Consider the following 224,334-nt stretch of genomic DNA (forward strand, 5'->3'; position numbering starts at 1 on the left):
CTATGTCTTTTGTATTATGTATGTATTATGTCTTTATGTATTCCGTAAGTCATGGAATACCTATGATGCTTACCACCCTGCTGTCTGTCTTCCCCTCTCAGAAAGTCCCAGATAAGACTGCAAAGATGTCTTAGAAGCTCTTGAAGAAGCCGTCGAGCAGGCACAAGTTGCAGCCCATACTGAGGAAAAGCAGAACAAGTGGTGGTTTATGGTAACAAAGTTGTAAATAGTGGTGGTTGCCTGCAATGGGGCTAGGAACAAGGAAGATTATGCTGGATAAGCTAAGGATAAGAACCACAGTGGCTGTCTCAAGCGAGGTCAGCACCAAGTATTAAGCTTCTCAGAATGGAGATGAGAAAAGCTTCATGCTGACAAGTGAGTGGGGAAAAAAAGTAGGTATGGGAAATAGCTGGGCTGAAGTTCATCTAAAAATACTCTTCCCTTAAAAAAGTAACGAAAGCTCCGTTTCCTTTGAAAATCCAACTTTTACAGGTTGTGGTTTGCACTGAACAAAGATGATTCACAAAGCAGACCCAAATCTCTAAGAAGGCAGTGGACAGTTTGAATCCCACCTTACCTAAACATCACATAAACCATGGTGTTACAACCAGCCTTATGGGTGCTTCCTCTCTCTGGACCACTCTGCCTTATATCTTTTGTATGCAGGGGAACAGCCAATAGGAGAGACAGAATTTCTGTTCCTATATCCTATTCCCTGCAGTGGTAGTTGTTGGGGTTTTTTTTAATCCACAATTTATTTTTTAGTGGATGTTCCTGTTGTTTAAGAGTGTAACTATCTGTATTTGTATATTATCTGCTAGCTATTGCCATAAAGGGCCCTAATGAAACTTAACTGAAATAATGCTATGCTTAGGACAGAGATTAAAATTCATGTCTTCTCAGCTGAGAGAAAAACTTGCTGAGGAAGCTTACAGGTCATTTAGGGAAAGATCTCCATAATTCTGGAGTATGGTACTTTAGTTCATCCTCCTTAGCAATAGAAAAATGTCTTTTTGTATCCAGCTGGTCAACAGAAGATGTTTATTGCTGCCCCCCTCCATACAGTAGGTTTGTGTTGTCGCTCCCTTGATTGCTGAAGACAAAATCCTCTAGGTTGACATAACTGATGATCTAAACCTTACTGATTTTGTGAGAGGTGGATTGTAAACCATTATACTGAATTCTCCACTGGAGAGAAGGAGCAGTGGAACAGACAGCAGCACTAAAACAGTTAGAAACAGCAATGTCTCGCATTAGCACAACTAGATTTGGGAGAAGACATCTCTGTGGTTCTACTCCAATCACTTTCATAAAAATGGGAAAATAACTGGGCAATAACTTTGAGTATAAGAGCATTTCCCATTATCTGGTAAACTGGATCATTTTATGAGAAAGACCAACATTTAAGTGAAATAATGACTTAATTATAGTTAACTTGCCTGAAGGGTTTTAATGTGAAAAGTTGAAATACTTACGAATGATGTTTTAAGGAAAAGAAAAAGAATCTACTATGACACTGAAAACCATTAGATCATGAGACAGTCTTCTAAGACATGGTGGAGGCCTCAGCTAAAAGGGCAGATCAAATCACACAAAGTATTTCTGTCCAAGATGCCAGTAGTCCTTCAGTGGTAGAGCATCAGATGAGGGGATCTGATTTTCTGAGACTTCTCAGTCTGATCTCAGTTGTCTCATTGTAGTCTTTTGAGCTGTCTGTCATAAGAGTAAGCTGCACAGCAATATCAGAAATACAGACTGTACAAAAATGGTAATAATTTGGTTAATTTGAAACTAAGGACTGAGGACTTTTTTTTCTTCCTAATTTTCTTCATATTAAAAACACCATGTTAGGGACAAGTCATAGCAGGGGTAGATTTTGGATGAAAGAATAAAAGTAGGTCTTCATCTCAGAAGACATATTTTGTGAGATGATTACACATCTGACAAGATGGATTACCTTGTTTTCACTTCAGTGACTAGAAGGCTTCTTGCTTAATTTTATTTGCAAAAAGCTGTGAGACTCAGCATGTGAAGAGAAGAACGTCATGGATGAGTATTCTGGGCTGGCTGCCCAAAACTTGTTATAATCATTATACATCCAGCACATGGTATGTGACAGTTTTCTCATCTTCATACATGAATCTTTGTGCAAAAGGAGAGCTGAAAGGGCTATGCTGGAGTATAATTATGTAACCCCAAGGTAAATAATAAAAAACCAAATAAAACTAGACAATGACAGAAAAATGAAATGACTTTTGGCTTCCTGATGCACTATGAAGACTGCTAGAGTAATCAAGCTAGCAAAATTCAAAGCTCTGAAAATAAATCCAGTGGTTAGCAATTCTTAAAATATGAAGCTGACAGAAAACATCACAGCTTTTCATTCTCACTTCAGGAAATATCTACAGCCTGAGCTTTCTGAGTGGAGTACATTATCTTGTTAGCATTGCTCAATGCATTCCGCTTGGGTATATTATTTGCAAAGAACGAGGTCTTTTTGGATTTTGCGCTCTTTGTAATAATCCTCCTAGTGTTTTTAAACGCTCTGTTTTTAAGGCTTCTGCAGTCTGTCAAATGTAGTCCTCACTGATGATAATGTTGTTGATATTTATCCTACTTCTTTCAGTGTTTCTGCTGCTGCCTGTACAGTGAAGGCTGCAATGGAAATCTGTCTCTTAACTTCTTCCCAGGCCTCACGCTGATCCGCTTTGCTTTCAATATCAAACAGGGCATCATAGATCCCTGGGAAGGATTCTCCTGCATACTTGTTGTGGCTGCTTGGAGCAAAGATAATATGTCTGTAGAGAAGTTAAGGGGAAAAAAAGAACAATATTCTGCATTAGGAAAATAAAATATATTATTTTCTGGATAAAACAAATTTGTTCATATATAACCTGTTAAATTCTTGTCATTGAAGATGTAAATAAATAAAATCATTGCAGCAATAGTACCTATAATCTACAAAGCAAGAAAATAACATCAGCTACATTATTCCATGTGAATTCTTAAACTTTATAGCTATGATGACTGAAGATAAAGTTGACCAAAGTATTTCCTTGTCCCTCATTTTAGATGAGAGATAAAAAAAAGCCAGTTTCTTTTTCTCACAGATATACACAATCTCCAATATAAACAGGCATACTTTGAAGCAGGAAAGTTGATGCTTTAACAAGAGACTGTTCTCAATCAATTTTTAATCACAAGCTATGAAAGGTAAATACTGTAGATACTGATAGATCTGCAGATCTTAAGCTCTCCTTCAACAGTTTTCAGTGGAAAGATTATTGTTCCGCATTATGCAGAAGGATTGAAAAGCTAGACTTTACTATTCTGCCTCTCAAACAAGATTTACTTCTTGAACTGGATGAGAGGACTACTGAATTCATTGCTGTTGAAGTACAGCCCACTACACTGTATTTCCTAGCATGACTGCTGTGTTAATAACCAATAAAGTTGTAGATACTTCAATTATACCCTATGTCACTTTCAAATAATAACTTCCTAAGATCATTTACCACTGAAATTACTTGAACTGAGTCAAGGGCCAAACTTTTAGGTCTGTTTATAAGCCCAATGAAATCAATGGGCATGGGTTTACAGATCTGAATAGGCTTCCAACAAGACTTGCCCTCCTTCTGTATAGTGTATCTTCCTGAAGTTTTCCCTAATGTTGTCTTCCCTTTTCAGTCTTATTTATCCTGTTTACTTTTACCATGTTGAATAGAATCATTACAATTCCACTTAGAGACCTGCAAATCTTAAAGGAATTCTCATAGGGTACTCCAGGCAGAAAGTGAAAACCAAGCCTTTCTTACCTATAGAATGGTCTGCCAGGTAATCCGAGAGGATCGATGAAAGCCCTTTCTAGAAACATGAGCTGATCATTCAGTGATCTGGCAGCAAGCGGGCTAAAAAGAAAATGGGACTCTGTTAGCTATAGTGTTGGCTCGTTCTCATCCTGTGCCCCAGTGTACACATCTCTGGATTTATGGACACCAGATCCAAAATGTTGAACTTCAAGTGTAGCCCACAAAAGACAGCCTGTATCAGCCAACTTACATAACAGAATTATGCTGATCTGTACTATGAGACAGTCTGCCTCATAACCTGACAGTCTCTTAAAGGTGTTTTTAAAGATCAAGGAATAGTGTCAAAGAAGACAGAGACTTTCAGGTGTTTTCTGTCATGTTGCATCTATTCCTTTATCTTCTTTTCACTAGGATGCTTAGGCAGACCATTCTCTTCTTCTGTAAAACAGTTTTCTAAAGACCCTATTTTCCACAAAGCCAGTCAGCTGCAAATTATTTCAATGAAATCACATTTATTTTTACGTGGAGCCACAACATCTGAGAAACAGGAACCTTGTCATGTTAGAATCATCTTTTGAGCCATCCAAGAATTGTTTTTCTGATGATAGATTTTTAATTCCCTAGAGCAGAGACTGTCTGTGTCTGTGTGCTCTGAATAGCTCCAATGCTTAACAAATAAAAGAACTGTTAAGATTATACTGAATTTATGTGGGTTTGGTAATTTATATACAAAGGAACTTATTGTAGATCTTCAAAGGCATACCAATAAAATAATAGGTAAAATTTATATCACAGTAATCTTAGGAGTAATTCAACTACTGACAATGAAACTGTTTCAAGGTTATATTGGTGTAAAAAGAAACTAAAACGGGTTGGTTGAATTAAAGCTTAAATTTAGGCCATCCATCAATGAAACCATTCTGAAAATGTCACATACATGTTGTATGTCATAAATGTCATATTTTACATATGAAATTATTGGTTGGTTATTCATCCTGAAAGTTGCTGCTCTTAAAAGGATGGCTTTTATTCTCACTTACTCTTCCATAAGGGTAAGCATATGGCTAAGCTAGATTTTTCTCAAGCAGGATATCATACACCTATGTATAAGCAAAAGGAAGTTTGGTTTGTCATTCTGGGCACAGCCTACCAAGAATAAGAATTAAGTCAAATTAGGCCTTTTGGCATAGGAGGTGCACAGAATTTCTTGAAAGCTTATCCAAAATCTTGGCACAAATGCAATAACGGTACAGCTGATTTTTTCCTTTCATTAAGTGGTAGCAGTATCCTGACAACTAGACTGCTGGCAAAAACAAAGACCATGAGTCAACATTTGTTGTTTAATGATAATCCAGTGACGAAATCTTAGGACGTGTCTCCACTTAGAGGGAGTGACACACCTGAGCTGGCTCTGCTTATGCTAACCAGCATTCTAGTCACATCCATGTATCTTCCTGCACTGCTCCTCAACTCAAACCTTTCAAGAATTACCACTAATTAGCTTGGATACTTTTCAAAGCTAACATGGGTGGACTCCCAGCCTCTGCAGTGTCTCTGGTGTCCACTAATTCAACATTTCTACACTTTTAGTGTAACCACATCCTTAAAGACAAGAGTCCATAAGGACTTACAATGAAACAAAGGACTGACAGTTATTTGTCACCAAGGTTATTCAGGGCACTAAATGCAAGTGAAGTCTACGTCCTCTGAGCTCAGAAGACTATGTGGAATATGTGACTGGAAGGAAAAAGAAGAGTTAAACTTACTTATTGCTATCTATTTGTTGCAGTCTCTCATGAAAGCTAACAGCAACTTCTGTAAAATTCTTCACAGCTGAAAAGAGGGCATCTGAAGGGAGCAAGAAGGAAGCATTTAACTTCAGATACTGAAGGAATCACGAAACAAATCATGTTTTTCAAATTATAGCTTTATCTTTCACTGTGATTGTGAGCTGTCAGTTCTTACTGGATGAAAATTGGATGACCTTATATTCTTACATTAAAAATGATGTAATTCTGTGTGAAAAACTGCCTTGGAGACAATAGAAATCAGTATTTTTGTCTGTACTAGTATTTGCTACTTGAAGACGGCACAGAAATATCAAAAACTATAACATGATTTCCAGAACCTGATTGTTCAGGTAGGTTCAGGATTTTATAAATCCCAACAACCTGTGTTTTACTTGTATGTCCTTCCACACACACTGAGTTTTGAGACAGAGAGTATAGGCATATGTATGTGTGTGTGCACATGGCTCTTGATATTGGTCATTAGCAGCCAAGTCCTAAACTGAATGTTACATAATGTTGCCAATAAAATAAAGGCTTCTCAGGAAGAAGGCATCTTGTGAATGCCTATAATACAAAATAAAATTTCACCTGCCAGCACAAGATCTCTATTATGGCATAGAAATGAACCATTACTGCTTGACCAAGCCTCAAGGCAAACTTCTCATGGTGCTTACACTTGCCATCATATATCTATAAATTGAAACAAGACAAGTTCTGGCTGGATATAAGGAGAATCTTTTTACCCTGAGGAAAATCAAACATTGTGGTTCAGTGGGGGTTCTGTGGTGTCTATCCTTGGTGGCTTTCAAGACCAGATGGGATAAAGCTCTGAGCAAACTGGTGTGAACTTGGAGCTGATCCTGCTTTGGGCAGGTTGACCTAGAGACCTCCTGAGGTTCCATCTAACCTGAAACAGGGGAAGTTCCTTCTAATTTAAACAGGGGAAGTTTAGGTTAGATATAAGGAAGTTCTTTACTATGAGGGTAGTGAGGCACTGGAATGGGTTGCCCAAGGAAGTTGTGAATGCTCCATCCCTGGTACTGTTCAAGGCCAGATTTGACAGAGCCTTGGGTGACATGGTTTAGTGTGAGGTGTCTCAGCCCATGGCAAGGGAGTTGGAACTACATGATCTTAAGGTCCTTTCCAACCTAACTATTCTATGATTCTATGAAATATCCTATGACCCTACAATCAGTGTCAGACAATTGTCCAACACCATAAACTGCAAAGCAGGGTGATTTTTCTTTAGGGACACAGACAAACATATCTTGTTGCCAACATCGGTCAACCATGCACAGATCAATGAACATGAGACTGTAAGTGACAGCTCTATTTGACAGTGGCATGGTCTCAATACAGGCATACTAGTGACAAAATAGTGAAATTTCAAATTATTGGAGGGTGAGGCTCTTGTTTTATTTACTGTCCATACAGCACAAGGTAAATACCAGGTCATGACTAAGACAGAGATTAACATAAGGTTTAGTGTGAGGTGTCCCTGCCCATGGCAGGGGGCTTGGAACTAGATGATCTTAGGGTCCTTTCCAACCCTAACTATTCTATGATTCTATGATTGCTAGCATTAACAGAGGAGGAGTGTGAAGAAAGACTATACATACCAAAGGATACATTGTATGTTGCCAGTTCCTCTTCATGATTCCTTGATAAATTGTAGATGATGTGAGCATAGTTGCTCAGAGCTGATGCATAATCTCTGCAGTTGAAAGGAAGAACAGCGGAGTCGGCCAGTTCAAACACCAGCCCTCCCCGTACCTGTGCGACTGTCAGATGATTCTTGAAAGTGGGATCATAAAACCTTTCCACAATTTCATAGGTTTCATAGACACTGTGGTAAACTGGGTAGCTGCTGTATTTTTCTACATTCTGAAACAAACAAATCCAAACAAAACCATTATGCAGCTGTGGAAGGCATTGAAAAGGCATTGTCCTGGTTTTCAAAGGAAAAGGCCACATTGCACAGAATGCTCCTTGAACATTTCTCAGTTAGTCTAATCTCACAGTATGTTCCAGAGTCAAGCCCATATTTTTCCATAAAACATGAATCGTTTTGAATTCAAAGCTTCATAAGTAATTACAAATCAGTCAAAAGTCATCAGAAGCCACTCCTAAGCCTTCATCAACCACAGGTAATTTTGAGCATATCCATTTACCCTGAGGAAAGGTCGTTCTCTCCGACTGGCACCACGCTGACCATTCCTATTCATCAAATATTTGTCTTGCAGAAGCACATAAAGTTCTCATAATGAACTGGGACTCCACTCTCACACACTAAACTGAACGACTCCAAAAAGCTGGCAGTCTAAGTGGCTCAATTACAGGTGATATTATTCAGGCAGTAACAGGGAGACAACATTACAAAGACACAGGCTTACCCAATTTTTACTGTAACGTGCTCTGCCTGAAGCGATGCCCAGACGTTGAAAGAAGACTTCAAAGTCATTGCCAGAACCCAGTTTATTTATTCTGTTAACAAGAAAGAGGAAAATGCCTTGAGTGACAATACTTAAAGTATAATTTTAGCTTGCTTCCAAGTACTGTGGCAATTATTTATCCCACAGTGGCAGTCATTATGCAGTCTTTCCTAGTACACTCTTTCTGTCAGCATATCAGTAATTGCCTGTGACCCTCTATGTTACATGCACCTCATCAATTGCATCCTCAGAGAAGCAGAGTCATCACTCTCAGGGTCAGAGAAATCAAACTCTCAAGAGGAGAATTTAATACACTGCCTTGAATCATTGAGCTGACTTCCATTTTCCCAAACTCCCAGCTCAGACAGTTCACAACAGTACCAGTGTGGCTCCATGGAATACAACCAGTCTTTTGAGATTCCATAGAGAAACTCTGGTAAATTTGAAAGACAGTGTTGTAAATTCCTGCCTGGCGTGATCCCCACCCACCCAAACTCAGCGGCCTTCCAGGAGACTGGAATTAAGTGCAAGGGAAAGCTGCTGTGTCAGCACCTTGTGTGCCTGCTGCTGGCTTCTGTGTACTACCCTTATTTGTCTAAATGTCTACAAATCACAGGAACACTTAACTTTTCTTATATAAAATAGTAATGCTACAAAGGTTCACAAACCTGTTGTACAAGTGTATCAGCTACAATCAATAAAACTCTGAAATTTATACCAGCTGAAAATCACACCATTTCTTTCAGGTGCACAGTCTTTCAAGTGGATGATTCTATAAAACCCAACTCTACAAGCTATAACTTCTGGTATATTCTTTTGCCACTGACCTGGGGAGCTCCTTATATTCTCTTGATGGATTTTTTTTATACCAGCTCTCATAAAGAGATTTTCCTTCAAACCCCTCATCAGGACTTGGTATCTAGATAAATATATGGCAAAAAAAGACAAAGGGTACAATTTTAAATGTTACCAAACAACAAATATATAAGCTGTCATCACATAAAGCCTATGGCTTAGGGCAATGAATAAGTCATGGGCTTAAGTCCTTCAATCTTTCTGTACTTCCATTTTAATATTTCAAATGCATACCATAGTTTATTTGCTGAAAATAGGACACTTTAGATGGAAGAAAACACAGTGAAACATTTAGGGTCAATATCTGCAATTTGATTATTTTTTATGAGACTTTAAGCAATTTAATTTCAATATTCAACACAGAAATTCCTCACAAAACCAAAACTTTCGTTCATTTTGTCAGGAAATTTCCCTTTTGCCTTGGCTTAATTCAAAACTGTTCCTACCTTGGTTTAGCTCACAAAAAGTATTTTCATGGATGCAGGAGTAATCTTAGAAGGGTAAAGTCTACTGGGTGTTTATGGCATCATAGCTGCTACAGAGGTATACAAATAATGATCGTCCTAAATTTCATTCCTATCACTCTGACTACTTTGCGGATTACTGAGCAGCTTAAACACTGTGGGTAATTATAAAAGTGGGCTGCTATGTACAGTCCATTAAAGCTTATTAATATCTATTATCTATAATCCATTAAAGTTTATTAACAGATATTCTACTATTAATAGAATAGAATAGAATAGGGTTGGAAAGGACCTTAAGATCATCTAGTTCCAGCCCCCCTGCCATGGGCAGGGACACCTCACACTAAACCATGCCACCCAAGGCCTCATCCAATCTGGCCTTGAACACCACCAAGGATGGAGCACTTACAACCTCCCTGGGCAACCCATTCCAGTGTCTCACCACCTACCATCTAAGAATTCCACAATAGGAATCAAAATAAAACTAATACATTTGGGGTTTTGGTCATGAAGCTAATTGTTCATAGTACAGAGTTAATAGTATTAACTCTTTTTGTCACAGATTAATTTTTGATGTGATGACACAGGACCTGCTTCCTGATCAGCATTCTCTTCAGACATCAGCTACCAAAATGCATTCATCAGGCTTTGTTGCTGCTTCCCAGCTCCAGAAAGGGTTACACAACTGTGTTTACTGGTATTTAGGTCAACATTTTAAGGATGGCTTTTGGTGTCCAAACTGAGACTCTGCTGACCTGATTTTGTGACTGTTCTGAACACCTGCACTCAGCATGGGAACTGCAGGCGATCAGCTTTTCTTCAGTTCAGGACATAAATATTTCTCTTTTATTTTTTGTATGTAATAATTTTAACAGAGTTAACGTTTATTTGTTGTCTGTCACTTGCCAGAAAATGATTATACTGAATTATTACATTTCCTTTACTTTTGTACCAGTCTAATGCCACCTTCCAGAAGATAACAAATTATCAGTGCTGGAAAAGACAAATAACTGAATATATACAGCAGATGAAGACAGATATAGTAGATTCATATAATATATACAGTAGTTGAAGGTACATTATATATGTATATAAAGCATACACAAAAAAGACTAATTAAATGTTCATTCTTTAATACAGAATGAACAGAAGAGAAAAAAAGGATAAAAAGCCTCGGTGCTATAAGACCCACTCTCAAAGCAAAGAACATCTGACATATAAGATGGTGAAGATATCCTGAGAAAAGTCCCTACCTTTTAACTTTGTTCACCACAAGTGAGCATCATGGCCAGAGTCAGTGAATGTTGAATAGCGTACAATGAAGCTGAGCACACTGAGCAAAACTGTCACATCATGCTACAAAAACCAATAGACCAAGCCTAAATCTTCCCCTGCCTAAAAAGGGAGTCAGTCTTGCCCTACCATGGGCACCCAAGTAGTTGAACTGGGCAGCCAGGTTTAGGTTTGTGTCTGTCCTCTAGCTCATGACTTTCTTTTATTCTTTTGTTCTTATAAGGAATACTTTCACAGGGGGAGTGGAAAAATCACCTAATCCTGACTAATCTAAGGGTATAAGCTTGAAATCCCTTTGCCACTCCTGGGAAAAAGCTCCTGTTACTTGGTTATTGACTTAAAAAGGGTGCTGCAGTCAGAAAAGAAAGAAACACCTACACAGAGCCCCATCAGAAAGTGAGCACAGAACATGCTGGCTAAAAATTACAAGTGGTATTACCTCTTTAGTCAGACTGTACACCAGTTTGTACATCAGTGGTGTGCAATCCACTCGCAGTGTGTAGTTTCCTGAAAAGAAACAGGAAAAACTATTTGTTTGAAGATATTTCTATTCAAAGGGATATATATATACTCAAATATATTTATTTATTTCCTGGAACTGTTCAAGGCCAGGTTGGACAGAGCTTTGAGAAATATGGCTAGTGGAAGGTGATCCTGCCCATGGCAGGGGGTTTGAAGCAAGTTCTACTCAGCTGAAACCTCGTGCCATTATTTGTTAATAAGAAAGGGACTAGAGAGCTACATTCTCTACAAGGAACAAGCTGATTCTACCTGTAGAAGAGTTCTGCTGTGATCTTTTCTTTTGTATTGGTTAGGACGAATTACAGCCCAGCTTTTGAAACAAATTTTGAGAGCTTTCCTTCGTCCCTGTTTACTACACACATTATAAGACGAGAAGCTGACTCTAAAGAGTTGCCATAGAACTGCTGAACAGGGGTACCAACACTTCTTGTCCCTTCCCATGGCTTCTCAAATAGTGTAGCTACTGTAATGGACTTTCTCCCTGAAGTGACAGGAATATCTGAAGGGTACTTTATGGTCCTGGGTCACAGTTTCCTGCCATATCTACTCCCAAACTAATGCAAAAGTATTATCACACTGAAGCTCTTCGGGATCTATCTCCAGGCTAAAATGCCTCTCAGTCATCTGTACATACCATCACTATTCCTGCAGAAGACAACTAAAAGCGAGGTACCTTCAATGGAGGAATCTGCATTGATATAAGCCACTCCCCGTGCTTGCAATACTTTGGCATTCTCCTATGAGAAGGAAAAGAAGAAAATGCTGATGAGGTTTTTTTCCTCAGCATAATTTTCCTATCCACAGAAGTAACAGCTACTTCAGAGAAAGACACAATATACTGCAAGGAGACATATATTCTTAGTTGAAAAGGAAACTTTAGACTCAAAGACAGAGAGAAAAAAGGAGAGGGAAGGAAGAAAGGAGGGAGGGGAGAAGTGCTGCTTTCTAGGACAGATTTCTCCAAGATCTGATACTGTGCATATTCCTGTTTGCACACTATTGGTTTACCTCAGCCCATTCTGTTGATCCAAACAAGCCAAATTCCTCTGCATCCCAGCTTGCAAATATCACTGTTCTCCTTGGCCTCCACCCTGCAATAAAAGACCATGAAAACTGTATTACAGAAATAAAGTCTGCTTGTTATATGGTAACTAACCTGAAAACAAAGGTAATTTGGGGGGGGCTTATATTTTATCCTGATCTGTGGGGGAAGAAGTATGTTTAAAGAATTTCAATACCCACTGGTTCACTAACCTAATCTTATAATTGTTTTCTAATTTTTTAGCAATCTTACTTCTACTTCAGTATTGTGCCAAATAATGTATTCTTTCTCTTCCCTCAGTTGAAACTGGAAGAAAATATTCTAAAATTTAAACCTCTGAACAAGAAAAACATTGTGCTTGTGCACAAATTCTTGAAAGAAAGCTCTTCTACTCTTTTTGCTCCGTTCAATTTAGTACACATTGTATACCAGTGTCTACCTTGACAGGAAAGTGTTTGGCATGTCTTCAATTTCTGTCTCCCTAATGCCATGTCTCAAAAGCTAAGGAATTCTCTGTAACTTTGGCTTCAAAACAAAGATCTTTCACTTGAAGTTCTGCATTTGGTTTAAACCCAGGCCAAATGGAACTGTCTACCTCTATATCTCTGCCCAAAGTTTTCTCTGAGGCTACTGGAACCCTTTCATCTTTTGCTCCCCCTTTATCAGTTTCCCCTGACACTCCTGATATCCAATAATCAGGGGGAATGGAAAGGAAACTAAATGTCAATAGGTTTTAAGTGTAATGGGTAAGCAAAGAAAGCTCCTCTAAGCACTACACTTGAGTTATGTCAGAGCTTCTTTCCATAGGATGTCATATAGGGAGACAGCATTTGCTCTGACAGCAGCAGAAACTCAGTACAGTTGACATTTGTTCCTATTCTAATGTAACTAGGCATGAAGTATTTTTAACCATTACCTCCTACTATGCTTGCATAGCTCGCTCTCCGCAAACCAGAAAGCCAGCCATACTCTGGGCTGCATCAAAAGGAGCATGAGAAGCAGGTTGAGGGAGGTGATTCTTTCCCTCTGCTTCACTCTCATGAGACCCCACATGCAGTCCGGCTTTCAGCTCTGAGGCCCCCAACATAAGAAGTACATGGACCCGCTTGAGCGAATCCAGAGGAGGCCATGAAGACACTCAGAGGTCTGGAACACCTCTGCTTTGAAGACAGGCTGAAGTAGGTTTGGTTGTTCAGTCTGGAGAAGAAAAGGCTGCCTTCGAGCAGCTTCTAGTGCCTAAACAGGATGACAAGAAATCTGGAGAAGGACTTCTGATATGGGAATGTAGGGACAGGACAAAGGGGAACGGCTTTAAACTGAAAGGTAGTAGATTTCGATTAGCTATTTGAAAGAAATTCTTCCCTGTGAGGGTAGTGACGTGCTGGCACAGGTTGCCCAGAGAAGCTGTGGCTGCCCCATCCCTGGCAGTGCTCAAGACCAAGGTTGTATGGGGCTTGGAGCAACCTAGTCTAGTGGAAGGGGTCCCTGCCTGTGTGTGCAGAGGGGTTGGAACTGGATAACCTTTAAGGTCCCTTCTAAGCCAAAACACTCTGTGATTCTGTGACTCTATGATTACACTGACACTTTATTTATTCTTGGGTCTGTCTCCAAACTACAGTCAAGTACTGAGAAGGCTCTTGATATTGGCCTGATGAAGCTCTGATTAGTCTACCATGGTATCAACTGTATAGGACCACTGAAATATCCAGTCTGACCAGCTTCAAACACAAAGTAATCATTTGTACCTAAATGTCTTATTTACTTCAGTACCCTCATTTTGTGTTTTGTTTTCCTTTAGGTGTAGGTGTACTTTCTCTTGAGGAGAGGTACCTCACGTATACTAAGGTTGTAACTGGAACTAGTTAACAGCTGCAGAGCAGCATGCTTACTTGAGAGATCAGTAAGATACATGGGTTTAATTTTAAGCATATGCTTGAATCCCAGAGAAACCAATGGGCACTGCTAGCAGCAGTGGCTTTGGTGTGCTTTACTGTTTCGTAACATTACCTTTCCTTTTGAGTTTTCCAAAGCTTCTCACAATCTCATGAACCACAGCTGCCCCACTCTGAGGATCAATGCCACCAAATACCCATGAGTCGCGGTGGCCTCCAAGGATGACATATCTGTCTGGAGAAATTCATTATGGAGGTTTACTTAGAAAACCTTTTTTCCTGCCATAGAGATGTTAATTTGAAGTAATTTCTAATTTTCCATGTAGGTATCAGGCAGCAAAGCTTAATAGTTTATAATATACATGATAGAAAGGCAAAAAAACATCAAAAAACATTAAATCTTTTAAATCTCCAAAGACATTTTTCTGCACTTTCAGCCAGTGCTAAAGAATTTGTCACAGTAACTTGATTCTGTAAGACTTAAACCCTCTTAAATTCCATAACACTATTTACATTATTAGAAATACTGCAGCTTTCCCCTAAAGATAGAAGCATCTGTCCATATTTTACAACAATGTGTTTCATGGTAAAACTGATCCATTAATATATTTGTACAGCACGCTGACTCACAACATTTAGGTGTGCTGAATGCAGAATTTCTTTGAATGTATCTATAGTCAATCATAAAAAGGGTTTTCCAAATCATGACAATGATGTGATTATTAATATCAGACTAGATCTCTGTGCAACTATAATATGGTTAACAGTTGTGTTTCAGGCAACACAGAAGCCCTGCAGTTACAGGTTAGGTCATGTTATCATCATCCTAGGATGTCTACATATCTGTATTTAGAGTGTAAAATCCCACTGGTTACAAGAGCCCAAGACAGACAAAAAGCCAATAGTGGTGGATATGATGTCTTCAGATGGAACGCAAAATCCCTGTTAGCAGGGAAGAATATCACTTAAGAATATTCTTTCAATTGTAAAATTACTTGCCTGAAGACAAATACTTGTCTTGGTTATGACTCTCCCTTAAAATCAGCACTCACATACCCTGAACCATATGAAAGCTGGTGCAATAAATATTTCAACACCAGTGATCATGTAGCACAATATTTCAGAGAAAACTATATTCCTCATTTCTCCCTTGTTAACTATGAAGTGCATGTAAAGGTCACTGCACGCTCACATTACACTCACAACAAATGACTTTACCTGGTTCCACTGTGCCTCTGATGATACCGATCACATTGTAAATCCTTCTTACTTCGTTGTTGCTATGAATGTGCATTTTCACCTTTCTAGTGTATCAGGAAAAAAAAAAACAAAGAGAAAATCCACCAGATTAGACCACAAAACATCTCAACATCTTTCAAAAGTGTACAATATAAATTGCAATGGGAGCATTTTACCCTCCATTAAGCCAAAGTAAATCTGAAAACATTTCAGTCTACTGTTTTTTCTGGATTTATACTTGCGCAATTGAGAACAGCATTTAGCCCTTGCAAGCTATGTACTCATGCCAAGATTTATATGGGTAACAGGCTCAGAACTCCAAAGCAAAGATATTTTGCTAGCTGCTAGTTTTTAAATGTGGAAGAGTGAAAGAGAAATGAAAACCATCTAGCGTTATAAAGTTAAATAGTTCTAATCATCTAGAGGTTGGTGTAAATCAGAACTGACTCCAGCACGGTCAATACTGATGTGGCACCCTAATCAGCAAAAAATCAGACAAACTGAGTTGCATCAGGAAACTTTGCTTATCTGCAACATGGCTGGAGGTGCAACAATTCATCCTCAAGGGTCTTTGTGCATTTTTCAGAAAGGTTTTTTCATGTGGTGTAAGAAAGACATAGGAAAAAGATCAAATGGTTCATATAAAGTCAGTACAATAGCTCAGCCAATATTGAAACACCTGGACTTTAGTCCTACACTGCAATTACTGAATCAGTTTTAGAACAATATGAAGCAATACAAAAATGACATTGTAGGTAAAGCTTTTTTTTCTGCAAAACTTGACTTCTAAGTTAATACTCTTTACATAAGGCAATATGTAGGTAAGGCAATAGGTAAGGCCAGAAGCTGGACCCACATGAATTTAAAAGGACAACAAACAAATGTAGTTCTCAAAAAAATGATCAGTCTCATCAAATAGTTTGTCAAAGACTTTTCAAATGAAACTAGTTCAAGGCTAGCTGGAAATTAAAGCAATTCTGCCATATTCATCCAATCGAGATGTTGATCTATCGAGGCTTTGCACTGAGTGCGTTTCAGCCTAGGAAATGGTCATAATCAGACAAAACAACCCCAACTACTCTACCTTTGGTCAAATTCTATTGCTCAACTTGTTTTTCCTGATCCCAAGCACACTTTCCTTAAGAAACAAAACTGACCTTGTAGAGTAATTTGCTGTGAAACCAGGACCAACGTTGTAAGATACATTCAGATTTCCTTTCCAGCTACTATGTGGTGGTGCATATCCTCCCATATTACTATTATGTAAAAAAAGATCATTATTAGTTACAGACATCTTACAATAACACCAAAGACAAATGAGGAACCATGAGCGGCACCTTGTTAGGTTCCATGCAGCCAGAGTCCACAGTGATGGTCTTTGTCTTATGCTACAAGCTTCTATAGGAGAATAATCTGCCTTTTCAGATACATTAGTACTAGTAAATTAACATACAGGAATAGCCCTGAGCATTGAGATTAGCTTGGAATAGCCTAGAGCTATCCTGGAAAATACTGTTGCTTTTGCATACAAACTGCCTCTTGAAAATGGTCCCTGGAACCTTCTACTGCCTTGAGCTTCATTTGCATTTGAATTAGCAGGGAGTAACTTGGACCATTTTAACAGTTTAACAACACAGGCAATTGTCCAGTGCCTGTCCCTGAGCACTGTTTAATCTGGTAGCATAGACAAAGTTGAAGTGTTTCAAAGATGTCTAAAACTGGAAAAATATGATCAGTCCAAGTCACCTTTTCTTGTTCCATTGTCAAAGTTGAGATGTTTTTTGTCATTTAACACAACTGGAAATGCAGCAATTCAGTGGCTTGCAATCGCCTGTACTTATTCAGCTGTTCTAAAGGATTTATATTTTTGACATGAACTTGTGAGAAACATTTAAAAATATTTTAAAGTATGCTGGATGTTCTGTTTCTTATTAGGCAAAATATATTTATTATAAATGAAGCATGTCCTTTACTGTAAATGAATATTTTGGTCAAGCTTTATTCCACAGAACACTTCAGTATGCAACAACAATAATGATAACAACTAATAACAACAACAATAACAGTAATAGGAAAAAGAGAGAGGGCAATAAAACCCAAGAGAGACAAGTGATGCGCAATACAATTGCTCCCCACCCACTGACACCCAAGCACTGATCAGTTCTTTCCTGGTAACTCTCCCCAGTTTATATACTGGGCATGACGCGCTGTCGTATGGAATACCCCTTTGGCTAGTCTGGGTCAGGTGTCCCATGTCTTTTTCCTCCCAGTTTCTTGTGCCCCTTCTCACTGGCAGAGCACAAGACTGAAAAGTCCTTGATCAGAGTAAGCACTACTTAGCAACAACTAAAACATTGGTGTGTTGTCAGCATTGTTCTCAAGACTAAAGTTGAAAATACAGCACTGCACCAGCTACTAAGAATGAGAAAAATAACTGTTATAGCCGAACCCAGGACAGATACACTTGCCAACTCAATCACATCTTAGTTTTTTCACAGAGCTTATTTAATTTGTTAAGATAATTATGAATTTTAATGCTGTCCTCTGGCAAACTGGTAGCCTGTCTTCTTGCAAGTTTAGTACATGCACTTAAACACAGATGTCTATTAAATCCCTTATAATACTCTAGAGTTTCCTCAGTTTCCTTGTATTAGTTTACTAGCATCATTTAATTTTTATGCAACGTAATACACCTGATGAGAGAAAGCACATGCCTTTATTTAACAGAGGACAGTACAGATACTGTCCCATCAAACATGTAAGTATTTCTCTGGACAAATGACTGACTTCATTTGTGGTCTTCTTCACAAGACAGGTATCACACCACTCTCAAAAATTTTTGCCTTTATTCAAACTCAGAGGCACTTTATATCTTCAGTATACTTGACTGGTCATGACATAACAAATGATCCCTTTCAGATCACTCTCCACGCACCTGATATGCAGTAGTAGACAACATGTTTACCTCCTACAGAGAACCAAATGACAAACATATACTATTTCAACAGCTACAGTAGAAGCACAGCATTAAAGTCTTTCCCCTTTCTTTTCAAGTACTCTCACAACTTTCAAAAAGCTGCTTAAAATTCCTCATGTCTCTTATTCCCATACACTTACCGCAGTAGCGTCTCAGCATCATCATAGCCAATGGGATGAACTGGAATTTTTGGGAGACCTACACCACTGGCTTTATCTAATCGGTAGGTGTATTCTGAAAGCAAAAGACAGATATTTTCATATTTACAACTCTCAGAAGGACTCTGTACAGTTCACAGCACAGTCCTAACACTGGAGTCAAGGATAATCATTTCACTTTCCTTAAATTCAGGATGACATTTCTTCAGTGATTTCATTCTTTATGCTTTAGCAATATGTTCTCAGAGAGACACTAATAAAGGTTCTTCCATTCTGTCTGCAGCCATGCATTTAGAACTGGTCACAGCAGCAACCATATGACATGAGTCCTGGCATGAAAGATCTCAGCGTTGCCAGCAGGGGTGGCTGTTGCCAACAGTTGCAGGCTCTGCAAGCTGACCCCTTGCTGACTTACTGATGAAAAGCAGAAGGAAAGAACTATGGCTTCAGCTATTGAATACTTGTGTCATGATCTCTGGGCTAATTTTGGTATGTCTGTGAAGTTAAGCAGCCCAGCACTGCACTGTGTGGCTCCCTTAACATTTCCTTCACTTTCTCTCCTGCACCATTTACAGAAGTGGCTTACTGATGTGAAGCCCAAATCTCCCTCTTTTGAGCAGCAAAAGGATCAAGAAAATATGTGTTTTGTTGCAAGGGAAACACTTGCAATCCCCACTACCTTCCTCCTTCCTTTCCTGAAACCAGACTCGCAGAACATGACTTCTCTACATCACTCACCTTTTGCAGGATAACCTGGTGTCAGAGGATCCCCTGCCCCATTCAGGTTTAGTATATTTCCACGTTGGGCTCCTCCACCTGGAAGGTTCCAGCCATTTGGATAGGGATCTGTTCCTGGGGCGCAGTAGTCAGCAGGGTCAGAGTACAGAATAACTCCCTTGGCACCTGCCAATTCAGCATTCTTCACCTGCAAAGTACATCTCCGGTCCCTATGCAGTCCTTTATAGCTTGACACCAGAGTTCAGGGAGGGCAAAAGAAATTGTTATAAATTACAATCATTCCTCAGGGCCTTTTACAGTGCTTAGGCTAAGTAAATGGCCCGTAACTGTCTCATATCATAAAATTTCCTAAATATATATATATATATGCAGAGATCAGGTTCCATATGAAAGTAAGAGGTTTTCTAGTTAGGAGATATCTGGAATGGCAAGCAACACATTTTTCAGTGTATTACTACATAACCTGAGTTTGTATTGGATCATCCAGATCAATACAGACAACTGGCTATTGAGATGCACACATCATGGATGGCAAAAAAACCTGTATCACATCGATGCAACCTTATCTTTAAGTTAGTCATACTTGTTATTTACATTATTTACCTTAATGATCTCCTGAATGTACCTCAGTGTACAGAGTACACAGGAAGATTATTACTATTGAAACTGTCTTTGGCTGTGAACAAGACTAACTCCAAAGAGTGTGCATCTTATGCTTATTATGGCAGAAGGACTGACCTGCACACTGTTTTCATCTTAAAAAAGTGTTCTCATGCAACTTTTTTATTGTATAATACCAGTTGGTAGAGAACAAGAGAACATATATGACATTCTGACATCCCAATCTGTTTTGTTACTAGATGTGATGGTGACGTATAGTGACTGACAACTAATCCTCAACAGTTTTAAATTTGGGTACTTTAATCCACAAATATCACAACTTTTTTAGGAAATACAATACTTGCCTTTATCTGCTATCCTATTCTTGCACACTATTAGGAAGTCAGAAAATGACAGGACAGTTCTACAGATTTTATAGTCTTTCAAATTCTTCAGTATATAAACAATCATTAGAAATACTATCACAACAATAAACATGTCATCTCTTTGTGCCAAAGAGGGCACGTGATTTCCAAAATGCAGGACAACTGCCTCTCTAGATATTAGTAACTCTGAGGTGTTTGTATTTCATTTTAAGAAAAGATTAATAGACAGCAATGCCTTCTTCAATTTTTAAGTCTTTTCCATTCAGATGGTATCTTTAACATCAGTAAATAGTTTAGTGAAAATATTATCTGACACAGAATATCAGTTACATGTCACTTTTCACTAGTGGAAATGGTATGTATGAAAACCAGTAAGTTACCCACTTAATAGTTCACAGATTAGTCAACAGCATATAAGGATGCCAGAGAGGGACTCTTCATCAGGGACTATAGTAATATGACAAGCAGTAATGGGTTTAAACTTAATCAGAAGTTCAGGTTGGATATAAGGAAGAAGTTCTTTACTGTGAGAGTGGTGAGGCACTGGAACAGATTGCCCAAAGAATGCTCCATCCCTGGTGGTGTTCAAGGCCAGGATGGCCAGGGCCTTCAGCAACATGGTCTTGTGTGAGGCATCCCTGCATGGCAGGGGGGATGGAACTAGATGATCTTAAGGTCCTTTCCAACCCTAATCATTCTATGATTCTATGACACGATATAACATTCCAGCAGGAGATTGTGTTTGATACGCTTTGTAACTAACAAATAGAAATTACAGTCCTGCCCAAATTAGGGTTAAACTAATTTTTGTACAAGAGTCAAACACACTTAAAATAGACTGTTTTCTTATATCCCTACTATGGAAATAACTTGAGAATATGCCTGAAGTATGCACATCATTATGTCCTTTCCTGTCAGACCATGGATATCTACAGAAATCCATTGTTTAAAAATATTTATATGATAGGGACATTGAATAAACAAATACAGAATTTAGAATAATGTCCTTATAGTTATAATCTCTGCCTGGTGTACATAAACCACTACAAAGAAACACAGTACCGGCATAGAATCATAGAATCATAGAATAGTTAGGGTTGGAAAGGACCTTGAGATCATCTAGTTCCAACCCCCCTGCCATGGGCAGGGACACCCCACACTAAACCATATCACCCAAGGCCTCATCCAACCTGGCCTTGAACACCGCCAAGGATGGAGCATTCACAACCTCCCTGGGCAACCCATCTTAAAACACAGATGAACCAATAGGGAAGAATAGGCTAGTTCAGAATTAGAGTACTACCCAAGAACATTAGTAATATTTTGAAAGAATTTATAGTATGAACATGAATATAACAATAAGTTTTCCAACTTATTTACTTTTCTCCTATAAATGTATTATATACATAGCAAATATAGATTTTATATCTGCTACTAAAGAATCACCTTTGAACACAGCTCTATGAAAACTCACACAAAAATCTCCAGAACAGTTTAGGTAAATATTTCAGTCTCCTGAAAACGACTGAAGGACTGCACATGTAACAGCTCTGTACAGATGCATTACCTTATTTCCTCTGAAGATCTTCCCATATCTGGCAATGACAATCTTTCCTGTACAGTTAATTCCCATTTCACGCTCTAGCTTAAAGAAGTCCTCGGTGCGGCCATAATTCACATACACTAACTCACCCTGATAAAAAGAGGTAGAATTTGAAACAAGAATGTCAGTGAGCTGCCACAAGAAGCGTGGGATCTACTACAAGAACAAGCTGGGAACAATGAGCTCTGGGACTGGTTCCAGTATGAATACTTTTTTGATTGTGAGACAATGGTGGGCAAGTGACTTCTAATGCATTTAGACTTCTATCACCCAAAGCTGCCAGACTTTGTCCACAATGGAGAATGTCAAGTGTGACTTCTGAATCAGAAACTTAAGAGTAAGTGCTCAGAATACGGCATTTATTTTTCTTAGTCTGCTTAAGCTGTAGTCAGTCTCAGACAGCTGGAGGTATTATTGGACCCTAGCACCACAGTAAATATCAACTGTATTTTATGAGTAGACCGAATGATGCCAGTATCCTATGAAATTCTCAGGACTTTATTCTTACTCAATACAGCAGAAGATAAAGGTGGTTGACTGTCAAAATAAATACATCTTGCATATGAATAAAATATTCTTCATGATTGTATTTGAACCATGTTATTCAATATTTGGTGCGGGATTCATCTTCCTTCATGTCAGCTATTTGAATTTGTATGCATTGTCTAAGAAGGTCCTGTAGTGCACTCCATAGCCAGTGAAGAGCTGGGAAGTTCTCTGAGAACTCACCCTTTCCAGGGGAATTCATCTAAAACCTGTTTTAAACACCTATTTTAGGCCCTCTGAATATAACTCGCATTGATTATATGTAAAAGACTATTTTACAGTACATGCCTATAAAAAGCCTCAAAGACTGATTTAGGGAAGATGCCTAAACTAGACATCTAAACTAAAATTAGGACACAGGAAACTCTTCCTTAGTTCCTTTCTCCATATTACCATACACCTCCAGAGAGATCCTAAATTTAATTTCAAAAAGATATAAGGTTTAATCTCCCATATTGATAAAAATTGCTTACTAGACATTCAGCTGGTCTCATATAACAGCATGCACTATGTCCTGATAAGACATCCTGATAAGACTGTACAATCATTTTGACTGTACTGGTGTCATCACTAATCTGCTCAGTTGCAATTTCTTTTTAAATTAAGCAAAAAGAAGTCAGGATAAATTCATTAAATAAAGGGGGCTGTATTTAAATAAGGCAAACAGTTTCACACCTAGTAAGAAGTTCCTTTCCATTCAGAGAATAATTCATAAACCAGGATTATTCTTGGGGAGGCTTTTCTGAATTTTTGGAGTAGTTTGCCTCTGAGTAAAATCAGGTGTATCTACCAAAGTCAAGAGTTCTTCCAGTCTATTTATATTAAGCAAAAGGGGAATTTTATTCTTCACTTAACATAATTTCTTTAGAATATCTTGTACAGAATACCTACATTTGTAGGCTGCTGTATTTTTAGGACAAATACAAAAAGTGTCCATTTCAGTAGTTTGGCTTAAATAATTGCAGAACGGTAATTATAACTATTAATAGCAACCAGCAGGGTTTCCACATTCAGGGCCCTTGTTCTACACCGAAGTGCAAAGCAAGTTAACATGAAAGTAACATTTTATGGTGAATACCTGTTCACACTTCACAGGGCTTTTAAATGATGTCTTTGATTAAGTAGATGTCATCGCATTAAGAAAAGAACTGTTGTGATCTTTAACAGAAGCTCTCATAACTAAATCTGATATAAAGTACATAATCTGTATTCATAGCCTTTTTCCCAGTGTTGCAGAATAATTCATAATAATCTCTAGATTTCTGAAACCACATTAAAAGGTATTTATTTGAAGATTCTGGCAATACTTGATGTATTGCGTAATAAATCAGGCTTCCTTCATTAAATTATTTTAGCATCTCTGAAAATTCAGCGCTGATTACCAGGACTAAGAACTACATCAATGTGATAAATTTCTCATTAGAACATTGCGACAGTTTTCTGCCATAATACAAGCTTTGAGAAAGTAGTGTGGATTCATCAAATGTCTTATCTGGGCTCTTTTAGCATAGTTAGAGATCTCAAGCACACCTCTGACTTGTGACCATCATTAAACTAGATGGGAGTACTTCTGCAGTCAATTAAAAAGGAAGTGAAGAGCAGAATTTTACCATTATTTATGATGCTAATGTTCCAAACTACTACTTGCAACTTTGCTACTTTGCTTGCTTTCTGCTAAATATTTCGGTTAAAAGAATTTTTTTCTCAAAACTTAACTTTTTTCATCCATCTTCTATTAGGATTTAGTTAAAATACACCACACAGAAGAAACTGACTATCTGTATAACGGGTGAGGATATATTTGATCTTCCATATAGAAAACGTAGAAATGAGTGGGAACTACATCTAAATCTCTGCAGGGTCTCACTCTAGCAGGCAAGTAGGTGCTATCTCACTCTGACATTATTTAACCTTCGAAACACTTTCACTTGTTTTTAAAAAGCAGCTTCAGGAAAATGTAACAGTTCAGCAGCGCTGAACTGCATTTCCTCAACTCCCCCATTATAGCACTCACCCAGAAAATGTGTGAGCTGCCTTCCTTGGCCTTTCTTAGTATGAAGAACTTTGATCATTTCTCCCACTTTCCAGGAAGGCAGACTACTTGTGAGACTTCAGTCTTTCCCTACTTTGCAGCCTTTTCCCTTCGTTGAACTTGGGGCTTTATACAGAAATAGTTCAAAAAAATAATGAGCAGAAAGAGAACCTATGACTGATGATTGCACTTGGCAAGTTCCAAATATCTCTCTCCACAGTTTAGTTTTAGTATTTATCAGAAAGTTTTTTTAACACAAAACGTGCAAACAGGCCTGGGAGAACTCAGAAGAGCCCTGAACACACTATTTCCACTGCTGAGCTGCTTACATGCTGTTTGCAGTACAGGTGCAGACAGCTGCCCATTGTTTGTGAGTAACAACTCTCTGATAACACTACAGTCTCACCGCTAACAGCACTAGCTAGGTACCTGAAGCTTTTGTCCAAGTATAATGTAGACGAACATAAGCATCATATTTTGAAAAGACAATCTGTCTTTTAGGTGTTGGGGTTGGTTTGGCTTCTTTTTTCAGAAACAAAGTTCTTATATTTAATTAAAATAATTTTCTGGAGAAGGAAGCAGCAGCTTCTTAAAACTTGTTTTATTATTTCCCATATCCCATCACTTATGTGGCTCTCCCCAAATCAAATAAAGCAGGGAGGTTATTCTGTCTTTCTCTGGGAATATTATGTTACAATACAAAGTCAGAACTTACTTATTACATTCCAAAATTCTCACTGCAATTCTTAAAACACTCAAAGCTCACATATCATAGAAGGATGCTGGGGATGGACTCTTCATCAGGGACTGTAGTGACAGGACAAGGGGTAACGGGTTCAAACTTAAACAGGGGAAGTTTAGATTGGATATAAGGAAGAAATTCTTTCCTGAGAGGGTGGTGAGGCACTGGAATGGGTTGCCCAGGGAGGTTGTGAATGCTCCATCCCTGGCGGTGTTCAAGGCCAGGTTGGATGAGGCCTTGGGTGGCATGGTTTAGTGTGGGGTATCCCTGCCCATGGCAGGGGGGTTGGAACTAGATGATCTTAAGGTGCTTTCCAACCCTAACTATTCTATGATTCTATGATTCTATGATCATAGGGTACAGACTATCTGCCTGGTTCTCCAGCTGCCTTTTTGCTTCCGAGGCAAATGAATACAGGATACCTATGAATATAGAATCTCTTTACTGGACTTGCACAGCTTATTAACAAACCAGTAAATACAGGACTCTAATACTGGACTCTGTGAGTAAAAGCACTGTTAGCAGATTTTGAAGCCAGTTCCAACTTTAAATCAGAGATTGGACCAGATGACAACAACAGTATCTTTCCTGTCTTTTCTAATCTTGCAAAACATTAGTGGAAACCACTAACTGACGATAGGACAGAAAACTCCTGTTACACAGGCCAGCTTTATAAAAGAAAGCTCGTCAGGTGGTACCATCTGTACAAGATAGAAAGGATTAGTGTTAAACTCAGATCACAGCAACACTTTTACCACCAGCTAGAAATACCAGCAAAAGCCATTTTCAGGCATACTGTTCACTGTGCAGTTTACACCTGTCAGCATGAGCTTTGGGCAGGCAGCATTTTGAAAATTAGACTGTTTATTTGACTATGTAACAGTTGCATTTGTTCACTAAGATGGGAAACAATGGTGCATAGTCACAGAAATACCTGGATAAGCTTATAGTAGCTGACAACATTAAAGATTTATTGCCAGATTTTTTAAGGAAAAGGTAAAAATAAAATCCAGTTCTGACTCAAACTAGAGAAAAAAAATTAAACATGTATGTATGACTGCTCAATTTGAACATTGCTCAATTGCAAAACTCCCAAGAACATCAGAGCTAGGGCATCTTTCCTACTGGTGATACGTCAGGCCCAGGCATTTCACATCATTCTGTATCGCTGTATGCTACTGTGTGTTATGCTGTGCTACACTACACTATGGTATTCCATCTTTTCTATTATTTCTATTTCTGTCTCTATTTCTATTTCTGCTTCTGTTCTTACTTCTGTTTCTCTGTCCGTGTCTATTTCTGTTTCTATTACTATTCTACTATGTTACCTCAGGCATTCCTTGGGCTGAAAACGCACTGTAGGGTGGCACCACATCTCTAACAGCCTCATATCCTGGAGGTGGAGGCTCAGATAATGATGTGTTGAAAATCTAGTGGGAAAGAAGAAAACAAAGTAAACCAAGCAACATGAAAAAGAGCTATCTGTTCAGGCACATTTTGTATGCATTTGCAGTTTAAAGGACTCTAGAACTCATTAGAACTTTAAATGAGTAGTGGCCAAAACTTTACTGGGCCTGTTTTTCAGTATGCAGGTTTAATGTGTGATCCTGCAAATCCCATCTCACTCTTCACACAGAATCCTGCTGAAATAAACACAGGGTCCCTTATTTGGTCTTAGCACAGCAGACAAGAGCAGATTAGATCATAACGGTAAAACACACTTGTATTCTGCTCATCCCTGGAGCTTTTACACACACTAGAGCTGCTGTATAATGAGCTGATGTTACTTGGGATAGTACATCTCAAGGCCTAAACTCTAATCTTCAAGAAACTGAAATCAGCACAATCGCCAATACTGTGTAATGAATCAATGAAAATAATGATGGTGACCATGGCTGCTTCCTCTTACTAAATAACAGAATAATCTTAAAACAACTGAGTTACATAAAGCAATTCTCTTATATAATTCTCCTTTAATCCCTATATGTCAGTACGCTATATGAATCAGGGCAATTATTACTATTTCTAGCACATACATTATGAAACAAAGATTAAAATATAAAAGCAAACCGGAGCCCCTGACTTCTGTGCACTTCAAATCAGGCCCACCACCATCAGCAGAGCATTGGATAGCTTTCCCTCCCAGTCTTCCCAGATCTATGAAGGTGATTTTGTCCTCTACTTGCAAATACTGCTGTTTTCTGTACCTCGTTTCCATGCTCATCAATTATTGAGATGTAGTTGGGCTTAGTGTCATCAGGATAAGAGAGCAAGACATCATAATGAATGAGCTGAACAGAATCCAAACCAAACTCCTTCCACTCAGCTTGGATTTGCTGTGCCAGCTGAAGGTTCTCCTTTGTTCCTGCTAGGTGAGGAACCTGTGTAAAATTGCTAGAGAAAAAGAAGCAATGAGTCAGGATCAGGCATTGCAGCTTATAATCAGAACTCCTCTTATCCTAGCTGGAAATAAACCCTCTAGAGATGACCAGATGTGCCTCTGCTAAATCAGGACTGCATAAATGCTTCTGCCTGTCCCATACATAAGTTGAGGTAAAAAGTTTCAGTTTGTCCTGAGCTACCGCAGGTGTTTGTATTTTCTACTCTGCTCTCATGAGACCTCACTTGCAGTATTGTGTGCAGTTCTGGTGTCCTCAACATAAAAAGGACATGGAACTGTTGGAACAAGTCCAGAGGAGGGCCACGAGGATGATCAGGGGACTGGAGCACCTCCCGTATGAAGACAGGCTGAGGAAGTTGGGGCTGTTCAGCCTGCAGAAGAGAAGGCTGCGTGGAGACCTCATAGCAGCCTTCCAGTATCTGAAGGGGGCCTACAAGGATGCTGAGGAGGGACTCTTCATCAGGGACTGTAGTGACAGGACAAGGGGTAACGGGTTCAAACTTAAACAGGGGAAGTTTAGATTGGATATAAGGAAGAAATTCTTTCCTGAGAGGGTGGTGAGGCACTGGAATGGGTTGCCCAGGGAGGTTGTGAATGCTCCATCTTTGGTGGTGTTCAAGGCCAGGTTGGATGAGGCCTTGGGTGGCATGGTTTAGTGTGGGGTGTCCCTGCCCATGGCAGGGGGGTTGGAACTAGATGATCTTAAGGTCCTTTCCAACCCTAACTATTCTATGATTCTATGATTCAAGGACTGGGAAGCCATATGACGAAAGGCTGAAAGAGCTGGGCTTGTTCAGCCTAGAAAAAAGAAGGCTCAGGGGAAACCTTATCACCATGTTCCAGTATTTAATGGGTGGCTACAAAACAGATGGAGACTCTCTTTTTATGAGGGGTGATGGGCACAAGTTACTCCTGGGGAAATTCTGGCTGCACACAAAAGAAAAATTTTTCCCAATGAGAACATTCAGCCATTGGAATAATCTCCCCAGAGAAGTGCTGGATTCCCCAACCCTGGACACTCCTAAGGTTTGGTTGGACAGGGTGCTGGGCCATCTAGTCTAGGTCATGCTTTGCCAAGAAAGGATGGACCAGATGATCCCTGAGGTTCCTTCCAACTTGTATTCTATTATTCTATGATATTTAATTAAGTGGATATTCTCCTTGGATCCCACTATTTCAATTAATTTTGGCACAAATACTGATTTATTTAAAAGTTCACTCTGAGTGTGTCTTGTTGGCAAATAAGAGAAAGTTCATAGTGGCTTAGAAAGAAAGAACAGAAAAACTCAACAGCTTGTGACTTAAAAGTCATGCAGCATGAATAATAAACAGTGAAAGACACCATAAACAGTGAGCAACCCATTGTCTGAGAAAAAGATTGCCCAGACCATTGAGAAAGCACAGTACTGATGTAAGCTGCAGGAATTCCAGCTGAATAAGGCTGTTATCATGATGTCCTCATCCTGTCATATGACCCTGCCATCAACATGCCACAGAAGCACGTGTCTCACCAGCTGGTGTTAATAAAGGAAATTGGATCTTTGAGAAGGAAGGGGTATAAGACTGGGAAAACAAATTAATTATTGAGTTTGAGTGAGAACAAAGGCATCAAACAAAGCAATGGGAAAGTACTATACACTTAGGATAGGATATAGCATAGGCTAGGCTTGGAGTAGTGTGGGATGGGATGGAACAGAAGAGGAGTAGAGTAGAGCAGGGTAGCATAGAATAATTTCAGTTGGAAGGGACCTACCATGATAATCTAATTCAACTGTCTGAGCAATTCAGGGCTGACCAAAAGTTAAAGTATGCTCTTAGGGGCATTGTCCTATTGCCTCTTAAACACTGACAGGCCTGGGGTATCAATCACCTCTTTAGGAAGCCTGTTCCAGGGTTTGACCACCCTCTCATCAAAGCAATGCTTCCTAATGTCTAGTCTGAACCTCCCCTAGTGAAGATTTGAACCATTCTCATGCGCCCCCTCACTGGATACAAAGAAGAGATCAGCATCTTCCTTCTAAAGAAGCTGTAGAGAGCAATGAGGTCACCCCTCAGTTTCCTTTCCAAACCAGACAAACCCAAAGTCCTTAGCAGCCAAGTGCTGTGAGATAAAACCATGCTCTTCTGATAATCCAAAATCTAGTACCAACACCACTAAAAGCCCCTGTTACAGTGACAATACCATTATCTGGAGAACATACTGATGTAAGAGCAGTTATGTGTTATTGTTAGAGGCAATGGCCGATTTCTGTAAGAGTTAGGAATGTTCAAGTCTCATGTTTTCATTAAAATTTGACTTATGAAACAACATACTCCTGCATTATATTCCCATTTAAATGAATATTGTTTCTCTTCATTTCCTCTTCTAACCTGTTGACTGCCTGTACTGGTATTTCTGAGCAGTGACTAAATATCTGCTATGTTTTATCACAGACCTGGCTGCATGACAGTAAATAAGGTGCAATGCTTCCTGCTGGCATAGAGACAGGGAGTTTAGAAGGCAGAAACCAGGCCTTTGACAGAGATGTTTAACTTTCTAGAAGCCAAAACACAGGTTAAAAGACTGTAAAAAAAAAATCCCAAGCCTTCAGTTTTCAATGTTCATATAGTTCAGGACATGACTTACGCAGTAAAGAGAACGTACTTTCCACCTCATTTATCTGCAATAGTTTGTGGCAAGTGCACTTAAAATGAAATCAGTGGGATCGCTACAATCTTATAAACCAAAATGGGTTTAGTAATTTTTGTAGCAAGATACAACTACAAGCTAAGTAATCAGGCTGTGATTCAAGGCAAACCCAAAGCTGATGATTACTCTCAAAGCAACCAATACTGTAGCACCTTCTTTACACAGAAAGTAAATTTCTATCAATAATCTATGACTCCTGGTGTATTACTGACTAGAATAAATACATGTTTTTAACAAATATTATACTCTCCTTAAAGAAAAAATCCCAACTGTTTAAAAGATACCTAAAATAAGCAAACAGTACATCAGCTTCCTCATAGTTAAAGCTTCTAAGTTACAGAAATTGAGTAATTATCTACACTGTCATCTTCAATTGCTTGACTTTTCAGGAACAAGTGTTAACAACTTTGCTTCTAGGATTCAATAAAGGAAACAGAATGTACTTACAATTACTTAATTTAAGGGTAGATGAAATTAAAAACATACTGCGAAAACCATGGTCTTAAAAAAGACTCTAAAGTTTTAAGACTATTGGATTTATTATGACCAGTCTATTGTACCATTAGATGTCTACTTGATATCTACTTTGTCTGTTCTAGCTACTCACTGTGCAGAGGGAGAGAGCTTGGAAACATCTTTCTTCATGAAAGTGAGTACAAAGCGAGTAAAAGGTTGGAATGGAGACAGATAACACATAAATTTGGTCACAGAATGACAAAGTGTGAAGGGAGAGTATCAATAAGGTATTAAGGCCTAAGCTGGAGGAAGAACTGAAGGCTCAAACACTATGATTTTCTTCTCTTTTACAGTGATGTAGTCCACTATTTTCTGTTTAATCTCTCCCGGTTTAAATTCACTCATACAGACTAATTTGAAGTGAATGATTTTCACACAAAACCAAATGTAAGATAAACATTTTTGTAGGCTGAACCTCCGCATAAGTGTACAATCATTCACCAAATGCTGAGCAAGAGCTTGGCCAATTTTTAATTACTGTAAGTACTAAGATTACTGACAACTCCTCAAGTGTTTCCAACACAAACACTGTGTGTGAGAGGAGGTAAGATGGACTGTTTGTCAATCACAGCTCACTGGGACACATAACATAAAACCTACAGCTGAGAACCTGCACAGCATCCTCTGCCTGGTGGCAGCATCGGACTGGTTCCTGGTTGAATTACTTTGTTTTCTTTTTCACACTGATTAGTTTACACGTTACTTACTAAAGAAACTGCTTGATGTTTTCAGCTTTCATTTCAGCCATAAATGCCACCTTCATGTGCTCATGAGGACTCACAGGGGTCTTCTTTTCTGTAGGTTTTGCAAACCAGCCTGTACAACACACCAAAATACAACAGTAAAACCACCAGAGCAATATTCTCCTGACACACACCATTTCTCTTTGGTACCACCAAAAGGTTTTCACTGTGCATTTTACAACTGGTTTTATCTTAGCTCAGGCAAGCAGCCGCAACCTAATGCCTGCTGCACAGCCGATGGCAGTTATAGTCTCCCAAACAGGAAGAGAACTTATTTACCTAGGTAGATATTGAGGGAAATAAAATATTAGATTATATTTATTCAGCAGTTATTTTACAGTAGATGCTAAGGAGACATTTATCTTCCTTTAGCACCAGCACATAATGGTGTCAGTCACGCAGTAATAAGGTTTTACAAAAATGCACAGAAACACAGACACCCTTTGTAAGGAAGAGAAGTCTTGTAACTCCTTCTCACTCTCTGATCTGTCTGGCTTTTATTCTGGAATCCTTCCCTTACTGTGCAGGCATTACCAGAATAAGTGACATGAGGAACACCTGGCTAGAAAGTGTTTCTGACATCTGTTTTTATCTTTAAGTTAAGAGACTGGACAGGTTCAGTGCAAAGGCAGCAGCAGTTCTGAATGTGAATGAGAACTGGCAGGGAGCAGAGAGCATAACCACCTGGTACCCGTGATGCACTGGTCCCTGGCACAGCAAAAGGCTCTTTCCACAAGAGAACGGAATTCAGTCACTGCTTCCCGATGGCACCAACGCCAAGTACATACCAAAGGGCATTTCAAAATACAAGTGGCTCTTTTGTTTTCCTTCCTCCCCCGGACTGAACCTGATCCATCCGTGAACCAAGGGAAGGCAGGGAGGGGAAATCTCTTGTAGCAGCAGCCCACAGATCTGCCTGTTGGGCAGACGAGGAGGTGGGACATTAAATTAAGGTTATTTCACCCACTTCTCCAGCCCCATATAGGGCATTTCTGGTTTGGGCTGGTGCGGTTTCAAGCAGGAGGGTCGAAGGCCCTGTCTTCTGTCTCCTCTTCACAAACATGTGGAACAGTTTGACAAACATGTCAAACAGGCACAGACCCCTTCTGCAGAGGAGCTGGAAGCCCCAGAAGGGGTCGGTGATTGCTGGTGTGAAGGCCGGGAAGTGTCGGCGGCCGAGCATGGCCTCACCTCGGGCACCCCAGGCACAAAGCCCCGGCGCTGCAACCCGCCCGCTCCTTCCCCCGACGCGGCCCTTCCTCGGCCCGGCTCCGCGCTACCTCCTTCCGTGGCCGGGAGAGACCCCGGTCTGGAAGAGGGTTCGTCTGCACTGTACCGATAAGGAACCCGAGGAGGAAGAGCCCCGCCGCTGCGCCCAGCACGACAACCCGGCAGCGGCCGCCGGCTGCCCTGGATCCGGCCGGCTCCGTGTCGGTGCCCAGCGACGTCCACATCCCTGCTGGCCCGCTCCGGACGCGCCGCTCCCGGTAGTACCCGCCCCGCCGGCCGAAGTCCCGCCACAGCGCGGCTCGGCCCTCCCCGGAGGCGGCCGCTGTTGGTCGTGGGCCTTCAGCGCTCCCGCCTCAGTTCAGCAGCCTCACACGCACCGGCTTGTTCCTTACCCCTCGCTCCCTGCTTTTCTTGGGTACCCTGACACCCCATGTTGCTGTTAAGTTGCTATAAAGTGCGTTGAGGAGGTGAAGCGATGATTTCAATACTGGTTTGCCGCGGTTGTGCCATGCCGTTTTCCACCGCGCACATGTCGTGGTGGGCAGCACCAGCCAGGCAAATGTGAGGTAGGAAACAAAGGTAAAAGCCATTATTTTAAGCGATTTATTTAAAGTAATATTGTAGACTAATACCCAGCACTCTTAAAGGCTATAAAAACTTATACGAGAAATACATGCCCCAGTGGAGGTGGGTTGACTGCCACACATCTCTGCTCCCATGCATTTTATGGAGGTACAACCTCAAAGAGTGCAGGCCATGCCAGCTCGCAGTTTGAGGACAATCCTGTGCCTTTGTACACACTTGTCTTTGATGGAGTCCTTTTTTCACCTTTTAAAATGTCCGCTGTATGGTTTTGGGAAGAACAGCTCCATTCAGTTCAGCCATCTCATTTAGATGGAGGCTGTACCTTTAGGGCCGTGAGCAAAAGAACTTTGAACATAGAGGTCAACTCCTGAGCTCTGTACAGGTTCTCATCCCCAGAACCCTTGCTCAGGTACTGGCTAGGGAGATGTTTAAGAGATGTTGAAGGCATAAGGTCTGTAGTTGTGTTGTGCTCATGTCCACATTTAGCATGGACAGCCTGTTCTCAACAGCAGGTGCAGGCACTCTGCAGGACTGCTCCTATTGCACCACACTACTTGCTGATCCAGACAAAACCTAAGTCTGATATAATTCCAGATACTAGACTTTGACTGCAGAGCCCATTGCACTAGGAAATCTTAGTACAAGACCACTAGATGGAAAGCAGAAGTGCTGGGTGCAAAGAGCACTGCACCAATAACACAGCAGTAGTGTGCTTCAGAATTGGATGAGACAAAAAATCTTCAAATGACCAGACATATATTATAAGAAAGGCCAGTATTTGTGATATTAGTCCTGTCTCCTGCTTTATACTATCCTATTTAATGATACTCTGAGTGGGGTAGTCTGCCACATTGTCGAGTGAAACCCAGGTGCTTGACAAGTTGCCATCAGCATGCTGCGTGCTGCTAATACCATTCTGAAATGCCCAGCTTTTTGCTGTAATATGTAGGGAACCTAACTTTGGAAATGAGCACAGTAGCAGGTTGTACCCTTATCCAGCAGTCTACTTTCCTTCCCTGTTCTGTCCCTAAAGGGGCATAACGTACCTGTGTTCGCTTCTTTACCACTATTCCTCAATGGAAGTTGAAATCAATGTGGTATTTAGGTTAAGTGGGCTGAAGAATGGGCATGTCTTCTGGTATTCCTAAAAAGATTAATATGGCCAGGGCACCTTTGGGCATAGGAACTTGAAAGAGCTCCTGGATCAGCTAATTTCTGTTTGAAGCACTTGGAAATTAAGTTAATGCAGGACCATGGGACTTGGTGCTGAGCAAAAGCATATCTCTCAATTAATATTCCAGAGGGATTTGATCAATCCCAGAGGTTTATGGCCTACGTATTCAAGTAAAATAAAATAGAAAGGAACAGATGGGAATATTGTCAAAAGTTTGGTGCTGTTCAGTACTCTAAAACTAATTGACCTGCCCACACCACTTAGAAGCTCTGAATTACTTCCTTGAGACATTTTATATATAGTCTTCTAGTGTGCCTGCAGCTTGGACAGGACATTATGACTCTTAAAAACACAATAGCAGTAGCCAAAGGGCATAGGAAAGCTTTATTCAAGAACAAATTGCAGTTATGCTAAATGCATAAAATGTTATGCTAGTTCCTATACAGAACCATATAGGTCACTTTGCAGGCAAAGCTAGTTCACTAAGCCAAAAATGTTCATTAAATCAAAAGTAGGAAAAGTGAATGTTTCTCCTCTCTCTGTGCTTTAGTGGAAAATCTACTAATCAAAGTCTTGTAAGTTATTTTTCTTGTCTCTGAGCTGTAAGGAATATATGATTATTTTATTTCCCAATTCATCCACCTGAAGAAACAAACCCACTGTTTTTTTAAGATGCAAATCTCAGGCAATGTCTTGGTTGGGATTATCTGTTTTCATATCATTTATCATGATACAGTTTTCCTTAGGTCCAGATGAAACCAATTTTGTGTGACTATTTTAGGTAGGGTCTATACTTGAAAGGCATTGAAGAACCTACTCGTATTCATTACTGTAATATACGGTCTTGTAAATATCCTTCCATTTACAGAAAGGAGACTGGTTATTCAAATAGTACAGCATTTTGGGGTAGTACATTCATAGAGTCATAGAATAGTTTGGGTTGGGAGAGACGTTAAAGCTCATCCAGTTCCACAGGCAGGGACACCTTCCACTAGAGGAGGTTGCTCCAAGCCCCATCCAACCTGGCCTTGAACACTGGCAGGGATGGGAAGTGGATGCTTCTCTTCCCAGAGAAGCAGCCACAGCTTCTCTTTGCAACCTGTGCCACCGCATCACCACCCTCACAGTAAAGAACTTATTTATATCTTATCTAAATCTATCATCTTTCAGGTTGAAGTTATTCCGCCTTGTCCTATCCCTACTTGCTCTAATAAAAAGTCACTCTTCAGAGGTTTTACATTATGAAAGAAGGAAGAGGAAGGTACTGTGAGTTAGTGTAAAGATCTCTGAGCATCTGTGCTATACATGGAAAGACCTGAGGTAATTCTGAGTTACAACAATTGTAATGCTCAGCCCCAGTGCTGCAAGATGCAGAAGGATATAGAGAAGTGGAGGTGCCTATGCTGATTTAGTAGCTTGTCATACTGAATGCGGGAGCTTTTGCTGTTACTCCTGCTCTTGGCTTCACAAGTCACTTCTCCCAAATGTGGTGCTCACTGGACTGCTCATGAACTGATTCGTTAGGCCTCATCAGTATGGCACAGAAGAGTATTTGCTTCACTCAACTATTCTTTGCTGCTGGATTTGAATTGGTCCACAGAGGAGTCAGACAAGCTGCAGACATGGCAAAAGGTGACCCAGGGAATATTTGCATCTTTTGTGGCAGCAGAATGTTAAATCAGCTCAAGATGCCCTGTATTAGTGTCACCATGAGAACATTAAAGTCATGTATTACTGCAAAAATAACTTCAGCATGGCTGAACTGCCTTGAATCTTCCTATGGATGGAGCACAAATTTTTACAGAAGGACAATATCTTCTGTGGCTCTTTCCAGCTTTTGCCTACCCAAGGCATTGATCTTTCACATACAGGAAGCACAGATTCTTCTGGTGATGGTTCTAGCAAAGACTGGGATGACAGTGTGGAAATCAAGGAGAATGAAGAAGAATTAATGATGTACACATGGAAATCTGTGATGTTAGGGCACAGCTTATGTCAAAATATGTGCCTTTCTGCCTCAATAAACTGCAATTTAGTCATGTTGCAGCTGTCATAAGATGAGCATCCTGTTGCATTTTTGCATTTTGTTGCATTTTTGTTTTCCTCATAGCTGCACTGAAGTGCTCTTAAGCCTACTGGTGTCCCAGATTTTGCATGCTACAGGAGCAAAGGATGAGAAGGACTTTTTCTGTGCTTACCTACACAGACTTAAATTGTATTGTCTGTTAAATACCCCTCTTTACTGATGGTGAGTCACAGTTAGCCAATATGTATTTTTTGTATTTTACAGAATAGCGCTGTTGCTGTGGTTATTGCTGTTGTATGCTTTTTGGCAATTTCGTCTGCTCCTAGCTGTTTATTCTTTAAGATCTTTTATTGCAGCTGGAAGAGATTTAGTATTTGTAGTCAAAAGCAGGGCACCATTTCCATTCTGCTAGTGAACATGACATACTGGCTTTAAATTTTAAAAACAAGTTAAAAATAGGCACCAGTGTTACGGACATTTGTGTTTGTTGTGTGATTTTGTCGTAATGCAAAGTATGAAGCTTATTTTTTTAATAGTTTCCTGTTGTGAATTTCATTTTCTCAGAAATGAGAAGCTAATAATTCTCAGTGGGATTTTTTTTTTCTTTGTGGTCAGATGTAAGAAATAAATGTTTGCTCCAGAAGTTTGCAATGTCTGTTTCAATTTTTGTCCTACTCAGGGTAATTCTGTGGTTGGAGATTTCATGCTCTTTTATTTCTTTTTATTTCTTTTATTATACAGAGAAATTAGAATACTTGGCCTTAGACAGCACTGTTTCTCCTGGGTAGTTTGAAGCACTTTATTCAAAGTACTTACTTTAATCCTCGCTGAGTCTGGAGTACAGAGACTTTCCAACTTATCTGAGATCACTGCAGTAGACAGGAAGGTCTCTGATTTCTCAGCCCTGTGTCCTGACCACAAGACTACAATAACTTCCCTGAATCCAAAGCCTTGAGTATTCCTTAAGTCTACACTTGACTTTCAGATGATGAGCTAACTAGTTCTTGGTCTTTGCAACTGCTGTTACTGCAAAGGTAAATTGTTTTGACAAAGATCAAGTTATGCACTTGGTATATGTAGAAAAAAATGCTACCAGGCAGAGTTCCACTTGCTGTGTCATCATTTCTGCTGTGAGTAAAAAGCAGTGAGGGTTTTTTCCTATTTGCCTGCGTATTTCAAGCATTGTCTTTTCTTGAAAAATATCCTTGTGGTTCAAATGAATTGTCCCCCAAACAGCCACTTAAATACTTCATTGACTTTCAGTATTGCATACAAATCTGTAGTGTTGGCCTGAATCACAGCAGTCTTACTCTCTAGTCTCTTTACAAAGAAACTGCACTGGTGTGAAATTGGAATGATACACAAGTAAATCAGACTCCTGAACTTTGTGTGATCACCATGTGAAGGACAAATTGAAGTACACTCAACCTCCTGATAAAAAAGCAATTGAGAGAGCAATAAAAGGCTATGCAGCTGTAGAAAAAAATATGATCAAAGGACAGAGTTCAGATTGAAGACAGAAGCTGAAGAAAGGCAAGGCAAGAAATAAACAACTCTTTAAAATAACTCTTGTGAAAGTCCTGCAGTGTAAGGAAAAATGCTTTCTGGTGTCCTGACCTCTAAAGAGGTCATCGGTTCTCTGAAACTCTATGTGAAAAGGAAGTGCTAACATCTGTTTCCTCATTTTCAGGCAGTGAATTTGACATTGTTTGAAGAAAGAAATCCCCTTCAAGAATTCAGTCACATTGGCTGTCGTACGTAGCAGTATAAGGAAAGCTGTCCTCTGCTGAGCCTTTTTATGTTCAAAATGCATCTTTCTAGTGAAGCTTGAAAAAGCACTAAACTAAATTGATTGAAATGAGAGTTTAGCAGATTGCAAGGTGAATGAAATTGGAGCTGTGAGGTCACAAGATTAATTACTTCAGTTGTAAATGTCTTTCCTTCTCGTGTTAAGATACACCTTAATGATTCCAACACCTCTGTGATTCAGTTAAAATTACGTCTACCTCTCAACCTTCAATGAAATTAGTCACTCTGAGGAGTCCTGCCATCTCTGCTTTTGTGTTACTCTTACGTGAACAGCAGGCTTGAGAGGGCAGGTCCCATTCATGTCTTGGTCTATCTTCGTTGCTAAGTATCACGTAAAAAGATCCCCTCACACATGCTTCAATCACTATGTGAGAAGCGTAAACCCAACATGTTTCCTGCACTTCCATAGTGGAAGACTGAAGGGAAAGGATGTATAGCAGTAGGAACGTATGGGAATCAGCTGAGTATGTCTTGCCTGAATCTTACTGGTGACACAGACTTTAGCTCTGTTAAAGTATTTAGTGTTACATCATTTAACTTGCAGGTTCTTGCCCTTGAGCAGCTGCTGATGGTCAGTGAAATTGATGCAGGCTTTAGGTTTTGTTGCTAAAAGACTACTAAAACAGGTTTATGAGAATGTACTGAATGTACAAGTTTATGAGAATGTATGTCTTGGATGCTAAGTAGAAGCTGCGAAAGTTGGCTGTATTCTGCATCCAAACCTGTAAATGTGATCATCTGAATAAAATTACATTCATTTTCTGTAGAACATATGTGACATTTCAAATATTCTATTATTAATTTGTGTTACAGGAGGACTGACAGCCTCAGATGGAATGTGTAATCATTTCTTCCTCATCTGAAGAGCTTAAATAAAGGCAGTCTGACTTACTACAGCATTTCATTGAGTCCTTGAAGAAATTGTGTTCTACATTCTTAACCCACAGGGTGAATCCTTTAGACAGCCATGCAGAGAGGGGCTTAAAAAAGAAGTGTCAATAGCGACTTGTTCTTCTGTTGGAACAAGATGAAGGTACTTGAAAAGACAGCATAAGCATAGGAAGCTAGGGAGAATTATTGGAAAGCTTGTATACTGGTATTTTATTGTATATTATTGTATATTATGCAGGGGTTTGATAGGAAACTAAGAGTGAACAATCTATGCTACATAAATTTGATAGAATTGCATCCTGACTAGCATCACACCTTGGTCACCTAGCGTTCCTCACTATCTGATTTGTCAGACTTTCTTCTGTTGCTCTTAGCCTCCTCAAAATCAGCCTCCTGGACATCAAAACCAATCAACTCCATCTGTTATTGTCTAACTATTGTCTAGATTCTACAGGATCTAGTGATGTTCTGGTACAGGAGTAGTGAGGGTGGCAATATCTGTGGGGTTGTGGCAATGTCTTGTAGGGTCAGTGTTCTACTAGGCAGAGGATGAGGACAGCAGGATATTCTCCTGCTCTTCTGAACACAGCTGCTTCTAAGGTGTTTTTTGGGCTAGTCTGCAGAGGTTAAGTTACATGAGAGGGAAGGAGAACACAATAATTGATTTCTGGAAGAAAAGATGAAAGAGGAGAACTAAATTTCTGATAACTTGCATAAGTAATGAATCTTGGAATATCTTCTACATGTTATCAACCCTGGAATAAAAGAAAGTAGCAATAATACATGAACATTCTTTTAAAATGTTGTTAAGAAAGCATGATCGAGAGGCGGGAGCGTTCTTGTTCTCCTGTACTATTTACATTTTGCCACCAGATGGCAACCACAGACTGCCCACCAACACGAGCACTTTCTTCCCTAGTTATGTAACTCCTGTGACCAGACACCGTGATCTGACAGAGCCACTTTACTTTCAAGGAAGTCAGCAGGAAAGAAATACAACCATAAAATGAACATCACGGGTTTAGTTCTTCCGATTTTGACTTTATACTTGTTTTGTATAAATGCAGATACAACATTTACAATTTGGGAAAGTGAGGAATCAGGCCCACTGAATTTGTGTGTATGCAAAAATATGCGTATGCAATACATTTAAATCTCTGAATTAATTCTTTGAGAGTTGTATTCTTCTCACAGTTCTTTTTCTGGTCTGGTTAAGTAAGGTCAGGTCAGGTTCTCAGCTTGTGAAAAGAGAATGACACACATTCAATCAAGTTATATTGGCCTAAGCTAAGGAAAACAGCGGTCCGGGTTTTACAGCATCTGGTGTCATGCAGCCTACCAACTACACGTATGTACATTCAGTGCAAGACTCTGTTCAACTTTCTTCACCCCAGCTCATTCTTTCCTTCCATCTTATGCCTTCTTTCATGCCTCATCACACCTACTGAGTTGCAGATATGGCAGTACTGCAGTTTACTTGGGGTATACCTCCCATGGGAAGTGTGCTAGGTTGCTGTCTGTTTCAGCCCAGCCTTTCACTCTTGTATGCTAATGTTAAAAAAAATACCTCCATTCTTCCAGTCTGATGTCATCAGTAGCATGAAAGTTGAAGTTTGGCATATGTACCATGAAAATTGAAGTTTGGCATATATAGCTTGAAAGCAGATGTTTAAATTCTTCAGTCAGAGAGATGGTTGTCAGCATTTTGCAGAGATGGAGTTCTGCTGGGCTGGACCCTTTGTAAATTCGTCGTGGGATGGGACCTTCTTAGAAGAGGACTTGCAGTCTAAATAGTGAGGGGGAGTTATCACCAGAATAAGCAACTACGTGTCCAAGATCAAAGAGTTTATCAAGACAGAATCAAGAGAGATCCCAGGTATTCTGGTTACTACCACTACAGCGTTCACTTAACAAACGGTATCACTTCACCCTATTGTTTTCCTGAGCTTTTGGAACTACTTTCAGTTTTGGTGTAGTGGCTACTTAATTTAGAAATGGCTGTCCAAGGAGGACCCAAGAATAGCAACACAAGAAGTTGAATTATCCAGTGAGCTGCCGGATGCATGCTTTGTATTTGGTTCTTATTTTGCCTGTGTGCTGTGAGTTTCTCTGAGCTGGCAGGGTTTGGGAACCGTACAAAACCTCAGCATCTTTATACTCTTGCTGCTCCAATAGATAATTTGAGTAGGCAGCCTGGGAGGAGCTACACATAACAGATGTCCACTGAACAAAATGAGGCCTGGTGACTAAATGACATTTGTTTATTTCCAGAGGAAATCTCATGATACTAGTGTAGTTCCTGTGGATTTCCTGGATGAGAAGGGCAGCAAATCGCTCTCTAAATCTAATTGGACTTTGCCCAGCCTTGACAGTGCTGATCTGAAAGGACTATGGGATTCTTATTTGGTTCTTTAAACATCTTTTATCCTTAAAGAAGAAGAAAACAGGGAAAAAAGAAAAAAAAAAGAAGCCTTCAAAAAAAGTTTAAATCCAAAATACAAAGTTGCCTGGCTGAATGAATGACAACAAATGGTGCTAGAGCTTCCCCAAAACTGCTTGGTAATGTAGAATGGCACAGGGTAGGAGGAATATGTTTTTCCTCTATGGAAAAAAATAATAGAAACTTTTTGCATTGGTGGGGATTCAGGATGTGATAATGACTGGAGAATCTTGCACTTGTGTAGGCTGAGGAAGTGACAAGCCAAGTAGCATAATTTTCTTTTCTTCAGTCACCATGTGATATGGATGAACAAAGGGAGGGTTTTCTCCTTGCTGCAGAACTAATTTCCTATAGGTAAATCTCATCATTATTCAGGATGACACCCTGGCCATCAGGAAGCTCCTGCCTCAGCAGGCTCTAGTGCCACTTTGGAGTTACTCCAGGCTGATGGAAATGGAGTCAAATGGAAAATTGTATTAAAGTACAGGGATTGCAGTGTCTCATAGGAGGACAGTGTGCTCTTTAACAGGATCCTGTTGGACTGTAAATCTGTAGCTGAAGTGCAGTGCCACAGGCTCTCCTGCTCTGTTTGCCTGATGGAAAGGTGCAGCATGATGGTGGCGTGCAGCTCAAGTCAGCTGGTTGCAGCCACTTTAAACCAGTTAGCATGAAGGAACCTATGATGATGTACCTTGTTGTGCCTAGGAGGGAGCATGAAGTGAGAGCCACTTGTGTGGGTTCCTTGCACTTATGCCCTCTCTTTTACTGGCTGAAGGGAGTACAAGAGGTATGTAGCAGGGTGCAGTCGTGGTTCTGTGAACAGCTTTTTCTGTTTTCTTATCACAGAATCATAGAAAAGTTAGGGTTGAAAAGGACCTTTAAGATCATCCAGTTCCAACCCCACTGCCATGGGCAGAGACAACTCCCACTAAACCATGTTTTCCAAGGCTCTGTCCAACCTGGCCTTGAACACTGCCAAGAATGGAGCATTCACAACTTCCCTGGGCAACCCATTCCAGTGCCTCACCACTCTTACAGTAAAGAATTTCTTCCTTATATCCAATCTAAACTTCCCCTGTTTAAGTTTGAACCCAAAGTTGGTTTTGATCTGAGGATCTGAGGACTGGTCTTCAAAAGAGACATGGCATGTAGCCACTTGTCTTAGTTCTACCTTAAACAGCAGCCTACACGTTTGGAATGCTGCACAGATGAGAAATCACAGGCCCAATTCTTTCCTTCCCACATATCTCATTTGCTGGTAGCTTTTCTGAAAGGCTTTACCATTGACTGCTTCCTGACCTACTTTATTTTGCATGTGTAGACCGGGAAGGATTTCAGCAGTTACTGTTCATTCTCTTCTGGAAAGAAAAGCTGGCAATACTATTTTTGTTTTCATTTTAGAAAAAGAGAATGTTACTCACATCCTAAGGCAAGGTCATCATTTGCCTTCGGTTGAGGTAATGTGAAAGAATGTGCCTAATAGAGCTTTTGATTTGAATACTGCCAGTGCATCACTAAAATAAAAGATGCTGCATCCTTATAATTCCAGGATGTTTTGAGTCCAGTGTGGATACCCTGAGCTTTTCTCTTTCCACTCTTGAAGATCAGGTGGTCAGTCTTGAATAGCTAAGTTAGAGTTCATTTTTATTAGAGCTTTTGAGACTTCCTAATGTCTTTAATAGAGATAAAAAAGAAAGAAAAATAAAAGGCAATTTCAAACTGACCCTCACTCCTGCGAAACAATATCATGATTCATAATAAAAAACTTGTTTTCATTCAACTTTGTATTGCACTAGAGCAATAAAAAACCTGACCTTCTGGACTATATATTGTATAATTTACAGTTCTCTAGTAGCTGCTATATTATAGACTTCTTCACTTTCAGTAGACAGATACACAAGAAAGAATGAACATGTTATATTGCTATTACTTAAGGAAGAGGGGGACAGACTATAGAGCACTGCAGGAACTGTAAATTACTTGCCAGAGTCCTCTTTGCTACAAACTCAGAGCTATCTTATTCTTTAAAAATGCATTTGCAATTGTACTGTCTATGGAATATTTACATTATGAAAGATCCACAAGGTTGCCAAGTGCTTTGGTTGAGGGTGGGAGATATTTTTTTATGTTAGATAATGTACTTCTGCAAACTTCTTTTGTCTGCTGTTTTGCTGGGCTGTTGGGATACTTCATCATTTTGTGAATGGAGTCATTGCTGAAGGGGATGATGTGGCACTTCGTCGGCCAGTCCTTTTAGCAGGAGAAATGTTGGTGTAGCTGTTTGACGGTTGGTCCTTGCCTTGAACCTATTGCGTCAAGGAGCTGGTCGTGCAAGTACCATACTCTTGGACCTTTTTGATGTGTTCTGTGCTACATGGAAACAGAAGCGCTCAGTGGTTATTTTTACCAGCTGTTATACATGAGGAAATTCCATCTGGCATATTTGGGTTTTTTAGAATAGGAGCATCTTGAACTTTTATTCTTATTACAGAAGATATCTGTTTATATTCCAGTGACCAATGTTGGTACTACTCTTGAAATCACATGAAAATGCCTCTGCCTTTACATCCCCATCAGTATCGTTTCCAATTTCCTTTTCCCGCTTCTCATATGCCACAATGGAATGCATGTTTAGGGGAGAGAGTGTTATCTAACAACTGCAATAGAAACCTGTGTTAAGACTGTAAAAAATGGCTAGTTATTGCAAGAATTCAATTTGAGAGAAAGCAAAAGACCTTATCTTTTTGTTGCTGTTGTTCATTTGACTTTGCAGACAGGCATGAGAAGCTACTTTTGGAAATTCAGTCTCTGAGTTGTGTGAGTCTGCATCTGAGATGCTGGTTTTACTCTGGTTTTGACTTTCTGTGTCAACTGGAAAATGATCTCCTGTGTTATTTGGGGAGATAATTTTATTTATATTTTATTTATATTTATATTTTAGTTTTATTTATATTTTATTCTATAGAATAAAGCACATTTTAATGCAATTTTTAATTTCATTCACATAAGCATATAAAGCAGTCTCAAATGAAAAATGCTACAGTGAAATGGGTCTTGGTTTTTGACTCATTTGTACTCTTACAACTGAGTAGAGGACAGTGGAACAAAGGGAGGAAGTGATCAAGACAAAAGACTGCTTCTGCAACCATAGTGATAGCTTAGCAATTGTACCTACAATATTCTCATTGAATATCTGAATTATACATTGGAACAAAGGGAGGAGTCAGACAATGAGATGAGTATAACTGGAAGGGTCTGTTCAACAGCCTAGATGAACAAGAGATTGGCTAATCAGATTCGCTGCCTGGAATTTCACCCAAAAATGATTTGAAGGGTATTTTTGTTAAAGGTCTGCAGTGTTTTCTGTGTGTCATACCATAAAGAAAGCATTGCAGTGGTCCAGGCCAATGGGCTGGAGGATGTGAAAGGCTGGAGATGAGCACTGTAATCACATTAGGTCAAGGAATGTTGTTCTGTTGCCTGTACCTGTTTTTTCACTAATGTGTGTGTTTGTTTTATAACATACCCTAGGGTACTATGACCCATAGACTCTTCTGTGTATGAAATATAAGAGAGTTCAGCAGAAGGTGAAGGAGCATCAAACCAGAATATTGCCTACTACAGGGTGGTAATGGCATCCTTTCCTTCTACTACACAGTCCACCTTCTACTACACAGTCCACTCTATCCCATCTCCACCACTGCCTCACTCAGGCAACAAAGCTTCCCCTTTCTTTTCTCTTTCTATCCGTCATTCAGCAACATACGTCAATGTGACTTGGTTGTCTCTGCAGATTGTTGACAGGTACTCAAACATCATTCTATTTTATAAATGAGATCCTATTCTATTTTAGGTCAGAAAATCTACCTAGGCTGCGGCAATTGCCTTCCTGTTGCTTTGTGCTCCTGTAAAAGTCATTGTCATAAAATTTTACATAAGGAGGATGAGAACTTACTCCCTTCCTGGCCAAAAATTGGGCCCTATTTATAAGAGCTTTCAATATTTTTATTATTTTTCAAATGATTCAGGCAAAACCTCCCAATATTTGGCTTTTAATTCTGTGTGTATTCATGTGCTATACTTGTCCCCATAGAGCCTGAACTCATTTTGGTTGAAAGTAAGACTAATGCCTGATGTCTGTGAGGCTCCTGGTTTTGTCTCCTTAGAGGAATTTAGAGTTGTGTATCCTATCCATTGAACCATTAGGGCAGCAGTAGTATTCCTGAATTTCATCTTTCTTCACACATTACATTGGTAATGTCTAATAGCATTGTAGCACTGTTGCATTAAAACCTTTTTTACTTTCTTTTTACTAGCATTCTTGTCTGTATCTGGTCCTTTACATTTAATAGGCAACTATGAAATGATAAACCTGTCCTCAAAACTGCTGCTTGATATATCTTCCATAGAAAATTTCTGTTGGACGGGTATCCTGATGCTATGTTTTCAAAAGGCTTTTCATTATGATTTTCAGCATAGTAATATTTGGATAAAACCCCTTTGAACTGCAATTATTTTCAAGTAAGGGTGTGAAGGTGGTCGATGCTTAGTTTCTAAATCGTAGCATTTATTTGAGAAGAGTCGGTTATATGGTTAGATGTCTGTCTTGTATTGCGTAGTGTTCATAGTCTTCAGTCCTGCTTTCATTAAAGTGACAAATCTCAAACTGTATTGGAAGTAAAGCTACACCTCTTTGTCCAGGACTTAATTTAGGATAGCTGCCAAATCCCGCAGATAGTATGAAGAAAACTTTAGATGGCATGGTGTGATGCTACAGTGTAAATTCAGGTCTTAAATATTGCTATATACATCGCCTGCATACTTTTTCTTAGGTGTCTTTTAAATAATAACGATGAAATACTTTGTCTCATTTAGAATGAAACTCCCATACACAATGTTTTTAGCCTGCAAACTGCAGTTCTGTGTTAGGATGGGAGCCAAAAAATTAAATTACTAAGGAACAAATGACCAATTCATTTGTAACAGCAATACTGCTTCAGATGTGGAATTGGATAATTGGAGTGAAATCAGTTTGTTCTTGACAAACTAAGAAGCTGGAATTTTTTGTGGGATTAGACCTCTACATTAATTAATTTACATGTTTTTCTGTAAATCATAGCCTGGGTGTGGTTGTCCTTCCCATTATCAGTGTTCACTAGGTTGTTGGTTCTAAGTTAGTTAACAGTTTGATCGGATTTGATAGCTTTTTTGAAGAGCAGGACTAATGACTTTTACTCACCAGGATTAATGTGTGTGTCTCATGAATAGTTTAAGTTTGAAGACCCTGTCACAAAGTCTCCATTTATGATTAAAGCTGTCACCAACTGAAAGCCAGGTCAGTCTCAAAAAGGTTTTCAAATATAATGTATCATGCTGCCAACATCCTTTTCTTGCCGAACATTTGTAGTTGTCATCACAGTAGCTGTTGGAAATGAATAGCAGTAGTGATATCTGTCCTTTGTGAACTTTGCAGAGATGTGGTACTGCCCTCCTTTTAGAAAGGGTAGCAGGAGTGAAGTTCTTACTGGACTGAATTTGGGTTTTAATTAGTGTTTTTTCTTCTCTGCGCAGTGGGGCACACTGACTGGTAAGAATTTAGGCACAGTAAAGTGTAAGTATTGCCATATATAATGAAAAGACCTTTTTCCTTCCGAAAGAGGGGTGTAAACTATCAGTCAGCTTCTCTAAGAGGGTCAGAGTCTCAATTTACCTGTTTGTGTTTCTGTTTTCTTCTGTTATTCTGGGTTTTTTGCCTTGTGTGTCACACTAAACAGCTGCCATTCTATGCCTCTTTTAAAGTAGTTTCTGTTCACTATTCAGCACGATTTCTACAAAACTTAATGAGAAATTAAGATTTGACTCACTGAGTCTTTGAGCATTTCAACCAGCACCTTCATTCTGTAGCATTTTTCTCTCAGAAAAAAAGGCTAAATGCATTATTTTTTGCTTTCCAATTTTTTTAAGCCTGCTTTGGTATCAGATGGTTGAGTTACATTCCTGTAACCCTAATCAAGTGCCGTCGTCTGTCCTCATGCATCTCTAGCCTTCAGCTATGTACATGGACTCAACAGTGCCAGGAGACAATACACAACGAGTTTGTTCATGAGAGACCAAGTGTCTGGGGTCTGTTTTCACTCACACTTTGGAATGGGCACAGTCCTTTCTGCAGCAATGTCTGTCGCTGAAAGGCATGTCCAGGACTTTACTGGCAGCTTATTTGAAATAAGCTGTATAATTTGAAGCAGGAATACTGAGGCCTGGCTGTCCCTTCCTGGGCTTAAAATGTGTGTAAGGGAAAGACTTAAAAACGAGGAGACCCCTCTGGTGCACATTTGATTAATGGCATCAGACAGAGTGGGTACAAAAACAGTGCCACTGTGAAAGCAATGAGCTTATAGAAGTGCAGAGAGCAGAACTGATGATAAACTTAGACAAACCTGAGAAAAAGATGCCTTTTGGACTTGAGTATCAGTGTGATACGCTGTGTGCTCTTTCTGTTATTGCAATGCCAAGGATGCTGTCATGGTCTGTTCTTATGGGAAAGATAATCCACCACTGACATGGTTTTAAACTAAAAGAGGGAAGATTCAGGCTGGACACAAGGAAGAAATTTTTTACAGTGAAGGTGGTAAGATACTGGCACAGGTTGCCCAGAGAGGTGGTGGATGTTCCATCCCTGGAGACATTCAAGGCCAGGTTGGAAGTGGTTCTGGGCAACCTGATCTAGGTGAAGATGTCCTTGCTCATTGCAGGGGGATTGGACTTCATGAGCTTTGAAGGTACCTTCCAACCCAAACTATTCTGTGATTTTATGAAACTATGACGTTGCCCTTTTTCCCTCTCAATGTGGCAAAAGGAGCAGGAGTTGTATCCTTAGTGCATATGTATCTGGCTGAATCTCCTTCTGAAATGAGAAACTGATGGAGGAGCCAACACTGTCAGTGAGTGTTTTGGGGCTTTTAGAGCCTGGTGAAGAAATCTTGCGTGCACATAGAGTTACCAGATGTGCTGCACATTCACCCTCCACTCAGCAGGTCATGCACAACTGCTGTTAGGGCTGTTTTGTGCTGGGCCCCTTTCACATGATGGACCTAGGACTGACATGATCTATGACTGAAAACAGGACCGACAAAGTTACTAACTCTTATATGCCAAAGCATCCAGTCTGGCTGAAAAAGCTTGATAGTCACCAGGGCTCAGAAGTCCTCACCCCAGGTATTTGCTGCAAAAGGGCAAACCTGTAAAAACAGATGGAGTAACTGGTCTTCTCTTTATATTGCTCTTTGAGTTGGTCAGAAGCAACCTTTAACGCTCTCTCAAGCTTTCTTTGGAGGAGGATCCCGGTTCTCCCTTCAATGTACATAAAATGAGCAAGCCACAGTCATCAGGCTGTCTTTTCCGCCTCTAAAGATTGAATGTTTTAACATGATTTTAGACACCTTGTCAATGTAGAAGTTGCAGTGCTTGTCGTTTAGCTGAGTACTTCCACAAACTGTGCGTCTGCATGTGTATTTCCTTATCTGGTTCTCAAAATAATACTTAGGTATGACAGCATATCCTTCTGCATTTTTGCAGGAAGCCAATTAACCCCTCTGCACCCCTTTAAAAGCAGCCAAAAATAATTTGCTAATGCTAACTGAAGTGCAACTGCTTTACTCCTGTATCTTAAAATAGCATTTTTAAACTTCTGTAGTTAATAGCTTCCTTAGAAAGAAACTTTCCTCTAATCAAAATAGCATTACTGAAGCTTTGCAAAGGCATGTGCCCTTTATTTCCTCTCTGGAGCCCTAAAAATGCAAGATTTCCACCTCCCACCCCCCACCCCCCCGGATATGCCATCCTACAGCTAATGAAGCCTCTGGGTATTCCAGGATGGGAAAGCTGAGCAGGTTTGTATTCTAAAAGCTGTTCTCTATAGCTTACCCTTTAAGAACACTGATTTCATTGAAGACTTTTCAGCCAGGTTTTTAATTTGATATAGGTTCCTATGTAATTTGAAGGCCTTTTCGCAATTTCAATTTATTTTTTAGAAGTAATATATATATGTGATGATATTGGTGTATTGTATGTATGTTCTACTTCTGTAGAGAAAATTCCCAAGTTAGTTCTTCAGCACAACACACCTGCATCTAAACAAAGGGATCTTAAGGATTTAAGTTACATCCCAATATTTTTTCTTCAAATATTTGCCAGGAAATTCTTAAGCAATAAAAATTAAAAATTACTTATTATTTTCTCTTTTATAATTTTTTCCCTCAAATCTAAAATCACAGTTTTTTAATTGAATCCCTTCAAGGGGAGCCATGCTAGGAGAGGAAGAAACAGAAATCATCCAAAAAAGATTAAAATAACTTTGCTGAAAACACCTCATAACTTGGCTTCGTTACCAGCTCTCAGCCCACAGCATTCCAAATCTGTGCTAGTGTTTCACTCATTTTGGTGTTTTATGAAAAGGGGAACTCGAGGTCTTCTTCAATTTGTCTTTTGTAAGTCCAAGTGAACTGGTAATTTATGCAGTTGCCTATCTGAAGTATGTTGCTACTCAAAGATTTCAGACATCATAAGCCCCCATCTAAAAATTAATGAATATCTGTCCTATCTCCATTGCATATAACATTTTTCATGTCAAGGTAATATGGCAAGTACATTAAAAACAGGCCAGTTGTGCTAAATAGACACTATTCCATGTTACTATCTCCTTAGATGCTTCAGCTATCTGTCCACTAACTAACAAGCAAAACTGTGTGGTACCATTTTAATACTTTAAGGGTATGCTGCAGAGATGCTTGAAAATCTGAGAACTGTTCTTAGCATGTGAGGAATCTCCATATTGAAGCTAGAGAAGGTATTTGTCTGCTGTGTCACCTAATCTATCTGAGATATTCCTAGCTTCGTGTTTGCTGCAGAATATAGCCATCTAAAGTGGTTAATCTTTACAAGAGGCAGAGATTAATCAGACAAATCAAAATAAAGATCACAAGTGCAAAATGAGGATGTGAGTTCTATGTTAATTAATATGATTTTTAAAAGGCACATGAGCAATAATTTTAATAAGCACAGCATGTTTTTTCTTATCTTTAATACTTGTCGTGTTTGTCTGTATTTCTTTCTGTTACAATCCTTGTCATCTTACATGTGGCGAACACTGCTGGCTTCTTTATCCTTTGTATATTGTTTGAAGCAGAAAGCAATATATGAAAGAAAGCAGGACCAGGAAGAGGGAAAAAATGGATTTTAAAGTGCTTTTCTTTCAAAAGATTAGACAAAGCACAGTTATAATTTTGCAAGAGTTCCTCTGTTGAAGTCATAATTATCATAATTTTCCAATTTTCTTTGTTTTACAAAATCTTTTTTCCTACTTGAAAATGAAAATGTTCCTGAAACAAAGTCACAGGATTTAGATAATCACTTGGGGAAAAAAAACCAAACCCAACGAATAGAAACTTTTTCAAGCAGAGGAGGGAAAGGAATCATAGAATGAACCAGGTTGAAAAAGACCTTTAAGATCATAAGGTCCAGCCATTACTCCAGGACTGCCAAGGCCACTACTAAACCATGTCACTGAGGGCCTTATCTACATGATTTTTGAGCACTTCCAGGGGTGGTGATTCCACCACTTTCCTGGACAGCCTGTTCCAATGCCTGATCAATCCTATTTTAAAATGTTTTAATTGTCCTTTGGTTTACTGTAGGCAGCAATTTCCTAAAGTCAAGACTTGAATGATTTTCTGAGCCCAGTTCAGAACACACTGAGGTCTATTAAGAGCTGTGTCAGCAAGTGATAGTGGTGGATATAGGTGAAACTGGATATAAATTCTGAAGCTTAATTGAACACCTTTGAAGCATTTCAAGTGATATTCACTACAATATAAATCGCAACACTGAATCCTGAATTAACTCAGAGGCTCTACAATTCTTCAGTATAGATTTTCCTTCTTCCACATAAATCTACCCTTTGCAGGTAAGTTTTAGGTTGTGTATTATGAAAAAAACATCAAGCAACTCTGGCTCAATGATTTCCTAAGCCAGAATTCATTGCAGCCAGTGAGTGTACTCTGAAGAAGAAGCACTACTATGTGTTTGTCCTATTATTGCACTTATCTGTTTATAGCTGTTGGAGATAAAATTCTGGGCTACAAGGACCCTTGAACTGACCTGCTATAGTTGTTCTTAGGCAGTCTAGTTAATTCAGTCATTAATGAAAAATAGGAAAAGACTACCCACAGTGAGGGCATAATCTCCTTCTCTGGAGGCTTTTAAAGGCAGATGACATAAATTTATGTGGCTTTTGAGGGGACAGGGAATGACTAAGCAGGGAGATGGGCTCTGTCCTTCAATTGTATTTCATTACTACAATGTCAAATGTCAAGGAAACATGCCAGGAAAAGCAAATAGTGCATTACTAGAAAAGAGCATAATCTGAAGTATTTTTCCCAGTCACCTGTGCCGGTGACATACATGAACCACTAGGGATGATGTGATAATGGCAATACCAATGTGGATTGCATTTGTGTCACAGATGTCTGCTGTTCATGGTGCTTCTCCACATTAGAGAACAGGGAAGATGTGTTTCCAGGTGAGCCAATAACGCTCTGTCAGGTAGGCAAGCTTCATCACTCACTGAAGAAGCAATAATATATTGATCATTCAGGAAACATCTCCTGTAGAGATGCTTTCCCTGGAAAATCAATCTTTGACTAACTGGTGCATTTTGTAGAAGCAGAATCTACAATAAGTCTTAAATGACTTGCATTTCATGTTCTGTACTTTCAGCTGGATATCTTGTGTTTTTTTATAGAAGATACTTAAACAGTTGTTCCAAGTTCACTGTTCAGTGTTAAAAAATTGTACTAACACACTTTTCTTAGATCTTCAATGGCTTCAGATTGAGTTTCTCAGATTTTCCCAGAGTTGGGAGGAAAATGGAGCTTAAGTAAACTTCCACTGTACTTCCACCATACCATAAGGAGCAGAGAATTGCAGATGAATTCCAGTGATGAAACGAGAAGCTAAGCATTAGGGCAATTTTTAAATTGTATACAGGATGAAATATTTTAATAAGCTATGTAAGGTATTGCAGAATACATTCCTTCTATAAAGAAGCATTTTTCTACCCTTCAGAGAAAATACAGGTCAAGAGTTGGGATAGAGTTAATTTGGGCTATGTTTTGGATTTGTGCTGAAAACAGTTTTAGCTATTGCTGAGCAGTGCTTACTCAGAGTCAAGACCTTTTCTGCTCCTCACACCACCTCACCGGCAAGTAGGCTGGGAGTGCACAAGGATTTGGGAGGAGACACAGCTGGCACATCTGACCCCAGGGATATTCCATACCGTATGGCATCATGCCCAACATGTAAAGCTGGGAAAGAAGAAGGAAGGAGGGGACGTTTGGAGTGGTGGTGTTTGTCTTCCCAAGTAACCATTAGCATGATGGAGCCCTGCTGTCTTGAAGATGGCTGAACACCCATCTGCAGATGGGAAGTGGTGAATTAATTCCTTGCTTTGCTTTGCTTGGGCATGTGGCTTTTGCTTTACCTGTCAAACTGTCTTTATCTCAGCCCATGAGTTTTCTGACTTTTACTCCTCTGATTCTCTCTCCCATCCCACTGCAGGGGAATGAACAAGTGACTGCATTGTGCACAGGTGGTGGCTGGAGTTGAACCACAACTTTGGCTGATTGTACTTTACCATCATTATTCAAGGGTCTAGAGCAAATTGCTTTGTTAATGAAATAAGTCACCAAGTGGACTAGAAAAATAGAATACTATTGTGGCCTTGCTCTTTTCCCAGAACTGATTCATATGAATCTTGGCAGCTTGGGATTTTCATATCAGAAAAGTCCATAAGCAGTTATTTAGTTTTCTATCAGTATTCTCTCTCATAAGGCTTTCAGTAGAGATATATTTGAATCTTGTGCAGAAAAAAAATCTGGCAAGCAAGATAAGTATGAGAAATAAAATGGGCATAATCAAAATTCTGTGGCCTGACAGTAATAAAGAGTGCTAAAATCCACTTATCACACAACGCCTCCTAGATTTGTTATCTGTGTAGCAAAATAGCCATTAGCTGCATCTCCATAGCTATCTTTTTTTTTTACCCAATCAATGGAAATGTCTAGAGAGAAAAAATGGCATATACTGGGGATGCTGCAATTGCATTTCAGAGACATAGAAAAATCCATGACTTAAACATCAAACAATGAATCTTCAACTGAAATGCTTCTTTGTGTTGAAAATGCTGTGTTCTGAAAATGCTGAAGTTGGAAGTACACCAAAAGTCATAGACAGATGTCTAAGTGTCTTCTCAAGTAGATAGGCCTGCCTGAAAAACCTCCCTGAACGTGAGTTAAGAGGAAGAGTTTATCATAGAAAATAGAGTTAGAAAGGAGCGCAAATGAAGAAACAACAGTATAGATAGATTTGATGGGTGGACCAATTGGTGGATAAAGAACTGGCTGGATGGCGGCACGCAAAGAGTTGTGGTCAATGGCTCGATGTCCGACTGGAGACCGGTAACGAGTGGTGTCCCTCAGAGATCGGTGTTGGGACCGGTCTTGTGCAACATCTTGAATATCGGTGACATGGACAGTGGGATTGAGTGCGCCCTCAGCAACTTTGCCGATGACACCAAGCTGTGTGGTTCGGTTGATACGCTGGAGGGAAGGGAAGCCATCCAGAGAGACCTCGACATGCTTGTGAGGTGGGCTGATGCCAACCTTATAAAGTTTAACCATGCCAAGTGCAAGGTCCTACACCTGGGTCGGAGCAATCCCAGGCACGGCTACAGGTTGGGCAAAGAAGAGATTCAGAGCAGTCCAGAGAAGGACTTGGGGGTGCTGATCAATGAGAAAATGAACATGAGCCGGCGTCAGTGTGTGCTCACAGCCCAGAAAGCCAACCGTATCCGGGGCTGCATCAAGAGGATCGTGACCAGCAGGTCAAAGGAGATGATCCTGTGCTCTACTCTGCATACTTGGAGTATTGTGTGCAGTTCTGGTGTCCTCACCATAAAAAGGACATGGAACTGTTGGAACAAGTCCAGAGAAGGGCCACGAGGATGATCAGGGGACTGGAGCACCTCCTGTATGAAGATAGGCTGAGAAAGATGGGGCTGTTCAGACTGGAGAAGAGAAGGCTGCGTGGAGACCTCACAGCAGCCTTCCAGTATCTGAAGGGGACCTACAAGGATGCTGGGGATGGACTATTCATCAGGGACTGTAGTGACAGGACAAGGGGTAACGGGTTCAAACTTAAAGAGGGGAAGTTTAGATTGGATATAAGGAAGAAATTCTTTATTGTGAGGGTAGTGATGCACTGGAATGGGTTGCCCAGGGAGGTTGTGAATGCTCCATCCTTGGCAGTGTTCAAGGCCAGGTTGGATGAGGCCTTGGGTGGCATGGTTTAGTTTGAGGTGTCCCTGCCCATGGCAGGGGGGTTGGAACTGGATGATCTTAAGGTCCTTTCCAACTCTAACTATTCTATGATTCTATGATTCTATAGATAAAGGTATACATGAACTAGGTGTCCATGAAATGGATTTCATTTCTGAAAGGTTCCAATACAACAAATCCTTAACATTTCCTGTGATGGGGGTTCCACCAGCTTTGATGGACAACTTATTCCTGGTTTTCATTGTCCGTATTACCAGGAAGCTTTTCTTTTCCAATGTTGAACAAAATCTTTATTGCTGTAATTTAAAACACTAATATTGGTTTTACTCATAGTAGGCATAGACAGGAGTATGTTCCTTTTATCTTTTTATGGCTACCTCTCACATATTTGAAAAGGTGGCACACATCTCCCTAGCTTTCCCTCTCTAAATAAAACAGCTCTTTTTTTTTGTCTTCTGGTTAATGCTGGTTGTCTTTTTCTAGCCCTGTTCCTTGAACTTTGTCCATTTTAACCACATCCTTTCTGGATTGCCATGTGGAAAATTAAGTGACTGTACATACCAGGCATGTAAAGAGGTGTCCTGGAAAATATACTGTCTTTAGTCTGTCTTCTGTCTTTAGTCTGACAGAATGGAATGCTCCCAGATTTATGCATATGGAAAATTGAAATGCAGGCATAGGTGCTTAATCAGTCAAACCAACTGTCATTGAACTTCATCAAAATCTGATGCCTCAGATAAGGTTGTCAGGCATTCCCAGATGATATATCAATTGCATTATGAATTCAATATATCTGGAGTCAGGTTCTGCTGCACCACACCCTTTTGAAGCTGAGAATTCTGTGCTTTAGAAGGTATGAAGAAAAGTATGAAGTAACTGTCATTTCTTTTGAGAAGGCTGTTAGCATCAATCAGCTCATCGCTGTGCTTTGGTGCACTTGATGGAAGCAGCTGTTCTAATAGGAAGATATCCCAGGTGGAGTGATTAGTGATATACCAATCTTGTCATTGGTTCTGTTACATTCCTTGGTTCCCTCACATTCCTTGGTTCCCTCACATTTAATATTTTGCAGGAAACAGAACACCTATTTTGAGTTTATCTGCATATGGTTCTGCTGGAAAACTTTATGAGGTTTCCATCCTCAGAGAATCTGTTTGCAAGTAGTCCTGGGCAACCAGCTCTAGGTGACCCTACTTGAGCAGGTATATTGGACCGAATAAGCTCCACAGGTCCCTTTCCAACTGCAACCATTCTATGATTCCTTGAATCTGTGATACTCAGAAAGTAGGGAATTTGCTATGGTTCCAAAAATGAGAGTGACAGAAGGTGAAAGCTGGTCATAAGTACAGCTCCATGTCAAGGGAAAAGAAGATTCTATCCTGGTTCATACCATTATTGAACTATTCGAACATAAGGGAAATTGTCAATAATGCAAAAATTAAGGGAAGAAGTTAAAGTGTTTTAACACCATCAACATTAAGTGCTGGTAGTGTTAAATACATACGTATTATAAATATATATATATATATAAAAAGAAGGATTGTTATAAATGTAGAACTGGTTAACAGAGAGTATCACACATGTGCAAGAAAAATCTCTTTCCTGGACTGAAAAACTATGTGGTTAAATGGATAGATTTGGCCAGAATTCATTAGCTCTGCAGTGGAATAATAGTATTTAGTTTTTGAAATGCTAAAAGGAAGTAACAAACCCCAAGAGGAACTCTTGGGAAAAGCATTCTACAGTAAATGTGGGCAGAGGGATGTTGAGAGCAGAACTGCTCTAAATCAAGTTCATGATCCAGGAATATGTAGTCATTGAAAAATGGTACATGCCTACTCTGAAATCCAAGTTTGGGTCATGGAAAAATTGATCTGTTTTAGCATAGATAATAACTTGAGAGTCAGTCCTATGGTAAGTATTGACAAAAGAGGTCTGATGAAGCTACCTAGATCTGGCACAGGTTGTTGTAATGGGCTGTAGGCAGTTGGATTTCAGGAACTATTCTCCTTCAGGGGAAAGGCATTATTAGAACCTCTACATTCTGTGTGTTTTCTGCAGTAAAAGAAAAAAGGGATCAAGATGTCGAAGTGATGAAACAGTGAGAAGTCACAGATCTCTGGTTGAATGTTTGAGCAATAACAGATAGGAAAAAATCTGTTTATAGAATATAGATTTTGGAAAAAATCTATGCATCTGTTGAACACTGGTAGAGAGGAAAATAGCAAGGGGAAAGGATGAGGGAAAAGTTTTAAAGGTCTGCTGGGAATTTGTTCCTGTACAAAGCCATATGATTAAATCAGGGACAACAAAGCCATCATAATTTCTACTTGGGATTTATAATTTTGACACAAGGATCTCTGTCAACACTTCTGGTCCAACATAAAATTGATACTGGATATGACAACTCATTAAACAACCTCATGATTTTGTTGGTAGGAATGGGGAATTCTAGTTCACTTAAGAAAACACCATGAAGATTTCAGTGAGGAACATAGTCCATAGTTCTGGTTAAGAAAAAAGACAGGAGCACCAGACTCTGCACAGAATGAAGTAATTTTAAATGCTTCTTGACTGTAAAATAGATGATACCCTGGAGGACGTAGCAGGTCATCCTGATGTCTGACACACAATGTTAAAATTGAGCATCCAGAAGCATAAGATGTCAAAGATGTTGGACAACAACTGTTTTTACAGCAGATAACTTGGAGATTAGTTTAGGGCTGTACATTGGTCTGACCTGAGGCTTTGTGGCAGGGCTCTGTGGTGGGCTGATGGGCTCTTCCAGATCTACTAACATTGATAGCTCTAAGGGGCTAAGTCTGACTCTAGCTGATGTGCTGTGTTTGCACAATTTTATTGCAAACCCTTCAGAAGTCAGTAGAATGCCCTTTGAGTCAGCACAGCACAGACCACTAAAGCCAGTACTTCACAGCTACAAGTGGAAGGGTTAACCCACATGTCATGTTTCCCCAAGATGTTTATCCTAGAACAGTATAAAGCTTTTGTGAAAAAGCCGGTATATTTGTAGATTGTCAGTGTGTGGAGTTGAAAGCTGGAGTTGAAAGTAGAATCCGAAAAAAGAAAATTGGGTCCAGGGTCAGGAGAAAGAAGAGAGCTGCTCTTGCTAACAAAGAGATTTAAGGCTGCATGTACCACAGCTTTCCATAAGCTAACAGTATCAGTATCTCACAGCTCTTCTATTAAAAAAGGCTTGGACATTCTGGAGCTTGTTTTTCTTTTTGGCAGTTTTGTTGTTATTCCTACACTGCTGCATAGACTGAGCAAATCACTGCAGCAGCTGACCTGATGTTAGAGAGCATTTTCAGGTTTGAGGTCTATGCCTACTCTTTCATTTCTGGGCTTATTCAAAGGCCTTTTCATATCAGGCAGTGCAGGTGCTATTAAGTTGGGGGGAAGTCTTGATGGAAATAGAAATTATTAAACAAAGAAATTAGTTGCAGCTTAAAAGTCCAAATTCCTATGACAAAGAACATTGGACCAGACCACTGAATTCCTAGAAATTATTATCGATTAGAAATGAACTCTTCAGTCATCAGTTGTGTGCAAAGAGCCTTGTGGGCGCAGCCCGTTGTATCAAATCCTTAGGATTTTGCAGAGTGATTTGCCAAATCATAGAATCACAGAATAGTTAGGGTTGGAAAGGACCTTAAGATCATCTAGTTCCAAACCCCCTGCCATGGGCAGGGACACCTCACACTAAACCATGCCACCCAAGGCCTCATCCAACCTGGCCTTGAACACCGCCAACGATGGAGCATTCACAACCTCCCTGGGCAACCCATTCCAGTGCCTCAGCACCCTCACAGTAAAGAATTTCTTCCTTATATCCAATCTAAACTTCCTCTGCTTATGTTTTAACCTGTTACCCCTTGTCCTGTCACTACAGTCCCTGATGAATAGTCCATCCCCAGCATCCTTGTAGGCCCCTTCAGATACTGGAAGGCTGCTGTGAGGTCTCCACGCAGCCTTCTCTTCTCCAGGCTGAACAGCCCCAACTTTCTCAGCCTATCTTCATACAGGAGGTGCTCCACTCCCCTGATCATCCTCGTGGCCCTCCTCTGGACTTGTTCCAACCGTTCCATGTCCTTTTTATGGTGAGGACACCAGAACTGCACACAATACTCCAAGTGAGGTCTCACGAGAGCAGAGTAGAGGGGCAGGATCACCTCCTTTGACCTGCTGATCATGCTCCTCTTGATGCAGCCCAGGATACACATAGTTGTAGAATCTGTAATGCTGCTCTTCCAGTCGAAAGTGTGTATAGGCACAAGCGTGGTAACTCTGATGCCTCCTTTAAGTCTTAAGTAGAATAGAAAGAAATTAATTTCTCAAGGATACAAGCATACCCAGCATGAGAATTGTCACTTGCTTTTTACCCATATTTTGCAGAGGTGCAAGTGGTGCTGGGCTTTTTGTGGAGACACTGATTGCAAAGCTGCCAGAACAGACTGCAGCAATGAAAGTTTTGCAGAGATAAAATTATATGCATACCCAAGTTTGCTGTAATGTAGATGCTTCTATACTGCTCTTTGTGGAGATTTCATTTGCTAAAAGCAGCTAATAGAGTGAGTTTGCACATTTTCATATCAGGTTAGGGTTTCTGATATTAAAATATGTCAAATTGATTTATGTTTTTACCTGGCTCTTTCTGCCTCCAACAATCCTTTTGTTGTTTGTTTGGGTTTTTTTAATGTTGTTTAGAGCCCTGTCTTATTTGTCTTCCTTCTTTATATTCCACTTACATGTTGTGATTTCCCTGGAATCTAGGGAAAAACGATCAGCATTCACAGTCACCCCTAGACCAGTCTGTTAGAAAGCATGTTGATGAAGAAGAGCTGATGAATTCCCAGTACCAGATGTTCTCTACAACTGCTAACAGCTAAATGAGGACCATGGAAAAGTATATTGCTCAGTCATCTTCATGATATATTTGCTGCTGTTTAGATTCCCAACTTTTAGACAATCCAGAAATTTCATCGGCTGTTTTCTAACTGAAGTTTTTCCCCTGTATGATTGTATAAAAAACCCAAACAAAACCCAAAGAAACCTCCAAAACCAGAAATGAGATGGACAGTTTTGCTTTCATTAATTTTATTATTTCTGGAAATACAGCCACAAGTTGTTAATCTCTTGATTGTGAAATTTCATAGTTCAGGAATTCAGGAAGTTATGTTTTTGGAAGATCAGATAGTTAGCAGAATGTCAAGCTGGGACAAAATTTATCTGCAATGCAGTACTTTGCTAGAGTGTTGTGATACTGCCTTGTCCTACACAGTATTGCGAAATGGAAAACTGTTAAATCCATGCTTGACTGGCATGTACACAAGTGATTCCCACCGCTGGCAATCTGAGGCACCTTACATTCCAGACTCTGTGGTGCAGAATGGAGGATGGAGTGAAGATCCCCAGGTCAGTCCTGGCTTCGACATGGTGTCTTCTCACACAAGGATTTTGTTAAGCAGTTCATTTCTTCTTAGCTCCTTAGGGTGTTATCTCCCTTGTATCATTAAAGAAGGGAGCTACCTTGCTACCACTGATGGGGCTGGTATCTTGGACCTGGGCAGTGCAATGCTGCCTTGGTCCTGTAAGTCAATGGAGAGAGCAGAAGGAGGCACAATTCTGGAGACTCCAGAATTGTAGCTGGAAGCTCTCTGGCTCTAATGGGATGTGCATTCCTAAAGGTGTGGAAAGAAAGGCTGCTGTGAGGACTAATATTACACATTATGGCCTCAACAAAAAGCTGTTTCTGCTGAGAATGGCCACAACTAAAACATCCTTATTGCAGCAATCTAAAAATAAAATAAAATATGACCCTGCATTGTCCTTTCTTTGAGGACAGCAAGAAGTCTAAAATGAATTCTGCTTATGCATACAGGAGGCCAGATTAAATTTTTCAACATACATATGTGTCTCATCCAGAGCCAGATTTGTCTCTTTCATGCATCCTTTCTTGTTTATCGTGATGTAAAGACTTTTCACGGAGGTCTGGAGACCCAGATTCAGAGATTTGAAGAGAACACAATGAAATTCAGTTCTTACTTGTTCGTAGAATCATAGAATAGTTAGGGTTGGAAAGGACCTTGAGATCATCTAGTTCCAACCCCTCTGCCATGGGCAGGGACACCTCACACTAAACCATGCCACTCAACGCCTCATCCAGCCTGGCCTTGAACACCACCAAGGATGGAGCATTCACAACCTCCCTGGGCAACCCATTCCAGTGCCTCACCACCCTCTCAGGAAAGAATTTCTTCCTTAGATCCAATCTAAACTTCCCCTGTTTAAGTTTGAACCCGTTACCCCTTGTCCTGTCACTACAGTCCCTGATGAATAGTCCATCCCCAGCATCCTTGTAGGCCCCCTTCAGATACTGGAAGGCTGCTGTGAGGTCTCCACGCAGCCTTCTCTTCTCCAGGCTGAACAGCCCCAACTTTCTCAGCCTATCTTTATATCGTCATCTGAGGACTCATTCTAATTTGATTTGCCAACTAATTTTGCAGATAATTAGAACATGAGTTACTTGAATGAAGGGATACTGTGCTTCTTGCTGCTGAAATAGATTTTAGTAGTCAATTTATTATGGGGCTTACTGTGATACCCTTCTTGTTTCTTTTAATAAGGCCTGTTCAAATACACAGAACTACTTGGGGTACCACAGCCTGTCAACTAAGCACCACCAATATAATCCAATGAAATCTTGGGTTAGAAGTCTAAGTTTATAATTGATTACATTGGGACGATTACACTGATAAAGTTTCCATCAACTGCGCTGGGAACTTCATCTATGAGAGTGAATCTGAACCAGTTTCCATTTGGGGGCTGTGAATATTGCTTGGAAATATGAGCCATATTACCCTCTCTGGCTGATATAAATCTAGTGTAAATATGAGCTGCACTTGGCCAGCAGCTGATCAGTGTTGACACAGGCACCTCCTTGTTGGTCATCTGGGTTAACAGCAAAAGAAATGTTCTGCCTAGGCCTATTCCTCACTGTGTAGCTGTTCAAGTGCTTTTTATTGATGCTGTCTTTCCATTAGCCCAGTCTGCCATGTAGTGGTTACAGCAACTCTGGTTGATGGTTGTTCTTCAGTTCAAACACCAAATACAAGAGGCTTCTATGTAATTAATCCTTTCAGCTGTGCAGTGACTGTAGAACACTGCTCGACATTGATTAATCATACATAGAACCATATATAAGAGCCAGCCCTTCTGCCTCAGTTAAAGCATTCTTAGGGCAGGGTTAAAGATATTCTTTTCAAACAATCTATTTAAAATGCACTTTCCTGTCTTGCTCTAAAAGCCCTTACAAACGTCTTCACGGCAACATGATGCACTTACTGCGAATGAATTCACAAAGACCACAATGAAAGTACAAAGTTTTCTTCTCTGCTTCCTACAACTGATATCAATTAGATCACCAGGTCTTTTTAAAAGATGAGAGAGAGAGGAATTTAGATGTTTGTGGTGTTGAATGCCTGTTGCTAATAGCTTTAGAAAGAGCTGAAGTATCTAGATACATATTTTATTTGCCAATGTTGACCTAGAGGAAAAAACAGGCTTTAATTCATAGAAATAATAGACAAAACCATAATGATTGTGATAGAAAAATCCCTGAGCTGTCAGTTGGTGTTTTTTAGACAAAGAACTTGGTTAAAGTCAAGAACTGTTTCTGTAGTATTTTTTTGTCCATTGGATATAATGTGTATCCCCATTTAGATACTTCTCTTCATCACCTCCAGTTGTCTTGGTGTGGTTAGGGTCATAGATGGGATTTTCCTTGTTAGTGACAGCATGACTGACTCCTGTATTCTGTTTCCAGGCTGTTTCATGTTCTGTGAGGAAGCATTCTGTCAATCAGACCATTCCTCAGCCAGGACCAGAGCTGTCACTCAGTCCAGACCAGCCACCAAGCTCTTAAACAGGGATGTGGTGTGGGGGATCTCTGCTGTCCTCCCTAGAAACCAGCTTCACAGAAAGCATAGAGATGTGTTAGTGTTGAACACTGTTCAGTCCTCATCTAAAGGTGAGACTTTGGCGAAATTGGGCAGTGTTTCTATTTTTGCTGCATTCCACCCCATGCGCCTCACTTTGTAGTAGAGAATGGTTGGATAGCTTAACTGTGGGAAGATGGATACGAGTGCTATCGATTTTTGGAATTGAACTGTTGAGGATTTTTTACTATTAGTGGTAGCACTTTCTGTCTTGTGTGAGATCAGCTGTGGATAAACTTTGTTTTGTAGCTGGTTTGAGCACTGGTTCCTGTGTACTTCAATTACCTTGAAGAAATTTGCTCTGCTGAGTCATATATCCTCATGAGGTTGTGGCCAGCAGTGGTCAGCAGGTCAACAGGGGTGATTCTGCCCCCTCTGCTCTCGAGAGACCCTGAGTACAGCTCTGGAGTCATCAGTACAGGAAAGATATGAACCTGTTACAGTGAGTCCAGAGGAGGCCATGAAGATGCTCAGTGGGTTGGAGCAGCTCTGTCCTGGAGACAGGCTGAGAGTTGGGCTTGTTCAGCCTGGAGAAGAGAAGGCTCAGGGAGACCTTAGAGCAGCTGCCAGTGCCTAAAGGACCCTAAAAGAAAGCTGGAGAGGAACTTTATAGAAGGACCTGTAGTGATAGGACAAGAAGAAATGGATTAAGAAAAAACGAAAGAGAGTAGATTCAGATTAGAACTAAGGAAGAAATGTTGCAACATAAGGGTAGTGAAACTCAGGAACCGATTGCCCAGAGAGGTGTTAAGTATCCACCCCTGGAAACATTCAGGGTCAGGCTGGACCCGCTGTGAGCAACCTCCTTTAGTTGATAGGCCTGCTTATTGCAGGGTGGTTGGGCAAAATGATCTTTAAAGGTCTCTTTTGACTCAAACTATTCTGTGATTCTGTTGGTTGGTTCTCTTTCCTCTAAGTTCACTTTTATGTTCTCAGTTCCTCCCCAGAAGTGCATTTGTTCAATTTGTGCTGCATTTCTCTTTACCTTTTCTTTTTGATATTACGAAGGTCTTTGCTAAGGGTAGATCACTCATCTGTGATTTAGGTGATAGCATTCTACTGCTTGTTTTTATTTGAACAAGGTAGTTCTCATCCTCTAGAAGCTGCTGGTGACTGTAGGTAGATAATTTTCCTCATGTTTTTCAGTTTCCTTATAGCACTTCCCTACTTTTTTCTAATGCCAGACTTTATGTTCATTGGATTCTATTATTATTATTGATTTTTCTTCTTTGTTTTCTAGTGTATTTAATGATTCTAGGAGCTCATGCTTGTTCACTAGCTGTTCTGACCTTTTTCTTTAAAAACTCAGTGCTCTTGTGTCCTTCCTTTAATTTCTTTATTGGCTCATCAGTCAAGAATAATCTAGACATATTTCCTCATAGCTGGACTATCTGTTTTGTAAGGAAAGGGATTTCATTTAGTTACTCCTTGTTCCTAAGTAAGAATTTGCAGGTCGAAGGAGGTGATCCTGCCCCTCTACTCTGCTCTTGTGGGACCTCACTTGGAGTATTGTGTGCAGTTCTGGTGTCCTCAACATAAAAAGGACATGGAACTGTTGGAACAAGTCCAGAAGAGGCCACGAGGATGATCAGGGGACTGGAGCACCTCCCGTATGGAGACAGGCTGAGGAAGTTGGGGCTGTTCAGCCTGGAGAAGAGAAGGCTGCGTGGAGATCTCATAGCAGCCTTCCAGTATCTGAAGGGGGCCTATAAGGATGCTGGGGATGGACTCTTCATTAGGGACTGTAGTGACAGGACAAGGGGTAATGGGTTAAAACTCAAACAGGGGAAGTTTAGATTGGATCTAAGGAAGAAATTCTTTTCTGAGAGGGTGGTGAGGCACTGGAATGGGTTGCCCAGGGAGGTTGTGAATGCTCCATCCTTGGCAGTGTTTAAGACCAGGTTGGATGAGGCCTTGGGTGCAATGGTTTAGTGTGGGGTGTCCCTGCCCATGGCAGGGGGTTGGAACTAGATGATCTCAAGGTCCTTTCCATCCCTAACTATTCTATGATTCTATGATTCATGATTTCTTTGTTTTATTTTGGGGCAACCAAATTACTGTCTCCTGTATTGTCCTGAAACCCTTTTTCCGATATAGGTTTGTTATTTCAAGGAAAATTGTACAGCAGAAGACAGTACTTTAGGGTTCTCTGATGTTCTGCTGAGGTTTGGGTTTCTTATACATAAAATATTGCTGCAGTCATGAATTCACGTTTACTTTGCTGTTCTGATTTTCTTCTTGATTTGATGGTGTGCTTGGTGATTTAGAGTGAGAGGGTGAATATGAAAGCTTGAAATAAGCATCTCACAAGTTTTAAAATCTTAATGCAAACACATTGTTTCTTCAGCCTTAACTGTCTTCTTCAAGGAGTGATGCTAACAGCTGATTAGTGATGCTACAGTGTCTCTCTGCTGAAGAAAACTCATATTAATGGTGCAGATGTGCTAGCTTGTGTATCAGCAGCGGCTGAAGTGAATCAGTAGTTCCCTACCTCTCTGCATTGCCTAGATGTTTCTGAGGTGAAAGCACACAGATAAAGCACCAGATAACTGATGGCCCAGCAGAAGCTAGGGACACATCCCCGCACATCTGTTCTGAACACTTTTATGCTTTGAAATCTGGGCAGCAGTTTGGAGCCTTCTCTGCTTTGGACCTTGCATGTGTTTGAGTTACTGAAGTGGACCTTGAAAGGATTTCAAGGTGTGTAGATGTGATTTGGGAGTTCTCTTAACTGATGAATTTGATAGTTTGCTCTTGAAAGCATCTGTTTACAATGAAACTGCAGTTTTGTGGCTTTTGCTTTTGAAGCTTAGCTCTGAAGCTTCATCCTGAAGTATTCTCAGAAAAATAGTTGTTAAAAAAACCTGCATGAGGATGGAATTAAATCCTTCCAGATGTCTATGTCTGTTATTGTTAGTATTTAACTTAAGCTTTGACATCTGCTTAAATGGCCTTCTCAGAATAGTCATTTTCCCTTGTCATAACTAGAAATTAGACTCTTGTTGTTGCTAAAGAATAGGGTAAGGTTTGTTGAGAGAAAAGGTAATGGAAGAGTAGAAAGGCAGGGAACCATAAATATTTATTGCCTGAAACCAGTATCTTTTCCCTGCAATAATAGTTTCAATAAAGCTGTCTTTTCTCATTTCCAGAATACAGTTTAAATAACAATATTATAAATAAAGCTGTTCCTCTGGATATGAGGCCAGTTGTCTGAGATGTGGGGAAATACTGGTCCATACCAGTGCACTGCCTGATTTAGGGTATGTATTTCCCATCTCCCAGGTGAGTACATTCATTTCACAGAAAAGCTTCATAACCGAACACATTGCTCTTGCTTGTGTAGCACTTCTTAATTTCAGCTGCCAAAGAACTCAATGCCAGACAAGTTTCACAATTCTTGTTTTGGGAGAGACAATTGAAATTTGCAAGCAGACAGCATGCCTTGCTACACTTGTGCGGGACATAAGACTAGAGCCAATGTCTTCAGATATCAGTTTGTCTCCCTAAATACCCTTCATTTTCTCTGTTACATTTTTACACAGTAATATTGACAGGCTTTTCAGCTGGAAATCATCTCATTTATCCAGTGATATTATTCATAAACAAGCATGTTAGTAGGGCATACCTTGCTCTGGATGATTTTTATTACCTCTTATGATAAGAAGGAAGCTTGATTTGAAGATGAAGTGTATGTACAGAAGGCAAGATCCCTGCGATCTAGTTCTCACTGATGTACATCTTCGGCTCTGAGTGGTTATTCCTGTGCCTTGGTTTCAGCAGTTCTTATGAATAAACTGTAAACAAGCTCTGGCTCAATCAGTGCTGTGGGGCTGAGAACAAAACAACTGTATAACGTGAAAAAGTGTCCTGGTGAAGAAATTGCTATCACAGAGCAAACAATGCCAGAATTCTGTTCCTAGACTTGTGAGGCGTTGGGAAACTCAGATGTAATTACTACCCTGCCTCAGAGGGATAGCTACATGAGGATAAATATATTAAGGCTTAAATAATCTTGATGGTAGAAATGGTTAGCCATGGAAAGCCTATATGAAATTTGCTACTAACCTTTTGTCAGCTCTGAATTTAACTGATAGCATTTTGCTCAGTGTAAAAGTCCCAATTCTAGTGCATTTTTCCTTTCAAAAGAAAAAAGAGCCTGTACCTGATCTGTATAGATTAAATCTCAAAAAACATGTTCAAAGTAGCTTACATATTTAAATATGAAAATCTGCCCTTTTTAGTTACCTTCCCCCCCCTTCCCCCCCCCCCCCCCCCCCGCCAGTTGCATTCTTTGGAGCTGACTCATAGATGTATTTTTAATGCTCAAGTTTGGCAATCTTCTACTAGCAGAATTGCCATCAAAAAGTAAAATCAAAATAATATTATAATGTTTAAACCAGGAAAATAACGTTTTATACAACAAAACAGGTTTAAAACTGATCTATTTCTAAACAGCATAGAGAGTTGGATGTCACTCATTTCTGAGATTTCTTGGCAGAGTTTGAAACCACTTTTTGACATGGTCATCAGTTAACTACTGTGGAATTAGTCCCTGGTGCAAAGCTAGACTATTTCAATATGTGGTAAAAAGAGAAACAATTCATTTTCTTAACCTGATTTATCTCAGCAGTTCCCCAGTCTGAGATGCATCCTAGGGATGGCTCTTTGATTTTAATAATTACTTATTAATATGTTTGATTTAACAAGAAAAACTGAGCCCTACTGAATTTCTGGATGCAATAGACTATATACGAGTTTTGGCTCTGAAGTTCAGTTTATAACACACTCTCCTGAAAGTCACAATTACTCTTTTGGGGGCTGATTTTACTGTTTGGGATATGTAGATTCCTATTCTCCTCAGCTGGGAGTCATTCTTGGAGAAACGATGCAAGAAACAATCTGGGTGTGACAAAGGACAGATATGGCAGAGTTTCCAAGTTCCTTCTCTATCAGCCACATGTGCTGCTAAGACATGCTTCTGCTGCTGAGGTTTTGTATGAAGTACCTCAGCACCCTCAGAGCTGCCACCTTTGTTCAGAGGAGTAACAGAACCCATGGTGACTGCTCTTAGGAAAGAGAGTAAGTGGAGGCAAAGTTAGGTTAAAGGGAAACTGATGGAGATGGTGAACTTCCTTTTTCATCTAAAATAGCCAAACTGTAGTCTCTGAGAGATTACTCATTTGCAATGAATGCTGATTAAAAGAAATGGAGCCTATAAATTTCCTTCAAGTTTCTGTTTTGTGAACACACCTATGGATTACACTCCATAAAATATTGCAACGTGAGTGATGATACCTCTGTACATGTGATGTACAGTAATGAAAAGAATATGATTCCAAATTGCAGCTCCTCAGTGTTGCTGTAGTCCAAAGCAATTAATAAAAAAATGGGCTTGCATTCTCAACTCCCATGTATCTTTGAATGAAATGTCAAAGGGCTGGAATCTATTAAATGCAACTTGCCACTTGGATCATGTGCTTGAGGACCAAAAAACAGCTTGAGTTGTGCACGGAATATCACTCCAAAGGGTACCTCGCAACCCCAGGACAATGAGGGAAAATATGGTTCAGAATAGAGAGGTGGGCTCTTTACCAAAATTGCCCACTTTCCAAAGCTTACTTGGTTACTGGAAAAAGGCTGCCTGGGAACAGGGAATCTGGTCTTATCTCCACATGTGTGTTGTTCTTGCTTTCCAAAGCTGAAAGTCTTTTTCTTTGAAGGCAGAGCTTTGATTATTCCCCTCAGTCTGAGAGAAGGAGGTTATTACCTGAGCTGACATAAGCCTGTGTCCATGGATTCACAGCACTGGGATCATTCTTAGCTTTCTGAAACTCATTAAATGCAAAGATAATGTGTGCATGTACTGCAAAATCAAAGTGCATCGGAAATAGATGTCAATAGATTGCTCTAATAATGTTCAGCTGCTGTCTCAAAATTAGACAGTTGGTACATTAAAGATCTTCTATAAGTATTTTAGAAGAAAGTAAACATCCTTCCTACATTGTGTTTGTCTGCTTAGAATAATTAAAATGAAATTACAGGTCTGAACAATGGTTCATACTGATATGGTTGGGAATCTATTTCTCAGCTGAAAACAATAATGAAGTCTATGCACTATCTAAATCCTAATTAAACCCAGTGGCAGCAGACAGAAACAACCCTGTTCATTTAGACTTTATCAGTCTACAGGTGCTTGACTGATTTATACTGTAGTGGGTGAGGACAGAATTTGGCCATTTACTTAAAATAAAGGGAAGAAATCTTCAGAGTGCATACGTAATCATATTTTAGAGCGATGGACTGGAGGAAGAACAAACTGTGTACTGAAAGTAGCTGAGATTGTGGAGCTTAGACACCTGGAAAGCATTCACTGAATTTCTCTCCTTTGCAGCAACGCAGTCCAGCAATAAGATTAAAAACACAGAACCGTGTCTTTTGGTATTTTCCTTCTTTGTTATTTCAGCCCCATGTTATGCACACACAAAGAGTTCCAAGGGGAATTATTATTGTTATAATTAATATTATCTACAAAGTTATATATATATATACACACAAAGTTATATTTTTTAGAAAGGTAAGCACAATAGGAATAACTGGATGACTGCTCAATTTAAAGATAATACAATAATACACAAAACTATATGAACTTGGCAATGCAGAATGTAAGCAATGTCCCCTGATCTTACAGCTGGGTCTTGTGATATGTCTACTTCATATAACATCTGTTTTCTATTATATTGAGTTTATTTTAGCTACCTAACTCTTTCTGCTGTTTCCAGTTGCAAAAGTGTTACTTTTACAAATAAAACAGTTTCAATAGGCATGTCTCTACTGAGCAATGAATGTTGATATCCAGGGAACTGGAAACAAGCCTTACCAACACAAAGTTCAAGTGAATAACAGTGCTCTGTCTGTCTGCAGAGTGCTGAAGATAATTGCTTCCTTTCTCTGGACAAGGACAGCTTTCTTTAGTCCTAGACCTCTTGCTCTGCTCTCTTCTGAACCTGCTGTGTTTTCCTCCCATTTACCACTTCAACAGTGCCCTTGATTTATAGCAGTGTAACCCAGGCATCCTTCTGTGAAGAACAGGGAAGTGTGTAATATTTCAGTCATTATTATATATCATAACTAGTGGAAGTTGTAAGGAAGTGAAATTGGGACCAAATCACATTAATGGATAAATATACAAATTTTTGCACATTCAGTCCAAGTATTACACACTGATGGCATCTTTTCAGGATACAGTCTCCTCTGATGCAAGCTGGGCATTGCCCTTTTTCCCATGACATGGCAACCTAGTTTCTTATTTGCAAGTGTGCGAGGAGTTATATTTCAAGGAAAAGGCATTGCGGATGAAAGAGATACCTTTTATGCTGGAAGTGATCCTTGTCTATTCTGAGTGCTGAGCGTCTTCCATATTTTAAGGTAGTAAAAGCAGTGTCAGAGTGGAAACAAGAGTACCAGGCTGAAAGAAGGTGAGGAGGTAAGATATCTAAGTATGTATGACTTATTATGTATTTTATCTTGCTACAGAATTCACATCTGTGGTGTAACATATTGGAGTACAATTCATGGACAGCCTTGTTTTCTTTAAGTCTCATAACGTATGGGTGAGGGCAGTGTTGCTGTTACTTCGCTATGCAAGAATCATAGCCATAAATCACTGTCAAAACAAAACTGGATAAGCAGCCATGCTTTGGGAGGTTAGCTGTTTAACACTGGGGCCCTTTATAAACTTGTCTTCTCTGAGTTAGTTAAAACAGCTACTACAGAGCTATTCTATTTGGCCTAAACTTAATTTTCCATGACACTGAATGCATGACTACCATGATATACACTGACATTGCAGCGACTGAACCAGAATATCCTAAGCAAAAAAGCCCAAACCATTAAATAATTAGAGCTAGAACTAAGGAATTCCAAGTTGGTGCTAGAACTAATATATGTTGGGTGATTCAGACTCCACAGGAAGTGAACTGCAGTGTGCAAAGAGGCAAAACTAGAATTCTTGAAGATTTGGGGGAGAGCATGGATGTTAGCAGGGTGAGTACTTCCGTGAATTCATGTTTACTACTTAGTTCCTATTCTATTTCAGTTCTCAGATATTTAATTCAGATCCAGCTTATTTAAACTGGAACTGAATCAACAACTATCCTTTTATTTCTATATTTGATTAGTGGTACCACAGTTAAAAATTTCCCCAGGTCATGCCCAGCAAAGTTTATGAAGACCTCACAGATCAAATGTTCTGTTGTGAATCTATCAAAATCCATGGTGTTCTGAGTTGCAACAAGGAGTGACTTTGATCAATGAAAGAAAATCAAAAGGCAAGCAGAACATTAATCATTAGTTCTATATTTTTTTTTCTTGGGTTCAAGATTCAGTGCCAGTCCCATGTCTTCAGGGAGGCAAAAATTACTTACATGATTTTATGTTGGGTTTATTCTTTCTGATATTCTTGGGAAGATGTTTATTAAAAGATGTCAATTGAATAAGAACATTAAAATAGTAAGTGACTGCCTGGCCACTGAATATCACCACCCTCTCTTAATATAAGTATTTTTACTCCACTTACAAACTTGCATTGTATTTTACATCCCAGGTAAAAAATGTTTATATACTTGACAAATAAACCTTTTAAACTTTAGTTTAGCTAAATTAACTGTATCTCACAAAGTCAGCAGGATGGTCTACTTGTCCTAAATTGTATGTCTTTGTATTAATTGCGGGAAAAGACTGGAAAAATCTAAAGAGCTTGTGTTATCAGTCACACAGATGGGCTCAGAATATTATGCAGACAAATTACTTGCTGCCTGCTCAGGTCAACAGATTGCCCATTAAGGATAGATAATCTGATAATGATTTAAGATGCATTTGTGGGCAAAGGGGAGCAGACTTTTTGGCCAAAGTTGTTCCCACTGAGTTGGAATAATACCAGTGGATGATAATTTATCACCCAGAGCCTATGGAACTGAATTGCAGCTAGATAGTTGGATATACTAGCTCAACCTACCTTGCCAGACATGGACAACAATAAAAGCCACTGCTGAATTATACTCTGAGGATGCTTTGTGTTGGCTCTTTTCCATAGTAAGAATTGTGAAGGGTATGCAGTAAGTATGCTGTAAAGTAATTTTTGTACTTCTTACCGTGTTCCACTTTGACCTTAACTTCTTTTTCTGCAAACTAAATACTAGCACTGCTGTGGATGATGCTTGCATTCCAATCCAGGTGGCTAATTTTTAGTTATTTGATGTTAGAGCCAAGCAACATATTGCCTTTCAAACAGAGAAGGCACCAAACAAAGGAGCATACCACTATCTAGCTGTAAAATCCAACTCCAATTCTTAGTCCCACTCCTGACTTTAATGCGTGTTTTTAATATATAGCACTTGAGGTTGTTAGTAGGTTGCAATGGGCTAAGTAATGAAGTCAATAAAGAACTCTGGCTCACTTACTTTATATTAGTAAATATCCTTATTTCTGTTTTCTCTTATTTCATTAAGTGTTATCCCAACTGACAAACACTGAGATGGTATTTTATGTTGTGTATCTCTAACGCTTATAAGGTTATATGCTTATATGCTTATAATGCTTTGCACTAACGTCCTGATTTATGCATTGCTATTTAATATGAACAGTTATTTAAGCCCTTTTCTGTACTAAAGTTGAACTATTTACTTAATTCATCATCCCAAAATGCTTTGCACTGACAGCTTTGCTACCATCATGGTATTAGTTGTTGCTGGCAGCATGTATTTAAAAAGACTGCTTAAAATGAATCCTGAAGGTGTTCCCCAAGCATGTGCTCTGTGCTGAGGACAAAAGATGGCTTTGAAACTGCATTTCCTTTCTGTAAGCTCTCTTCAAAAGGAAACAGGAAACTGCTAGAAATATTTTGATTTACACACTGTGACAGAAACAGGAGTTGTAAACTGCAATAGGAATACTGCAGCAATAAACAATTATGAACCAAATTGGTAATGGATCTGTGGATGCTTTCATCCATTTACTAATGACACTAAAATAACTGAATCTGGTCAGTTTGGCCTTCTGAGACTTTTATTTGTTAAACAAAATAACTAATAGCAGTTCCAAAATTTGAAAGGGATTCATACATTATTTTATTATTTGTACTGCACTAATGTTCACAAACCTCTGGTTAGATCAGGATCCCTATGGGCTTGACACTATACATCCTTCTTCCCCATTAAGCTGACAACCTAAATAAGAACAAAACCAGAAAGATATTGCCTTTTCATACTGTCCCATTGGTATAATCTGAAATATTTAAAACTATTGCATATGCAAAACATTTAAAAACCCCTATAAATCAAACCGGTATTAACATCATTAACATTAGCGCAAGGTGTCCCTGCCCAGGCAGGGGGTTGGAACTGGATGATCTTAAGGTCCTTTCCAACCCTAACTATTCTATGATTCTATGATTCTATGATCATAGTCCGGCTAGCAGAATTAGAACAATGAAATAAAAAATGAAAGTAAAAAAAGACTTGCTGGCATTTGGAGGGCTATGGGTCTCTTAAGTAAAGATTCACTTGTCTACACCTACTCTGGATGTCTGGAACCTCAAACCATCCAAAGTAATTTAGATAAGAGATCTGAACTAACACAACTTGTTTTGTTTCTAAGGCTGTATTCAGATTCTCAGCAGGAGAAATTAGCTTGTGTCAAGCTCTGACTTACTATGACTACACTGCTTCTTGCAGGCAAGCTAACTTGTTTTCTGTACACTCACTGGCAGAATGCAGTGTAGATGTGCTGCTGAGACCGCAGGAATCCTTGCCTCAGAATTTGCGCTAAGGTTCTTGAAAGTCTGGATGCGCAATTAAAAATGATTGGTTCTATTGTGGTTTCTACCTACCTGCTGAAGGCTGGTGATGGACTTGATAACCAGTGTTAGGTGTCTGCAACTGAGAAGTAAATTACCTTAGTTTTATGAGTAACAAGCAAGAAGTTGTTATGCTACAGGAATAAAATCACTTTTGTATATACAGCCTTACCCAAGCTGTTCTTTTTACACATTGCATTGTTTTCAATATACAAACTATGTTTAAGCAGAGCACAGTGTAAGTCCTTATTTTTCAAAGTAGCACCCGTCCTTCTTATTTTTTTTAAGGTATTGATGCTTTTTTTTTGTTAATATTAAAAATAAAGGTAACAATTGCAGAGCTTTTCCTAAAGCATTAGACATATCAGAAAATCTGTAAGCGAGCCAGGTATGATATTCAGCCAGGAGACGCTCTTGGTAGCTTTGGGACTGGGAATTTATGACACTAAACAGTTTCACATGAATTGTTTCTCTAAGGAAATTCTACTTCCAGAATAAGGCATACAGAGGCTGACATTTAGGCTGACCTTCCCAGAAAACAAATTTTGTTTTTATTATTTTAACAAGAGCTACAGATGTTTATCTGAGCATCTGCTAAATTTACCCTGATTTTGAAGTTTATTACAACAAATGAATGGTCAGTTCATTAATATGAATTATTAATAGGTTTATAAAAATAAAAAAGAAGTTCTGACCCATCCTGGGTGGCCAGAGGCTATAAACCCATGACCTATGCTTCATCGTCTTGTGAATCCAAGAAAACATTACTGTAATGTTAATGGCATTTTAAAGTGTTAGTGTCTGTAGTTAGGGGTGATTTGGTTTCTTACTTCATATTGGTGTAAAATTTGCAAATTGTGGCACCTTTCAAAAGCTTCAAAAAAGCTAATTTGTGGCCGAGAGAATAACACAGATACTTGTAAACATGAGTCATTCAGGGTCATAGCAACCAAGACTATGATTAAATGAATGTTAAGCATTTTTTATCCCAAATGTGCCTGCTTAAAAAGAAAGAAACCATTCTGATCGCAATCACAGTGTTCCAGTCACCTTATAAATAAAATCTCGATGTAAAATTGCATTAAAACACTGTAAATCTTCCCACATTTTAAAAGCCATGCGTTAGAAAGATACATTTGGTGAATTGCTTTATACACAGAAAACATATTAATGAAATTTAGGTGTCTTAGATATTTGTGTGTGTGGATTCCCTTGGCTGTCCATGGACCTACTGAAAATTGCATAGTGATACAGTCTCAAAGATAATGAGTGAGCATCATAGAATCATAGAATGGTTTGGGTTGGAATGAACCTTACAGCTCATCCAGTTCCAACCCCTGCCACAGGCAGGGACACCTTCCGCTAGACCAGATTGCTCCAAGCCCCGTTCAACCTGGTCTTGAACACTGCCAGGGATGGGGCAGCCACAGCTTCTTTGGGCAAACCCATGCCAACCCCTCAACACCCTCCTAGTAAACAATTTCTTCTTCATATCTAATCTAAATCTCCCCTCTGTCAGTTTAAAGCCATTCTCCATTGTCCTGCCCTTGTAAAAAGACCCTCTCCAAGTTTCTTGTCAGCCCGAGAGCTTTAGATACTGGAAGCTGCTTTGAGATGTCTCCAGCACCTTCTCTTTTCCAGGCTGAACATGCCCAGCTCTCTCAGCCTGTCTTCATAGGAAAGGTGCTCCAGCCCTCACAGCATCTTTGTGGCTCTCCTGCAGACTCACTCTAATATGCCAATGTCCTTCTTATGTTGGGTGCCCCAGAGCTGAATGCAGTACGGCACAGCTTGGGACAGTAATGAAATTACTGCCTCCAGTTGTCCTTCTGTCCCTGCTCCATACGGGATGGGGCTGTTCATGGATTATCTCTACCATTCTAAGCACATTAAATTGTCTTCTTAATGCATAGACTAATGAGTTATTGGGCCACCTCATGGGAAGGGGCAATGAAGTTGGAAGCACTGGCCTGGTCAGTGCTGCTGTTACTGCTTTCACTTAATTAGCTGAAGTACAAAACTCGGTTTACCAGAGCAGCATGGGGCTCATCACTGTACAAGCAAACAGCTTCAGTCTTTGTCCTGCTCCATGGTTGAGACTGTAATCTTGCTGATCTCATAACCATTGTCAGGTCTAAGCAAGCCTGACACTGATTAACATTTAGAAACATACCGCATATCTTTTAAAAACTGTACCCATTCTGTGTTACAAAGTGCATACTAATAGGCCCATTTTTATGTTTGGGTTTTTTTACTTTGATTTACCACTGGAATTTTAGAGATTGTATAATTTGAAAAAGAAAAAAGGAAAAAAAAAGAAAAAATAAGTACACATATGCCTAAAAATTCTATAGTTTACACAGAAATGAGCTGGAGTTCAAGGTCCCAATCATTATGGCTGCTTGAATTATTCATTAAAGATAACAGCCCCCACTTCTACTCTGTCCTGAATGAATTCTGTCTCAGAAAATTCTCAGATTTCAAAAACCTGTGCAACTAGGACACAGAAAAAAGCATGAAAACAACAGGAAAAAGCACACGGACAGACTGACAATTGGCAAGTTGATATATGATATAGGAGATATAGGTTTGATACAAGGAAGAAATTCTTCCCTGTGAGGGTTGTGAGGCACTGGCACAGGGTGCCCAGAGAAGCTGTGACTGCCCCATCCCTGGCAGTGTTCAAGGCCAGGTTGGATGGGGCTTTGAGCAACCTGCTGTAGTGGAAGGTGTCCCTGCCCATGGCAGGATTTGGAACTGGATGATCTTAAGTCCTTCCCAACCCAAACCATTCTGTGATTCTATGATTCTGTGATTCTATATTCCTGCTGTGAATCCACTGCAGAAACAGATCAACAGCCTATTCCCTTTTTCTATGAAAAAGGTCTGTATTTCTATGAAAATACCTGTGTGAACAGTAGCCTTAAAGCATTTTTCCTGAGTAAAGACTACACTGATTAGCTCTGCTGCTGGTTTTCCCCACTTCAGAGCAAGGACTTTAAAGCAGTTGACAAGTGGTGGAGCACCATCTGGGCTGGGGTGGATGCACAGCATGGAAAGAAAACACCTGGTGCACCAGAAACAGAGCGCGTGCATCCTTACTTTCACTGTAGGACAACTGGTCAGCGTCCAATGAACCTGAGCCATTGCACAGATAATTTGATAACATACCATATTTGTTGCTGAGGATGAGGTTACACTATTATTAATGAGGGTAAGGCAATGTCTACTCTCTCTCTCCCTGCTGAAAGACAAAAGTACTTAATTTTGGGATGTGTTTGTTAGCTCCTCCATTCCAAGGGATTAACGATGGATTTAGTACGCTGCTAAATGTCCTGATTTATCTGTTGGAGTTAATTAAACTTAATTTCAACCACAGGTTTGAAGATGACAGGCCAGATCTATGAAGGACACATGCCTTCTGTCTGCTTAGTTAGTGTAAATGCATGTTAACTGGCTTTTTGGTAATACCTCCTAGATCTGCTGTTTTAAGGTGAGGCATAGAATCGTCTTTGCAGTGTTGCCTGACAGGCCCTTTCAACTTATCAACTCGATAGGCCTATTCCAAAGTGAGATTTTCATTACTTAGTGTCTGAACCTTAAAAATAAGGATTAAGGGTGGTAAAAATAGAAGATTACTCAATTATTATATAACAAGTATGACAAGTTCCAACTTCAGAGGATTCCAAAAAAGGGTGGGAACAAGAAGAAAGAATAAACAAGAAAAATAAAGGATTTCAAGGAAATATAGTTTGGTTCTCATCAGGCTTCTAAAAGCAAGGGAGAGCATGAGAAAAACCATTTCTAATTTTTAAATACCACAGGATAACAAATCATAACTCTTAATTTGGAGCTAAAGAAAGGGATTCATGTGATAGTATGCGTGAGCACTGTAGGTTTATTAATCTGATTCATCAGTAGTTGTAGGAGCTAGTTTGAATTCCATGTAACAAGATCAGAGGAGTTTGGATAAGGTAGGATTTTTTCTCCTTTACTGGGAAATCTTTATTTTACAAATATGATAAAAGAGTATGAACATGCCTTGAGCCAAAACAACTGCTGAAGCAGTTTTTCCTTCTAGTCCCTTCTACCAGGTGACTTCACTACACTAACAATATCCAGGTTTTGTGAAATAACTTTAATTAAATAAATAATTAAAAAACCACCAAAAAAAAAAAAAAACCACAAAAAAAACCAAAAACAAACAAAAAACCCCACCTTTTGAAATGATCAGGAGATGGAAAAGAATTTTTTTATTTTTGTAATGAACTAGAAATTTTTATCTTTCTTTTACCTTGCCCTGAAACCTTTGCTGGAAAAAGGTTGATCAGCATTGAATAAGTGGGAGAATGATCAGGGGAGAAAACTCCCCACCTGGAATTCTGAAAGAAAAAGCAAATTGTTTTCTTCCACTTTACATTTCTTTTTCCTTAACAATTGTCACTGGAAAAACGTGGACAGATGAAAATTGAGCAAAATGTGGACTTTTTTCCCTCTGAAATATGCCACTGAGTTTCTTCGTTCTCCTTCACCCTTCATCTGCTCTAATCAGCATGCAAGCTTTCTTGATGCCATAGTATGAAGGAATGGTCTAAATATTTATTAGAGACTCAAAATTTTGGTCTCATACTTTCCTGTACAACTCCTGCAATCTCCTAGATGTCTCTCTACACAGAGCTCTGACAGAAATAAGCAAAGGAAAGCACAAGAAATGGCTTCCAGGACCACGGCGGGGCAAGCAGACATATGTGGAATTGGTTTTAAAACTCTTCCTGACTTTTAAGGCTTCATAACTTCTGAAGGTTCCCCCTTGTTTCTGGGAGACTCACATTTACTGACCCTGTGCTCCTTATCTGAAAACTCATTTGTAGGGATGTCTGCTTGGACAGAGGGGAAGTTTGGTGAACAAGGCCGAGATGGGACAAGGCTGAGATGGGACAAAGGGAATGCACTGCTGTCAGGCTGGAGGTGCATTCCCTGTTCCACCCCATGCCACCTCTCTGGAAATGTGCTCCTGCTGTTCCCTATGTGCTGTCTCAAGATCTCATCTAATGTGACAGAGCCAGGTCTGTACTCTAACTCCGATACTTCATGTGGGTAGATGTCTTTTTCCCTGCCTTTAGTGAGCACTACATGCTCATGGAGCACTCGGGAAAGCATGAGCAAGGCAGCACCTGAGCATAGAAGGAGATGTGAGTCCAAACTCCTTTCAGCAGTCCCCTAGGTTTGACTAGATTAGCTGTAGCATAGCTCTTACTTTATAAATTAGCATATTCAAACAACCACTCTGTTTTCTTTAAAAGTGAAACAGTTTGGAAGGTGATCAATAGGAGCAGAGACGCATCAGTGAGCCCAAATGTGAACATAATAATGACAAAACTGTACTTTTTCTACGTTTCTCCTATGTTAATTAAGACTTCAACACTCTTGCCAGTTAACTGAGGTATGAGAATATGAAAAATCTTGCCCAAGGTCACATAGAAAAGAACTAGTGGCTCCCAGGAGACTTTGCCTTGCAACAGCGAACTTCCCTGCTAGAGTTAGAGAAACAACAGTGCTGCTTAATTGAATTGGCATTCCGTGCCCCATTCCGTTTCCTGGAAACTGCACAAGTCTAGTATCAGTAAAGGCACAATATTGCTGTTTTCTGATCCAGGATTTGATTTGAACCAGATGCCCTTTATGGTCCCTAATGAAGGCTCATTCCCATTGGGAATAACTCCTTGGCATATCAAAAGTTGTTCGGGAGGAAATGCTACTGGGCTTGGCAGGTCCCAAAGAAAGCTAAATAAAAATAGAGAGGTGACAGTTCAAAGTGGAGCCAAGATGTCTTGGGAACCTTTTCTACTCTGCAGATGAAGCCTCCATCATCTGAAATTTGGCATCCTTGGGTGCTGCTAGTGACGTTAATTTATATTTGAGTGATATTTTATGCTTTAAGCTTCAGAAATGGTGAGTACTTTGTAGATTATCCATGAGAAATTGTGTTAACAGACACTGCCCAAGAGGCAGGTTTATTGTTTTGTTTTCTTTTTTAATGTGACTGTTGGCTGTCACTGTTTATCTTTCACTGGTGACCTTTCAGTCCCACTACTGCTTCCAATCTGCAGTTAGTTAACTGTGAATATATTTAATTAAAGCTGTGCCTCACAGCAGGGGAAGTATTAGGAGTCTATGTATCATTAGGGTTTTTTTTTTGGTTTTATTACTATTATAGTGTTTTAGGACTGTCACTATGAAAATATCATGAATCCCCATCTGCTTTCTCTTGTCAGAAGCTGTAGCCAGCTACAAAATGTAGGCTTTGTGCAGTCTGTGAGCTGGGAGAAAACTGTTCCCTCATCAACCTTATCTTAATGTGTAAAGCACTGCGACTGCAGTCCTGCTTTAGGTTTGTGTCACCAGATTTTGTACTTCTTCATGCAAAATACTTCAGTGGTGAAAGTTATAGTAACACCTCTCAGTGACTTGTGCCAGCGCAGTCAACAGGAAACATGAGGGATTATGAAACAAAGAGAGATTTGGAGGCACTAACCAAAACCCATCAATGTTACTGTATAAGCTAATAAGGGGAAAAAAGATATTCTTTGGAGATCCAATTATCTGACACGACTTCACTTGCAGGTCCCCTCTCTTCCAAACATACTCCAGCACTTGTCAATAGGCTTCCCTAGCCGGGAATTGAACATCCACCTGCTCATTAGTCATTTTTCCACCAGTAAATCCCAGATTCATTCAAAACACAATTATGCATCCCCTGTCATTACAGCCTCTGTCTATCTTCTGCTGCATTATCAACAAACCAGATAAGATTGTCACAATATTTTCACCTTGTATTACCTTTGGTGAGATTCTCCTGACAGTAAGAACTTAAGCCAGCCCCTACAGTTACTAGAAATTGAGAAATGGCATCAAATGCAATTGCAGATCTAAAAAGACAAAGTGGCAGAAGACTGAGGTGACTGTTAGAAATTGTCATTAATTTTCATGTTTTAAAACTTTCATTTTATCTAGATGCAGTGCTGTGCAAGAGGAAATCACAATATAGTAAGACAAATAGAGTTCTTTACAGGTTGCATCTGGTCATAATGGAAACTCACATTGGTCAAGCTGGTGCAAAAATGAAGTAAGGCTTTGATAAATCTCAGCTTTGTTTTATTTGGAAGCCGGGGGGGGTTATAGTCTAATGAAAATGTTAAACTCTTGTCCAAGGCTACAGGCTTGCTATCATCATTTTACAAATGATTGTCATATTTTCATAGTGAGAGTCCTCAAAAACTCTAAGACTAGAAAAAACTTCTGTCTGCTGGCTGCCTGCAGAAATGGGTGGCTACAAAAGGGTCAAAGTCAAGGAATTATTTGTGTAGATACACTATTTCCAGGCTCTTTCCTAAGTTTATATGGTTTATCCTTTCCCTTTCTAGGACTACTTTTTGTCAAATCCATGCCATGATTGTGAGTAAAGTAGGCACCACTTCTCAGGATCACATGATGCTTAAGTTCACCAGCAGGTCTTAATTATCCTGACTGACCTCACCTTGTGACATCTGCTCCATGCACTCTCTATCCATTTCTCCAGGAGCTCTGTTTAAGCTTAGACTGGGTCTTTATGACTTGGCTGAGCTATACAATATGTATTCATTCTTAGCCCTGTCTGTTGTCTGGATTTTGGACGTTATCTTGTTGACTTGTCTCTAGTCCTGTCTCCAGCCTATTTCTTGCTGCTTCTTGGCAGGGAGAACATTTGTTTTAGTTTCTGCAGAAATTCCAAGTACAAGCTTAGGTATTACCTTACAAACAGACAGAACTCAAGTTCCATTCAATCAATATCTTGATTAAACTGGTTTTGAAAATTAAAATTGCAGGAACTGAAGTGGAAGCTAATCTCAAGATGCTTAGCATCTAAGGGAGAGAGTGTTTATATGGGGAGAATGAGATATATTTCATTCCAGAATTCTGATGTTCTGACTGCATTAAACATGAATGTATTAGTGAGGATTATTGCCAAATGGTTGGAGAACAAGGGTAGAGGTGAGTCTTTTAGAGAGGATAAACCAGAAGTTGAATACGTTAGACTGAGTTGGTTATATGAAAGACTTTACAATGTCATTTGAAGAAGAAAATCCTTTACCAATGGGATGGTGTCTGGGAAATGGAGAAAAAGCAACATGAATTTCTCAAGAGAAAACAATATTCAATAACCCAGCCATTTGCCCTGATAATATTTCTGGGTTTTGATAAGTAAAGAAGATGCAATAAATTTCCCTTATCTTGGCTGCAGTAAAGAACTTTAAAACAACAAACATAATGCTGTGATATATTGGACAACATATTTCTACCAGAAAGAAGGAAGCATTAATACCATTGACCAAGGCTCTGGAAACCTGCCTGTGTTTGTGGTCTCTTCCCAGCAAGGAGTCATAACCCAGCCTTCATACACATCCGAGATGCAAGACTTGAGACTACCCCAGAGAATATGCATTTTCTATGTTTGGCTTAGAAAAGCAGAGCTTAAGTGGACAGGTCATGGTGTGGGGAAGGAACAACTGAGATAAGGAGAAATTAAACTAAAAGAGGCTTTTGGAACAAATTCAGGATGGAATTCAAAGAATATAAGCACATTTAAGATGGATAACATAAGTATCTAGGTATCTGAAGAATGAAGACGTGTGCTAATCATTGAGTAGTTACAGGAGGAGCAGAACTGAAATTAGAATTGCATTTAAGACAGAGTTTAATCAGTTTATGAAATAAAACTCCCTGAGTAGTTCCTCAAAGGTCTGAGAACACTGAGTGAAGAGATTTCTTCCAGTCATATTGGGTTTTTAGTGGACTGAGAATGGATTGATTTTGACAGAGAACAAGGCTATACAGCAACTTTGACAAGTGTCATTTCTTCTTCATACTTGTATATGGTCTATTATGTTCTACTGTGTTCTTTGGTTTCTCACAGAACATTGCAGACTATTCAATGTTCCACTGAATAATGAGAAACATTTATGTTATGTTGATCCTGTGTTGTTGGCTAATGAATGACTTATGAAGACAGATCTTTCTCCATTATTAAGTTGTGGGAAGACTCTCCACTGTGATATACAGAAAGTTAACACAATGCAAAATTATGTTCTCCACTCCAAATACATGATCATACCTATTTTCACAGATACCTATCTTAAAAATCCTTTCCTGTCTGCCAGCCTCCCAGAAGGTTATGACTTCTGGTGCCTTCTTGCAGCATTTGAAGAATAGTCCAGAGGAGGGCTACGAGGATGATCAGGGGACTGGAGCACCTCCTGTATGAAGACAGGCTGAGAAAGTTGGGGCTGTTCAGCCTGGAGAGAGAAGGCTGCGTGGAGACCTCATAGCAGCCTTCCAGTATCTGAAGGGGGCTATAAGGATGCTGGGGAGTGACTGTTCATCAGGGACTGTAATGACAGGACAAGGGGTAACGGGTTCAAACTTAAACAGGGGAAGTTTAGATTGGATCTAAGGAAGAAATTCTTTATTGAGAGGGTGGTGAGGCACTGGAATGGGCTGCCCAGAGAAGTTGTGAATGCTCCATCCCTGTCCATTTTCAAGGCCAGGTGGGACAGAGCCTTGGGTGACACGGTTTAGTTTGAGGTGTCCCTGCCCATGGCAAGGGGGTTGGAACTTGATCTTAAGGTCCTTTCCAACCCTAACTATTCTATGATTCTATAATAAAAGCAGCAGTATGCAGTCAAGACAGATTTACTAAGAGCAAAATGCTAACTAGCCAAGTGTCTCCTTCTAATACAAAGACAAAGAAAAAAATTAAACTTATCATTTTCTGCTAAAGAGAACAACATCTCTTCAAGTACTAATGTGAGCTAGGATGTAGAAGTGATGGGACAGTTAAAATTTCTCAAACAATGAATGACCTGCTAAGTAGCTGCAGTTTTTCTCCTCAATTTTTTGACATTTCTATAACATCAAAGACAAAAATATTTTTTCTTATTTCCATGAAATGAACCAATTAAAGTCCATAAAACTGAAATAATTTTTTTTACATTCGGACCGAGAATTAACATCAGTGTGTATACAGGGGTTTGAATGTTAAAGGAATTTTTACTTATCAACTGAACTTTCTGCTTCTGAATGACTGTAAAGAAACTTTAGAAGACAGTTGAGGTCTTCCGCTTGCATCTTTTTGTCTGTACTTGAACTCAGCCAACAAGCCAGTGGTACAGAAGATACCGCAGGAATATTGCTGGTCACCACAGTATCTTTTTGTTGATAAGGCCTTAAAAGCAAACATAAAACCCTAGAGAGCTGCCAAGAATGGACCTATTAAATGTCCAATATTAACAAGCCGAGGTTTTGTTTGCTGAAGGGAAGGTAGAATCTTGTTTGTAGTCACATAAACTTGAAAATGTAACAAAAGCAAATTGAAGCACAGTAAAGTAGCACATGAATTTACATGAAAATGTGCATCACAGGCTAAGACAGCTTTTGCAAATGCAGATGATTTTACAGTTCTCCCAAAGCTGAGAAAATGTAGTTTGAACTCCCAGGGCAACTTAATAATATAGAGAAGAGATATATTTAGGTCAGTGAAAAAGTCTCCTTTGTTATATGTGAGGGAGTATCAGGGATGTAGAGCAAGACCATTAATGGCCATAGGATCTGCCTAGCAGAGGAGGAGCAGTGGAGTTAGGAGCTGAAGCAATGGGAGGAAAGCAAATAACATCCTGCTCTGTGTCAAAATGAGTGGTTTAAGGTTGCTCAAAGAATAACCATCAAAGGTATTAGTAAGAGTAGTTTTAAAGCCACAACTTAACAGGTTCACTCTATTACTTATTACATGGATGATGCATGCAAAGGAAAATCAACGTAAAATCTAACTAAAAAATGCTTGGTACAGAGACTGAAGGCACAAAGATCAAGGAAGACCCTCCTGTTGAGTCACAACATTCAAAACAGACCCCCTTGCTTTCTAAACTCCTGGCAGACCCTAGGTGTGACTGAGTCCAATCTTAGTCTCAGACTTGGACAACAGTTTATGTCTTATGCAAGAAATATAGGGAATAAGGAAATCTTCCCCTTGAGTCGCAAGGTTCCAAATAGACCCTCTTGCTTTCTAAACTCCTGACGTAGCCCAGGTGTGGTTGTATCTAGTCTTGGCCTCAGACTTTGTCAACGGTGTATATCTAGAGGGTTACAAGTGTACCAATTTACCACAGAGGGAACTTTTCCATGGTTTTCATTTAGCTGCAGGTGGATCTTATGAAGTGAGTCAATAGAATTTACAACACTTGCTATAGCAATCTATATACATACACACACACATACAGATAGATATAGGAAGGTACCAGGTAAAAATTCCCCTCATCAGTGAAATAGACATGTCTAATGTCTCAGCATTTCTCAGTGGATGAGGGTTGTGTCTTAAGGAGTGGGGGACTTCAGCCCAGGTCCTGTCTTTTGTTAACGGTTCTCTGATTATCACAAACTTGCGAGTTTGTGAACTCCAAGAGGCGGCTCACTCAGAAGGAGATGCTGGTTGCAGCCCACTGTGGTCCAGGAGAGCTCAAAGGGTCTAACTTAGGACCATTATTTCCAGGGTTGCAAGATGATTGGCTTTAGTCATTAGTAAATTTCCATCCTGGCTGCAACCCTAGTCAGTAATTACTAGAAATTTTACAAAACTCCATTGACAATGGTACTGTTTCACTCAGGCTATGATCAACGGAAGGAGTTTTCTAAGGCTGTCAGGGGATGTCTGACCATCCTCACTCTCACTTCCCATCTTATCCAGTGAACAGGAGTCCCTTGGTACAATCAGTGCCTCCCTCCATCACCCAACTCATTATGCAAAGACCAAGGCTCGATCAGAATTCCTTAGATCACAGAACAGCCCTGAGGATGTGCATGGAGGATGGACCACCACATGCCTCAAGCACTGAAATGCCTCAGCAGGGCTCTGCCACCTCTAAACTGAGGTATGATACCTCCTCCTGTGAGAGAAATGAGGTGGAAAAGATGCCATGCCTGCTCTTACACCATTGCAAGATTAGGATGAGAGAGTAGCATCTCTGTGAAGCAACTGATCTGCTTTTAATAGAGAAATTCCTGTAAGGGTGTATCAAGGTGTCTGGCACCCTGCTGCTCAGGAGTGTATAGGAAGCAACAATCTCCCTCCATTATACAATTAACTAATTATGCTTCTCAGTAGAATTATATATAAAATTCACTCATTCATATTCATAATTCTTGTGTCTCTATAAGGTAGCTATGATGTTCTCTGTTACAGTTTGAATTATAGCGGCCTAAAATCCACTAATTTTTCTGCTTCTGAACACTTCTTATCCCTTCATGTCTTTGGCATAGCTGCTACTTCTGAAACAAAGGCAAAAAGGGAATGCAACATTTTCCTTCCTTCTGTGACTTCTCAGAACTCTTTTACTGCCCCATTGGGAGAAACAGTTTAACAAGGCTACGCATTATGCATAAAATATTCTCTCTTTCCTCTGGAGAAAGCCATCGTGCTTTCCGCTTTATGGTCTAGAAGGTGATTCACTGTCATTACTGAGCTCGTGTAACCTAGAAACTTTATGTGTAATATAAACCTCTTCCATTACATGCAGCATCTCATGGCTGAAGACCAGTTTTCACTATTAGAGACGAGGATGTGCTGAATGAGGTACTTAAAACTCTCAGGGGGAAAAAAAGATCAAAATTTGTTAGCTATTTATGCAAACAAAGTGAGAATTTGTCACACAAACTTTGGATGAGGATATGCACCCCTTTTACCTTCACCTCAGCTACTATCTTGCTGTGAGCATAAACCCTAATTGCAACACACACAAACCCTTATTGGTTGCACAAGTGTCTGTGTACGCTGCAAACGTCACTTAGAGATTTGAAACCAAACTGAATTTCATTTGCACTGCGGTAATCTAAAGAAAAGTGACTGAGTTTAATGAAATTGTTTTGAATTAAAGAAATGCAACAGAGTTTAGCTCCAAGCTTACAAATCTTTTCCCTAAATTTCTAATGTGGTTTTTTTCACGTGTAAAGGGCTGCCAAGAAGAAACCATTTATAGGCCATACAATGTTGTCTTGATTATAAAAAACCATCACAACCCAAAGCCCCCAAATAAACCCCTCCAGGAACAGAAATAACTTTTCATTTGTTCCTTTCACAGAAAATACAAATTTCAAATGTAAAATACTTTAGGGAAACAAGTTTCACTATTGTGTTCTATCAAAACATTGTAGAGAGGTTACCTTTGTGTGTATGTGCACCTATGCCTCACTGCAACAAGGAGAAAGACATATAACTGCATTGCAGGCTGGAACCCTTGTGTTTCTCATTTCCTTTAAAAAAGGAGAAACCTAGGTCCTAGCTCAGTGAGGAAAGAGATTTGTGCTGGATTCAGCACATGTGAGCAGATGGCATAGTTTAGGACATGTATAACTACAACTAAGTCCATTTTAGCTAGTGTATTTTATGGCCTTCTCCAAGTTTGCTAGAAAGGTAGTCCTGGTTGCTCTGATAAGGTTTATTTTGGGAAGCAGATGAGAGATACCACTTGTTTGCTGAAACTTAAGAAAGAACGAAGAGGAAAATAGATTGAGATGTAAGTTAAGGCTTGGACCAGCGTGCCATGACTGATACTGCCATGAGAGATAATCAATCAAGCTGTATGTTGTGTGGAGCTTCATGGGTTTGGGATAATTACCTAAACATGCTGGAGGAGAAGTAAGAAGAATATGAACAGCATAAGATGAACTTGCAGAGACACCCTCACCATAAAATTAATTTTAGATTAGAACCTTTTAATTTTTAGTTTCATTTTCTAAGTGAAAGCAGATTTTTCCTTTGTTTTTCTTAGAAGAGAAAATAAAAACAGTGTTCTTGTTAAATGGTGTCTTAAGAAGAGTATAGGCATTCAGGAGAGAATTTATTTGCTCTAATTTGTTCATGATTTTCCCTATTGCAAAAAATATCTCAGTTTCTCTTACTGTTTACAGTGCATACTGTGATATATTAGGGGCCTATAAGGCTGCTGGGGAGAGACTCTTCATTAGGGACTGTAGTGATAGTACAAGCGGTAATGGGTTAAAACTTAAATAGGGGAAGTTTAGATAGGATATAAGGAAGAAATTCTCTACTGTAAGAGTGGTGAAGCGCTGGAATGGGTTGCCCAGGGAAGTTGTGAGTGCTTCATACCTGGCGGTGTTCAAGGCCAGGTTGGACAGAGCCTTGAGTAGCATGGTTTAGTGTGAGGTGTCCCTGCCCATGGCAGGGGGGTTGGAACTAGATGATCTGAAGGTCTTTTCCAACCCAAACTATTCTATGATTCTATGATATTCCTTTATGATATTAATCATAATTCCTCCTTAATATTTCTGTGGGAGAACTAGCCTTTCAGTTGCCCTTAATTTTTGTGCATTTTAAGGTTTAAAAATACTGACTGTTTATTAATGTGGAGGAAGAGGAATTGTGTTACCCTCTTAATGGTGAACCTGAGTTCTCCAAAGAATTGCTGGAACAGGTTCATGGCCAGCTCACTTCTTACAACCAGCCGACTTAGGCAAAAATAGGATGAAGTCATCTCTTCCTAGTGTCTGAACATTTTATGCTGTGCTACTGTTTTGAGTACATCTTCTTTTCCCTAAGGTTCATGTGCATCTCTCTCCAGACAGGCAAATACTTTAAAAATAAAAAATAAAATTTAAAGAAAAAGAATCAACATGTTGGTCAAGCAAATTAAAAACAGATGATCTTGCCAGGAAAAAAAGATATTAAAACTTGGTTATTCAGTCTCTGTTTATCTCAGTTGGAATGACTGATGGGTGTTTTTCTTCTGTTCTTTGGCTGTTTCCTCTTTTCCAACTTGAGTTTAAAAACTTCATAGCAATATTTAAATGTCAAGTAATAGGAATATCCAAACATCCTAAATCTTGAAGTACAAATACTCAAGACATTTAGCTTAGTCTTCAAAATTTCTCAGTGGGCAAGTTTATTAACTTGCTAAGACTGTCTCCAAGGAAGCAATGATACCAGATAAGTTTAATGTATTAATAAATTTTAACTGCTTGAGGGCTAGTTAAGAAACTACACTCATGTGCATAAGCATGGCACATATTGAATGATAAAAATATTATTCTTTTATTCCTTAAACAAAACATCAAACATCTGATTTTTTCTCATGATAGTCTTGGCTCAGTGCTTCCGAGCTGGTTACTATGACTCAAAAGAAAACATAAAATGAACACTCATCCAGTTTGCAAATGACATGCAAGTTGGAGGACAGGTCAATTACACCAAAAAGTTTCTACAGCTTGATATGGAATGTTCCTGTGAATAATCTCCTTTTTAATAAAATCATAGGGAATGCCATGGCAAAAGGACATATGGTGAGGAACTGCCTCCTGAAAATATGATTCTGGGATAGGAGCTGGGGCATGACCCATAGCAAACCAAGTGCAAATTTCAAGTGTGCTGGTATAGCTGAAGGTAAACACAGTAGTTGGATCTAGCATCACAGGAACTTCAGCAAGAACAATGAAGTGTTGTTATAGTCAAGTGCAGAAGAGAGAAGACCATTACTGGAATATTTTTTCTAGATCTGTTTACTCTCTTCAAACAGGAAGATCAAGCAATTCCTAAGCATTCTGAAGAGAAATGAGAGATTTGAAGTCTGGTTTCAAGTGTGATAACTGAACTTAATTACTTAAAAATAGAAATATTACAAAGCTGATGAAGGTAACTGTCGTGGTTTAAGCCCAGGCCATAAATCAGAACCACGCAGTCTACTTCCCCCCCATCTTTCTTCCCTCCACTCCTGGAGGGACGGGGAGGAGAATCGAAAGAATGCAACTCCCATGGGTTGAGATAAGAACAGTTTAATAACTAAGGTATAACACAAATCACTACTGCTACCACCAACAATAATAATGATAAAGGAAATAAAAAGGGAAGAGAATACAACTGCTCACTGACCGGTACCTCGCCCCCACCCTGCAGCGATCCAGCCCTTCCGGGCACTCTCCGTTCTACATCCTGGGCATGATGTGCTGTGGTATGGAATACCTCTTTGGCTAGTTTGGGTCAGGTGTCCTGTCCCTGCTTCCTCCCGGCTTCTCCTCCTCCCTGACAGAGCATGAGACTCACAAAGTCCTTGGTCAGGGTAAACATTCTGACCAGCAACTGAAAACATCGGCTTTATCAGTATTATCCCCAGGCTGAAATTCAAAAACACAGCGCTGCACCATCTACTACTAAGAAGGAGAAAAACTGACTGCTGCTGCTGAACCCAGGACAGTACCTTTTGACTACACTAACATAAGAAACCTGACAGTACATGCTTTTAGTCTAGGAGAACAACGTAGCCTGAGATCCAGTCTCTAGAAATTGATGACCTATCAATTCAGATTGAGAATGAAGTGAAATGTTTGAACAGGGATGTTAATAGATTGCTAAGAATTATTAGAAATAGCTGTGGAAGATTTTTTATTTACCACTTGAGTAAATGAGAGTAGGTATCTTTAAGAAATATGGCTTTGGCATCAAGTATTTCTTCTATATACTCACTGTAGGAATAAAGTTCTTTAACCTGTTGTCCTGGCTTCAGCTGTAACAGTTATTTTTCTCCTTCTTAGTAGCTAGTGCAGTGCTGATACTCTGAAGTAAGGCAGGGTGAACTTAATTGTATACTGCTTTCTAAAATGCCAACTGCATTTTGAGAAGTACTTGCTGTTGAAGTGTCAAAAAGTGTTTGAAGTAATCTCATCCATCAGGTTTGACAGAATTTCTCAATCAGATCTCTGTAAATCATGTTTGGACAACCAATGGAATCTTCTTTGGGGACTGTGATTTAAGCCCTCTCTCCTTCCAATCAAAAGCAAAGAATTCCACTACTTCAGAGCATCTCCTAAAAGAATGGAGCTAGCTATGGAAGTAGAGTGGGAAAAGACCACTGAAACTCATCTCTTTGAATAATGTGAAGATACAAATAATGATAGAAGAGGTGGTTCCTCAGAAGCATGTTGTTGAAAGAAGAAAAATTATTCATAATGATTTTTAGGAATCCCTGTTAGCCTTGAGGATGCTGATATGTAGTCAATATAATTATCTGCCAAGATTTAGTGAGGATAAAGTACTTTACAACATGCCACCCAAGGCCTCATCCAACTTGGCGGTGTTCAAGGTCAGGTTGGATGAGGCCTTGGGTGACATGGTTTAGTGTGAGGTGTCCCTGCCCATGGCAGGGGAGTTGGAACTATATGATCTTAAGGTCCTTTCCAACCCTAACGATTCTATCCTATCCTATCCTATCCTATCCTATCCTATCCTATCCTATCCTATCCTATCCTATCCTATCCGACTTGCAGGTTTCCATCTCCAGGAGCCTCTGGAGGCTGTTCTGACTCCATTTTCCACCTGTGCATGAGGGTTATAAGATGGCATTGAATGCAAATGAGAATTCAGAGCAGTTCCAAGGAACTCTCAGTTCTTCCTCCACAACAATGGAGATTTATTATACAATGACTTCTATTAAATTTATTCTTTGTGAGGACAAATCCGCTCTTTTTCTCTGGACTTAGCTGCATTTTGAAATGCAGTGAGGCTTGCCTTGCTTTCTACCTCAGGATGACCTTCCTGCTATGAAGTCAATTGCATTACAGCCCGATCTGATTTTCTTCTGTCCCAATGTGATTTGCCCTGTGCAACTTTGTATGGCTTCATAATAACTGATCATAACATAAATATTTATCTGTCGACTTTAATAATTTTACAATCTTTGACATGTCTCTGGCTTTGCAAGAAGAACCCTCATTCCAAGTTAGGGATACAGAAGTCGAAGTCCAAGGTAGTCTTTAGGGTGGCTTCGCTGAATGTTCTTCTCCTGCCTGCAACTTTTGGTCAATATTAGGGGCCAGGCCTGATGACTCACTATTTGAACTTCTGCAGCAGCAGCATCCTTGTTTTTTATGTTTTTCTGTGGATTGTTTGTTATGTTTGAATGTTTTACAGAATAATCTCAACAAAACTGTTTAATAAGGACAAGGACTGGGAGTTCTTCCTTTCCTTATTCTCATTTCTCATTTTTTAAAACGTTGTTTACCATTTTCCTTTGTTTTTTAGCAGTTTCACATTCCTTCATATGACCTTTCTTCTATTTTTCTTCTCATGTGGGTAAAACCACAGCTCTGTTGAGAAAATTAAATCATATTCATTTTCCTCTCTTTCCCAGTCTGTGTTTAGTTATCTTTCTTCTGTGCAACTATGTGATTGGACGCTGTTGTACTTCAGCTTCATCCAAGCTGTCAATAACATTTCACTCCTCACTATCTTCTCACAAATTATTTCTTCAGCCTCTTTTAGGAGATCTCCAAAATACCATCCTTCTTCAATAATGTCTCTTTTCACAGTTTGGTTCTACTCTCAAACACTTTTTGACACTGCTCCTTATTTCTAAGGATTTATTTCCTTTAGAGTTCCTTTAGTGCCTCCAGTTAGGCCACACTATACCATCACTATTGAGTAGGATTCCTGATGGGATTTATTAGCAGGTAGCTAAGTGACTCAGTATCATCCAAAATGTTTGCAACTTAGGTCACTGCATCTTTTAATGACTCCAAATCATAGAATCATAGAATCAGATGGGTTGGAAAAGACCTTGAAGATCATCAAGTCCAACCATTCGTAGCACTGCCAAGGCCACCACTAACCCAAATCAATTTGTTCCATCAACTGCAGCTCTTTGATGTTACTTAATGCATATCTTTTCTAGATTAGTCAACATAAAAAAATAAGCCAAATTGGGTTTTCATTTCCAATTGTTCATTTTATAAATTTGAGCTATAGTGTTACATTATTCTTCCCCATTTTCTAATAAATATTTGCTTTGCATATGCTGTTCAAATTTACAAGTTATGTTAGTTTGTTCTTGGCTTTATTCATGAAGCTATTAATTGGTCCTAGCCTGACTAAACTTGAGAATTACCTTAGTTGTTCATACAAATCTGTTGCACTTCTAAAATTCTCAGTTTCTTCTATGCGAACCTTTGTTCCTTATCTATATTTGAATTACAGAGTCCAGAAGCAATGTCAGAGCTCTGCTGAACCAGTGCTACGCAGACAGTGTCCATCCCTTTCCAAACAGTTATACTACAAGTGGGAGAGTAACAGAGAAGGCAACCAAAGTGATTCAAGTTTCAGAAATAACTAATGGCAGAATTTGGTGAGAAGGGTACAAACAGGTCTTCAAAATCCTGATAGCTTTGGTAAGCATTAGCACAGAACAGTTATACTTCTAAAACAATAAACAGGAGATGTCAGATGAAACTGATAAGTAAGTGGTGTTAAGCAGGAGAAGAAAATATTTGTTCATCTATAGTTCAGCTGTAGAATTTCTTATCAGTGGAGGTAGTGGACACTGAAAGTCTATGTGGTTCTTGAAGTGATGGACAATCAATGGAAGCAAAAGCACCTCAAGGATTAAAAAAAATGACTGACTCTAAGGAACTCCCTGGAACATGAATAGTGAGATGCTGGAAGACTATTCTGCAGAGGCATCCCTAAAGATCTTGATGTTTTCTTGTTTTTGTTTAGGCATACGGCCCCGGCTGCCCTCAGAGTCAGGGCAGTGTATGAGGCCATTTGCCTGACCTGGAGTGGATATTGCATGCTAAAGCATTTTTCAGTCTTTTATAATCTGAATTCGGATGTCTGGAATTCAGTAAATAATAATACAAATTACATGTTGTCTTGGTGCATTTTGGCTCACTTAACATTGCACAGAGTGGAGCCTAAAGGACAATCAACTTTGAAAAGTGGAATGGCTTTGCAGTGCTAGAGAGACATGTTTGTTATGTTTAGTCTATGGAAATACATGTCCTTGTGGGCTGGAAAACACATACTTCCTAATGCAATTCCTTTGTGAACTGAATCTGCCTATATGTTGCAAAGCCTAGAGAACTGTTTTGAAGCAAATGGGAGGTATGAAAGTCCAACTTTCTCTCTTGTCCAAACTGTTGTTTAACTAAACTAGCACTTGACATGTGCCTGGCAAGATGGCCAAAACTGCAAATTCTTGTTCTATCTATGTGGGGAAAAAAATTACCTTCTGTCATCCTGCTTTGTTTATTTAGCACTGACAAGGCCCAAAGATGAGAAGGGCTATTGGTCTTGTAAAGCTTGTAATGTAACAAGTGGAAAGCCAAGAGAATTGGAGATCAAAAGAGGGAAAAAATGAAGGATGTAGGAACTGAAGAACCTCACCCACTCAGAACCAGTAAGCGTTCTAGGGACAAATCACTCTACTTCAGTTTCTTATCTTTAAAATGAGGACATCTCACCATCACTTGTGAAAGAGAGAGACGCTTATTTTCTGCCGTAATGCACACAGTAAAAAAGCTCCCAAGGAAACAGAATATTGTGTGCAATGCAGTGTGAAGTGTGAGACCACACACTGGATGAAGAGGATTAATAAAAAAGAAATAAAGAAATAAAAAGAGAATTCTGAACAGCAAGATGGTTCATTTGCTGAGCACTGTCAATCAAAGGATCTAATTTTAAAAAAGACTCCAAACAACAAGATTTATTGAGAGTAGAGAGACAGTCTTCTGAAGACAGAAGAAACAGCCTGATAACACATCTTGTCCTACAGTGGGTCTGAGTGTTGGGTTTTTGGTTTTTCTTCTTGAGAGGTGGAGATTTTCTCTCTTTTCCCCTTAACTCTCTTAACTAGTCAGTTTGCTGCCATATTTTTCTGAGTATCTATTGTTACCCAGAGAAGCTGTGGATACCCCACAGTGTTCAAGGCCAGGTTGGACGGGACTTTCAGTAACCTGGTCTAGTGGAAGGTGTCCCTGCCCATGGCACTGGGTTAGAACTAGGTAATCTTTAAGTTCCCTTCCAACCCAAACCTTTCCATGATTCTATGATCCTGTCCTCTACAACCTTGTGAGGTTTCTGAAGTCTTTCTGGACCTTGTCACACAAATATGTGTTCCCTGGAGCTGCCCCCAGATCACTCACCTTGTTGGTACTGTGTCAGTTTGCTCAGTGTTTGTGGTTATGGTTCTGGATGCTGAAGGTATGTGTATGGTCCTAAGTACCACAGTTCTGACTCTTCTTCTCAGTAAGATGGTGTCTCCATTTTATCTGAGCTCAGTCACTACTTCATGCTTTTTCACATGCATCATTTTAACACCAGCAATTCTCAAACATCTTAAAGGATTTCCTTCTACCAATGTCTAGGTGTCTCCTGTTTCCAGCAGGTATCAAGCTGCCCATTACATGCTGTCACCCAAGTCATGTTCTCATCTGAAAATTTTAATGGCAGTTGAGCTACATCTGAGAGGTCTCCAAGCTCATATTAAACTGGGCATTTTGTTAAATGCTATTGGATTTTTTTTCTTTCAAATACAGAATCATAGAATCATAGAATAGTTAGGGTTGGAAAAGACCTTCAGATCTTTTAGTTCCAACCCCCTGCCATGGGCAGGGACACCTCACACTAAACCATTGCACCCAAGGCTCTGTCCAACCTGGCCTTGAACACCGCCAGGGATGGAGCATTCACAACTTCCCTGGGCAACCCATTCCAGTGCCTCACCACCCTAACAGTAAAGAACTTCCTCCTTACATCCAATCTAAACTTCCCCCTTTTAAGTCTGAACCCTTTACGCCTTTTCCTGTCACTACAGTCCCTAATGAAGAGTCGCTCCCCAGCATCCTTATAGGCCCCCTTCAGATACTGGAAGGCTGCTACGAGGTCTCCACGCAGCCTTCTCTTCTCCAGGCTGAACAGCCCCGATTTTCTCAGCCTGTCTTCATACAGGAGGTGCTCCAGTCCCCTGATCATCCTCGTGGCCTCCTCTGGACTTGTTCCAACAGTTCCATGTCCTTTTTTATGTTGAGGACACCAGAACTGCACAATGCTCCAAGTGAATAAGAAGATATCTGTTTTCATTCAGTATCCTGATAGTGGCAACTCACAGGCAAGATGCTGGAAGATGAATGATCAAAGTACTCCTCAACCTCAGGGAATTAGACTCACCCTACATACTATCTGGGAGTGTGCCCTAATCACCAGGCTGTCAGGCAGGCTGGGCTGGAGGCAATATCTTCCCTCTATCTTATTCTGCTTTTCTACACAGACACTGTAGGATTCTGAAGGGTAGAAGACAGTCTTAGCAGAGGAGTCTTTGATGTCTAAGACATCTGACTCTAAAAACAGATTTAGCAGGTTTAAAGAAAGTGGTGTGTTAATGTCAAAATAGTTGTTTTATTTTTGAACTGCCTTTGACTGCTACATTAGTGAGACAAAGAACCAGGGTATTAATCTCACAGAAAAAAACTCACCACTTGTTTGTCTATGTTTCTATGGGTCTGATAATATTAGACCTGTTAGGATTAGTAAAACCAGTGGTACTTCACTGCATTACACGAATACTGAAAGATTAGGGATCTGTCATTGATCTCCTTTTGCAGTCAGGATGTGAAGTTTGTGCAGCTTGTCCCTACCACCAGTGCTGAAGTTTTTGACACTGATTTGTGAAGTGTCCTTCATCATATGGGAAATTCCTCTTTATATATGACTGTGGTGAATTGCTCTATTCACTGGAGCATAAAATACTTAGGCTATGAAGCACCTCGGTGGTTATTACCTTGCATTTGCTATCGCAATGTCAATCACCAGCCTTCAACACTACTTGTTGACTTTCCTAGGCCACTTGCTAAATTCAGCGGCAAACATAAACTGGGCTTTTCCCCATTTTGCCTTTCTTGCTAAAAGGAGCTTGGTGTAAAACTCTTGAAAGCCACTTCATTGACCTCCTTTAAATCATTCAGTATCATGCTTACTAAAAACTTGGCCATGCTGGTGGGCTTGTACCACCTACTATTGTTATGAATATTCTTCATATTAATTGCCTTGACTTCAGTCCATCTTCTCCTGTCTTTCCTATCTCTGGAAAAGACGGAAGTCACAGTCAAGGATGATGTTGGCCAGTGGTGGTGTAGATGTGGCACTTAAGGACATGGTTTGCTGGTGGACTAGCAGCGCTCAGTTAATGGTTGGACTCAATGATCTTAAGGGCCTTTTCCAACCCCAATGATTCTATGATTCTACGAGTGGTAACTTACATGTATAAAACCCACTTTTGTCATTCTCCTCATGTATTCACTCATTGAGAATATTTCTTTTAAGTGTGATTTTTAAACATAAACACATGAATCTTGGTGTAACCTAGCGATGACTTTTCAGATATAATATTGCCAGGCTTTTTCCATATTATGTTAACTTTATTGTCTCTGGAAAGAAACCAACAAAACCTAAAGCAAACTTTCCAGCCCCCAGGCTAAGTTACCCCAAGGAACTGACATTTCTGGGAAGTCTGTTATACTGTACAGTTACTTCATTTTAGTTTGTAGAAATAACAGGAAAACAACTTTTAATGTAACAAACAGGTTAAATAACAAAAACTCTAAAAGTTACAAAATAGTTTTGGTTTCCTTTCTTTTTTTTTTTAATATGGCAAGATAAAGGCACTCATCATACATCAGTTTATGACACCCTTATGTTTCTTTCCTCTATATGGTCTGATAATCAAAGCAAGAGAAATGTCCACCTAAATTAGAACTGCACTGACCACACTTCAGTACACTCCTTTCACAGACACGCCTGATACCCATTTGAAATATCACTGTCCAGGCTAGCTTAAAGTAATGTGGGTGACAGAAGGGCAACAGTGGTGATTAGAAATGCTATAGAACACTAATATGTTGTAAAATATTCTTGTTTTCAGGAAGTACATGTGCTACATGAGTTGTGTGAATAAATGTGGTGCCGTGCTGCAAATCTCCAAGTGTTGTTGGGTTTTGTTTGATTGGTTTTATTTTTATTTTTATTTCTATTTCTATTATTTTTATTTTTATTTCTGCAACTCTACAGACATAAGACATTCTTGCTGCCTTTCTTCCTACAAGAAGGAAGGTTGATTGAGCAAGCCTCAGATTACATGGCTATTTACTTTCTTTGAACATTAGGATTTCTAAATATCAGTCCTTCATTTCTATAGCAAAGATAAAGAATAAATCTCAGTGGGAAACCTAAAATCAAATGTTATCTTGGCATTCAGTAGATAATTGTGACTTCTGTAATTTAGACATTATATGGAACAACAACAGGTAAAAACTCAAAGCATTCCCCAGCAAGAATGACAGTTTCTCTGTGGTAGGTACAGATTCTTTGTTTGATGAGAACAACTGTATTCCAAAGCACTGGGGGTTCTTTATTTAAAAAGATAAACTGTATATATTTTTATAGTTTTATATTTTTTAATAGTTTTATATTGTCACTAGCTACAGTAATAATACAAAAGGAAATGGATGTAAAAAGTATTCTATTAGTTATTTAAAATTAGAAAATAAAGATGCTTACGAATATTGTGGGACATAAACTAAATGGATAAAACCATAAAATGCTATCAGGTTCTTTTAAGATGCACTTTCCAATTTCTCATTACAATGGTTTCTTTGGTTGCGGCTATGACAAAAAGATGTTACTTTCAGTAAATATATATTTGTTTTTATATATGCATAAGCACATTTAATGCGGATTTTTGATAAAAGGGATTGAAGTTTAGGACTGCGGCTGTACAAATAGCACTCATTTGATGCACAGGTTTGTCTGGAAAATGGGATGTACTGTTGTAGCACTCCTGTATTAAAACTGCTCAGTGAGTGATGCCTGTTTTTAAGCCTTGGGGGATGTGGTAACCATGCAGGTGCTCAGCACTGTCACCTAGGAATGAACATTGCCCTTGCAGTATATCTTACCTATTAGTTCATAGCAGATGATGGTTGCAGCATACTAATGGAATTACTGCTCTCAGCTAAAAGGGTAAATATTTCTATTAAGGCAACAGATGATACTCCAGCAGGGATGATAGAAGGGATGCATGGTTTGCTTGTAGTGCTATCTCCTTCCAGCTGCAGGATAAGGAAGCTATGCAGATACTAGAGAGGCCTGCAAGTAGACACAGATGTAGCAATGAATTATCTGCTTCCAAAAAAAAGACATCTAAAATCCTTACAAAGATCAGCTGTTATAAATTGATCAAGTTGCTTTATGTCTTGAAATTTTAGATGAGTGGTTAAAGTCCTCAGCTTCTTTCTTAATAGAGCATGTCTTGGTGGAAAATAATGTACCCAGGATCCTAAACATCCAGTCTAGATGACAGGTACCTCTACTTGCAGGGAAAGCTGATGAGAATGTAGCTGTGATTTGCTTTGCCAATGTGTAGCAAAACCAGGAAAGGAGAAAAACATTAAGAATGAAAGTGAGCAGCAACCAGCTAATAAAAACATTTTCTGCTGAATTAGCTTTTTCCTATTAAACCCATTAATTCTTGTCAAATAAAATCTTACAGATTTATGTGCTTAAAAATGCCAGTACCTTTGTGTTCCAGCACTCTCCTTGAAGGCTCTGGGGAACGTTACCTGATGAAAGACTCTGGCACTGAACTGAAAAATTTATTTCCTTTGGGAAGCAATTTAATTACAGAAAAAATGTTTTTCATTTTCACAGAGAATTGACTCTTATCTTGTTTGTTTCCTTCTGACTCTGATGTCAGTCGGGTTACCTTTACTGGCAGGAAAATGTAAATGCATTTCATTCCTGGCAAGCGTTTTTTGAACTTCCCCTGGTGCCTCTTAATCAAATAGTAAAATTTGCTTTGTATTAAATTATTGAAAAATGATGTTTACTGACCTTTGGTCTTCAAACATCTCCATAAATCTTTCCCCCTAAATTCTTTAAAATGAATTCATATTAGCTGTTTAGTTGATACCGCAATTCACATTTTTGGCTTCCAAAGTAGATGATCGCTTAAATTCCACTGAGGAGACAGGGCAATAAAAGGAACATCCAAAAAATCTGCTCAAGAATACGTGGTATATCATCCATCATTGAAATGATATAATGTGCTTCAAATTGTGCATGTGAGAGAAAAGACTTCTGCTTTTAAGTAACATTTGAAGAGTGAGACTGCTGTTAGACAACAAATTACCAAGTAAGGAGGCATTACTGCTGTAACTGCAAAAGCCCAGCATAATTAGAAATAAGTGTTATTCATCTATTTGAGTTTATAAAGTGTTCATAATACTTTAAACAAAAAAGGATGAATAATGATAGAAGAAGAATTCCTACTTGGGGGAAGACGAGCAGTTTTTTCAAGTTCTGTATTTTCCCTGAGATGAAAACTGGAATTGCTGAAAAACTAATTCTGAATGTACATGAACTGAAGAAACCATGTGACTGTTATCTACATTATTCCTTTATGGTTTTAATCAGTGGAAATAGACTTTCAGAAAGAGAACATGTTTGGAGAAAATATGCATGAAGAAAACAAGCACTTCCTGATGAAACAAGTACTTGCAAGAAGTGTTTGCTTGTAAAGAATGTACACTTATATTTTGCTAGCAGGGGATCTAGTAACAAAAAAGATTATCTTTGTATGGACTCCAGGCTTTTTCATCAGCTACAAATCTTGATACTTTCATTCATGGTGTCCCAGCTTTTCTATTTCTTCCATTTGTTTCTTTTGCTTTTGGTTTGCAATACTTCAATGTGCAACCATAAACTCTGCTCTTAGTCAATATCTAGCAAACTCTGCCCTGTAATAAATTCAGCTTTGTCACACTTGCCTTTTCGAGCAGTAATGTGCCTTTTTTCTCAGGATATTTCTTTTCATCGGCTTTTTTCATTGATGGACCTCAGTGTCTTCTTATACTTCTCTTGAGTGAGAGAAATGAAGGAAATGAGTTTGGTTACAGCTCTTGGTTTCAGTAAGGTGTAACATAATCCACCGCGGCCCAGTTTTCATTGGGAAGACATTTTGTATCAACACATTTTGGATCTGCAATACACAAAGGTGATTGCAGCAAATTTTTCACAAGCACCACATAAATAAAGAGAAAGAAAACAGTGCTGTCATAAACATGGCCAGGGGTTACTAAATGGTTGTGGAAATAGCTCACTTACTGTGTAGCTGAGAGGTGTGACTGCCCTGAAGGAGCATTTACTTCTCAGTTGTTGCATTGGTCCCACACAAAGTCAACGCTAACCTTTCATGGTGCTGTTGGTTGGTTCAGTTTAAGTAGCCTTACCAAAAACTAATTTGCAAGGGTTTGTGTAACGCTTGTGGCTCTGGAGGAATAATGAACATTAACTCTGATGTTAAGTCCTTACTATATAATGAAGAGATCTTCAGCTTTTCCCAGGAGACTGTCTAGTAAGAAAGCCCAAAAGTTTCAGATAACCGCGAGTTGCCCTAACTTTCTACTGAGATACTTTGCAAAAGAATGGCATGGTCTGAAAAGAAAGTCATAGAAGAGTTACAAGCATGCAAGCAAACCCTAAACCCCTAGATATTCAATAACACTTAAATGTGTTATGAAACTTTAAATGCATTTAAAATGAAGGTTCTCAAGCCAGCAGCATTTTGTGTCATAGTTTGTTATAATGACTGTTCTAGTAAATCTGGCTCTGCCTACTCAGAGTATTAAGGGAAAAACAAGGAGAAATACCAGCCATATTTTGTTCCTAGTCTGACTGATATAATTCCATGCAGTTCAGTTATGTTATGTTGTTTCTCATTTACTCCTGTGCAAGACTTTGATTCAACAAAGCACTTACATATGTGCTGAAATCCCTCACCGAGCAAAGAAATCCCTTTACTTAACTGTAAGCAATGTTAGACAGGGTCTCAATGCTTAGGTTTCTTCAAGTTAAATGTGTGCCTAAGACCTTTGCTGGAGGAGAACCTTATTGAATAAGATAGGGGATTCAAGTCTATCCCTATAATCTTCCCCATAATGTTCACAATCTTTCTTCTCTAAACTATCTTGCCTGATACTGTTTACCTTGTCTTAGCACTAAATGCAACATGATCCGCAGAAAGTTCCACATGTTGTTGGGCTTTTTCAAACTGATTGCCTCTGTAGTTTGTATGAAGCAAGGAATATGAGTTAAATTTGCAGTGCAGTTAATTGCCAAGTAAGGATATAAAGTAGTCTACAAAAATAGTTGAATTCTGGAGTAAGACCCTATAATTGTGGCAATAATAAGCGTGTTCTCAAGAAAGTTCATGAGGATTTTAATTAAAAGAAAGAGAGAGGAACGTTGTGTTCAATATTAAATTGAAAATCAAACATCAGAAATATCTTGGCAATTCTGACCCAAAAAGCTGCTAATAACAGTGGAAAGAGTGGTGAAGTCAGGGCTATGTGTGACTGTTCAGAGCCTTGGGTGGCAACCCCAGGTCATTGTAATAATTGCTGGAAGGTGTGTTTGGAATGGAAGACATTTTCTGAAATAGGATCATTTAGTCTTCCACTTACTCTGGAAGATATTATATAGTCCTTTTCATAAAACAATAGAGCTCTAACTTTTAACAAGGTCTTTTTCCCCCCGCTACTCTTACTGGGAAGCTGTTTCAGTACTTCGCTGCACCTCATTTAGTTTCCAGGCTAATTTTAACCATGAACAGGGCATGGATATTTACTCACGTACTGGTGTTTCCCTGTATTTAAAGAGTGGTAGAGTACTTCCCCCCGTTAGTATTTACGCTATTACTGCCAATTGCAGTTGCTTTGTCTGATTGAATCCCATACCAACATTACCAAGCTAAGCAGATCTTGCTCTTTCACTGTATTTGCACTACTCCCCAGCAAGTGTAGCTGTATGGCAGAGTTGGCTTTTCTGCCTCAAGTTTATACTACTGTCCTGGCATGTTGCAGTCACTGCTTATGTGGTTGTGTGTTGGTTTTGGGGGTTTTGGTTGGGTTTACTTTGTGCTGTTACAACCTTTCGTCTGCATGTGGGCATTTGGAGATTCTCATATCTCTGGCAATAGCATTTATTGCAGTTCAGATTCCCTATCTCCACAGGCAGCAAGATGCATCTTAAAGGCAGCCTAAAGGCATCTTTCAGAAGGCAAACTTTTAAAGCCAGAGTACTTAGGGGAGAATATATCTGAATAGCTCCCTTTTGAATTCCCATGGGAATTTCTTTGTTAAATTTGGAGACAGTGAAATTCCATAGAAGTAGTATAAATGAGTGATTTGAGCAAGTTTTGCAAAGACAAATGTAACCCCAGATTAAGTAATAGCAATAAAAATTGGCCAAGGCACTTTTATGAGAGGATTTTGAGGTGTGACAATGTGAATAAACAAAGAAATTAACTCTTCCTCAGGGGGGGATTTCTAATATCTGGGATATCTGACCAAAATCTGGTCACTTTTCATCTTGCTGTATCAAAGTGCTTTCCTGATTTTACTTTTCTTTCATCATGGATAAAAGCCAGTGTTAGTTCTCAGAGCTTGTTTGCTAGCCTCATGCCCTGCTTTGCCCTTGCCTTTTCAATTTGTTTTCCTGCCCTTCTAACCTTGTAGTAAGAGTGCAAACACCACTTTGGCAGAGTGATTGCGGAAGAACGTGCCAATCTCTCATATCTGCGGTTTTGATGCTTTTAACTTTACACTCTTCAGAGGAAAGAAGGTTTTTTTCCAAGAATTGGGGAATTATGAGTGTTTACTCAACGCTGATATTTATGATGCTCACATAAGCATGTTGTTGGATGTTGTAGTGTAGACTTTAAGAGTTTCTGTAAACTATGCTCTGCAAACTGTAAGAGCTGTAGTTTGTACTGCAATTGTTTAGGATTTTCCAGTTTACCAGAACAGTTGTATTCTTATTGAGCCTCCTGGGAAACTTCAATGCTGCAGATTATTGGGCGCTGACCCTTGTGTCCTGGCACTGAATCAGGATGCCCTGGCACAATGTTAGTGTGCACTACATCACTTTGGGATGCAACCTACTGGAGATGTAAAGAGTGTTTTATTTCTTGTCTTAAATTATTGTTGCATACTCTTAACCAGCTCTCCCCTTCTATCTGAGAAGTGACCGTGCTGATAACAGTCATCTCTTACGCAGTTTTTAATTATTTCATGTATTGTTCCATGATTCAGTTACTAATGACTCCACTAAAGCTCTAGTCTCTCTTTGAAGGGTATCACTTTTCTATTAAGTGCATATAACAAGGGAATGTTATTCAGTGGTTCTATGTTAGTGTGATTGCTCCACCAGCTCTGTTTGATAGCTTTTATTCATGATCTGGAAGCATTAATAATCTCCAGGGCAGTTCTGTAACTTAATTAGCAAACACAGTAACTTTGCCAAAGTATTCACCAGCAGTGCTCCAGCTACAGTCTGAGTTGCAGAAGGCAAAGGCAGGGACTGGGAGAATGACAACTGCCCATGGTAGGAAAAGATTGAGCTCAAGACCGTCTAAGGAACGTGAAGGTGCACAAGTCAATGCAGCCAGAGGGGATGCATTCACAGATCCTGAGGGAACTGGCTGAGAGAAATGGGCTTGTTCAGCCTGGAGAAGAGAAGGCTCCAGTGAGTCCTTAGAGCAGCTTCCAGTGCCTAAAGTGGCTACAAGAAATCTGGAGAGGGACTTTTACAAGGGCCTGTAGTGATAGGACAAGGAAGGATAGCTTTAAACTGAAAGAGGGGAGATTGAGATGAGCTTTTAGGCAGAAGTTCTTCTCTGTGAGGGTGCTGAGCCACTGGCACAGGGTGCCCAGAGAAGCTGTGGCTGCCCCATCCCTGGCAGTGTTCAAGGCCAGGCTGGACAGGGCTTGGACTGACCTGATCCAGTGGAAGGTGTCCCTGCCTGTGGCAGGGTGTTGGAACTCGATGGTCCCTTCCAACCTGAACCATTCTATAATTATATGATATAAGCAGAGGTGTATCCTGCAATGTATTAAGATACTGTACTCCTACCTATAACATTGTTTCTGGACTGTTCTATAAAAAGATGGTATTTCCTCTTCAAAAAGGAAGGTGAAATGTGTGCTAAAGCTCATCCAACTCTGGAAACCTTGTCTTGGAGAAAAGAATTAAAAACTGAATGCACAGTCTATCCAGTTAATCATGAACAAGCGAAAAATGTGACCTGATATAAAGTTATATGAAACTGAAGAGAAAGAGGATGTCCATGTAACGGCAAAATGCATGATAATGCCAGTGCTCTTGAAATGGTTTAGTCCTGCTTGGTCCCAAAATATGGCGCATCTACAAAAAAGAGGAAACACAGAATAATGAATTAAGGGACGATTTAGCTTGGTAGATTGCATTTATTTCCCTCTTCAAAGGTATTTAAAAAGGTCCAGAAACTTTCTGGTTTTTGAAAAACTGCTCAAGCTCAAAAACAGTTTACTGAGCAAATACAGAAATAATGGCTTAATAATATCTGTAATGCCAGTTTGAGGGAATATAATAGTTCATTTAACCTCTAAAATCAATGCAATATATCTTTTAACCCCTGTACTATCCTCAGACCTAGTCTCCACTCATAGCAAAATCAAGGAAAGACCCATAATTTCGGTGGAAAATGGATTGGACCTAACACATTTCATAAGGTGCATGATCCATAGGTATGTGGTTCAATTCTGTAATAAGTGCTCAAGAAAATCTTACAAACAGTTGGTAAAATAAATATAACTGACATTTCTCTCAAATTGTCATGGAATGCACTCCAGCTGTATTTATTATACACATTTTCCCCATGTGCTATGTGCTTGCATTCTTTCATGATGAGCGATGTTGCCGTGTATTGGAGTTTTCTTTCTCGTTTGAATCAGGAATGTGTAGGAGGTTATTTGAGGACTAAATACTGTAGGACCTTCTGTTTTGTCCTTTGTAGTTTTGAGGTTGTGGCATGGAGTTGACCTGTGGCTGAATGGCTTGGTTTAGGAGAGTTTCAACAGATGCAAAACAGAGCCTGCTAATGCTATCAGTGCACTCATACCTTGCTGCCTGTTTTGTTATAGGATCTATGAGGATCCTGTTTTGTCTACAAGGATTAAAGATCAGATCTCCATCTGTGGTTGTCTGACTTCTCATATGAAGTCTCTGGGCACAAACTGTACTTTTCTGGTAAGGTAAGGTGTGGACGTGATCCATGCCTAACACTTGACATTATGGCAGCAGTAAATAGTGCATTACTGTGAATCACTGCAGCTTCACTGAAATTAATGAACTTGGCTGTCACCCAAACCTGGAGAAGCATTCCACCTTAGGGAGGCCTCCAGGTCCATTAGGGAGCATAAAAGCAAGCAAGCTGATCCTGTGGTATGCAGCAAATGTAAAGATTCAGTTTCAAAAAAGGAAAGAAATGACACAACATGTAATGCCATAAAAGCCATATGCCATCACACAGGATATTACTCACAAGGCGCAGATCTTAAGGGTGACGTGCATTTGCATTGCTATTCTATCCTTATGTTGTGGCTACGCACTAAACTTAGAGGAAAAATGATAAAGGCAAACAGCATGCAGCTTAAGTTTAATAAGGAAGTTTTAAAGGAATACAAGAAGTTAATCTGTGGGGAAACCTTTCTGTTTCTGGTTTCTCCTGTGATTGCTGTTTTCTCCTGAATATCATGGATTTTGAACTTTGTTCCACAGTTTTTCTTCCAATGGAAACAAAAAATGAACCAGCATCCCAAATCTCCTTTTCCTCGATGACCCTCTCCCTTCCTTAGATGTGTGTTGTTACCACATGGCCAGCTTAGTTTTCTGATTTTCTTTGATTTCTCTCTCTTGCATTCCTGGCTGCACAGCGGCTCACTTGGAGATTGTTTCCTTCTTTGACTCTGGTAAAAGGCAGTGGTTAGGAAACTTCCCTGGGATATGAATGCAATGGCTTCAGCTCTCTGAGAAAGGTCCAGCTCTCCCACTATTGGGCAAGTACCCTAATCACTTGGCTATTATGCAGAAACAGCACTTTTCCCATTGTCTTTAATGAAATCAGTGCCAACATTCCCTTCTCTGCCCATGATCTCAGTGTTAAGGGTAAATACTCCAAGAAGGCATCCCCAGGATCAACCTCCTTAGGCATACAAGCAGAACTTACGGGACTGTCTGCCTAAATCTAGCTTGCAATAGAGCAGAAGATGAAGTGGCCAGATCGCTCCCCAACTGGACGGACACAGTATTGTTCTGGATGACTCTCAGGTACATCAGCAATGTTTCAACACCAGAAACCATTTAAGCCGTGTCTGCAACATTAACCACAACACTCAACAAAGTGTTGTAGGATTAGATTTGACTGTAGGTAAGTTGACAGGAAGTAGACTTGGAAGTTGAGTGTGCAGTCAGGGTGAGTTTGCTGATGCAGCAGAAGCAATCTTATCAGAGAAAGTATACGCTCAGTCTCTAAGAGGGACTGTCTGCCTTGAGGATGCTCTGTCCAGCTGATGGGATGAAGCACCAAGATCGACATAACTGGAGGATGGATGCTCATGAAGCAGAGAAGAGAAGAGCTTGTGCTCAAATGATGTTTGACGGTCATAATTTAATTATCCAGGTTATAACTAGCATCTATGGCCATATCTGAGTGCTGTTACCAGGAAGTTTAAAACTTCATGTACATCTGGGATGGTTTCACACAGAGAAAGAAGACAGGAAACTTCCAGAGGCTCCCTGGGAAGGCACGATTTAGCCATATGTAAACTCAGCCTTTTCCATGGAGGAAGAACAAAGTTGCACTGTGGCACTGGTCTCTGCCAGCCTCTTCTTGATACTGATTCAAGTATCCCAAGCATCCCAAGTATCAAGGAAACCCCTTGGCTGTTTCCAGGGAAGAAGCAAAAGGCAATGTTTTCTACAAAAACAAACTCCTTGCTCTCTACCTAGATCTGATGTAGGATCCCATGTTGATGTAGCATGAGTCATGTACTCCACATGCATTACAGCACTCTAAGTGGGCAGTGAAGTGCATTCGTTGGCTCGTGAGTCATCAGCTTCATGACAGTGGGCCAAATCCTGCCTAAGCTGATTTTTCAGACATTTCTAATGGGCAAATATGGCATGGGCAAATTATTTTGGGTTTGTTTGTGCTTGCTGTGGCTGCAGCTTTGGCTGAGGCCCCACGTTATTAGGCCTAACATATCCAATGAGTTTTACTTTCTATCATCCCAGCTTTGACATGCTTATCTAGAGAGGTTTCATCATCTGGTTCTCTGTAAGCAGTTTCCATTTCTCTTTACATTGCAACAGAAACGAGGAAGTGAATGGAAATACCAAACAACGTAAGTAAACTATACTATTTCCTTTGCTGTTAGAGCTGCTTTGGCATCAAACTATGGTTCTGGTGAGTGTTAGATTCAAAATATGTCTTTTCCCTTCCACTAGTTTTACTTTTAGTGTCATTCAATGATATAAAATAGTTGTAATTCTTTGTTCTGCTGTTCCAAAACTTCACCTGGAACCTCATACAGCCATAGAAATCCTGCCACTTTCTGAAAAAGACCCCAAATATCCCCAACCAAGTTTCACAGGAGCTATGCTCTACCTGTGCTCTTTATGCTTAGGACCACACATGGGTCAGACGCTCCCTCCTTTCTTTATATGGGACTGGAGAAAGATGGCACTTAGCTTCCTTCCTTGGCATGAGGCTTATGAGGAATACAAAACATGGCAAGTTTCCTAAGAGGAAGACAGCCAGCTCAAGCTGGACTGGATGAGGCTTCTCAGCACTGCTCCTTGGTCTTGGCATCTCCCAGAAGAACAGCCCTGCTCTGTGCCAGCTGTCATTGCTGCTGCTATCTCAAGGAGCAATGTGTGCACCACAGTGCCTGGCTCAGAGTGGGAGCTCCCCTGGTGACTCATGAGGGTGTTGTATGTAAAAGCTGTAGCTACAAAGGTTTTTAAAAGCTTTTACTTAACGTGAAAATCAGCAGCCAGTGCAACTTCCCCTCTGAAACAACCCAATCCAAACCAGACATGAAGACCACCACAAAAAGCAGACTGGTTGCAAAGCGTAGTGGTCAGACCACGGGAAGCTGTGGATGCAGAGGTGCCTGCAGCCCCCTGTGGATGTGCGCACAGCACCCTTTGGATGAGGAGATGCCCACAGCCCCCTATGGATGTGGAGACACCCACAGCCCCCTGTGGATGCGGAGATGCCCACAGCACCTTATGGATGCGCTCACAGCACCTTATGGATGCAGAGGTGCCCACAGCACCTTATGGATGTGCCCACAGCACCTTGTGGATGCAGAGGTGCCCACAGTACCCTGTGGATGCAGAGATGCCCAACAGCACCTTGTGGATACGGAGGTGCCAGCAGCACCCTTTCTTGAGGCTGGGGTGCTGAACACTCAGCTGCTTTGTGCCGGGCACAGGACTGCCTCTCCCCGTGCCCCTTGGAGAGAGCAGGATCAGACTGACAGTTGCACAGTCTGGCCCATCCAGCTTTCGAGGACCCCGTTGGAAGGTGTCCCTGCTCAGCGCAGGGAAGTTGCACTAGAGGATAACCTTTGAAACTCCCTTCCAACCCAAACTGTTCCGTGACTCTATGTGCAGCCCAGACAGTAGTTTCTTGGGCAGCCTCTTTGTTTTCCCCCGCACTGCCGCAGAGCTGCAATCACGGCTGCTCTCCCACTCCCTCCGGCTTCTTGTGTCTCGTTTCCCCCATTTGGGTAAAGGGAACCCCCTCGGACGGGATTCTCTGTGGGGAAAACACGCGTTTCATGGTGGGGGAATGCGAGGAGCCCGCCCCATCGCTCCGCAGCCGAGTCCGTGGCGGCCCGGAGCCCCCTCGGGGGTGTCCCCTGCCGAGCCCCCCCCTCCTCCGCCGCGGGTCCGGGGGAGCCCCGCACACAGACAAAGGGGCAGCGGTCGCAGCGGGGCCGGGATGGGGGGACTGGAGCGCGGCGGGGCCGGAGCACAACGCCCCGGCGGCCGGAAGCCCGGGCGGGGGGTGAGGGGTGGGGACAGGGGAGGACCGGCTCTGCTCGGCCCGGCTGAAAAGGAGGGCGAGCCCGCACATCGCCCCCCCACACCGCCGGGTGCTGCCCCGCACCATGGCTCTGTCCTGCAGGAGCTGGCTGGCCAACGAGGGGAGCAAGCACCTCTTCCTGGTAGGGGGCTGCACCCCGGGGGGGGGGGGGGGGGGTCCGTCGGTGGCGCTGCACCGGGGGGATCGGGGAGGTCCCGGTCGTGCTCAGTGTTCAGGTCACCGGTGCGCGGTGCTAGGCACGGCGGGACACGAGTGTGTCGCAGCCGGGATAGCGCGGGTGTCCGCGGGCATCGCGGTCGGGACGTTCGCTCTTTGTTAGAGAAGGTCTGGGGAAGAAGATGCATCTTGTCGGAGGTCAGATTCTTCCTGCCTTTGTCTTTGTCTCTTTGCTGCTAGTTTGTATTCCCTGGATCTTTGACTGCAGTGTAACTACAGATCTGCAGTAGCGTTCGGTATGCGGGGGGGTGGGGGGTGGGAGGTGTGCCAACTCTCGGTAGTCACAGAGGTAAAGTTTGTGAAGTCGAATGAAAGTGAAGATTTCTCACCTAGGGACTATTCCGTTTAATATTTTAATGTATTTTATGCCCAAAGCTTGATGTTTTCTTTTTCCCATTCCATGTGCATATGTTTATGAAACTGCAGGGATGTGACTTATGAATGAAATCAACACTGGGAAGTTTGCACGTGTAACTTGTGCTTACAATCACTTGTTTCTCTTTCATTTCAGTTTTTCTGGCTCTCCCTCAATGTATGGTTCTTCTGGAAAACCTTCCTGCTCTATTATCAAGGGCTGCAGTATTACTATTTGCATCAGATGTTAGGGGTGAGTGACCCGGACATTACTTTTTGCCCTGGAAATTGAGATGCCGGGAGTTGGGAAAAGGGCAGAATGCATTTGTTAATCAAAGGTGACACAAACTGCCTGTTTAGCTCTGCAGAGTGGGAAAAGATCAAGTAGGAGATCGCTGGGATACTGTTGACAGTTGTTTAGGAGTAAAAAGTGATGTGTTGAGAAGAAAAAGCACCAGTTAAGCACGGGGCAGCTCTCCTTCCCCCTCCTCACTTGCCTCCCAATGTTCCCAGCTGCAGACAGGCTCACAGAAACACAAACGTGCTCAACAGAGGGCTGGAACTCAAATTTTGTCATCAAAAGCATTAGCCAAGCTTGTTGCTGAAAGAATTCTTTTGATAAGTTCTAGTTCTTTTCAGGCTTTGTTATCCTCATAGATCCTCTGTTCTGCGTAAATCACTGTAATCTATATACTTTCAGTTTTGGTATTTAATATGGCATCAGCATGGAGTCTGAATGGTCATTAGACCGTTTTGATTTAGCAAGGGTAACGTCCATCACCACCAGAATTACCCATAAGGATCATTTGGAGAAGTGAGATACTGGCCTGTCTTGTGAAGTTATCCACAGCTATGCCATTGCAGTTGTTTGAAATGGGTTCTATCCAAAGGGACAGAGTAAGAGTTAACAGCTTTCTGAAAATGCTCTAGGGCTGCTCACAGTTTGAGAATCCAGGAAAAAGTTGATCAAGAAGATGATGCTTTGTAGCACCATGTCATGCTCAGGGGTGGATTTCAATTGGAAGCTGACATGGGGTTAAAGCAGAGGTGATGCACATCTTAACCTGCTGTAGAGCCTCCCGGTTTCACCTTTGGTAGATCCAGGATGTATTTTTTCCTATGATTGGTATCATTGCCATAGCTAGTGAGTTCTGTAAGCTTCTGTGAACTTGCTAGAAAGTAAGTTGACCTGATCTACTTTTAATTTTTCTTATGGCTGACTCAGCTGGGTTCAAGAAATGAATCTGGCAAAAGCAGTGCGAAAAGAAGGGAATGAAAATACTTAAATCCTCCCTGATGATCACTTTCTTGAAAAACAAAGCATGAGAACGTGTTCAGTATTCCTGTACTATCTGATGGCTTTGTAGACCAGGGCATCCATTTGAAAACTGTGTTTGTTCCTGGCAGAGCAAGGGGGTTGCTTATAAAGCAGATGTGCTTGGGTCAACATGTTGGACCAGATTGTAAGCTGGTGTGGTGGATTGACCCTTGCTGGATGCCCAGTGCCCTCCAAAGCTGCTCTGTCACCCTCAACTGGACAGAGGAGAAAAGATAGATCGAAAGGCTTGTGGGTTGAGATAAGGACAGCCAGCGATCACTCACCAAGTACCATTACAAACAAAACAGTCTCAACTTGGGGAAATTAGTTTAATTTATTACCAATCAGATCAGAGTAGGGTAATGATAAGATCGAATCCTGAAAAAACACCTTTCCCCCTCCTCTTCCCAGGCTTAGCGTTACTCCTTGATTCTGTACCTGCTCCCTGGCAGCAGCACAGGGAATGGGGTTGTGGTCAGTTCATCGCACGTTGTCTCTGCCACTCCTTCATCCTCAGGGGAGAATTCCTCATACTCTTCCCCTGATCCAGCCTGGGCTTCTCTCTCCATGGGGCCACAGGTCTTGCCAAAAGCCTGCTCCATCACATGCTTCCCGTGGGATCACAGTCTCCTTTGGGCATCCTCCTACTCCAGCCTGGGGTTCTCCATAGGCTGCAGGTGGATATCTGCTCCACCATGGACCTCCATGGGCCGCAGGGGCACAGCCTGCCTCACCGTGGGCTGCACCATGGGTTGCAGGGGAATCTGCTCCTCTCCTCCTTCTGCACTGACCCTGGTGTCTGCAGAGCTGTTGCTCTCACATGTTCTCACTCCTCTCTCACAGATGCTGTTGTGCAGCAGATTTTTCCCCTTCTTAAATAAGCTATCTCAGAGGTGCTGCCAGCATCACTGAAGGGCTCAGCCCTGCCCAGCGATGGATCTGTCTTGGATCTGGCTGCATTTGCTCTACAAGACATGGAGGAAGCTTCCTGCACCTTGTCACACAGGCCACTCCTGTAACCCCCCCACTACCAAAACCTTACCATTCCAACTCAATCCAGCTGGTATCAGTCAGCAAAGTTCTTAATTCAGAAGACTCGTCTGCCTTGTACCAGCTCATTATTTGTGACTTTTTTTGGTTTTATTTATTCTTCAAAATGAAAGGTGCATGCAAAGTAGCATAACGTGTGCTCAGAACCTGTGAGATGATTCAAACAACAGATTCCTTTTCTTGGTCAGGAGATGAGGACCAGGAGACCATGTGTGTGAGTTTGTCTTAACTGTGTCTGCAGCTGTGGGAAAGAATACCAGAGCAGTCTAGGGACTTTATAAAATGAGGAGGAAAGTGAAGAGCCAAGTCTGAAAGATACTTTGGGTCAAAGTTTGTCTAAATATCATCCTTAGACCCCAGAATTAATTTTCTCCCTTCTCTTCAATATATTTGTGTACGTGTTTAAATCATGATTATCTTGCAAAGGTTGGGAAAGCTGAACCCAATTTTAGTCTCCTCAGAAAACCATGCATGTACCCATGCTACTGCTGCTGTTCCATTTCACAGGGACTTTTGTGCCTCTTCTTTTTTCTGTATTGGTTTGAGATGGGCCAATGGCCCATGGCCCGTCTGCATAACCATTCTCCTCTCTGTTCTACATGAGGGTGAGTGGCTTGCAGTCTCTCTGCATGCTGTTTCTTGATGTTTGAATATTTTGAGATTTAGATGAAAGTTCTTAATTTATAATTCAAAATTTTTGGGGGGATTTTTTGGTTGTTCTTTTTTTAAATGTAGCAGAATGAACTTTTTTGCAGATACTTTCATGATTCCTTTTTCCAGTCAGTTAACAAAAAACGGCAAAAAGGAATGGTGGTTTCTTTGAATTAAAAAAGTCCTCTTGTTTTTCAGCGAGGTCTGCTAAGGAGTTCTTTTCTCTTTTCTTACACTCTGAGAGCCTAAAACCTCCTTAAGAACTGCACTTGCAGCACTGAAAGATTTACCACAGGTAATTTTATTGTTTACCAAGTAACAGGATGGAGAACAAGAAGAGTTGGTGTAGGAAATCAGATCGTGCTGTGAAATGAGATCTTGGACTGCATATCCTGAATATCAGTTCTGCCACATTTTCATGCCGTGTGTTTTCTTTCTGATGTGAAGAAGAAGGAATGAGGGTAGTCTTTCATTCAGTGGTTCACTTTCCTTCAGCCTTCCACAGAAGGAGGCTCAGTTTAATTCTTTTCCAGTTGCATCCTCTGCGATGTTGAACGAGATACTTAGCACAGGATTTTATCATTCAGGTACATAACTCTCAGTCTTTCAATTACAATCTTTCTGATCCCTAATTTTATACCTGTAAAAAGGTACCATGAGCATGGTGGTGTCCTGGAAGGGCAAAGAGGATAAATAAGTCGAAGGCACTGCTGTGCCAGGACAAGCTTCATCAGCCTATTCTATGCCACAAAATTTAGTGGGCAAATTTATGTTGGGTTAAATGTCTTTGTTTAGTTTGAGTCCCACAGCCACATTCCCACTGTGGAATCTCCATCCCTGGAGGTTTTAAAAACCTAATGAGGCAAAACCCTGAGCAAACTTAGCCTGAGTTTTGTATTGAACCTGCTTAGAACAGGAGGTTGGAATAGAGACATGCCAAGGTCCCTTCCAACCAGAATCGTTCTGTGATTATATGATTCTTACAGTGCAAGTTCAACCAGAACCTAGTGGATATAAAGCCCTTCCCAGTACTTTTGCTTTGATGATCCCTCCCTTTGGATGCTTAATTGCTTTTAACACTGCAGACCATAGTCTTGCTGCATGAATGCACTCATTGCCACTGGTTCAGGAACACGATTCAGGTGAAGAATCTCAATTTTTCTTAATTTAATAAGTGTTAACTCGTGGGCTTACATTGCTTAAAGAAGGGAAGCCCGGGAACCACCCAAAAGGCATGGATTTGTTATAAAAGAGTGTGGCAAAAAGGGAAGGAGTATTCTGATCTTCATGTTCGTGATAGATATTATAAGATGAAGTAGTCATGAATTACAGGCGGGAAGGTTCATAAACTACCTGACATCACTCCAAAATCTTCATTGTTGGAGGTTTTGTATCTGCTAAGTCAGAGAAATTGTCCAGGTGATTCATTTCTTTTCAGACTTCAAGATTTCTCTCTTCAGATGACTTTGGCTATATTTTTTTCCAACTTTGCTTGCTTCTGACCCACAAATTCAGGCCTGAATTCAGTACTGGACTTATAGAACTTACATCTTGCTTTTAGCAGCATTTAATGAAATACCTGGCTTTTGTTGCTTGGGTTCCCCGTGAACAGAAAGTACATTGGGCTCATCTTGTCATGGCATAAAAGGTTTCTCCCTATTCACGCTCTGGTCCCTGCTGATATAACTCTAATGTAGTCAAATGGATTTTAATGCAAGCGATAAGCTTCTGGGTTTCAGACCAAAGTGAAGAAAATGCATTCTCAGAAGGATCTCATTGGTAAAAGATTAAATAACTGAAAATGGGACTGAAAAGGAAAAGTGCTGCCTCGCTTTTTTTATCTACACAGTTGCCACCTTCTGACTGTGCGGTACAATTATGTCATCTTTATTCACTGCTTGGAATAGGTTCCAGATGTTCCATTAACTTGCATGTCTCTCCTTGCTAGTTTATTGTAATGGTAGAGATTTTACTAACTGAGGCCAAATTCTGCTTTCATTGATCCTTATACAACCACCCTGCAGCCTGCTTCCCCCCGTCTGAGCATTGGAGGGAGTTGTGTGTCTTGACCCTTTATTTTCCTTAATGCAGCATGGTTTTGCTATTTAATGGTCTTGAGCCAGGCTGTTTCAGATTTGCTCTTTACAGTGTTACATGTGTCAAAAATGTCTAATAATAGATTTATGTTGCTATGGAAGCTATATATATACATAAATATACATGCAGGTTTCCCTGATGAAGACTCAGGGTGTTAATCCACAAGACCTTCTCCTGATAGTCCCCTTGAATTTGCAAGTAAATCATTTCTTGCATTGTCTTTGCCTTATCCTAGACCTTTTGTTTGCCAAAACATTTTTTTCCCCAACCCCTTGTTCTTCCTGGACAGTCCAGAGTTCATCATCTTTGCTGTCCTGTAAAGGACATCTGTTCTGCTAACTTTTATGGGAGAACTTCCACCTTGGCAGAACTTCTGATGCAACTCTTAATAGTGGAGGTTCAATTAGTAGAGGTACATCCTGAATGATTAACTGCAATTTTTACTACTGTATCATGTAGACCAGTGCCGTGTTGTCATCATTGCTCCTTGTTCTAAGATGATCATGGCATAATACTCTGTGTGGAACAGAACTGAATTATGGCCAAAGTGTTTCATTGCTTGATTATTCATTATAGTATGCATTATTGCAGGGTTCCCATGATACTCCAGCAATGACAGGTCTTAAAAATAGATGCATTACACTCCAGAAAACCGGTTTTACAGACCATATTACCTACTGTGTGTGATAAGGGACATTTAACAGAAAAGAAGCCCTTAGTTGTGGACACAGCATTACTCCTATGTGACTGTGACTCAGATATGACAATAACCAACTTAACTGCTCTGGCCATGAGTTGCAGTGTGTTGTGAATCTCTTGGGGGACTTAGGTACACTTAATCCCTTGAATCATGGCAAAATCTGTGGAGTTCAGCTCATGCTGCTTCTTTCAGGGTCAAGCATCCAAGTTGTTACTACGAATTAATATATAAAAGTCTATAATGGTTTGCACTGTTGCTACAGAAGAAGGATGGTATGGGACACTCAAATCTGAAAGATAATTTGAGATCACTTCCAGTCTGTGTGTGTATCATCCTGCCTGGCACTCCTGTAACTCAGCAACACAGACAGAATCATAGAACCATAGAATAGTCAGGATTGGAAAGGACCTTAAGATCATCCAGTTCCAACGCCCTGCCATGGGCAGAGACGCCACGCACTAAACCATGTGTTTTTAAGAATTGTATTTCCTGAGGTCAGGATTCTGACAGATCAAACAAACTGATTAATAGGTGAATAAAAATGAGCATTTGGTCTGAAATCTTGTAAGAGCTATTATCCCTGCCACAGATTTCCTCTGTGAATTCAATTAATCCTTTAGTTTTTCTATGCCTCTTTCCCCTCCATGAAATAGGCTAACAGTGTGTGTGATACTGGGTAGGCAGAGTACAGAAGGAAGTTACCAAATGATTGGATATGGTATTAGCAAAGGTGGATGAAAAAGAGCGTCCAGCAGAGGTTTTTGGGGTGTTTTTTCTTCTGGTTTTTAATCCTACAAAAGTTTCATATAGTACTAACATTAAATAATACTTCTTTTTCCTTAAAACAAAAATCTTAGAAAGAAAAGAGGATTATATTTCTTTCATTTCTTAGCTACTTAATCATAGAATCATAGAAGGAGAATAAGGATATATATTCCCTTCTAGAACCAGTGAGTTGCCTTGGAGGAAAAATCAGCTTTTATTCTTCTGTAGTATAAAAATCCAACAATGCACTATGTTAATTTGTTACCATGTCACCCAGGCAATGTGAAGGAAGTCAAGAATGAAACTGCTTGGAAACCATTTGGAAAGAATTAGTTTCGTGGGGATGTTTTTAGCCTTTGGATATATGTTAAGAGCAAACTTAGTACTCTTTTATTCTTCTGTGTCTTGCACGAGTTGTGATTCTAAGCATTGCTAAATGTATTACTTTTACCATTGTTTTCAAATTGGTCATGGGCTTGTTGTAGCAAGCATTGCTCAACTTTAATTCTTCAGAATAAAACCTTAAATGAACCCTTGGTGAAAGTATTTGCATCATGCTTTCCTAGAAGTGCACTGCATATTCAAAGAAGTAGTTTCCTGCTCTCTTTATTTTCTTTTGTAGAGATGCTGATAGCATTGAATTAAATTGATGTAAGGGCATTCTTCCACAGTAATTGAATTGTCATGAATATTTGTTATTTGTTAAACAGCAAATGGAAAAAAACAGCCACGGAGGTTAGTAGGGTAGCTCTTTCTGCTCATCATCACTGGTTCATGGTTTTATCATGTGTTAAATTGTTTGGCATTTTACTTATTTCTTACACTAAATGATTTCATGTATTTAATGCCATACAGTGTGGAATTACCTCTATTCTAGACTATTCCAAACTAGACTCTTCTGTTGAATTTCTGTAAGAAGAATAGTTGTGCATCATAAAGTAGGATAACAAATATCATGCCTGGTTTATGTTTAAACTCCAAGACAACGTAAGCTCTTGAGAAACTGATAATGTGTCGTATAGGTCATACAATAGAAATTATTACAATTTTCAAATTGCTTTACTTATCAATTGTAATTGCAACTTTTTCCACCTTTTGGGTGTTATTCAAGACCTATAAAGATTGTTCAGTTTACTTCTGGGTTTTGCATAATGTTAGTTCTACGCAATTCTTGGGTTTTTCAAATCTTGCTCCTTTAACCACTGTAATACTGTAGCACATCAGCAAAGCTCTAATAAAAATGCTTATATGTGTTTAATGACCATGTTTTTGAAGTTACTACTTTTATGAGGTATAAAGCTCATTTTTAGCTTCCCTTTAGAGGAATAATAATTAATGAAAATAGAGACAGTCTTGTATATGCAAACGGCACATCATAGAGACATTTTACTTGCCATTAAGTCCAGTCATTTCAAGGGTACTGCGTTTTATCTGATAGTCCAAAAATATTTACAATGTTCTAAAGTCCCTTTAAGCTACTGCGGGCAAGGATAGAGAAATATTTATTGTGGTTGTTCACATTTTCGTTTAAAATCATAAGTGGGAAGTGACATCAACCTTCAGTCAAGTCTCAGCTTAGTTTCTAAGGCTGTGGCCATTGCAGCTGGTGCTCACTTGTAGTCATTGCACTTGAGCTCTGGACCAGATCTGGCTGATAACCAGTTGGGAGAGTCCAAAGGGGAAAAGAAAGGATGACCTAAAGTCTGAGGAGCATGACTAGTGAGGAAAAAAATAGCAAGAATAATCTCTTGTTGTGCATGTGAACAGAGTGTGAAGTAACATGAAATAGAAGCAAAGCAGGGAGATTTTATGTCAGGAAAAGAAGGACTAACAGTGCATTGGAAGAAATGGTGGAGAAGATCTGGGGAGTAGGAAAGAACTAAGTGCTGCACTTCATTCCAGTCTTATTTTCTATAATTCATTAGGGTAGAGATGCCTCTGCTGTAAGTGTCCCTCTCAGTATCACTTCTGTGAGATCTGCTCTCTGAACATTTGCCAGGGACCCCATATTTACACAGCAGAGAACAAGGTAGAGCAGAATTCGTAGGGTACTTGCTCCTTTTTCTCATGGGCAGCTTTTGAGAGAGGGTGCCCTCATGACTGCTTTCTTCTATGGAAGGTGGTAATGTCCCTTCTCCCACAGATAAGGAGAGTGCTCCCTAGCACTCATGCGGAACTAAATAATGTAAAGTAGCCATTAACGAAACAGAATTTGGTTGGAGAGGTTAATGCTTCAGGTACATTGAGCATCTTCACTTTCAGTTTGCCTGCTGGTTTTGTGCCCAGATGTACCACAGAGAATGTGGGGTACAAATGGGGTGTTACTAACTGTGAGAGCAGGCAGCTTTGATGTTTTATGACAGTGAGAAGCTCCTGCCATGCCATTGTGCTTAGGATCTTCCTAGACACACTGAAGCCCAGTTATATGGTTTAGTTTGTATGTTCATATATTTTTGTGACATGTAGATCAGTCTGTAAAAATCAACTAATAACAATCATAAATGACATGTAGATCAGTCTGTAAAAATCAACTAATAACAATCATAAATATTGAAATTACCAGACTTTTCTAATAATTTTTGTAAAAAAATAACATTCCCAAACAAAACCTTTGTTTCTCTCATATTTTTATTCTTGATGATTAGCATATGAATATAATAAATGTTTCACTGCTGATTTTTTTTTTGACCGAGTAATAGAAAATGTTCTTTTTCGACATAAAGTTTTGTTTTGAAAAAGTAATATAACTTTTGTATTTTTTAATGAGATAACTTTACCTGTTCAAACCATTTGCATATCTCTGCAGTATTTGAATTAGCTTATAATAGATTTCTGTTGATTTCTTCAGGAGTTGAAAAACTTGGGTATTAGAGAACACTGTAAGATCTGTTGACAGTCTAAAAGCATCTTTTATATAAGCTAGTAAAATGGTAATTCAATCTAATAACTAGGAGAACAAAGGCATTTTGCTAACTTCTTTAAAAATCACAAATGAATGAGAGAATATAATAAGATTAAAAAATACGGGGTTATGACATTAATGTGTGCTTTGTTCATTCATTTGACAAGTGGTTTTGTTCTAATTATGTAAGTTCCAAATATACCAGTGAAAGCATTAGTGAAATTAGATTTCATTACAGTTCCCAGCTATTGAGTAGTTAAACTGAAGAAAACCTACTTTCTTTAGGTCCAAATATGGCACTGCACAGTGTGAATGGATGAGTTCTGTGACGATTCTCTAACACTCCTTGAAGCAATATTATCATTTCAGCTTCATTGAATCAATAAGATTTTTTTACATCTTTTTCTGGCTTCTTTACCAGAAAATCATTACATGTTACTTAAGTGGCTGTGTAGTGTCTTCATGGTGTTTATCCCTCATTCTGATTTAATTAAGTCTGTTGAAGCGTTCAGGTAATTTCTCAGTGGACGCTTACTGTTGCCTGAGATATGTTTTCTTCCATGTGGCTTTGGGCACTGATGAGGCTATTGGTTTTTTTCAGTGGAAAGTTGTCATTTGCTGGCATAACTGCTGACAAAATTAATTTGATGTAAAACATGTTTTTTTCCAGAACATGTAAAACATCATTAAACTCCACTATTCTGATGAGTCAAAAGAGCATGGGAACTGTTCAGTTTCACAGCAAAGAACAGGAGGGTGAATACTGACACCTGAACCATTAGGGAGTCTTTTCTCCCTGTAATCTAACTCTTGCTATATTTGTTCAGCTAGGATTGTGTGTTAGCAGAGCTTCAGCATCTGTCCTCAATCTCAACTGCTGCCTGGTCCTTCTACCAGTGTGCCGTGTTCTCTTGGCCTTCCTGCGAGGATCTCAGAAGGTAAGCAGTGTCCTCAGAATGCAGCAGCAGTGAAGATGAGGGCCCTGGTCTCTGTTTAGTCTAAAAATAATAGAAAAAATAGTCTGTTATATCCCTATTTATTATTATGCAGCATGGGCCTGCATGGTGCAGGTATCAGACATTCATCCTCGATTCATGACTCCTTTGAAGACTGCCTTGACTGGCATTGTCCGATTTGATTGGACTTGTAAGGAAGGTTTTTTTCAGTGCATTTTCGAAGGACAGGGAGTTGTAACCTGTGGAAGGCTGTGGAGTTATAACCAGGCAAAGTCTCCTTCTTTCCTGACTAATATAAAAGCCATCTGTGTCCTCTCTACTGCTTCCTAGTAGAGTTCAACAGAGTAAAAGAACTTTGTCTCTGCATGGCCAGAAGCGTCCTACTGGAGGTGACAGAACCTTGAATAAAAATACTCAATCTGATCCTTATCTAGGTGTTCCTGCTCTGGCAGGGGGATTGGACTAGATGATCTTTTGAGGTCCCTTCCAATCTCTAACATACTGTGTGATATTGTGTGTGTGTGATCTATCCATTAGCATGGGAGAAGAAGTTCTGTCGGAGCTAAGAGGGTTTGTTTCCTATGCCGGTATTCAGTGAAGAATAATTAGTTTATTTGCAATTCACCAGTTGCTTTTACAGAAATTTAAGTAATGCTTTGAGGAACATTTGGGTTTTCTGAATGGTTGCAAATTGAACCTATGACTTCTGTTCACCGTATGACAGTACCTATAAGATTTGATACCTATAGATGCATTTATGTGTGCCATACACCTTTCCTTCTGTTCCTGTTCACTAGAGAGTCTGCTGCCTGCAACAATTAGTGCTGCAATTCCTAAATTTTAAGGCCAGAAGGGACATTACTTTATGTGCTCTTGACATCTAATGCAGACCCAACTGTGATTTCTTCATTAAGGTCTCAAAATTGGCTCGGTGACATAATCCTGTTTTTCGTACATTTAGATACTGGGCATGCAAGAGTGTTAAACTTAGTAGAAGCTGAAGCTGCTATTATATCACCTCAGTTGCTGTTAGCATTTTTTCTGTTTGCTATGTTTTAGAAGAGAGATTGCTTGAATTCTTCTCTTATTAGGTTGCCAGCAGGAAAACAAGAAGGCTGCTCGATAAAAGTAAAACTTTCCATGTGACGTGTGGTGTTACAATATGCATCTTTTCAGGTGAGATCTTACTGTGCTGAGTAGCAGCTTGTTTGTGAACACACACTGAAGCAGAACTTCATGTTTTTTCTTGTACAGTACATTTGGGGGTAGTCTTGCTCTGTGCTTCCCTACCTTAAATTGTGAATGCTTTGTCAGATGTGTGTGGGTTGTGGTTTATTTTTCCTTCAAACACTTGGGGTTATATTCTAATGCCAAGCCTTTCCTTAAAATTCCAGTTTCTTAAAGGACAGGTATATAAGAGCAGGTCAAAATCTGCCATTACAAGTGACCCTTTATTGTGCCTAAAGAATTTCAGTGAAGAAATAGGGTGCTACCAGCTTATCTGCAGAAGAGGGAGCAGTGGAGACAAAGAGCCAATTTGGTGAAAGAACAATCTTGTGTGGACACCTTTCAGTGTTGTCTCCCAGCTGAAGCATTGCAGTATGAAAATAATTGCTGTAGTGGTAAAATGCGTATAGATACATGCAGCTTTTTGCTATCAATATCTATAACCTGTTTTACCTTTGAAAAGAATTCCTTAGTCCCTGATGCATCTCATGCAGATGATGTGGTTATAGCTTGGCATCTGGGTAGCCATTTTTCTTGACTTCAGAGGAGCATCTACCCCTTGTTTATGGGCCTCAGATTTACTGTTTCTTTTAGTCTTACATGTTGCTGCTCATCTGGTGAACGCTCTTAACTTCTCTGAGAACTACAATGAAGACTTTCTGGCAATAAATGTAGCAAACTATCGTGGTGAGGTGAGCCATCTGCCCTTTCATATTTTGCATTTAAGCATATAAATTACCTATATGGCTATTTGTGTATTCAATTCTATTCTATGATCCATCCTTTGATCTTTATAGTGCCGCTGAGCTGTGCACTGAACACTAACCATCATGTGAATTTCTGTGGATTTTACTTCTTTCTCTGGACGAAGCATGTATTGAGCACTTTTTATTAAATCCAGTGGGATTTAGTCCTGTTGATTATGAATGCTGTCACCAAGTCCTTTCACCTTGCACCTTGTGTTCCTTCTTCTCTTCTGCCTTGCTCTGTTCCTTGGGTGGGCCTGCTGCTGTTTGGAAAAATACACTCTTCATTTCCACTATTTACAATGTAGGGCTATGTGACAGATACTGGGGATTTGAGGATAGTGGGATTTGAGACTGATTTGGATCTTTAAGCTGCAGTAGGAGCTGGAGTATATATGCTGAGTGGAATTAGTTGTCTGTGAACTGGGCTATAAGCTGACTTCTTATGAAATACATGGTTTGCCTGATTTCTCTGGCTGTGATGCAGATCTCTTGCAGGCACACCAGACTCCTAGTCCCTCCTCCAGGTTGTTGGTTATGCATTTGGCACTGGAGGGAGACTTGCAGATTTCAGGAGTAAGACCGGAGTCCAAGACTCCTCTTTTTTGGGCTACAGTCAAATTTTCTCTGTTTATATTGATTCTAGTCTCAAGTCTGCATTTCTTTTCTACCACCTTCATTAGGAAATGTTTAGAATGACCCTATCCCAGCTGCAGCTTTTCCTGGAAAAAGAGAGCTTGACTCAGCCTAGGCTCAAAAGGACCAACAACCAAGGTCTTCCACTCCCTGGGTGAATGATCTAATCACCGAGCTATTCCATGGCAGACAGACATGCCAACACCAACTATTGTGCTGAGGTTCTGGACTGACCTCGAGTGTCTGCATGTGTTAGGAGTGGCCTAAAAGACTTAGGCCACAACTTAATGTTCCTCATCAGGAACATTAGCAAGAGCTTGCCACAAGCAAGTCAGTGCCGGGGTGTTCATGACAGCCTGTATTGAGCAGCCTTGGGAATTTTGCAATAGAAAATGAAGATAATAACAAGTCTTTAGTAACTCTAGAATTGAAACCTCCCAGATTTTAAGTGCACTAGTAGCTCTTGAACCTCTGTCCTTAAATTCCACTTAAACCTTGTTTTTAACTATGATGGGCAGTCTGGATGCTGCTGTTGTCTTTACATGGCTGTGCACATCTGGGTGACAAGGTCAAGGAGAGGGATGCTTTGTTTTTCCAGACCTGTATGAAAACTCTCACCTCCCCTCACTGCATTTTACTGTAAGTTTTAAAAGAAAATAGATTTTTCTCTGCAGTGAAGACAAAACCTCATGACATGTGGGACTCAGGGGGAGTGAGGCAGTTTCCTGTGAGGTTGAAATATCCCCTTTCCACACGTGGTGAAGGACACAGGAACATCTGGCTTTGTATTTGTCATCTCCTTTGTGTTTAGTCCTGCTTCACTAGAGACCACTGCAAATCTCTTGGTAATGTTACTGGCAATAAAATGCTTGCCACTTGTCTTTCCTTTAAATTCAAAATATCTCTCTGTTCTGCTCCCTTCCGTCCTCCCAAAGGTATGAGTAACTGAGTAAAGTTGAGCTTTCAAAAAATGACTAACTGTAAAGCTATCTGGATCCCAGTTTTTCATAATGGAATTGTCTTCACGGAAAGCATACAAAGGCTGAAGGTTTAGTATATGTTGAATTGCAGTCAGTGTAAACTGTTAGCAGATACCAAAGCTATTCCTGCTTGTGGTTTTAGGGATTGCTTACACCTTCAAGTGTGTGAGCTTTAGGAGCTACTTATTATTATGACATTATTCAGAGAGATACAACATCGTGCATGCTGACTCTTTCTTTTTCCTGTCTGTTTTTCAGGACCCGAGGAAACTGCTTTTCGCTACTGGTAAGTCTGTTGCAAAACTGAATGAGAAAGTTTGCTGCTTCTCATTGTCACTCTCCAGACAAAACATTGTGGCTCTGTGTTCCCATGCTCCATTCCTTGTATCTCAGCTAGGTTGAGATGTATTATTTGTGTTAGTATAACCTGGGTTTGCTTATACAATAGTCAGGAGGGAGGAGTTGCATAAGCCTTGTAGTAGGATGAGCTGCATCTTCAAAGCTGTTGTTGTACAGATGAGTCAGTGGAAAATCATTAGTTTCAAACAGAGATTCTGCATAATATTAAAACCAAATTCCTAAATGATCCAATTTCTAGAAAAAAAGAAACATAGCAAAAAAAGTGGTCTTGCTTCAGCTGGTTTATTTAAGGGCTGGTTTGACTTCAGAGCAGTTTAAACTGTTACATGGGAATCAGGCTTCAGCACTCATAATGAATAAATAAGCAAAGTCATTTTTGATGCAGGAATTTAGAAGGGAGGAATGTGTGGGTATACAGGGGTAGGCACAAGCCTGAGCTTTAGTGCTTCACAAGCAGGTGAAGGTCCTTCCTGATGTTATCTTTCTTTTACCCTTATTTACATCAAAAAACACAAAAATCCCAACTTGGTAGCATGTAGGGCAAGGTCCCGAAGAGTCTCTGTCTGGACAGCAATAAATGGGGTCCTAGACCTGTCAATCCCAATATGCTTACTAGAATTAGCAGCCTGTGGGAAAGTGCTTTCCAAAAACCCTGAAATGAGTTGAGAGTAGAGGAAGTGAGAAAGCGAAATGATAGAAATTGAAGTATACTGTACCTGTTAACTGGAAATAGGTTGGGTAATTGGTGGTGTTAGTGAATCAGTGGTGGAGGCTTGAAAGAGGGTAAGTGACAAATGAGGGAGGTAAAGATGGGGAGGGAGAATCAGAGCAAGAACTAAAGGTTACGTTTAATATCTTGGATGAAGGAGAAGGGCATGGGGTGGAGAAACAGTGTAGAGGCTGCATAAAATAGTGTGCCGGTGTCTGGGGCCATCTTGAGATCTCTCTAGCTGCAAGGTGGAACTACTTTTACCCTCTGATAGCCAGGAAAATTTTGAGCACACTATTGCAAAAAGCAGCGATTCTAAGTCATCTTGAATTTAAAATTGCTCAGATCATGCCCTATGGTAACAACTGATAACTAACATTATTGATTTGTGCCGAAGGAGTGCCCAGGCAGGGACCAAGGCTTTGCTGCCCTGGAAGCTGTACAAATATGCAAAAACTTGGTCTCTTCGCAAGCAGTTCAGAACTAGATTCATTGGCTGATTTTTTCTTTTTACACAGTGAAGAGAAGGAATAAAGAGATGGAAGAATTTATAGTGTGATGGCTTTTCAGATCTGGCCAGGAAAGAACCTCCTTGTATTCATGATTATATACACACACACATATATATACTTTATATGTATATGTATGTTATAGATATGATTTTATATTATATATATAATTATATTTTCATATTATATAACCATAACTATTCTATTATTCTATATATATAAAATCATACATATAATATACGTATAATGTATATGTTCTTCCTAGCTGTGGGAGGAACAAGTATTCAAGATTACAGTTACTGGAGTAAAAGAGAGACATGGAGGAGAGGAAACACTAAACATGCACTGATGAATTGGAGGAAGTTTGTGAGTGAGTCCTTGTTTGCAGTTTGATGGAGAATTGGAAGAACTGAATGTAATAGGTGACCTTGTACACCTTGGCTTGAGTGACAGTGTAGAAAGCTGGATCAAGGGCTGTGCTGCAATAGGATTGGAAGTATGTGTGTCAGAGGAGAGACTGATTGCATACCACACATCAGATCAGCTTAAGAAAAAAAGAAATGAAGAAGGAGGCAATTGGAAAAAATGCACTTATTTTATTGCAAGCACTTTTAATTGTAACCTTTCCATGAAGGAGTGAAATTGTTTCTTATGCAGCCCATGACAAAACTTCCGTTGATTGTAGGACCAGAATTTTTCCTACAGTTTGTAAAACTGAGGAGTGGTTTGGGATGTATCAGAATTGGGGTATCAGACTTTTCAACAAGTGGATATTGAGAAGTTTGTAAAAACCTAAGATTTGAAATTGCTAAAGAGTCTAAAATCACAATCGAATATTTAAAAAGATTAGCTCATTCTTATCATTGGAGTAGGATCCTGTAAAAGATCCTGGGCCATTAAATTTTGTGAATGAAACCATGAAAGCTGGTTTAGATGTTTATATTCTTACACCACACCAGCACTTATTTAGCTTTAGCAATTGGCCTGACTGACTTTCCTTAAACCCAGACACGTGGCTTTTAGGGTGACCAGAGACTATGCTGAAAAACTATGATTCTTTGCGTAGTAAAAGGTTTTGATGCAATGTGTCATGGATTTTAGCTTCTTAATTCAGATTCTTAGTTCCTGGAATGGCAATTTTGAAGATAAGGTGCTCAGAAAAGGTGGTAATTTTGGCAACTTTAGACTGATGGCTTAATGTATTTTATGGGCAGGATTCTACTTTAGGAAGAGGTGAATCATGCTGCAGAAATACTTGTTTCTCTCCTTTCACTTAAAAAAGAGCTGAGGCTAGACTAGTTCTAATAGCAGTCTGCCACTGAGCAGGTGAGTCCAATCCTTAGTATTTTTAACCTTTCCATCTCAAATGCTGGCTGTGGATTACTCTCACAGATCTTGCTGTGTGGGCAGCAATTTCAAGCATGATACAATGTCATAGAGGGTAACTTCAGGCCCTTTCGCATTCCAGGATGAAATGGGTTGGCAAACAATTGTAGTGAGGGCTTGCATAGAAATTGTTGTGCTTGAAATTCTCTTTCTGACCAGGCTTTTAATTGTCATGATAAACAGAGTTTAGGGTTTGGAGTAAAAAAGAGATGTAGAAACTTGTACAGTCACTCTTACAAATAAATAGACAAGATTTGTTCTTGATTACGGGCAAATGTTATGAGCAAAAGAGTACAGGAGCAAAGCCTAACAGGAAGTTAGTGGTGCATGGTGAAATGCAAGGAAAAGGGCAGTTTTCTTTGGGATGGTGGGAAATTTCACGGCATCTCTTCTTCACTGACTAGTTTGGTGCATGAATTGTCTTCAGGAGATAAATGCAAGAGTTTGATTGAATCATGATTTGTATGTTTTAATATTTCCACTTCTTAAAATGTCATAAGAACAAGTATATCTCTGCACAGTTCAAATGCAAGTTATCTTATGTCCATTTTAGTTCCAGGTCTGACTGGAGTCATTATGGTCTTAGTGTTATTCCTAATGTGTACAGCTTCTACGTATGCCATCAGGTAAGACATAATCTGATTATTGTGCTGAAAAATTCCATTGAATAATCATATTTTCATACTGATCAGAGGGAGTGAAAAGTAAACGCAATATGAGGCAAGAAGCATTTAAATGAGTGTTAAAAGTACCAGTTTTCTTGCCCTATTTCTTTACTAGCTTGTGGGTAAATTATCACAATGAATTTTGTATTCAGAAAATCACAAAACCTGATTAAATTGCCTTCAGAGAAAAATACCATTTGAGGAATGTGCAGTTAAAAATCTAGACCTTTAAAAATTCAAATAGTTCTTTTTTCCTATTTGTACAGTCTTGGGTGCCATGGTTTGGTGTGAGGTGTCGCTGCCCATGGCAGGGGGGTTTGAACTAGATGATCTTAAGGTCCTTTCCAACCCTAACTATTCTATGATTCTATGATTCTACAATTCTACAGGGAAGGCAATAAACTCACCATATGGGAAGTTCTGTCCAGTGCCTAAATTAAGTACACTGGAACTAAGTTAAGTTGGTAACTTTATTATTTTCACCAAATTAAAAAAACAGAAACAACAAAAAAAAGCTGCAGTGAAGAAAACCGAAAATAGAATTGTGCTACTTAAGTAGAATGTCCCTTTTTTAAAGCTCGGCTTCTGGTTGTCAGATATGTTCTTTTTAATGCTGATTATAATTCAAAACAGCAATGCAGTATTGACTCAGAATATCAAATGTTTGACTCTCCAATGGGTTCCCATTCTGCACCAGCATTATTGAACACCTATTCTAGTACATTTGAGTGACCGGTACCTTGTAGGACCTAACCCAACACTATAGTTTTTTAAGGCTTGGATTCTGCAATTGAAGCATATAAAATGTCCCTTGATTTTTATAGCGGTCTCTGGTGAATGCAGAGTGATTATGTAAATACCTTATCTCAATTCAGCAAACACTGAAGGATATTTTTATTCCATATCTTCAAGCATTAATGGTGCTTGACTGATGTGAGCTAGATGTGTGGTTTTGAACTTTGCTGAACTAAATCTGTCTTTCCAGAGCAGCAATGTTATCAGGTGCTGATTCAGGAAAGTAGTTCAGCAAATACTTGTGCTCCTTTTGTAGACAAAGATGCTTCCAGAGTTGAGACTTTTGTAAGGCTACAGAAGAGCAGGATAAGACTGCTGTGCTGGATGTCAGGCATGGCTGCACATTACATAGTCCACACAGATGGCTCTGCTTGCAAAAGAAAGCCGGTTTTGGGAAGATGGAAAAATAAAGCAGTTACTTCACTCTGCAGCAGTGAGCCAGAACAAAGCCCTGTTTTCTCCAAGGCCATGTTAAATTAGGAGAAAAGAACAGCATTTATTAATGATTGGGAAACTTGGGAAGATGCATCTAATTGCAAACATATTCTTGAAAATAATAATTCAGGGGTTCACACAACAAAGGTTTCCATCTTTTTAAGTGACATGCGTGTTACTTCCTTCTTCAATTACTATAAGGGCAAGTGCTTTCCCATCTTTGTGCCGTCTAGCCAGCAGAATCAAAGCCCTGAAGAGATTGCCTGCATCTCCTGTTACTCGGGCAGTAATTCTTATTTAGACATTTTATCCTGGCTTCTCTCTCAGGCCTATGGCTCAAGCTTGTCTTTATAGTGTTCTTTCCTAAGGAATCAAGCTTCTGTGTGCATCTTTCTGTCCCTTTCCAATCTCTTTCCCTGTGGATTCTCATGTGTCTTAATGATGGCTAAGCTCACGCTGTAGTCTTAGGAGAATGTTCACTGCGTATCAGAAAGTGGGGTTTTTAAAAATAGACTATTTGAAGACTATTATACGCTCTTGGATTTCAGCCCTAATCCGCTCTTGCACACTGATCTACTTAATCATTGCTTCCTTCTTATGTTCTTCCTGAAATTCTTCTATGCATCGTTATCCTGCTATTTTTGTGCCTTTACTTGTTCAGCAAAGTGTGTGAATAAGTATTTAGGAGGATTGAACTAGCTGCTAGTGTTTTCAAAGAGGAAAGTAAGTATTGTTTGGATCTGTCTTACTGATCACTCTCACAGCTCCTTACTGATGCTGAGTGGCTGTATGGAAATGCTACCAGGGTGGGTAGTTAGAAATGGTTTGAGCAGCTTCAAGGAGGAAAGAGGGTTAGTGTGGTGCTGAATGGGAGAAGGACGGCCAGGTGAAGGGCAGGTTTCAGAGCTCAGTTGCTGGGTTCCTTAGAACTGCCCTTGCTTGGATTTTAGTTTGGTGGCCCTCAGATTGTTAACATTATTTTTCTCTCTTGGGAAAGTGAGACAGAAGCAAATGCAATGTATGTTTCAGATGTGTTGAAGCAAAGGTAGTTAGTTGTTTGTGTAAAAGGCCAAAGGAGGGGAAAAAGTTCAGACAAAAGTTAAGTTATGTTGGAGGAGTAGCTTCTTAAACTATGTTCTCAGAGTTAAGGTTACTTGTTATTTAAGAGTTGTTTTGGCTTATGAATGGGGTAGGTTTTTTTGGTTTTGGAAGGGACTTTCCTACCATGCTGTGTAGTGTGAGGGTTATACTTGTGTGCTATGAAGTAGAGTATTTTCTTAGCCATTTGGCTGTTGTCATTTTCTGGTGACTATTTTACTCAAGAAAAAACAAACAAGCTTAACAGCAAACAATTCCAGATGGATATTTTCTTTGGTCGTGGTTCTTTTTGCATTACTTAACAAATTACTGATGAAAGGAAGTCATCTTCCCCCTTCACCTCTCCTGATCTTCACAGGGGTAATGTTCTTCATGTTTCTCCAGCAGTTCTAAGCCCCACTGTATGTCATCTCCTGCCCAAGATTTCTCCTACCAGTCCTCTTGTTGCCTCCTTGCTCTAGTTCCCTATCCTCCTGTATCTCCTTCCACTCCATACCCTCTCAAGTTTCTTTTGCCTTTCCCATCCGCCCTTCTGCTGTTGTCTACGCTACCTGTTTGTATGTACTAGAAGTGAAACATTAAACATCACAGTCCTGTATTGGGGCAGGGAGAACGCAAGGAGGCACTCATTGTAAAGAGGTTGAGTTTTGAGCCTGGAGGCTGAAGAACTATTCTAGCTATAAGGATCTGATAAGGGCTAAGTGGAACCTATGAAAGCAGTGAAGTCTCCTAGTATAGGAAGAGTTCTTCAGCTGGCTCTGTACTTCCGTGCTCTTTATCCCTCTTTCTCAGCTTTTTGCTTCTGTGCCAGTCACTTGTTCTTCTCAGCACTTAATTGCTTGCAAGTACAGTGTGCCTGTAGGAATACATACTGGGCTTTGAGTGTTCTACCTGACGGTGTGGTATATAATGATGTCCTGTGTGAACAGATCCGCTTTTAATCAGCGGTGATTCCATCTGAATGAAACAGCATTGAACCATGGTTTATTCTTTTCAGGGTTTCAAACTATGACATCTTCTGGTATACACACAACCTTTTCTTTGTCTTCTATATGCTGCTGATGCTGCATGTTTCTGGGTAAGTAAATGGAAAACACCATCCCTTTTCCTGAAGCACAACCAGAAAGAATGGTTGCCTTGATTACTGCCTTTCCTGAGCTTGCTTGTGCACAGTGGGCCGACTTCTTGACAAGATGCTACCCCCTTCACTTTTTCAGCAGGTGTTTGTTTAAACTTCACACTATGGCTTTGACAACTGTGTGTTACTACAGCCAGCTAGCACAAACTTCTTCACTTACAAGTTTATTCCTTGTCCATTTTACCATTTTCTGGTGGGAAATCAAGACAACTTTATTGTTTCTTTTCAGCTCTTTCTTACCTCTCTGCTGAGACACTGAGGCAAAGTTGTTCACCCCTTTCTCTTTCCTCTCTGCCTTCCATTTTGACTTCTGAGGAGGGGGAAGGAGCAGCCTCTCCCTAATTTCCTAATTATTTCCTTCTCATTTCTATGATATAATATTTACTAGGTTTTCTTCTTGTTTTAACAAGCATCAGAGCAGTGTACATGTGCCATGAAGCTTATGGTCAGGTCTATATCAGGCACAACCAAAACCTAGCTCTATCACAAAGTAAAGCAGCTTCCACAAGCTATGCTGTGTGGAAATCTGGTCGCTTGACATCTCTGAAATTTCCTTTGTGGAAGTAGGTACAGAGATTGATATAGGGAAAGGAAGGTGCATTTGAACAAGGTTTATTTCTCCATGTAATTAAACATCTACTGAAACACAAGGGGCTGGAACAACTGTGTGACACTGAGTACCTCTGCTTAAAGTAAACAGTGAAAGGTAATTAGGCCTGGCAGGATCACAGTAGGAGTATGTTGTTGAACAAAACACACAGCTTGAGATCTGATGAATTGAAAGAATGAGTTCAAAACAACTGGAACTCCTGGACACACAATTCCAGTTCTCTGTGAGTTTATTTATTTACTTATTTTGCCGTGGCAAAGCTCTTGTTCATATCTGGAGAGCATGGATCTAACCTGTTCTTGCCATCCTGGAGCAGGATGAACTTGCTGAATTATACTTGACATGTATTTGTCTAACTTCTTGAAAACATCTGATGGCTGAGATCCTCTAACCTCCCTAGGCAGTCTGTCCCAGTATTTTTCATGGACAGTTTTATTTGTCTGCTTATATATTATCCTTTGTCCATTATATTCCTGACCACTTCATGTTGCCACTTCATGAAGGAAGAAGTCTTAATTGGAGAAATTTGGAAACCAAGGCTGCAGTAATTCACCAAGCATTAAACAAGTATCTTGTACACAGCCTCCCTAGTATTGAATTGGAAAGTTGTTCAGTGCAAATCAAAAAGAACTGTCGTTTAAAAGTGGGAGCAGAATGAGTCATGAAGAGTGGGAGTCAGTTCAAGTTTAAGATGCTGTAATATAGTTCTCTACATGTTTTCTCAGTGTCTTTCTCCCATTATAGTATAATGAGTTCTAATAAATACAGTCAATGGAACCTGAAGTCAACTAACCTTCTGCTACAAAGTTCTACACTCAAGTGAGCTGGTTTCTGGGCTCCATTGGTGATAGTGATAAGAAGATTCTTCTTATTCTTCTGAGAATAAAGGAAGCTTAGATACCCACACTTAGATGCCCAAATGACTCCTGCATGGCGTATCTTAGAGATTTGCAGACAAATGGCCAGTTACAGAGCAAGGCAATTCCTGTGGCAAATTGGGTGAAGATTTACCTGTCTTGGGATTCTCTCCTTTTGAGTATTTCCACAGTATTCCTGGATTCTTGTTTTGTTTCTAATTATTATGGGTATGTTCTTATTGTATCTTCTTCTTCAGAGTAGCCAAGCACTGTTCAGCAGTATATAAAGTGATATAAGTCATCTGTCATATGTTATTTGTTCGTTCTTTCATCCCTGCCTTTAGGGAAAGGAGAATCTATCAGGGAATTGTCCTTAAAATCTTCCATTACTCTTGTACTTCAACATGACTTCCAAACATTTCAGTGGCTTAAGGCTTGGTGCATATCTACATTGATTTATCTGTATTTTAAGGCAGTAATAGCAACAACAAATAGTTTGTGTAAAATAGAAAATTGATGTTTCTAGTACCAAATATAAGGAGCTGTCAAACATACAAACCATTTGGAGCCAGATCCTCAGCTGATCCCAATCTGGTATTACTGTGGAGTTAAGTAGGTTGTGCTAGTGCATAGGAGCTGAGTATAGGGCCTTTGTGCTGCCACTAAAGTTATCCAAGGATTTAACTTCCAAAGGGTGAAAAGTTTTAAGATTCCATCTACACATTTACCTATAGCAGACCTTCTCAAGCAACTCGCCTTGAGCTGAGCTGCGAAGCAGAAGGGGATGAGAAGCTATTCCCTATAAAACCACACAGAACCATTGACCTCTAGTTTATCATCATAAATATCTCAAGAAATAATGATGTATGTTTTCTAGATTTAGCCAGAAGTGAATTTTGTCTCTGTTCTGAGGATGGGAAATTGGGCAGAAGTTGATATATGCCCATGTAAATCCTGCATGCTGTGGTGTTCAGCCTGTAGGACACTTTCACATTACTTATCCTTTTTGTCTCTCACAGTTTTGTTTGGTAAAGATGTCTGTCTTCTACTTACTGACATCCATCCTGAGCTTTTATATATTGAAGTATTGCACCAAAAAAGTATATGAGGATATATCTTAAGCTCCTTAAGAGTTGTGCAGGACTCATCTGTTCTGGGAGCTGCTCTTGGGTGTGTAAGACAGCTTGCTGTCCCTTGACGGCTTCAGAAATGGGAGTCATTGCAGCTGCTGTTAACAGGCAGCTTTGTTATCCCAGTTTGCCGCTCAGCATGTTTGTAATAGCTTAAACAAACTAGAGATCACTGGAGGGGGAATGCGCATGTTTGCAGTTCAGCTATTCATGTCTCAAGGAAATCTTTGAATCCTCTTTGGGGATGTTCAGGGAACAGAGATGCTGTGGGAGCAGCTGTCAGGCATGCATACAGGGTTGATTGGAAGAATATTGCATGTGCTGTGACTTGCAGCTAAATCCATGAGGCACCGTAATATTTATGGAGCAGGGAACTAGCATAATGCAAGGGGTATCTTTCACTTTGCAAATATGCAGTGACCGACAATGATGCCAGATGCAAGTGATATGCATGATGGGGCAATAAATACAGACAGAAGCATGGTTGTAGGCACAGGGACACTTCCCAGGTGATTGTCCCAGGATTGGACATGGAGTTTAGAGTCAGCAGGTTTAGCTTCCAAGCTGTATATTATTCATTGGACCGTGCGGGAAGCTTTGTTACTACCTGTCAGAACTGCACTCCAATAGGGAAGATTGCCAGCAGCCTGTCGGAGCGCTTTAAGTTGGGAATATTGCAGATGTCCTACTTGTCTCTATTCCTGTAAATTAAACTCTGTCACTGCTGCTGTGTGTGTATATGCTGGGGAGAAGAGGGGGAACCGTGTGTCCTTAAGTTTGATTGTACCCTTGAAATGAGCCTTCACTGCATGGCCGTGCGCTCAGAGAGCACATCTCACCAAGCATTGTGTCAGTGTGCTTTATTTCCCACCCAAAACCATCCTATACAGTTGTCATTTAGCCCTTTGTTATTTTAAACGTTCCTTCTTGTAGTTTTACTGTCATCACATCCAGATTCGGAGGCAAGTAGTAGTCATAGGGAATTTTATTGCTAGTATTATTGGTTCTTCACTACATCCAGTGATTCATTCATGTGTTGAGATAACCCAGAGTATCTCAGGTTTCCACTTCTTTCTTCATAGCTTCTACCTGCAGCTGAAAAGTTCTCACTTCATCTTACTATAAATTTAACTTTACTTAAAAAACAAGTATGGAGCCTCCTGAATAATTCGCAAGGAAGATTCCTTGGCTATCATGCAGGACTTTCTTTCTCCTTTCTGTTTGATAATAGATATTCAAAGGAGCAAATTATACCATTGTGTGCAAACCTGATAAGAAACAAGTAATGGGGACATTCCTGCAGTTACGATTTGGCAATTTAGGCAACTTCTGCTCCAGATTGCCTTAAAAGCAGGGCTTGCTGACTGAAGGGGAGGATGGGTGAAAACAGCCTGGGTGTGATGGAATGGGAAATGTGATTATTTAATTTTTTTCAAGGCTCCCGCAATCTCTTCCCCCTTTCAAGCAATATTAAGCTTGAGGCTGTTCGGTGGGAGAGTGCCAAGTGAGCTGGAAAAGTTAAACCTTGCCTTTAGTGACAGAGGGCTCTGTTGTTGCAAAGCTTCGATCTCATTGAAAGTCCTGAGAGCAAATGGAATAAATATTCTTACAGAACATGAGCCTTGTGACTGCTTTCTAAACCCCTCTCTGAATTAATACAGTGTACTTGGTTTTGACTGTTAATTCAATGTCTTTGCTATTCTTGTTTTCCTGTAGGGGAGTGCTCAAGTACCAGACCAACTTAGAGGAACATCCTCCCGGTTGCTTTAATCCTAACAAAACCCTCCGACAGAACATGACGGTGCCAAGGGCTTTTGAAGAGCTGTTCCCTGACTATACTACTGAGCCTTTCCCAGAGGACTTAGTACCAGAACCCTTTGTACAAAATAGTTTTATGAGAATTTGTTCCGAGGAACCCAAGTTCCAGTCACACTTCCCAGAGGTCTGTATGATCCGACATTTCAGGTATTACAAGCCGTGCCAAGTCTTTCAGTCAGCCATAACCACTAATTATTGCTTTTCCAGACCAGATGTTTTAATAATGGAAAATATTATTAAAAACCATTCAAGGCATTCAAAGATTCGGTGGGGAAAAAAACAATCTGCATTAAACCTTGAACTGCATTACAATGCGGTGCTTAGAAGAGGGTGGAAAAATGTCAAGAGATTGGCTGTAATGTTCTTTTTTGTACAACACAATAAAAGATGTATTGGTCTTGCTATAAATGTGACTTTAAATTACAGCGGAGCACTTCAGAGGAAACATTTATATAACATATTCATGAGGTCCCTTTGTAAGCATTGTGTCGCAGTAGTTAATTGAAATAATCAAACTCCATTTGTTCTCTTTTTTATACCATGTGGATGCAAGCCCTAATACTCATTTCTGGGTTGCAGTTGGTTGTGGTTTGGCTTTGTATAGCCTGTTGTTTGCAGACAGGCTTGTTTTGTATGTGGCATGGGTAAATGAGTGTGATGACAGTGGGGATAGAAAAGCCTTTTCTTTTTCTGTTTCCCGTTTTCCTTTTGATTCTTTATGCTTTGGGGCAGCAGCTTTTTATTCATCCAATTTTTCTCTTTTCTTTTGAGAAAAGATGAGCTGGGCTCTATTGGCAAGTAGCCTTAGGAAGTTTGAGAATATAGAGTCTGAGACCCACCATTCAGGTTGGTCCCATCATAGACCTCACAGGAGTTTTGCTTTATTACTATCATTGTTTTCTGTAGAACACATATGTCCCATACTAGATGCAGTGGGAACCCATTTTATTATGGAGCATGTAGTCATAATAAGAAACAGTCAATTTTACATTGAAGTCCTCCAACAAAGTTCTTTGGGTTTATGTTTTGTTTTTTATGAACCCTCCTGAATTACAAGCATCAATGCGTATGTGGCCCCATATGACCCACATCAGGACATCAGGCAGTCTTCTTAGGGACTTAAGATGTCTACTTTAGAGCCATTTATGGGAAAAGAGCCATGAAACAAATGGACACTCAGTGTTCTTCTGGCAGCTTGTAACATGATTAAGGACTTATTTTGATTTGGAGGTGGTTTATGCACTGAGTAATACCACATCCTCGGAGCTACTGAAGTTTTAAAAGGCCAGAGGTGCTTGAAGGAATCAGATGCTCTGCTAGTTGCAGGAGATGCTGATGTGTAACTTCAGAAGTTGGGAAGATGGATGGGGTTGAGAGCACTTCAGTGCCATGGCTTGAATGACTGAGCAGATGTGAAATTAGTGGTTAGCTCTGCCATAAGCTCTTAGTAATTGACTGGTAGGATGGGATTGAGCTGAGCAGCTGCAAATGTCTCCATTTGAGGTAGTCACCCAGGGCTCCCCTTATAATCAGAGCAGAGAAATGAGCATTTCCAGGGCACTATTTGTCTAGCATACACATCTTCCACACGGGCAAATGAATTCTGGTTCAGAAGTGCCCATTTCTCTCCCTTGTCTATGATTTTACACTAGTCTAATATAAGCCTAAATTCTATAGCACAAGAATGCTTATTTCTTAGGCTTTATTTTTTTGTTCCTGAGATGATTGAAGAAGGTAATAGTCAAATAAGTTTTCTTCATAAAGGTTAACCAGTTTTATAGTACTTTGGTCTGTTAGATTTTGAAGCAATGTATGTACTGTGTCATTCACTGCTGAATTCAGTTGCAATCCAACTACATAAAACCAGAGTAACATGATTGCAAATGAGGTCATTAGCATTTTGTTTCTGATGAGTTTTATGATTGAAATTGTTTGTGCTTGTGGATGATGCTGCTGGTTAGACTGATTAAGCCTCCACAACATGCTTGGATTTCTGCATGTGGATTGCTGTGGAGGTTACTTGTGACCAAAACACTGTTCCCAATAGATTTGGAATGAGGTCCTGCAAGCACTCGTGTAGTTTTGGAATTAGAAAACATGGGATTAAAAGTCCTTGAGGTAACATAGCTTTATTCTCCCATAGACCTGGTTTTGGATTTCTGGACCTCTGTGCTTGTACTGTGTAGAGAGGCTTTACCGCTACATCCGCAGCAATAAACCGGTCACAATAACTTGCGTGATAAGCCATCCCTCCAATGTCCTTGAAGTAAGGATGATAAAAGATGACTTTAAAGCAAGACCTGGGCAGGTGAGTTAACGTGCCCCTAAAAAATCACTGCTATTCACATAGCATTGTCTATAGGGACGACTTCTGTATGTACTAACCCATCACTGAATGTTTTGAATGTACATTTCCCATCGTTTTATTTTCTCTGGCTGATTTTGTTTCAGTATGTTATTCTACACTGTCCAAGAGTGTCTGCACTGGAAAGCCATCCATTCACCCTTACAATGGTAAGAAATATGATTTGTTTTTCCTATACTTTCCCTTTCATTTATATTTGGTAAGCAAATGGTCTTTATTTCCTTCAAGGTGAAAATTTCCTCCAGAAAAGCTTATGTTTCATTTATGAGGGTACCAATGAATATGAAATGGCGTGTTTATTATGTATGACAGTGCTCAATACATATTTAATTTTTCTCCACTGTTGAGAAAACAATAATGGGAACTTTTTTCAAAGTCTTCCATAAGTGAAAAACAATAATAGATAAATACATAAAATCAGTGTGAGTTTGATCATTGGTTCATAAAAGAAGTTTCAGGCATTTCTGGACCTTGACACAGAATGAGCACAAATTTTAATGACTTTTCTGTCATTTCTATTCAATGAAAAGATATTCGTGCAACTCCCTTTTCCAAAGTTAGAAAAACATTAAGTTTAAAAAAGAAGTTTCTGAAATAGTCTTATTTTTTTATATTAAGGGATACATCAATGAATTAGAGTGATCATACCAGTGAAATCATACAACATGGAAATTATTTACTCAGCTCAGTTGATGCTTGAATGGGAATTGGACCTCTTGGAGACAGACAGCAATAAAATGAAACTGTGTATGAATAGAGCTGAAGTTCTGCAGGAGTGAGCAGTGCAGAGGCCTGGGAGATGCTGCCAAAAAATCACTGTACTGCCCTGGTTATGTTATTACAAAAAGCAGAGTCCAAGGCTGCATATTAGTGGCAGCCTTTTCCTTTCAAGGGGAATAAAGGCTTTAGAATTGCCTGAAACAGATATTCTTCTTCAAGAAGACAATGGAGATAAATGTTCACATCTGATTGATTGTTTTCTTTGACTGATAACTGATACTTCATCCCCGCTGAATTGTACCGACTGCTATAGAGCAGCTCAGGTACTGTTACCTGAAATTCAAAAGGCACAGCCAGGTCCTGTCCACTTCCTGTTCTTTGGTTTTGTGGGGTGTTTTTGATTTCGGGCTTTCGTTTTAATGTATTTATCTATATGCCAAGACAGGAGGCAGGTACTGTCACAGAACTCACACTAAATTCCACCCAAAATAAATTTCCTGCTGTAAATCTGGAATTGAATCTCACTTAAGGGAATCTGCCTCTTGATAAAGACACTTGCATAGCCTGATTTTTACATAGTTTTTCTAGCTATTCACTTTACTGGTATAAAGCAGAGGCGTGTGTACTTTATGTGTTAATTTTTAAGGCTTTCCTCTTCGTAGGGCGTGAAGATAGCTAGATATGAAACGTAGAAAGACGGTTTGCAGTGAGTATGATGGAATGGTAGCAGAATGACATAGTTTCGTCTTTGTGCAGAATGATGCAGTCAGTATTTATTTATGTTTTTTATTAGTTTAGTCATCAGAAGATATATATGAAGAAGTTAACATAAGTCTCAGATTACTCTTTAAGCTCATTTGGCCCTAGCATAACTATATTTAATAAACTTTGACCTGTTTTATGCCAGTGGACAGATCTTATTTAAACATTAATCTCAAAGCATCATGTTCTCCATTTCTGACTGTCCAACTCGGCGGAAATTAAAATAACGGTAATAATTTGATCGTTAGGACTAATTGTACAGATTGGAAACTATGAGACTCTGTTACAAGGTTTTACTCTTTCTGTATTAGGACCCTGCTAAAATAGTGGATTGTGTGATTCTGATTTCCAGAAATAATGTTGTCAAAGAGTATTAGGCCTGGTATAGTTGTCTTTTCTCTGGCAAAACTTCCAATTTATTATCATGAGAGATTTTTATCAGAAAAGAGACTGCTGATATGGACCTACTGGGTTTGATCATAGGATGAAGTTGAATAAGACGTTTTCTTGAAGCCAGATTGTTTGTAAGAGTTGAGGATTTCATCCAGTATTTAAAAAGGCATACTATAATAATGCATGTTGTGAAAAATAACTTTTGGATGGAATATTCTAGATCTAGGAGGGATGGAAAATAGAGCTCTTGTTGTGAGTTTGAGTGTTCTTGGTGAATATAAATAACTCATATTCAGAAAATGTACATTATATTTCCGATATGTAAGTCTAGTTGATAAATTAGTTTGTGTAATTTTTGCAGTCACATATTAAATATGTAGCATTAGAACTAGAAATTTCCACTCATGTACAATGCATTGTATTTTAAGTACGTAATACTAGACCAGGCAATTTCTGTTCATCCTCATTGCCGTACACTTTAAAGTACGGCGATATCCTTCAGTATAACAACATACCCTTCAAGATTGCACACATATTTTGTCTATTACAAGATATGAAGTTACCACTGAGTTACTGAGCTTCATTTTTATTGCCACAGACATATTTCAGTAGAACATCAACTATGCTGGAGAAATGCTGTTATTGGGTAAACGGCTTTTTTACAGCATAATGAGGATTTGAAATGTCTAGGTTTATGACAGTCCTTTTGCTCACCCTAAGCAGGGGATAGTCATTTCCACGTGTCTTTCTAGGTCATAGAATATGCCTTGGGCTGTTGTCCTGCCTAGAAAGGGTTTTTTTTTTATTGTTATTTAATATGATGCCAGACGTGGGACTGCACTTATAAAAGTGTGTAGGCAATAGCTTAACTCAGTAGTTTTTTCTGCTCCCTTCTGACCTACTTGTAGTTACCAAGCAAGCTGGAAGTCTACTGCTGCTTCTTTTCTTGGATGATGATAATCCCCGGGTTATTTTCCTAGGCTGATGTAGGATCGTGGGGCTCAAAGCCACAGCAAGAGCAGCATGTGGAGGATATGGGGCTTTGGATACTGAAAGTACAGCGCTGCAATGACTGCAGCAGTGCTAGGGGGAAGACTGCACCCTGCTTCCTGGTGCTGTTGTCCCGCTTAGAATCATAGAATGGTTTAGGTTGGAAGGGATCTCTGAAGGTCATATAGTCCAATCCCCTGGCGCTAAGCAGGGACATCTTCAACTTGATCAGGTTGCTCAGAGCCCCATCCAGTTTGACCTTAAATGTTTCCAGGGATGGACACCTACCATCTCTCTGGGCAGCCTGTGCCAGTTACCACCCTCATCGTGAAAAATTTCTTCCTTACATCTAGTCTGAATCTACCCTCTTCTAGCTTAAAACTATTGCCTCTTGTCCTATTGCAACAGGCCCAACTAAAAAGTCTGACCCCAGGCTCTATGTGATATCCTTTTTAAGCTGATGAAACATCTCACTACCTGGAGTAAGCTTAAAAGACAAGAAGTGACCAATTCAGGTATATCTTTATATTCTAAGCAAGGGCTATAAGCAGAAGTGGAAAGGAAGGGGTGAACCAGGGTGAAAGAGTCATGCAGATATCTTACTAGTCCATTCCCTTTTCAAGGTTGTGTAATATTTAGTTTAGCTCAGTTTCTTACATAACACCAGGGTGGAGGAAAACACTGGGAGGCTGTGTAAAGGGCCTGAACCCACTCCCATTGCACTCTGGCAAAGCTCCCATGTGCTTCACTTAGAGCTAGAGGGAACTCTGAATCGTAACCAAGTGAGCATAAAGAGGTAGGCATTGTTCAGGAATGTGTGTAGTGTCCTTTATCTTCTTTCCTTTCTGTCTATTGAAAGCATTCTTTCCCTGCTGATGAAAGGAATGAGCAGAAGTCATTGGTGCAAAATGCACACAGGGAATTTGGAGAAGCAAGATCCATGTTGCTCTGAACTCAGAGCTGCCAGTCTGGTTTCTTTGCTAACCTGTGATCTGGCTCTGCTGTCAAAGGCTTCATGTTACAGAATCATGAAATGGTTGAGACAGAGAGGGACCTCCGGAGATCATCATGTTCAACCCCCTGTTCCAACAGGGCCACATAAACCTAGTTACCCAGGACCATGTCCAGATGGCTTTTGGATATCTCCAAACATGAAGACCAAACACTCAGGGCAACCTGTGCTCAGTCACCCATACCATAAGAAAGTGTCTCCTGATGTTCAGAGGAAACCTCTTGGGTTTCAGCTTATGCCCATTGCTTCTGGTCCTGCCACTGGGCACCACTGAGCAGTTTGGCTCCATCCTCTTTGCACCCTCCTTTCAGGTATTTATATGCATTGATAAGGTCCCCTTCAGTCTTCTCCAGGCTGAGCAGTCCCAGGTCTTGGTCTTTCCTCATAGGGAAGATGTTCCAGACACTTAATCATCCTCATGGGCTTTGGTTGGACTCTCACCAGGATGTCCATCTCTCTCTTGCAATGAGACAGTCTCCAAGTGTCGCCTCACAGGTGTTGAATAAAGGGGAAGGGTCACCTCGCTTTACCTTTGGCAGTGTCACTTGTACACACTGAAGTTCAGGCACTCGGAGATCCCAGTATCCTCTCGCGATCAATATAGAAGCTGGCATTTTTTAACTCAGATTTTGAAGCGTGTTTCCACTGTTTTTTAGTCCCAAGTGACTTGGCATTCATTAGTGTGGCTCCTTGACTTTGTTATCCATTGGAACGGCTGGGAGTGGTAAGGGAGGTGTGACCCAACATCTGGGATTCCTGGAAATGACCCACTGGCCAGTGCTAGGTAGTTCGTGATGGGCACTCACTTCATATTGTCTTCATTGCTCCATTGTCTTTGGTTTTATTTACCAAAGCGCTTTCTTCTTAAGATGTTTTACCGTGTTTCTTTCACTGGTTTCTGTACGCAACTGTTACTATGCTGTGTAATACTGCTAGTAACATTTAGTAACATTCTCAGTCCTATGCACCTTTGTTTCTGATTTCCTTGATAGGACACTATTGCATGTTACAGTTGAATGTGAACAGAATACAGTTAGCTCCGAGATATTTGGATCTGTAGTAGGGAGAAGTATTTTCTGTAATTAAATATTTTAGTTGAGCGTTTGTAAAGGGACAAGTTATTTTTGTGTATTTCCCCTTGATGAACTCTATTACGGAGATTTGTCTTTCAGACCCAAGGGCGCGGTATGGGCTGGAGATCAGACCATCCAAAGAAACAGCCGAAATCTCTTAGCGCTCTGCTTCCTGAGACTGACATTTCTTTACGCTTATGTGGAAGAAAGTGTGGAACTCATCTGCTGTGGAATACAGTTTAAATGTCATTGTCTATAGCAACCTTTAAAGCCCTTGGAAAAGAAAACAAGTGTTAGCAGTAGTATAGATTTCTAGTAATAAGGATGGTCCTTCGTCACAGTTCAAATACCCAAACTCTGCTTCTACTCTTTAGTATGCAAAGCACCATCTATTACCAAAACATTTTGGGGAGTATTTGTTTCCTATGACTTCATTCCAGTTACTCTTTCTTTTAACCTATGTAGCAAGAAACGGCCAAGGCTTGCTTTTTATGGTAGCATTGGTTTTCTTTCCAACTCCATCTTATATTTTCCACTTGGTATTGAGTTCCCTCTCCTTCTAGACACTTAAATACACTACTGATTACTTGCAGTAGCATGAAACCATGGTACTGACTGTTTATAGCTGCATGCTTTCTTTTTTTTTGCTAATGAATGACTTCAGAGGTAGTTCCCACTTAGAATATATTTTAGTGTCTTACAAAAGAAGGTGCTTTTTCTGCCGTGTTTTTGGACTGTCTTGCATTGGCATGCAGTGATTGGAAGTAAGCCTCATGGAAATAGCCTTGTGTTTTGCAGACGTTAAGTGCCTCAGAAGACGTGCTGGGTCCTTTCATGTGGTCTCTGCTGAATCTACTAGAGTCGATGAAAGCCACAAACTCACACAAGCTGCAGTTTAAACAGTTTGGCTACCAAAAAACTGGTGTCTACTCCTAGCACTTCATAAAGCTTGATAACCTTGTTGTTTTAGTAGTGTTGATTTGCTTGTGGAAAAAGAAGGTAGGAAACAATTACATAATTTCATATGAGACTTAGACCATGACCTTGAAGTAAGGACAAAACTAAGAGGCTAATTCTTAATTTGGGGATGGCTTGGATCTCAGGTTTAGTGAAACTTGTGTTCTGCAACAAATATCCACAAATGCAGAATTAAATGATGTATTACACCAAATTTGTGACAGTTTTGGTTGTCACTAGGTGCTGTCTTGCCCTTGTCTCCCCTTGGAGCTGAAATCTGTGTTGCACAAAGATAGGAGATACTGTTCTGCCATTGTGGTGTGAATTCAGAACTCACCTAAACTGCTGTCTGAATAGCTTAAAGTTTAAAATCCTTCCTTCTGGTGCATGCATGGAACAATGCAAACTGTCCTTTCAGTGGGTACCAATTCTAAAACAGAATTACCACCTCTTAAGGAGGAAAGAAAACAATCCTGATGGTTCATGCAGTAGTGAACTGAGTCTTTCTTACTGCTGCCTTTTAGAGTGGTGGCTATGGAGTAAAGCCTAGCAAGTGCCATGGTGATTGAATGAGTTAGTTTGCAGAATCCTCTTTGCTGAAGTGCTGATGGAAAGGCTTCATTAAGTTTTATGGCAATAGCATAGAGCTGCTATTTGGAATAGTTTGGGGTTTTTTTAGCTAAAATACTGGGTCTCAAAGGATTGTCCTCTTTCATTTCCGATGATTGTTTATGTATAATAAATTATGGTTTCAGGTCTCTGGACTTTATAGGAGCCTTCCAGTGCAATAAATCTTAGCCCACTAAGCTGAGGCTCTTCAGGCAGAGAAAAAGCATTGCCTAGTTTGTATAGGTCAACCTTCACTGACTGACTTGATATACAGATTTCATTCCTTTCTCCATCATTAGCCCTAACCCAGCCCCACTGGTAGGATGCCTCCTCCCATCCTGTGGTTCCCCTTTAAGCATCCATAATCCTTTTTGGAAACAATTATAAAGCCACCTGTTATTAAGATAAAAGGTTTAATTTGAAGATGTTATTCTACACTGTAGGAAGTTGACTGTTTATGTAGAAAGAGTCCTAACTCTTCTGCTCCTGTGAACAGTGAAACCTTAAATATTTGGTATAAATGTCCTTATACTCTATTCATATCTATAAAGCAGACCAGGACCTCATCTGTCATTCCAAGAGGTATATATCCTGAGCTTGATATTTGTTGTCTTTTCAGATTATTACTGGTTCAGCACTGAAGTTGTCATTTGGTGACTATTTTTATTTAAATTAGCAAATAAATGTATCCCAAGGTACTCTTGGTACTCAAACAGAGGTAAATTGCATAAACTCCTGTTGAGCTTTTTCTGTGTGAGACATATCTGCATATCCACTGATGAGTAGCTTCACAAGATAGAGTTAATAGGGGCAGATGGCATGGAAGCAGCACATGCAAAGCAAAAAATAAAACCAAACCAAAGACCACAGCCTTCAGACTCCAGGACTTGAGGAAATATCTGCTTTATATTAATATGAATGGCTGCTTCTTCAGATCCTCCAAAGAGTTTTGGCTCTTCATTCAATGTCTAGATCCTATTTCTGGTTGTAGATAAGCAGAGATAACTACGTGTGATGGGTAGTTTGAAACATTTTTTTGAAACCAGAAATTTTCTCCTTGTTACAATGTGCTCTGACCTCCCCCATTTCAGTGCTGCATAACAAATCTGCTTTTAAATCGCATTGAAGTGGAACCTGGAAGAGTCTGGTCGTATAAGCTCCAAGAAGTTCTGCCCTGTTGGTTCTCTGTCCTTTTGCACGGATGGTTAAGTTAAAGCAGATCACATCAGGAGGATTTGTGTGTGACATCTTTCTTCCTTTTCTTTCCTTCCACGTGCAGTTCTGCATAAGTAAGAAAAAGAAAAAGCCTTAAGGGGCTTGAATTCTCTGCTCATATACACGGATGCTCAAATCTGTGCTAAGTCATTTACGATATGTAGCAAGTTAGGGGGGCATTATGTATGCATTTCTTAGTAAGTCAAAGTTCTTTTAAGGAAGGGAAAGGACAGGTTTGTATGTGCAGATAGTCAGATCCACAAGCAAAACCCAAATATATTACTGAGAAAGAATACTTTGCCTGATTCATATCCAAATTAAAATCCTGTAAAGTAATAATTACTGAACCCTAGGCAGAGAAACTTTTAAGTCCATTAATCATCTCAGAGTAGGTAGAAGAATGACCTGAAAGAGGTTTCTGGATGTAGATGACTAATTACAATACTGTACCTAAATAGTCTCAGAGCTATTACTTATTCATAGATTTTCTGCCATTTAAGGTTTTTTATTTGTTTTGGTTTGATTTTTTTATAGATTGAGTTTTCCTTGTTACCCTCACACCTCTATTTGAGTCCATCTGGTATCTGGATTTAGGGCTAATGAGATTACAAGATGATGGCCCTGATCTCTACGTTTACATTTTTGAGCTTGGTGCCTTGTCAGAAAGATCTCAGCAAATAATACATGAGTATAAACAACTGTCACAAGTAACGCCATTTGCTTTTGTAAGAGAAAATTAGTGTTTTGCAGAGCCAAGGTTGTCTTTATCCTTGGGTAATCCAGAATTAACTTAAAATCAGTGACGGTATTAACAGCCTAGCAGTTAAGCTTCAGCTCAAAGCTTCTTTTATGCAAGAAATTTTGTACTATGCAAGGAGCAAAACTGGAGATGATGGAGAAACACGTGTCCTGTACTATAAACTTGAGAAATAAACAATCCACAACTGGAAAAGCCTAGGGCCAAATTCTGAAATTCTTCATAAAAAAGAATTGAAAAGTTGTTGGAAGTTTGCCTGAGTAAGAAGTATATAAGGACATCGGGAGCTAAGTTCATACTGACAGATAAATACAATAAACCCAAAATCTAACACGATGACATTCTAATAAGATTTGTTAAATACCTTGTGCAAATGGTTATGAAACTTGTCTTTATGAGATGAGTTACAGAGCGTTTAGAGAAACGCAGATAGGGAGTATCTTGCTGGCAAACTGAAGACATCGCTAGAGCTTGTCTGCTCTTCATAGAAATAGACAATCTAGCAGGTGTTTGACAAAGAATTTAAGTAAAGTAAAGCAAGAATAGTACAGAGTAATATTTCAGATACCTTTTGTCCTTCCTTAGGCTTTCTTGTTTGGTTTTGGGCTTAATAGCTTTGAAGTCTGCATAAAAACCCGAAGTAAACCTTTACTTTCATTTAAACTTACAAATCTGACTGTCTTGGATGGAGGGAACATAGAAGTAGTTACACTCAAATTCACTAAATCCTGAGTCCTGCTTCAGCAGATACTTTAAACAGAAGGTGTCTGATCCCTCTCATGAGCACTATTTTCGTCTGATATTATAAAAGTAAATTTGCAGTATATAACAAGCATCTACTGACTCTGGCAGTGTGCTTTCTCCCATCAGAGGCAGTTAGCTGCTAGGTCGGGTTAGGGAAAGGTCTCGGAAGTGCAGGAGAATGTCAGAATGAAAAAGCCAAGTACAACTTTCAAACATGTGGCCAAAGTATTAGAGGAAATGAAGCACTCTGCCTCTTGCTGTCCTAAAATTAAGACCAGCTGACTGGGTAGGATCACTTTAGCCTGGCAAAATGCTGTGTGTGCTGGTAGGGTAGTTTGGAGGAACACGGTGTTATTAAAGGTGTTGGTGATCCAACCAGAAAACCTGCTGATCCTTTGATGGTTCTTTCCATGCATGCCTCACACCACAGGGAGCCAGTTTGCAGAAGTCTGGAGGTGGCCCATAGTTTCTACTCAGGGATGATGGAGAAGGAGCCTTTTGCGCCATTTAGTTTCCTTGTTCATGTGTTTCTCAGCTCACCACACTGTGGCTTGGCAATGTGTCTGCATATCCTTGAAGGACTTGGAGAGGCAGCCTTGTGCAGAAACATTGCTCTGCTACCTTCTGCTCCTTCAAGGACAAAGCCTTGTATCCTGAGCATCCTGTAAGGTTATGGCTTGTCTTTCCACTAGCTAGCAACTTGAAATGCAGAAACTATATGGGCTGAATATTGTTAGGATTGAAGCATTTTCACGGTGTTAAAGGGAGTTGGACTTGATGACCCTTGTGGGTTCCTTCCACCATGAGTCTGTGAAGTATAATGTGTGTGCTGGGGTGAAAGGGTAGTCAGCAAGGTTTTTTACCTTGGTTAAGCTGCAGGGCAAAGAAATAGTGGCTAGTCTGTAGAAGAGTATCTGTAGCAGCAATAGAGTAGCAGTTGGGCTATTAAAAATTTACTAGAAAATTAATAAAGTAATTGCATATTATTTATTCTACGGTATATATTTTTTAATGCAACACTATGTTTTTACATCTACAACTGCTGGTCTCTTTGCAATCCTAAGGCATCTATTACAGTAAAGATTCATGTTTTCTTGTGGTGCGAGAGTGGAACCAAGGAACAAATGCTCATGGATTGAGACATCATTAAAAAAAAAAGAGATTGTTTTGAACACTGAGGGTGATTTAACAACTGAGGCTGCAGGGAGTGAAGTAGTAAAGGCTGAACTACAGGCTCACAGGAACTGGTGGGTGTGGGTTTGTGGTTTATGTTACAGAAGAAATTAGACCCCAGATGACCAGAATGATCCTTCTTGGCACTGCAGCTGACCAGTGATGCATCTTGAGCATCCCACAGTGTTTTGGTGTGGTTTTTCCACTAGCTAGACTGCAGGTGTTCGAGTTTCTGCAGCAAGGAGTACAAGGGAATTGAAAGAAAACGGAAAAGGTGTTTGGGATGTGCATCTGCAGCTGGGCTGTTTGGAAGGAGTCAGATGTGCAATGGGAGGGTTAAGGCTGAAGCAACAGGTATTCAAGGCATGGTGGTCTCAGCTTGATTATCCAGACACCCTTGATACTTAAGAGATGTTCCATGGTTAGAATTTCCCCACATTCAGAGATGTTATGATGTCTGCTGATGTCTGCCAGTTAAATTAAGAGAGCTGTAAGGCCAAGTCTCTAACAGGGAAAGCTTTTAGACAAAATCCAATCTGTAGAATAACACAAAACAGAAAAATAGAGTCCTTTTAGAGAGTCTCCTAGCGTTTGGGGCTTGGATGGGTTTAAAAGAGTAACTCTTCAGATTAACCTTTTTTTTTTTTTTCTCTGAAATCTTCTGCTTATGGGATTCATTAGTTTAAAACAAGGGTAACCCAGTGTGACAGAGTTCACCTATGAGTCAGACTGGAGTCTAGCTACTATTTTTTGGCTACCTTTATATAGGATGCCTGTGTTTGTCATCACTCCTCTTCATTTCCTAATGGCAGGATGAATCATTTTAGGAATGTTTATATCAGTTCTGTGTGAAAACAGACAAGCTACGGCTCACTGAGCTCCCGAGGTTCACATTTTCATAGCTGAAAAAGCTGAGAAAATTTTCTTTTTCTTGTTTCTTTTTTCCCCTTTATGGGAAGGAAAATACATTGTGCTTAGTTCTCCTCTCCCCCCTTAATTCTGCCTCTTTCCCAAACATGCTAAATCTTTAATGTGTTTTTCTTGATCTGTGTAAGGGTTCATCCAAGTCTGGAGCAAGGATGGGCTGATGAAATGAGGTTTGTGATGCAGCTGGTTCACACTGGCAGGCAGGCAGAGGCATGGAAACAGAGCAGGAACTCTGTGATGTTTAGTGTCCCTGCCAGGGTATCTGCAATTCCATATTAGGGTCATATCATGACTTTTTCCCCCAAAGTAAAAGATGCCTTTGAAGGAGTTTCCCTTTAGTTAAGCACTCTGCAGTAGCTTTTTAGTTCCCAGAGTCAAGGATGAGGTTTCACTTTGTTTTTCCAACTATGGCACAGATCTTTATAACTTTGAGCGCAATTCGGCACCCAACTGCAGCACCAGACATGTTGCTTATTGTGATGCATCAGCTTGAGAGCAGTATGTCTACAGGAACTTGAAAGGAGCTGTATTTGCAGAGCCATGTGGTGGTACATAACTTGGGCATCCCTTTCATCTCCTTTTTCTAGGCAATAGATATTCTGCAGTGTTACCCATCATGCACCATCAGTGTTATCCATCAATGCATCAGCACTTCTGTGACAGTGCTGTAATCAAAACCTAACAGCTCTCTAAAGAGTCTTCGTAATTCTTACAGAAGAGATGTACAGAAGACTGGAAACTTTCAGGAATTAACTTTCTATTTTCTTGCTAGTTTGCTGTTCACTCACCCCAACTCCCTGCATCTTCTGGTCTGGAAACAGTAATATACAATACTTCAATAGTATGTAATGCAATTAAAATTATTTCAGTAAGGTTTGCCCTATTTCCTTTTCTGGGAAGAATTCTTGGCTGGGAGTAGATACCAGAGATGTTAAACATTCAGGGTATTCTAAACTGGAAACATAGACACCAATAACATAGTTTTCATTTACTGTATGTTGTGCTCTCATGTGCACAGATTTCTCCATTGCTCAATGCCTCCAGTTGATCTTTATACCAATATAAACTGGGTGTAAAGTATTACAGCTATGATCCAACAGTATCAGTTCATTCACTTTGTCTAAAAGCAAAGCACAGAGGACAACTGAGAACATGTTCACATTGTACAACTGACAAATAAAATACATTTCAAGTATGTATTAATCTAGTAGTGCATTAAACAGTAATTAGCTTATTCAGATTGTTTAAAAAATCTATACTTTATGTCAACATAGAGGTCAATAGTAAAGCTGCAGCTCCTGCTGAGAGTAATTTTGTGGTTTATAAGCATAAAGTTCTCCAGGGATTGTTGCAAGTTTCCTGTGGGATTATTTGCATTTGTATTTCAAGCTAGTTTGAAATAAAAGGGGAAAAAAATACATGGAAAGGTGTTTCTTGGTCAAGATATAGAGTAATCCATATATCTGAAGGGGGCCTATAAGGATGCTGGGGAGGGACTCTTCATTAGGGACTGTAGTGATAGGTCAAGGGGTAATGGGTTCAAACTTAAACAGGGGAAGTTTAGATTGGATATAAGGAAGAAATTCTTTACTGTAAGGGTGGTGAGGCACTGGAATGGGTTGCCCAGGGAAGTTGTGAATGCTCCATCCCTGGTGGTGTTCAAGGCCAGGTTGGACAAAGCCTTGGGTGACATGGTTTAGTCGGAGGGGGGATGGAACTGGTTTTTCTTAAGGTCTTTTCCAACCCTAACTATTCTATGATTCTGTGATTCTAATCTGTATTCTATCAGTTTATCTACATATAAAATAGTATTCTCATTGCTTTGAATGTGAAAATACATACAGAAATAAAATAAGAATAGGCATTGTGAACTTGCTGCCATGTGATTAACAGCTCTGAGGAAATCTACCAACTTTCCAATGCTAAGAACATAGTTTGGGTTCTCCAGAGGTGTAAATCTGCACAGGTTTATTAAATTTAATAGAATTCCTTTGGTTTTCAGCTGGTTTTGGAAGGTGGCCAAATACAGGCGGATAACCTGATTAGCGTAGACATTCCCACCTGAATAAGCTTTCACTTTTTAAAGGTATAGATAGCTTGAGGTCAGAATGAGATTAATGTAGCTTCATGTAATTGCACATCTGCCTCAGTCAGTTTTTGTATCACAGCAGTTTAATCAGATGAGTGTGACAGATGGGGTTCATTTAACTCTTTGAAATGCAGAATGAGCTACTGAAAAACTTACCTGTTGTGACCTTTTTGTTTAACAATGTCTACTATCTCCTCTCATTGCAGACTATCCAAGTTAGTGATTTACCTGTTTGGAAAACATTTATTTAGGGAAAAGGAAATTGTTTGGGTTTTAGGTTGTTTTTTTCTTCAATATTGGCTAATCTTTACAATTTCCTCTTGGGCGTTGTCCTGGGCAATGAGGGAAAAATAAGGGGCTTCTTGCAGCTCCCACCACAGTAGAGTTAATAGTCACTGGATTGTCTCTTAGGGCTCCCAGATTAAAAGGAGCAGAGGAAAATCCGAGCACTATTTGCCAAAACACATTTTTAAAGCTATTTTAACAAGGCTCATGTGCTTATTCTCTTGATTTCCAGTTTAAGAGGGTGCTTCAGCTTGTGCTCATCTTCATAGAACATAAGTAGATGTCAGTTTAATGTGTGTATGAGCTGACTGTAATACGGATCTTGAAGCAGTGTTTAGCTGTGAAGTGTTTTAAAGATGAGTTATGGCAAATTGAAAGTAAATAAGGTGATCAGAGACTTAGATACATAAAATGGCCAAGAGCATCATTATTCACAAGATTTTTAACACTATTTCTCATAAAATCCCCATAGAGAAATTGATGAGGTGTGGAGTTGATGAATGCTGGAAAGTACATGGAAAACTGCTGGGCTTAAAGCGTTGTGACCTGTAGCACAGAGTCCAACTGGCGGCCAGGCAGTAGTGGTGTACCTCAGGGATTGACTCTGGTTTGCAAATGATGCATGGAAGAGTGGATGTTGCACTGTGTGGTTGTGCTGAGATTTGAGGGACTCTGGGATGCTGGAAAGCTGGGCTGACAGTAGCTTCATAAAGGTTGTGAAAGGGAATTGCCAAAACCTGCGCCTAATAAGGAATAACCCCAGGTACTAGTGATGAAAAGTGACTGGCTGAAGGCTGTTCAGAAGGGAATGACCAGGGTGTCCTGATGGACACCAAGCTGACCATGAGCCAGCAATGTGCCGTTGCAGCAGAGAAGGCCAACAGGCTCCTGGGATGTAATAGACAGAGCATTGCCAAGCAGGTCAAGGGAGGTGACCCTCTCTGCTCAGAACTGGTGAGGTATATCTAGAGCTCTGTGTCCTGTTCTGGGCTCCCTGGTACAAGAGAGATGTGGATGTACTGAAGCAGAAAGGGCTATGAAGATGAATAAGGTACTGGAGCATCTCGTACAAAGAGAGGCTGAGATTGCTGGAACTGATGCAGGATTGAAGGAAATGGAACCAGATTCTTCTCAGGGGCACCCAGTGACAGAACAACACAAACTAAAGTACAGGAAGTTCCATCTGAACATAAGAAAAAACCCACTTTTTTCTGTGAGTGTGCCCAGAGAGTCTGTGGACTCTCCATCCTTGGAGACATTCAAAGCACAGCAGACCCTGCTTGAGCAGGAGGATTGAAGTAGCCAGTCTCCAGAGGTGCTTTCAAGTCTCAGCTGTCCTATGATTCTGTGATTTCATGAAGAAGGTTAAATATATAAGAGGATATTTTCATTGCACTTCATTCCACGTGCCCAGTGGTCTGTCAGTAACATGGGGAAATTTCATTATTAAATTTCTGTAAAACTGTCTTTGAATATTTTCTTCAGCTTCTGGAATATTTTCTCTAATAGTCTGGAAAAAAAAAAGCCACAATTTTGAGACTTGTAATTGTGTACAGAGATGAAAGAGGTAAAATAAGTGTTCTGTGTAGTAAAAACATGCATACGATTTTCAAAGTTCAAATTGCAGGTCCATAGGAAAGTCTTAGAAGAGGCCTCTGGAGGTCATGTGGTTCAACCTTTGGTGTAAGGGCTCTAGATTAGGTTATGCAGGGACCTATGAAGATGAATGAGCAATCTGGTTACGTATTCCATACTGAGGAATATTTTTCTTATGTCCAGATGGAATTTCCCCTGAAGCAACTTATGCTCCTGGTCTTTTCTCCTATCGCAATGGATGATGGTGAGAGCACCTTCATCTTCTCTATAGCTATTTTTTAGATATCAGAAGACAGTGATCTTCCTTGAGCCTTCTGTTCTGTGAGTTACACAAGCACATTCCCTTATTGACTTCTCTTTGTATGTCAGGTTCTCCAATCCTCTCATCATCTTGGTGGCCCTTTGCTGGACCATCTACAGTCTTTCTCCCTCTCTTGGACACTGGAAATTCACTCTGTGTAGCATAGATGATGAGCGTATTTCTTCTGCTAAGATTTAGCTGCACAGTAAGATTTTTCCAGAACTCTCATACCCAATTATAAGTATCAAAATAGGCTTCCTAAGTCTGAAAAGAAAGAAATAAATCTATTTTTATTGGACTTTTTTCCAGAATCGTGCGGAAAGGAGATAGTCACAAGGGTAGTGTAAAAGATAACAGATTTGAACCTATTCTGGCTGGAGACCAGGGGTATTCTGCCTTTAACTTTAATGGAAGGAGGGAATCACAGACAGTTTTATAGAAGATATGCTGAACTGGGACTGTGCATAATTGGACTAAGAAAATCACTCAACCTCCTGTAAAACAGAGAGCCCTGGGACAGCCCAGCTTGAAAAATGAACTCAGCTAAAGGCTGTTAGAGAAAGCCCCAGGAGAACAGATCTTTTTGCAGCCAGTATGCAAGTTTCTAGCTGAGAGGCTGGTTACATACTTCTTTCTGGAGAATTGGTCTTGATATCTTTATTGGATGACATTGCAATGAGCCACAGTAAATAATGGCCTCATTGTGTGAGGTTTGCCTGCATCCCTCCTCTGATGCCATTTTATTTGAAGGATAAGACTTGCTGAAATAATTCTGACATAAGTTTTTGTACCAGATTTTTATAGGAACACTTGACAAGGAGTTAATTTTGAGTCTATCTAGTAATCAGTACTCTTAACAAGAATGCTCTTCCCTTTAAGGAAAATGGAGCACCTTGTTGGGACATTGCATTACCCATTCTACATTGGCCAAGATGTAGAGAATACTAACCTTTTATCTGTGTCTGCTGCTAAGTAAAGAAATGATAGGAACTAAGCCTCAGCCCTGAGGCTAGTGGTTTTGTATTCCACAACAGATTATGTTGGGAATGCTAATGGCAATGGTCCAGAACAGAGCCAAGAATTGATAGATGATTGCTTATTTGGTGCTTGGATTCACTACCTGGGCCCCTTTTATTTCTAATATAGATGAGTTCCTTGAATTTAAGCCCTCTTCTGAGAATTCGTATTTGTAGCAGTAGAACAAAAAAGGCAGGAGTGTCATCTGTTGGGTGTTGGATTCATGATGGACCTTGGATCAGTCAATACAGTTTCTAAGAAAGATGTCAAAACTCAATAGTAGTATCTTCTGTCAACAAGAAAACCATGGTGTTGGTTTGTAAAAGGAAAGTGAAAAATCTTTTCTTGAGAAATAGTTGCTTGTCCTGTTTATATGTGAAATCACTTGATGTACCTGCAGAAGCTGTCCAGACAGTGCATTTGAAATCTTTCTGTAGCTAGCAGTGAACAAAACTGATGGGACTCCTTAGACCTTTGACATGGCTTGACTGCAGGTTTTTAGATACTGTGGTATGGATAAGACTGCAAATAATATCATTCCTGTGTTGATAGTCACAAGTAGGTAGCCCTGAGGCAAGGGCATAGGTGCAGAATGAGAGAATGATGACTGCAAAGTATGGTGTGTCATGCAGTCTGGTGTTTTCCCTTTGCAAACTTCTTCTGAAGTGCAGCAAAATCTGTTTCCATTTAGGTGTCAGCTTTGTGAGTGATCAGCTTGAAACCATGTGCCCTGACATTCAGGAACCAGAAATCTCTTAAATATCTTGATTTAGGAGTGAAAAGGCCTAATTTTGAATGATAAGTGCCAATAGTAGAGGGACTATTACTGTACTGTTGTATCCTCAGTATCATTGCTGAGTAATGCTCAGTGAAGTGACTGCTCCAAATCATAAGCCCATCCCAAACTCCTCTGAGACCAGAAGAAAGGGTTGAGACTTGAGTGGACACTATCCATGCTTGGCCTAGTGAACTACACTGATGCTACGCTTGTTTTCTGAAGTGTATATATATATATATAGACATATACCAGTATAGCTGTTGGTATGACTGCTCAAGAATGACATATTTACACCAGGTTCTATCTTAACAACTGTACTTTGAATGTGTTTTGCTATTTTGTTGTTACTCAGAAGTGGTCCTTAATATATTTAATATTTTTAGTGCCCTACAGATACCAAAGCAACGTTTGGGGTCCACCTTAAAGTAGTAGGAGACTGGACAGGTATGTAGAAAACCAATTCCTTTTCAGAGACAAATACCTTTACTTGAACTGTTATCCCTTTCTGGCTTCAGCACGATTGTACTTTAGTTGTGGTGTATTCTCACTAGAGATCATTCATGCTTGTTCTCCCAGAGTTGTTTTATTACATTCTTGGTGCAACCCCTGCTTTATTCAAATGTACGTTCCTTCAGATAACATGTATTTCCAACTACTAACAGATCTTATGATTGCAATGCCATTATTTTCAGTGTTCCTCCGTTTCTGCCTCTTTCCCTTATTTCCTTGTAGCCTGCTGCCCCTGTGCAGTGCAGTGCCTCTGTGCATAGTAGTGTCTGCAGAAATGCTGAAATGTGCAGCTCCCAGATAAGGGGATTTTGATGCCAGCAGTTGGGATAGCTGCCAGGTTAATTAACGCCTGTGGTACACTGAGATTGCAGGTTGCTTTCATGGTCTTCCATGCTCTTCCCTTGCTCTTTGAATGCCCTCCAGGCAAGGGGTGTAAGCCAGGATTCCCTGCAGAGAAGAGTGGTGATTTGCTACTCCCTGTGACAGTTGTGTACTCCAGTGATAGTTGTCATTATTTCTTGGCAGCTGACTTTCTTCTCGCTTAGCATAGCATTCCCTTGTAAGGAAGACAAATATACAACACCGTCTTGTTCCTTTCTTATGAAGAATTGTTTTCCATGTTAATTTGTATCAGCTTGTGTGTTTGTGGAACTGAGTCGAATGAGTTTGTTGCCCTAAAAGGGATTAGAACAATTCAGGGAAAATAAGTCTGTGAATATCTGTTGGAACTTCTTGGTCTGGCTGCGTATTTGGCTATGGAAGTCACTGAAACTTTAATAGGCAGAGGTTGGGAGGACAGTGCCATATGCACATATGCTCCATAATCACCCTGACTTTCTGTTCATGTTTTAAGTATAGGATGTTGGCCAGACAAAGGCAGATTACGAGGCTAATCATACTGCCCCAGTATGATTGCTCTTTTGTTGTAAGCATCATTCCTACTTGGGGAGGACAGTAGGCTATTGGGAAAAGTGGGGTGGAGGAGTACTGCCTAAATGAGTTTTCCAAAAGAGGTTGCATCTTTGAAGTTTTCTGATTGCCTCTGTGGTGTGAATTGCTCTCTATTAGCATTTAAATGTTATGCTCCCAACTCAGTATTTATATTCCCCATTGAGAGCCAGGTTTGCCTAGATGGGACTGTATGAGATTGAAGACATCATCACATTACAGAGGCCATTTGTTGTATGAGTTTTGTAAAACAAGGATATCTCTCCCTGGCTCAAACATGCAGTCAGGAGGCAGGCAGTTTACCCAACCCTTTACGCCACATCTGCGCCATGGAGCCCTGTTCTCACTCAGCCCCTTCAGCCCTAAGACAATTCGTGGTCTCTAATCCGCTGACTGCTTGAGGAAGGGTTATTATATTTGCCACTGTCCTTATTATCTTTCTTAAGCACGCTCTAATGGCTGCTTCTGCACACAGGGTATTGGGCTGGAGGAGTTTTTATGTGAAATACTGCTATTCGAGCTCCTCTCAAGACCTGTTCTCTCAGCCTTTATCCTATTTATTCAAATTCTCTTGTGTGTCACATTTTTCCATTCCTGACAGTTTATGCCTGACACCAAAGAGAGTTAACAGTTTATGTCAGAGAACTCAATTACAAGCCTAAATTAAAAGGATGCAGGAGTAACACAGATATGCTGTGCAGTGCAGAGAAGAGCCGGTTAGTTTGAGTGATTTCTCCCTTTCAGCTTCTGCTGCCTGCACCTGGGAGATGTGGTGAAGGAGCAATTTCCTGCCATTAACTGTAGGTCTTGAGAGCGGATGTACGCTGCTGGCAAACCAATTCTATGAGTTATGTTTCGGGTCAAGTCCCTGACACCAAGTCTTAAGTTTTGAAAATTTAATAGAATACCTCATGGCCTTAGTGTCTGTGTTTTGTAGGTTGGGAAAGCAACTGCATGTCAAGAGGAAAGGTAGGGGTAATAGGATGGTCAGCTCCTGATGACAAGTTGCTGTTATTGCAAAGTCTTTTACTGCCCATATCCCAGTGCTTAGCATTTCAGGTAGCCAATGGAAGAAGCTGCAAGAAGTGGCTCCTGTAAAAGGCAGTCACTCCAGAGGTAATTTTTTGCATAGGAGCAGATAGTTAGTAGATTTTCAGGCAATACGATTAGTTGCTTTTTAAAGCAGTGATTTGAATAATGAAAAAAATAGGACAGAAAAAATAAGGAAGAGAGGAAGAAACCTCAGAAACAGTAGCTGTGAGACCTTTGCAAACCAAAAGGTAATCCAGACCCCTAAATAATGGATTTCTTGCTCTACTGAAATCAAAATAGTACTATCTGAGCTTAGAAGAGCTGAGAACCTGTCCTCCTCCTCAGAAGATTTGAATAAAGGCATAACGTTACCTTCCGTTAGGTAAATTCCCAGTATAAATCTAAACTCTTGTTTCTCATCTGTGTCATGCTAGTGTTAGTAACTGTATTGTGCTAAGTTTTCATGTTTGCCACAGAAAACAGACACACAGGCACTGGTGTTGCTGTAATGTGCCCTCTGATGCCAGTGTAGCAGATACTTTTATGTGAAATACATGCCATGGCTCCCTTTGTAGACCTCTGACCTGTTTATGAGTCAAGCCAGGCCCTAAGCATGGCTTTTTCTCTTCATTCATTGTACAGAAGGTCTAGTTACATACACATCACTAAGTCAGAGGTAGTTTAGTTAATTGACAATTAGTTGTGATTTTTCCCATATAGAGGTTCCTAATGCTATTTTTCCTTATTTTGCCATGTGTACTAGTTATTGTGAATAGTGGAGTAGTTATTACAGATCTCCCTAAAAAATGGGTTTGTGATAATGTAATTACCGTCATGTTTTAACTCCAGCTAACAACTAACTACCATGGAGCTGCTCACTCATTTTCCACCCTGCTTCGCCAGTGGGATGGGGAAGAGAATGAGAAAAAAGGTAAAGCCCACGGGTTAAGATAAGAACAGTTTAATAATTGAAATAAAGTAAAATAATAATAATAGTAATAAGAATAATGATATCAACAACAATAATAAGAATAATAGGAAAAAGAGAGAGAGGAATAAAAACCAAGAGAGATAAGAGATGCCCAATACAATTGCTCACCACCTGCCAACTGATACCCAGCCCAGCCTGAGCACCGATTGGTCCCTTCTGGGTAACTCCCCCCATTTTCTATACTGGACATGACGTGCTGTGGTATGGAATACCCCTTTGGCTAGTTTGGGTCAGGTATCCTGTCTCTGCTCCCTCCCGGCTTCTCGTGCTCCTCACTGACAGAGCATGAGAGACTGAAAAGCCCTTGATTGGGGTAAGTGCTACTGAGCAAGAACTAAAACATCAGTGTGTTGTCAACATTGTTCTCAGACTGAAGCCAAAACACAGCACTGCATCAGCTAATAGGAAGAAAATCAACTCTGTCCCAGCCAAAGCCAGGACACTATTCTTTTGCTGACATATGTCTACTTAAGTCAGCATCTGTTTTTGTGGAATAGCATCTATTCCACAAAATGTTTTGGAGTTGTGGTGGCTTTTGCTATTAGTGCAATTGTTTCATCACATTACGGAGGTGAAACCTATGGCTGTGGGGCACAGCTTAGTTAGCCTGTCAGGACGTAGACACCCAAGATATGATGGGTTTACAGTGGCTAGGCTGTGGTAATGGCAGAGGTGAAGCTCTGCAGGTTGGGTTACCCTCTGGCTCAGAGCTAAGTCAGCCTGTCTTTGTCTGACAGTTATTGCAGCTGAGCTGGTGGATAGCCACTTTAAACCCTACAGTATCATTGAAGTCCCTGTAATGGCTTGTGCACTGATTAGACCTGTGAGATCCATGGGTTAGCTGATAAGCTGATCTTGCTTGCTCTCTGAACACCTTTGTTTCATTCTGCTTCTCTCGTATCTCTGTGCTCACCTATTTCTTCCTCAGCTTTGAACAAATTGTTGGCTTAGTATTTACAAAAGGGTTTTTCAAAAGCTTCCGTTGTCCCAGTTATTGTCTAGTTTGTCGTCAGTGTTGTCATCTATCAACCTTGTGCTTCCCATGTCCTTGCTGCTGCCTCAAGTACTGCTTGTTTAGTTTTAAAGCTGACATTTCGTCTGACACCTCCAGAGGGGAAGAAGAGAGGCCATGGGCCATGCCTTGTGTCCAAACACTTCACAGCAGTAAAAAACCCATGGCAGTGTATCAAGAAAATGTGTCTCATTCACCAGACAAACATCAGGGTGCGAGACAGAAAGTGATATTGATGATGCTGAGCTAACTGACTTCTGAGGCCGTGCAGCATGTTTTTGTGGAAAATAAATACATAGCACTTAGAGGTGTTAAGGTGAACTGCATTGCCTGAAGGCAATAAAACATTGCTGTTATGTTGCAAGCGTGTTGCTGGTACAAATTGGTGTGGGGCCGTGTTTAAAACACTGCTGTTGTTCTGCACTCTACAGTAATTGTTATCTTGTAGTGACATCCTCCTCTTGTGTAGGTGTGTATGATTCCAGAGACATTTGCAAGGTCTGACCACCCTTCTGAGCAGCATGGTATTGATTGTGGGGATGCTACAAGAGCATTTTAATACCGCTGGTTGAATCTAAGTCTTCTATCCTATAGGTTACTAAATGTCATGGCAGCAGGATGTGTTGATGTGTGCTGGAACTCTCCAGCTAGGGCCAGGACAGATCATGGGGTACCGGTTTGCATGACCCTAGTAAACTCCAGGTCTTGTCAGAAAATATGTATCTTTGCTTAATTCTTCCTTCTAGAGATGAGGATATACAGGTTCATTAGGTCAGTTAGGTACTGACTGCCTTATTTTGAATCTGATGTGGTATGATGTGAATTTTTGTCAGATATTGTCATAGTCCTTTTTTTGGAAGGTCCAGATTTGGAGGAGGAAGTTTCAGGAAATGAAACAAAACAAAACATTTTTTCAGTTAAAAGCAGCAATTTTTCCAGAAATGTATGAAAGCGTGGCTCTTGTTTATCTCCCTATGGACTAAAACCTGAGACAGAAAAGAGTACACACCCCAGATTTATTTTTAAGCAGTTTTAGGGCAGTTGTTTGGGATTTTGAAGGCTCACTAAGGATTTTTCGCATGCTCACCAGAAGAAAATAAACATACCTTTTGAGTGGCTCTGAAGGAAGAATGACCTGAGCTTGCTGGGCTGGGAGGGTTTGTCAAATGGTTCAGGAGTATCTACGTGACCTTGTTAAACCCTTGCAGCTCCTAGTTTAGAGAATGCCTGAAGCATCCCAAGGCTCGCTGTGCATTGCTGTGATTAGCTGGGATTTATCAGCAAGATCAGGAGCTAGCAAAGGAGTTATATTTCATTTTCAGTCACCCTGGGGACAGGTATAGACATATTGAAGTGGTGGATTATTCAGTCAGTACCTACAATAGCCTTAGATATTTTGATTCAGACTGGAGGAGCGTGTGATGACAAGAAGGAATAATAAGACTACAAAGTTTGCCTGCAGGATGTGACAAGGTTGTCCCAGGATCACTATAACTGCTACCGAGTTTCTCTAAAAATATCTAGTCATCAGTGGTGAACAGTTGGTCAAGTCTCCTGCTGTTGCTTCAAGCTTTGTTTGATTTGGGCCTTTTTCATTCCATAGTAACATGTATTTTGTTGTGTTTAGTTATTCCATGAGAATCCTGGCAGGGTGTAGAGGTGTTAATGACGTGGTACTGTCGCTTGTTCCAGCAAAATCAATGTGTGGTTTTGGAAGCAGAAGACAGAGATGGAATAGATGTTGTTTTCCCCTGTTAGATTTTATGAGTATCAATTCTTACGTTGTCAGTGAATCCTGCTTACACTTCTGAGGAACGTATGGGTGCTAGAAAGGTTTAATTCTGTTTCTTTCGGTAAAATTTGTCATTAGTAATTAAAGTAATATTATTACATTACTGGGAGGTTAAAAATGTTTTAACAGTATGGTTAACCAAAATGTGCCATAAGGAGTACTAGTTTTATTCTTCATTGCCATTAATGTTCATTAATTATTCTCCTTATGACTGCAAACAAGTTCAATAACAGACAGTGTTGCCTTCGCGTAGGCTTAGCGACCTGGTTCAGGAACGTCACGGCGACCAGCCCTGGGCCGCTCGGGCCATAAGCTCACTAACACCAATGTGGTGGACGGCAAATGGCGTTTATTGCTTGATGGCACGGTGTTATATAGCTTTGGTTTACAACGTCACATCCGTCTGCTAACATCATAAATCAAGTGCAATTGGCTACTAGGAGAGGGACCCTATCTTCCCGTACAGCGCGATATCTTCCGACCGTCAGACCCTGGCTACCCACATTTCCCCCCTCCCTATGCATAATTATATAACCTAAACAATAAGCTTAAAATACACTAAGAACACTATACCCAAAAGGGATCTTATTTAGATTGCACACCTTAAAATAAGTCTACGCTATAAAGCACACTCCTGAGTAAAGACAGAAGGCACATTAGGTAGTAGATAATGAAGAGGTATACCGAAAGAACGAGGTAGAGTTAAAGGTAACTAAAAAGACAAGATCTCTGTGAGGTGATAAAGTTGAACTTGAACCTATATGCTCTGGGAAGACCGTCAGTAAAGTAGCTCCGAAAGGCATCACTGCTGTGTGAGGTAACAGACTCAACCCTAGCGGGCGTCCCCGCGCAGGTAACGTTGACCTGACTGTGATGAGCTTATGTTCCCTTCACTCAGCGCGAGGTTCGGGTGTTTCAATTGTTTTAAAAAGTGCACACCTGTTACCACGTAGGGGGCCAGTCTACGCGGTAAGAGGAAATGACAGTGACTAAAAAGGTCTCCCAGAGGTTCGGATTTGTCCGAACAGCTAAAGTGAAACATAATAACTTGAGGTATCATTAACTGAAAATAGTACTAAAGTAATTGTCGACGTTCTACGAGCATAATATTAACCGTTTCTAACCGGCTCTTAACAAACGAACCACGTAGGGGGCCAGTCTACGCGGTAAGAGGAAATGACAGTGACTAAAAAGGTCTCCCAGAGGTTCGGATTTGTCCGAACAGCTAAAGTGAAACATAATAACTTGAGGTATCATTAACTGAAAATAGTACTAAAGTAATTGTCGACGTTCTACGAGCATAATATTAACCGTTTCTAACCGGCTCTTAACAAACGATACAAGCTTATTCAATATACAGGGTCCAAAGATCAGAGCTAGGAGAATTATTATGATTGGTCCCATCAGGGTAGATATTAAGGAAGTCAACCATGGTGATTGGGTAAACCAGGATGTATACCAACTTTGCAGTGCTTCTCGTTCCCGTCTTCGTTTTTCCAAACCCTCTCGTAACTTTGCCATGGTGTCTCTTACCACTCCAGTATGGTCCGCATATACGCAACATTCTTCTTTCAATGCAGCACACACTCCTCCTTGTTGAAGAAACATCAGATCTAGACCTCTACGGTTCTGTAGCACTACTTCAGATAGTGATCTAACTGATTGCTCTAATGCAGTTATAGATTGTTCGATTCTGGCTAGGTCCTCATCGACGGCCATTCTCAAAGCATGAAATTCTGAACTCTGTTGCACTAAAGATGTTACGCCTGTACCTAATCCTGCACCTCCCACTAATAGTAGGGTGGCTATTGTTATAGCTGTAAGGGGTTCTCGTTTTAACAAATGGTGCTCCGGGGTAAGATGTGAGCGATAAACAAATTCTTCAGGATGGTAAATTATCTTGGGAATTATAGACACTTGGACACAGTATTCCGCCAATTTGTTAAAGTTGTCTAAGGATAAACAGGGTGTGACTCCAATAATAGAACAGATCCATTTAGCATTGGTGACTGGTATTAACCATTTTGCTGAGATATTATCCTGTATCTTACTAACACACAACTGTTGTTTGTTGTCTGGGACAGCACCCAGACATACACCACTTCCTACCACCTGTGCTAGTGTTATACTTTGTTTTTCCATCTCCCATGTACATTGGGGCGGATTTGTACCATTTGCTAGAATAGGTATGTCACTTACTCCTACAGCCTCATAAAAAGGTGGTTTTATTCCATAGCATAGCCAGCAATGCTCTGTAAAATTCGGATGGGTCTTGTTTAATACTCGATAGCTGGCCTGCATCATTCCCCAGAGAGGATCTTCATAGCGAATTGTATTGGTGTGTGGTCTCACTGTGTTACGTATTACTGTGGGTGTGGTGCTATGTTTTGCTGTAGGTACATCAGGTTCAGTTAGTTTTCTGACTATAGGATTTTGGCCAGGGGTTGGTAGGAGTGTTTTACCAGCAAATGTTAGTTTAGGGTGTACTGGCAATGGATCAGCCGGAATCAATGTTTTTTGGATACGAATGCGGCCACCTCTATCTTTTCCTGTTTGATAATATCGAACTCCCCATATCTTTCCCAAGAGCCAACTCGGATGTTGAGGATTACTTACATTCAAATAGAGGTGCTTACAATAATTTGTACCATAAAATGTCGATATGGCGTAAGGAGAGTGAAATTCTTCACCTCTATTTATAGGTGGGGGTCTACACCCATAAGGAGCCCAGGATACCCGCAGAAAGGGGTCTTTCCCTGGCTCTGGAATCCAGGCATTTGCAATCGTCTCACAGCCCCAGTAAGCACAATAATAGTGCCCGGGGTAATTGCAGTAACTCTTTCCCGGATTGGAACTAGGGCAGAAATAGTATGCTCCTCGTTCAAAGCAGAGTATTGTAGGTATTAGTTGGCAAAGGGTGGCCATAAAACTAGGAGCCCCTGACGTTGTTATGGTTTGTATAACTGTACCAGAATCAAATTGATATAGTGTCCATTTGAAAGGTTGATGAGGATAATGAGAATTCGATTCTGCCCTCGCTACAGTGAAAAGCCCCAAAAACATGATCACACAAAGGTACCGTAGCCCCTTTTTGGGAGGGGCCTTTTGACGATGCTGTTGCTCTGACGACGTGGGGTGTTCAGTTGCCGGAGGGCTCTTTGGGGCAGGTAAGGAATTGGCTGGTTCATCGTCCCCTTGTGGTAGTGGGAAGTACCGGTCACGAGGGTGTCCAATGAATCGGTCCTGTAAACAAAAACTCACAATTTTCATCAGTTTTGTCCTTCAAATCTGGTTTGATTGATTTAATTGGGCACCATTTAATTTTGTTATCTTTTTTGACTGCAGCGTATCCCCGTCCTGTTAGGACTAATCTCCACCCGTGTTCCCATTCTCCCAGTTCATTTCTGACTATGACCAATGGGCCATCATCTAATGTTCGAGTGGACCAATGTTTTTGGGCAGGGCTGTTTGCTTCCTCTCCCCTGGGAAACTGATTCAATGCTAAGAGAGCGGTTGCTAGTAGGCGGGCTTGGTCTCCTGTAGGGATGGTATTGTTAAACCCTTCTGTCTTTGCTAACACCTCTAATTTGGATTTCAAGGTTTGGTTTGCTCGCTCGACTATGGCCTGCCCTGTGCTGTTGTATGGAATGCCGTGTGTTAGAGTGATGCCCCATTTTAAAGCAAATGCTTGAACTGATTTAGAGATAAAATTTGGGCCATTGTCTGTTTTGATTTGTTTTGGAATGCCAAGCCATGCCATGACCGACAACCAATGTTGAATAGTTGCTTTAGAGCTCGCTTTAAGATGTTGGGTGGCGGCGATTACTCCGCTGTATGTGTCCACGGTCACTGCTAGCCACGCTCGAGGCTTCAGTAATTGGCAAAGTGTAAAATCTGTCTGCCATATTTCGGAGGCTTTAAGGCCTCTGGGGTTGACTCCGCAGGGCCACAGTGGTGCTTTCTGACAATGAGGGCACGTTGCCACTATGTGTTTTGCGTCGGTGACTGAAAGTCCGCATCTCTTTGCTAACGCTTTGGCTCCGATATGGAGGGATTCATGTAACTGACGGGCTTCTCTTAGTGTCCACAGGCCTTTCGCGGCAGCATCTGCTTTGTCATTGCCGATTTGAAAAAATCCCTTAACTGGGTCATGACTATTGATGTGAATAACTGATATGGTACCTTGTCGGGTGGAAAGCGCTTCTTCCAGCATAAGAGCTATTGAAGATGTTGACACACCAGGCCCCGACATAGCTAGGCAGAGTTTGGCTACAAACATTGAATCAGTGACTATGTTAAGATGCTCCGTTGGGAACAGTCCACACGCTAGCACTATGGCTGCTGCTTCTAACTGTTGAACCGAAAGTGTGTGGTCGGTCATTTTTACACAGTGCCATTCTTCCTTTGATTGCCATACCGCTGCTGCGGTTGAAGTCGCTGAGGATGCGTCTGTAAAAACTGTAGGTCCCTGTTGAGGCCGATCCAGGATTTTCTGTGGAAGGTCGATGTCGATGACCGCCAGCATTTGAGTCCAGGGGGGCTTTGCAGCATATCGGACTTCTCCGCCGAATCCGACGAGGGCTATAGCTAGATGCTCTGACATCGCCACCGATTGCGTCGGGAGCTGTTTACGAAAGGGTAGGAATATCTTGGCAGGTTCGATGCCTAGGTGTCTTAAAGCGAGTTTTCTACCTTTCATGATAAGGTTACCAAGGCACTCGACTCCGGGGGAAAATGCACGTGACGATTTTCCGAGAACTACCCACTGTATTGGGTATCCTTCACCCTTTCGTTTAGGTATGACAAAAACTGGTGTGTTCCATGGGCTGGTAGAGGGCTCTATATGTCCTCGTTGTAGTTCACGGTCAAGTAATTCGAGGAGAGCATCCATTCGAGGCTTTGACAAGGGCCACTGCTCGACCCAAACTGGATCAGATGATTTCCAAGTTAATTTAATTGGTGGAAGTGGGTGTACGGCAGTGGCCCCTACGGTAAATTTGTCACCCTGGCATTCAATAGGGTTAGGGCGTCTCTTCCCAGCAGGGGTGGAACTCCAGACATAACATACGGAGAGAGGGTGATAGTTTTTTCTGGCCCATTCTCAGTATGGAGAGTGATTGCTATTAATTGAGCGCTCTTTCGAGCCCGAGATAGTCCTCCAACTCCACCCACCATGGGGGCGTTTTCCAGCATCCAGTGCGGGGGCCAGCTCGTCTCAGGAATGACTGTAACATCCGCTCCAGTATCGATCAAAAAGGGGACACTAATAGTGGTGTTGTCTTTGGCATTGAGAAGGGAGCAGATCCCCCATATCACTGGTGGATTATCGCATTTTAGTGCCAGGGCCACCCTGGGGTCCCGTTCCCAGAGGGTGGTCCTTGTTGTTCCTGAGATAGAGGCGGGTTCGTTAGAGCTGTCGGTTGAGTTGTGAGGTTGGTTATGCCTTGAGAAGGTAACGGGTTCGGGGGTACTTCGCCCAAACTGAAGTTGGCATAATGGGGCCGCCTCACATTCAAAGTGGGAGAGGGCTGTGTGCGGCCCAAGTGCCCCCTCCCCTTCGCGTTTCCCCGTTTAGATCTACAGTCTTTAGCAAAATGTCCTTTCTTTCCACAGGCCCAACACGGTCCCCTGGGCCTGTTCTGGCGCGGGGGGGGCAGTGGGCAACTATTTATAACGTGGCCTGTCTGGCCGCACTTAAGACATACCATCATATTGGTGACTGCGGTGCGAACAGCCGCCTGAATTGGTGTTAAATGCTCTTCCTTTGCGACGTGCTTGATCATGTCTGCAATGCTTGACCCCACTGGGAGTGACCGCAGAATCTCTTTGGTTGTCGAATTACACTGCTGGCGTAGACACTCTGCCACAACCGGGCCCTTCGCTTCTGCAGGCAGGTTTGAAGAGTCGACCGCGGCCTGGAGACGATCCACAAATTGTGTAAAGCTTTCACTTTCATTTTGTTTTATTGTGGACCATGGCGATGGCCTAGCAACAACTCTAGAAGCTGTGCGAATAGCTTCTCTGGCTGCACGAGTGGTTGTCATTACCTCGTGAGCCCGCAGGCCCTGGGCCTGCGCCTGGGGGGTAATCATTGTTGGGTCTGTGCCCATCAGCCGCTGCAGACTGGAGCCATGTAGCGGATGATCGGCCCCGACTGCTTGGGCTAATTGCCTCGCACAGTTTTCTTCCCATTCCTGTTTAAAAACAATCATCCCCGCTCCATCAAAAATCAATCTACAAGTTTGCTTTATATCGAATGGGAGCATATCGTCTGCCCCAAAGATACCATCTATAAGGGTAGAGACCATGGCAGAATTAATACCTTTATCTGCAATTGCTTTAACAATTGTTTGTATATCCTTAGGATTTATTGGTGAGTGGACCCTCTGTCCCCCATCCGTCACTCGGACTGGAAATGCCAATGGGATCGATGGGGTCCAGTCGGCACAATCAATCATTATTTTCCTCCAGTCCGTGAGAGGGACCTCCTCCTCCTGTGATTCCTTTTTAATTTGGGCAGGGATAACTGAACCCTTAGTTCTGTTTATTTCTGTTTGTGGCCACTCTAAATTTGAACCTGTCGAGAGCTGCTCCTCCCGACTATTGTCTGATCCCCAGCTAGTGTCTGATTCAGAATCAGAACTCGATTGACTGGTTGTATCTGGTGTCCGGTATCTTTTTGTCGGGCTGCGGCCGCGGCCGCTTCCCTTGTGGGGGGGGTAGTCCTTCCCCTTGTGGGCGGGTCGCTCCTTCCCCTTATGGGCGGGCCGGTCCTGCCCCTTGCGCCCGCCCCTCCTCCCCTTTGGTTCGTCCCGCCCACCAATCGAGGGGGAACTGGCCCTACGGCGGCCGCTCTGATTGGCTGCCCGCTTTTCTCTCGCGTCCCGCCCCCCGCCTTTGTGCTCATTCGCTTTCTCCTCCCCCTCCCGTTCCTGCTTGCTTGTTAAGGCTGGCTTTTCCTCCCCGTTCCCGCCAAAGATGTCCTCGCCCCGCCCCCCGCCTTTGAGCTCGGCGCCATCTTGGGGTGCATAGGGTGGAGGCCCAGCCCAGCCTGCTGTGGCCTCAGCATTCCGTGCAGCATTTCTTGCTTCCTCGGCCAGCCCACCCCAAAAAGATTCTGCATTTGTCCGTTGGTTAGAAGACGTGTCGAGGTTCGAGAGTTGGGGGGGGGTGTCGCCCTCCCGAGATACAGCAGGCTCAGGAGAGCCGGGAATGTCAGGGAGGGGAATGTCAGGGGGGTGCGGAGTCTGCGTGGCTGCTCCGATCCCCAGTTTTGGGGTGTCTCGGAGGCAGGATTTCGCAGCCTGCCAGGTTTCCTGCTCATGTATGGCTTTCCGCAGGGCCTGCATAACTTTCCCCCATGATTTAAGGCTCTTGCCAGAGCCCGAGGATATAGTCTCCTCAGCTAAGGCTTTGGTGCATTTATCCCACACCTCCGGGTGGAGAATATCCACCGGCTGCTCGACGACCCCGAGCTGTAAAAGCCTCGCTACTGCGAGAGTAAAATCTTTGGGCTTACAACTAATACCCCATTGTTTATGTATTTCGGATACGACCTTCACAATGGACTCCATCCTCCTTGTGGGTCCGGGAGCGTCCTCCCCGCCGGGCTACTCTCGCTGCTCCGGCCGACGTTCACCCGTCCAGGCGATGTTCCCGGGTTTCGGCACCACTTGTTGCCTTCGCGTAGGCTTAGCGACCTGGTTCAGGAACGTCACGGCGACCAGCCCTGGGCCGCTCGGGCCATAAGCTCACTAACACCAATGTGGTGGACGGCAAATGGCGTTTATTGCTTGATGGCACGGTGTTATATAGCTTTGGTTTACAACGTCACATCCGTCTGCTAACATCATAAATCAAGTGCAATTGGCTACTAGGAGAGGGACCCTATCTTCCCGTACAGCGCGATATCTTCCGACCGTCAGACCCTGGCTACCCACAAGACAGGATTAAGGGAATGAGAAAAAGAAGGAGAGCAGATTTAGTTTTCTGGCTCAGTGCTGAAAGCCCTTCTCCTTTGATTAAAGCGTTAATGCTGAAGGTGAACAGATCTGAATTTTTGGCTCCAGACCTCAATGTTTTTCATTAGTTGACTTCTAACTGGCTTAGCACCAGAACCAGCATGTCTTGAGTCAACTCTGATTTGAATGGTTAATGAGTTTAACATGGGAAAAAAATTTTTAGGTGAAAAAGTTGTGTGGAAGGATTTTCTTTTCTACTCCAAAAACCTTTCTTCATGCATTCTATTGTTTGTAAATGTCCGCCTTTTGCATATCCCAGGCTCTTTTTATTCATGTAATGATTATAGAAAATGACATGTCTGAATGACGTAAATTATCCTTGGATATAATATGCATAGGATATGTGGGTGTTTCTGTAGTTAAAAACTGATCCAAGAATACAAGGTTGAAGGATTCCTTGCAGTGCCTTAGAAGTTTTAAGTGCCCTTATGAACTATGGGAATGAAACCTGTGGAGCATATTAACATGTAGCAGCTGATGGGATATAAAGATGTTCTTTACTGTGAGGGTGGTGAGGCACTGGAATGGTTTGCCCAAGGAAGTTGTGAATGCTTCATCCCTGGTGGTGTTCAAGTCCAGGTTGGACAGAGCCTTGGCTGACGTGGTTTAGTGTGGGGTGTCCCTGCCCATGGCAGGGGGGTTGGAACTGGATGATCTTAAGGTCCTTTCCAACCCTAACTATTCTATGATTCTATGATTCTAAATGAGTGTAGTGAAAAAAGGCAAAAAGCTACTCCCTACTTTGAAAATAGAGTCACAAGAAAGTAAAGCTCTGGGGCATGTACTTGAGTGGACTGCCAAGGTAATTTCTGGCTTTGTAATTGCCATTTATATGCTGTATTTGCTGTTCTGGGGTTGCCTGTGTTTTACCATTTTTCTGTTAATCTTTGCTTAGGGATGCTTAGAGAAGTCCCATTCTTGTGGTAGGTTGTAGAGGTACACACAGCTGCTTCAGGCAATGAATATACAAAGTCTGGCTGGACTTTCCCATTCCTTTGTGCAGCTTTAACAAGCTCAGATGTGTAATAGTTCCTAGAGAAGTGGGAGAGTTCACATTAAAATGCCATCTCTTCATGCATGCCTGCACTTCCCTGGGGACCGTAGTGGACTCCCCTAGATGCCACTCAAGTTTTGCTGCAGAATCCCTACTGAACATCATCTTGGTTTGATCCCAGTTCATTAAAACTTGTCCCTTATGGTCAGAATAAAAAAGCAGACACACTGCAGACTTGGAATTACGAGCTACCACAGTTTAAATAACAATTACTAGTTAAAATATCTTAAAAGTGGATTTGAAAGGTTTTATTTGGGGATCCTTTTCTAATAGATTGCAGATTTGTTGTAGTTAATTAGGAAAATATATTTCAAATTTGGACCATTAAAAAAGAACAAAAAACTTCCATAGGAATTGTTGATATTTATAAACTTTTATGCTCAGAGGGGCAGTTATCTTTATGTACTCCCAACGCTCGCATGATGCTTTGGAATTTCTTAGAACAATTTCTATACAGAAGTTAACACAAGCAAAACCCAAAACTTGGGGTTGAAATAGATTGGAGATTTTTCAGCTTCAACCTGTTGATGTCCGTGTTCTCTTTCTAGGCTGTTTATGAAAATGAAGCTCAAATCTGCGATGATGTCGTAACTGAGTGGGTTTTCCTGGTTTTCATCTTTTCCCTTTCCTCCTTCATTTCCAGGAAAAAACCATGACTGGAAAATGCACGTGCATTTTAGTTGTTGCTTCACTGTGTGCAAATACTTACAGAAACTGAGCATGGCGACTTTGAACCTTCTGGTCAGTTGATCTGTTGTCCTGAGTTCAAGTTTTGATATCTTGCATTTATCTGGCTCTTTGCTTTGTGCACCCTGTCCACTTCTAATGTTCATTTTAAATATAGAAGTATTTAAAACCTCATCAGAGGTCTCATCATTGATTTGGGCTGTGATAAGATCTAAGGTGTAGCTATCTTTTCCCATAAGGACCACCAGCAGTGGTGGTTGCTGGGCTAGTCTGAAGACTACCTATCATGATGGTGCCTTGTATTGCTCCTTATTCTTCGGCCTCTCCTACCTGTCTGCTTATTTCTACAGATGCTTTGTCTAAGCTTGGTTCAGAAGGAAAAGAGGTCCAGAATTTGTTCAGTGCTCAGCAGTTAAGTGTGGGAGTTAATTAAAACTCCCACAACATTGCAAATGTCATCATGATCAAATACCATGGTCAAATGACATTTTCCATGTATTTCGACAGAAAATACTCTCTAGCTCCTTCTTGCTGTTATATGAGTGTTGATAGGATATCCCAACTCATTTACAGCATTATTTTCGCTCCTTCATTCTATATTTAGCCCACTTTTTGCCAGCTGCTTGTCCTCACCCCAAACTCTAGGCTTCCTTGAAATAGCAACTGTTTGTTCCAAGATTTCCTTCTATTCCAAGATACATTAAAGTCAGTGCAGAGCTTGTGCATGAGAAGCAGATCCTACACCTCAATTGTAGCAATAATTCCCTACAGCCCCTTGCAACTGAGCTTTGCGTTCATGTGCCACATGCACCTTTCTGTTGCTCCATCCAGTCCTTTGACTTTTGTATATGTGTTGTCTCTCTGATCCATCAAGCACTGGTTGGAGAATCTGAGTTTCACCATAAGGAAATAGAGCCAGTCTTGCAGCCACAGCTCTTCTCTGCCCCAGTCCTCTCCTAGAGAGCTGTCCCATTAAGTCATAAATACTATTAATAAAAACCTGCCACCCAGCAACTAAGTAGTTGTCAACTGTGGAAATTGGATTTCTGTGGAAAATAAAAAGGGTATGTGACTGCTGCAAAAGTGTTATTTCTTCCTTCAGAGAAACAAACCAAACCAAACCAAACCTCAGAATCATGTCATGACAGTGAGCCGAGAGCAGGCTTCCACAACTTGTCACGATAGATATATTTTGTATCTGCTATAAACAGAATAGAAAAGTTTAGTTTAAAATGTTTATGGCTACAGTTGTGACTGCGCCATCCCTGGCAGTGTTCAAGGCCAGGTTGGATGGGGCTTGGAGCAGCCTGGTCTAGTGGAAGGTGTCCTTGCCCATAGCAGGGGGCTGGAGCTAGATGATCTTTAAGGTCCCTTCCAACCCAAACAATTCTGTGATATAATATATGCTATACAAACTTAAACCATGCATGGAACTATGTGCTAATCACAGCTCTGTACTGGACTATGAACCTTATGGTCCAATGCTTCAAAAGAGTGGATACCCCTGTGAAGAACAGAGATGTGGGGGGAAGTTTTTAATGGGAATGGAGTCAGACTGCCAGTTCAATCCAGTTTTTAATATAAAAGCATCCTTTTGTGAGTGTCATTTAATTAATTGTAATGCGACCCAATTAATTTCTATTTCTTAGGCCTTGGAATTTCCAAAGGTGTCAAGGCAGAAATGCCTTAAATACTTTATAGAAAGTTTAAGACTCTACAAGGTAAATTATTGCTGGTGTGTCTGAATTTTGAGTGAAATTGGAAATGGCAGTTGCTACGTGCTGAATGTGGCATTTCTTAATGAGACAAATGACTCGGTTATCTCAGTATTAACTAAAACACTGTGAGGACAAACTGTAGGAGGGAATTTATAGGCTGGAAATGACTTTCCAAACTGTGAATGGGATTGCAGCCTTGCCCATTGTGGTACGTGGCGTAGAGTGTGTTGTGATGGCAATAAATGGCACTTTGGTATGAAGTGCAGCAGCTGATGGGGAGGATGCGGCCTGTATTTGGTTTCACTGACATTATAACCCACATTTCTGCAGCTCAGGAATGTTCTTGTTCTTCCTCTTTTTCTTTATTTAAAGCTCTTTTTTGCTCAGAATGGGGATAAAGTGACAGAGCTTGTTTCAAAAAGGATATCATGATACTTCTTATTTATATAGTTTGCGACAGTTGTAGCAGATTAGACCACAGGGCTCTATAATGAAATAATATTCCATGAGGGATATTTGCAGAGTTTTGCAGGAGGAGGTAATATCTTTTATTAGATCATCTGAAACAGCCGGAAAAAGCAGGTTGTCTTTCAGGCATGCAGTGCCTTCAGCAGGTTTAACAAAGAGGCAGCAAAGTCAAAACAAAGAGCAGGGAATGAAGTAACCCAGTTACTTGTTTAAGCAACATTTTCCTTCAGAAATATGAGCAATAAGATAAAACGAACAGAAGATATCCCCCACCACCACCTTTTTTTTCCCCTAAAATTGATTTACCTTTTCCATAAGAAATATTGTTGATCCTCAGAAAAATTTGCATGGTCAATAATACTGTCTGAAAGCCAAAAACATGACTTGCGAATGCTCTCCCCACTGCCTCTTAGGTTTTGTATGTCCCCAGCTTTCTTGATCTTCTCTTGGCTGGGCTCCCAGTTTAGGGTATATTGGCTGTAATACGAAATGGTCTCACTCTCTCCTAGAGAGAGAATGTACTTGCCTTGTGGCAGATACAGTCCGGCTGGCAGCTCTGACTTGAGAAAAGAGGTGAGCATGTGAGAAAGCTCCACTGTGACTTGCATGAAGCGCTGCATTTTATTTATATAGAAATGTCCACACACATCCCTAAACTTTCAGCATGTGTTTTTTTTGCATTTCAATATTTTTTCTCTTAAATTTTCTATATCTAATCCACATTTTGAGAGTAAAATCTGAACAGTGATTTGCACAAAGTGTCACTGTGTTTTTAGTAATTTGAAGGGACCCTGTATTCTATGTAGAAGCTGATAAAAAGTGGATAACTGCTTAGCTTTATGAGCTAACTGGAACCAGAAAAGCTTAAGTTATGTTGAATTAAATGCTGTGATCATGAGTAAAAGGGAATGCTGCTCTGCTGGGAAGGTCTGTGGAACAAAATACATGTATCTGTGTGTTTATTTGCATTGGACAAAGTGGGGACTCAGTGCAGGGCACCATTTACTGAGGGCTGTTGACATGTTTTTCAGTGTTGAAGGGGGATTTTGGGAGAGGCGGAGTTTTGGACATTATTGCTATTTTGAGTTTTGTTGAAATGGCTGCTGTAATGATTTGCCTGTACTGTCAATGGTAAGTAGGACACCTACAGCCTCCGAGAAGCTTCCATGTCTTATGTGAAATGAAAATAAATCAGTAGGCACTTTGTGCTGTTCATTGCGATAAACAGTTATAAGGACTATCTCTTCCCATAAATTTAACATATTTGCATATTCATTAAGCATACTGTAAGTGTAATTTCCTCAAGGAAAATGCCACAGACACCCATGCGCATTTTCCAAAACGAAGCTATGATGCTCTGCCAAGTGGCTGGTGCCAGCCCGATGGCACAGGGCTTTCCCTCAGGGATTACACTTACACTGTGTCAGCTGAGTGTCTCTTGAGCTTAGTCGTGACTGGTTTGAAAAAGGCAAAATACATAATTAAAGCAAGACATTTTTATAAGTTCTGGTATTTGATGTTTGCAGGTTTTTAGCAGGTTGAGGGGATTATGCTAATTGTGTCCCATTATTAACAAGAATGGCAAATCACTTGCAGTGCAGTTTCCAAATAAAGCAGCATTTCATTGATCCAAAAATTTGTTTATAAATAGATTTTCCTTTAAAGTCTCCTATACTTCTCAGCACAAATGTACGAGCACGTTTCCATTTCTGCACGAAGAGGTTTTTATCACTTTTGTGCCCTTTTGTATTGCTGAATTTGTGATGGTACACTGATGCTTTGCTATATACCACATAGTGACTGGTATCTAAGAGAATCAACAGGTAGATATCTAATGACAGCTTACAGATACAGAAATTGACAAAATCACTTTTTCAGAAGTGATTTCCTTGCGTTTCCTTACAATGATGTGAGAAACCGTGTGATCTAAATCACATTAAACCACTGGTTCTTTGTTCTAGAAAATAGCTATCAATGTAGTGTTATTACATAGTTACATAGAAAAGCTTTTCTTCCCCATTCGAGGCTGGGAATACTTCTGTTGACTTAAGTGGTAACAGGCCTTCTGTCATGTAAAAAGATGTCTATTTGGTATTTCATTACATTCATAACATGATAGTTGAAAGATAGAGATGATCCGGTAGAAAACCCTGCAGCATATTTTAAGAAGTCTACATAAGAGCTAATGCTAAAGTAACAAATATGTGTATTTTTAAGAAATTCTTAATTAACAGTAAATGAAAACTACCCAAATTAGGTTATATATAGCAGTTTATATTCAGGGAGTGGGATGGCTTAAGTTCTCAGGAATGACTTGTCTAATTCAGATGTAAGAAGAAATAAGAAAATTGGTTACATCAGGGTGAAATTAAGCCAAACTTTTGATACATTTCCTGATACACTTGTGTGCATTGCATTTTATCACCTATCCAAAAAAAGAGAGAAAAAAACAGTACCTAGTGGCTCATTTAATTTGCCAGTCATTCAAATGATTTCCTGCTAAGGTTTTGATATTGCCCTTTGAGAGATGTTATAAGAAATGGAGCCTCAGATGTGATTAGATCTTTGGAAAAAATGTGCATTTCTTCCCAGTGCATCATCCCCAGTTGACTAGAAAATTTATATAGAAAATAGGATCCAGCTGGGCTCTGATCTCTTTATCCTGTGTTATGTTTCAGCCCAACTAGTGCTAGGAGTGCTGTTAGAGAAGAACTTGTATGTGTTATCTGAAAGACACAGGCAGCTGAAAACACAAGGGAAATGATTCTTATATATAAATGGGGCCCCTTAATACTCTATTTCTTCTTTTATTTCTTATTTGGAGCCTTGTTACTGTTGTTTCTAGCATTTTAGCTTAGCTAAGTGGTTGGCTGGACAGACTTTTCCCTCATAGTGTGTGTATATCAGCGCCGCTGTTTTGTCTGAGCACTGTCTCTTAAGTATTTAGGGTTTTTCAGCTTTCCCTCTGTCCCTCAGCACAGACCCTGAGAACAACTTAGTGTCTTCAGTGTAGGTATCCACACAGCTTAGCTGGGAGGAAGTAGAAGTTAGGCTTAGTGACCTTACTAACGTCAATTAAGCCTTGGTGATTAACACCACCATTCAAGCTGCAGTTGGGGGGAAGAGGGCTGGGCAGTCTCAACACTACCTTCTATAACAAAGCAGGGAACAAGGGTGCATTAGCAAGGAGAATCTCATTCTCTTCTGCAAACTTTTTTCTTTAGTATTTTTCCTTCCCTTCCCTGCCCCAACTAGGAGACCAAGCGTGACCAGCATGGATGAAGACTATGGTAGGGCAGTTTCTTGACTGCATGTCTATCAGCAATGGGTACAGTTGCCTCCCAAACAGCTGTGTCCCTCCTCTCAAACAGACATGGGTTTGCAGTTTTCCCAAAAGTAGCAATCAATGGAAAAGCAGCACAAAATATTGATACTAGTATTTTTTTCCTATAAACAGACATGTTGATTATATCAGTGAATTTTAGGGTGACTTTTAGGAAAGGAGTTGGCACAAAGAACTGGGGCATGCTTAGCAATGCTGTGTCTATAGAGGCATCCCTTGCTAGGGCAAAATCTGCTGGTGCTTCACTCCTGTTCTGCTGTACTGAAGTAGGAGTGCTTTGTGCAAGATTGGCTTGGTGTATGTTTTGGGTGTGCATCACTCAACTCAGTAACAGTGGCTGAAGATAAAACATAATCTTATCAGCCTTCAATCATCCCAGATGTTGCACAGGGAAGGAATCATTAGATCTTGAATACAAGTCTGATGGAATGTAATTGTTCCCTCCAAAACATTTTGTCCTATCTACTTTTAACCTGGGAGGGATTAAAGCAGATGGAGCCAGGCTCTTCTCATTGGTGTCCAGTAGGAGAAGAAGCAGCAATGGGCACAAACTGAAATACAGGAAATCAATTTTAAATGTAAGAAAAAATCTTTTCTGCCATGAGGGTGGTCAGGCACAGGAACAGGTTGCTCAGAGAGGTTTTGGAGTCTCCATCCTTGGAGATATTCAAAACCCAACTGGACATGGCCCTGAGCAACCTGCTCTTGCTGGATGATTAGCACCTTCAGTGTAGGTACCCTGCCCAGAGCTGGGGGATAGGACCCAGAGATCCCTTCTACCCTCAACTTTTCTGTGATTCTGTGATTTTTTTGGAGAGTAATTTACTTGCATATTTGAATGTAATAATGAATACATCTATGTTAGTAAGAGGGTGAAATGATCCCATGCTTACAGCCTAAATTGAGACAAAATATGAACAGACAAAAGCCCAAGATTGAGTTCCCAGCGACTTACGGTGGTTTTATTAACGATACAAAATTTTAGCCTTGGATGGGATTAATTCCATTATTTTGTGACTGTTATTTAAATATATTTAATAAAAAGTTCTTGTAGCTTGTTCAAGTGTATAAAATATATTATGCTTGCAAATCTATTTATAGGCCTGGCTAAAAATACCAGTGCATGTGTATGCATGTGGGTATGTAGTGATGTTTGATATATTTGGTGGCAAACTAATACACATGTCTGGAGATGAAGTGACCGTGACAGCCCAAGAATAACACTTTGCAGTGGTGATAATTATTTCCATGAAGACATCAGCTCAGTGCTCAGCAGCAATAAAGAGGAAATTTATTAGGAGAAGAGTAGAGAATAAAGCAGAGGAGATCAGTGTGCAGCTGGGTAATTCCGTGGTGCTCCCAGGACTTGAATATTGCATGCAGGTCTGGTCCTCATCTCTCAGACAGAATACTGGACAAGGTTCAGGAAGGAATGACAAAGATGATCACAAGTATGGAAGGCTTCCAGGCACGGGACAGCTGAGTATGCAGGGACTCATTAGCCTGGAAAAGAGGTAATTTAGGGGAATATAGCACTGGCCTACAAAATCATGCATAGCACTGTAAGAGGGGGTGGGTAAGGCTTGACTGTTTGCCATTTCTGGCAGTATCAGAACTTTTGGCCATCAAGTACAGTAAGGAAGATCTTATTTCAGAACAAACATAAGGTGATGAATGTCCATGTAATAGGTGAGAGAAACATGGAACTCCTTGTCAGACGATGTGGGATAGATTAGGATGTTTACAAAGGGGACTGGGCAAGTGCTTGAAAGAGAAGTCAAGGTATTTCTTAATAAGCAGACCACCTTAGAATCAGGAGATCTGCTGAGATAGGATGTTGGAGGATGGAAAAATGACAGCAGGAGGGTCTTGCCTTGTGCTGATTCTTCCAAAGGTTTTTGCATGTGAAGCAATATCTTAGGGTTGGGGGGCCCTTGATGTGAATCAGTACAGCCTGACAAATTGTGCTTTTGCTCAGCTTTTTAGAAGCATATACCCTCTGGAGCTTTGCAGTGCTGGATAGTATAGCAGTAATTTCACAGCTGGATGGCAGCTCCACTTCAGTGTTAAAATGCCGTGGAGTTTTTGAAGGTTGGGCTTTCTCTAGTTTCTGTATCAGATCATAAGTTACAGAGAAAGAACCAGTTGAATCCCCCATGACATAATTTGAGCCTTCTTTTTTTTGGTGAATGTAAGGACTTTTTAGATCAAGTGTAACAACTTCACCTTAAAGCCAGGAGGGGATATACTGATCCCTCAGCATTTCCTCTGGCGTGTTCTGAAAGAGGAAGGTGCATCACTAATGAAAAAAATGGTAGCTGAGCCTTCCTGCGTTGGCTCATGGGCAGCTCAAAAAGCAAAGTAGAGCCGTTGATGGCTAAAGGGAGCAATTGTAGAACTCAGTGCTGAAAAAGTCTGCATAAATAACATTGGCTTCAGAGTGTGTATTTATAAAGATATTTTTTAAAGTTGAAAGTTACGTTTGTATGTGCCTTACTGTTGCACTTTTTAAGTGTTGAGCTGTGGAATGAACTCTGCTGTCATGACAGAAATAGCATTCAACTACAGTAAGAACGTCTGAGAAGAAAACAGCTTCTTGATTAAGACACTGGTTTTGAACTTCAGTGGTGAAGCTAATCTCCAGCTCTGCCAGGGAGTTGCTGTGTAACCTACGGAAGGATATCTAACTCTGTACTGAGCATCAAGACTGCTTCATTTTGGTGTGATGTCTGCTTCCATTCATGGGCTGTCCAAGGAATCCGAGTCTGGCAGCATAGGTAATGGGTAGCCTGGGTCATTCACTGCTGTCTTGTCAAAGTTAGACATACAAAATGCTGTCTTACTGTGGTCCTCAGCACCTTTTTCCCTGTTTTGAAGCAAAGAAAGTGATGCTTTTTCTTTCCCATCATTCATCTTCCAACATCTTAAGGTTCCTTGGGCAAGAATTGCCTTTTACTCTGACTCTCATTGGCTGGTATATGTGTATTCACAAATAAATCATGCAGTATGTGTGATTATAACGTATATGAGGAAGGTCTAGTTAGAAATAAGTCTGTCCGAGCTAATTTTGACACGGTAGGTGGGACATTTTAGAGATAAGAAAGCACCTTGAGTTCCAGCAGGGAAAGGATGTGCTTATGCCAGAAGCAGGGAGGGAGAAAGATTACCATCTGGTAAGCAGACAGCTAGAGAAAGAGAAGCAGCTGACCACTTTTCAGGAAACAAATGCAGGTTAAGATGGAAAGCAGAGCATACAGAGACTTTCTTCAAAGAAAAGAGGACTATTCTGCAGGTTTAAGGTGACTGGAAGGCTCACTGCTGACCTGTGTAATGATTAATTGATTTCATATTTTCTTCTCTGCTTAAATAAACTAAAATCCTGCAAAAGAAAATGTTGAACAGAAGGGTGATTACTGTTTATTCACCCAGGTTAGAGAATGAAAAGACCAGTTCCCTTTTTGTTAAATCTTTTCTATTTCCCTTTAGTGAATATAAATGCCAAGTTTTAAATATAATTTTCAGCTTTCTGGTTTCTTACTAGCTTGTAATTATTATTTATTTTCAGTAGCTCTGTGATTGGTGGCTCTCATTAGTCTTTCAGGTGACTGATCAAGGTGGAAGCAAATGGTAGTGATAAAACAGGGGAATTAAACTCCATAAGGCTCAATGGACTGGGAATCATGGAAGTTTAAGCCTGTCAAAAAGCCTGTCTCCATGTATCAGCAAAATATGTAATCATTTTGGAACGTTTAACTCATCAACATTACATCATCATTGTTTTCTTTCCTCCCCTCTTAATTAGATGGGGGAGAGAACTGACACTTCCTTAACTTCAGAAACTTTGGTCATTTATAAGCCACAAGTCAAACTAAAATACTGGATATTTCAGTTTTATGCCATCTTGTTGCTCATCAGTTTTATAGCTCTTAACTGGCCAAGACTTCTTCTTAAATGCCTTTTCCTTTTACAAGGTACTGAGGAACTTCTTATGACAACATTTCTGAATTTAGAGAGGCTTGCAAGTGTCCATGTGGTAGAAGATGGAGCTGAGATTTGTGTCTCAATTAATGTAGAAGTGCTACAGATAGTTACAGAAATTTGACTGCAAAATGCCCAGATTCATGAGAGTGCCACTATTGATAGACAGTTTGGCTTCTGGACCATAGTGTTCTGCACTTTGTTCCCCCTTCCTCTGGTAGCTTTCTAACCACATTTCTGTTTATTCTTAAAGAGTTTTAATTTAAAAAATAATCTATAAAAACGATATAGTAAGTCCTTGTCCCATAAAAAGCAATTACCATCAGTTTTAAAGTGTTCTTAATTGAGTTGTTTGCATGCAATTCAACCTGTTTTTATTAGAGGTTCAGAGTGGTCTGAGCCTGCTGTGTGAAAAGGTGGTTGGGATAACCAGATCTATAATATCTCAGACTTCAGTTATATACTGCTATGGCCTCATAGGTACAGACCCATTGGACACTGAAAGAGCAGGAATTTGATTTCTGAGACCCTTGGAATTCAGTGGAGTGACTTTGCTGTTATTTTCTGTAAAATATTTTGTAACAAGAAGGAGAAAGGAAAGAAGAACCCCTCTTCCTGACTTTTAAAGTCGAATGTAACACAAATGCATGATGTGACTTATGGTATCATCTTTGAAGTGCTAAAGCAGTAAGAGCTTCAGGGATGTCACATCTTCAAAAAACAAGTGCTCCCTGTGCCATAGTGTCTCCATCTACAGCATGTGAATGTTAATGTGTTTTAATTCATAGGGACCTTCTATACAAACTGTTTCGAGAGCCCCAAGTATTAAAATATTATCATAACATTTTCCTTTGTCTCTCTTTCTACTGCTGTAATAGTTTATCCTGGAAAAAAGGAAACTTGAATTGTGTAAGTAGTTTGAATGGGCTTCAGACCGTACGCCCAGGAATGGCTCACATTTTTTTCTGACATTACTGTTTATTCACCATACTGAGCACAGCCCCATTCTGCTTGAGAACAACGATACGCATCTAAATATTTCAAAGAGAAAATCTCCCTTGAAATGCATCATTCTGTCCTTGCAAATTGCTAACTGGATTTTCATAACAGGTATTATAAAGATGTTAGTGGGAGTTTATGCAGAGATTCCAGCAGCTGACCTGTGAATATGTCGAGCTGGCAGCAGGAGAAAGAGCAAAGGGTAGAAAAGAGGAGAATTAGATGTGAGACAGGGAAGAGAGGTATATGTAAGAGGACAGATTCAATTTCTAAAGCTTTCAATGGAGAACTTTCTCTTCTCCCTTATAGTCTACATCCTTCCCGATTTAGGAGGACAGGGCATGTGATTGCATTATTATATCCAGCCCCTAGTCGTCACAGGTAACTCTGCTACACATTTACCTAAACATACACGACCGCAGTGGGACTGCCTCACTTTAACTGAGGACTTATCACTAATCAAGGATTTTGAAGGAACTGTATGCCCCAAATGAAAGCCAGGGGGAAGTGGAGACTCTCAGCATGTTGAAAAGAGAAGTTTGAACATAGATAAGATGTGATTGTGTAGTCATTCCTGATGTCTGTGAGGACTTTTTCCTGTGGGTGAGCTTATGGGAAAGTCGGTGAGATGACACCTGCAGTGTCAACTCAGCAGTGACAAAACAATCAATGGCATAATAATGATATCAGAATAGTGATTATCTAGTACAGACTTAAACTAATGCAAATTGGATGGAAAGAATGAAGGGAAGATACTTGCAGATATTCAGAAGTAAGCCTTTTAAAACTTGGTTAAATAAATATTACACATGTTTTGCTAAGAAACCAGATCAATGCGTAGACAAAAGCATCACATTTTAGGTACTAAACCATAAGAAGTGATGGAAAAGACTTGATTTTGGAAGATGTCTAAGATAATCCAAATACTGAGTGGTACTGTTTATCAACTGTTTGGTTTGGTGCTATTCATCAACTAGTGAATGCAAATGAAAATAATGTAAAAATGTTCTAATTGTGAGCTTCATCAGTTCTGAAATCTTTCATTTGTTGTCGTAGCCTGGATTAGAAAAAAAATCTTAGCTTTTTGAAAAAATCCCCCCCCTTGGAGGTATTGTTGTGATTTTTTCTTGCTTCACTTGTCAAGAATTAGGCTTCTGATATTCACTTTTGTAAGAGCACCAAAAGTACCTCTGTTCTGTCAGTAGCTGCCAAAGCTCTCGTCACCCTCCTCATCACCTTGCTGGATAGTCATTAAAGGCAGCAGTGTCATGTGCACCAGTATGACTTCTGTACTGTACATATGTATGGGTAGTATTTGAATATTATAGACCTAAAGGGTTAAACATGTATGTAATGGTCCTTTGGGACAAATTAATCCTAAAGGCTTCTGCTCAGGATTTACAGGCTGTGGAGGCTACATGTGCTCCAGGAAGTTGTAGGTTGTGTTTGAGATGAGGTGGAACACTACCATATAGTGTAAGTGCTGCCATGGTGTCCTGGTTTTGGCTGTGATAGAGTTAATTTTCTTCTTGGTAGCTGGTACAGTGCTGTGTTTTGGATTTAGTATGGGAATAATATTGATAACACACTGATGTTTTTAGTTGTTGCTGAGCAGTGCTTACACTAAATCAAGGACTTGTCAGCTTCTCATGCCCTGCCAGTGAGTAGCCTGGGGGCACAAGGAGTTGAGACGGGACGCAGCTGGGACAGCTGACCCTAACTAAGCCAAGGGATATTCCATACCATGTGGCATCATGCTCAGTAAAAGCTGGCCGAGGGCCACTGCTTGGGAATTGGCTGGGCATTGGACCGTAAGAGGTGAGCAACTGCATTATGCATCACTTGTTTTGTATAATCTAATCCTATTATTACCACTCTTATTATTTTCTCCCTTTTCTGTCGTAATAAACTATCTTTATCTCAACCCAGGAGTTTTTGCACTTCTGCTCTTCTAATCCTCTTTCCCATCCTGCTGCAGAGTAGGGGCAGTGAGCGAGCAGCCCTCTGGTGCTTAGTTGCTGGCTGGGGTTAAACCACGACACATGGAAAAATGAGTAAAGTCGCATGGTGAAAAGAAAATACATCTGCCTGGGAAATTTGCCATAGCGTGCAGAAAAAAATCAAAGTTGACTTTAACTGAAACAAGATCCAGTAGGGAAGCTGTTTAGGCCAATTTCAGATGCTGTAACTTGGCTGCTTTCACTCCAGTACTGGCCAGCCCTGTCACATTACTATTCAAAATATTTTCAAGACTGTGGCTTGTTGAATTGGGTCCTGGAGTGCAGCCAGGTGGTCTGGATCAATGGGAAAGGGCAGCAGTACAAGAAAAAGAGTCATGGAGTATGGGGATAGAGATGAAATATGGCCCTTTGCCTGAGCGCCATCCATCTTGGGCAGAACAATGGAGTGGGGATATCTGTTCCTTCGCTAAGATGTGTTTTGTCTCTCTTAGAGAGTCACAGGCACTTTTCAAGGTCTGCCAAACTAGCCTCACTCACTTTACGTGTAATGGGGTGTTGTACACTGTTGAAGAGGAGAATGTCTCCCCAGGCTTTGCATTGCTCTTGCACCTGGTTGTAAGCCCTCAAAAATAAATAAATCAGAGCACCCCAAAGACAAATCCTTAATCTTGGTGATTTGCACCATGTTCTGGAGGTCAAAACCCTCCAGTGCTGTTGTTCAGTGTTTGCCATTGAAAACTTCTCAGTCCTCCACCAGGCACACACAGAGGCTGTTGTTCATACAAAGACTTTTTACAAAGTGTTCCTAGAAATGCACCAGTAGCTTGAGTTGCACTGGGAGATCCCTGAGGCTGGGATGGAATTTGATGTGGTTGTTCTGAAACATACACAGTTGGTCATTTTGCACCAGTGAAGGCTTCCTGAAGCCTTGTAGTTCTTGTTCAGTGTCTTTTGAAGATCATAGCATATCATTAAGAATACAGGGCATGCCCACATACAGTGTATTGCCACGTACCAGGGGACTGAGGAAAAAAGCAAATCTCTGCATCCTCCCAAAAAACCAACAGGAGGTCAAGAAGTAGCTGTAATGGCAAGCTTCTTATCAAGACAATGAGCAAGGTGTTCCGTGAAAGATGCTTCTTGAGTTTCACTTCTATCTTTACAGCATTGCTGTTGTTGGCCACATCCAATTGCTGTCATAGTTAGGTACAGGGAAACCTAAGTTTCACTTTGAAAATGCAGTAAGAAATTTGGAGGTACAAGTGTTTATTTTGCTCAAAATTAATTTGAAGAGGTATAGAAATAAAGGAACAAACTAAGTACCAGCCCTTGTTTCTTCACTGGCAGATCTTGGTACCTCTCTGGGATGTTTGCAATACATCTCAGCCAGCTGATGAAAGACTAGATTAGACCATCTGAGACTGTTGACCTCTAAAACTGAACCCTTAACAAGAAAGTTTTTCTTCTGAATTTAACATGCTTTTGTCAAAGTATTATTAAGTATGGGTTTGGTTGCTTTATTTTCTTCATTTTAGAGGTTACATGAATTATATCCAAATTAATGGAGTTTGGTTATGATGACATAATAGTAACTAAACCTGAATGTTAAGAAAGACGTCATATACTAACCTGTAAGAAGTAACAAAGCTGCTATGATTCCTTTTTGGAGATGGGAGATTCAGATTTTTTCTCCACTGATTTTCTATCCCTTGATATCCTTATCTGTAAACCCAGTGTTAGAGAATATTTTGAGATACATAGGGATATAAGGGAAGGGAGGGCTGCACTTATCCTCAGGTTCGTTTCCCAGAATAAAGAACTTACATGGAAGAGATAGTTGATTTGGAGAACCCCACAGTACAGCTACTACAAACAACACAGGCTACAAGCTGTCATTTAGCAAATGATGGATAAAACCTGTTGCTGAAGACTTCAAGCCACTGTTATAAGGTACTGCAGGAAGAGTAGGGCATGCAAAGGTGGGAAGGGCATCACCAGTGCCTTGGGTTTCTGTGCCGCTGAAGGACTGGTTAAATAAAAGTTGCAAGTGATGAAAGGAGAGAAGGAAACAAAGCACGTCCCATGCTATAGAGAGCTATGGGGTGTGCTGAAGGGATTTGACCTGGGTGGGAAATACCTTTCCATCTCTAAATCAAGTGAGTTTTGAGGAGGTTCCCATTGTGGATGATTTTCTGGCAAAGAACGGCCACATACTCAGATCAGCAAGTGCCTACGTGGAGTTCGACATGAACCAAGGAACAACAAAAGGTGAAGGAGGATGGGAGTGAGGCACTGGGAGTGAGAATCCCAGCAAAATAAGAAGGAGCTGGAATTTACTGAGTTGCTAAATCGAGGACTGTTGGAAAACTTTGGAGGTCAGGTTCTCACACCTGTGCTTAACCAATTATATGTTAGTTGTTAAGGGCCTCAAAGATATGTATCCAATCACAATGGGCCAAGTTAGTGTAAACAAGAAATAGTATATAAAGAGTTAGTTTTCTATAATAATTGGCTTTTGTCTGATCACATTGATCTCTGACTGTGTTCATTCCGTGACATCCCATCTTCCAGGAACTGAGAAATTGATACTGATAGAAGCTCCTACAGATCCTGCTTGTGTATTGTATCTAATCACTTCTAAGAGAAAGGCATTGGAGCAAGGCAGCTACACCAACCACAACTACCCCTTCACTTGGTGGTCAGTGAAGCCAAGTTACAAAAACCTTACCTGCTGCATATGGTCCTATGATACAGGTTTTTAAATGCATAATAGTGAACCAAAGCCAATCCAGTCTCTCAACCATCCTTGAAAATACCTATTAATCAGTTACCCAAGGACTCATACTGCAGTTTAATTGAGATTAATTATTTTATATATGTTTCTTTAGACTACTGTGACCCTTGAGTGGCTGGTGAATTCTTAGTAGTTCCTCCTTTCTGTTCAGACTGAGCTCTTCAAGGCAGGGACTCTATGGCTGCTTGCATATGATATCCAGAAGACCTGTATGCAGGTCTCAGAAATTTGTAAGCATTACTGGAATTCAATATTGGATAAAAAAAGGCATTTAAAAAAATTACCACAAAGGTTTACAGGAAACAGTGATTTACAGTCTTAGCAGCAGTTTTGTATGAATGTATAGATTTTATTCCCTATAGCTTTGTCCTCTGGTAAATATTGCTGGAGAAGAGAATTCACTGATATTGCTGCTTGCTTACTTGTGGCCTGAGCTTAGAATGCAGAGTCACATTCTGGGTTTGTTGTTTTTTTTTTCTTTTCTTCTTTTTTTTTTTTTTTTTGTCCTGACAGAAAGATTTCGGGATTTACTGCTCCTACATTCCAATCAAGATACAGAGATTCTGCCCATCTTTCAGCAGAGGCGCTATCCCAAGTAAGTAAGATTGTCTTCTTGGGAGAAATACATTCTTTATCTATTTGCGGCAACGGAGACTGAAGCATTTATAGCACTGTACATGCTTTCGGTGTGAAGTACTACGGCAGAGCTGTCAGGGAGCAGCCACACTTGCACTGAGCTTTGCAGTCTTTCAGTGGTGTCAGGGAGAAGCAGATATGCTTTGCAAGTGTGCCCAGCTGTCAGCAGGGAGGTGGTGGTGGCAGAGTGCAGACATTAAGTTGCCTGGATCAGTGTCTGGTGGAGCTTTGTTTCACTTGGCACTGTGTTGACATAGGCAGATGTTTTGTCAGGCTAATCCCCACACTTGTCTTGTGGGATTCCATCATTTAGGGTGACAGATTCCTGTGGGTTTTAAAAGGCTCCCCTCTGGAAGCCTGCAAGCACTAGAAAACATTTTTTTTCTGCTCTTCTTAGGGATGTATATACAGGCAAACCAAAAGAGGAGTGTTGTGTGTTTAGGAGGTCTCGCATGTATAGAATATCCTGGACAAAACCTCTTATTCTCCCAAGTGACATGCCTGAATGAAACAATGAATGCTCCTTGTTATATTGGTTAGAAGAAAAAGAACTAGTCCTCACATTAACCATGACCAGAGTGAGCAATGAAAGAAGGGTAGTGAAGGATGGACAGAGGGAGGAGAAGGAAGAGTGAAAGTCTGGCACTAATCCAGCAATGATAATGGAAATAAGCAAAGTTATTTATTTTAGTGATTATTTCCTGAAATACATAAGAAGCCGGTGGAGCTAAGTGTTAAATGCAGCTCTTAAAATCTGATAATATGAATTTTCTGAAGAGCAGGTAACAAATAGAGGGGCTGAGTGCTGAAAACCAGTCACCTCCTCACTGTGAATTCTTGAAAATAAAAGCAGTCAAGGATGAAATTCTGATTCTTAAAATGATGAAATTATTCATTGACAAAATTTCAAAGAGGAGATAGGATTTTCCTGGATAAATCCCCCTGAATTTTTATTTGCAGTACCCCTTGCCACTGTTTTACTGAAATACTATGAACATATGATATGTGAAACTGTGGGGGACACCTAGGTGGATGGACTGGTCTACTTGTTTCACTAGTACTTCTATTAATTACTATTTTTCTCCTCACCCTTCAGAGCACTGGAACAGTTACTTTTCCATGGCAGCAGAACACTTTGCTTGGCTTAGATGTTTTCATTTATGGTATAGACACTGTCAAACTGGTCTGAGAAACTAGTTTATCATCTTCAAAGAACAGACTTATTTCTATATAAATCATTCCTAAGATGTCTGACTTTCCATTTCTTTACATTCAATTTATTACTAGCATTCTTGGCAAGTACGGCGTCCTAGCAGTATTAGGCATTGTCAGATTCATGGGTGACTGAGTGCCTGTTGCCCTCTGTTCAATGGATTCTTCAGGCCTTTGAAGACCATACAAAAATAGCTTATATTGTGGAGCTCTACTCCTATTAGAAGTTACAGTGGCCTTGCATCCCAAAATGGTACGTGTTTTCAGACACATTACTTGGTGAGACTGACTGATTCCTTTAATACACAGAATCAGCCAAACTTTGGCACCTAACTGAAAGAGAAGTTTGCATATCTTCTAAAAGCAATAGATTTCTGTTCATAGCATCACTGATTGGTGCAAATTTGCTTGCTTTTTACAGAAATTTATCATGTGTTATAGTTCACTTAGAAGCTGGTTGAAGACTATTGACATGTCCTAGGGTTCCCTAGGGGTTGTCTTTCAAATGAAATATTTGTGTTCAGCAAGGCAGAAAACCTGCTCATCTTCATAATATATTTTGTCTTATTCCCATCTCAGTTTTTGTCCCTTCCCTACCCTCATTTTCATTGAAAGGTCACTTAACAGAAATTAAGGTAATGAACAGGCAGATCTTATAAATCAGTGTCCCTTTATTGACTTCATCTGAGCAATGGTTGGTTGTACTACATGAGGACCTGAGAAGTAAGACCATTTTAATGAGACATTGTCGTGGGGCACAAGATGGAACTTGTAATGCTTAAGGAAATTCTAAGAATATGGAAGATAAAAAATAGAAGTTTTAGTAATGACTTAGCTGAATAGCTTGACTATGCAGGGCTTAGTAAGTAGAAAAGACAGAAGTTTGCACATATTTAAGAGACACGTCCAAAGGAAGGAGGTTGGATAGGAAGATGTTCTGCATTTCTCAGGATATTCAGAGTCATAGTAATAAATATTAAAGGCTAAACAAGCAAACTGTAATCCATCAATTTTTGAAAGAAATAGAGACCTTGATGTTCTGGCCTGTTCTTGTACATTTATGATATTACAACCTGAACTCTCCCAGGGAACAGAAGGATAATATTGAGGATGTGATTGTTCTCAGAGATGATGTAAGCACTGGAATGGCTGGAAGAAGTTTTCTAGAATATTTTTGCATGTTCCTCCGGATTTGCTGGGGTAAATGTGTCAAAGAAGCATGCTTTTTACTCCTGGTTTATGAAGGGAGAAATGCAGGGTCGTTTGTGTGTTTGCCCAGGTTTATTCTGCTGATCTTGGCCTAGCCAAGGAGCAAATACCTACTCTGGCACATGGAGGAGATTATAGAGAGCTGAGCTTACAAAGACTAAGGTTTGTAAAGCCACATGGCACATCACCTTGAATTCTTTAACTTAGTACTGTGTGTCCACAAATAACATGGCATCATGGAGCATCATCTTTCATTGTGGCCTGTGGGACTGAGGTGCAATCCTATGCCAGCACATTGATATAGCAGCCAGCCAGCCAGCCCAACCTGCGGTATACATCCTGTAATTTTTCTTTACAAGGCTGCAGAGCAGACGGAGGTTGGCTTTTCTTACACTTCACTCACATCACAACATAACTGTGTCATGGAACCCTTATTGGGGAAGAAATACAGAATTATGTTCTCCTGTAAATGCCTATAGTAGTTTCATCATGAAACGTATTACACTGCACATAGTTACAGGTTACTGAACTAGCAAGGCCAGTCTAATCCAGGCAAGTCTTTTTGATACCTCAAGTGACTGTCAGAGGATGAAATGCATGGTTCAGAAACCAGACGTCACTAGACCTCCTCATCCACCTCATTAGGAAACCCACCCATCCACAGAGAAATGCTGTGAGGAGAAAATCTGTCTGCTAGCTGACATGAAGCCATCACCATGTCCATGAGGATTCGCATTCCTGAAAGTAGGAATAAACCTGCTGCTGTGGGCAGCCAAATGGGTTGGGGCACATAGCTGCCTCCAAGTGTAGCCGTGTGGGAAGAGCCTCTGCATGTGAACCAAATCACAGACAGACTTGCCACTTGTCCCTTCTCTCCCTCTGTCCATGAGCGTGCTGAAGTCACCCAACATGATCAGGCCCTTCAACAAACTAAACTTGTTGCAGTGAGTCTTATCCCAACTCATTACTTTGACAATGATAATTGTAGCTCCTATATCTCATAAAAAACACTTCAAGATTCCCCTCTTAGGACATTTCTGCAGGAGCTTTTCTCATGCTGGTGTCAAGCTCACGCTTTCCTTGGTTGCCCATTTCATTTATGACATTCCTTATGGAAATGATATTTATCCATCATATATGATATATGATATTTTACCACATGGATTCACTCATAAAACACAATAACTACTGAAGTGCTGGCACAGACTAAAGAGTATTGCTCCTGGAGAAGACACTATTATAGTCGTTAATTGGGCTTGAGGGTGGTTGGTGTTAGCAGCAGGGGCGCAGGTTGCTGCATCCCACCAAGGTTGTTTTGGTCTTTTCCTGCTGACTTTACTTGACTCCTGACTTCCCGTGCTGTGTGCACAAGGGAAGGATGCGCAATTGCCTTGTAACACCAGAGAAGTGTCTTTTGGGCCTGATAATGTCAAAAATTAAAATTAAAATTAAAATAAAAAAAATAAAATATAAAAAAAAAAGAAAAAGGAAATAACGGAAGCGATAAAAGAAGTGAGAAATTAGGTTGGTGGGTGAAAAAGGCAGGAGGGAGGCTGACACTGCACAAAACAGCACTTGAGAGGGATGTGCCAGAAATGCTGCTGGCATTACAGCTTTTTAGCAAATTTCTCTATATACAAGTGACTTGACAGTTCAGCTGTACTTTCTATTTTCGAGATATTAATGAAATCCTCAAATACACATGTGGGTTTCTTAAAGGGATTATTTGCTTCTTTTTTTTCCCCCCTTCAGAAATATTTTCAGTCTTCATTCTTATCTTCTGTGGGTTTGGTGGAAAAGTTCTTGGATGATTCACAGATTTTAAGAACAGAAGGAGCTGTTATGTTCCGGCTAATTTGAGTCCCTTCTTAACATAAGCCGTAGAGCATTACCGATAATCCCTGCAGCAAGCTTCTGGTTCAAGCGGAGCATGAATTTAGAAAGACATCCAGTCTTTAAATTGAGATGTTAAAAACTGGAATATTCACACGCCTTTAGATCAGCTTGTTCCACTTGTCGATTACTTCACATATGTATGACATTAATTTCTTTAACTTTAGTTTCCAGTCTCTGCCATCTCACTGTACCATTTGCTGTTAGACAGGACAGACCTGTACCATCTGAAATGACATATTCATGCAAGAGTCTGGAGGTTATTTAAAAACTTACCCTTCTGTTAGACAAATAAATAAAACTCTTTTTGCAGTGTAAGGTTTACTTTAAAAGCGTCTCTCAAATCATTTGGGGTTTTATTTTTAAAAGCTTTCCAAAGTTTTATTTTTGCTTTTGTTTTTATTTCTATTTTTATTTTTTATTTTTTAAGCATGGGCAGGAATTACAAAAGTGTTTTGGTTACTCTTTCCATAATGGGCATATAGAGAAATAACAGCACTTCTTTGTTGTCGAATAGAAAGACAATGTAAATTGAGTACTTTAGTATTATTTAAATGAAGTGACAAGGTGTTGAACTTGGGAGAAAAAAAGATGAACTTAGAACCTGGCGGGTTTAATAAAATAACAGAGTATTCCAAATGCATTTACTTTCCACCACTCATAAACTTACAAAACTTTCTTTGGCATATATTCTTAGTAAATTAAGGTAGACTTCTGTATGCACAAAAATACTGGTCATTTTCATGTCACAAAAGAAGAAAAAAACCAGGATCTTGATTTATAAATGTATATGTATCTTCAAATACATATTTTTGAAGGTCATCTTTGAAAAGCTGTTGAAAGTTTCAGCTCAAACAAGGCCAAATGGTGTTACTCAATTCTCATCATGGAGTAGTCTAGACAAATAGGCGGCAGAAAGTTAGTGCCCTAAACCATCGTGCCATCTGGTTCCCAATTGCTACTCATTTTAATGATAATGGATCTGTAAGGGATCTGTGCCAGCCTACTACAGCTTGAGATCCAAGCCAAGAAACTGGTAATATTTCATAAATAATACCCCAGGAATAAAAACTTGTGTCTTATTTGTAACTGTCTTGAGAACATTTTTCTTTTTGGAGGAAAATAATTTGTGTCTAACTAGAGAAAGTAGTGAGTTATGGCTTCTGGAAATGATGGTGCTCAGACAGTGCCTTCCCCCTGAAATTCAGATTTAAACATGCACGAGAGCAGCTAGCAGGATCATAGCCTAGAAACCCAGTTCAGTTTGCATTAGAAACAAAAGGCAACATCTTCCTCGGTGTCCAACAAGGGGAAAAATCATGACCTATGTTTTCGTCACTCAGTCTTCATCATAAAGGCAAAGCAAGTTTTAATCTTAAGAGGTGAACTTTCACAGAGTGGATTTTCTATAAAAGGCTTTCTGTGAAGGGCTTTACAAAAGATGTTCTCTTGTTATGGAGGAGAAAGTGTGGCATGGGACTGTGATGTGAGTTGCCAGTATCACCCAGGAGCAACTCTCCTGGGGACGAGGCCAGAAATAGAAATCAGGTCTTCCATAGTCCTTTCAGTTGCATGCAACTGGCTCTCTCATCTAAAATAACATCTATCCTGTTTTCTACTGCAAGAACACGTGGCCTGCCCATATTGCTGAAATCAGATGGGAAAGTGCCAAGTGAAGGAGTCTTTCAGAAGTGCCCACACAAGCACTTTATATGCTTTGTGTAGCATTGTACATTAAGCATGAAAATTACTGGTTTTGAAGCGCTTCAAGATTAGTTTCAAAATGCAGGCTACAAGCTAACCATCTCACCAGCAGCACTGAGTCCTCACATTTATTTTTTAATGGGATTTACAGTGAGCATAGAATGGTTTGGATTGGAAGGGACCTTAAGATCATCCAGTTCCAACCCCCTGCCATGGGCAGGGACACCTTCCAGTAGACCACATTGCTCAAGGCTTTGTCTAGCCTAGCCTTGAACACTGCCAGGGATAGAGAATTCACAGCTTCCTTGGGCAGCCTGTTCCAGTGCCTCACCACCCTCACAGGGAAGAATTTCTTCCTTATATCTAACTTGAATCTCCCCTATTTAAGTTTTAACCTATTACCTCTTGTCCTATCGCTACAGTCCCTGATGAAGAGTCCCTCTTCAGCAAACTCGTAGGCCCTCTTCAGATACTGGAAGGCTGCTATGAGGTCTCCATGCAGCCTTCTCTTCTCCAGGCTGAACAGCCCCAACTTTCTCAGCCTGTCTTCATATGGGAGGTGCTCCAACTCCTGATCATCCTTGTGGTAATATGGGGTTATCTTGCTGAGTTTCCAGACCAGTGCAGTTTTGAGCTCCATGACAAGAAGACCTCCTGTCAGTTTCTTGTCATGTGGGACTTTTACCAAATGTTAAGAACAGTGGCAGTGGAGTATAGGCTGGTAGCTGTTTATTAAAAACAGCAATCATGTTATAGGAGTAGTCATGTCACTAAGAAGGCAAGTATTTGATCTAGATTTTGGTGAAACCATAATGGAAATGGAAAGGAAGAGGACATAATTCATATTGTGCAGTACATGTTTGGGCTAAGATCCTGCAGAGACTCATGTGGACACATCCACATAATGTCAAAAGAGACCAAGTCATTATCTTGAACTATTTAGGACTACACATTAAATGTGAGCATCAATTCCTTGAGAGAGGGGCTATATTTGTTTAGCGTATCGGTGCCCCAGTAACTTCTAGTACAAAATAAAGACAGATTGTTCTGTTTTCAAAGGCCCCAGTTCAAGTCTTGACATCACAGAGTGAGCGAGTCCCCTTAAAATCAAAGGGAATTTTGTTGCTAACTTCAACAGTTCTCAGACCTGGAATCTAAGAAACTTTGAAGGAAGTACAAATCTTTCATATGTAGAGAAATCTGGGGGAAAACCTCTATCCTCTGAGAGATCTGTGCAGAAACATACAAGCAAAATCGAAGCTTCATGTGCATAGATACTCTCTTTTAAGTACCAAGCAATCTAGAATGTAAGTTTAACTTAGATCTGTTTATCATAGCATAGTTACGGCTCATTAGCAGTCATGAACTGTTTTATGCAAAACATTGCAATACTCCCAATTGAGAAGGGGAAAGGGCTGGCTGAAAATAAAAGATGTCTAAACCTTTAAAAATATTTGGGAGATGAAATCATTGTTTTCTTCAAAGTGAGTGGTGAAAGACAAAACGTGACAGCTGTTCTTCATTCTTTTTGGAAGCATGGGCATGATTCTTGATAAAGCCTGTTGATTTAATTGGTATATACCTGCCTGCTGCTGAGCACCAGTGTGAGACTTTGGGGAATTATCTGCTGCCAGATGTATTGAAGGATGTTTTTTTAAGCAGCTCAAACAGAAGTTACAGTAGTTTGATGCAGAAATTATTAGCAAAGCTCTTTGATTCATTATGCAAGAGTTACGTTGATCCCATCTGCCCTTGCATCCAGCTTTATCATAGTCTTTTTTAAAAGTTGCTTTTATTAGTTTAAAAATTAATTTCACAATTACCATAGTTACAGAAATCCAAGCACCAGCTTATTGAAAAACAAGTGCTAAAGAGTTGTGGTTGTTGACAGTAGTGACTTTCTCCTCCACTCTTTGGATAAAAGGGAACAGCATCTTTCATTCACTCCCATACACCTCCATGCACATTTTTGGCCCCATGCTTTCAGTGGGGGACGCTGGAGGCTGTTTTCTTTCATAGAGCCTGTTAAAGGAGACAGCATCTTCTGTTGGTGTTCTGTTAGTCTTACTGCAAAGGGAGAAAAGAACTATTTTGACTATAATAAAAGGGAAATTGGCCAATATTATGCCCCTAAATATATGAAAGAAACTGGAGGGAAAAAGGATTTGCCTACCATGTTATCCTTTATATTTCATATAAGACATAAACAAACCCTGTATTTCCTGGTCTCTAAGGAGGGCAGAAATTGAGCAACACTCATTGCTGTTCTGGCCCTTTCCTAGCAGGGTTTGAAGAAGCAAGTAAACTGTTCTTTAATCATCTCAGCAGTACCACAAGTCACTCTTCATGTTCTTTAATACTGCTGCTGACAGTGTACACTGCTGCTTCCACTGTGGTAGCAAAGCAAGTGTATGCTCTGTGTAAGAGCATGAGCTTTGAAGATGAAAGAGACAGTTATGATATTCTAGTTTTGCAAAAAATGAGCAAGGGTGACTTGTTCTTATCAAGACATGAGCCTAGATTTCAGTTTTAGCAACTGGAGTCTTCACTTCTGAGTGCCAGGCTCTTTAGTATATGTGAGGGAGAAGCTTCACGTTTCTTTTTTTGTGCAACATGTTGGATTTTAAGCTGGTTTTGATAAATAGGGGCAGCAAGAGGCCCACAGTGATCTAATAGCTGTCTACTATATCTTCTGAGAAATAGGTAGGAGATCTGGGCTGTGAGATGCCAACTGAACCACTCAGAATTGAGCATCCATCCCCAAGTAAACATGTATGTCAACCCCATGTCATGGAGGAACATGTCTCAGCATCTGGTCTAGAGCTTTACTCTGAAGCCTTAAAAACTGGCAGCAGTAGAAAATCCATCTCATCCTATAGTATGTTATTCCAGATGTTAATGATCCTCAGTCACAGAGGACAGAAGTTGGTGCTGGGTGGTTGTGCCCTGTAGGCCAAGCCTAGCCCCAAGGAAAGTTCTTCTACAACCATGTCAAGTGGTTTGTAAGAATCACAAGTACTTTTTGAACATCCAGACAGCTAGCAGCTGGAAAACATTGTTAGCAGCTGCAGAATAGCAACAGCCCATGGTATTAGCTGCCAAATCCTTTCTGTGTGTTGCCTAATCAGCTAGCTGAGGCTGTTCATGAGCTGAATTGGAGACTAAAGTCGATAAGCCCTAACACAAAAGCTGTTAAGATGTTAGAAGATGTTAGAAGATACGTACTGAGTTGTTGGATGGTGAAGATAAATTGGGTGATATTCAGAGTTCCTGGTGGTTGCTTTTTAATAGAAGAATTTTTTGGGCTACAGATTAGTCAGAAAATTACCAGTCTAAGAATCTGCACCTATAGTGAGGCATTACATGTGTTGAGTAGCTAGCAATGCTTTTCTTTGCTATCATGAATGCAGTGACAATTTTCTTTGCCCAAAGCAATGAGAGAAGCTGCGCTACAGGCACCAGCCAGAAAGAAAAGACACTAAAATAATTTGCTTTAGAGCTTAATAGCTTTCATGTAACACTTTGCTTTATGACTTAATTATCTGTTGCTGTCAAGGTATCTTTGTAGTACAAGATTTAAATTAAGTTTGTGTATGGTTGGAACTCATTTAGAACCAAATTCTGCAATGAACTTTCCTCATTCCTCTGGGAGCTTGTGTAAGGCAAAATAGCTGCAGACTCCAAAAAACCACATGGAAGCAGGGTCAGTCTTCCTACCCTAAATCCACTTGACCAGTACAGTAACCTAATGCTACAACCTATACAGTTGGCAGTATGTTCTCTGTATTCTGTCTGGTTTCAAACAGTACTCAAAAGTGTCTGACGAAAGCCTGATCACTTCTAAGGAATGAGAACTTGCTTTCCTCTGTGTGGTGCATTGTGATGTTACCTAAAGAAATTACATCTTTGTATTTCCCTTCCCTGTATACCATGTCTTTAAGGCTTAAAATAGCTTTTTTGCTAGATTGTTGTTGGTGATCTCTAATGCTGCAATGTTTAAGATATAATTACTTCCTTTTTTAGACAAATCACCAACACATTGAATTTCTTTATTATATTGATTTCCTTCTTCTAAACAAATACTGAAGGTCTTAAAATAGATTAAATTATCCTTTTCGCATGGATAGCTGAAGCAGGCGTTTATTTCCAGTGTTTTCTCCAAAACCAAGGTATTTGCATCTCCTCTCAAAAGACTTTGAAAGCTATTTGTAGCCATACTTTTTATTTCTGCCATACTTTTTATGTTGTTAGGGAAAATTGAGCAATGGAAGTGGTCAGTGACAATTTATCCATCACATGGTGCTATTGTTACCAGAGCAAGGGCAAAGCAGAACTGGTTGCAGAACTGGGCCACACATTTTGTTATGCTTAATCCCCAGATATGTTTTCCATACGGATGAGGCAAATCATGTAGATGTAGTGTTATCTTGTGAAGGAGTCATAGATGTGATGTTCTGTGAAGATGAAACTCTGTGATCTTTATAATATACAAGAGTATCTCCTGCCACTGCAGTTTTCAAGGGAAGCAGTTCTAGGGTTCCAGATGATCACTCCATCACTTTGAAGTGTGTTGGAGAGATCCCACTCACTTTGTTGAAATCTAGGAAACTGGCACTTCGTTCAAGCTGGTGTAAGATAAAATCTGGTAGAGTTATGAAACGAACTCAGGCTTTCCATAATTTTTTAGTGTAAAAGAAAGACTAGAAAGTACCAAAATCCATGAGTTAGGGTGGTACAGTAGGCAATTCAGTGGTTGTGTCAGTGGTTTTGAGTGAGAAGGGGAAGAGCTGCTGTTGTGACGGATGACAGCTGATCTAAGGAGCGTAAAAGTCACGGGTTACATGTTTTGGCTGTGTCCAAGTGAAATGCTATGCTGCTTTCCATCCAGAAATAGCAAGGTCTGTGTGAAGGACAGTCATTACCTGCCAGCCTCTCTGTCAGCACTGTTTTGTTTCAATGAGGTGGCATGAAGTTTTGCTTCATGTGTCAGCCCTAACATATGTCAGACTTGCTGGTGAACTGAAGAAGAAAAGACTCTTTGAGAAAAGTTTGGTTTCTGAACAGCTTGGAAGGCAGCAGGGATGCTGAATTGGGTGGTCTGAGCAGGAGGGTGAAGGGAAGGGGGCAAGGACAACGGGAAGGGGGCAAGGAGAGCAGGAAGGAAGAAAAGATAGATGTAGCTTTCTGTTTTGTGCACAGTCCACACATTACATGGAGAAAGATACCTTAATTCAAATGAACAGGTTTACCTGTAGGATCAGCAGAGCAGTATATAAGGAGCTTGTTCAGCTGCACAGGGCTCTGATTGTAGGAAGAACCCAAGGGCTCTTCTGTGGCAGGCAAGCGATACTTGTATTGATGAACAACTTGAGCTCCGTCTTGTGTAGGAAAAGGGGGGGTTAGGAATTTCTTGCTAATTTGTTTGCAGACTGTTGTGTCCCCAGGAGAAAACAGGCTGTGAGTTTGGAGTCTCCAAGGCTTCTGTCACCCATGGTGCCGCTAGCATGCACTTGAGCATCTAATTCCTAGCTCTAAGTGCAGCAGAAGGGCTGTGTCCTGGGGCTCAGCCGCTGCTTCCCTCTTTTAGAGTCAGCACAGGCAGCACTTCTGAGATAAGGAACTTTTCTAGCTCTCACTGTGCAATCTGCAGCAGCTCTTTGGGTTTTTTTATATGCATTTTGCCTTCACATTATTAGATGGCAGTTAATGGCTGTGTAGTGGTTGATGGTTAACTTCTTGTTTTCTTGGTGCAAATTTGCACTACAATTAAGGAATCCACTGTAAGGGATTGCAAACAGCAGTTACTGAAATTTCAGCAGGCTCTCTCAAGTCATTTGATAGCAAAATAGAGCAAGTTGGCTGCAAGCAACAATAAAGAGCATCACTGGAGCTTAAGAAATCCATTTATCTCTGCATTGGCTATGCCATCTGTACATGGTCAGATGAACTCCCCTCACTGAATTAGCTTTGTTGGCAGTTGTTTGGCCCTTCACTCAGATTCTGGCACCAGTCAATAGCATCTGCACCTTGTGGAAATGTTTTGGCAATTAAAAGCCAATTAAGTTTGGCTTGTTCCCCTGTTCCATCCTTCTTATGACATCCAAGGAGAAGCCTCATGACTGAAATATTTAGCATCTATGAAGAAAACAAAAAGGGTGTCTTGATTTTTATCAGTCTGGGATCTGCTCTTCTCTGCACTGAAGGCCCCTTGAAGAATGCAAGTTTAAGGGATATTGCACCATAAAACTTGTTCACAGGGAAAAAAACCAAAACAACAAAAGTGCTTCAAATCGTGTATGGTTTTATTATCATTGGGTCACTGGTGATAAATAAAACCCCTGTGCCCTCAAGTGTTTTGGCACTGTTGAGTAAAGTTAACCAAACTAATGAAATAAGATTAAAAAGGAAGTAACAGGGCTGGTGCCTTTGTCCACAACCATCTTTACCCTTTCTTTCGTTTGTCTTGGCAAACCTTGATGAGGTTTATGACCACCATTATAGATGGATCTATGAGCCTCACAAACTGTTAATGAGGTCATTGCTGCAATGCTCTTCTCTGAGAAATACAACTATTCCTGTCTAACAGGTAGGTGCTGTCATACCATGTCAAACTCACTTGCCCAAATTCTCCTAAGGAAGGTGTGGCAGAGAGCAGGCTGGATCCTAGCACAGCAACCAAGCTGCCTCTTTGTAAAGTTTTTACCCCAAGGGGGAAAGTATCTTTTGATTAGGGACCTTTGGGCACTTCCACATAGGTGTAGCTGTATTAGAAACGTGGTCGTGATTTAGCAAATGGTTGATGTTTGCAACCATTAGGAAAAAATACAAATGCAGTTTTCAGAATCTCAGAAAGGAGCAGCCAGGAAGCATTTACTTGTAAGCCCAGTTTTTACCTTATAATTTGTTTAAATTAAATTGTTAAGGGAACCCTTAAACAGAAAGTAAATGGTATGTGGAACACCAATATCATAGATTTTCCACGTCATTTGCTTTCCATAGAATACATACCATAGAATCATAGAATGGTTTGTATTGGAATAGACCTTAAAGCTCATCCAGTGCCAGTCCACTAGAGCAGGTTGCTCCAAGCCCCTGGCCTTGAACACTGCCAGGGTTGGGGCAGCCACAGCTTCTCTGGGCAACCTGTGCCAGCGCCTTAGCACCCCTATCATCCACCCAGTTGATGGATACAGAATAAGCTCTTCAGAAACAAGGTTTGGTAGATACACAGAACCTAGAGCACTGGAATTTCATCCATTGTGTAGTGCCCATGTCCTGCTGTATTTACTTGCAAATATAGGAGCTACAGCAGGATAAATAGTAAAAGGTAGACTTGGCATATATATATATGTATATATATCCACTTGTACAGGGGATATCTGCTTAATAATATACCTTTGAGTACAGCAGAGCTAATTCCTGATATCCTGTAATTCAAAGCCATTTTTGCCATTTATTTTGTCCTAGAATCAGGTGTTAGGGGTTTGTTGGGTTTTATTGATTGTTTGTTGTATGGGTTTTTTTCAGTAGAGAATTTAGCAATGTATTGCCTAAATAAGAGTATAGCACAGTGTATTAAAAAGAAAGAAAGTTAAAAGTCATTGCTGCCATGTGGCAAGCAACAACTAGTTCTTAAGCAGACATTTTTAGAAGGGGTGAGGTGTCAGATATGCAGCAGTTCATGTCGGGACTTGGTTCTTTTCAGTATTTCAAACAATGAATGACAAGGAGGGAGATATAAACACCAAGTTAATTAAATCCTTGTATGATATTGCACCAGGGAGGATAGTGTATTTCAGAGCAGATGCATTGAAATTTCTGAATGATCTGGCAAATTTCAGGAGGTGGGTGGAAGAAAAGGAAGATGAGTTGGAATAGGCAGAAATGTCAGACAGTTCACCAAGAGAGAAATTGTCATCACTGAAGAAGAAAGAGTGACATGGGGTGAGGGAAATGATAGGATCACATATAGCACTTTATAACAGCCTTTTGTGTCAGTGTCAGAGTATTCAACCTATTAAATTAAGCAGTGGAGGAGAGGAGGTCTGAGGAAGTGTTGCTACCTGGTTTCACCAGAAGGAAGAGCATAGCCAAGGATGTAAATGACATTCTGGAAATGAGAGTGGATCAGCATGAGAGAGATGGATTTAAAAGACTGGACTTCTCTTCCCCTCTGGCAAATCAAACCTGGCATTTGAGATCAGACCTCACAGTCCTGTGATCTGCATTTCACAATGATAATGCACATGATGAGGATCAGCTTGACCAGCATGGAGCTGCAGGACACTGATTTTATACAAGAAGTCTCCCAAGTCAAGATTTGCTGTGTCTCCCTGGAATGACAAGACCTGTCACACACAGTGGGGTTTCTCTGTGAATACACGGAGCAACTTCAGGGAACCTGAACAATAGGAGCTGATATTGGACCTACAGGAAAAGCTCCTTCACCTTAGACACTATCTCTGTGCCAGATGTATTCTATGAATACTTATGAAAAGTAAGGGTGCGAAGAGTTATGAGGGAATTATACATCTGGAGTACTTAAACACCAGTCCCCTCTCTCTGTCTCTGAACATGTCACTTGATCATCTGTCTTGTTCGGTGTCACCTGTTCTCTCTCAGCATTTCAAAACTCATAGAAATGCTAAAAATAAGACTGTTATCATGGATACTCTTGCAGCACATAGAAAGGGAAGAGTTTGAAGGAATTAAAAAATGCAAGGGATGAAAAAGACTTTGTTTTGAATAAGAGGGCTGTACAGAGGCATCTTTGTATGCCTAGAAATGTAATAATAATGACACTACCACCTACGAATAGTAAGGCCATTATACAGAGCCTCGGCAGGACTGAAGTTGGAACACTGCAAACAATAATGGGCTGTTCACTCTTGAAACTTGAAATAAGAATTTGGAGCATATTCAGAGAAAAACAATGAAGAAGTCAAGATGGTCAGGGCTGCATTAAGCACATCCATGATGTAAGGCACTATATTCTCTGGTAGCTTGATATGCTTCTGCCTGTGCAGACTCATCTATAGGCTTATGTTGACTTCAGAAATTCCTTCTCCAACTTGGGTGATCTCATCCTTAATCTGCTTTTTTACTGCTACTGTGTAGAGTTCAGTCTAGCATTCAGCACGTATTCTTTCTTTCCATTTTGTCCTTGCAGTTTTCTGTATCGTTTTCCAGATAAGGGGCTATCTGCCTAGCAGATCAGCTTGTCTGACCATCACTGAACATCTGGAAGCCATCTGAAGTTACCTTATCATTATCTTGCAGACCTCACTCCTCAAGTGTCAAAGCAATATTTAGAGAATTTCTTTCTAGGCTTCCTGGCAGCTTAGTTCAAGCAAAGATATTTTATAGACCCCCAAACCAGTAATTACTTGCTTCATGAAGCTGCCCTGAAAGTAACCTACTACTATAGGCACATTCACTGGCCGGTATAGGATATGAGGCTTATTGAGAACATGTTTCCTTAAAGGAACAATGTAGCTGTGAGGGACATTTCCTTACGCAGAGAATTTTCCGGAGAAAGATGGATTTTGATTGGACTAAGTCACTTTGCTTACCTAATGTGCACCCTAAGGTGGAAAAGAGTCAGCAGTGAGACACAGCAATTTTTTTTCAAGAGTTTATTACGTTTTAGGTAGCATATTTGTGCTTAGGTTTACTACATATGTAAGATCCTATTTAATTCAGGATTAACTACTTCATTTCAACTGCAGAATTTGTGGTGAGATTTTCCCTTCTTTGTTTTTTCTTCTTTTTCACTTCGAGTTCTTCATCTGCACTTAAATCCAGTCCAGAGAACTTGAGCGGACTGCCCTTGGAGGAGATAGTGACATACCTAGCTTTGTTTTCAGATCAATCTGCTGCCAGCTATGTCTTTCAGCACTCTACTCAGCTGATTCTCTCCTCCCCTTTTGTTTCTGCGGATACTTAGCTAGGGTTTTAATTTCTGCACTTGTCATCCTTGGGATTTGTCAGCAGATGCCAGCTTTCCTTTCCCCATCCCTAATGTGTATTGGAGCATTACTGGTAAAGCATGCTGTCAATATGGATGTCTAGTTAGAGTGGTCTTTGTTTTCCCCCAGCCTACTCTATCAAAAAAAGTATTTGAGCTTTGGCATATTATGCCCCCATTATGTTTGGAAGTGCAAACCAGCTTCCAGAGTGGGGGACTGCTACATCTCATATGTGTACTAACTATTGGGCTTTCCTGAGTCCTAAACTCCCATGTAGACTTTTTTACTTGAAAATACCCAAACTCTGGCCAAGGGAACTGCATTAGAGCTCCAGTGATGGTTAATTTATAATTTTGTGTGAGAAACTTGAATCAGCACCTGAAATTTGCAATCCAGTTGCATCAGTATGCTTCTATATGCTTCAGTTGCTTCAGGTATCCCATAGTTCGCTGAGATACTGATGCTGCCAGTACTTCCACTGGCCTGAGGACATGGGATATCCTGACTTAGTGAGTATAATATACCTGGTAAAGAAGAGGGCTAAGTGCTAATATCAGCAGTGCTTGTGAGAAAGACCCATACTGTCTGTTATATGGCAACTCTTGAGGTGAACACCAAAGGAAGCAGTATAGGCAAGAAAAAGCTTCTTGCAAATACTGAAGGAGACCAAAGCTCAGATATGGAAGTGGATTGCTCAAAAGCAGAAATACTGTTTGTAGTGAGATGGGCAGATTACTGTGCAATGAGTTGTGGAGAGACATGGCCAACACATTCAATTGTGTTGCTGGTCTGCAGCATCTTAGTGCTTATCACTCAATATTGTAACAGGATGAATTTTCGAAAGGTGGGTTACAATAGGTGCTGCAGTCATTACAAATACTCTTCTTTTTGGTTTGCTTTATTAGCTGAGGCAAAATTAGTAAGAGACAAGTTTTCAGAGAGGCAAGGCACTGCACAAAATAGATGCTGTAGTTGGTAAGGAAGTGGAAAAATTGATTTCCTTTTATAATATAAAATTAAACTGTGTGATCTTTAATCAAAGGATCACATTTTGGAAACATTTTATATAAATGGAAAGAAAAAAGCTGCCATGGAGAAGAATTAATGCGACATTAATTAAGAATATTGACCGAAGAATTTGGTACAGAAAGTACATGTACTTTCAGAGTACAAAGTTGTCTAAATGCATAATTATACTTGATTGTAGTTCTCAGTGGTTTTACAGACCTTTTTAGTGAAGTGAGTGGTCTAAACTATTGCTTCTCTCCTGTTATAAGTATATAAGTATATATATATATATATAAGTATATGAGTAATAAGAAATTTATTAAATTCTGAGAGAAATTAGCTTGGTCTGAGGGTTCAAAGGAAAAAATGTGAAAAATCAATCAGAAATGAAACTCAAGCATTTAAAAAAAGGTGGGCTCTCTTATGAAATCTGAATTAGAATCATAACCCTTTGCATTCTTGCGCAAAATAGTATATAAAGCTAATTGGACCCAATGGGTTTTGCAGGTTTTGTCATCTAAGGGGCTGCCATTTTCTTAAATGAAAACATCATCCTTCACAATGTCAGGAGGACACATGGGAATCTCTGATCTCACCCTGCTATCTGTCCCATTTTGTTACATTTTAAAACTTGAAAGCCATTTTAGTTTCAGAAATCCATACGAACCAAGGCAGATTTGCTTTATTCAGTGCTGGTTCTTCATCTGCAAAAGGCTGTTGGTATTGAAGCACTGTCAATAATCACAAGAGCTCTGGAAAAATAGTGTCACACCGTACACTTATTAATTGAGGCTTAAATAATGACATGAAGTGTCATATGTTGACTTCAAAAGATGAACCAAGTGTCTTGAGTTTTGCAGTGGAAAATACTTTAACCACTTTGATAGTACCAGGCACAGCTTCTTTAAGAAGAAAGTGTGTAATTTGTTGTAGCTAGGTTTTTACTAAAAGCTGTGAATTGAGCCTGGGGCTCCAAAGTGGCCTAGAACACTTATGTAGTCAGTTTTGCTTTCTGCAAGCCTACCATATGAAAGATTGCCCCGACACAAGTTTCAGAATTGGTTTCCAGTAACTCTTCACTTACATTTATTATCCTAGAGCCCTGAAGGAACAGTCATGCATCAGGAAGCCATCCTGATACAGAGAGTTTCACAGCAGAGACTACCCTGGCCAAACCAACTTAAACTAGAAGAATAGGAGACAATATGGATGGATACAATCAGACAGCAAAATTTGGGCAGTACTGGGCCAGAATATGACTGAGCAGCAGCAAGCACATCAGCAGCTTAACTACTGTCAACTTGTGGTTTATCGTGGGTTTTTTAGGTATTAGAGGAAAGAGAAGTCTTAAGAAGGAATTTGAAGGGAGATAATGAAATAGCTCTGCAGATGTTCACAGAGATTTCCTCGCAAGCTTGAAGGGCAGTGTGGGAGGAACATGAAGGCACTTGTTTGAATATTTATCATGTGCAGGTGGAGGCTGGTATCGTGGGTTATCAGAGGGAGGTGATAACATCTCTCTAGTGCATTAAGAGTTGCAGCAGCATAAGAACATAAGGGGATCGTTTCAGCCATCAGATACTTGGTTCCTTGGAGTTCTCAGGCCATATTCTTCATGGCAATACTGAACTTTGGTTTCAGTAGCATAAGTTAAAGAGAAGAATGAGCATGGGAGGGGGTTTATTTAGTTGATTTTACTGTGATTTCAGAGAACTTTATCCAAAACCTATTGAAATCAATGACATGGGCTTTTTGTGAGGATTAAGGGAGAGATTCAGCTCCAGCTGTAGGTGTCTGTGTGAGCTAATTATCAAAGCTCCAGTTGTCTCAGTGAGTATCTAGGTCTGGAGTCAGGTACCTCTGGCTAGGTGTCTAGTGCCATTTCAAGTTCTGCTTGGCCTTCAGCTGCTGTTCCAGAGGAATGCTGATTTCTAAGGTCCTGTTGGATTGAGGCAGTACAGCCAGTAGGTATAGAGAGCAATTTATCACATCCTGAAGCTCTCTCTAGGCTCCATTAACTGTATTGATTGCATCTCTTTTGGCTGTATCCAGGATTAGTCTTGCTCATACAAAGATCACCCACACCTGGGTCTTAGTAACAAACTGGATACTGCTCCAAGGATATAAAATATCATATTGCTGGGTGAAATCCTTACTCTGTTGACATGGGTAAGATTTAACTTCCATCAGAGTAGGACTTCGCTTCCTGTGCTCTGTGCAGTACTTTGTACCCAAGCACTTTGCTCAGCTTGCAAATGCTGATACTTTAATTAAAATTTCCTACAAGCTCTTGAGTTAACTCCCCTATCCATCTGTTATTCCACTAATATCCCAGATAATGTCTCACAGTAGCTCCCAGAGAGCCTGAGGAGAAAAAGTAACATCAGCATTTACGGTTGGGTAGTGAAGTACAATATAAGCATTAAACTTTTCTAAGGGCACCTACAAGTAAAGTATAGCATTGAGGCCCATGTCCAGCAGAGGTGTGAGCAAGTGGCTCCACACATCACTATGCAGTTCCTTATGGAAAATAGTGACTTAAACAGGGGAAGTTCAGGTTAGATATAAGGAAGAAGTTCTTTACTGTGAGGGTGGTGAGGCACTGGAATGGATTGCCCAGAAAAGTGGTAAATGCTCCATCCCTGTCAGTGTTTAAGGCCAGCGTGGACACAGCCTTGGGCAACATGGTTTAGTGTGAAGCATCCCTGCCCATGGCAGGGGGTTGGAACTGGATGATCTCAAGGTCCTTTCCAACCCTAACCATTCTGTGGTTCTATGATTCTATAACTTGAGTCTCAAAAGCGGTACAGCTGCCTGTGTTCCTGAGACAGTGTCCCTTGGTTTAGGGACAGCTCCATGTTAGTGCAGTTTCATTTCCTGGTGTAGGAACAAGTTGTCTTGGTGCTTGCTGGGGTATTTCTGTACCCCAGCATCTAGAATATGAATGTGATTTAAATAGAAAATATGTTCACCAACTATGTGTAAGATGCTTTTTAAGAATATGTTCTGCTTATTATTTTTTTTTTGTCTGTGTGATATATTCTGTTTTGAGGAGCTTTTTTCCTGTTTGTGAGCTAAGAAGTTGTGCCAGAATAACTGAGAGCACTCCTAAGACTGGAAATGAATATATGTGGAAGAACAGCTCGTTACTTGAATAAGTTTGCCTGAAGGGGGAATTTGTAAACTTTTAGTAAAATTCCCTTCCTTCATGTTAATTAAATTAAAGCTGGGGAATAGGAGAGCATAGAATGGTAGTGTGGTATTTCTGGGGCACAACTCAAGACACAAAAAGTCATCTTTTAACCCCCTTGGGTTGTCTGTCTTTTTATTGAACGCTGTGAGATTTCATGTGCAGAGATGAACTGGGTTCATGCAAAACTTTTCAGTACCACCAAAAGAAAGTAGGAGCATGTTGACAGGAGGCAAAAGTTGTGCAATCTCTGCTAAAGTCCATGACTCAATCTCTGCTCTGTTCATCACTGCGCTGTTTGATACAGATCAGAAGGTTCCTTTCTTCCACTGACTTGAGTAAAAGAAGGATCAATTCCTAAGTGAGTACTTCCATTAAGGCATCAGAGCCACATTTCTTTTAGTTATAAATTATCCCCATAGTAAAATGGGGTTAAATAGTGCGTGTTTATGACATCCAACAGAATCTTCCAGGGAGATCATATCCTTGCAATGACTCTTTTTGGGCAGTCTTGTTGAGTGGGTTAATGCAGTAGCAATATTCCTCCAGCTTTTTCCCTATTTCTCTTTCTCACACTTGGAAGTGGTGAATTCTGGCTGTTCTGTGCTGGACCACATGCAGACACAGCAGGAGGCTCTTGGCTTCTCTCACTGCATTTGCTGTCCAAACAACTGTTCCTCACTCCCTCAGAGGAAGACACAGTGGGCAGATAGATAGAAATATTTTGCAGGCCAGATGGGGCTAATGGGCCACAAACTGGAGCAATCTGACAAAAACACATATTTAATTGAAGGTTGTTTCTTGCATTGCTGACATAGAATTACGCACCATGCTTGACTGGTTTGTGGTGACCAGATGTAGTTTTGCATGTTTCAGGTCTGATTCTGTCAGGGGTAGTCAGTGGCACTCAGATTTTCCAGGAATGCTTAGTCCTTTCTGAGATAAACATAATACATACTTCAGATAGTCCTCAAGTAGGCTTAAGTGTAGTCCTGTGGCACCCCAACAGTATATGACTATTGTCACATCCACTGTAGTAATTTCTGGAAAACTATGCTTTGCTAGTTCATTTTATGTTATTTGCTTATGGTTTTCCCCCAAAATGTTGGCTTTAAGTTTATATATCCAAATGAAAGTTAGTGCTGCTTGTGCAAAATGCAAGGAATTTCCTTCAGGTTTGTTCTTATGCCCTTTATACCTGTAGGAGTGATTCTCCAGATTTCATCACTTAGGCAGGATCTGATAAGGGTAACACATGGATAAGAGGTATACCAGGAATGACACTTGACTTCACTCGCTGATCTTCATTATCCTGTTACCCTTAGCTGGTTTTCTTTTTACACTACACTGATATCCCAGAATTAGATCTGTGGGGATATGCATCGGAGACCCATAACATTTGTGGACTTCCCTCAAAATGTCCCCTGGACCAGATTAATTTCAGAGTAATAATCTGCTTCTCTACATTCCCCCTGTTGCTTATTTAAATAAGAGATACTGCTTTACCTCCTCAGTTAAATGACAATGCAACATGCAGAAGATCTCTTAAACCAGCGACTTCAGCAGTGGCATCATTTCATTACTGGAAAATAGACTCATGTTAAGCAAATAGGGTATAAAGTGTCATGTAACAGGAAACATTTAATGAGAAGATACTTAACATTCTGTTTATATTGTACGCACATGTCCAGTTAAGTTTTTCTTGGCCCCATTGTGGAAAAGAACTTATCTCTCCTAAGTAAGGAGTGAATTTGTTTTTCAATTATTCTCGTCATGCTGGAAGTAACATACTTGATGTTGAAAAGCTTTGAGAATATCCAAGAACATTGTAGTAACTTCAGAATAGAGACAGAAATAATAAGCATACTTGGGCTGGGGTTTGCTTAGTTATAAATATCAAGGATGAATTTTGGTTACCTAAAAACATCTACTGCCGCTCTTCCAGTAGTTTCTGTTGATGGCTGTGGCTAGCCCAGTGTCTTCTCCCTTTCTCTCCAAGTAGGACATCAAAAGCCACAAAAGGAGCTTGTAAGACAGGGCATAGTAAAAAATCAGACTTTTTGCCTCCATATTCATCAAAAAGTAGGTACTTGTAAGATACTGTAGAAGGAGGCTAAGATATGCAGCATCAGGAGGTCATCAATAGCAGAGGTCTGGAAGAAATTTCCTAGAAAGAACCATATTGGCCAAAGACATCCAGACAAGATGTCTTGACTAGTAAGATGCCAAGGGTCAGACCACAAAACTAAACGAAATGAGATCAGGCTGGGATCTTGAGTTATGGCTAAAATCCAGCCCTCTAAAACAAAGAATCAGTGAGGGGTGGAAAACTTTGTCTGGGAAAGAGACATCTCTGCCTCTAATTCTCTGACTGATGTGATAAAGGAGAAGCTTATGCCCTTTCATTAGATGTAGTTGTGTAATAGTACCAGTGTATGTGTGTGTAAAACTAATACATGTTGGAGCTTTCTTGTGGTCTCAGGCCAGAGGCTGATCTCAATCAGCCTAGCTGTGAGAAAATACCTAGTCACTGAGCTGCTGGTCCCAACACACTTTGCTGTATTCACCAGTTACCTAAATTGTGGTGATCCAGTGAGCCACTTGTACACAGAATGGACCTTGACTAAATGTACTGTTCTAGAAATGGGTTGGATGTGGGACTCAGCCTCCTAAATGATCTTTAAAAAAAGGTGGACAAAACTGTTATAATAATGAGAGGCATTAGTCAAAAGTACTGAACATGAAGTGAGGGAGTAGATGTTAATTTGTTCCTCTTGCACACTGCAGGATAGATATGTGTCACCTCTTATGTATTCCCTGGATGCCTTTAAAAAGCATTATGAGAAGCCAGGAGAAATAGACTTTTTTAACCCCTTGTCCATCTCTGCTGCTTCTGATGTTCAAGAGATGAACCTCTTAGGCAGGAGTAGCCAAACTCTTTTCTTCCTCCATATGTGCCACCAAGTTGCTATTGTTTCCAGTGCAGCACTTTCTTTATCCTTTAACACCAGATACAAAGGGCAGTGGTAATTTCGTCACCTCCACTTGTTTGATTAAAAAATTAGCTTTTCTAATAATGGAATGTGCCACAAGATTTTATATAATAGTTTTTCATACCACCTGTGCGTTGGTTTGTCTCCACATAAAGCTTTCCAGGAAAAAGACATTCACATTCTGCATCCCAAGACTAATAAAAAATTGAAACAAATGCTCTGTAGGATTTTAATTCCAGCCCAATTTCCTTCCCTCTCTCTTATTTTAGCAGCATTCTAAAACTGTTTTTTGTTTTTTCTGCAGACTGTATGTGGATGGGCCTTTTGGAAGCCCCTTTGAGGAATCTCTGAACTATGAGGTCAGCCTCTGCGTGGCTGGAGGTATTGGAGTTACACCGTTTGCATCAGTGCTCAACACTCTGCTGTAAGTGAGCTTAAGCCTTTTAAAGACATTTCCCCTCAATTTAACATAGCAGTGCATGTCAGAAAGACTATCAGAATATTAAAAAACTTCCGTTAGCATAACGGAAGTGGATAAAACATAAGTGAATGATTCCTTGGAGAGAGGTAGAGGACTGGGATGTCCCTTGAAAAGCATAAATCACATCTTACAGGCTGTATGACCTAAAGGGTTGTAGCAGAGTTGTGCCAGTAATCCACCTGAACTAGGACAGTGTCACTAGCCTTCATATCCTGACACCAGCCTAGCCTGTAATGTAGTCCAGCCTTTCAGCCAGCCTTGGTCCCCTAGTCCCAGGTCGTAAGAGGCTAAGGACTACGGTAGTAAGCTTTTGAGAGTCAGGAAGTTATGACACTTTCTATTGGGATTGCATGACCAGCTCTCCTGGTCTGTGAATGTGTAAGCTTAGGTTTTAAAGGAAGCTTGGATTCAGGTAGCATTCAGATGTTTAACCCCATATAAAAGTTTGAATTTTAGATATGCCTTTTTCCTAAGCCTTTCACATTCTATTCAGACCAAACCTTTTACCTCTTGTTTCTGTCACATTGGCAACATGATTCCCACTAAATCCTAAGGTATGTGAAACAGTCTTGCTTTTGTGATTGAATTGATTTTTTTATTAATTTGGGGTTTTTTGCTCGAGCATTGGCTAAAAAATCCAGTCATAGGTAAGCACCCATGTTTCATAGGCACTGTGTAAACAGCCAGCCAAAGCAGCAAAACTTCCCTGAAGTATTGAAAGACTAGCTGGTTTTGGGAGGGTTTTACAATGCAGAGCTGAAGCACTTGTTCTAAGAAGAACATTCCAATGGCCAGCTCTATCTCACTCCAAAGTGGTTTAAGCCTAGAATTTAGATGATATACACATTCTTCTGTCCTTGATCTGGGCTAGACCTGGCAGTGCTGAGTGCTTCTGAAAATGGTCAACCCCACATGTCTCGTAGAGCTGCAGTCCCCAAAGACTATCTTGGGCTCCCTCATTTTCTTTTCCTGAGAGCGTATTGATCATCCTCTCAAAAAGAGGGTACATTTTGCTGAACACCTGGGGCCCAGGTGGATGAGATGACCATTTTCCTTGTGATGGATTATCCTTGACAAATGCCTTTAGCGAAAATGTCACAGAGCATAATGATGGGCCAGCAGCAGGTAATGGGATGTTTGCCTCTACCAATGTGTTATTAGAGGCTGTAGGAATTTGCACAGATATGGCCATAGAAGGTCAGTGTCCAAAAGCTTTTGTAAAGTCCATTTATCTGGATAAAGCCATAACTTGCCTTTGTAGCCAGTCTTCCCCTTCTGCACTGTACAATATGCAGGGGAATCATTCTGTGATTCTGGGAAAAAATAATGGTCTCAGCCTGCTTCCTTCTCAGTATTTAAACATCAACAAAGCTCTGGTTTAGGGGATGATCTGCCTGTTATCTTTGCCCTGGCTTAGAAGCAAAATTTGGCAGGAATTTTGCATTGAATATGCAAACTGCCTTATGATGCCAGCACTGCAGAGCAGCGGGACAAGTCCTGGTGTGTCAAGGGTAGGTCTGAGGGAGACATCAGCAGCCTGTCGGCACAGTCATTTGTTTCCTGCTCAGTTGGGTTCCTGTTGTATGTACACAATTTAGTTCCTGCTCCTGCCCTTCCCTACACTTCACTGTTGAGCCCTATGCCCTATTCTTAAGAAAATACAATCTTCATTAAGGAAAGCTTTCATGCAGAAGTGTCTGTAAATAATGGCTATTATTATGGGCGGTGACAACAGAAACACACAAGAAGTGTTATATACATACGGATTGTTTATAATGGTGGATTGCACATTTATTGCATAATATACCCTGCTGGAGGTAGACCCAAGTGGATGTGTCTGAGGTGCTATTTTAAATCTTGTTTCATGAAGTCTTGCAGTCCAGCTTCTTTGTCCATCTGCAATGTTTCGTCACCGACAGTGGTGTTTTGTTAGTGAATTACAGCATTTCAGTGCAAAATGCCTTGCATTTTTCTCTTCCTTTTTATTATTTTTTATGCTGAAAGGCACTTATTTTCCTTGCTACTGCTCATAGTTATCTTGTCACATCTGACCAGATTGTGACCCTTCCTAAGGGCTTGTCTTAGTATAGGCAGTCAGAAGAAGAGAGGAAATCCTGCTCTGCAGGTCAACAGTTTGCAAATAAAAAAGCTGAAATCAGGACTTGAAAGACAAGTCTTAAAGTCTCCTCAATCTTAAAGCACTCTTTTTTCTCTCTATGGGAAGCTGACATGAAAGGTGAGTTCTCAGGCTCTCCATGCTGCTGAGAATATCTCCACCCTTGCTCCTCAGGCTTACAGTGGAGATTAGATGTATGGAGAGGTAAGACAGTGGTTGGAGCCATCACTTCTGTAGATCCATTAATACTATACCCTTGCTGGATATGCTGGCAACACTAGAGTTTGAAGTAATACGCGTATCATGAAACTTTTCGACTGCGGTTGGCTCCTTCTCCTAGCGTGTGAAGTTGAAAGCCTATGGCCTTATCTTCCTGAAAATTATTTTAGGAGGAAAAGGAGGAAACCATCTGTGCACTGTTTCAGTGATCAGAACAACAGAAAGCAGCGTTGGCCAACTGCAAAGATACTTCCTGGATATTTGTGCTTTATTTGAACTCATCAATCATCAGGATTAATTTTTTCACTTGTAGTTTCTTTCCCAGTTCATTTCAATCCTACCTTTGTGCTATAGTTGTGTTTTATTTAAGTCACAAATCTGACACAAGAGTCCTGCAGTGCCAGAATCTGCCCATGGCCACAGTTTACCCCCTAGCATTTTCTGAGGACTGTAATATATCACACAGTTCCCTAACACACTGGAGCTCTGATTTAATTTGGTCTTTGTGATTTCACTACAGTATCAATTATAATCAACCAGAGCCTTTCAAATATAAAGGCAGAAATAAGTCTTGACATTAGTGCATTTGTCAATATTTTCCTCTCATGGGTTGCTTTGCAAACCTAATAAAGTATCGACATAATACACTTGAACTTAGAATGCCTACTTTGCTTTGAAATAGAAGTTTGATGATGATGCATGAATCCATATTTACTGCCTAGATCATCTGTATAGCTGACAACTTCCTAACGCAGAAACAGTATCTGTGAAGGGTATTAGCCCTGTGCTTAGAGATTTAATATTCTCAGGATCATCCTTTGGTCATTTCAGTGTCAGATGTATCGTAAGATGAAGAACAGCTTAGCAGCTAGCTTCTGATGGAAATTCTTGTTTCCAGTAATGAATATAAAGCATCTTAATTAATGTTTCCTTTTTAAATGACAATATTTAATTGCCCAAACATTTTGTTTTCAAGTGGCGGCTGGAAATGCTACAAGCTCAGAAGACTCTACTTCATTTGGGTGTGCAGGGACATTGAGTCTTTCCGCTGGTTTGCAGATCTGCTCTGTATGTTGCATGACAAGGTAATGGGGGTTGCTTGGAAGGGATACTGTCAATGAATGCTAAGTATGTCCACACCATGCAACGCTATAGAGAAAGACATCTTTGCTCAAAACAGGCAAGCTCCAGCAGTCCTTCTACTTGGGGTACCTAACTCAGACTCTATTTTTGGACCTGCACACACCAATTGAGTATCTGACACCAGGATTTCATTGCACAGCACTGCCATGTATCAGTGGTCTGGACAGTTACCTGTGAAATTTATGAGGTGGAAGAAGAAAGTACAGGTTGGGGAGTTTGAGTGGCCTTTAGCCTTTTGGCTGGTAGACAGATTGAGAAGGGAGGGGGATTTACAATTTAAGAGCAGTGTAGCTTCCTAAGATAATATTTTGTACACAGCATGATGTGCAACATTCTGGAGTTCACAAAGAGGTGCTATGGAAGTGTAACTTCTTTATTAAAAAGCTTACTTCACTGATGTGGAAACCCACATTCCTCATCACTCAGCATAGTGGGCACAAGTTACTTTACGCTTGCATTAAGAGAAGGGATATTATTTCACTAGCTGTTTCTATCATCCTCCCAGCTTTGGCAGGAGAATCGACCAGACTATATAAATATCCAGCTGTACCTCAGTCAAACAGATGGAATACAGGTATGTGGCTAAATGCTGTTTGTAAACAGAACTGGAACGTGGGGTAGCAGACAATGCAAACTGTCACTCAGAGGCAAAAGGGAATTACTGCAGATGGTAAAAACAGGAAATGAGGCCATAAACTCAAGTGACTGATTCATTACTAGGGCAAGAGAGCAAGTCCATCCCTGCAGCATTAAGAGAATCTGGTCTAGCAGCCGTAACTTGATTAGGTGTGGGAAGAAATCCATATCTTCCTTTTCTAGAAAAGAGGTCCTTCCAGGTCAGGTCACAGACCAGACAGTTGGCTGTGTTTGATGGGAAATCTACATCATTTCTGGGCTGAGAATCAAAACAGAAAGTTCTTGGAGCTTACAAGCTCAAATTTTCCTTTCAAATAAATATTTTGAGAGAAACTAGCTATTTTTAAGTGCTTGGTATTTCTTTGCCTCAAACATAGATAAAAGTTACAAATATCTTCATGTATGAGACTGGAAATTATGCTGAATAGTCAATGTATTACCAAGCCCTGAGCTGAGCTAATTCTCCAGCTCTTGGCATTTCCTGGAGCTGTTTATGCTTATGATCTTCGTTTTACATTATTTAGCGCATGAGCCTGGGCCTCGTTCTTCACCCTGCTGTGTTTGAAAGCTTTCTATTGACTGCAGCATGCTCAAAGCCAAACCTAACAATAACTACGAAACATGAAATGCATTGAGAAACCATGCCCAAAGTATTTTGATCTGCCTGGTATCAGGTGGAGGTAGCATAGCATTCACAGCTCTGGTAGGAACACTATCCAAAGTCTAAATGATGTGGTAGCTGCAGCAGTTATGAACATTGTCCCACAGATTTAATGCCTGGAGGACATATGTCAATTGAAATGGGGTGCTTGAAGATACCCAGTTCATGAGCCTAGTATGTTCAATGCAGGACTGCATTGTGATGACACAGCAATATTGTAATAATAGACAATTCAAAGCAAGTTTTCTAATATTGTGTATCAAGCAGCTACTGAATTTATTTAAGTCAACTTTGTTTTAAGTCTAAAGTCACTTTTCTTTTGTGGCTATTGAACAAAACTGGCATGAACCGTAATGCTGTTCATGATTTCTCAGGGGGGACTTAAACTCAACTCTCCATTGCCATGCAGCAGTGTGTTCACTGGTGTTAGCCCTAAGTGCTGACTGCTGCCAGAATTAGGGCAGTTTCACTTCATGCTCGCTTTGCTCGGAAGCAGCATGACTGTGTGACAACAGGGAGCCAAGACCATCCTTCATCAAATGCCTCCTGAATATAAAAGGTGAACGGAGCATGAATTAGCCAAGACACTGTTTGCATTGGTATGAGCACTGTTTCAGGTTGTTCAGCAGTGGAGTGAATACGGGGCCTAGAGAAGGTGTGAATTTTCTCTGCCTTTTTATCACATTAGGATAAAAAAACAAGGAAGGGCAGTGCCCTGCAAGGGAAGGGCATTTGACCTTATCCCCAGCCTGGTGAGTGAGCATCACTAGAGTGGGTCGGGTTCCATCCAGGGAGCAGTTTTTGGCTGCTTTCTGCTGTTACAGCAGCTCCAAAACAGCTGGCAAACTACTCTTAGGGAGAAATGTAAGATTTCCCTTGTTACTTTTTCAGACATAGTCATCTTAATAGTTACTTGTACAAAGTTAGGAAAAAAGACTTCAGGCAGAAATATGAATTTTGCATCAGCAGTGTTTCTTCCAGCTTAGCATTAAAAGCCAATGAGGGAACGAATAATAGGAGCGTGGTTATTGTTTTATGGCTTAAATAAATTGGTTTTAAAGTAATGGGGAGATTAATGAGCTGCTGCATGAGGAACAATGTATAATGAACACCAAGGAGACACATTGAGAAGGCAGTGAGCAGAGGTATTCATGCATGAAATGGTTGCAGTTTTAATCACAACTTTCTGATAGTTGTGCTCAGGTTTTACACCTCAGCGATATGGTAAGTCAGCCAATGTCAGGAATGGGAGCCCTGGGTGATAGGAGGCAATTTGCAAATCAGGCAGAATGGAATATTTTTCTGTTTCTTGCAGAAAATAATTGGTGAAAAATACCAAGCTTTAAACTCAAGGCTTTTGATTGGACGACCCCGGTGGAAGCTCCTTTTTGATGAAATAGCAAAGTGTAACAGGCGGTAAGTACCAGCCTGCTTGAAGGATGCTGCAGTTTGGTTATCTGTTTCTGTGCTTGTATGAAAGTATTTTGGGGTTTTATCTTAGACTGTAATGTTTAAGCTGTCGTTGTTGAAAGTAGCTACTATTTGGCTCTGAGAGATATCCTGTACAAACTGTAACTTGAGGTTTTTACACTCAGAACAGTTCATCTTTTCATGCAGCTAGGTTGTTCAGTGGCCCAGAAAATAATAGATTTCCTTCTCACTGCATGGAGATATGTTTTTGTCTGTGGCAATATCTTGCTTGCAATATATGTTGGTTTTATAGATAAAGTTGCAAATTTTAAAACTGTTGATTTCTTCTATAATTTTCATGATTTATAGTGCTGGTTTACAAACAAAATGCACAAGGAAGAATCTGACTGACCTATATTGTTTTTATTCAGAGGATATATTGTCTTTGGAGATTCCTGTCACTTTTTACTCTTTGTTAAGACCTGGCAGTGCCTTTTCACTGTGCTAAGCAGACATATTATGATCTGAAACAAAACAGTTGTAAACCAAAGAAGATATGCAGTTAGACTGCAGAATCTTTGTCCAGGTCCAGCTTTGGTGGTTGAGTATTTTGCCCCCAGCTAGCAGTATTCTGCCTTAAAAGATGATCTAATAGAAGGGATTGTGTGAGTCTTCCCTGATCCACTCCAGGGCAAAGTCAGTGGGATGGGAGTAACCTACCCTCAGTAGCTGTTGATAGCAATCTGAGTGCACCAGGTTGAGAGGTGCTCTCAGGCTCTCCTGCAGAACTTTCCCTCAAGAACTTCTTGTCCTCTGTTGCATTTCCAAAGTGAACACCTGCCCATTGACTCTTCTCTTCTGAAGCTGGATATGCCATGGGGACACTGAGCCCTGGCTCTTGGGAAATACTGAGTGCTAGTAGGTATCACAGTTGGCAGAATAAGCTGCTGACACTGTGTATCCTGGATTCAGGTCCTAGAGGATGTTGTGGACGGGGTGCTTTGCAGAATGCCCCAAAAGCTGCCACAGAGGGACATCCCTAGTAGGATCCTCACACTGTGAAAACAAGTATCACTTAGAGAAGGGTTTTATAGTAAAGAATGATGGGAAAGAAAGAGAAATAGGTCAGAGAAGCAAGCTGACTCTCTAGCTTAGTCCTCTGCATAGAGGACTGTTGATCTTTTATGCTCCCTTCTAATGTCTTTTTTGTTTAACTGTGTGAATGCAGTTTTAAAAGTTGAAAATGATGAGGTTTCTGCCACTTATGTGCAAGGCTGTAAGTGCACGTAATATAGATGAAGCTATTAGTGGTAGTCATAGATGGTTTTTCTTTTGTGCTTTCCGTCGCATTACTCCTAATTAGACTTCAGGTACCCTTTTCTCTGCATTTTCATATCAGGTCTTTAAAATTGTGCCACCATTTGCAAACAAAATGTCTTTCAGTACCTACATAATGTTCTGACTCTTGATTATCCTGCAGCTTGCTAAGACGTAGGCTTCCTTGCCCTTTGCTGTATCAAGGTCTTTATCTATAAATGTAGTTACATGCAACATGATAGACAGCAGTGCAACGTGTAACTCAGCTATCCAACAGAAACTTACCTGTTGTAGGTAAATATTCCCCCTATTTCTCTGAAGGAGTTGGGAATTTCATGTCTTCTCTATAGTTCAATTTCCTGGACTCCCAGTTGTTCCGAACATCTGGTTCCGGTGTTCAGGCTTTCACATGTCTTTGCAGCCATCCCCTTGGGCTTATTTGTGGGCAGCCAAGATATTTTCCACTTTATATCTTATTATTTTAGTAAAAGCTGAGCATAAATAAACATGCAGCTGGCAAACTTCTCATCGGTTTAGCCATGTCATTGGCTTGTGGTTTGTGAATTGTTGCTGTTTGGGTCCCAAGTAAGCAAAGTGCATTTGTCAGTGTCTGAGCTTTGCCAGACCTTCAGAGTGGGACATGGGACAACCCAGCATCAGGTTCCCAAGTCTTTTCTCTGGACTAAGAGGAGCAGATGCATGCCATCTACTGTTGATATTCTATATGACATTCACAGTCCCAGCAGTGGACACTGGGACAGTTTATATAATAATATAATAATTTATATAAATATATATAAATTATATAAATATATATGTTGTATAAATATATAATAATTTATATAATAAATTACTGGTCTTTGGTTTTGTGCTGTCTTTCTGGGGATGGAGCAGCAGCCTTGTTCCTGTTCAGCCTTATCCTGGTTGGCAAGCTTACACCATGCCTTGGCTGCCACGCTCTCTCAGTTTTGAATTGGTCGAATCGATGTGTGTGCTTTTTTCCAGATGGATACTGACCTAGAAAAAGGCATATATATCTGTAGGAGAGAAAGGCATGGAGTACCACGGTACATTTCTCATGCACTTTAAAGGAGAAAGCTCTCCCTAAGAATAAATGTGGGGTTTGAAACTGGGATATTTCAAGTTCTGACTCTTGCTCTCTGGGTAGAAAAGTATTTCACCTCTCCCTCACCTCCTGCTGATCGTAAAAAAGATATATGAATAAATGCTGACCTACTCATCCCATAGGAACACTGAGAAGTTATTTCCTTAGTGCTCTGAATGAGTAAACCCCTATATTAATGTTTATTACAAAGAGTGGCCTATAACATACTTTCCCTAATTGTAAACATTTTGATGTTATTTATAAAGATTTTCAGATATAAGGCTCCCTAGCTGCCTGTTTTCATCTGAGCAACAAAGTGAGTGAGCCATTGACCCAAACACAATTAAAGCCCATCAGCTCAGGGTAGTAGTGTGCTACTCCATGTAGTAGCAGCTTTTCAGCAGCTTTCAGCTACCTGTCTGCTTCTGTCACAGCCACAGGGAACCACATGAGGCACGGAGGAAGGAAGGTGAGGGAAGTGGGGGGCATAAGTGGGAGAGGATGTGGGGAGTGAACTGTGGGAGGCAAGTGGTACGCTGAGGGTTGTGGTACATGGATGCCCCATCCCTGACAGTGTTCAAGGCTGGGTTGGATGGGGCTTGAAGCAACCTGGTCTAGTGGAAGGTGTCCCTGCCTATGGCAGGAGGCTTTGAACTGAATGAGCTTTAAGGTCCCTTCTCACCTAAAGCAGTCTGTGATTCTGTGATATGTCCAGAAGAGAGATGCTGATGGTAGGTGTCCCATGAATGAAGTTGAGAGCCTCTGGCTCACCATCAGGCAGTGGCTCAGCTAGGTGGTTTCAGCTGGGTTTTAGCCACAGGTCTCTTGTGTGACCTTAGGCAAATCATTTAAGCTTTCTGAGATTCTGTTTACTAGCCAAATGATCTGTGTACCTTGGAAGGATGTTGCTGAGATGGGAACACATTAGCAGTATGTGCTGCTCAGAAATGTCTGTGCATTAGGGGCTATATATATCTAATGAAAAGGAGAGAGGCAAACTCTTTTGGTCTTATTAGTTGTCTGTACTAACCAAACTAATGAAACCCCCCCCAACAACATTGATTCTCTCAGTCAAATACACAGTAGAAGAGAGATTCTTACGGGGAGCTCATGCATCCTTTTTCTAAACTGTGCACAGATTAAAGGATGTTCAGAATCCGCAAGTGCTGAGGAATCTTATTTGAGAGCAATGAGCAGTAGTGCTCTCATTATTTCTACAAATGCAGCCACTAGCACAGCATCCCTTACATTTAAAAGGGGTATTGCCAGGACAGGAGAGTTTAATAGATATACATAAGGGTGAGAAAAGTACGAGTGATGTATATTTACCGTGGGTTGATATGGGAGATGATGTGATAGAAGGCAATGAAAGTCAGCATTGTAAGATGCCTGCACGAGAACACCATTGCAATTACCTGTGTAACTGTGATGCTGTTTGATGTTTGGGTCCTTAGTTGTTCCAAGCCAATGTTGCTGTGCACTGGTACAGTGTGCATTGCCATGCTATTAGAGCTGCTGCCTAACATCAGGCACATACACAGGACAGTCTGCATCAAAGCTTTCCTCCTGTATGTGTTAGTTCCCTTCTCTGACCAAACATGGACACAGGCAGCTTTAAACTGTTTATTTGATTAATCCTGCATGTACTAAAGTATTTTATATTAAGTAGCTACTAGATAAAATACTGAAAGAGTCCTGGAAAAAAGGACCAGAACTCGAGTCTCCAGCCTGTTAGTGAGTGCTGTAGATCACAATAACTAAAGCTGTGTTCCCTCTTGTGTGCTCTCTCTCCATCCTAGTAAATCTTTAAGATCTTTCTCTGTAGTGGCACAATTTCAGCAGGAAAATGAAGATTGTAATTCACCTTTTTTTCAAGATGTAGAGGAGACAGTGCCGCATCTTCTTTCCCTGCTCCTTCCTTTCCCTTCTCCTCGTCTTCCAAAAGAAGGGCAATGATGAATATCATTAATGGCTCAGTCCTGCTGATATGGATGTGCCCTCTTCTGATGCTGGCTACTGTTCAGAGCCCTTAGATGCTGTATGACTATGAGTCTGACTTAAAGCCTATGATTAAGGTGACCAGAGAGCAAAGAGCTGTTGTCAGTGAAATGGTATGAAAAAGTCAGGTTAACTAATGAACCTGGGCTGATAGCTGTGGATGATGAACAAGGATCATGTTCTGTGTTTGGATTTAAGACTTTCCAATCTAGCTGTTGAAGGAAAGATTGCTTGCTAATGTGAAACTGAAGCAGTAAAATTATTCTGCTGCTGCCAGGAATAATCATGGGTTAGTAGCACTCTGTTTTCATTAGTGTAAGGAATCACCACTAGTGACTAGATCTTCTGCTGGTGTAAGTCATGATTTACACTGATGAAGTTGTTACAGTGAGGCACATTTTTCAATCAACAGAAGTGATTAATCTCGCTAAAAAATAGAGTGTGAAGTAGTAATTTTTCATAACTTGGCATTTTAACTTGGTGGAGACTAATATGAAGCACCTTTTTCTAAGAGTTGTCTTAAATATATAGTAAGGCTTTTTGTGATGATACTTGGGAGAGATGCGGTGGCTTCAGCAATACTAACTGCATGGTCTAGGGAGCTGTTCTCACCTTAAAATCTATACATAGTTGGCTTAATACAGTGAAACCAGAATCCAATTCTGTTTATCATCAGAAGTTACTGTTCATTTGCAATGTCATAACTTTTTTCTGTGTTTTCTTTTTTTTTACAGGAAGACCATTGGAGTTTTCTGTTGTGGACCAAACAAAATCTCTAAGATACTTCATAAACTGAGCAACAGCAGCAACTCTTATGGGACAAGGTTTGAGTATAATAAGGAATCCTTCAGCTGAAAGCCTGTTGGACTAGCAAGACTCTCTAGAAGATAAAAGTGCAATTTTTTGTTTGTACAACTTAAATGTTCAGCTGTGGTTTAAACAGACAGAAATGTACCAAAGAATAGCACAGATTTTCTTATTTATGGTTATTTAATACTTTGGAAAATGATGGATGCAGCAGTATACCAACAAATAGTAAGTGCTTATGCTCAAACTCAAATGCGCTCACACAATCTTTGTGGCAGCCAGCGGTGATTCTTTGGAGTTGTTTCTGTTAATTAAAAACCGCAGAAGCTGGGGAGAGACGCAATTGCTTTAAAAGCTGATGGAAGAGGAATCTGTGGAATGTTTGAACTTCTTCCACTTCAGTCCTCTGAAGCTGGATCAGTAAACCAAACCCCAGGTTAATCCAAATGGCAAAACATAGTGTATTACAAAGACTATTGCTTTTGTTGGTATACAAATTTCATGGCTTTGGAGTGAAAACACCCCATATTAAAGATTTTATACATTGCAGAATAGGGATTCTGTATTCAAAATATAGAGTGTTACTCTCCTAGTCTACTTCTATAGTATATGTGAATACTCCAACCCTGAACTGAAGAGATAGATGGTGGAGTATGGGAAACAATGTACGTTAACCTATGCAAAAGTGAACACAAGTGTGTAGCACCCATGGGCAGACTTCACCATGCTGTAAATCACAGCCTTTTGGCAAGCAGACGACTGTACTTGGAGAACTCTGTATCTTGCATTGATTCAGTATTCAGTGAGTTTGCAAAATAGGTGTGATTTATGCAGCCAGAAAGATGGAGCAAGAAAAGAGATTAACAGGAGCAGACAGGATATGATGTTTTATTATAGCAGGCGCTCAGCATGGAAGTTGCACTTGCTCTGCGTTCGTGTGCCTTGAATGTCAAATACTGCAAGCATTCAGATGCTCTTACTATTTTACAAGAAAGCAGGTTGAAATCCAATTTTAGAGATCCCAGAGGATGTTTGATTGACTGATCCTTTGGGTATCACCACTGGAGTCACAATTGTTTGCTTTGATGTCACTGCAAGCAGGATCAGGCCAGGTATACAGCAGAGTAAGAATGAAGCCCTCTGGGGCAGATAGAAATCTTACAGGAGCTGCAGTGGAATTTTAGTATGTTCCAAAGGGAAGGATCTGAAGCATCCAAATTTAAGCTCCTTCGCATGCTGTTTTCCACTCTACTCTTAGTTGCCATGGAAGGGCTAGAGGTTGAAACAGGCACTTTATAACTTTTGGTTCTGAGGAGCAGCTTCTTTTTCCTCTGTCCAATAGCTGACCCAACTTCCTTTATTTCTTCTTTACCCCCTTTTCCTTACTTTGTTGAGAAGAGAGCATTTAAGCAAGAGTCAGACACTAAAGCTGGCATAAATATGCATCATTTTAGTGCATCTAGAGCAGCATCACTTTGCACATGCAGAAAACCTGACCCTTAATTTCCAGGAGGAACTTGGGAGCAATACTCTGTGTGTTTGCAGCACATGCAGACATAAGATGGCTCAGCATCTCTCATGCCTGTGGTTCACCTGTATTTAGCACAGTGCATTTGATTTGGTTTACATCTTCCCTATAAAGACCTTTTTTTATCTTAGACACTAATTTGCAGCTCACAGCACAAACTCTGTACAGGGATCTGCAAGTGTCA

At 40.4% G+C, this 224,334-nt stretch overlaps 2 protein-coding genes across 2 annotated transcripts; one reads left to right on the forward strand and one right to left on the reverse strand.

Moving 5' to 3' along the window:
• Positions 1 to 2,608: 2,608 nt before the first annotated feature.
• Positions 2,609 to 32,923, reverse strand: LOC308219039 (putative N-acetylated-alpha-linked acidic dipeptidase; the record flags this gene model as incomplete). The annotated part of the gene is made up of 19 exons (XM_080613576.1): positions 2,609 to 2,798; positions 3,816 to 3,908; positions 5,576 to 5,657; positions 7,219 to 7,483; positions 7,993 to 8,083; positions 8,859 to 8,950; positions 11,083 to 11,150; positions 11,839 to 11,902; positions 12,174 to 12,256; positions 14,215 to 14,334; positions 15,318 to 15,403; positions 16,496 to 16,594; positions 18,456 to 18,549; positions 19,212 to 19,398; positions 21,765 to 21,890; positions 26,449 to 26,550; positions 27,328 to 27,514; positions 31,434 to 31,542; positions 32,806 to 32,923. The coding sequence occupies 19 exons, from the start codon at positions 32,921 to 32,923 to the stop codon at positions 2,609 to 2,611; spliced, it is 2,256 nt and encodes a 751-aa protein (XP_080469702.1).
• A 76,878-nt stretch (positions 32,924 to 109,801) lies between these two features.
• NOX4 (NADPH oxidase 4) lies at positions 109,802 to 222,670 on the forward strand (the record flags this gene model as incomplete). The annotated part of the gene is made up of 18 exons (XM_080613448.1): positions 109,802 to 109,858; positions 110,465 to 110,560; positions 120,618 to 120,728; positions 121,838 to 121,922; positions 122,568 to 122,665; positions 124,594 to 124,621; positions 127,853 to 127,925; positions 131,290 to 131,370; positions 135,744 to 135,969; positions 137,989 to 138,153; positions 138,297 to 138,359; positions 155,992 to 156,052; positions 187,430 to 187,511; positions 211,034 to 211,153; positions 214,522 to 214,630; positions 215,194 to 215,262; positions 217,301 to 217,401; positions 222,550 to 222,670. 18 exons carry the CDS (start codon positions 109,802 to 109,804, stop codon positions 222,668 to 222,670), a joined length of 1,746 nt encoding a protein of 581 aa, XP_080469574.1.
• Between the last annotated feature and the right edge of the window lie 1,664 nt (positions 222,671 to 224,334).

This window comes from Psittacula echo (genome assembly GCF_963264785.1).
Source record: "Psittacula echo genome assembly, chromosome: 3".
In the NCBI taxonomy this organism is placed as follows: domain Eukaryota; kingdom Metazoa; phylum Chordata; class Aves; order Psittaciformes; family Psittacidae; genus Psittacula; species Psittacula echo.